General features: G+C 38.6%; 20 protein-coding genes, 1 long non-coding RNA gene and 2 other non-coding genes across 35 annotated transcripts in view; 12 read left to right on the forward strand and 11 right to left on the reverse strand.

The window, feature by feature from the left end:
- Positions 1 to 13,691, reverse strand: part of cdh24b (cadherin 24, type 2b) — a 164,757-nt gene extending 151,066 nt beyond the window's left edge. Inside the window, exon 1 of one of the 2 annotated variants that reach the window (XM_039654595.2) lies at positions 13,560 to 13,689. The gene's annotated coding sequence lies outside the window, so the exon portion shown is untranslated. Of the gene's footprint in view, positions 1 to 13,559 lie in introns of both variants that reach the window. The other variant, XM_089131144.1, reaches the window with a different exon arrangement.
- Positions 13,692 to 44,861: 31,170 nt separating this feature from the next.
- On the reverse strand, positions 44,862 to 53,579 carry psmb5 (proteasome 20S subunit beta 5). The gene is made up of 3 exons (XM_039654762.2): positions 53,340 to 53,579; positions 51,083 to 51,389; positions 44,862 to 45,685 (listed from the first exon to the last, which is right to left on the reverse strand). The coding sequence occupies exons 1-3, from the start codon at positions 53,553 to 53,555 to the stop codon at positions 45,399 to 45,401; spliced, it is 810 nt and encodes a 269-aa protein (XP_039510696.1). The 5' UTR covers positions 53,556 to 53,579; the 3' UTR covers positions 44,862 to 45,398.
- Positions 53,580 to 54,827: 1,248 nt separating this feature from the next.
- On the reverse strand, positions 54,828 to 56,135 carry psmb11a (proteasome 20S subunit beta 11a). Its single transcript, XM_039654560.2, has one exon. The coding sequence runs from the start codon at positions 56,133 to 56,135 to the stop codon at positions 55,026 to 55,028; it is 1,110 nt and encodes a 369-aa protein (XP_039510494.2). The 3' UTR covers positions 54,828 to 55,025.
- Positions 56,136 to 57,159: 1,024 nt separating this feature from the next.
- On the forward strand, positions 57,160 to 67,148 carry prmt5 (protein arginine methyltransferase 5). Its single transcript, XM_039654763.2, has 16 exons — positions 57,160 to 57,381; positions 58,538 to 58,656; positions 60,110 to 60,195; positions 60,551 to 60,685; positions 62,026 to 62,138; positions 62,340 to 62,389; positions 62,488 to 62,651; positions 62,723 to 62,884; positions 62,986 to 63,063; positions 63,904 to 63,962; positions 64,081 to 64,203; positions 64,690 to 64,865; positions 64,954 to 65,157; positions 65,268 to 65,378; positions 65,771 to 65,835; positions 66,459 to 67,148. The coding sequence occupies exons 1-16, from the start codon at positions 57,284 to 57,286 to the stop codon at positions 66,609 to 66,611; spliced, it is 1,896 nt and encodes a 631-aa protein (XP_039510697.1). The 5' UTR covers positions 57,160 to 57,283; the 3' UTR covers positions 66,612 to 67,148.
- Positions 67,149 to 73,970: 6,822 nt separating this feature from the next.
- On the forward strand, positions 73,971 to 76,249 carry LOC120465109 (uncharacterized). Its single transcript, XR_016168530.1, has 3 exons — positions 73,971 to 74,076; positions 74,181 to 74,841; positions 74,963 to 76,249. It is a non-coding gene; the product is annotated as an uncharacterized LOC120465109 (transcript).
- Positions 76,250 to 77,044: 795 nt separating this feature from the next.
- On the forward strand, positions 77,045 to 88,467 carry ap1g2 (adaptor related protein complex 1 subunit gamma 2). The gene is made up of 22 exons (XM_039654729.2): positions 77,045 to 77,251; positions 78,042 to 78,250; positions 78,423 to 78,547; positions 78,647 to 78,788; positions 79,040 to 79,136; positions 79,250 to 79,326; positions 79,416 to 79,511; positions 79,610 to 79,690; positions 79,794 to 79,892; positions 80,029 to 80,084; positions 81,167 to 81,280; positions 81,382 to 81,522; positions 82,394 to 82,448; positions 82,854 to 82,976; positions 83,154 to 83,243; positions 84,108 to 84,235; positions 84,943 to 85,047; positions 85,170 to 85,314; positions 85,398 to 85,530; positions 85,877 to 86,028; positions 87,583 to 87,681; positions 87,784 to 88,467. Exons 2-22 carry the CDS (start codon positions 78,050 to 78,052, stop codon positions 87,886 to 87,888), a joined length of 2,364 nt encoding a protein of 787 aa, XP_039510663.1. The 5' UTR covers positions 77,045 to 77,251; positions 78,042 to 78,049; the 3' UTR covers positions 87,889 to 88,467.
- Positions 88,468 to 88,777: 310 nt separating this feature from the next.
- On the reverse strand, positions 88,778 to 89,769 carry nedd8l (NEDD8 ubiquitin like modifier, like). The gene is made up of 4 exons (XM_039654731.2): positions 89,605 to 89,769; positions 89,290 to 89,337; positions 89,117 to 89,199; positions 88,778 to 89,008 (listed from the first exon to the last, which is right to left on the reverse strand). The coding sequence occupies exons 1-4, from the start codon at positions 89,620 to 89,622 to the stop codon at positions 88,915 to 88,917; spliced, it is 243 nt and encodes an 80-aa protein (XP_039510665.1). The 5' UTR covers positions 89,623 to 89,769; the 3' UTR covers positions 88,778 to 88,914.
- Positions 89,770 to 90,038: 269 nt separating this feature from the next.
- On the forward strand, positions 90,039 to 92,415 carry zp3f.2 (zona pellucida glycoprotein 3f, tandem duplicate 2). Its single transcript, XM_039654785.2, has 11 exons — positions 90,039 to 90,195; positions 90,498 to 90,682; positions 90,767 to 90,870; positions 90,964 to 91,055; positions 91,133 to 91,313; positions 91,439 to 91,544; positions 91,623 to 91,711; positions 91,794 to 91,885; positions 91,982 to 92,083; positions 92,200 to 92,238; positions 92,324 to 92,415. Exons 1-9 carry the CDS (start codon positions 90,120 to 90,122, stop codon positions 92,044 to 92,046), a joined length of 990 nt encoding a protein of 329 aa, XP_039510719.2. The 5' UTR covers positions 90,039 to 90,119; the 3' UTR covers positions 92,047 to 92,083; positions 92,200 to 92,238; positions 92,324 to 92,415.
- A 2,054-nt stretch (positions 92,416 to 94,469) lies between these two features.
- zp3f.1 (zona pellucida glycoprotein 3f, tandem duplicate 1) lies at positions 94,470 to 96,936 on the forward strand. Of its 2 annotated transcripts, none has more exons than XM_089131145.1 (10): positions 94,470 to 94,595; positions 94,710 to 94,888; positions 95,211 to 95,308; positions 95,392 to 95,483; positions 95,556 to 95,751; positions 95,888 to 95,993; positions 96,073 to 96,161; positions 96,412 to 96,503; positions 96,661 to 96,741; positions 96,836 to 96,936. In XM_089131145.1, the coding sequence occupies exons 1-9, from the start codon at positions 94,535 to 94,537 to the stop codon at positions 96,708 to 96,710; spliced, it is 963 nt and encodes a 320-aa protein (XP_088987271.1). In that variant the 5' UTR covers positions 94,470 to 94,534; the 3' UTR covers positions 96,711 to 96,741; positions 96,836 to 96,936. The 2 variants fall into 2 exon arrangements, with proteins under 2 accessions (XP_088987271.1, XP_039510711.1); XM_039654777.2 differs by having other exon boundaries at positions 95,571 to 95,751.
- A 270-nt stretch (positions 96,937 to 97,206) lies between these two features.
- Positions 97,207 to 99,977, forward strand: rnf212b (E3 ubiquitin-protein ligase RNF212B). 2 transcript variants are annotated; one of them, XM_039654591.2, is made up of 12 exons: positions 97,207 to 97,445; positions 97,543 to 97,595; positions 98,234 to 98,308; positions 98,502 to 98,608; positions 98,682 to 98,742; positions 98,828 to 98,856; positions 98,945 to 98,988; positions 99,090 to 99,114; positions 99,204 to 99,252; positions 99,369 to 99,423; positions 99,563 to 99,593; positions 99,693 to 99,977. In XM_039654591.2, exons 1-12 carry the CDS (start codon positions 97,346 to 97,348, stop codon positions 99,766 to 99,768), a joined length of 705 nt encoding a protein of 234 aa, XP_039510525.2. In that variant the 5' UTR covers positions 97,207 to 97,345; the 3' UTR covers positions 99,769 to 99,977. The 2 variants fall into 2 exon arrangements, with proteins under 2 accessions (XP_039510525.2, XP_088987272.1); XM_089131146.1 differs by lacking the exon at positions 98,234 to 98,308.
- Positions 99,978 to 100,889: 912 nt separating this feature from the next.
- homeza (homeobox and leucine zipper encoding a) lies at positions 100,890 to 106,920 on the reverse strand. Its single transcript, XM_039654633.2, has 2 exons — positions 106,705 to 106,920; positions 100,890 to 103,623 (listed from the first exon to the last, which is right to left on the reverse strand). Exon 2 carries the CDS (start codon positions 103,592 to 103,594, stop codon positions 101,621 to 101,623), a length of 1,974 nt encoding a protein of 657 aa, XP_039510567.2. The 5' UTR covers positions 103,595 to 103,623; positions 106,705 to 106,920; the 3' UTR covers positions 100,890 to 101,620.
- Positions 106,921 to 107,533: 613 nt separating this feature from the next.
- Positions 107,534 to 114,030, reverse strand: dhrs1 (dehydrogenase/reductase 1). Its single transcript, XM_039654634.2, has 9 exons — positions 113,759 to 114,030; positions 111,629 to 111,772; positions 111,382 to 111,525; positions 111,173 to 111,252; positions 110,351 to 110,483; positions 108,481 to 108,621; positions 108,287 to 108,356; positions 108,078 to 108,158; positions 107,534 to 107,970 (listed from the first exon to the last, which is right to left on the reverse strand). The coding sequence occupies exons 1-9, from the start codon at positions 113,876 to 113,878 to the stop codon at positions 107,834 to 107,836; spliced, it is 1,050 nt and encodes a 349-aa protein (XP_039510568.2). The 5' UTR covers positions 113,879 to 114,030; the 3' UTR covers positions 107,534 to 107,833.
- Positions 114,031 to 117,202: 3,172 nt separating this feature from the next.
- On the forward strand, positions 117,203 to 131,972 carry LOC120465052 (uncharacterized). The gene is made up of 45 exons (XM_089131693.1): positions 117,203 to 117,304; positions 117,383 to 117,435; positions 118,358 to 118,396; positions 118,664 to 118,772; positions 118,878 to 118,943; positions 119,642 to 119,725; positions 119,816 to 119,905; positions 120,031 to 120,090; positions 120,165 to 120,230; positions 120,334 to 120,420; positions 120,550 to 120,639; positions 120,783 to 120,869; positions 120,963 to 121,040; positions 121,567 to 121,656; positions 121,790 to 121,852; positions 121,959 to 122,021; positions 122,197 to 122,253; positions 122,401 to 122,475; positions 122,559 to 122,645; positions 122,715 to 122,792; positions 122,887 to 122,949; positions 123,636 to 123,725; positions 125,289 to 125,378; positions 125,461 to 125,550; positions 125,737 to 125,826; positions 125,977 to 126,066; positions 126,188 to 126,250; positions 126,348 to 126,407; positions 126,490 to 126,549; positions 126,718 to 126,783; positions 127,272 to 127,358; positions 127,444 to 127,521; positions 127,606 to 127,674; positions 127,830 to 127,919; positions 128,016 to 128,093; positions 128,172 to 128,261; positions 128,490 to 128,579; positions 128,688 to 128,777; positions 129,333 to 129,479; positions 129,641 to 129,730; positions 129,843 to 129,932; positions 130,088 to 130,213; positions 130,351 to 130,422; positions 130,530 to 130,565; positions 130,681 to 131,972. The coding sequence occupies exons 1-45, from the start codon at positions 117,232 to 117,234 to the stop codon at positions 131,235 to 131,237; spliced, it is 4,047 nt and encodes a 1,348-aa protein (XP_088987819.1). The 5' UTR covers positions 117,203 to 117,231; the 3' UTR covers positions 131,238 to 131,972.
- c5h14orf119 (chromosome 5 C14orf119 homolog) lies at positions 131,000 to 133,158 on the reverse strand. Of its 3 annotated transcripts, XM_039654635.2 has the most exons (4): positions 132,968 to 133,158; positions 132,168 to 132,589; positions 131,900 to 132,074; positions 131,000 to 131,674 (listed from the first exon to the last, which is right to left on the reverse strand). In XM_039654635.2, exons 2-3 carry the CDS (start codon positions 132,585 to 132,587, stop codon positions 131,901 to 131,903), a joined length of 594 nt encoding a protein of 197 aa, XP_039510569.1. In that variant the 5' UTR covers positions 132,588 to 132,589; positions 132,968 to 133,158; the 3' UTR covers positions 131,000 to 131,674; position 131,900. The 3 variants fall into 3 exon arrangements, with proteins under 3 accessions (XP_039510569.1, XP_088987273.1, XP_088987274.1); XM_089131147.1 differs by lacking the exon at positions 131,000 to 131,674 and having other exon boundaries at positions 131,695 to 132,074; positions 132,968 to 133,131; XM_089131148.1 differs by lacking the exons at positions 131,000 to 131,674; positions 132,968 to 133,158 and adding an exon at positions 132,681 to 132,894 and having other exon boundaries at positions 131,695 to 132,074.
- Positions 133,159 to 133,502: 344 nt separating this feature from the next.
- On the forward strand, positions 133,503 to 155,149 carry acin1a (apoptotic chromatin condensation inducer 1a). 2 transcript variants are annotated; one of them, XM_039654624.2, is made up of 18 exons: positions 133,503 to 133,710; positions 136,488 to 136,553; positions 136,673 to 136,784; positions 138,728 to 138,786; positions 138,962 to 142,084; positions 144,993 to 145,145; positions 145,316 to 145,407; positions 147,698 to 147,755; positions 149,967 to 150,012; positions 151,290 to 151,438; positions 151,575 to 151,715; positions 151,798 to 151,981; positions 152,756 to 152,901; positions 153,057 to 153,164; positions 153,256 to 153,363; positions 153,486 to 153,795; positions 154,029 to 154,129; positions 154,232 to 155,149. In XM_039654624.2, exons 1-18 carry the CDS (start codon positions 133,573 to 133,575, stop codon positions 154,517 to 154,519), a joined length of 5,382 nt encoding a protein of 1,793 aa, XP_039510558.2. In that variant the 5' UTR covers positions 133,503 to 133,572; the 3' UTR covers positions 154,520 to 155,149. The 2 variants fall into 2 exon arrangements, with proteins under 2 accessions (XP_039510558.2, XP_039510560.2); XM_039654626.2 differs by having other exon boundaries at positions 133,504 to 133,710; positions 147,695 to 147,755.
- A 7,135-nt stretch (positions 155,150 to 162,284) lies between these two features.
- mmp14b (matrix metallopeptidase 14b (membrane-inserted)) lies at positions 162,285 to 174,149 on the reverse strand. Its single transcript, XM_039654727.2, has 10 exons — positions 173,662 to 174,149; positions 167,493 to 167,641; positions 166,952 to 167,074; positions 166,294 to 166,601; positions 165,673 to 165,834; positions 164,711 to 164,883; positions 164,488 to 164,626; positions 164,229 to 164,379; positions 164,031 to 164,146; positions 162,285 to 163,175 (listed from the first exon to the last, which is right to left on the reverse strand). Exons 1-10 carry the CDS (start codon positions 173,746 to 173,748, stop codon positions 162,730 to 162,732), a joined length of 1,854 nt encoding a protein of 617 aa, XP_039510661.1. The 5' UTR covers positions 173,749 to 174,149; the 3' UTR covers positions 162,285 to 162,729.
- Positions 174,150 to 174,844: 695 nt separating this feature from the next.
- LOC148981436 (U11 spliceosomal RNA) lies at positions 174,845 to 175,082 on the reverse strand. Its single transcript, XR_016168742.1, has one exon. It is a non-coding gene; the product is annotated as a U11 spliceosomal RNA (small nuclear RNA).
- Positions 175,083 to 177,229: 2,147 nt separating this feature from the next.
- On the reverse strand, positions 177,230 to 183,571 carry sall2 (spalt-like transcription factor 2). The gene is made up of 3 exons (XM_039654696.2): positions 183,106 to 183,571; positions 177,646 to 181,214; positions 177,230 to 177,512 (listed from the first exon to the last, which is right to left on the reverse strand). Exons 1-3 carry the CDS (start codon positions 183,179 to 183,181, stop codon positions 177,375 to 177,377), a joined length of 3,783 nt encoding a protein of 1,260 aa, XP_039510630.2. The 5' UTR covers positions 183,182 to 183,571; the 3' UTR covers positions 177,230 to 177,374.
- A 5,929-nt stretch (positions 183,572 to 189,500) lies between these two features.
- Positions 189,501 to 196,183, forward strand: trim110 (tripartite motif containing 110). The gene is made up of 8 exons (XM_039654697.2): positions 189,501 to 190,121; positions 191,145 to 191,629; positions 192,360 to 192,455; positions 192,567 to 192,803; positions 193,435 to 193,457; positions 194,097 to 194,242; positions 194,420 to 194,691; positions 195,046 to 196,183. Exons 1-8 carry the CDS (start codon positions 190,079 to 190,081, stop codon positions 195,316 to 195,318), a joined length of 1,575 nt encoding a protein of 524 aa, XP_039510631.2. The 5' UTR covers positions 189,501 to 190,078; the 3' UTR covers positions 195,319 to 196,183.
- Positions 196,184 to 197,410: 1,227 nt separating this feature from the next.
- cbln12 (cerebellin 12) lies at positions 197,411 to 200,423 on the forward strand. 3 transcript variants are annotated; one of them, XM_039654699.2, is made up of 4 exons: positions 197,411 to 197,519; positions 198,554 to 199,173; positions 199,247 to 199,366; positions 199,654 to 200,423. In XM_039654699.2, exons 2-4 carry the CDS (start codon positions 198,898 to 198,900, stop codon positions 199,849 to 199,851), a joined length of 594 nt encoding a protein of 197 aa, XP_039510633.1. In that variant the 5' UTR covers positions 197,411 to 197,519; positions 198,554 to 198,897; the 3' UTR covers positions 199,852 to 200,423. The 3 variants fall into 3 exon arrangements, with proteins under 3 accessions (XP_039510633.1, XP_039510635.1, XP_039510634.1); XM_039654701.2 differs by having other exon boundaries at positions 198,554 to 199,051; positions 199,233 to 199,366; XM_039654700.2 differs by having other exon boundaries at positions 197,416 to 197,519; positions 198,629 to 199,173.
- Positions 200,424 to 201,925: 1,502 nt separating this feature from the next.
- On the forward strand, positions 201,926 to 221,292 carry chd8 (chromodomain helicase DNA binding protein 8). 4 transcript variants are annotated; one of them, XM_039654636.2, is made up of 39 exons: positions 201,926 to 202,040; positions 202,690 to 202,868; positions 203,070 to 204,082; positions 204,195 to 204,500; positions 204,592 to 204,708; positions 205,366 to 205,841; positions 205,943 to 206,057; positions 206,233 to 206,436; positions 206,616 to 206,684; positions 206,775 to 206,830; positions 206,913 to 207,030; positions 207,159 to 207,242; positions 207,507 to 207,644; positions 207,790 to 207,911; positions 208,764 to 209,007; positions 209,984 to 210,160; positions 210,284 to 210,427; positions 210,519 to 210,617; positions 210,705 to 210,864; positions 211,568 to 211,778; positions 211,892 to 212,087; positions 212,194 to 212,364; positions 212,541 to 212,831; positions 212,933 to 213,153; positions 213,280 to 213,482; positions 214,003 to 214,159; positions 214,252 to 214,341; positions 214,663 to 214,766; positions 215,024 to 215,147; positions 215,253 to 215,328; positions 215,464 to 215,738; positions 215,807 to 216,039; positions 216,684 to 217,331; positions 218,279 to 218,625; positions 218,714 to 218,800; positions 218,928 to 219,029; positions 219,101 to 219,211; positions 219,618 to 219,722; positions 219,921 to 221,292. In XM_039654636.2, exons 3-39 carry the CDS (start codon positions 203,165 to 203,167, stop codon positions 220,296 to 220,298), a joined length of 7,677 nt encoding a protein of 2,558 aa, XP_039510570.2. In that variant the 5' UTR covers positions 201,926 to 202,040; positions 202,690 to 202,868; positions 203,070 to 203,164; the 3' UTR covers positions 220,299 to 221,292. The 4 variants fall into 4 exon arrangements, with proteins under 4 accessions (XP_039510570.2, XP_039510571.2, XP_039510572.2 ...); XM_039654637.2 differs by having other exon boundaries at positions 218,282 to 218,625; XM_039654638.2 differs by having other exon boundaries at positions 204,222 to 204,500.
- A 1,047-nt stretch (positions 221,293 to 222,339) lies between these two features.
- tox4a (TOX high mobility group box family member 4 a) lies at positions 222,340 to 228,004 on the forward strand. Of its 2 annotated transcripts, none has more exons than XM_039654747.2 (10): positions 222,340 to 222,938; positions 223,192 to 223,361; positions 223,501 to 223,560; positions 223,644 to 223,946; positions 224,106 to 224,351; positions 224,435 to 224,785; positions 225,601 to 225,681; positions 225,773 to 226,507; positions 227,069 to 227,220; positions 227,320 to 228,004. In XM_039654747.2, the coding sequence occupies exons 2-10, from the start codon at positions 223,257 to 223,259 to the stop codon at positions 227,375 to 227,377; spliced, it is 2,091 nt and encodes a 696-aa protein (XP_039510681.2). In that variant the 5' UTR covers positions 222,340 to 222,938; positions 223,192 to 223,256; the 3' UTR covers positions 227,378 to 228,004. The 2 variants fall into 2 exon arrangements, with proteins under 2 accessions (XP_039510681.2, XP_039510682.2); XM_039654748.2 differs by having other exon boundaries at positions 223,197 to 223,361.
- A 9,554-nt stretch (positions 228,005 to 237,558) lies between these two features.
- Positions 237,559 to 239,027, reverse strand: LOC120458981 (uncharacterized). The gene is made up of 4 exons (XR_016168531.1): positions 238,818 to 239,027; positions 238,169 to 238,243; positions 237,961 to 238,034; positions 237,559 to 237,879 (listed from the first exon to the last, which is right to left on the reverse strand). It is a non-coding gene; the product is annotated as an uncharacterized LOC120458981 (long non-coding RNA).
- Positions 239,028 to 256,024: the final 16,997 nt, after the last annotated feature.

Consider the following 256,024-nt stretch of genomic DNA (forward strand, 5'->3'; position numbering starts at 1 on the left):
TCTGATTTGCCATCACAGAAATAAATTACATTTAAAATAATTTTCAAATAAAAAAAAACAGTTGTTTTTATCGAAACAATATTTCACAATATTATTGTTTGATCAAATAATAGCCTTGGCGAGAGCCTTTTTTTTTTTCTTTTCTTTTTTATATATATTAAAAAAAAATAGTCTTGATTATTCCAGTCTTTTGACCGGTAGTTTATAAACATTATGAATACGTACAGAGATTTGAAGAAGTTGTCAAACATATAGTACTTTAGGCCATTTAGTGTATGTTATACAAGTCAATGGCATTCTCTAGAAAGCCTGTTTATTCAAACAGCTCAAACCTGGGCCCCAGGGAGATGTTTAAATAGTCTTTTCAACATGTAGCTTGTGGCAAAATATGTGTATCGCATTGCATTTAGCAGCTTTTATTGCACTGATGAGATCGATAAGAGTTTTCCGATCTCAAATGGGAAAAGAATTCCAATGAGCGTGCGTTTGTGTGGCATTAGAGTTGATGGAAATGATATTGAAACTCTGTGATGTATTACTTCTGAGCAAATTTCACCCTCGAGTGATTTGGACAGAGCTTTCTGTGTACGCAACTGTGTACATAACCGCTGGTGTTCTCTGATTCTGATATTATGTTCTGGTTGCATATAAATAGCGGAGAATCAGAAGGCTATGTACTAAGGAAAGCAATGCTTTGCGATTACTAGATCTTTGAGTCAACAAGCACAAGATTTTCTCTCTACATGAAGTCATTCACACTCAGCTTCCTGGAAATTGACTGTAGATGATGATGGTGGAAAAAGACAATGAAGCATTTAAGAAATCCCCCAGATTAAGGTCACTGCAGAGCCCCTCGCTTTTGACCCATCGTAAAAATATTTGCCACGCCAAACTACCAGGTAAGATGGATCAATCAAACCTTTGAAGTCTAGGCTATTTGCAAGCAAATGAAAAATAAATTAAAATCATCTGCAATTATACAGTATGTCTGTGATTGTGCATTTAACTTGAAAAAGCAGAACACTACAAACAAAATTCAGTTAGAACCGCATTTAGGTCCCTTTACCAGTGGTTTTCAAAGTGTGGGCCGTGCAAAGTGTTCGAATTGTGGTGCGTTCATGTGCGAAATATGAAAAATGTAAGTTCTCGAATTCAATTAGCAAGGTCATTGGTGGGCATACCTTATATTTACATATTTCACACATGACAGTACCTGCATTGCAGTGCTTTTAAAGGAATGGTAAACCCTAAAAAATCCTGTAATCATTTACTGTACTCATCCTCATTCCAGACCTGTATGACTTCCTCTTTTTCTGTGGAACACAAATTATGTTGAATGTTGCTAAGTAAACTGTGAAGGTTCCTATTGATTTCCATGGTGTAGACAAAAAAAATAAAAAATATTATGAAAGTTAATGGAAACCAAAACTGTTTTCTTACCAACATTATTCAAAATATCTTCTTTTGTATTCTATAGAAGCAAGAATATCATACAGGTTCAAAATGATTGGATGTTCAATGTTAAATGTATTTATAAAGCAAAGGTTAGTGCTGTACATGAGATAACCATCATAAAATTACAATTAAATTCTAAACATTCTCACAGACATCTAAGCGCCATCAATAATAACTTATTACACCAACACTCATAAATGATCAAAACGCCAGACTGAAAAAAGTTTTTAAACGTTTGCAGTCTGACTCACAAGCAAACAGCTTTTTTTATGATTTGGTCTCACAAACTAGTACTTACAGGTTTGAATCAGTCTGATGAAAACTTCAATAAATGAACTAATGAATCATTCAGAATGGCTACTGAATCAACACACAACTCCAAGTTCCCTGTGAATGCATCATTACTTCAATCAATTAGCCTGTTTTTGCTGTGATACCAAGAAAGGTCCTACAGTATGTTTCATTATTATAATCTATTTTACTTTTGGATTTTATATCCTACGAATATTTATTTAGGATCTATAAATGATCCTCTTTTCTATAGCTTAAGCCTTATATAGTAAGCAAGTAGGCATACTCAATTTAAAGTAAATCTAATCATAATGTTTCAGGGGTGTGTAGTTGCTGCATGTATTTCACCTCTGTAAGACAAGATGTTCCACACAATAAAATAACCTCATTATTCTTCTACCCTTACCACAATAAAACAATTGCAATTACTGTTGGTGAGTCCTCCCAGCACCTATCACTGGCCCCATCACCACAGCAGCACCAAAGCCTAATAGAATTGCCCCTTGAGCTTCAGTCTGCCATCTTCATCATTCTATCAGCTTCAGTGTCTGAGGAAATTGAAATGGCATTACTGAGGGAATTACTGAGCATGGAGGATAGATAAATGTGTGCGTCACATGAGTGTGCCATTCGACCGGCTGGCTTAAGCACAGTGGTGCTTTTTCGTTTCTCCGCAAAAGTTCAAACAACTCATTCACTTTATCCTCTCTCCCAATCTGTTTGAATCAGTCCCATCTCAGTGGAACACACAATATAGAGGAATGCAAGCAGATTTCTCCTTTGAACATTTAGAAGGCGGCTGTTTATTGCGTTCCTCTTTTCCAAGCAGGATCATCAATTATGTATAATATAACACTTTTACGATTAAGGCCTCAAAAAAAATGAAGCAAGAAACGAGATTTAAGCCTGCCATTGAAAATCACACCCACCACCCCCTTCTCTAATTGAAGTGAGTGATGAGCCTTTTTAATAAGAATCAATCTGAGGGGGAAAAAAGGAAAATACTGGATTGTGAGACAGGATTAATGCATCAGAAAAAGGAAGAAAAAAAGACTCAATTAAGACTCTGCCAAACTTTGGCAAGCGATAATGCATTAGCATTAAACACAGCAACCTAGAGACATCAACATTGAATCAGATCCAGGAATTATTCAGGTATAAAAACTCGAAATGTGTATTTATTGATGGCTTCAGATAATTCACTGCAAATGTAATCAAGGGCCAGAAACACACACACATATAACTATATAAATTTACCAGCAGTTCGCAACACCCTATTACAATTAAAATCACAGGCTCAGCGTTCCCTGGACCCAGGTATTGATGATACATTTTGCATTGTATCAGAGAAACAGAAATGCGGTTAAAAGGAGATCAGTTAGGCAGCAGACATAGGGGGGCTCTCTCTAATTGGCTATTCATCAAAAGAGTTCCTCAAGTATATCCAGAGCTGAAATATCACGCATGACAACTGAACCGCACTCCATTAATTATGTTTCCAATGAACCAAGTTCACAACACTCCTCTTCTGGTTATTAGAATCTCAGTCTCTCTCTCCACTGGAGACTCACATAATCAGAGTCATACTTTAACAAACGAGGATAATCATTCACACTGGTAAACAGAGCTGTAGGAATAAATCCTCACGGCTTGGGCTCACACACGAACTGACAAGGCACATTTTCTACATCAAATTGAAAAAAGTGGTTAAGGAGGGGGGTTGTTGGTACTTCAACACAGTGTTAAACAATAGCGTGGATGACACATTTGTGGTTTTGTACACATTGCAAACAGAAGACCATGTAATAGCACAGAAACTCTGTTTTACTAATGCTCGCTATGAATGTTGGAAAACAAATGAACAATTACTGACTTGTATCTTTGAGCTTCTAAATGATCTTTGTCAACTTCAAGTCGACGTTGTCCCTAAAACCCTGGTGCTGCCCACTAAACCCTGTAGAGAATCTTCCTTAGTGGGCAGGGTTTATATGGCTGTAAGTAGGGCTGGTGCGAGTCTGCATACAATGGCAGTTCTCTAGGATGACCTTCTAAAGGGTATTGACAAGGGCGAGAGTCCAACTCCCGATGACATCGCGGAGTTAAGGAAGGCTACAGAGGCTATCTGTCTTTCCGAGTCACCAAAGAAACGGCCTATCGGCCATTCCATGGCAGAAATTGTGGTTTTGGAGATACCTTTATGGAGAAAGACAGGGCTTTCCTACTTGATGCCACGATTTTGCTTTCTGGCCTGTTCGGCGACGACTTCAACACAGTCATCGACAAGTTTCAGGAGGCAAAAAAGCAGTCTGCAGCCTTCAGACAATACCTCCCTCACCGCTCAAAACCTTAGAAGTCTGTCCCCGGTGGGCAGCTGCAGCCATCCTCCAGCTCCTCAGCCTACAGACAGTCACAAAAAGAGAGTACCTCTTCTCGAGACCCTCCTCAAGGAGCTTTGGGGCATAGACGGCACGGGCGAAAGCCTCAGTCTAAACAGGGCGACCTGAGGGCCGTCCTGCAAGCAAAGAAGGCTTCCTCAAAGTCCTAGCCAGTGGACGAGAAAGAATCCCGATTAATACCTGAAGCCAGGCTCGAGTGCCTGGTTCCCTTGGTAAAATATTTCGATGCATTATCGTGAGTCAAATTCAATCCAAGAATTGGTTTGTCACAATAGATCTGAAGGACGCATACTTCCTCATATTGATCCTTCCATCTCACAGGAGATTCCTGAGGTTCGTTTTCAGGGCAAAGCGTACCAATATCGGGATCTCCTGTTCGTCCTAGCTCTCTCCCTTGCACATTTACCAAATGTATGGATGCAGCTCTAGCACGTCTGAGGTTTCAGGGCATCAGGGTGCTCAACTACATTGACGACTGGCTGATATTGGCCCAGTCGCAAAAGCTGGCAGTTTGGCATCGAGATGTCGTCCTCGCCAACATCCAGAGCCTAGGGTTGAGCCTCAACACAAAAAAAGAGCTTGTTGACACCAGCCCAGAGAACCATGTTCCTGGGAGTGGTGTGAGACTCGGTCACGATGCGGGAACAATTGTCTCTGACACGGATCGAGTCCATCTTGGCCACAGTGTCCAAGCCTGGGCCAAGCCATCCCTATCAAACACTTTCAGAGAGTGCTGGGACTCATGGCAGCAGAATCCAACATCATTCCTTTCGGCCTGCTGCACATGAGGGCCCTTCAGTGGTGGCTTTACCCTGACCTTCATTTACCAGACAGTCATTTACCCTGGCATATAAACTGCCTGGAAATGTTGGCGGTGTTCCAAGCTCTGAGGAGCTTCATGCCGGGCCTCAAAGGTCACCATGTCCTTGTGAGGTCAGACAATATTCCGTGGTGGCCTATAAAAACCTTCAGGGGGTCCTTTAAACCTTTTGTGGTCCCAAGGGAAACTGTTGTGTCTCAGAGCAACATGCATCCCAGGGGTTCAGAATCAGGGAGCAGACATCCTGTCGAGACAGGGGCTGAGGCCCAGGGAATGGAGACTCCAACTTGAGGTGGTGGAGTCAATATGTTAGAGGTTCGGCCCAGTGCAAGTGGATCTTTTTTGCATCTTGAGAGATGACCCACTGTCCACTGTGGTTCTCCCTCACACATCCAGCCCCGTTGGGGTTAGATGCCATGGTGCAGATGTGCCGAGGCTGCGTCTGTATTAATTTCCCCCGATTGCTCTGCTCCCGGGAGTTCTGGAGAGAGTCCGTCGCGACAGAACCAGTCTACTGCTGGTAGCCTCATTGTGGCCGGCCAGAGTATGGTTCTCCGACATAATATCACTCATGGACGGCCCTCCATGGGAGATACCCATTAGGAGGGACCTGCTGACACAGGCAGATGGCTCAATATTTCACCCTCGCCCGGAATTGTGGAAAATGTGGGTCTGGCCCCTGAGGGGGTACAGTACCGAGAGGCCGGCCAGTCAGTAGGGGTGGTGGAGACCATACTCAGCTCTAGAGCTCCCTCCATGAGGAAACTGTACAGCTTGAAGTGGAATGTCTTCAACATTTGGTGTAGAGAGTTTGAGGTGGACAGAGTAAACTCTCCAGTGGCTTCAGTGCTGGAGTTCCTCCAAGATTGCTTCTCTGCTGGTCTTACCCCGTCCACGCTCAAGCTGTACATGGCTTCCATTACAGCTTTCCACGCTCCTCTGAGTGATGGGCCTCTGGGGAGAAACCAGTTGGTAGTACAGTTCCTCCGTGGGTTTTGACACAGTTCAACTTCCCTCGAAAGGAAACATCCTTGGGTTCCCTTTCTGAGGGAACAAGGGTTACAGTCATAACCGGAGGACGATCATTCATTTTGATCTTTTACCAAACCTTAGGAATTATTTATATAGTCAACACAGACATTTAACCCCCAGGGGACCAAAAACGCACCCCCGCGTTTTGATCTTTTTTTTTCACACAGCTGCAACATAGACTTAAAATACTCCGTCATTAATGGTCATATGAATAAAATCAATACATGATTATAAACTATAGAGGGTCTTCTTTTTTGTATTCACTCTTATTAACATCAAAACCTTGTGTTTTTGTAAAATAAATCAAATAAACAGGGTGCGCTTTGAGCTCACTCTGTCTCCGCAAAAATCTCCGCAGGATTGGACACCTCTAGTGAAGAAGAACCAGGCTGGTTAAACACACAACACTGTACAGTATAAATTGTGTAATTTATTGCTCTTTATCTGCTAAATAAATATCTCACAATTGTCCTAGTTGTCCTTAACTTGTCTGTGGAAATCAAGCAAACAGTACATATTTATTTTCATCCAAATTAATTTTGCATTGACAAGTTTTATTTTAATACTCAACTTCTCTACGTTTGTTTACGGAACTCTTGCATTCATAAATGCTGCTGTCTAATTCCATCCCTGCAAGCAGCTGCAACTGCTGACAAACTCATCTGTCATTTGCCAGTGTAAGTGTGTACACAGGATACATTGTGCCTCTGGGCTCTTGATGTTAACTAATTGAGCTCAGGCCTCATTTTTTTATTTGGATTTCACTGCATTGAAAGAAATATTACAGGTTCAGTACAAGCTGAGCTCAGTCGACAGAATTTTAGGTGTAATGTTGATTACGACAGGAAATTATTTTGACTTTTCATTTTTTTTTTTTTTTAAAAAGATTATGCTGCGGCACTTGCAATGAAAGAAATTGGGGCCAATTTTTTAACGAATGCGAAAGTTGTTTTAGGCTTTTAGGTGTTACGTTATTATGGTAACAAAGTGTAAAATTGTATATAACTTTACACTGAAAAGGTTAGCAATAATATTTTCATACAAAATCATGTTACCACAAATATAATGTTGCTATACTATTGAAAAAGTATGTATGTATAGTAACATTTACATGTCCGTGCCATTTACTTCCATTGTAAGTGACTCACTGTAACCAAGGGGGGGCGTGTTTTGAGTCAAAATTACACCACAAGTACTGTCAATTGAGCTTAAGTTGTAATGAACTGAAATATTCCTTTAAATGGTTAAAGCATGCTTGAGAACACACACACACACTTATCTAGAGGCTCCTTGAGGCACAAGAATGATGAGGAAAAAAAATCTTCAAAGCCATAAACTGAGGCCTGCTCTGTTCGTTTGATGTGGAGATAATGATTAAGGTACATAGAGAGACAACATTTCCATTCGACTGCAAATTGGAAAGATTTTGAGACGGATGTCTGAAACTCAACACGAGGTGAGGAAAGATGATTTTCAGGGTCAGTGGAAGATTGACTCAGAGTCAATTGTGACATAATTGGGACTTCAGGCACTGGAGAAGGCTGGTTGTCGAGGTTATTATATGCTTTGTTTAGAACATTGGATTTGAAATGCTCAAGCCGTAGCTAGCATACGATCCCAACTAGGGGGGAAAATGCAACAGACATTTTTTACCTTTTCTACTTTCTATTAAGACCAGGTAAATTGGTGGGTTGTGTTCATGACTGGTGTGGGTTTCTGTAAGAGGACAGGACAGCAAGCAAACAAGATGAAGTTCAACCATCCTCGTATATGAGCCAAAATGGCAACTGAAAATGACATTCCACATATAAAATTCACCAAAGTCAGCCAGGCAGCCATCTCACTGGTGATTTGTGCTCATCCAGAGAGGAAGGCATTACTGTGTGTGAGGGGGAATACATCTGTCTGTCTGTCTGTCTGTCTGATAAAGTGGATGCCAGTCTATGTGCCATTGCACATTCTTCCTCTGCTTCAGGCCCTCCACAGCTATCAGTCCATCATTGTCATACAATAATTCTGCGTGTAATACCCGTCTGAGTCCCACAGAAACTGACATACTGTGTCTGCAGTGAGAGCGTGTTAAACCCACTCAACATCCTGTAGAACAGACCAATTTAACACAGAAATAAGCCAATTATCTTCGAAGAGTAGGCAAATTTGCAATAGGATTTTCACAATTCCTGTTGGACATTCATGTCAGAGGTTGGGCTCTGACACATTAGTCTCTTTCATGACCACACACATTTTTCTAGACAAAAATCTCACTTTCACACATTCATACAGAGAGGCTTCAGTCTAATGCAAACATCACACGCTCACTTTCATAGTCAAGCACAGATTACACGCCACTAAAGGGATATTGTCAATACAAGACATCTGGACATCTACCGATGGAGATTCTGTAATGTCCACATCTTTCTGCATGAAACCTCAGCAATATTCCAGATTAAAGGAATATTCCGGGTTTCATGCAAGTTAAACTCAATTAATAGAAAGCGTGTCATGATGTTGATTACTACAAAACTTAATTAGATTTAGAACTTTTTTGCCAAGACAAAGCAATGTCATAAACATTAAACAGCTTTACAATCAATACAGTGTTACCGGAATAGTTAATGCAAGTGCTTTTATAAAAGTATATACTTCATATTTCTACTTTTAAGTACTCCAAAAATAGGCCATTTTCACAATTGCAAGTCAATAATCAATAACAATGATTTATGCCTTTGCTTTAAGTAATTAACTTGTTCTCAACTTGTAATATTTCTTTAAGATTTGAGTAGCCTTGGTGTCAAAGAGATTGTGAATGATATCTATTGGATTATAATACAACATCAAAATAGATGATACTTCTCGCTTGGTAGAGCAGCTGATGTTTGAGAGCTGTATTACAGAGTGGCACTAATCATAGTGTCGGATTTATAGTTGTCATTCAAATGTTTGTCTGACTGCTAGAATGGCATTAACCAATCAACCAGATCATCCTCATTCACAGCCCCTGTGAGATTAGGCTACAGCAGACAGTGTAAGGAGAAAGAGATGGACCACTTGTAGATAAATCCATTCATCTTCTATATCTTATGTCGGTCTCACAGGAGTGCTGGAGCCTACTTGTAGATAATTGAATGGGTGAAACCACAACCCTCAATATTTGCGCAAAGACATAAAATGTGTGATACCACTTTCGACAGATTTTATTGCTGATTCGGTGTTATTGAGGCACAAACAATTTTGAGGATTTCCCCATTCAAGCAGACATGAGTTGAATTAATCACAATAATCAATAGCTGCCTGGGGTCATTGCCAAGATGGCAGCACAGTGAAATGACTTGCCTGGAAAGAAGATACCAGGGAACAAGGACCAAGGTTTGGGATAGAGAAATTCTTTCATGACCAGACACCAAAGATGTTCCCCAGTCAAACTCGAGAATGCCCCTCAATATAAAACGTGTTCCAGGGTGGTGTTGTCCTTTATCGTGACGTTCCCTGTGTGCCAATCCGCTACACCACTGGGCCTTTAGTTGGTTGGATGGATGTATGGATGGACAAACACATACTGTATCATTCCCCAGTGTGGTTAGGTCCATGGGAATACATTGTTTCAGTTTAATTTCTAGTGGAGAATATTCACTCTCCGTGCCAATAGCTCTTACTTTATTTATTTTCACTTCAACAGCACGCAACAGTCCCACTTACTGCCTATCAATGGAGACCACTTCCTGCCTTTGGCATGAAAAACTGCTCTGGCACCCACAATATATTCAGAAAAACATTAAAATTACAAAAGAAGTTTGAACAGTTTGAAGTGCATCACAATAATACGCAGATTCTTGCAACCAGCACACGCGCTTTTTACTTATCACAGCAAGCTCTCTAAAAGCCAGAGAGATCGAAAGTATCACCTCATTTGCTCATTCCACCTGTCTCTTTCTCATGGTGAACCAAGGAGGTTATCACCCTGAGTCACGCCAACAAATTTCAAAGGGACAATTTCTTTTAGAGAAAGTTTAAAACATCTATTAAAAGGTTTTTGAGTTTAGTTTGCTGGTTATGTTTCACTAATGAACACACACAAAAACAACAAGCTAATACATTGCTGACACTAAGTGCCACATGTCAGAGAGATGCACAGCAGTCTGTTAGTTAGTATCCAAAGAGACAATCTGCATGATACTAATCTGATTCAGGATGGTAAAGAGAGCCCCATGTTAGCTTTAATACTCGCTTTAACTTAGTCTCTGAGGGCCTCTTATCTGATAAAGCTTGTCGACTTCATTTTACTCAACGGCCTGCTATAGATGGAAGCTCTTTAGAGGAGCAATCCCCTTTTTTTCTGTGGAAATAAAAACACTTGCTTTCCAAATTGCAAAGGGCAGAGGTTGTGTAATTGGCCCTTTTGTTTTTGGATCTTACAACAAACACATTTACAATCACAAGTCCTCATTTCTTTTTATTCTTTTTCTTCTCTTTGCATGTGCTCATAGCTGCATCTATTGTAAATTAAAGTAATGCCTAAGGCTGTGAGTCAGTCAGTCTTCCCTGTGACAATACTATATTTCTCTGCGGTCTCTTGCCAGGAAAGCCTTTGTCCAACATAAGTCATTGAGCCAGTGTCTTGTCTATTTCAACATGGATGCCTCCACATTTCCTCCTCAAACCATCTCTTCTTCTCCATTTCTTCCTTGGTAAATGCAAGAGCTCCTTGTGTGTAAACAATCACAAGCTTATTGCTGACACAGATTGCTGGAGTCGCGTTAAATAAAATCAGAGGAGTGTTTACCCGTACTGCAAGCTGCCTCCTGCCTGGCCCATTTTGTAACAGTGAACCTCCCCTTGCTGAAGCTTAGCCAAGCTGAAAGGGATTTTGTGCATCAAAAAAAAAAATCTGCATATACTCACATAAAAACAACAACAACAAAAATCAATGTATCTGCGTCCCTTTGATAGAGCAATATCGTCAAAGGAGAAAAATGCATTTTGCTTCAAGGCACACACAGACAATTACTGTACAAGAAAGAACCACATAGAGAAAAAAACGAAGAAAGGTGTGTATATGTACATCATAAGCCCGCAAGGTACATGTAGAAACACATTTGGAGTGCAGAGACTCGATTATTTGTCTTCTTTTTGGCCCTTAAGCTTCCTTTTTGCTCAAGTGCATTTCTATACACGTTTTTTTGTGAGAAATAGTGTCTATATTCTAAGACTCCCCAAATCTCTACATCTCACAAATGTATCTAATGCTACAAGTCATTAAATAGTATTTCCTTGGCGAGTAATATAGCTAACCACACAACAGTTTCAACTTGTGCTACCTGCTTCATTCAAATAAAAACAGACCGTTCTGTCAGAGCCATCAACGTGTGGGAGAGCGTCTCGGACATGTAGTGCAGTTGCACTTTAAGGGACTCGAGTTCGTGTTCCGGCAAAATGTCTTTTCTTGGTCAGAACACCCCTCTCACTAGTCCTCCTACTGCCCTATCAAAATAAAAGGCAACAATCCCAAAAAATCTAACTTAAAACCAGAAAATGCAAGAAGATAAAAATTAAAATTTCCTCAGATTTAAAAAATATCTATATTCATCCCCTTGTTTAGAGATGTGTAAAGTATGACGTTTCTGCCTCTAGTGACAACAAACAGAAATGCATTCCCTTCATTTACCAGTGATCGGACTACCAGTCTAGTCCCGCCCACTATTCACTCCATTGTTTGGGTAAATAGTTTTGTGTCCAGCTGGTCAAGATGCTAAAACAGTGTAAAGCCATAATGTTGGGAAATCCACCATGAATTACTTATTGGACTTAATATAAGTAGGATTAGTATAAGAATAGATTATTTATGAATATATATACAAGCATATTACATTTAAAGTCGCTAAGAAATGGAAGTTGAACTTGAGATCATCTTTTTTTCCTACTGTATATCCAAGAGAAATGGCTTCTCAAACAAGAAAATAAAAAAAAGGACATGATTTGTTTTTGTCCATCGAATAGATTGGATAGATCAATTGTGGTTTGAGGCAAAAGTCTTGCGCCAGTAAACATCATCAGAGAAGGGATGTTGTTTCAAGAAGGGAAGTTATTTTTGATTGCAGATTAAGAGGGAAGCTTGAAATTAATAAATAATTATGTGCACAGATAAATCGTTTTTAATAAATATTGCAATTTATACTGATCAATTTTGATTTCATGCTGACTTTAAGTGACAGACACTCAACCAATTCTGATGATACATATAATCACAAGTGTTCAAAATATGAAATGACTTTAGCCAAGAGATTAGACTGTTGTTGTTGTTTTTTGTTTGTTTTTGTTGTTTGTTTTGTTTTTTGTGGTAGCTTATACTTATGTTTTGTCGATGTACCGTACCATATCGAAAAGTGATGGACCAGCCTGTTGTTGCTATGGTAACCTTCTCAAACGAACGAGACTTATTTAGTAGGCTCCTCTGACTAACTCTTTAACTTTTGTGTTTGTGAATCTTAACCCCCAATAGGGTTTTTTTTTTTTTTTTTTTTTTTGACTTTTTTCTTGGGTTTAGATTTAATCAGAAAGGTCAGACCTTTTAAGCGCACTTAACCCAAAAACATCGTATGACGGCTCGGCCACTTCACGCAACCCATGACCATGGGTAATGAAAGCGGCAGCAAATCTACATACAGCCAACTGTAATCATTATTACAAACAAAAACATGGAAGAAAAAACAACGTATGGCATAGCCTACTAAAATGGCATTCGTGCTAATAATATATTTGGGGAAACACATGGAACGAGCAGCAGAGCGTGCGGGCTTGCCGCCGCGCGCTCGTCGCGCAGCCACACTCACTTAATTTGCGACTAAAAACATTATTAGGGACTCAAATGAGTGTCGTCAGTGAAGCCATCGTTAAGAAAGGACTAACTGTTTAATATGCCCCGCGAACACAGGGGTGTCGGTAAACGTGTATGCTGTTGCCCCGCGAATCCCTCAACGGTAACAGACAGAAGAGCGCGCGCCATCTGCTTCAATTCCTTTGCGCGCCCAGTCATGTGGAAAGTCCGCGTTTCCCAAGAGTGAGTCCAGAATTTAATAACTCATATTTCACAAAACCACCACTTATAGCCTATAGGAAGGACAGCATGCATGTATGCATCACCCAGTTAGTCCGTCAGGAGTAGTCTACTGGAGTTTTTGGACATCGTCAATGGGAAACATCGGTACTTTGTATTGACTATGTGTTGAATGATATACATTGTTGAAAAAACGTAGTGGACTATGGACAATAAGAAATGCAAGCGGACACTAACTGAACACAAAACGATAGTGTTTCTTCTTATTCACAACGCTTTAAAGCCAAAATAATAAATTAACGAAATAATTACAAAAATATATAGGCTACATGTAGCCTATAGCCTACTTCATTTGAAATTATTTGCAAATAAATCCCTCGTGCGGCGCACTGGGCTGCTTATTCCTTAACCCAACATAAAAAAAACTCTAAAATATGAAGGAGACAGAAGCTCTGGCTTTGATGGCTCGTGTTAAATTCATCCCGAGCGATCTAGGGAAAAATGAACATTTTACCTTGTAATGTCGATCTTAATGCGAAGACTTTCTTCCTGCGCTGTGTGAGTCTGTCGGTGTTCAATGACAAGCACTGAGTCAAATATGAACAGGGCAAACGCTGTTATTGAATCTCTCTCTCTCTCTCTCTCTCTCTCTCTCTCTCTCTCTTTCTCTCTCTCTCTCTCTCTCTCTCTCTCTCTCTCTCTCTCTCTCTCTCTCCCCTAATAAAACGACTGTTTTAAAATCCCTCATCACGTACTCACTCTCCCTCGCTCTCGGCAGTCTGCAGCCTATCACAACAATCATGACAACTATATCTTACAGAAATCCAATGTATAATAGAAAATAAATCCTATAATTTTGCAATCATCACAATTTACAACATCATTACTCCCTTATTATGGTAATAGACTATCGGGTAAGTGCAGTTCTTTGCATTTCCCCACACATTTTTATAATTTCTCTAGGCAAGACAGCACAACAGAAACATTATGTGAGTCCAATATTAAAAAGACTATCCCTCCTCTATCATAGAAGCAGAACTGAGCCAGTCAAAGCATAAATGGGCATATTTATCCAAGCGGGAATGTTTGGTGTTGCTGCCAATGCTTCCTCTGTGTGTGTCTGTGTGTGTGAGCTTTGAAGGGCACTGTTTAAAAAAAATTAAAAATAAAAAAGTGATGGAGTCTCTGACCCACATCGTCCTTCAGCTCCAGTATCACCTCCTTTATGCCTGACAATTGTTTAAAAACATCCAAACCTGCATATCACAGAAAAGAAAATGTATTTCAATGTTATCCAGCACTTCTGCTTAAATAGATAGTTCACCCAAAAATACCCAATCCATCATAATTTACTCACCCTCATAAGTTCCCAACCTGCATGAACACAAAAGGCAATGTTTTGAAGAACGTTTCAACTGTTTTTATTATTACAATGAAAGTCAAAAGAGCCTAAAACAACATTGGACCACTTGGACTTTCTTTAATGGTGCAGTCACATTAGCGAAAATTGGTTACACTTTATTTTAATGTCCTTGTTACAATGTCATTATACATTTAAGTACTGAGTAATAATAATTAACTACATGTAATAAAGGAAATTCTATTGCCCTCACAAAATTTCACCCGACATTGGTCATATATACCTTGGGACAGTTTGGAACAAAGTGAGGGAGTAAATTACAGAGGTGGGAGTAAGTCACTAAATGCAAGTCTCAAGTCAAGTCATTCTGTTGTAATGGTCAAGTCAAGTGATACTCTTTGTCAAGTCAGGTCAAGTCGCAACTTAGTCATCAAGTCATACCAAGTCGCAAACAGGCTAGTTTTACACATTTTTTGGGGACTTTTTTTGGGAACTGTGGGACTTTTATTACTTTATTTAGACACTTAACTTGTGTGTAATAAATAAAATATAATTAAGAAGCACTTTAAATGCTCTAAAATAAAAATAAATTAAATGAACACAAGTAAACAAGAATTAATACAACTTTTTCCATCTTTAAACAAAAAACCTAAAAAGATATTGCATTCTAAATTACTACTGTATGCCAAAGTTTGTATGTTCTCACTCTAAATACCCAGGTGATTTGATCCCATAACACAAAATATTATATGGACATTTAAAAAAAAAAAAAAATCTAATCATTTGAATGATTTAAACACGGCTATTTTTTAATACGTGGGTCGTCGTTATAACTGACGTTCTCAACTACTTTCTATATCACTTTCTCCCATTGCGTTCAAGAAAACAACACATTTGACAGTACACAGCTCAACTTATTCTCCCTCAACCCGCACACGCAGAGTGCATTACCGCCCACGCTCCCTCTTATGATGTATTAAAACAAAACAAAAATCACAATAATTGAGAATTTTTTGTTTCTTCCACAAGTCATTTCAAGTAAATAGGCACAAGTCCGAGTCATTCTAAAGTCAAGTTGAGTCTTTTCAGAGATCTAGTAAGTAAGTCTCAAGTCCAGAAAATTGTGACTCGAGTCAAGTCATGTGACTCGCGTCTCCCACCTCTGGTAAATGACGACAGAATTTTCATTTTTGGGTGAACGATTCCCTAAAATATGGGAAGCAATGACAGTGGGAAATTCAACCAGCCAGTTATTTTCAAGAGTCTTCTTACAAGACAAAAAACACAGATTTACTTCCAAGAAAACAGGAGACAACATTTCTGATATCTCCTGTCCTCCGTCTCTGACGAGCATGTTGTCTCTCTCCACCTGTCAACCTGTAGCTGTCAATGACAATACTAAGGCTTCGCCCATAAGGCCTCCTTGCCTTGATCTCCTGCTGACATTTACCATTTGAAGTCCTGTCCTAAGAAGCAGACAATAACACAAACACGCTGACTCCTTCCGCATTTGTGCTGCCGTGTGGGTGTGTGGACGTGTTTGATCCGGGGATGGTTTGTTGTTGAGAGGGCGATGCATTCAAAAAGTTTCACGTTAGAGAGGGGTGAGGAGGATTATTTGCGTTCGAGCAGTGGGTTGTAAATAATAAATGTGCTGGTGCAGACCTCTGTGAAATATTTTCCTCATGTTTTTCTTCTTTTCCAGCGGCTATCGTGCCCTCATCGGATCTGTTACTCTACCGACCGCTGTATATTGAACAGTCAGATAGGAATAGGGGAAACCGGCTTAGAGGAGATCTCATTGAATCTGACACATTTAAACACGCTGACCTGTCTCTTGACCCTTCACAGCTCCTGAACAGGGCCAGGGGCTGATGATGTCAGCAGAGCCAGAGGTCACAGGGTCAAATTATCTCTTAAAAAACTTCAACTCTTAAAAATCTAACTGCAACTTAAAAACGTATGTTCAGCTGCAGCCTTACATTGTTTAAACTTTAAAGGAGTAGTTCACTTTTAAAAAAAACTCTTGCTGATAATTTACTCACCCCCGTGTCATCCAAGATATCCACATCATTTTTTCTTCAGTCAAAAAGAAATTAAGGTTTTTGATGAAAAAATTCCTGGATTTTCTCCATATAATGGACTTGAATGGGAACCAAACGGTTCAAGGTCCAAATGAGAGTTTCAGTGCAGCTTCAAAGGGCTTTAAATGACACCAGATGATGAATGAGGGTCTTACTAGGACCCTTTGAGTCATGACTCGAAAAAAAATTTGTTACCTTAATTTGTAACTTATTCATTTTCTGTAACTTAATTTCTTTGCGACTGAAGAAAGAATGACGTGGATATCTATGGGGGTGAGTAAATTATCAGCAAAAGTTTTTTTTTTTTTTTAACTAATCCTTTAAGTATAATCAAAGACTGTACAAGAAATTTCAACTTAATTTATATTTTGAAGTTGAGTTAAAAAAAACTGGTGAAATGTATTTGGGGGGGGGATAAAGGGGTGATGAACTGAGAAATAAAATTTTCCTTGAGCTTTTGACATTTAAGAGGTCATCACATTATATGAATGTCCTGTAAGTTTCAGAACTGAAAATGTCTTTGTTGGTCCAATAAAAGTCTTTATTGACACCAGGTCCAGTAAACGACTCGGTTTTCAAACTGGGAACTATGACGACAAAGAGGATAAAACACCACCCCTGCAGAAGAAGATCAATGCCTACTTCAACATGGCCAGTTCAAGTCGACCTCAGACAACAATATAATAAAATTTAAAAAGCAAGTTCATGACCCCTTTAAAATGATCCAAAATACATATTTGAGAAAATACACAACCAGCCAGTGTTCAATGCTTTCTGCTTGCCTTAGTTCGATTCTATTAGACATTGGTGGATTTCCGTGGGAGATTCGAGCTTGTCTTTGCGCTATTACGTCACATCTGTACATATAAAGAAGGAGTCTCGGCTTGTAGGCTATATTGCATGCGAGGATGCTGGAGGTGGAGATTTATAGCCTTTTCTCACAACACTAGATATAATTAAATTTGATGACAGATTCAGAAAGGTTCAAACGACAATCACCAATACAACAGATTCTCCCATTGTAAAATTCAAAAGACTTCGTTCGGACTTCGGAGTAGCTACAGAAAAAAAGAGACTGCAACCGGACCCATGCGAAAACAAGGATACCTATCGGATGGACATTACATCTTGTCACGCAATGCTGACGTTGTTAAAGGGTTAGTTCACCCAAAAATGAAAATTCTGTCAGTATTTACTCACCCTCATGTTGTTTCAACCCCATAAGACCTTCGTTCATCTTCGAAACACAATTTAAGATATTTAAGATATTAAGATCGCTCCTGCATACAGTCCATAGGCTTCTTGAGGTACTGGCTCTTGCTGTCCCCGAAAAGTCATTAAAGACATCGTTAAAATAGTCCAAGTGACTACAGGGGCTCAATCTTAAGTTTATCAAACGACGAGAACACTTTTGTGCGCAAAAAAACAACAAAAATAACGACTTTATTTCAACTATTCACTTCCTTCTCCATGAGCCTGTAAGTCAGTTAACGTAGTGTGATTGCGTAGAGCTACGTCACACGTAGGCTCACTATTGGCCGACGCTGGTCATGTGTGTGTGATGCGTGTGACGTACAATAACAGAAGCTTTCGCTATTAAACTAGTAACCTGACTCGCGCAGAGGGAGAAATAAACGAATAGTTGAAATAAAGTCGTTATTTTTGTTGTTTTTTTGCGCACAAAAGTGTTCTCGTCGTTTGATAAACTTAAGATTGAGCCCCTGTAGTCACTTGGACTATTTTAACGATGTCTTTAATGACTTTTCGAGGACAGCAAGAGCCAGTCCCTCAAGAAGCCTATGGACTGTATGCAGGAGCGATCTTAATATCTTAAATATCTTAATTTGTGTTCCGAAGATGAACGAAGGTCTTACGGGGTTGGAACAACATGAGGGTGAGTAAATACTGACAGAATTTTCATTTTTGGGTGAACTAACCCTTTAATATTAACAATTTGAGAACAAAGTATAATTTGCACGGTTTTGCGTGATATGATTAGTGATTTTTAGATTAAATCAGCGCGATTTACTGCAATCCTTTTTTTTTATTAGATTGGTCAGAACAAAGGTGGATGTAACTTTTTCCAGTGAAAATTATTATGTTGGTCATACTTCCAAAAAGTAGAATCTGTGATTCTGAATGCCAGTATCCACACTGGCGCCGCGGCTGACAGCCTCACAGGCTCCTCAAACATTGTGTTCATCCGCGCTGTGCCGTACGAGTTGTGCCTCGACACAATACAAGTAAAGTTGATAATTCCGCAAATAAATGCAATTGCATATTTCGAACAGAGATCGAAAGCTTTGATAAAATATTATTAAAGTTAAATTTACTTGTACTGCCAAGATGAGTCAAAATTAAGTTGAAATTGGTTAAATTATTCCAATGAGTTAAAGTAATGGAAAAACATACGCTGCCATGATGTATTGATCGTAGCTCTTGAAATGTCAAGGTGCTCTTGTGTTCATATGAAATTATTTATTTATTTATTTTTATTGAGGGGGAAAAGTAAAAGTAGTGTGCTTAAAGTAATAGAAGCGATTTTCTATAGCTATAAAAATGTGCACATATCTGCCACACAATCAGTTCATGCTGAACAGCACCGGTAATCATCATTACCCGAGTCAAGAGAATAATCTAGACAAGAAGATTTTACAGTTGTTTAGATAGATATTTAGAGATGGAGACAGATGGAAAGTGGAAACTGTAAAACATTAAAACACTGAAAATGTGATATATACTCTAGATATCACATCTTTATAATGAGACCTTGTTCTCCCACGTGAACAATTTATACAAATTAAAAACTGTGTGTGTATCGCCGTCCTCAAAATAGGTCTATTTTTTCCTTGCTGATGTGCTCTATCTTACATGGCTGGCAGGCCAAGAGGGGTGCAATTTAAGGTGTATTCAAGACGTTGGCTGCCTAGAATAAATTGGGATCTATTTTCCTGACATCTGGTCTTTTAGAAAGATCATTACTTTGATCTTTTTAAACTTTACCACAAGAGACGGTTCTGAGACTTGTTACTTTGCACTCTTGTCGTTTCATTCCCTCTAGCATAACATATCCTGTCACTCCTCTACTTTCTCCATCTGTCCCTTCACTTTGCCTCTCCTCTTTCTTAACCTTCCTTCTCACATTTTCTGCAAAAAAATATGTCTGTAAATTAAAGTGAATCTATAGTGAATGAAAAAAAATAGTTTTAGTTTCTTTCTTCTGCGGAACACAAAGGTCATACTGCAGCTCACAGATCATGACTTTATTTTTTTTACTGTTGATTATATAAAAATTTTGTTGTACCTTTCTAGGGAGTTTCACCTTGCCAGTCACCTTTATCTTTGCTAAATCGCAATATTCTCAGTAAAGCTGCTTAGTAACAATATGCTTAGTAAACAAACATATCAATTTAAACTGCATTTGGGATTTCACATGTTTTTACATAACAGATTCAAAATCTTTCGGCTGCCAGGTTCAAAATCATCATATCATATTCATTTTGTGCAATTTTACATACTACATGCAGCACAACTCGCCATGCTTCCCATATTCACATGCACCAAATTCTCAGGAATATCTAACACACACAGGCCAATCTGATGTTTTCATACCTACTCATATATATTTCCCATGGATCTCTCTCTCTGCCTCTCTCCAGCGCTCCCTCCTCCTCTCATCTCCCTTCCTTTTCTCCTTCTACCAGATGGCTGACCCATCTGCTCCCTCTCTCTTGCTATCCCTGCCTTTACCTCCATCTCCATCTCTCCTGATATACCCCTTGGCTTTTGGAGTGTAGGTCCAAACCACATAGTTCATACATTTCATAAATGTCAAAGTCACACCAAATTAACCCCAAGGTTACACATAGACACAACAGCCTCTGGAATGGGAGAAAGAAGGAGAGAATAATCTATGTTTTGAATCTCTTTAGCTTTATCTCAAGCGTCTCTCATGCTGCGTCATGCTGCATATCTCAAGCGGCGTGTTGGGCTATAAGCTGATCTGATCGTAGTGAGGTTTTCCATCTCTGCCAAAATGTCTCTCTTTCCACCCATACGCAATTTTAGCCTCCATAATCTGTTTGTGCAAGCAGGGTTTCAGAGTATTCACCAAGGTAGTTCCAGACATAAAATGCTCAAGTCATACATGTTTTATTTAAAGGAATAGTTCACACAAACTAATGAAAATTCGGTTAAAAATGACTCATGTCATTCAAATCGACCATTACTAGTTTTTTTCTTTTTTCCCCAGGAGGAAAAAAAAACTCTTTTCAATACAGTAAATGGTGACTGAGACTTTCAAGTTTCAAAAAGGGCACAAAAGCATAATTCGGTTCATAAATAGGCAAATAAGCATAGGGGAGGATACTTGAATAACGACTTGCATTTTGAATGTTCCTCACACAAAGCTATCTTATGACTTAGATGACTTAGAATATAGTGCATGAGTCATATGGGCCTCCTTTAAAATGCTTTTGTTTCCTTTTTAAAGCTTGGAAGTCTCAGGGCCCATAAGGACTAATTGCATTGAGAAAAGTAGGCCTACCTAATTCATCAATTTTATGTTTAATGGAAGAAAGAAAGTCATACAGATTTGGAATGACACAAGGTTAATTATTTTTAGGTGAACAAGTTTCATAATTATATCCCTAAGGACCACTTTTCATGTAACTGTTCGTCCTAAAAAGAACCATAATTTAGTTTTTCGCTGCAATTTTCCACCCTGTTCTTTCCACTGGTTTATAAAAAAAATCTCTTCTGAAATGAATGATTAGCATAAGACAATGATCATGGACCTTGTACAACAAAAAATGGCTTAACTGAAACGGCGACATGACATGACGACATGACTTCACTCAAATGACAACATGGCATCATGACTTAACTAAAACGGCGACAAGACATGATGGCATGACTTAACTAAAATGGCGACAAGACATGATGGCATGACTTAACTGAAATGGCGACATGACATGAAATGGCATGACATGATAAAGATACAGATTCAAATCCTATAAGCTCTTCAATTAAATATTTAATTGTGTTAGTCTTATGATTTTACTGACCTGAAGCATAATTTTCTTAATATCCACCTCCCTCTTTGTTCGGGTTCTGGAAGCTGCGGAGACTTAGATAGTGTGAGACAGTTGGAGAAGTGTGATGATGATGTGGCCAACCTGCAGTGAGAAAAGTATACAGTGGATAAAGAACCTCTACAAACATATATCACTATCAGAAGCCACAATCCTGTAAAACTGTGGTTAATCTGCAATAGATAAGTGAACACTGTGGAGGCCAGAAGCTTCCTATGATTAGTCCATAATAATAATAATAATAATAAAGAAACAATTAGTCCTTGTAATCGTTTAGTGCTGATATTGTCATGGTTCTGTCACTTTTGTTACTAGTTCTGTGTGATGACAGAGCTGTGACATTACCTGTCTGTCTCATGTTTATGTTAGTTTCATGTGAGCACATGGCTGCTGATTATTCCTGGTTCAGGGCTGGTTCGTTCTGTCACGGAATGGTCAGGAAACATAAGTGAGGACTCAATTGCAGGAAAACAAAGGTGCAGTTTTAATTAACCAAACAAACAAAATACAAAGTACAAACAAAACTCCCACGTGGGGGAAAACCAGAACAAATACTAACAAGGAAACCCACTAGGAATCAGAAACATGACTTAGACAAACGAACCAGCCCTGGACTGAAACACAAAGGAGGCTATAAAGGAAACACACACAGGAGGGTAATGAGACAACAGGTGAGGAATGTTAATACTAAACAGATAACAAGAAGGGAGGAGCTAACAATTTGACAAAGCACATGGCACAGGAATAATCAGCAGCCATGTGCTCACATGAAACTAGACTAACATAAACATGAGACAGACAGGTAATGTCACAGCTCTGTCATCACACAGAACTAGTAACAAAAGTGACAGAACCATGACATTTATACATGAATTTATTTGACATCAAAAAGCTGCAGACGGTCAGAACAAGTCGTTTTTACGGTTTAGTTTTAATGTAGCAAATTCAATAAAGGACAATAAAGCAGTTTTGAGTCCCAAAAGTTATAACATGTTTCATAGTACACAAAGCTCTTTAATATAAACAATAAAGAACAATTATCCTTAACTGTATACTGGAAAAAGTATATTCATGGAATTTGTGAAAGCCATTCAAATATATACAGTGACTACAAAAAATACTTGAACACTTAAATTACAATTACAATGTAAACAGGTTTTTGCACTATATATAACAAAATATCAAAAAGTGGCATTACTTTAAAGAAATATCGCACAGGCACACTTTTCAATCAAAACACTTGAAGGAGCAAAAATGTCAGTAGTTCAGTATGCTGTTCAAACTGAATACAAAAAGTCTTGGACACTTGTGTAGAATTACACAGGCGGATACTCTGCTAAGACTTGCGTGTACTAAAAGCATTAGTGTCATTTCTTTTACAAATGCCATTGATATTTTGCATACTGCCATGAAAGCCAGACATTTTTGTGACTTAAATGTTCAAAAGCTTTGAATCATTTAAAAAACCACGATCATTTTTTTTTCAGGATTATTTGATGAATAGAAATAGAAATAAAGTCTCATCGCAAAGTCACAGAAATAACTGTTGATTCATTTCATTTGTCCTTGATGAATAAAAGTATTAATCTTTTTTTTTCTTTTTTTAAGTACGGACCCCAAAAAGGTAGTAGCTGGTAAGCTTATTTATATTTTCCAGAACAGTGTAAGGTCATCTATAGGAGAATAAAGCGCAAAAAGCTTGCGTTCACACCACGTCTGTGTCATGGGTCAAATGTCAGGACAATTAGCCACTTCCAGGTCAATTTAGCCCATTTACACCAGTGGTGATAATGAAACTAGATGAACAGTGACAACATCTATACCCTCGAGGCACAATTTCCCAAGTATTCGGCAGTGCTTCCATAGAGTCTGAGACACCTGCGCGCTGCCTCGCAACCGTCTCCAGTATCGGCCTCTGTTTATGAGCGCCACTCCAGCTGTCTCGAGCATATTGAGGGAGGAGGAGGATGAGGAGCATGATGAAGCAGAGGACGTCTGCCCCTTCATCTCATTTCCCACGCTGACGCATCAGTTAGGCATCCGGAGGCATTGAGCTCGAGGCTTGGTACCCAGCCCAGGCCTTATGGTGTTCCTGAGAGCTCTGAGTGCAGGACAGATTTGCCAATTAATGAAATGAAAGCCAAGTCTACATGGGCACGATCACAGCAAAGAATTACCGAAGTCAGGTGATGCAAACAAACAAACCGTTGAGATAAGAACTGAAGCAGACATCGAGCTGTAAGTGGATGCATGGCGGGTCGTATACAGCAGAGAACGATTGTGCACATCTTCAGCAGACACCGGGACTTAGTAAAACTAATTAAAGCAGCAAATGGGAATGAAGACAGAAGCGGCAAGGGTGAGAAGCAGTGGTAAACAGCAGATTAGGAGTCATTCTGTCTTTATTAAACCTCATCTCTCAGAAAGGGACACTCTAGTCATCACATTCACACACCCGCTAAGTACTACACTGTGATTTAACAGCACAATTAATTACAGCACAGATGCACTACCAGACACTTAATATCTACTAATAAGGTAAATAAATCGGAGAGCTGAAGGAATGCACCCTTTATGCTTTTCTCTCAAATACCCATGGGGTGCAACAGTCCAGATCTTCTCAGCTACAGAGACACACACTGCCAAGACGCTACAAGGTTGACTTCCAGTGTTTGAACTGTGTGGAAACGCTGAGCACATCTGACTTTCTGCATCCCTCCACAAACAGGATCTAACTTCTCTGCTTGGCTTGGTGTATTTTTTTTTTTATTTTATGTTGCCGTTTAGAACTCCCTGTTGTCAGCCTGCTGCGAGCCCTCTCACCCTTCTCTCCTCCATCTACTGGACTGACTGTGAGGTGAGTTAACACTCTTCTTTCCAGTTCGATTAGCTTTCTGTCGGGTTAGGTAGCTTTCCTCTCTGTAAACTGTTTTAGATGTTGCGATTGTTGTAGTCCTGGCTAACATGATTTTGCTGACAGCTGACTGTGTTTGGTTTCCCTTTTTTTTACTGGGTTTACCTTCCAACATGGATATTAGTTACCTATCATGCGAACTCAGGGCGCTTAATCTGCACTCACGTTTCGACTTCGTAATGTATGAGCACTGCTGCTCGCTAGGGATCATCTGGTGCCCGCGCAGCGTGCATCGTTCAGCAGTGTTGTAGTCGAGACCAGCTCACTCGAGTCCAAGTCGAGACGGAGACCAAAGAGAGTCGAGTCCGAGTCAAGATCGAGTCCAGCGAGGGTCGAGTCCGAGTCGAGACCGAGACCAAAGAGAGTCGAGTCCGAGTCGAGATCGAGACCAGAGAGAGTCGAGTCCGAGTCGAGACCAAGACCAGAGAGGGTCGAGTCCGAGTCGAGACCGAGACCAAAGAGAGTCGAGTCCGAGATGAGACCAAGACCAGAGAGGGTCGAGTCCGAGTCGAGACCGAGACCAAAGAGAGTCGAGTCCGAGACGAGACCGAGACCAGAGAGGGTCGAGTCTGAGACGAGACCAAGACCAAAGAGGGTCGAGTCCGAGTCGAGACCGAGACCAAAGAGGGTCGAGTCCGAGTCGAGACCGAGACCAAAGAGGGTCGAGTCCGAGTCGAGACCAGAGAGGGTCGAGTCCGAGTCGAGACCGAGACCATAGAGGGTCGAGTCCGAGTCGAGACCGAGACCAAAGAGTGTTGGGTCCGAGTCGAGACCAGAGACCAGAGAGGGTCGAGTCCGAGTCGAGACCAGAGACCAAAGAGAGTTGAGTCCGAGTCGAGACCAAGACCAGAGAGGGTCGAGTCCGAGTCGAGACCGAGACCAAAGAGAGTCGAGTCCGAGTCGAGACCGAGACCAAAGAGAGTCGAGTCCGAGTCGAGACCGAGACCAGAGAGGGTCGAGTCTGAGACGAGACCAAGACCAAAGAGGGTCGAGTCCGAGTCGAGACCGAGACCAAAGAGGGTCGAGTCCGAGTCGAGACCAGAGACCAGAGATGGTCGAGTCCGAGTCGAGACCAGAGACCAAAGAGAGTCAAGACCGAGACCAAAGAGAGTCAAGTCCGAGTCGAGACCAGAGACCAAAGAGAGTCGAGACCGAGACCAAAGAGAGTCGAGTCCGAGTCGAGACCAAAGAGTGTTGAGTCCGAGTCGAGACCAGAGACCAGAGAGGGTCGAGTCCGAGTTGAGACCAGAGACCAAAGAGAGTCGAGTCCGAGTCGAGATCGAGACCAGAGAGGGTCGAGTCCGAGTCAAGGCCGAGACCAAAGAGAGTCGAGTCCGAGTCGAGACCAAGACCAGAGAGGGTCGAGTCCGAGTCGAGACCGAGACCAAAGAGAGTCGAGTCCGAGATGAGACCAAGACCAGAGAGGGTCGAGTCCGAGTCGAGACCGAGACCAAAGAGAGTTGAGTCCGAGTCGAGACCAAGACCAGAGAGGGTCGAGTCCGAGTCGAGACCGAGACCAAAGAGAGTCGAGTCCGAGTCGAGACCGAGACCAAAGAGAGTCGAGTCCGAGTCGAGACCGAGACCAGAGAGGGTCGAGTCTGAGACGAGACCAAGACCAAAGAGGGTCGAGTCCGAGTCGAGACCGAGACCAAAGAGGGTCGAGTCCGAGTCGAGACCAGAGACCAGAGATGGTCGAGTCCGAGTCGAGACCAGAGACCAAAGAGAGTCAAGACCGAGACCAAAGAGAGTCAAGTCCGAGTCGAGACCAGAGACCAAAGAGAGTCGAGACCGAGACCAAAGAGAGTCGAGTCCGAGTCGAGACCAAAGAGTGTTGAGTCCGAGTCGAGACCAGAGACCAGAGAGGGTCGAGTCCGAGTTGAGACCAGAGACCAAAGAGAGTTGAGTCCGAGTCGAGATCGAGACCAGAGAGGGTCGAGTCCGAGTCAAGGCCGAGACCAAAGAGAGTCGAGTCCGAGTCGAGACCAAGACCAGAGAGGGTCGAGTCCGAGTCGAGACCGAGACCAAAGAGAGTCGAGTCCGAGATGAGACCAAGACCAGAGAGGGTCGAGTCCGAGTCGAGACCGAGACCAAAGAGAGTCGAGTCCGAGACGAGACCGAGACCAGAGAGGGTCGAGTCTGAGACGAGACCAAGACCAAAGAGGGTCGAGTCCGAGTCGAGACCGAGACCAAAGAGGGTCGAGTCCGAGTCGAGACCGAGACCAAAGAGGGTCGAGTCCGAGTCGAGACCAGAGAGGGTCGAGTCCGAGTCGAGACCGAGACCATAGAGGGTCGAGTCCGAGTCGAGACCGAGACCAAAGAGTGTTGGGTCCGAGTCGAGACCAGAGACCAGAGAGGGTCGAGTCCGAGTCGAGACCAGAGACCAAAGAGAGTTGAGTCCGAGTCGAGACCAAGACCAGAGAGGGTCGAGTCCGAGTCGAGACCGAGACCAAAGAGAGTCGAGTCCGAGTCGAGACCGAGACCAAAGAGAGTCGAGTCCGAGTCGAGACCGAGACCAGAGAGGGTCGAGTCTGAGACGAGACCAAGACCAAAGAGGGTCGAGTCCGAGTCGAGACCGAGACCAGAGATGGTCGAGTCCGAGTCGAGACCAGAGACCAAAGAGAGTCAAGACCGAGACCAAAGAGAGTCAAGTCCGAGTCGAGACCAGAGACCAAAGAGAGTCGAGACCGAGACCAAAGAGTGTTGAGTCCGAGTCGAGACCAGAGACCAGAGAGGGTCGAGTCCGAGTTGAGACCAGAGACCAAAGAGAGTTGAGTCCGAGTCGAGACCAGAGAGGTTGGATAACCTAAGGTTGGGCCTCAAACCAGACTCAAAGATATCTTCAAGAATATGTGAAATATTTGGTGGTAACAATAAAATTGGCACCATACTCAAACTGTAAACCAAATATACCATGGATGTACTCTGTAATGGTAAAAAGACCACATAGTGGTGTAAAGGTAATTTTATTATAATTATGACTTACAATTATTACAGTCAGTAAGTGCTCTTTCACATAACATTCCTGCATACGAATTCTGTGTGGCTTTTAAATGCAAACTGAATTATAGATGATAAGGTAGACATTTTTAATACATAGTTGAGCTAGAGGCTCCACATCACATCTGACCTGGGTCCTGCTGCATTTGCGTGCCGCGACCATTATAGTCTCAAGACATGTTCAGTTGCGCACAAGAAAGTCAGCAATCATTGGACGTTTCAATCAAACAACAATTTAAAGAAATATTAACATACAATAATAATCATGACATATTTTGAATGGGACTCGAGTAGACTCGGGAATAAGTCCGAGTCCCAAAATGTTCGAGTACGAGTCAATTCCGAGTCAAAATGCACACGAGTCCATGACAAGACCGAGTCCATTAAAATATGGTCTCGAGACCGAGTCCACACAACACTGTTGTTCAGTCCAAAGGATTTTTTATCAGCAAACAACACCATCTGTTATCCCATGCATCTGGTCAAATAACAGCTCTGGTCAAACCAAAACGCATACTAAGAGACTGTCGTCCACCGTGATCACTTGTCTGCGTAAAAAAGTCAGACTTCAATGAAAAGTCAACTAAAAATACAGATGTGTTGCAAAACCATTTCGCTCTGCTGAACTGTCGCTCTATCTCGGACAAGGGCCTTTATCTTAATAAACTTATTACACACACAACCCTGTATATGATATTTTTTACTGAGACCTGGCAAACACCCAATGATTTCATGCATCTCAATCTGCTAACACCATACGTATACCAGCACCTGTCTAAGCCGTGTTTAACTGTATCACAACTCCAGAACACTTGCTCAACGGGACTTCCATAATATTAAGACTCCTGAATATATGGTTTTAAAAGTTTCCTTTCACAGCCCCCAAAAAATCCTAATTTATAGACCACCTTAGTGAACAAACTTAGTGAACTACTAACACTAGCCTGTGCTTCATCATCCATAGTCATCTTACTTGGTGACTTTAACATCCACGCCGACACTCCCTGTTATAATAGCACTCAATAAAAGACTGTTCTGGACTGCTTTGAACTTTATCAAAATGTTAATTTCCCAACTCATACTAATGGCCACACACTTGACTTAGTTTGAACATCTGGTTTGAATGATTTCTCCATCAATGGTCTAGGCACTCCCATCTCCTGTCTTTCCTGTTGCTCAAATAGTAGAGCGTTGGTGCTTGCAATGCCAAGGTCATGGATTCGATTCCCAGGGAAAGCAAAGACTGAAAAGAATATAAATGACTACCTTGAAATGCAATGTAAGTCGCTTTGGATAAAGTCATCTGCCAAATGCTTAAATGTAAATGTAATCTATTAATGTATCACTGATTATGAGCTTATTACACTTGATTTTACACGAATTTGTCCAACTAATGCATTGACAATACTACTTTTATTGTAAGTTCAGTGCTACTGTATTAATGCTGACATGTTTGCTGCATCTAATTGCTTCATCTGCTATTTCTGATGTTTTTGATTACACCTGTCCATCTAAGATATTTGATTTATACCATTGTGCTATTTCTGGCATTTTAGATGAGCATGCTCCAATTAGGACAAGGTACGTTCCCCTTTCCCACTCCTCAACATTTCCCAATGCCTGTCAACAAGAATCTGATGACTTGTGCAGTTCTTTTTTGCACCACTTTCAAGGAAAGTTGGATGCTTTGCGAGGGACTTTTGGTGATGAATCGACCGATTCTACTTGTGAGCATGCTCAGTCTATAAAAACACTTAATAACTTTGTTGACCAACCCCATCTTAATGCGTGAAATAATACAGAAATTCAATTCTTCTTCCTGGCAGTTGGATACCGCACCAACAATCCTTTTGAAACACTGTACCTCTGTCATTTCTGCTCTCTCTCACATCTTGGTAAATATGTCTCTTCTGTCTGTCTCTTTTCCAGTCTTTCTGAAGACGGATGCAGTAACACTTATCCTTAAAAAAACAAATCTGGACCCAACTGACTATGCTAATTATCGCCCAATCTTCCGTATTTCTCTAAAATCATGGAAAAGGTGTTTGCCACTCAACTGCTCTTATATCTATCTTTCAACAATAGCGATTTATTATGATTGGTTTATTTCAGTCTAGTTTTCGCCAAAACCACAGAACTGAAACTGCATTAGCAAGGGTTATGGACAACCTCTTACTCTTTGGTGACTCTGGAAACTGTATTACTCGACCTCAGCTTAGCCTTTGATACTGTCTGTCATAAATTTCTACTCATGCGCCTCTCACAGATTGGTATCTCAGAACCTGTGCTATCCTGTTTTTCCTCCTATCTGACAGACAGAAAATACTATATCACCATGCACAATTATAAATCTCACACTGTCATTCTCAAACAAGGTGTCCTCAGGGATCAGTTCTCAGCTCTTATTTACCTGGCTCAATTTAAATTTTCTCAGTTTGAATCTGACTGAAACAGAAATTTTAGTTACTGGTCCACCATCTCTAACAAAATCTATAACTAATACTCCAAGACTTGACCTTGAAGCAACATCAATTCCATCTGCCACTGTCAAAAACTTGGGTATCACCTTCAATACTGACATTAGTCAACTCTGCAAAGTTTCAGTTTTTCAACTCCACCATATTGCCAAACTCTGGCCCTATATTAGCCCAAAAGACACTGAATCGTTGGTATATGCGTTCATCACATCTCGCCGCCCTCGACTACTGTATATTATTTTTTCTGGACTACCAGCACATTCTATCTCACGTTTGCAATATATTCAAAACTCTGGCACAAGATTACTAACTTACACCAAACAAACCGCTCATATCACTCCATTTCTGTTCAAACTCCACTGGCTACCCGTGCCATCCCGTATTACTTACAAAATTCTTATACTAACCTTAAAATCACTCAATGGTCTTGCTCCTTCCTATCTTTCTGACTTACTCTCTCCTTCTATTCCCCTGTGAGCCGAGCTTTCACCTATCATCTATGGGTGGCAGGTCTTTTTTTTTTCGTTTTAGCCCCTAAGCTATGGGACTCTCTTCCCCTGACTCTCAGGACAACAATCACGCTGCATGAATTCAAGTCTAAACTCAAATCCCATTTGTTTAAACAGTATTATCAGTCATGACATGTTTTTCTTGAACATTCTTCATAACTCTGTACAGTCATAATGTTAAATTGAGTACCGTTAGTCTTTTGCATCTTTACTTCAACTGTCCACCTTCCTGTCTGTATATAGTGTTGTTTTTGTTTGTATTTCAAAATGTAATGCGATATGCAACTGAAATTGGTCGGACTGGGCAAATGTCTATTGTCCATTCATGTGTGAACTGACTGTTTTTTTGTACTGTTATTGTGAAGCGTCCTTGAGCTTGGGAAAGGCGCTATATACTCTTATTATTATTATTATTATAAAGTAATAAACCTGTCCTTGATTTACTGGATGAGATGAGCAAGCATTGGCTAAAATAAATCCTCTCAAGGTAAGGCTGCATCAGCTTGATTGGAGGATTCTGTCTTAAGGAGTTTCATGGGGCAAAACAAAAGTAGATTTTAGAAAAACAAGAGTAGTGACAAAAAAAATCCTGCCTACTTAAAAAAAGCATCATCTCATCGTCTCATCACATCTTATTTCTACCATATCTTATTCCTACCACTTTTATGATTTAGATTTAAGTGATCCCAAAAGGACTTTTCAAACTGTGCTTAACCCTGGGTTATCATCATTCTGAAACCCACTTTTAATCCTGGGTAAAATAACATTTTACACTTGTTATTTGGAATTGGGGTTAGCACCACTTTTTACGCAGGGGTTATAAACCGTACTCCATAGCAACGATGGCACCTCTTTTGCATAATATGAGAACATGCAATGAGCCTGCAACTGGTCGCATGCTGCACTCGTCCAAACAATGACACTGACACACCAAATATTCTAATAAGGATGTTAACAGGGTTTAGGAATGTATGGTGTGACACATCTTGCTGGGATTAATTGTTAACCCTGGGTAAATTATGAGCAATGTAAAACGTGAACCAAGATAACCCAAGATTCCATTTAACCGGGGTTTAGAATGACCCAGGGTTATCTATTTCACATATGAAAAGCCTTAAAAAGTACTAGCCACAATTAAAAATTACTTAATGCCATTGCATTAACGAAATAATAAGTTTCTAATGTGGTATAGTTATTTTATAATTATATTATGTTTAAAAAATGATAAATGAACTTTTGAAGTGTTAAATATCCACAGACTATATTCACAGTTAATATGATATACAGCAGGAAAGGAAGTAGATCACATGTGAATTTTTCTCTTTTGCACATTTTGGGGGAAAATCTAAGGGGTGAATTTAAACAAGTGCCAAATAAGCTCACGGTGGTAGATGAACGCATTATCAAATTAGCTAAAATACTTCATAAAGAATTGTGCGAGGGACAGGGAACATGTAAAACCACTCTATGTAAATGCTATATTTGCAGGGGGCACAGATTATGTGTGGGCACAAAAACTGAAGTTAGAAAACATCACTTAGTTTGATATTTTGTTATTTGCTGTAATGGCAAACATTTTTAGTGTAGCTTTACATGTCCAAATACATTTAGGGGCACTGTATAACAGTCTCTGCCAGAGGCATTTTCTCCAAAGAGGCAAATAAAAAATCTGGATAAGAAAATAATAGACACTGAAGAAATAAAACAAAATGAATATAACAAAATATTAGATGAAATAATGCGTACAGCAACAGTGAAACACGTTTCACATGGAGACAACTTCACTTTAAAGACAAGACACAGGTGAAAAGTCAAGTGAGAGGAGGCAGTGCCACAGTCCCGCTTTGATTGGCCTTTTACCCTGTCATTGTGATAATGTGTGCCTATTATGTTCTCTTCATCACTGATTGGCTTATTACACTGTCAGCGCAACAAAGGCCACATTTCATGTTGACAATCAATCTACAAATTGGCCTGAATAGGTCCACTCTCCAAAAACAAAACAGCTGTCATGGGGCAGGACAGTGCATGTACCTTAAAGCAGTTTCGGCTCCTGACCGTAAATTTATAGGAGTAGGGTTACAAATTTATTCAAATGTTTAATTTAGGTTCCAATATTATAGTATTTTAACTGAGAAAGTTCTGTACACTGTTTTCCATTTTGAGGCAATCAAGGTGTCGGACATTAACCTCTTGTCACTTCTCAAAGTTCAGCTGGGCTTTTTGTTGATCTAATCAGGCTGATTGGATTCGCATCTCAAGGCTTTGAGGTACACTGTTATGCTGATGAAATCAAGTGCTTTGTTTCAGAGTGTCACCACCTCTATATAGCCCCTCCCCCTTGAAAGGTATATGAACACAAGGTATTTTGGCTTAGGTCAGACTTGGCCAAGATTTTTGGACGAAGCAGACTTAGGGATACTACAGCGATGCAACAGCAATAAAGAACCCTGCTTAAAAAGATACACCCGAGTCTTCCGAGTTTCAAACACTTTAGAAGAAAAAAGTTCACAACATAGGGCAAATTCTGGGTCTAACTAGCACTAGTCTCTAGCACTAGAGACCACTCGGTGAGATTAACGTCTTTGTAAACTATAGTTTATGTATGCAACCACAGAAACCGAAAATACTCAGGACAGCAGCATGTGTCCAAATTATAATCTTAACCGTTCTATTTCATCAGAAACTACCTTAAAACAGCACTTTAAGTGTAAAATAACAAACTTGTCCTTTATGTCTGGAGTAATGGTTGAAGAAAATTCAGCTTTGCATCACAGAAATAAATGATAATTTTAAAGTATATTAAACCAGAAGGTAAAATTACGTCTGTAATACAGAATCAAAGGTGAAATGTGCTTCACTCAATGAACAAGATCAATAGATCTTGAAGAACAGAAGAATAGATCAGTCAATCACATTTCATACTGTAAGAATAAATGACACCATGCTGAAATCATATAGCTATACAGTGATAAATACATTACACAAGCGTAGGTCAAAATTCAAAGTGGCTCCATTTAAAATTTTAAATCATTTTCAAGGTGACTGGAATGTGGAGATATGGCCCTAAAACTACATTGCCATGGCAACAACAGTCTTTCACACAACATACTGTCTATTTCACACTAAAGGGGGAAGTAAAGGCCAAAGCTCAGTGTAAAGTGAGTTGTTTGATCCTAAACCTTGCATGAAGGTCAGGTGCCATTGTTTGGTAACGCACTAGACACCCTAGGTCATGGAATCGAAGTGTCTCTTTAGCCAAGAGCGCGTGTAGGTGTGTATAAGCAAATTTGCGGACAGAGGCGTCACAGTGTGCCCTTGAACAGACAAATGGTTCATGAGCAGACTACTGAAAAAGCCCTTAGAGAGGCACTAGGGAAAGAACACCAGTGATCTGAATCATCACCATCACCATAATGAGAGGAGATCTGTCCTAGTCTATAAAAACGATAGAGATCATAAAACGAGAAAGGGTGCATGGGTAGAGAAGCAAGAGCATGATCAAACAGAGATTCTAGGGAGAATAACCAAAAGGAGTCAAATAGAGACAAACACCGGGGTAGATAGAGGACATGGGAGACAGAAGATAATGTAGTTATTCTGGGATTCTGCTTCAGCCCTGACAAGCCAACATTATAGACTATATAGCAACTGGCGGGATTTTAACACTGCTGGATATTTGAGCTTGTACTCAATTAGACACAAGGAAAGGAAGAGAAAAGCGAACGGAAAACAAGAGCAGCCAGGTAAACAGGATGTGCAAAGGACACGACATGGGCTTTCAAGGTAAAGGACGAGCCAAAAATATGCCTGGAATTTGCATAACACATTCCCCTACCTCAGCCCGTTGTATACCACACAAAGTCAGTTCATTTCCATAACATGATCTATTCATTTCTACACCAGCCGACACGGAATAAGAATGATAGGAATCTAATCTCTTCACCCACTGACCTTGTCACTCTTCCCAAATCCTCCATCCATCCCATCCCGTCTATTCCTACAACATTCACACAATCCACTAGATTCGTCAATTATACCCAATCTTGTCCAGTGGCTGTCAATCACCGCCCTGACGTCCTGCCCACTGGATCATCCATCAATGGTGGCAGGCCGAACGCATCCCTTCTCATTACCCTCATGTCGCTGGCCTGGAGAATTACAAGTGCGGCGACAGTGGAGAGGCCAGCAGCGGAGGGGAATGGCTTGAGGAACGAGCTGGAGGGCCTTAATTAAGGCTAGTCCTCCACTGCCGTGAGGGGGGCTGAGGCATTGATTAGCCTGAACAGGAGCGCAGGGGAGATGGCCAGTGAGACAGGGCGCTCACGGGAGATTAAGTAGGAAACTACAGGAAAGGAGAAGACTTCACGCCTCAGAAACTTGTTCCTTAGGTGAGCAGGAGGCTGCTTCTGCACATCTAATATCCTTGTCACAGCAGCCACAAAGATGGTAATCTATCCAAACTAACAGCAGAAATGCACTTTGTGAAAGTACAGACATTAATGATCGGCCTAGCAACTTATTCTGCGGTTATTGTGGCACCAACAAACCTCAGTACTTAAAGTGGCGATGTAACGGAAGTTGCGACAGATCTTTTCTTGCGTATTGCGATGTACTTCCGAGTGAAACGGATTATCACAAATTAAAAATAATAAAGTAGGGCAGGGACTTCGTTCTATCCATCAGGCCAATCTGAATGTAACCTTTTAGTCAATTGTGAGAAATTAGTGGTGTTTAAGCACACTTAGGCCCTGTTTACACGAGAACGCTCACGGCTGAAAACGTAAAAATATTTTGTCGGATGTGCCTTTCGTTTACACGGTGACTGCGTTTTTGGGGCTTAAAAACACAAAAAAGTGAAACCACCCCCAGAGTGGAAATCTTAAAAACGCTCCACCGCCGCGTTCCTCTGTAAATGTTAAAAACGCAAAAGTCTGCTTGACAGTGAAGGTTGTACGCAGGTGCGCGGACTTGGTGTTGTTGTGTGGCAGTGCTTCACGTTGCCACCTAGCCGCCTGGAGTGCATACTACATTGAATTTCACACTCTTTTGCATCACCTTATGCAAGCGGATTTCCCACCAAAAACGCTCGTCTAAACGTAGAATAAAAAGTGATAATGCAATGCCCCTTTATTACGTTTTCTCTTCAGAATCGTTTCCGTGTAAACATAGCCTTAAAGTATTGGTCAGTAGACACTTTAACATATCCTATGAATAGATGAATCATTTAGATTAATAACATGCATTTAGAAAAGGTATTTCCATTTCATACCAAGTTTAAAGGTAGAATTAAACGGAAGTCACAATAGGTGTTGAGTGGATGTGGATTGCTATTGCTGTGATCTCATGTGATTGACACGCCCACCCTCACGCCAGTACACGCACCTAAAGGATTATTAAGAACACCTGTTCAATTTCTCATTAATGCAATTACAAGTGGACAGTTGGAGAGTTGAAGACTGGAAAAATGTTGCCTGGTCTGATGAGTCTCGATTCTGTTGAGACATTCAGAATTTGGCGTTAACAGACTGAGAACATGGATCCATCATGCCTTGTTACCACTGTGCAGGCTGGTGGTGGTGGTGTAATGGTGTGGGGGAAGTTTTTTTGGCACACTTTAGGCCCCTAAGTACCAATTGGGCATCGTTTAAATGCCACGGCCTACTTGAGCATTGTTTCTGACCATGTCCATCCCTTTATGGCCACCATCCTCTGATGGCTACTTCCAGCAGGATAATACACCATGTCACAAAGCTCAAATCATTTCAAATTGGTTTCTTGAACATGACAATGAGTTCACTGTACTAAAATGGCCCCCACAGTCACCAGATCTCAACCCAATAGAGCATCTTTGGGATGTGGTGGAACAGGAGCTTCCTGCCCAGGATGTGTATCCCACAAATCTCCATCAACTGCAAGATGCTATCCTATCAATATGGGCCAACATTTCTAAAGAATGCTTTCAGCACCTTGCTAAATCAACGCCACATAGAATTAAGGCAGTTCTGAAGTTAAAATGGGATCAAACACAGTATTAGTATGGTGTTCTTAATAATCCTTTAGGTGAGTGTATATGGCCGTTGCAGAAAAAAAAACTGCCTTTGACAGCAAAAAATAAAAAAGATTTAGTAGGTAATTGTCAGGAGACTAAATCTGTCCAGTTCAAATGAAATTGCACATATTGTATCTTTCTAGAGTCAAGAAAAAGCTTCTTTGGATCCACAATGCCACACTTAAACATAATGACTAAAGTTTTGACTTGGCTCAACTGTAAGAGACTGCATTCTTCTGTAAATAGGAAGTGGCACTGGTCGCTGAAACAGCAAGACTCTCTTAACTATTGCCGTACCATCACAGTAGCTGACCTGAAAGATAAAAATGCACTTGCACAAAGTATGTTTCGAGCCTAAAAAAAACAGAGATTAACACAAAATACTTACAAATAACGATAAGGTTGGGGAAACGATTGTACAGATTGGGGGGGAAAAAAAATCAATCATTTGCATCTGGTTTCATACATGCTAAACACATGTAAATAAGATCCAGCGCACACTTAATCTATACACTTAGAATTGTGAGTATTTGGTAGTGTTATTTTGCTCAGTTCTCTACTCTCTATAGCTGACAGCAGAACACTAGCCAGCCTATGCGATTTAGCTTGATCCACAATGCCGCATACTCGATGACCCGCTGTGAAAAGCAATAAAGTTTTTTTGTTTTTTTTGTTTTTTTGCCGTGGGGCATGCTCAAAAGGACACAAAGAGCAAAGAAACAAAAATACACAAAAGCAGTGACCACAGCAGCAAACATCAGTCTTAAACTCTTCTCTTCAGACACTGGCTTCGCCTCGCTTCACCTTCTCCCTTGCAGGGCTGCCACATGCTTGAAACAGAGACGCTGATAATAAAACAAACAGACATGCTACATTTATATGGTCAAGTGTCTTGAGCAAAGGTGAACGGCTTGTGTCAGTCTAAGTTACTCAGAAGACAGATGATGACTATATGGACCTTTCCCCACCTTGTTCATAACCATCATCTGAAACCTCCATCATTGAACACAATTTCAGAGATATTAAGCTTAAACAACCACAAAGGTGTCTGATTCTGCCTGCTATAAGGTGCATGGTGTTACATTTTAAGATAAAGCTCATTTCAAAGGAGTGGTTTTGGAATCTATGATTCTAGTCAACATTTAATTTATGCAGTCAATATAAATATGTAGTCTATAGGCTACTTTTGTGGGGGGGGTTTGTTTGTTCAGCAAGGATGCATTAAATTGAACAAATGTGGTAGTAAATGCATTTATAATGTTAAAAAACTAATTCAAATAAATGCCGTTCTATTAATCAAAACATCCTTGGGGAAAATTATTATATACAAGATATGCATTTCTGAACCAAATCAGCAAATTAGTAAATAAAAAATAAATGATTTTTTAATTGTAAATATATTTCACAATATTACTCTTTTACTGTATTTTTGTTTATCTGTATGGTTCTTCTCTTAGTGAGTTGACTTTTAAAAATATTCAAATAAAATCTATAATAAACATTTACATTTTAGATACTGTAAGAAAATTGATACCTTGGGTAAACGTAATCCAATGGGTTGCCTTTTTTTTCCACACTGTTTATACTTGCCCTGGGTTACAGTAAATCTAGGCAGGTTTCAAGATTTTACACTGCACATTTGTAAACCCTGGATTAAAGTTGTTATTTGCATATTTATAAGGTTGATAACACTGATTGAACAAACACAGCATACATTGAGCATGTGAACTGTTTCAATAACTGCTTATCCATCTGTGAAAATCTTGTTGATTTGCTCTGGAAAATTATTACTGTAGTGTAGCCTATCCCTCCGAAGACTTAGGATCAGATCAGACATGATGTTGATTGCCACTAACCCTTTAAGTAAAAGAGCAAAAATCTGCACTTACATTTGAACTGAATAAATTAAATCTGTAAACATTAAAATAATATTTCAGTACTAGTATTAAAGAGCACCTATCATGGATTTTTGAAAATGACTGTTCATGTAGTGTGGAATATAGCTCTAAGGGAATGAAAACATCCTGCAAAAATGTATATCTGAAAGTGCACCGTATATAAAGTTATTGTCTTTCAAAAGTGAGAGTCGACTCCGAGTCTATGAAATGAATTGCTTTTGAAACGAGTCATTAGCTGTTACATCGTGACGTAGATACAAAACATTAGCTCATTGGCCGCTCCCAACAACTGCGTGCGCAGATGGGAGTGTAAACTTGAAGTGACGTCTAGAACACATTCAAAAACTTCAGCTGAATAGCGTCATGTCGAGAAGACGCTGTGTTCTACATTGCAAAGACAGTTCAGCCACTTGTTTCCATTGCCCAGGGACGAGTATGTGAAGAATCAGTGGTTAGAGTTCATATTTGCAACGATACCACAACAGTATAGCCCGAACCTTGTGTTCTCATCATTTTAATGAAGAATCATTCAAAAACATAAATGAATTCAAATGTGGATTTGCAATCCGGTTGTTCCCGAAGGAGGGCTCAGTATCCAGTGTATATGGATCAGGTTCGTCCTCCTTCGAATCACAATCTGTAAGTATTATTAATAATGTTTGCTGTTACCAGACATTCTTTGGAAAATGGCAATTACCTCCTAAACGACTTAGCCAAATATGACTTCGCTCTATATAATAAGCACTGCCCCTCAAAAGCCGCCGCAATGTGAGAGCTCTGTCAAGTCGAAGTTAGTCGCGGAGTGGAGCTCTTGTCATCTCGAAAACGCCACGCTGATATTAATCCTTGTTTTAGTTCTCCTTATTTTCCCAAAGTCAGCTTGCCATGGTTCATAATGTTTTAACGAAACAACTGCAGCTAGATGTAACCAGAGCCGCTCTGGCAACGTTCTTGTCCACGTCTGTCGCCATGGTTACTATGCCAGGAGAGTGGGCCTACATCAAGGGCGGAAACCGGGGATAATGCGGATATTACGTCAGTGACAGGCGACAAGTGAAAATTCCAGTGAAAATTCCCGGACGGCCAATATCTAAAATTGGAATTTATCTGAAATTACAAATCTTTGGGAACTTTTGGGATTTTGAAACTGCAGGAAATTTATCACACTGTGGCAAGTGATTTTTGGATAATTTATTACAAAATTATTATATATTGTAGCCTACCTTTAACATGCTTTTTGTGTGAGAGGAAAAATGCTCACACAAAACTACTGTGTGAAGTTCAAATTAACGTCATCATGACAACATAACACTACAAATGCCTGTAAAAGAATGATATGCTAGGCAGTTTTAAAACTGAAAAAAGTTGTTACATTTATATAAATGGTTTTCTCGACACTCAACACGCTTTACATATAGAAAGGGGGAATCTCCTCAACAACCACTATATATTATACAAGTTATTAAACAGAATAATACATGTTTTTCCAAATTAAAATAATATTCTTAGAATATCCTTTAACTATTTTAAAATATGCAGCAAAAATAGTGTCTCTTCACTTCCAATTTGCACATTCGAGGTTGCTGCACAAGTTTTAACTGTTCCCTTTTAAACACAGCGGGAAAGTATGACTGACTTCAATATGAATGTTTAATTAGACAAGAACTGAGGCGGTTTATGATAGGTTGTGTCTCTAGGGCTGGGTTTCATAACCAAGGGTAGAAAATGCTGCTGCGAACCTCGTTAACTCTTTAAAGCCGAAGTGTACCACCGGCAGTAAAAAGGCTTATTGGGAGGGGGGGGGTGAGTTTTCTATCGAACGATACAGGGTTCCAGACTGCGACCAAATGGTCGTATTTTGCGACCAAAATTGTGTCAAAAACTTGTTTTTTACACAATAAAAACTCGTTTTTTACTCAAAAAATTGTGTGCGACTGAATTTTACATCCAAGTGAACTTATATGGTCAAGATAGACACTCCCAGTATAGTGTAGGCCTACTGAATCAGCTCTGAATTGAATAGTTTTTGTAACTTTAATAAGGATTAATCTTTAATTGATATAGTCAATTATGCAATGTTATTTTACATTTGATTATTTCAGTCTATTTCTGTACATGAAAACTAATGTTATCTACCTGAAAACATTTTTTTTAGATTGTTGCTCTATTGTATTTATTTGTGCTTTGCTTGTGGTTAGATTATTTGTTCATATTTTCTTTATTTTATTTGACATTAGTCTTTTTTCCCTGAATACATACCGAAACTGTGAACCTAAACCTGTGAGACAAACTGAACCGTGATCCATTGTACAGTGTCACAGTCGGAAGATGATTCAGAGTGAGAAGTTTTTGTGGCTAAAAAGGCCAAACCCACCATTTTTGTGAAGACTGGCTGCGAGAATTCATCTGGTTAAGGTAGGACTGTAATGAGTCGCTACCCCATTACTGCGGGGAACACGAAATTTGCCGACAGTGCAGGCACTTCACAGTTTAAACACAATATGCTAGTTAAACACAATCTTATCCTTAGGCATAGAGTATGCGGTGACATGTTAATAAATCAAAAAGCAACGCCACTGCCGGTTGCTTTTAGTAGTCAAGAGGTTGTAACGTTAAATCAGAGTTCAAAGGCATTGTAATTTCTGCATCTATTATCAAAGTATTTATTAGTAATACACTGGGAATTGAATTAGTAGAAATGTTAATATTTGATTAGTATGTTGATTTACTGTGTGTGCTCCTAAATTTTCCAGGTTGTGCCCCTAAAATATTCAGTTGCATTTTCAAGTTAGTCTGGAGCAGTGCGATGTCAACCTTTTGACTTTCCTTGTTATCTAGGGATGAAACGCTGAAAAATAATGTCTATTGTCACAGACAGACAGATAGTTGAGAGGGAGATGAAAGAAAGAATTACTGAAGCCACCAAGATAAGACAAAACAAAATTTCATGCAGAATTATGCCCAAGGTCGTCTGATCATGCTAGGTTTTTTACATAGGCCTAGGCCTATATATTTAAATTACAATTAATTGGAATTAATGAGCACAGCCGCAATTAGAATGAAAAATTATGAAACTGAGGGGGGAGAAGAAACAAGGAGGGGTGGGCTAATGGGGTATGCAACAGGAATGATAAGAGCGTGTCCGTTGCACGCGGGGGGAGAGAGAGAAAAGAATGCGCGAGTGGCACCAAATGCTATTACACGAGGGCGAGCTTGAGGACTGAAACACGCTGATTACATAACGTCTCGAGAGTCTTTAGGCGAACACTGTATCGAACCAGAGTGATTTCCTGACAAATTGACCTCTCATTTGTTTTCGATCCGGGAACAGCTACCAAAGAGGGGGAAAAAACTGTTTTATTCTTGAATATTCAATCAGAACCACAAGATTAAATCAAAATCCACATTTCTTATTTTGATCTATGCTTACATCTTCCAGTCCAGAAGAATTTTTTTTTTCTAGAATTTTGATTTGCTAGTTTTAGCCGGCATCCAATCTGCATTTCCGGCCTGACCAGCTGAAGTGTGTCTAAAACCACTATAACCTGCTAACACTTGCCTGACCAGACTGAGTGACCAACAAACCATTTAAGATCAGTATGGTGAATATCTAAAAGCATCTCAAATCTGCTAGATCACAGGGGTGAATCTATTTATTTTATGGTTGGCAGGTTGTAGCAGGTCTATGCTGGTCATATGGTTTAAGATGACCTTGCCAAATAAAACCAACCAATAGACCAACATCATCAGAAGAAAACCATTCAAAAAAAGGTGGACCTGCTGAAAAACATCACAAATGCCTTTCATTATAAGAGCAGGCTCATCTTAAGCTGGTCTAAAATGTTTATTTTAATCAGAGTATATTGTGAAATTTGAATTCTAATTCAAAGCAAATTAAATAAAGCAAGAGAGATTTGTCATGTATGCTATGGCCACCTGACAGATGGTGGCACGTGGGTGCAATGGGGTTATTTTCTGACACTGTGAAAATCATATCGCTGGCACTTAACAAACTAACCAGCTGGTCTCTCACACAATCCTATTCTTCATTTTGGCTTTGGTTTAAATACAGTTTGACTATCCAAATCACTACAGACTTACGTGGATTGTATCACAATGCTTGTTGTATCATAGGACAAATAGTGTGAAGATGATCCATAAATATCGACAAAGCACACTGCTGGTATACTGAAACTTCAAGTGGCTCTTGCTACATTTTTAAACCTTGAAGTGGAGGCTTAAACTATATCTATTACTCATCATGAGAGATTCAAATGGTAACTTCTCCCATTGCAATGCATCCAACATTATTTTGTTATATTGCATGTGAATTGCATTTTCTAAAAGCTAACCATTTTGGATAATTAAGGTAGTTGATGAGTGCTTTCAAGAGTGACCAGCCCAACATCTCATTTAACCACTCAAAACAAATGTGTTTGATGCTGCAATAACTAAATTACTTCAAAAACATGATTTGTAGTCATTTCGTATGTAACTCCCTCATCTCTTAATTTTCTCCAAGCAAAGTAATGGAGAAGAGCACCCAATTTACATTTATCGAAATCCCATTTGCTTTCCATCTGCTAACTAGCCACCTGTGAAACTAGTTTTTAACAATCATTGGGGCTCAGGGCCACCACATCGTCCCACAGCCTTTATTAGTGTTTGTTTTCAGCTATAAAACTACTGAGGGGGGCTACAGTGAATCCTTGCATTGTAAAGCAATGTGATAATGGACATTTGGTGTTGGGAAACTAGGTGTGCTGAAATTAAAATTGGAAATAAATTCCCCCTCTAATTAAAAAATAAGACAACCAAGGACTGAGTCCATAGACCCGAAAGCCGGAGGACGATTGCAAAACAGCACAAAAAAACAATTACTATATTCCTTGTCAGCTTAAGGTGCTAGAGATTGTTTACTTCTGTTCAGCAAGCACTAATAGCCCACAAGACGAGACCAATGCAGACAAAGACACAATGCACTATTTGCATCTCTAAAATACTATTACGAAGCAGTGATGGCAAGAGGAAGGAAAAGGCAAGACACTTAAAACAGGGCCTCAGGCAAAAGTGAAGAGGAAAATCTAGTTCTTGTGCTGATGGAGACAAATGGGCATTATGGCTGAAACGAATTCCATTGCAAAAAATATATATTTATTTTTTAAGCCATCTGAACCGATATTAAAAGGTTCACCTAGAAATAGATACTGTGCTCCCAAAAATAGTTGGGCACAAATGTAGGAATGGCACTAGATATAGGCTTTCAATTTAAAAAATAAAAATGATTCATTCACAATTACACAATATACCAATTTAATCCTATTTAAGAGAAAATCAATTAATTTGGAGGCTTTTCACAGATAATATTGATAAATTCAAAGACATACAACATTGTGGCAAAAAACATAATGGTGCTATATATGAGTTTACGCACAGGTCAGGGGGCATGACCATTTTGCAAGATGTAAACAACACTGGGTCCAGAAACACTTCCTGATTCAGTTTGTAACCGTTTTCTTTATTTCACATGTAAAGAAAACATCTTAAAGATGTGTGTTTAACTTTTTGATTCAGTTTTATATGTTCTGTTGGTTGTATTTTATCCCAGCTTTTGTGTAGTGTTAAAAAAACTGAAACAGGAAGTGCTTCTGGACCAGTGTTGTTTACATCTTGCAAAATGTGGTTCAGTGGTTCTCAACCTTTTTGACTGAACTATCCCCCATTGGCTAACACAATATTTGAAGGCCTGCTATGGGTGGGCATTATAATGGTACACATGGTAAACGAGAATAAATTTGTCAACCGGTAGAGATTTTGAACTATGGTCTCTATCACAGTTATGCTCATGTGGCGTTGCACGTGGATAGCACAAAAGCTTAACATTTGCATGCATCTTTAATCATTGCTGTTAAAACCAGGTGATTTGAAGCATAATTAGGAATTTCCACAATTGTATTTGCAACTAAACAGTCATTTATGAGGAACCCCATTGGCTAACCTCTGGTGTTTCTGATGTGATGACATTGTGAATAGAAACTGGGAGTGTTGATATTAAATGAACCAGTTCACTTTATGGATATCCATGATTCTTTATGTTGTGCAGAATTGATTTATTGGGGGGCTTTTTTTAGCATTTTGTTTTTACATTATAATCTAATTATTAAAAAGACATCATGCAGCCCAAATGATCTTGGGACAAGTTGCCTTAAAGTAACTGGACAAGAAAAGTATAGTTCTGAGAAAAGATATAGCATTTTGTTGGCAATTTGAAGATGCCGCTGGTTTGATATTTTGTAATGTAATGCAATGACATTCACACATTAGGTGTGACTCAAGTTTCCAAAAAAATTTTAGAGCCACTCCACAACTTGTGAACACCTGTCAAAGCACTTACCAACCAATACATCAGGATGAAGAAAAAGAACACTTAAATAGCAAAATTTCAAGGTTTTATTGAGAGTAGGTTTAGTAACTGTGGTAACTGCGGATACATGTGAGAAGAGAAGAACAGAAGCCCACTCCCACTCAGCGAGAGCTGGCCAACAGGAGTTTTGGCTTGTCATAGTGTCCACTGGGACGCAGCGCCCCCTTATTTTATAAATCACAAACAACAAGTGGAACTGCAATGGATGGGTTTGTAATACTACTGAAACTGTGGCTGACAACTCAACGAATAACATACGTGAGAAAAAAAACGGTAAATTATTTAACTTGAAGAGAAAGAGATGAGGAAGAGAGAGACAGCTTTGCTTGAGTATCTCATGCGCAGAAGAGCAAGCTCTTACAAAAGAGCTGGCATTAACTTTCCTGGAAGCGGATCTGATTTCATTAAGTAAACTGAAGTGCCTTTCGGGTTATATCAGCAATCTGCTATTCATTCTTCATCTGACCAGTCTCACCCTTCCTTTTGAAACTCAATTGATGCTGTGGCCTCTTCCCTCATCCCTTTTCTCCATCCAATCCTTCTCTCTATGCTTTCTCACTCTGGTATTTAAGGTGCAGCTGAAGCACGTCTTCCTGAGAGATCCTTTCCCAACCCTTGCTGTGGACGTGGTAGAGATTGACTTGGCCTCCACTGTAGGCATCACGGTAAGTAGCTTGGTAGATGGCGCGGCGGCCTAGGTCGCAGGCTTCCTCTATGGACAGGTCGTTGCGAAGGCCACTGTCAACGACACCGTAGGCGTACATGGAACCCGAACCAACTGCGAACAGGTCTCCGCACACGCGGTTGCCCTCTGAATCCACATAGTAGAGCCCTGTGATCAGAGGAAAGCAGAAAGTAGAGGAAGAGAGAGAGAACATCAGTACTGCTTTACATCATGCTGTGCTAAAAAGGCAGGCGCCTCCACGAAAGTTAAAAGCGTAAAAAAATTATATAAAAAAAAAAAAACTTGAGAGAATTCAGTAGATCGATGAAATGAACATAAATAATGTTCTGAACTATACAAGGTCAAATCCATCTCGGTGAATACATGTGAGAAATGGGAAACAGTTGGTTTATTATTTTTTTCCTGACAGCCGGATGCTCGATAGCTCAAGCTCAAGATTACCTAAAGGCTTCAGCATAAAAGCAGGAGGGAGGGGGAGTGTGATTTTGTTTTTGTTTTTTTACAGAAGAGAAGATCTTGCTAATATTAAGGAAGCTAAAGAACAAGTTATGACCAGGTACAAGCAAATATAGCATCCAACCCGGGGCGGTGCCTGAGGTGCTATTGAGCGCTCCAAAAACACCAGAATTAATTATTGATTTACACCTGAAGACCTGAACTCTCCCCTAACATGATGGACAACTCACATCACACTTGGTGAACTGATGGGTCACTATCTAGTCCAGCAGCAGATCACCTCAAGGCAAGTTTCAAGTGTCCAAAAGGCTGCGCTATGACAAAACGCACTGCTAGAGTAATGGTGACTATGTCCCATCTGTGCTCCAGCAGAACCAGGCAGCAGATGGACCGTTAACCGGGTAGTTCACCCACAAATTAATAACGTCATCGTTTACTCACCTTTTGGAACATAAAAGATATTTTGAAGAATGTTTTAACTGATTTTGTCCACACAACATGAGAATAAAATATGTTTTGGAAATAGGGCTGCACTTTGTCGAAATTGAAATATACCAAAAAATATTGAAATTGCAATATGCATCTCACAAGGTGTGCAACAATCATTTTAAAGGAGAACTCCAGCGCAAAACGAACCTTTGGTCTAATAAAACATTGGTACCTAGTCAACTGTTCTCTGAGATTTGTTTTCATGACAATCGAATGTAAAGAGTTTTATCTCTAAAAACTGTTCAGCGTATAACGCTAGTAATGGGGGCATTTACTAAGTAAAAAGAAATCACTAGTTTATACCACTAACAAGGCTCAAAATAGCCCCACACTAACACAGTAACATAATGAGGGCCCATACATGCAAAACAAAGCATTGAGAGCTTTGTAAGTGTACAGACCGTTTAATAAGAAGATACTTTATAAAAGACAGTTCACTTCAGTTCACGCCATCTTGGGATAACAGTCACGACAAGTCGAACCACGAACGACGTGCCAAGTGAGCTGAACTGTATGAAGTTCAGCGAACTTCTGAACTGTATGAACAGTGTTCATGGTCTTTACATTTGATTGTCATGAAAACAAATCTCAGAGAACAGTTGACTAGGTACCAATGTTTTATTAGACCAAAGGTTCATTTTGCGCCGGAGTTCTCCTTTAATACTTCAGAAAGTTACGTAATGTCAAAGATAGCATAAATGCAACTTATTTTGAATTAGAGTGTGCTCTCCGATGACACGTGCGAGACAAGCTGTTATGACGCTCTTACTCCTAACTAGTCAGAGAAGATGAGTTAGCACAAGGCACCAAGAGAGCAGAAAACATGTTGGTCCTATTATATCAAATTGATTTTACACACTTAAAGCATTATTGCATCAACACATACTGCATTATTTAACAACAAAATAACATCACATTGTCACGTTTGACTCTTTCGCCGTCGTCTTGTCAGTCAAGAGTGAGGCAATATGGGCGAAGTGAGGTGAAATTTGACTCCTGCAGCTGATCTGTGCTACGACTCTATTGAGCAGTTATAGTAATTTCTACTATAGTCTAAACAATAATGGGGGGCGGAGCCACAGTGGGCCAGGGATGAAACCAGTGTTGCTGCTGAACACGGTCTAACACCTACTATCGCAGCAAGCCTACTGAAAACGTAATGGTAAGTTTGAGACTTTGAGTAAAGTTCAAGAACCCCAAAATCAGCTAACAGAGACATTTCGTAGGGAGTAAGGCTGAGGCGTCTTCAAGGAAATTACACTCTCTGTACGCACTGTTAGCTCGACCTAATAATCATTACTGCTCCCTGAATATGTGCAAAGTGTGACGACTAAAAACAGGTTAAAAATGCAAGACGGCAACTCTCTTTCAGCCGCAAGGCACCAGTTCTCATTAGGAGCAGAGTACGAGGGTACTTCAGCAGAGTGGATTTTTTTTTTTTTTATGTACGACACCTGGGATCGTTTTATCACACAACGGCCGTTGCATGCTACCTGCGTCGCTGGAAAGGGGTGGGGAGGTAAAGGTGAACAAAACAGGCACTTGAATTTGCGAGCCCTCGTAAAGCAGAGGCGCCAAAGCGGGAGCGATCTCGGGATGCTACGACAGCCAGACTCATTGCACTCCATCACAAAGGTGACAGGCAGTTAGATGTGCATGACTGAAAGAGCGGCTGTCTGCATGTATGAATGGCAACTTGAAGACAAAAGGAAGGAAGGAAGGAATATACACAGGTGATGGGCTGACTGCTTTGCTGATTGTCACACAGCCATGGTTGGTTAGGAGAGCCACTGATGAGCGCAGCTGCTCAGAAAGCAAAGCATCTCTGTGTACAGACGTCTAAGCATGCATGCATATCACCAGTCCGTGTATACAGAACATGAAAAGATGGCAGTTGAAAGAGCTTCATATGTCTTTGAGACAGCAGTCCTGCTGATATTTGCATCTTCTGGCAGGACAGCAGTTGTCCATATTTTCACAGTTGGTGCACAATCCAACAGAGAGCAAATGTAATGTAATCTAGAAAAGTTGCAGAATACAGATCATGATTGACTGTTGCTAGAAATAAGACCATGGTGAAACGCTTCTTGAATTGCTTGACCAAAGGTCAGGTTGGCCTTATAAACACCTGCATCTCAACATGAATCTCATGTAAGCACTTGCATGATGGCAAGAGAGTTATTTAATAATCTTTAAACGTCATACAGTCCCGAATAATGTTAAAAGTGGTTTTAGCTCACTGCTTAATTGATAGAGTAAGCGACTGAATCACACAACATTTGGACCTCACTGTGATTGAATCACAAATTAATTTTAATACCAGTTGTAAACAGAGTCCATAACTCAACCAGCAAGGAAAGAATGCATCTGTAGTAGAACTGCTCTACAGTAATGACTCAAGGGCTAAACAAGGGCGTCAACAGTGGTCTCATTCTCCATCTTGAACCATGTCACAGATTTTTATTTAAAAACAAAAAATCCTCAAAGAATGACACTTAAGCCCCTTTTACACAGAGATTCCAGAAAATACACGGATAATGTGACCCGGCATTTGTCCCGGGATTGTTTGATTTCGGTTCATTCACACTGCCAGTGATTTGCCGGGATCTGTGAGTGCGTTCACACACAACCCGTAAAAATCCCGGCAAGACACATGACGTCAGGATGAGACGTATAACGGACGCGTCAAAAACATGTACACGCTCATACCGTTCCACAAAGCTTCAGCACGGATAGTGAGGCTCCTGGTCTCTGCTTCGCTCCAGTTTGCAGACATTTGTTCGTCCTTTCTTTGTTGATGACCAACACAAACTTTCTTCTAAGAGCAACAGAGTCGCGCGATGGCATGAGCGTCATCACTATGACACACCCTTTACGCCATTGGTCCTGGCTTGTTCACACAGCGCGTGCTCCGGGACTGATCCCGGCAATGTTACTAGGTCCCCAACCCGGGATCAGTCCCGGTATCAATCCCGGGTAGTGTTTGTGTTCACACAGAAGGCTTTCTGGCAATTTCAACACGCTGTGTGAAAGGGTGCTTTAATCACAGGAATAAGAGTGCCCGACATTGTCAAGGCAGTAAATGTGCTCTGTTTAATCGAGATTGATTTAATTTGCACAACATTTACCTCTCTATTGAATCACAACACAGCTAGTGCAGCTATCGAACTTCTAACAGCAATCACTACTTGCAAAATTGATTGTAAGATTTACCACATAGTTTTATTTATCCGCCAGACAAAGGTTGTTTTTTGGGAGCGGGGGACACGCTTGCCTGTGTCACCGCATAAACTCCAATTGATCGAGCTGACAGGATTTTGCATGCGACCCGATTGCCCTGGCTGAGAGCCGCGTCCATCATGGTGTGGCTCCCTCCTGGCCCAAAGTCACCGGCATATTGATTTCCCATTACTGTGTCACTGTGCAGGGCCTCTTTAAGCACACTGGCTGTGATGTAGAGCAGTTACAACACCCCAGTGTCTGCAATTGAGGGACGCATCAGTATCACAGAGCGCTATGTCGCCATCTGGTGGTACTGGCTAATCTAAATCCCTGGTTTGCACACTCATAAACTGCATTTTGCAGCAGCAATTTATATTAGTCTTTCTCAATCAGGTTTGCTTAATTTAGGCTTGCACTCTTCATGTTAGGAAGAAACAAAATAAACTGAAAATGGGCAGAGCTCACCATTAAGACCATTAAATTAAAAGCCTCTTATAGATCTAAATGCAATATCCAATTAAGAAAAATGGACATCAATCATTTTCTAGAAAAGCAAAACTCTACTAGAGAGTCCATTATTGTGCAAGTTTGTGATTCATCTCAAAAACAATGCCATGGTGCTGCATATTAAAACCAGATCCCGGCTACCGATGGAGTCTGGCGGGAAATTATGGTGATAGAGCTATTTTTACAAAGCTGTTTCCGCAAAAAGGCAGGGTCAAATAAGCAGAGAAAATAATCACATAATTTGTCCCCATGCCAACTACAGCAATCATTCAAAATGGTGAAGAACAATTCTGACAAACTTTCACATCACAAAGCTATTCCAGATGCAAACAGATTACAGCTGGAATGTTTCCGCTCAATGCCTTTAATGGAATCAGAAAGCAATCAGAATCAGAAAACCACCTTTAATTAAAAGCAAATATTCTTGTAAATACCATTACAAAATATGTAATTACCATAATCCTCAATCCCATGGCTCACAAGACAATTTTATAAGAGAATATTAACAAGGTAGAGTGTATTAATAGCGGAGAAAGTTTTTACATGAAATTTTCGTATTAACAACAACGGCGATTCTTGAAATTTGATTTAACTAGAATTTTTTTTATTTTCGACAAAAGCAATACCAATATCACAGCACAATTACTGGCAGCTCCAAAAAACAATTACATAGGCAATGCGTTTATAAATATGTATTTATTATTACCAAGTGTGTGTGTGTGTGTGTGTGTGTGTGTGTGTCAGAATTATTTTTTTATTGTAATATAATATTATAATAAATTATTTAAGTGTGGCCAAATGCAACACAAAAATACAACTTTGTCTAACCAAGTTGTTGTAGTCCAATTTACACATGAGTATAATATTTACCTGGCCCTCTTTTGTCCCAGCCGCAGACCATCGTCCCCATGCTGAGGCCCATACCTTTGTACTGATACACCATGTTAGCCAATAGCTTGGAGGCAGCCGCCACTGAAATGCGCTCTTTGTTGCGCAGTTCGTAGATGCGGCACTGCCTGGCCAGCAGACGCTCCCAGAAGCTGCAGTCCGCGGCTCCTCCTGCCATAGTGCCAAGCAGGTACGGGTTGATTTCAATCACCTTCTTCACTGTCTGTGAAGCGATATAGGAGCCGGCTGTAGCTCTGGAATCCACAGCCACAATGACACCATGCTGAAACTGAGACATGAGAGAAATATGTTAATGAAGCTTGCACATTTATTCATTTAAATTTCACTTTAATTTTATTGATTTTACATAAGACAACAAAATGCTGATATATAATAACTTTAAAGTGCCCCTATGCTGCTATGGTTCCCAATTTGTTTTGGAGGTCTTCTACAATGCATCCAAGGACAAAAACACTTATTTTCCCACAATATACATTACGCATCAACTCATTATACTGAACTCATTACTCAAAGTCTGAAAACGGTTTGTTTAAAGATTCAGTTGCTCTAAACCCCTCTTTTCCGAGAGCCTCCACTGCTCTGATTGGTCAGACGGCCCAGTCTGCTGTGATTGGTCTACAGCTTTTTTTATAGTATTTTTTTTGCAATACTATAATCCCTGATATTTTATTATATTAAAATTTTTAGTAGATTATCAGTGCTTGTTATCCAGGCTTATGTTATCCTGTCTGAAGTTTCTCATGTCACTAGTATCATGACTAGTTTCATCAGTCAGTCATTGCTGTCATCATTTTAGAGAATATTGTTGACTTCACAAACAGAATGACACTTTATGACATCATAAGCTATAATTTGTTTCTTCTAACAAATAGACTAATGCAGGTTTGTGAATAATCTATTAAGACAATTCAATTTAGAGCCACCCACTCAAATACATGCCAGTGAAGACATTAAAATACATGTAGTGCCAAAATACAGGTGTATTGGCAGGGAGTTAAAAGGAAAATTAGTAAAGATTTAGGAAGAGATATACCAATGCAATTTGTCTGCTTGATGGATTCCCCCCCAGATCAGTTTAATAAATCCCAATTATTTATATTATTTATATAATAATACATCTATTATTAATGGCACCAAGGAAGATAATCACTGTGAACTGGATGAAATTACACAAACCTAGTGTGACAGATTGGACACAAAGAAAAACATATGTATTTATTTGGAAAAAAATGACTGTGGAATTGAAATGAGACATTTTTCATTTTTATCTTCATCATTTCATTTTTAATCATTTTTAACAGAAGTGGGTGCTAATTGTAAAATATTTGCTTTAAATGAAATAGCTTTAATCTAAGTTAATGTATGAACAAATGGACAAAGGATATATATATATATATATATATATATATATATAATGTTTAAAAAAAGTTTTTTAAAAAATCACAGGTAGTGACATTTTAATAGGAGTTTTAATATATAAAGACTCAAGATTGTTGCTACTAAGCTGTGAATATACAACTGACTACTAAACAAAAAGTCTAAAAAAAAAAGACTAAAGAATAATCTTGTGTCTGAATAACATTCTGACAGTATCACCTGCTCAGGATCACACATGTATGTCAACAATGAAAAAAAAATCATTAATTGTGTCATTATGGGTCTTATTTTGACAATCTTCACTTTGGCATACAGACCCAACTTTACTACAGTATCTATTCATACTGTAATCAGATCCAATTTAAACGTCCATGCATGTAAACTTTTAGAAACTTCGTTCGTAACACTGTAAATACGTTTTAACTCTATTTGAAACATGTTTACAGTTCTTGTTACTGAAACGAATTAGGTTGTCTTAAAAAAAACACTAAAAACAAAATACGTTTATCAGTGCATGTCTTTTTTTATGCGATAGAAATTAACCTAAAAGTAGTAATGTTGGTACACATGGTACAAATGCTCCAGTTGGTACAAATGGTTTATTTAGCAAGTCAAATAAACCAGTTAAAGGAGTAAACATTAGTATACTTAGCCAAACTGCCTAGTCACTCATTCTTTAGCCTTTATCTTTTGATAACAAACACGGTATAAGCATCAGGGTAACGCTAGTTTTTTTTATAAAAGACACACTTCTGAATGTGTCATGATTATTAGGTTTGGTAAGGTGGACTAAAATAGTAAACTGGCCAGATGCTATTAGCTGCTGGCTAAATGAACTCACTTTGAATGCTAAGGTGGTCGTGCCATGCAGAAACTCGATTTTTCTCTCCGGTTCATCCCCTTCACCCAGTGTTTTCACGGCAAAGTTCAGATTTTCACCCAGTGCATCTCGAAAGCCGAGATCCGTCTGGTTCATGCCACAAGCATGCCCAAACGGCCGGTCAAAGCGATCTGAAAAATCCGCAGACTCACTCCGCAATACACTAGACAGCGCCATGTTCCAGATAATAACCAGAAACGGAGTTCTGCTTCTTCTATATTACATGGTGACGATACAAAGGATTTAGCGCCGCATCGCCATCTAATGCCCGGGATGACCATTAGTACCAACATTACTACTTTTTGTTTAAAGCCGTTATAGTAGCGGCAGCCTACTTACATTTTACTACATATGCCTAAAACTACACATTAGAAAGTGTCTGACACGCTGTAATGTAGTTTTAGGCCTGGAAAAGCACAAATTTAATGTCACAACTTGATAAATTCACACAACAACTATTGACCTACCGACATCCGTTATAACACTGTTGCTGAATTCAGACCCACTCTGACTATTTTTGCCTGTTTCACAGACAGAGATTTAATTGGTTTTGATTGGTTTTAGTAGTAGGCCTAGAAGTCAGAGCTAGCTAACTGTATCAAACTGCATAAACTAAAATACATCCCTGTAGATTTAATAGTTTTTTCAATCCACAAATGAATGTTTCTCCTTCCAGTTATAAACCTAGCCTACTGGGAAAAAATTACCTTATCCAGCTTAACGCAGAGTCACGGAACTCTGTTCAATCTGTCCAGGTAAAAACAGAATTAACTGTATGTATGTCTGATTTTGAAGGCAAAGGTCCAGCTGATCTCATTGATTTCCTTCAAAAATGGAGAGCATGGGGCAGCTGCATTTATTTTGCTGTCTGCATTGTTTGGCGGTGACTGTCCTGTGCCAGAAATACGACGGGACAGACTCGACTTTTAGCATGAGCCTTGGTAAAATACAATTAAAATAAAAAGACTCATGTTGGAATTCTTGAGGAAAGAAATGATAGATTTTGTGTAAAAATAATCAACATAAAGGCCTAGGTGTGAAATGCACTGCCCGCCACTGTTAAAAAAAAAAAAAAAAAAAAACACACATTCAAGGAGAAAAGAAAAAGCGTCATCAGTGTCAATGCTTGGGTCTCCAGATAAAAAATTCTGAACTATCATTTTGGACTATAAAATTGTTTATTCTTTTTATCTAATTGCCCAAATGGTTGGACATTTTAAATATGATTGTTTAATTGATTTATAATTTTCTCAAATTAATACTGAATTACATTAACTTCCATACAAGGCAACATTTATTGCAAGTACATTGTTTTTCACTTTAATTAAATTGGTGAATAATATTGATTTAAAATACAAAATCAATCCATTCTCATTTTTTTTATGATTACAATTGTTTGTCTAACAAAAAATGCAGTGTATTGATAAAATATTTTATTAATTTGGTTCAAATACGTTTACGAGAACTAGCTTTCGCTGAGCATTTTGTATTCTTTTTATCTGTTCTGTCAAATGAACTTGTTTTATTCACTCCTATTTCAGTCCATCACATTCACATTCCATCCATGTCTTTTTGTTTTTCCACCTTTTAATTCCCTACGTATTTATATACATATATATATACCACCTTTCTTCCCCTTCAAACGGCTCATCCCACAGTTTTCTGTCTCTCTTTCTCCCTCTGCCTGATCCTCTCCTTCTCTCTCTCCCTCTCTCTGTAGTACTCTTCCTTCAGATCTTCTCTATCTCTGCGTCTGCAGCCATGGGCAGAGATGTGGAAAATGTCTACATTATTCCCAGAGTAGGCATCCCAGTGAGTGGCTCTGAAAACAGCCTCCCGGGCCAGTCCCACCGCCTCATCCACAGTCATTCCCCATTTCCAACCATCATCAAGCACGGCGTATGCATAGGGTGACCCTGAGCCCACTGATATTAGTTCTCCTCTCAGTTGCAGGCCATCACTGCAAACATAGCATACCCTGGGACCAGACCGTCCTCCAAAAGTAGACAGAACATTTTTTGTATTTTGATCTAAGGCAGTTGCGCGAGTGTCCTTCAAGATATCCTCCTGCTCATTTATTGAGGCCATTTTCTCACTACCTAGAGCAGATTTATCTGAAATTGCAGTGGTATCCTGTTCCAATGCTTCCTTAACATCTGCCATTTCCACACTCGACCGTAGGGTTTCCTGCATCTGAGTTTCTTCTCCATCCCATCCACACAGAGTAGCTGCCACACACACATTAGTGCCTTTGAATGGATGTAGCATCATGGAGAGCAGCTTTGCAGCTCCATTAACACTTAGTCTCCTGCGATGGCGAAGCTGGTAAAGCCTCATCTCACGGGTGAGGATCCGTTCCCATAGCATACAATCGGCACCGCTGCCCGATGTGTTGACCACCAGGTGAGAGTGGATGGGCATAATCTTCTGACTTATCGGACAGCAAATTAGACCCTTACAGCTGGCGCGAGTGTCCGCAGCGGCTATCACGCCATCCTGAAATATAAAACCCAAAGTCGTTGTACCATGTGATAGCTGAAAGGGTTGCTGATGAGGTGACAGACATGAGAACGTTGAAGAGAGAAGAGATTGTGCCTTGCTTTTTCTGCTGTTCTGCTGAGGGGGGGAAAGAAAATGAAAAGGACTGTCACTGTCAAACGGTGTCATCCACATGTATCCCATCTCATTTGGTAGATAAGTGCACGGGCTGCTGTCATCCAGGGTCTCCAGGAAATCACAAACATCCTCGAGAGCCATTTTTTTTTTTTAGTGAGAAAGCTAGTGAGTTAATGCAATGTTGAGCCTTGGAAGAAGCACAGACAAAAAAGACCCTTCTGAGACCTGTGATTTATATAGGAGGTGGAGAGTATTCATATTCCCGTGTACACAAGCATGCACTTGTGATGTCTCAGCAAAAATATTTGCTGCCCTTTTTATCTGATATGCTTCCGTGGTAATCATTGAGGCACAACACTGAAGCGACTCTTCAAACATAATCATAAAAGTGCTGAGATGAGCTCAGTCTGTTATTCACACACATAAAAAGACTCAATTGCAAATCTTACAAAATATTCTCAAAAAGGTTTACGAGGAGTAGACTTAAACCAAGTTTATTACAACACTAAATTTAAATTAAATGCTTAATTGCCTACTTGTGTATATAACAGATTTAATAATAATTTTTTAAAATAGCAAAGTGGATTCTCGTTTTAGTTTATTAACTGTTTTTTTTTCTTCAGATTTTGTTTTGGCTAATTCTGAAGGGCAGGTACCTTAAAAATGTAGTAGGCTTATAGCCTGGTGGTGCGTAAAAAAAAGTTAATTTCACATCTCATGTGGTTTACTGGTAAATGATGTGAATAACTAATTTAATATTATGTTTTGGAGAGTTACTCAGCTTGAGGCAATAGTAAATACCTCAAACAGCACTATTCTTTTATCTGTAAAATTCCAGTGCAAAATCCATTTGTGACACGACAGGTTTAATCTGGAAGTGTTTAATTAAAATAAGGCGTCGTTGCCGTGGTTATATCCTCAGTTTATGATAATCATGTAGTATTAGAAACAAGCTGGGTATTACATAAACGACACAATCCCTTAAAACCACTAAAAGTTAAACATTGTCTCAAAATTACTGGAGCAAATTCAAGTTCGCCTCTTTCTAGTCTGCAGCATAGCATCACGTCTCGGTAGTGTCTGCTGACCTCAAAGCCTGAACTCGTTCTGATTCTGTAGTCTCGCGAGAGTCGTATGAGAAAGAGAAACTGCGATTCTGACCGTCACCATTTTGGATCCACCACCGCATGTTTGCTAGGGTGCAGGCACGCTTGTATTGAGCCAACATGACTTCAGTTTCTCCGTAGTCCTCTATCACTTTAATTTCCCTCCCACCCAGTCTCCTAACGATGGCGTCCGGCAGTGCAGGTAGCAGGGTCTCCTGCGGGAGAGATTTGAGTTGTGTTCCCGAAGTGGCGGATACACTCGCCGCGGTCGCCAAATTAGGGTAAGCAAGGGGAGCTTTCGGAGCAGTAACTGTGAAAACATATTTCTGAATTGAAACTATATGAAGAGCAGTGTCTTCAGTTGTAGTTCACTCGGCTAGGTCTCTGCACGTGATGCTCACCATAGTGCACACGAGCATTTGCTAGCTTAGCGGCTTCCTCAGATCTGGTATTGCACACACGAGTCTGCTCACCATTTTTGCCAGTGTGGCTTTCTTTTGAAACATATATGGATACCTCTAGAATGAGTCTTAAAAATTAAATGGGTTTTTATTATTTAATAGATGTTTTTGAATGGACTTATTCAATCGTGTTGATGTAATAATTGTGGCAGAAGTATTACTGAATGCAGATTCAGTCCATTTGTTATTTAAAGTGGAGGTAATTGCAAAGACTACAATTAACACCATTCCAGAAAAGTGATGAAACTTTACAAGATTTGTTTTAATGTCTTCACTTTTATTTTTGACAAAAAGTGCATTTATCAGTTACATTGCAGTATTTTAATAAATAAGAGAGCATTGTAGACTAGGCTTGATTTTATGCAGGATTTAAAAATGCACAATTTTATTGGGAATGCAATATTTTTATGGTAATAACCAAGTTTTCCTCTACTGAATGTCATCTATTTTTTAAACTGGAAAGAATATTGTAAGATATTCATAAAACTTTCATATGACAGAATGTCACCATTAGGGTCTAATAGATCAGCAACAAAAGTTATGTTTTATTATAACATCCTTCAGATGAGACGTTCTGGGGTCTCTGTGGTCATTAAAATTCCCAGGACGTCCTTCGTTAAAAGAATAGGAGTTTAACCCCGGCATCCTGGACGAATTTGCTTGTTGGCCTCTGTCCATCATGGCCTCCTAATCATCCCCATATACACTGATTGGCTTCATCACTGTCTCCTCTCCACCAGTATGCTGGTGGTTGTGTGGTCATGGTGGGCATTTTGGTGCAATATGGCTGCCTTCAGATCATCCAGGTGGATGCTGCACATTGGTGGTTGTTTAGGGGATTTTCCGCCCTTATGTAAAGCGCTTTGAGTGCTGAGAAGTGAGCTATATAAATGTAACAGATTATTATTACTTAGCAGCCAATATCTGTTTTCTTTGTGTGCCTGTTTATCTAAATACATGTCATTCTGTCCTATAGCTTTGATTTCCTGTGCATGCCGTTGTTCCACCCACGGTTTCGTCGGGAGTTTGAACTGGACCCTGCTAAGTCACGACCCGGAGCCCAAACACGTTCTGACCTCCTGTTATGTGGCAGAGGTGAGATATAAAGAAACTATTGCATGAGTGAATATTTACATGCAGGACACTGTCAATTGCTATGAAAAGATGGATATCCATGTGCACATATATCAATTATGTATCATAGATATCAATCAATGAAAACATATTGTAACTTTCAGAACTCAAAAACATCGGCATCTTTTTGATGTCAGATAGAAAAAATCCCTCGCATGTGGCCGCTGACGTTTACACATCAAGATGACTAGTCTATTCCGTAACTTTCCCTGTGACAGGAAGATAATTTGGAGGATGTTGTATAGATATTAATCCTGACACCAGATGAATCAATGATAAAAGTAAAATGAGGTCAAGCGTCACTTGCCCAATCGGACCAGTGTTGCATCACAAAAGTTTATAATTTGTGTGTCTTTTTTAGCCTTGGCAATTTAAATATTCAAGTGCAAGAAGACAGGAAAGAGAAATCAATTCCACAGTGTGAGCAGTTTTGTGTGCGCGCACATCCGAAGCACGTACCCGAAAAGCCGCTTCTCAGAAGTTATATCTTAAATGAATCTAAGCAGTTGAGAAATAAAACACATGTGTAACAGTATATTGGATCCATGCAGCTCTTAAAGTGAAAACAGCCCAATAAACCTGCTGCTGTCTTTGTTTTGCAAACAAAAAAGGACAAAGAAAAAAAATCACTCGCTGCTGAATCACTTTTGTAACTTGTAACTGAATCACTTTTGTAACTTTTAATAAGGTTTAATATATATATATATATACATTTTATTATTTTTCTCTACCTGAAAAGTACTGTTACACTTTTAAAAGCAGTTTTTAATTTCTTTGTATGTTTGTTTTGTTGTATTTGTGCTATTGCTTGTAATTTGATTATTTGTCCTTATTTTCTTACTGACAGTTTACTTGTCTTTAACAATATTTAAAATATTTGAGTTAGGTTTGTAGTTTTTGGTGTCACACAACCTTATAAGTTTATTGGTCAAAAACAATGAAGACAGTAACTAGGCCTATTTCATTTATTTTGACTTTTTTGTGGTGGAGCCATTGAACATTTTGTCAGGACAAGTAAAAATTTTGGGTCTGTGAAAAAATCCTTAGTGTTGTGCCCTGGCTGTGAAGTCACATTTCACATTCAAAGAGAAACTTAAAAGTGATCTATTAAATTTTAAAGGTCAAAGGTTGGAAAATAGTCATGAAACCTAAATCATGACTATTTTTGCCACAAAGTAAATTAAGCGGACCTCAGCGGACAAAATAATAGGAATAAAGATTGTGTGAAAAGACCCCATTAATGTTCCTTTTTAAGAAATTAAAGCTTGAATAACTAACATGTTCTACATTCATCCATGATGCTCTGTGTAATTACATTTACAGAGTTACATACGCTTAGACATTATGATTAAATCTTTGTAATAATAAGATATAGAATAAGAATATAATAAGAATAACATTCTTTCTTCATTAGATTGGAACACACTTATCGTGGGAAAGCTGTCCTCCTGGATTGAGACAGACTCAGAGTTGACAACAGAGCGCAGGAATTCAGAAGCAGTATGTTCACACTGTCATCTGTTTATTATTATTTTGCAATTATCTATATGTTTGAGGTCCTTATGTATTATTTTTTTTTCTTTTCAAAGTTTTTAAACATTCCTCATCTAATCTGAATTCATTAGGCAGATATTCATTTGCTGTAACCTACTATTGTCACAAATGACGTGTATAAATATCTTGACCCGATTGGGCTCCTTCAGACACACTGCAGTATTATTGTAGATGTAATCAAGAGTCAGATGGAAAGAGGACCATATATTGGAGATCGGCCCAACAGAGAGGAAGCTAAGCAGATTTGTTGATTATTTTGATGTGATCTCTCCTTCTAATTTCTTTTGTGCCCTTGCTGCAGGCGGTGGTACAGGAGCTCAATTTCTGTGCTTATCTCGGGCTGCCAGCTTTCATGATCCCCCTAAGGGGTCCGCACTATGCCAACCTGGCTCGGATCCTGCTCAACCACATCCACACAGGACATCACTCTTGCATGGTAATGGCAGTCTGTAGCATAGAATGAAAACAAATATGCTCCGAAACACACCATTATTCTTTTATGTATACACCCTGGGCCTATGATTTACACACAATCTTTGTTCCAGCTGCTTCCCACTAATGGAAATTTAATTAGTGGTGTGAATAGACCAATTATCATGTTTGCTTGCGGTCCATCTGTTTTTTTTTAAATAATACTATATGTATTATCCAAAAAGGTCAAGGGATCAGATCCTTTTGCTATACTTAAAGGGGCTGTCAGATTAACACATTCATGTGCTTAATTGTATATGAAAAAAAAATGTTAAAGGTTGTATCAGCAATTTCAGGCCCAAACATAAACGATCACATTCATCAAATTCGGTGAATGTGATCATTTATGTTTGGGCCTGAAATCGCAACCTTTTAAGAACTTAAAGTGCCGTCTAAATCCAAATAAATGCTTTTATAAGTCCAAAATCGTCTGTTTGTAATTTGAAATGCTGTCTTTTAAGCACAGTGGTCATGGACACTGAATAAACATTAAGATCTGATGTAATTGTCAGAAAATGAATGGTTACATCTCATCTAATCTGAATTCATTGGGCAGATATTCATTTGCTGTAACCTACTGTTGTCACAAATTACATGTACAATATCTTGACTTGATTGGCCTCCTTCAAACACACGGCAGTATTATTGTAGATGTAATCAAGAGTCGGATTGAAACGAGGCCCAACAGAGAGAAAGCTAAGCAGATTTGTTCATTATTTTGATGTAGATCAACAAAATTAATGCATTCAGTTTCAAATAAATGTTGTTTATTTGAACTTCCTATTTAAAGAAGAGTCCTGAAAAATGGATTGCTGTTTCCACAAAACTAAAGTAGCACAACGGTTTTCAAAATTGATGATAATAAGAAATGTCTCTTGAGCACCAAATCAGCATATTAGAATGTTTTTTTAAAAGATCATATCGATTATAAATATTAATGTGGGATTTAATTCTGCATATCATACAAATTAATGAATTGACTGCATTAGTTGTTTATGATTTGTAATGATGGCATTAATAATGGCATTAATTCCACACCTCATGTACATTCAGGACAGACATTTTCCTGTCATGCTTGCTTATTAGAAAGTAAGTTATTAGAATTTGTTCAAAATACAAAGACAACCTCTGTTCCAATAAGGACACAGCATCAACTCAATTAAAATGCTAAGCCTCTTGTGTTGCATCAGTGTGCAAGCAGAAATAAATCCATTGGGTTTTTCTCAGTTGGTTGCTCGTAATGCTGCTTTCTTTGTTGATTGGGAATAAATTGGTTCGATGGTGATTTTGTTTTTAATTTAATAGTTTTGGATACGAGTTCCACTGTTGGCTGCTGAGGACACGCGTGAAGATCTCATTGAGAACGAGCCGTCTAAACCAATAGATGATGGCAGCAATGATGAGAAGACTTGGGGATGGTGAGACGGCTAAAACAAAGCCACTTGTTCAATTAAAAGCAGATATTAAATAAGTTATCTAATGAAACATCCCATCGAGGATGAATGTGACAGTCTCTCCTAGTCTATATTTGGGTCTGCTGTGAGATTAAATCACTCGGTTGCATGAAGTACAAAGCAATCTTCGGCCTCCGTTCATTTAATTTCCCGTTTCCTCTTCAGGTGGCACTCATTCAGAACACTCTGTGACTATAACAAGAGGATTTGCCTTGGTAAGGGCATAAAAGCTCACATTTCCAGTGCTTATAATTGTCTATTAAAAATTAAGCTGTGAATGCAAACACTCGTTTTTTTTTTCTTCTGTGTGCAGCAATTGAGATTGGAGAAGACCTGCCATCTGACACGGTGGTCGACAAGTGGCTTGGAGAGCCGATCAAAGCAGCCATTCTCCCCACCAGCATATTTTTAACCAATAAAAAAGGATTTCCGGTCCTTTCAAAAGCCCACCAGCGAGTTCTCTTCCGCCTCTTCAAGGTAAATGCTACCGATATTGTGTCACATTCATTAGATTCAATGCGTTATCTAACTATCTAAGGTCTCCTCAGCTTGAGGCTCAGTTTATTTTCACAGGGGCGAACCGCCATAGTGAGAAAGACTTGCGCTCGTATCTGCAGTATCTAGAGTACCTCAACCAAAACCGTCCCGCACCTAATGCCTACGAGCTCTTCGCCAAAGGCTATGAAGATTACCTACAGTCACCACTGCAGGTACGTCTGCCAAAGCGTAAACTTTTTGCCTTGTGCGTTTGTATTAGCACAATATTGATTGGTTTCGATTATGCTAATGTGATGCCTAATTGTTTTGTCAGCCTTTAATGGACAATTTGGAATCACAGACGTATGAAGTTTTTGAAAAGGATCCGATTAAATATTCTCAGTACCAACAGGTGAGTTAAAAGGACTTGCTAATAGAAAGCAGAATCTTATCATCAGTTAATCATCAGTTAGTTATTTTCATTAGAGCTGTTTGTTGCATCATTAGAGTTTATATTAAATTGTCAATAAAATGGGCAAAAAAAATCCCATTGACTTGCATCTAAAGAGGAAACTCAGCCATTCATGTTCATCACAGTGTAATAGTGTTGAGGAGGAATAATTTTATTTGGGGTAATAAGGAAACACCTGTGCAACTACACAGAAATGGGTTAAACAGATCTGAGCACTTTAGGAATTACATACACTACTGTTCAAAAAGTTTTTTAAGAAACAAACTTTTATTCAGCAACGACACATTAAAATCTTCAAAAGTGGCCAATAAGACTTTTGCATTGTTACAAAAACAATTCTATTTAAATAAAATTATCTCTGTTTCCACAAAAATTAAACTGTTTTAACATTGATAATAAGAAATGTTTCTTGAGCTCCAAATCAAATAAGCATATTAGAATGATTTCTGAAGGATAATGTGACACCGAAAACTGGAGTAATGAAGCTGAAAATTCAGTTTTGCAATCACTGGATTAAAATATATTCAAATAGAAAAAAAATTATTTTAAATTGTAATCATTTTTCACAATATTATTAGTTTTGATCAAATAAATGCAGTCTTGTTGAGCAAGACCTTTTCTTTCAGAAACAAAATCTTACTGACCTTAAACAGTTGTGAACCAGCACCCTTCGTGGTAGCGAAGGAAAGGCACCACATGAGAAAAAAAAATGTAGCGTGAACTGTTGTTGCTACCATTGTTGTATCTATATTAATTTTGGTGAATTATTTTTTCGGACAGGCTGTATATAGATGTCTGCTAGACAGAGTTCCTGAAGAGCAGATGGAAACCAATGTGCAGTAAGTTACTTCACACATTAACAGGTGTCCCCTTTGTCAGTTCTTAATGAACTAGGCAGAAAATTGCAGAGATATGATGTTTGCTTGGCAGACTGTCAACGCTGAGTTTTCTTTTCAGGATTTTGATGGTACTAGGTGCAGGCCGTGGTCCACTGGTAAACGCCTCACTTCGTGCGGCAAACCAGGCTAAGAGGAAGTTGCGCGTATATGCTGTTGAGAAGAACCCTAATGCTGTAGTCACGTAAGTAACTTAACACTGAAGTGTGACTTTTTCCATTCTCCCTTTCCCTTAACAATAAAATACTAGAATTTCAGGGGGTTTTTATGTTTTTGAAAGAAATCTCACCAAAGCTGTAATTATTTGATCTAAAATACAATGAAAACAGCAATATTGTGAAGTATTATGACTATTTAAAAGAGCAGCTTTTTATTTTAACTAATTTTAAAATAATCTTTTCCTGTGATGAAGCTAAAATTTCAGCCACTACTCCAGTCTTCAGGGTCACTTGATCTCAAATGATATGTATTTTTAACTATTTGCTTTCAAGTTACTTCTATTTCTTGAATACATAAACCTTTTCTGAATATGCAAATGTGATGTTTCAAGTTGCACTGAAATTAGGCACTTCCAACCCAGTACGCAGTCAAAGATAAAAAAAAATAATTTTCAAGTTCAATAATTTCTATGGAAATCAGCAGGGCTTTGTTTTCCCCTTCTCTTTCTCAGGCTGGAGAACTGGAAATTTGAGGAGTGGGGTGATCAAGTGACTGTTGTGTCATGTGACATGAGGGAATGGACGGCTCCAGAGAAAGCAGATATCATTGTGAGCGAGCTTTTAGGGTCATTCGGGGATAATGAGCTTTCACCCGAATGCCTTGATGGAGCACAGCACTTCCTCAAAGGTTTGGGATGATATAAATTTTGGCTTTGTTGTAATTCACCGTAATTTGCATCTCTTGATCAGCCCATAAAGTCTTTTTTTCCTCCTAGATGGTGGTGTAAGCATTCCCTGCTCCTACACGTCTTTCCTGGCTCCTTTGTCCTCATCTAAACTATACAATGAAGTACGAGGCTGTCGGGAACGGGACAAAGACCCAGAGTGTCATTTTGAGACGCCGTATGTTGTCAGACTACACAACTTCCACCAACTTGCAGACCCCAAGCCATGCTTCACCTTCGTACACCCCACCACAGGTATGAGATCATGCAGAGACAGACACATAGATGCCAAGAAGACCAACCTCTAGTTTCTTTTTTTAACACTTTCTACAGAGCCTTAAACTCTTGGTTTATACCTTGCACAGATATGAATAATAACCGGTATCAATGTCTACGATTCCCCGTGGGATGTAATTCAGTGCTTCACGGCTTTGCTGGATACTTCGAGGCCACACTCTACAAAGATGTCACACTCAGTAAGTCTCATGTTGTAGCAGTGTTTTGGCACACGCCGGCTCAGTTTAAAGGCACATTTCACAATGTAAACCTTTTGTTGTTCATTCACACTTGACTATTCATATTTAAACAAAGTAATTTCTGGGTTACCACATTGAGTATTTTAATGGCCACAAATTGGCATGGTTATTGGGAGAGGGCAATTAAGAATCATTGCCTTATCTTATAATCATTGCCATTAAAATCAAATTTACATGAGGGTGGATCACATTTACATTCAAATGTTTATTAATCTACACAGAATCCATCAAACTGTAAAAGTGTTTAAATTGTATCAAGTCAATTTACTGAACAAAAGTGCTGTCAGTGTGGTATTTTCAACAACTTAATATCTCTTTGTTCATCTTTGCAGGTATAAAACCTGAAACACACTCTCCTGGGATGTTCTCTTGGTTCCCCATCTTTTTCCCTTTGAAAGTAAGTGCAAGACGGTAGACCTTTTTTACTTAATGAAATATAAGCATACATTTCTGTTCAGTAAGATTTTTGTAGAAAGAAATGAATACTTTAAATCAGCGAGGAAGCATTAAAATGATCTAAACTGACAGTAAAGACATTTACAATGTTATGCAATGTTAATGCTTTTGAACTTTCTATTCATCAAAGCATGAACTTTTCCTATTTCATCATTTCCATTAGTCGCTAGGCGTTTTAGGAAGCTTTCTCTTGAAAGTATGCATGCCATGCTACCTTAACATTGAGTGAATTCTTCACATAGCTTCATCTTAGCAGTCAGTTTATCTTTATAATTGACTTATCTAACTGTACAGTTACACAGATACTGTATTATTAATGCTGCTCTGTTTCACCTTAGTCCTCCAATGCTATTTAAATCATCACACAATGTATGAATATTCTTGTAATACCATTTGGTAAGAGTGCGTCATGGACATAAATACAGTTAAAACTTTTGGTTTGAAGCCAGTAAAGCACTTTCAAAGCGTGGCAGTTTATCAACTCCAGTTAATGCGCTAAAGCGTACAGTCACGTTGGGAATGTAATCCTAACACCTATTTCTTTCCCTCTCTCCCCCCGTGCAGCAGCCGATCCCGCTGTCCTGCGGTGATAACGTGAGCGTGAGGTTCTGGAGGTGTAACAATGGAAAGAAGGTCTGGTATGAATGGGCTGTGACTGAGCCTACATGCTCCGCCATTCACAACCCCGCCGGGCGCTCTTACACCATCGGCCTGTAGCAAGACTCCCACACTAACATGGGGTTACACTGACTTATTTTGGTTCTTTTTAGTCTAGTGGCAGGTTTAAAGGGCCCACCTACACTCACAGAGATCGTTCTACGTGACAGCGTAGGTCATTTATGTAATGTTCGTAAGGATGGAAATTAAAACTGCACTTACGAGGTATCCTTTAAAGCAAAGTGCGATTGTCATGGTGCTCTTTCTTAGTTCAAACACCTGATATTTGGAAAAAAAAAAATTAAAGAGTATTTGGCACTTATTAACAAAAACATCTGTTAGTTTTTGAAGACCATTATTTTCTAGAGCTGATTATGTAAGTCAGGTGGTATATTTTGACATCGTACATAATACATCAGCCATATTTCCCTATTGTCCACCAATGCCCTGCGATGCCCTCGTGTTTAGAACAATCATAGTATGATGTCCCCAATCAGGACATGTTAGGAAACCTATTCCATACTTTTATACTGTTTTTTTTTTTCCTGATAACATCTTACAACATGAATAATAATAAATAAAAATTCTACAAAATTATGTGGTGATCTTTCTCTTTATTATGATTGCACCGCTCTAAACCCAAGCTCTTGGTTGAGCCCAAGTTCTTTTTGTTTGCTTTTGTAGAGTTATGGTTACAAACTCTTTCTCCATCCCCCTACACTTCTATTTTTTATTATATCTTAGTATTAATTCTTTTCTACACCAAAAAGAAAGTGAGAAAAGCTAAAGATGAATGTGCTTATTATTTTTAATTGTAAATCATAATTGATAAACTTATGATAAAAATATTGACTTGTCATAATTATTTCATGCTCCATATGCATCATCTTAAAAAAACTTTTAAAATTATTTTTTTATTTATTATTATTTAATATCAATCTTAAACGGTATAAGAAAAGTCTTTTTTTCAAGGGGTCTTAAATGAGGGCAGAAAAAAAGAATTTTCAGGAAGGGCATCCAGCGTAAAACCTATGCCAAATCCACCGTATGAACAGTAATGCGTCTTGAAAGAAGGTCTTTAAAAAGGTTATAAAAAGCTTTAAATTTGATTTTAAAAAAATTATTCTACAGATACAATCCAGTGTTGTTGTGTTGTGCTGGTCGGGATGCTCAAACAAACCCAACATTTTTACATGAATATTTGAATGCAAAATTAAAAACAATGTTTATGTAAACATCAAATTGTTGTATGCAATCAAAGTCACTGTAGCTGTTTAAATGCATTTCAGAGAGGGAATTATTTTAGCTAAACAATGATAGACAAGGGAAACCATCAGCTCTGGTTTTGTTTAGATTCACTCATTACTCATTAAGAGAGCACAGCTTATGAACAACATAGATTTTTGCCAAGACATCTGAACCTACTGTATTTGCTAGCATCACAGGGAATATTCACAAATAGCTGTTCAAGCATTGTAGTTGATTGTGACCATCTTCTTTGAGACCAACTTTGGAAGACACTTCAGGAGACATTCTCTTTCTAGTTGAATTATGAATCCATTTAGATCCTTTCATGTTTTTTTTAACTATTCAGAAACAATATTTTCTTTGGAATTAAATTTAACCAGCCATTGCATCATTATTCTGGTCATCGTAAATTACTCTTGGCTGCTTCTTCGGCTACTTCAACATCTTTGAGTTTCTTTTCCGCCACCGATGCCTTTGGCTAACTAACTGGGTGGTTTGTGAGACATTTTCACTTGTAAATCAGGTTTGGAAGGGTATGCGTTGTGAGAAAAACTATACAAATATATTCAAATGTAACTATTGGAAAAGATATTGGTTTGCATGGCTGACTGAGAAGCTTTGTTCTCTGGCCAGAGAGTTCATTTTGTCACACGGCCCCTAGCAAACACAATTCTGGCACCATGAAGTGCTGAAAAAATTGTGCCCTCAATATCTGTTCAGTGCATCGAATTCTAATTATCCAAATGCCAAACAACCCAACACACTTTTTTTGTGTGTGAATTTACTTATTTTCTTTTATAATTCTTTTATAATTTTATAATTGTGACTGCCATAATTGCAATTCTTTTGCAATTGCAACTTTTGTTGTCATGAATATGATTTACCAAAGCATGAGTTTTTTTCTTAGATGACAGAAATGGAGTTCCATATTTTTGTAACTTTGATTCTCACCTTAACAGGTTTTAATCTTTTATTGTCTTGATAATTGTTGGTCAAGAGGTCATAATATTTCCTCTGTTACACTCATCTACTAAACTAGACCAAACCAGAGCAGTGTAGGCAGGTTTATCAGATTAATACATTAAGTTTGGGGTGGGAGGATACAGTTACGGAGACTCAACACCAACAGCACAAAGTCGCTGCTGTCTGTGTGGAAATGTGCAGTAGTGGTGCCCGACGCAGGGCTTCATCAGTGCCGGAAACAGCAGTAGCCTTCAAGAAAGAGATCTGTGGGTAAGTCTAAGAAAGTGTCTTTTATGCTGTAAATTTAGCTCTATTTATTGTCCTTCCACTTTATCTAGTAGAACAATACATGAAGATGTATGCATATATTGTGTACTCTACATATAAGATATTTTGAGAATGGTTTAAGTGTTTTTGTCCATACAATGAAAGTGAAGGTGGTCCAATGTTGTTCTCTTATGAGAGGTTCTCTCGTATTGCGTAAGTTAGCTTAAAGGAATTTAATTGCCTAATCTCGTATTGAGTGAGTTAGCTTACGCTACGGGAAAGATTAATCTTTTTGAGATATTGAGAATTATCCTTAATGTTTGTATTCATTGTCAAAGTAGTTATTATTTGCGTGATCATTTTAAGATTGATATTTTTTTCTCTTGTTTGCACACAATTAACATCAACCCCCAGTTTCACAGTCTAGGCTTTTAACTGAAAGCAACTTGCACGGACATATCTTAAAATATGCCAGTGCTACTGTTTTGTCTCAAGAGCCACACTCATGTTTTTTTTTTAAGGCATGTTTCAAAAAAAGCTACTTAAATGTCCTAATTGAGCTAAGGCCCAACCCTGGCTTAATCTAAGCCCTGTCTGTAAAACCGGGCCTTTGAGCCTATCTGATTTGGAAAAAAAAACTTAAAAAGGATTTTTACTCATACTCAATACAGTAAGTAACATGCTATTGAAAAACAAGGAACGTTTGGTTTGTGAGGAGAGGAATCACGTTTATTTTCTATCACCTCAATATTGCAATCGACACAGCAGCCTCTTAAATATCTGCAAAGTCTCAGTTAATCTCAAATTGCCCATTTTATATGCCCAAAAATGGCATTCTCAAACCAATATCCTACAAAAAGGACACTTCGATGTAACAGATAAATAAAATAATGTTAAGTAAAATTAAATAATCAAAGCCTAATTGTACTGGGCTTTCTGGTTTCACCCTGCAGCCATGTTCAGTATCTGCGTCTCTGTATGAAACGTGATTCACAACTACCTGCTAATGCACTCGTGTAAAGTCGCCTTGTTGACATGTTTGGGCGTGCAAGGGTGAAATGCACAAGATATAGTATCTTCAATGCAATTGTCTTCTGAATAGGTTTCTAAGGCTGTGGACTGCAGTGTTGGTGATCTATCCAACTAACCAGGCTGTGATTGCCCTCACATTTGCCAATTACGCATTGCAGCCCCTCTTCCCTTCATGCTTCCCTCCAGAGAGAGCTCTGGGTCTGCTCGCTGCCGCCTGCCTGTGTAAGTCACATTTAGAACATATACATTACAACATGACTGTCCCTGACAACAGCTTTTATCCAAGATGCTTCCCCTGCAGATCCAACCCTGCTTAACCTGTTTAACCATCTAAAGACATTGGGTGCGGCTCCCTAGTAGTTCAGTAGTCAGGACACTTTAAGGGAGTGAGCGGTTCAGTGCACTGGAAGAATTTTTGCGATTGAGACACTATTTTTTGTGATTGAACTGATTCTGAGACATTTCAATTCACTTAACTGAACTGTCTCAATCGCATGTGTTCACTCCCTAATGTCCCACAATGCACTGTGAAAACAAGGGAGAGTTGATGTTTACTATGAAAAAAATTGCTGCAATAAGTTGTAACAACTCAAAATGTGTTAAATATCAATTTAAAAGAAATATTAAGCTTAGTTAGTTAAGTCAAGCACGAACACTTACTTTTAGGTTGAAACGGCACATTATTTGTTACTGTTGAATTTTCAGTCACGATAATCATATTTTTTTGCATAGTAGGTTCTCATAACGGAAGTTCTGAAGCATGAAAAATAAATCATGTCAGCCAACTCACTACTCATAATGACACGTGATAGATGATTTTCAAATACAAACCATTATTTAATTATATTTCAGCATAAACATCACTAGGCAGGTATTGAATAAAATCTAGCTAGCATTTATAATTTATTTATGGCTGAAATGTTGTACATGTATCAAGCAAAGTGTTTATCGTAATGTACTTTAAATATTATTAAAACATAATGTCAGAGAGATATCAGTTATGCTTTTGTTCATAAATACCAGTTGTACAATGAGGACGTTGTGATTTCCCCGCAAATAGTCATAAGTGTCCCAATGTGTAGTGAGCCAGGGTCTTTGCTGTCCTTACCAGTGCCCGAATTTGTGAACACAATATTCTGATTCACGGCCTATGGAAGCTAAGGAGCTGATTGAGACACACTCCTTGATGTGTGTTCAATAAATGTGTTCAGAGTTGAAACTATGGACTCTGATGGAAGGAAAACAGAAGCCCATAAATCTCATCTATCAAGTTACGGAAATGATTGCAATTTTTTATCACATACCTAAAAAAACTATAAAAATCACTTAATACAAAAATATTTTCACTTAGTAAGCCTTGGCTTGACCGCAAGTAACACATTCAATCAAAAAAACATAACCAATCTTGCTTCTTGCTGTTTCTATATATATTAATAAATAATTGCGGTTAAGGAACTGAAATGTCAGCTTTGTGACTCATGCTGGATTTTCCCCAAAAAACATACTCACACAGGTAGGGTTTTCTTTCACAAGAGCTTAAATTGTACATAATGTGCAGACTAAACCACGTGTTTCTGGCTGATTCCAAAGCCATGAAAAACAATATTGTCTGGCAACTTTAATCCTTGTGGTAGCTTAAACCTGTTGGCTGTTCTTGCATTATTTTAGTTCTTTAAACTAAAGCTGTTCTTTTCATGGCCGTGAATCTTGCAGCAACATATCAGTATTGATATGAGAGTGACATATCAAGCAGAAGCTTGTTTTGTGTTTTCTGAATTTTAGGTTAGTCAATATATAAAAATATGACTGAATTCCTCTTTTCAGTGTAAATTTGCATGGTTATTGTCATCAAATTGAATTTGAATGTTTATAATTTGTTGTTTTCCTTGTAGTGCTGTTAACTTGGATTAACTGCTTCATGTCCGCTGGGCGACGCGTGTACAGGATGTGTTCACCACGAGCAAACTCATCGCCCTCTGCCTCATCATCCTCATGGGCATCGTACAGATCTGCAAGGGTACAGTCCATGGTGCAATAAAATTCATTCATTAATGCTGCGTTCATGTGCTATGGTAATTATGGTAAATACCAAAAGCCGACGTGGAAAATGCACATGAACACCCCCTCATGTGGTATTTTCCACTGGGCAACTCGTAGAATATTTTGATGGACGAGTTGCTGAGATGAGATAACCTTTGATCTTTTCAAAATGGCGGAGAGCACCGAGAGAGTCATGAATGGTAAAAATATGTACTATTCATGATCTAGAAAATATAGGCTACAGCATATTATTTACCTTTTGAGTTTTGATAAATCATTTTCTTGCTGTTGCAGATGACTTAAGCAATCTAAAATAGTTTTAGCTAAATAACAGGTCTGGATCTCCATCACCACATTACGAAAACAAAAGCACTTGAACGCAACACACTGGTAAATACCAGTTCAAAAGTGGAAAATATCCTATTTTCCATAGCACGTGAACGCAGCATAACATCACTCAGATAAACATATTTTACTCATGCTTTACTAATATTGTTTTCCATATTTACAAATAAAATGTTTGTGTGCGTGCAGGTATTCCTAAACTGTCCCCAGGCAGTCTTTGATCTTTGACATTTTTGAATGCAGAGCATTTACTGTGAGGATTGTGTTAGGGGATAGAATATGCAGTTTTTACAGTATAGAAATATTATGCAGTATAGTACTGTAATATTAAATGTCCCCATAAAACATAGAAACCCAACATTTTGGTTTTTGAAAGAGTCTCTTTTCCTGCAAGGCTGTATTAATTTGTTCTATAAATGCAGTAAAAAATACCAATATTGTAAAATATTACGATTTGTAATAAATGTTTTTTCTGTCATCAGTGTCACATGATCCTTCAGAAATCATTCTAATATTCTGATTTGGTGCCCAAGACTCATTTATTATTATCAGTGATGAAAACGGTTGTGCTGTTTAATATTTTTGTAGGAGTTTTTTACCTAATTATTTGATTAATATGAAGGTCAACAGAAACAGCATTTATTTGAAATAGAAATCTCTTTTGTAACATTATACATGTTACAAAATACAAACATCATACAATGTCACCTTTATGTGGTCTCGCACATAAAGGGCCCAAAGGCCTCGCAATTATGTTAAGTGCCCAAAGGCCTCGCAATAGAATTTTTTATTGTTGTTACTACTGCCATAAACATATTAGCACAAAAAAGACAGTCTAAATTATGTATCAGAGCAAGGAAACAATAAAAGCTTGTTTAACACATGTGCAGTATTAGATGTGAACATAAAGTGCTTGAATATAAGAGGGCAGGCATTAAGCTTACAGTATAACATGGGCATACTTTTCATATTTGACCTATTTTAGCACTATAAACAAAAGAGCACAAATCCATTAAGCACAGACAAGCTCACATATAAAGTCGACTGTCATGCTGGGCCGTTTGTAGTCTGCTGCTTTCATGTGCTTGATGTCCCAGGGACAAAAAAGGAGCTCTGAATGTCTTTAAAAAAATCCTCAAAGAAAGAACTATTGATTTTGAAAATGGAAAGTGTACTGTACAGTGTATAATACGCTTTTCAGCTGTTACAAAACTCATTATGCAGTAGTTAATTCAACTTTCTCCATTCATTTGGATACTCTCTTCATGTTAATTCAGGCAAAACACATAAATGCTTCTCTGTTGTGTCTCCAGGTCATTATTATTGGTTGGAACATGCGTTTCACCCTTTACAGCCCTATGACATGGGCCGCATTGCTCTCGCTTTCCTCCAGGGCTCCTTCGCTCATGCAGGATGGAACTTTCATAACTATGTAACAGAAGAGCTCACCTGTATAAACTTGATCGGTTTTCACCATTCTCTTTAACCCCAGTGCCTTCCTTTTCTCTTTTAATCTCAGTCAGACATTTGGTGAGAAGCTGATTGGGATGATGATGTCATGGATCATGCCCATCTCTGTGGCTCGGTCTACATTCGGAGGGGTCAATGGATCCCTTTTCACATCATCTAGGTCAGTTTTAATGTGTTATTTCTTATTTGCTCCTTCAGTTTGCATTATATTTTGAATTCTCAGCTTTATCATTATCAAGTTGATTGACATTTGGTCTTTCACAGGTTGTTCTTCACAGGTGCGAGGGAGGGTCATCTTCCCCGTCTGTTGGCAATGATATATGTTCACCCATCCCAGCTTTGCTTTTCACTGTGAGCTCTTTATTTCTTTCCTTAAGTTATGTAAAAAGCTTTTTACGTGTGTGAATTTAAATCAAGAAAGGATTTATTTTATAGTGTATATCAACTCTGCAGATGTTGTGCACCAACATCAGCAGAGGTTTTGTCAACTACCTGTTTTATGGGGTCACTGTTGCCGGGCAGATTGTGCTTCGCATCAAATAGCCAGATATGCATCGGCCAATCAAGGAAAGACTGATTCTTATTGACTTTTTTTTTTTTTTTTGTAGTTTTGACAGTGTTAGTGAGCTGTCAGAGCCAAACATTATCCAGTGAACATTAATTATGTATAATTATAGATTTATTTATTTATTTTTGAACTGTGCATTTGTAGTCCTTTACTGAAATCAAACAGGTTTCACTCCACAGGTGAGCTTGGTGTGGCCAGTAATTTTCCTGATTTTCTGGGCATTCCTGCTGATCTTCTCTCTGTCCTCGGAGCCTGTGGCGTGCGGCATTGGCCTGGCCATCATGTTTTCAGGTGTTCCTGTGTATCTATTTGGCGTATATTGGGAAAACAAGCTCCAGAGCTTCAGTTCTTTTGTTGGTATGTCTTAAGATGATTTACAAATGTCAGTTACATACATTTGCATTAGACTAAACAGATGATTTGAAATGAGGCCTACAGAAACTACTAAAGACACTGATCTGTGGTTGTCTGTCTTTAGCTAAACTGACACACTTGAGGCAGAAACTGCATGGTGGTTTATCCCGGTGAGGACAGAGATGGAAATGAAGACAAAGAGGACGCTGAATAGAATTACAGAAGTAAATTTACAGGTTTATTAATGGATATTCATTCAACTGCTAAACTTAAGCAATATGAGTGTGGTAGATTTTGAAAATGCAAAACAAACATCCACACAAATGTGGAGACTAATTTAATAATTAAAAAAATAAAAGAATTTATTTTAATTTGTAAGACTGGCCTTAAGAAACATCCTTAGTGCAACACTGCCTCCCATTGGCAATATTATTAGACCCAATATCAATTGCTGTTGCCACTGTTACAGAGAATTTTTTATTTTTATATTGAGCATATTAGTTGATGTTGTTGTCTTGATCATTCTCTGGTGTTTGTATCCCCTGAATTGTATTATCTATATAATACTATCTGTACTATCTGTATAATAAATGTCTTTACCAGCATGGAATCTTGCCAGCATGGAAAATGTCTGTAATTTAGGAGTAAATGGGAAGAATTAGCGAGCTGTGTCATGTAACCCACATCCTACACCCTGATTTCATGGCAAGGACAACAAAACACATCCAGATTTCTGTTACACTGTTGGCCCTTTGCAGGATAGTGAAGGTACGGTAAACCAGCACCATTTGTTTACTTGTTAACTTAAACTTTACTTTAAACTTGCCTATTTCCACTGTAAAATATTATATAATCAATAGGTTATTACAACATTTTTACATTGCTTTAACTTATCAAAATGAGTTTAGTAATTTTCAACTTTTTTAAGTTATACAAGATTCAGCTGTTTTTTAAAGTCTGTTTATTGTAAATTCAAGTTCAAATAAATACATTTAATAACAACTAAAGGCAAGTTCAAAATTAACATCAAAATGTGATGGTTAGAATTGACTAGAATGTGTGACTACAGTTAAAATACTTTATACAATGTGCTGCTATTATACAGACTCCATTGTTTTTAGTGTGACTTTATTTCACTACAGTCCATTGTCCATTCTTTATAAAACAAGTGGTTGCTATCCTTCAATGCACAGTGCTTTCTAGAACAGAGTTGGCAGAGTTCAGCTCCTGAACATACACTGGATAAATTAATGTCAGCTATGTTTCTAGCAATTTCACAAGTGTTTCATTTAGACACTACTTTTTCTTGATTATCCCAACATTGTGACAATTAGCCTATTGCTCCATCAACAAATTGTCTTTCTATATGGATCTGAAATTCAGATATCAACTTTTCACTTCCTTGTATATATTCCAGTTTACCTAGATCCTTTTTATGAGAGACTATCTAATTTTTCTCAGTAGTTTTTACCTAATACACTGTTCAAAAAAAATTTACGTTTTTTTTTTTAAAGAAATAAAAAAAATTGTATTGAGCAAGGGTGCATTAAATTGATCAAAAGTGAAAATAAAGACATTTATACCAGTATACAAAATATTTATTTGTCAAATAAATGCTGTTCATTTTTCTGAAGAAAAAAAAATCCAACTAAAATATTAAGCAGCACAACTGTTAAACAGCATCAATAATAAGAAATGTTATTTGCGACAAATAACTATTGGTAAATCACATCATGATTTATGATAAATTGAAATTTGACTTTAACTTTAGAAATCATTATTTTAAAATATAATGAAACATATTTATATAAGGCCAACGTTAGCAGTACTACAATACTACTATTTTACAGTATTTTTTATCTAATAAATTGTTGGTGAGCATAAAAAGTAAAATATTTACATTCTATATAAAACATTTTCAATGAACGGATTCAAAGGAATATAAAGGTAACAGAATTATTTACTAGTTTAGGACTACTTATAAAAGTAATAACATAAAAATGTATAGTTATTTTTATTGAATAAATCTGTAAGACTACTTTGTAATATTCATTGAATCACTTACGGTACTTTACTCATAGACAGTAAAAGAAAGACTTTACTTTACTTTGAAAAAGGACGAAACGTCAGGAAATAGTTCGCGGGTCCTTTAAATACACACAAATCATTTTCTAGTTCCCGAGCAGCTGGACGGGAATGAATGGCACACCCGGATGGCGGAAGTCGCGCTGTACTATGAGGCTTATGCACATTTGTATGCATGCTGTTACTGCGTAAAGTTGCTCGTAAAGTAAAATATCTTCTCTGGTTACCAACGGATACATCGTAAGGTTAAACAGAAAAGGAGGAGCGGATGAATTAGTCACTGAGCAGCCAGCTGGCTTTGGCGATTGGAATTACTGCGCTGCCTAAGGTAAGACGATGAGCCCGGGATCACTTGCAGGAAACGTCAGCGGATATAAACACAGGTTTACAACACTCGGGAGGTGTACAAACTTAACTTTTGCCACCGAAAAGTATCCTAAGTAATACTCAGTTTAATCACAAACAGATGCAGTGCATCACAAAGCAAGACATGTTTACATCTCCTGCAAACGATGAGAGCGACGAGCAGCACAAATTGATCGCCGTTTTCGGATCATTCAAGTGTCGTTATCTATTGACTGTTGACGTTTTATCAGGATTTTATTGCATCTAATTTTAATGCACATACAGCGTTTGTGTTTAAAGGTGGTGGTTCGAGGAAACAGGCTATTTATGAATTCAATGACTGCGCTGTATATATGAAAATGGCTCTGTTAGATGTCAAAACTATAATGAGATCATGTGGAAATGTGGAATGCATTAATTTGTAGATTAGTAACGTCACAGCGACTGAAGGCCGCGCAGCGCGCGCGGTGCGCATGCGTGAATGGATGTAGTCATCATGGGAAGATCTGAAATGAAAGCAGGTGTAAAGTTCCTCAACTGGAGGTCGAGAAACCAGAGGCAACAGGCCCAAATAACCTTTAAACTATTTAGGTCCTTAGAACAATTTTAGAGGAAGAGTACACTCAAAAATGAGACATTTCGTAATGTTTACATTGTTCTTGTTCATATAATACAAGTATGTAATGACTATCAATGTTAAACCATTGCTTTGTTCTGGGTATATGCTGGTTCCTCTTTCAATTTCTATGAAATCTTAATTTCTCTGATTACAGATACAGTCATGACTCCATCAGTGCGTTTACAAGAAATGATCCGGGTCATCCGAAGTGCCCGCACACAAGGCGAGGAGAGGGGTATCATCCAAAGAGAGTGTGCAGATATCCGAGCACAGTTTCGCCATGGTGACAATGGGGAACGTTCGCACAGCCTTGCAAAACTACTCTACGTGCATATGCTGGGCTACCCTGCACACTTCGGCCAGGTGTGCTGTTGCATTGATTGATAACACGTTTTTACATCTCCAATTATGGATACATCACATCTTAGCACCTTAATTCTCATCTGTGCATCCCTTTGTATATTCTCATATTCGTCTTTTCACCGTTTATATCTTACTATGGTGATGATAACTTTAGTATTGACGACTCCTGCAGATGGAGTGTGTTCGTCTGATTGCCAGCCCCAGGTACAACGAGAAGCGGATGGGTTACCTGGGAGCCATGATGCTCCTGGATGAGAAGCAGGATGCTAGCTTACTGATTACCAACTCAATCAAGAAGTAAATGCTGTATATTATTATAATATATGTTATTTATATTATTACTCGATTCCAGTTTCAAATCGTTATTCTGTCTGGCCATTTTTCTCTCTGTTGTAGTGACCTTTCCCACAGCAGTCAGTATGTTCAGTCTCTGGCTCTGTGCACTCTGGCCTGCATGGGTTCAGCTGAGATGTGTCGAGACCTGGCACCAGAGATCGAACGGCTCCTCAGGGCCTCTAATTCTTATATCAAGAAAAAGGTCAGTTCATGACATTTCATGCCAGTAAACTTATTTAAGTATAGTTAAAGCATGGGCGCAGAATATGCGACCCACCAATATCCAGCGACTACTGAATTGTCCCTAGATATGATTTTTATGTCTTCACCAATGTCAAAATCAAACCTACGCCCTTGTGTTTAAGTCACGTCCTCATCCAGATTAACATAATCCTGCTAAACTGTTATGTTTTGTTTTTTTCTGTGTACTACTGATAATGATGCCTGCTTTAGGCCACGCTGTGTGCCGTCCACATAATAAGAAAGGTCCCAGAGCTTGCAGAGCTGTTTATTCCTGCTGCAAGGTCTCTTCTGTCTGAGAAGAACCATGGTCAGCTACATTGTTTCTATTTATAACTTGTGTTTCTTACACAAAACAACTTTGTATTATGTGCAGTATTTTTAATATGATGGGGTCTTGTAACTGCCTGATTGTTTTCACAGGGGTTTTGCATGGGGCTGTAGTTCTTATCACTGAATTGTGTGTGCAAAATCCTGACACTCTTGATCAGTTCCGCAAGGTAATTTAATTGAATTTTCTCCAAAAGATGTACATTAACTACTCAGTTATACAGACTACTAATTATTTTTTTGCTTCCCATCCCATAAGGCTGTTCCTGAACTGGTACAGATCATGAAAGGTCTTGTGACATCCAGTTATTCTCCAGAGCACAATGTAGCTGGTATCAGCGACCCCTTTCTGCAGGTACAGTCAAGCTTAATATCAGGCTACAACATACTTTTTACATGGTACACTGAACTGTATGAATATCAGGACTTGATTGGTCTATTTTTGTCCCTCAGGTGCGCATCCTTAGATTGCTAAGAATTCTGGGTCACAATAATGACACCGCTAGTGATGCCATGAATGACTTGTTGGCACAGGTATAATAGAACAAACACACCCTGTGAAATGCAGTTAATCATATTAGTTATGCATTTTTAAAGCAGAGTTTTAATGCTTGATCTTGGTGATTCTTTTGCATAGGTGGCTACAAATACAGACAGCAGTAAGACTGCAGGCAGTGCTGTGCTGTATGAAACAGTCCTAACTATCATGGACATCAACTCAGAGAGTGGGCTTAGGGTTGGTGTCAATTTCATATACGATTTAATATACAGTTTTATGATTAGTAGGGTTGTTTGGGTTAAACAGGAGTGGAATATGATGCTTCTGTAGTTTATTTCAGGTCATTTAATGCATATAATTTATGTCTTTTAAGGTGCTAGCAGTAAATATTCTGGGGAGGTTTCTACTTAATAATGACAGGAATATTCGGTAAGTTTCTTCTTTTTTAAATACTTTTATATTTAAAAGCATTGGAACTCAGTGTTGTAGTACTCGAGACTCGGACTCGGTCTCGAGACCATATTTTAATGGTCTTGGTCTTGTCATGGACTCGTGTCCATTTGGACTCGGAATTGACTCGTACTCGAACATTTTTTTTTTAGGACTCGAATGAATTATTCCCGAGTCCACTCGAGTTCAATTCCAAATATTTTTCATGATTATTAATGTATGTTAATAAAATATTTCTTTAAATTGATTGACACGCCCAGTGATTGGTGATTTTCTAGTGCGCAACTGCGCATGACAAATTGTAATAAAATTACTTTTAACACCACCTACTATGTGGCCTTTTTACCCTAAACTGATCATATTTTTTAAACTCTAAGTAAATTCAGTAAAAAAAAAAAAAAAAAAGGATTTCTCTAAGTAAATAAAAGTAAATTAGGTAATCAACCCTCACTGGTCTCGGTCTCGACTCGGACTCGACCGTCTCTGGTCTCGGACTCGACTCTCTATGGACTCGGTCTTGACTCGGACTCGAGTGAGGTGGTCTCGACTACAACACTGTTGGAACTGTTAAATCAGTCTAATCAATCATAGGATTTTATTTTTTATAACACCACCACATACTACTTTTGTTTCTCTCCTGCTGTGACCTGATTGTACACTTAATTCATATTTGAGCTGACTAATCAGAATGTATTATACAGAGACTGTCTGGGTCAGCCTGTTTTTCTTGTTCTAGTAGCTTCAAAAGTTTGGGATCATTTAGCACAACATTCATAATAATGATATCTGAAGGATCATCATGTGACACTAATGGCTGCTAAAATATCACAATAATAAGTTGCATTTTAAAATATATTAAAATAGAAATAATTGTTATAATATTTCAGTTTTCACTACAACCTATGTGAGGTTCTTTCAAAAACATTAAAAACTCTTACAGACTTCAATCTTTCAAATGGTAGTTTCTTTCATTTTGCAATAAGAGCAGATCCATTTCAGCATTTTTATTTAATTTCTAAAATCATTACATGCTCATTTTCTGTCTCTCTCATCTATTACAGCTACATATCAATGACATCACTCCAGAAAATAGTGCAGACTGACCACAATGCAGTGCAGCGGCACAGAGGCACCATTGTGGACTGCCTGAAAGATCAAGACACCTCGGTGAAACGGTACTATAAATTATATAAAAAAAGAGAATGCACAAACGACACAGATGTATATAAATTGAGGTTTAATTACAGTTATTCATCCTGCTCTTTTTCTTATGCAGTCGTGCATTGGATCTGTCACTTGCCCTTGTGTCGGCTGTGAACATTCGCTCAATGATGAAGGAGCTTCTCATTTTTCTTTCAACCTGTCCCCTAGAGCTTCGATCTCAAACCGCTTCTGGCATCTTCAACGCTGCTGAAAGGTATCATCAATCCTTTGTACTTTGCATCTACCTGTTAGTTTCATCCATTATATGTCTGTGGTTCAGCTCCACTCATTTGTGTATCTCTCCTATTAAACACAGTCATTCATATCTAAGTATTGTCCTGTAACACATACCTACATTCAATGCCATTTTCCATCATTTGGTGTTACCTCTCTATGTAACCTCGAGAGGTAGCTAAGGATATCAGATAATGTGTGGTGCTAAATCTATATTTAACTTAAAGAATCTGTACATTTGAATTGATGTACTCTGGAAGGCAAAAGATTATCAAATAAGGTATGTTACATTTTTTTGGGCATGTGTATTGAGCAAAAAGAACAAACTTCACTCTTCATAATTTTTAGGAGACACAAATGTGTATTTTAGAAATGTAGTTTTTACCCATATCTTCATGGTAAATTATTAAGTCCTACTACAGATTTGCTCCCCCCGATGAATAATTAATTAATATACAAAATCAACATGTAAACATATCCCGGCAAACTAGCTCAAACAGCATGTGGAACGTCTCAGTGCCAAACGTATACAAGACCGTGACTCAAACATATCTGTACACATCAGTCTATAAGAAATACCAGGGTTAAGGTTTGGCTCTTGAATATTAATTAGACAATTGGACCATGAAGATTAACTGGCAGTGGCCTTCTGAGCTAATTAATATTCATGAGCTCAGTCTTTGCAATCAATGGCTAACCCATTCTAAAATGTGTCATGTGGAGGAATCCTGATTTATTGCTATGTTGTCGTTTTTTGTGTTAACCTGTCTATCTTTGTATATGTGGCAGCAAAATACAGGCATTGAACAGCACTTTGTCTTTGTGTGTCTCTCACTCTGTGTCTTGGTCAGGTATTCCCCTTCTAAGCGCTGGCACATTGATACCATCCTGCATGTGCTCACTACGGTAAATAGCCACTGCTACACAACCGAAATGGTTACATGCCTCCCAAAATACAACAAAAAGTCTTCCCATTTGCAAATAAGCAATAATGTGAAATTATATTTGTTGTGAAACACAACAGGAAATCTCACCCACAATGTTTGGCATCGTTTTATCGCTTTTCCATGCAATAAATGTAAATGGTGTTGTTGTTTTTGTTAAATGCCAAGCTCGAAAAATAACAACAGAGGATCATAAAAGTAGCCAATATGACTGATTAGCTTTATTTTAAGCCTTCTGGCACCACAAGATAGATTTGTATAGAAAACATATCTCCTAAAATTCATCAAAAAAAGAAAATGATACTGGGTTAGAATGTATTAGGTGAACTACTGTATCAAGTTTTAAATGTAGTACTTTCTCTTTCAGGCAGGGGGCGATGTAAGAGATGAGACTGTGCCCAACCTTATCCAACTCATCACTACTGCTTCTGAGCTCCACTGTTACACTGTTCACAAGCTCTATAGAGCGCTTGTAAAAGATATTTCACAGGTAAGGATATGTTTTTGCTTATAAGGGGCCATTTACACAGGTCTTGCGTCTCTACTAATAAGTTGAATCACGTGTGTTTGATTAGGAAGGCCTTTGAGCATCTTTGGGCAATGACATGTCATGTGTGAACATTTCATACGTTCCTGTTTGTGTGTAATAGATGGTTTATTTTCATAGCAATCCTTGGTCCAAGTTGCGTGCTGGTGTATAGGGGAGTATGGAGACCTGCTGTTGAAGGGAGAGTGTGAGGAGATTGAGCCTATGCAGGTAAACAGAAATAAAATGATGATACATGTAAAATTATATGGGGAGCACATTTGGTGCACTAATTGGTGTTAATACTGGATCAATGTGAATCTGACATGTAAATTAATACATATAGAATATTTTATGTTGCAAGGCACTAACAAGGAACCAGGGTAGCTCAAATGTTTATTTTTTGATGTACCTTGTACAGTATCTCACGAACGTGAGTACACCCCTCACATTTCAGAAAACATTTTAGTATATCTTCTCGACAATACTATAGAAATAAAGTAGTCAATGTGCTGCTTGTATAGCAGTATATATTTACTGTCCTCTGAAAATAACTCTACAGCCATTATTGTCAAAATAACTCGCGTTCCAATCCTCATGTTGTTCCAAACCTGTATTCATTTCTTTCTTTTGCTGAACACAAAAGAAGATATTTTGAAGAATGTCAGTAACCAAAATAGTTGATAGGACCCCTATTGACTTCCATAGTATTTTTTTTATTTTTTTATCATACTATGGAAGTCAATGGGGTCCATCAACTATTTGATTACCGACATTCTTCAAAATATCTTCTTTTGTGTTTAGCAGAAGGAGATTCATACAGGTTTGGAACAACTTGAGGGTGAGTAAATGACAAAATTTTCATTTTTGGGTGAACATCAACCCATCTGAGAAGTTGTCTCACAAACTAGATTAATTATACTTTACAATAATTTCTATCCTTAACCAATTAGTCAGTTTTGAAAACGTAGTTTTGGACATCAATTACACCATGATAAATAAAACAAATTGCCATGGTACTGATATCTGATGCCTCCCCTGTACCACCACAGTACTTGTTGTTTAAGTTGTGTTTTGGGGCTCTTCTGCCGTTAGGTTACAGAAGATGACGTCCTGGAGGCCTTGGAGACAGTTCTTCAGTCTCACATGTCATCACCAGCAACCAGAGGCTTCGCACTCACTGCTACCATGAAGCTGAGCACTCGGATCACTGACAATGTCGAGTGAGAAACGTTATTATGAAATACTGGCAAAAAAATGCACTGTGAATTGAATATGAAAAATAATGTAAGAAGTATTTGTATAATTCTACAGTATTTTGTCTAAATGAATTTAAAACACTGAAAACTAAACTCAATCATTGTAAATGCCACAAGTGAGTTTAGACATCACAATAATATAACGTACAGTATAAAAAAGGACATCCATATTGAGATTTTCTGAAGATTACATTCAACAGTTATTTACATATTAGTGTTTTGTTTTTATGCAAGTTAAAGGACAGCATTTGTACTCTAAAAGAAAAATAGGGGAATTGAGCATAAATAATTATCTATCCAATATATATTGGGGGTCAGTAGTTTTGTTTTTTTTTGTTTTTAATAAGTTAATACTTTTATTGGGCTTGGACACATTCAATTGATCAAAAGTGACAGTTAAGACATTTATATCATTACAAACAAAGAAGAATATTAAGCAGCACATCTGTTTTCAACATTGTAATTGTAATAAAACTACATGTTTTTTGGGACACCAGAAAAATGTTACCATACTAAAAATAGAAAATTAAAATTTGAAACTAAATTAGTGCTTTATAACAATTATGGTGCTGATATTGTACAGTACATCTGCTCTCTCAATGTATTTGCTTGTTTCTTTGAGCCTGTTTTGTCTTGGATCTTTTTAATCTTTCTGTTTTTCTCATAATCAGCCGAATCAGAAGTATTGTCAGTATTTATGGCAGCTGCATTGACCTGGAACTTCAGCAGAGAGCGGTCGAATATAATGCACTCTTCAAGAAATATGACCACATGAGGTACCGCTGTGTGCTTTATTAGCCTATTATTTGTCAGTAAAAAAAAAAACCCTGAGATCATGAATGGTGCAGCTCTTAAGCAATTCAGGATTAAGCAATCACGTTTGCTGTCTTCCTCTCAGAGCTGCAGTGTTGGAAAGAATGCCTGTAATGGATAAGAACTCACCTGGACACACAAATGGAGACACATCAGACGAGATTAAGGAGCCTGACCCATCCAAACCCAAACTAATTGAGGCAGGTTTGCTCTCAGAACCAGCAAGCCAGGTAATTATTATATGATATTGTATTTAGACACTGAACTGTTGAAGAATAGATAGACATTTTTTGTATTTATTCTTTTGTTAAAGGTGTGCGACCTTCTGGATCTCTTGGGTGGGACCGACATGCCTCTCCAGCCCAAGCCTGCCCCAACCATCACTCCAACAACTACCTCTAGTGCCGATCTTCTTGACCTACTGGGAGGACTGGAACTGACACCAGGTGAGAACATGGACACCTGAAGCACTGATGATTTCTTCAGTTGTGTTTGACCTTTAAAAAAAAACCCCTGAAAGATACATTACCACTAACATTTTGGGATCAGTTTTTATTTTTAAAATAAAATATTTTTATTACGCAAGGAGGATGCATTAAATTGACCAAAAATTGCATTTCTAATGTTACAAATTCTATTTCTATTGCAAATACATCCTGTTTATCCAGCTGAAAATTAAGCATTGCCATCACAGGAATAAATTAAATTTTAAAATATATTTAATAAAATAGAAAATGATTATTTTAAATTGTGATAATATTTTCACCTTGGTGTTGGTGTGTTTGCATGTAGTTCCCACTGTGACGGTGTACGAGAAGAATGGATTAACCCTGAAAACCCAATGTGACAAACAGACAGAAACAGATGTCACGGTCACCCTTATTGCCTCTAACTCCACTCAGAGTGACGTCACCAATTTCACTCTTCAAGCAGCTGTACCTAAGGTCTGATATTAATTTCAGCTCGTTTTCATGAAAATTCACTATAAACCTATTTGTCAACAGTGTTTTATAACATCATGTTTTTTGAGTGTGTACTAGAGTGAACAACTCAACCGTTGTTCAAAAAGTGACAGGCACACAAAACAATTTACTGAATCTGAAAGATTAACAGTTTTTTATTTTATTTATGTTCTTATTTCTCAATACTTTAGTCACTTTTAAAAACTTTTTGCACATTTTTCCTAACTAACTTTCAACTTGGCACAGGAGTTTATTGCGCATTCAAAATGCACTTAAACTACCAAAACACTTTATACAATACTTCCAAAACACTACCAAAGTTTTTCACCCAACACACTTTGTCACTATTCAAAGAATTCCCTATAAAACTCTAATCACAAGTAGGCAGTAGCATCACAAAATGTTTTTCTTATGTAAAATTTCTTTATAAAACAAAAATGACAGGTCTCCACTGTTGAGAATTCACCGTTAAATGATCCATGTTCACATTACAATATAAAATTGTCCTCTGTTATATTGATGCTAATCCAATTAATAGACTAGGTGTAGGTGTTCAGCTACATATAATTGGTTTTATAGTATTTGATTTATATATATATATTTCAGTATGGTATAGCTGTAGTAATTGCTGTCTTAGTTCACACAGAACGCGGTTTTTTTTTTTCATTCCAATGCATGACTTTTCCATTGCTTTTTTATGTAAATGTGCTAGACGGACACGTATAACAGTTGCTCTTGCATCTTTCGCAGCGTCTCATGCAAGACACTGCGTTCTAATTACGCGGCACTCAAGTTAAAATTAGTAAGAGTTTTAAAAAACATTTCTCGAGACTGCGTTTTTTCCCCATTCCACAAAGTGTTACTCACTGCAGAGTAAAATGACGACCTCTGGGGTGGGATTAGTCCAGCTAATAGCATTTGGACCCCTTAGTGCCAATTGGATATCGTTGTTTCTGACCATGTCTCCATCCCTTTATGGCCACCATGTACCCAAAGCTCTAATCATTCACAATCAAATTCACAAAGCTCTAATCATTTCAGATTGGTTTCTTGAACATGACAATGAGTTCACTGCACTAAAATGGCCCCCACAGTCACCAGATCTCAACCCAATAGAGCATCTTTGGGATGTGGTGGAACGGGAGCTTCGTGCCCTAGATGTGCATGCCACAAATCTCCATCAACTGCAAGATGCTATCCTATCAATATGGGCCAACATTTCTAAAGAATGCTTTCAGCACCTTGTTGAATCAATGCCACATAGAATTAAGGCAGTTCTGAAGGCGAAAGGGGGTCAAACATAGTATTAAAATGGTGTTCCTAATAATCCTTTGTGTGCGTGCATGCAATTAAGTTGGTCAGTGAAAACAAGTTTGATAATTAAAGCACACATTTTTGATTTTGAATTTAATTTTTTAAAATGTCCCAATTTTTCTGGAAATGAGGTTGTAAATTTGAAAGAAAGAAATGATATGTTTGTCAGAATCTATCATGCGCTGCTATCACATGAAAAAAAATATTATTCTCATTTTTTAGAGTGTTCAGCTGCAGATGAAGGCTCCAAGCGGTAATGTGATTCCTGCACATGGCCTTGGTCAAGTCACACAGACGGTTTTACTCAACAACCCTAACAAGGCAAGTCCATCCTGCTTTAGTTTTGTGCGACTGTGTTTCTCACTAAACTTAGCGGTGCTATATATTAACAAGCTTGACTGTACTTTTATTTCCCCCCTACAGGTCAGCCTTAAGATGCGAATTCGAGTGTCTTACTCGCATCAGGATGCAGTGCATCAGGACACAGTACAAATTGACTCCTTTCCTAGTCTGGGCTGGAACTGTTAGCCATCAATCATCCCCTTGCGACCAAACTACGAGTTCAGAATCTGTCATGACATGACTGTCTCTCAAATTAAGATCTACGGGAATAGGCAGCTGTTCTATTATGTCAACCTTTCTATTATGGACTGAACACTCTCACGGCAGATTTGATACAACAGGTGTTTATGAAGTGGTATCTTGGTTTGAATTGTCTTGAACAAAGTGTGGTTTGATGTGCTGTCATTACTGCACAAAAGTGAACAGTCAAACTAATGCACACAGTCATTAGATAAGCTCCTTAGTGCACGGTCACTAAATAGCTCTGTCAACAAGTTTAAGAATTTGAATTACAGATATACTTCTGATGCCCTATTTAATTCATTTGAGCTCCAATTGCCTTTATCATTAAGCCTCTCATTTTTTTTCTGTTTACTGATTTTCTTGACTGAATGTGAACTTACCATCTAACATATTGAGAATGTTATATTCATATTTCTCAAATAACCTTATTGTGTGTGTGAGAAGCCACAAATATCCCTTTGTCCAATTTGTTTATTCCTCTTTTATCCAAACAATACAATAAAACAAATATATGGTATAATGCACCACATTCAAGAAATTAGTTTAGGAAGATGATGGTACACGTGAGCCTCTCTTTTACGAAATAACATTCGTTAATGCATGTTTAACAGTTGAATGAGAATTTTTAAATAACAAGAAATAATGTCAACTAATTAATGAATCTATATAAGGGACCGGTGTCTGTCTTAAAACATCAGTAAACAGTTTTTAACCTGCTTAAGTGTATATATACCATCATATACCACAGAGCAAAAAGGGCAGAAATGAATGTCAACTGATATTTAGGTTGTAAACTGTTCAGAATCACAATAACATGACTCAGAGTGTGATGTATGCAAAGCCAAATGTCCACTTGTGGCTTTAAGCAGCAGAGCCACCTGACCGGTCTGCTTATGAACATAATAAAACCGATTTCTACTATTTACAAGTTTACCATAATAGACTAGAGGAAAGACGGAGATTACAGGGCTAGTGCAGGTTTTCCCCTCCTCGGAGAGCCAGAACTAAATGCAGGACAGATCCTCCCTGAATCTTGTAGTCAGCAGCAGTCTTCTCATCATTCCTGAAATAGAGAAAAATAGATAAGAACACTATCAATTTTTTTAACGCATTCTTTTCCTCGATATTTTAAGGTCAAATTGATTCATTTAATATTAATGGGGAACTTTACATTTGTTTTCCACTGTAAATTAGTCTTTGCTGTTGTGGTGGGATCCCCTCCTTTTCTTCCACCCTCTCTTTGATTCTTTCCACCTTGTTGGGAAAAAAACGCATAATAAATATCCAAATATTGCCAAAGATACACAAATATTATTCGCATTTCATGTACATTAACACTCATACCTTGTCCGTGGGTTCGATGTCAATTTCTATTTCTTTACCTGTGAGTGTCTGAGAGACACGATTAAAAAATAAATATACACACAATTTTTTACACATCTGAATCACTTCACTTGTAGTTGAAAAAGTCTGCATTTTGAGAGGATTTTAAATAGATAATCGGTTAATCTTATATTTAATAAAATAGTTAGAAATTCAACCCAAATCTAATACAGTTTAATTAGTCTAAGCATGTTATTAACACTGAAACTAATAAACCAGGTTATAACAATATGGAAACACAGCGACAGCTAAAATGCGTGGAAAAAAATCGCTCACCTTAACTTTAATCAACATATTGAGGGCTGTATTTTAACTCATACAAGGTTAACAGAAACTAGATAACCTGATATCATCTGATATTTTAAACAATAGTAATTGCAAATGAACCGGTTAAAACGCTTCTACGAAAGAAAACTAAAATTCTAAAAACCAGTCTGACTTCCCGTGTATCCGAAATAAACTCCGGGTACTAGTTTGTTAACTAAAGCAATGGTACAATGGTTCCGCTTTTAGGCGTCTTGTTGGAGCCTACGAAATAAATACCCCCAAAAAACAAAAAAAAACAAAAAAACCTGCTCAAAATATAAACAAAATTGTAGATTGCTATTGAACTAATTACAATGCAAATATACAGTAGCATACATTCCAATTAGTGAATAAATGCTACTTTTTTTTTTCATTTCCTCCCCTGTCAGGTGTTGTAAATTAGCAACTGATAACTGACGAAGTAGCAGGATTCAGCTGCTTATAGACAGCGTTTGGTATACACCTCATTTGGTCTGCATCTGATCATGAATTACCTATGGCAATGTTTGCTTGTTTTTTCAGTAGCTGCAGCATTTGTGATGTCTGAAAATAGTAATGATGGTAATGTTTATTATGGCGCAAGAAAATATTATGCATTTTAAGTTCTTAACATGTAATCTAACATCTAAAAGAATCCAGCTTTAGTGGGAAATTGTGCTTTAAAGCAGAGTAGTTTATCATTGGCTGGTAGATGAAGCATCATGTTTTAAACTATTTTTTTGTTGTTGCTGGTTCAAGATGGTCTACTTACTAACAGCCTACTTTGAGACCAGGTTCTAAACATGGATAGGCTATTAGAATTGTTCAGTTTTCTTCAATCTTGAGGCGTACAATAAAGTACTTCCTCTCTCCTTTTACTATAGATATCCAAGTTACATGTGGCGAACATTCTGTTCACGTTCGGTGGAAAATTAATGAATCGATGTCTGGAAATCCTGCTCGTCTTTTCTTGGGGAGTTGCTTTCCTTCACAGTTCTTAAATGTGTCAAGTGAAGGAGCAGTGGCAGACTTTTACTATCCACTTAGTGAGTGTGAGTTTAGACGGACGGTAAGTTCACTTCCTGACTTTGGTAATCACAGAATCCTGAAAACATGGTGATGATAAATACTTTCCCCTCTTCCTTACAATTAGGCTACATGGAAATACTTGCTGTATGAGAACAAGTTAACCTACAGGCCATTGCCAAAGCCAAACCCTCCTTCTTTCACTTATACAATCAGATGTGTGAATGACAGGTAACATCACAACTGGGTAGCCTGCAGGTCTTCAACTCTCAATCCCAAATCATTCACATTAATGATGTACAATTATTTTGATTTTGTCTTCAGGCCAAAGGGTTGGACTCCTGCCTTCCATAGCTCTTCTTCTGGTGCCATACAAGGTCATGGAGTTCTGGACTTTCACATGGCAATTCTCAATCGTATGTAGGCCGATCTTGATTCATTGTATGTGATTCTTGTTCTAACAGTAACTCTCCTATCATAATCTTCTTTCCAGATGATTTCAGTGGTCCTGCAGAATCCAGTGTGTTTCCACTGGGATCTTTTGTCCCTATTTGGGCTGGTGTTAATCAGCAAGCCCATCAGCCCCTGGTATTGCTTCTTGAGGAATGTGTAGCCTCTACAACTCCCAAAATCTCCCCGGATAGTCTTACGTACCCACTTATCGCCAATAAAGGGTGTGTATATTTTTGATTATTTGAAATATCCATTAGTCAGTACATCAAATGAAGTTAGACCTTCCTTATTTGCTCCAATTTAGTGGCCATATTTTTATAATTGACTAAAAGTGAACCCATTATAGGTGTCTTGTGGATGGTAAGAACAGTTTATCTACGTTTTTACCAAGATCTCACTCCTCCTCAATCCTGCTTCACCTTCAAGCATTCAAATTCGCTGTGGAACAAGAGGTGAGGCAGTGTCTTCATTGTAATGCGGAAAGTTAATCATCTGAATGTGTTGCTGCCTTTTCTCTCCCAACTCTGCAGATCTATATCCATTGCAAATTAATTGCATGGGACCCTGACAACCTCAGTGATGTGAAGAAGGCCTGCAATTATAATAAAGCCAAAGGAGAGTAAGTGTATTCTTGATTTGCTCATAAAATCCTTCAAAATGCTGACATGATGGGAAAATATCCTATAAACCTTCATTAACAGATGGGAGCTTTTAGATGACCCGTTCCAGAGTTCTATTTGTCAATGCTGTGATTCAACATGTGGAGTTCGTGGAAAGAGGGAAACGGATTCCGGTAAATCAAAAGCATAATGGCAAATAAATGATCATGTTAAAATTGCAAACCCTTTAACATGGTTTTAAGTTAACATGCAATGTGTTGGGATTACAGCACCTCAAGGACTGGTACTCAAGTCTGTTTTAGGACCTTTGACAATTACTGATGATTCAGCATGATTTTACTCTGATGTGCCATCCTTTATCCTTTAGAAAGGTTTGTAATTATGCTAATAATGTTTTAAACTGTCCTATGTTTTTTTTTTTATTATTATATTATATTATTATGGGATTGTTGGTCATGTTGCAGTGGTTTGTTTTTCTCATTGGTAGGGTGAGTGGCTGTCTGGTGATGCAGTGGTTAATTGACAGGTCAGTGGTGATTACTCTCTACATTCTTGTCCTGAATAAATAACCATAATGTGGAATGAACTGATGTTTTCCATCTTTTCTGTAGGAGCTTGATTTTATGGTCTGGAGTCATTAGGAGTGGCCAACGAAGTAAATTTGTATGACTTTTTTTTGTTCATTAAAAGACTGTGAAACATCCTTTTAAGTCTATTATTTGAAACTTTGTCTCTGTTATGATCTCTTTGACCAAAGTGATAAGGAAACTGGCGTCATCAATGTTCTCTTCATAAATTGCCTCTATATTTTCTTTTGATCATATAATTAAATTGATTATTCCCAGCTGAGGGAGCAGGTTATTGAGGTTGTCATGCATGTTAAAGTCCCCTATAGTCAATAACTGTATCCCTTCACCAAAATTACATGTTTTTTTTTTTTTCCTTAAAATTCTTCATGCCTTAAAATAGCTTTAATATAACTCTACACCCTTTTCTCATCTTGTTCACGTTTCTATGAAAATGCAAATTTGCCCTGCCTCCACTAACTCACACCAGAGATCCACTTGTTGGATTCATTCGGTCACATGTTGATAATTGGTTACATTGTGGTTTGTGACGTCAAAAACACCAGCTATTTCAAAATGCTATTTTGAGCCCGTCTTTGGTTCACTGCAGTGCATTGAGGTTGTCCTGCACCGTGTTCCTTTCTTGAAAGAAATTATAGCTGCAAGGATTTTCAATCAGGATTTAGACCACATCATAGTACCGAGACAGCTCTCATTAGTCACAAATGATCTGCTCTTATCGTCCGATCGTGGTTGCTCTCTATTTGTGTTACTTGATTTAAGTGCTTCATTTGACAATTGACCACAACATTCTTTTAAATAGACTAGAAAACTATGTTGGCATTTGTGGAACTGCATTGTTTAAATCATACTTATCTGACCATTATCACTTTGTAGCAGTAAATGAAGAGATGTCTCATCGATCACAAGTTCAGTATGGCGTACCACAAGGCTCACTACTAGGACCGCTGCTATTTACTCTGTACATGCTACCATTAGGAGATATTATTAGGAAACATGAAATTAGCTTTCACTGTTATGCTGATGATACCCAGCTGTATATTTCTTACGAAACTTACCAACTCACAAAAGTAACGGAATGCATAGCTGATATAAAAAATTGGATGACTACACTCTAAAAAATGCTGGGTTGTTTTAACCCAACTTTGGGTCAAATATGGACTAACCCAGCCGTTGGGTTAAATTTTTACATTACATTTTTAACCCAACATTTCGGGTTTGTCCATATTTGACCCAAAATTGGGTTAAAACAACCCAGCATTTTTTAGAGTGTAGTATTTCCTGCTACTAAATTCTGAAAAAAAGAGATTCTAATTATTGGACCAAAAACTTCCACATGTATCAGCCTAGAATACTGTCTAACACTTTGGTTCCTTGCCACTGTTGCCTTGCTTTTGGCTTGCTTAGTTGGGGGCATTTAATATTCAATATTGATCTGTGTTGTATTATTTTCATGTTATCACTGTGAAGCTGCTTTGATACAATCTGTATTGTAAAAAGTGCTATATAAATAAATGTGACTTGACTTGCAGTTTTAAGAAGAAAATACTTGGCAATAGTGCTGACTTATGAATTAGTAAATGGTTTGCCTTAAAGCATATTAAAAACACCCCATAGACATATAGACATTGAAAGTGTGTGTTCCACCACATGGGGACTTTAAAACTCCTTTAGAAACTTGGAGTATGTGATTTGTGAAAACATACAACTAGTAATTGTATGGTCAGATGTGTGCAAAAAAAAAAAAAAAAAAACACAGAGCCTAAGCTTGTAAAAAAAAAAAAAAATGTGTTTTTTCAACCTGTTGCAATACCGCCGGGAAGCTATTACAAAGACTGGGGTTAAAGAGTTGCCACATTTATGGGTTTAAAGCAATGCCAGAAATGTGAAAATGCTAGTGAGTTGGTTGTAATTAAATTTATGTGTTACAAAAGCCCTTTAGCTGGCATTTGTAAAATTCACAACCAAAATAAATGCCATCTCTATACAGCTAACACACTTGATATGTAGTCAATACAAAGTTATTTAAGGTTAAATACATTTGAAAATATTTTATTTTGCACTCATCTCTAGAATACTAATATTTGCCACGTTTAACATGATCAGAGCCAGAGCATCAGCAGCTGATGTACATTAAGCTCATCCAAACAATGTGTTTCAGGTGGGAATCCTTTAATTAGGTTAGCTATCAAAGCGCATAAATTAGCTTGAAGCAGGCCACAGCATATTGTCAAAATGTCTTCCTTTTTGATACTAGTTTTTTTCAGTTTGGTTGTTTTCTTAGTGGCGCAAGCAGGTAATGTGACACTTATAGCAGATAGGGCTTTTTAACACCATGTTTTGCACACTATTGCTGAATTTTGCACACACCAATTCTAAAGTCATCTTCTCCAAATTCACCTCCCTTCAGAAATTACTGTGGAATGTGGCAAAAACTCAATGTCTGTGCGATGGATTGAGACAAACTCTCAAGTAGATCCATCCCTTCTCCGTCTGGGCAGCTGCCCTCCAACCCGGGTTAATGTAAATCCTCAAGTGTCTGAGGCAGTGTTCTATGCTGAATTTGGGTCATGTGATATTAGGAGGATGGTAAGTTCAGTAAGGAATTTTATTTTAAAGTATGACTGATTTGCCATTTAATTCACTGTGTTTGGATAAATCACTGGGTTGTTCGCTAATAACTTGGGGAAACAAAGTTGTACTTCCTAGTTAATTCACTGAGTCATACAGAAGTACCTCTGACACAAAGATGACTTGGGGTAAATTGGCGGTGCTGAGAAAAGTAACATTTCTTCACATGTGGTGCAATGGCAAAGTTGTTTAATGTACTGAAATGGCACTGCATTGTGTATAGAAAATACTTAATCTATTCATTAGTTTTTTTTTTTTCTCAATCTCTTTCCCTTCATAGGTGACAATCAATGAGCTTGTATTTGAGAGTGAAATCACTTATACAACATTCTCAAAAACCGCACCACTTTTTTACCCTGTGGCCTGTAAATATGAAAGGTGACATTGTGCTCTATTTTAATCCATCTTCTGCTTGAAGACCTATGTCAAACTCTAAATAAAACCTGCTGTCTTTTTCTCAGGCCAGAAGATTGGACGCCGCCCCTGTATGGTCCTCTTCTATTTCATATACATGGCCAGGGAGATCTGTCCTTTCGTTTGACTCTCATGAAGGGTATGCATATGTACTTATTGTAAATAATGAAACATTGACTATCTTCTTGAATATAAAATTTTCTTATAACAGATTTTCTAATTATAGATGACTTTAGTGCTCTGGCCACTACCACAACATTCCCACTAGGCTCAACAATCCCAATAGCTGCTTCATTTGACCAGATGACCCATCAGCCATTAATACTGCTCCTGGATGAATGTGTGGCCTCCACAACACCAGAATTGGGTCCAGATTCTCACATTTACCCACTCATTACCAACAAGGGGTATGTGCTAAGACGAGGTGTGCTCTTTCTGGAGCGATAATGTTTTCTTCCACAGCAGTGGAATGATTAGCACAGTTCTTGGTCTTAACCTTTTTAAATTGATTACGGTGTAATTACCTCTCGTTTTTATTTGAAGGTGTCTGGTAGACAGCAAAAAGACAAACTCCAGGTTTATGCCAAGAAACCAGTTGTCAGAGATCAGGCTGAGTCTTCAAGCTTTTAAGTTTGCCATCGGAGAAGATGCAAGTCTCTGTCTCTGTCTCTGTCTCTGTCTTTGTCTCTGTCTCTGTCTCTCTCATTTTTCTTTTGCCCCATCCTCAGGTCTACCTGCATTGCAGACTTGTGGCATGGGACCCAAGCGACCTGAGTGGTAGCAATAAAGCTTGTCAATATGACCGGAAAAGCTCACGGTATAATAATTTTAAAAAATGAATTCTGAATACACTCTTCAAATAAAGGTTCCTAAAGAGCCATACAACAATTTCGGGTTCCCCAAAGAACATCCAATGATCCGTTCTTAAAAGAACTTTTTTTTTTTTTTTTTTTTTTTTTTGTTAACTTTAGAGAACACTTTTTCAAGGTTGCATTGATTTAGTTTCTTCATGACACAACCGATGCCAGTTGGCTAGAAAAGAAACGTGCATGCTCTTGTTTTTGCAGGTGGGTGTTGACTGATGATCCATCCCAGAGTTCTCTCTGCAGCTGCTGTGACACTGACTGTAAAGGAAGAAAGAAAAGAGAAAAAACAGCAGGTGAATGTTCCCTGTTTTTGCTTAAAATACAAACCATGATTACAGTAACTGAGACCTCCATTAAAAATAAAATATTTTGGCACCATTTTAGGAGTTTCTAGGATCATTTTGAGTATTTATCTGACTTATACTAATTGGCAAACTGATTAATTGACAGATTACTATACTTCGACTTCTGTGCTTGGGCCTCTTGTCGTTGAAAACTAAGCACTGGGTCATGCCTCATGGATTTGGCAAGGTTTGCAATCTTTGCTGGTATTATTATTATTATTATTATTATTATTATTATTTTCCATAATGTGACATGTTTCCTGTTTAATTTGTTTTCAAAGATGGGCTCCTCCAAGCCACTGGAGTTGTTTCGGATGTCTTAAGGATGGAGCTCTCTGTGCCTGTTCAACTGTTTAAGCAAAATAAACTATTATAAAATTGATGTTCTCTATTCTGTGTTGTGAAAATTAGCTTTTCTAGCTGCTCAAACTTTTTTTTTTTTTTTTTGCGTGAATGATTGGGAAAGAAAAACTTAACAATACGAAAACTGAAGTGACACTGCTTCTCCTGCAGTTGTAAAGAACATGGGATAATGAATTTGAGAGACTTTTTAAAAACCAGGGTTTCTAACTTCTCGGACCACGAGATGGCGTGAGATGGAGAAAGTTCTTGAATTTATTTTACTTACTCTGGCGCCATCCAGTGACGTGACGCCTACGTGCGTGGCTCACTCGACGCCAGTGGGAGAAGTGTGATCCGTTACTCAACCAACTACTGGTGAATGTGAATTATTCAGATAAACATCACTCATAAAACTTGTTTAAACTTTGAAAAATTATTTAAGTGGTGTTATGAACTGGTTTCACTGTAACAACTGTTTTGTGAGCGAAGGAAAACAATTCGTTGTGTCTAGCTGTGGCCATATATTTTGTGAGACCTGCGAAAATGCAAGTGAGTCCGGAAACGTTTTTTTCGGGATGTTGTGATAATTGTACCTTTGTTATTTGCGCGAAGATAATGTGAATTCAAGTTTAATGTCTTTCTGAAGGCCAGTGCAGCGTTTGTCATGCCAACTGTAACTACCAACGCATATCTGATCAGGTGAGTCGAGTCCACTGAAACCGGATGATGAGCAGGCACATTTTACACTGCTAGCTCTACTCAGGGGGGCCCTGGGTGGGTCTGGCCCACCCCCCAACTTTCTAGCCCACCCTGAGGGTCCCATGGCTCCCTTTGGAGCTGGACCTGGTGGTCAGACTTGTTTTGAGTGCTAAATACAGTTCTGTCCATACACTGTTTTAAGAGTGTCATTAAGTTTTCAAGCCACAGCTTAATTATTGAGTTCAGTTGATGTAGACAGGTTTCTTTCATACAGCACACAACTAGTCAAATGTGACATATAATGAGGGTTTTTATTTATTTTATTTTTTTAAACTGTCGACCTCTTAAGTAATAGAAAACTGGATAAAATAATCGTATAGTGCAGATTTTTTTTTTTTTTCAAATTGAATAAAAAGAGGATGAAAGCAGAGTTTTCGTCCAGAGTTTCAGAGTTGTCTGAAATGACTTAGAATAAAAATGAAAACCTTTAATGCATTACAAACCTTTAATGCATTTTTCACTATGGTTAAAAGCATTATAATTAGTTAGGGAAAATAACTTAACCTACCTATACAAACAATTATTATCTATTTCTTCCAACCTCTGTGTTTCTTACTTATTCTTTTTGTTTTGTGAAGATGAAGCCTCAGGAAAAGATGTTTTTCAATGATCCAGTGAAACTCGTTCAGACTCGTCTGGAACATATTGAAAAGGTCTCAGTCATTTTCAGCTTTTCAAAATACATTTCATTTGTCCCAATTAATTTATAACCGAAAGCTTTTGTAAGACTGGAAAACCCAAGCATTTGCTGTGAACTCTGGTACACAAAATCATGTCACAGTGACATCAAATCCTAAGCAAACACAATTCTGCCAGTTATAAATTAAGGAGATGTGTTTGTTTCAGATAGCTAAATTTCAGAAAAGGCAGAAGGAGCGAGTCATCGCTTTCTTAAGAAGCAAATCTGCGGAACTGGAACGAAAGCTGAAAGAAGTTCGTGATCAGTGCCACAGGTGGTGATTAGATCTGAGATATATTCAGTGGTACTTAAAATGGGACTGTTTAGTAACTTGTGCTTTGTTTAAGGCAAGTCTCTGAGCTGAAACTAGAGAACGAAGAACTAAAGAAGCCGCTTTCTCAGAGGAGGGTGAGAGTTTCTTATTGCATGTCCCTCACTTGCCTTCTAACTTGCATTCTCTTCAGATGTGATCATTTTTTTCCCCTCCACACAGACATCTCCTGGGCGGTTTCCGATTAATGGGTAAATACAGATAATTGCCTATGTGCATAGATATGTGCCATTATATTATATAATATCAACATTTAAAATATTTTCTCTCTATATATAGAGGAACTCCAAGAATGATTCTTCCTGTGGCTGTCACATCACCAGGTAGCAAGTTTCATTTGAGACAGAAACCTCACTGTTTATAAACACTATAAAACTCTTTTTATTTTGTTCTTATCACATTTCATTTTCCATTACATTTCTAGTCACACCTCGCTCTAGACCTGTCAGGTAGGTTGTATTTTATCATCTCAATTTCTATTAAAACAGCAGAGTTGCCTTCCCTCAAATAATACTGTCCAATTCTGATTGTCATGCAGTTCAAGTGACACTTTGGAGAGGTTTAGACATTCCAGACTAGGCATGACAGTGAGTTAGCTGCTCTACTATATTCTAGTATATAGTTTATTTAATTAAAATAGTTATCTGTATAAGCAAAATATGCAATCCTTGTCTGACTTTTTTTTACATCTTATTTATTCTAGACACCCCCAGGGTCATCTATCTCAATGTCAGGCATGAGTTCAGTACATAGTTTCAGTAAGTGAGGAATAGTGACATTATTAATCATATCTGTCAGATATCATTATTTGAGTTCATAAAGTATCCATGGTGCCATTCAAGGTGGACATTCTACTCTCTACTGTTTGTATGCTTATGTTCTCTTTTTATCTTAAAGGGACACTCAGCTCAGTTAACACTCCTACAAGGTAATGCAATCACCAAGACTAAACATTTTTAATGCCCCAAATTGAACATTTTCACAATAGGAAATTGCACTGTCCATCTTCCCTTCTCATATTTTTTAGGTCCCAACAAACAACCCCAAACAACTTTCAGTTCCAGCTTCTGGCTAGACCTACACTCCAGTCTCCACGGCCATAATCAATAACCATTTGTAGATTATACAGGTCATCATTAGAAAGTGACTTTATAACTAATGCAGCAACTACATCACCCAATAGATGGGTGCCCAATATTCTTTGCATCATATAAGTAGGAAAACAATTATATTGGCCTTCTTTTATTTGAAAAATAATTTTAAGTTGAATTAAATGTGACAAATAAAAGTCATAAATGTGTTTATTTTTGCACCTCAGTTTTTCTCATTTTTTGAATAAGGTTTTTTCCAGAATTGAAATGATACATATAGACAAAACGTAACTTTCCCAATAGAAATGGAATTGCAATTCCATTCAACATATTTGTTGAACGAATCAACATTTTTGTAAGCTTGGCTCAGTTACAAGAAGGATGTCAGAAATAAACGAATGAAATGCATTTTTCCCCAGTGTACTATAACAGAAAGCAAGTCAAACAAAAGCTACAATATGAAAGGAACGAGAAAGAGAAATGTCTTTAATAACTCCAGCATTATTGATTTTTTTGTATAATTATAAATACTAGCGGCATTATGGTCCCTTTTTATAGATGGAGTTTGATTACAAAACTAAGACCTGGTTCTACAAATATACACTTTAGCCTAACAAAAGATCTGAGCTTCTAACTCACATAACCAACACTTATGTGTCTGTATTGATAAGTGAAATACTGATCTAATTTAAACCTTAGTTTAATACTAAATATTGTTAATACTAATATTAACTCCAAGTATTGTGAATAATTTTATACCCCATTTGCCTAATTCAAATGTAATGGTAACACTTTACAATAAGGTTCATTAGTTAACATTAATTAACTACATTTATTAATCTTTGTAAATGTTAATTTCAATATTTACTAATACTTTATTCAAATCTTGTTAACATTAGTTAATGTGCTGTGAACTAACGTGAACAAACAATGAACAGCTTTATTTTTATTAACTAACATAAACAAAGATTAACAAATACAGCAACAGATGTATTGCTCATGGTTAGTTCATGTTAGTTAATAGATGAACTAATGAACCTTATTGTAAAGTGTTACCAATGTAATTAATACCACATTTGATGAGACCTATTTGATAATGTTAGGAGTGTAATTGGACAGAATGCAACAATGAGTTAAACATAATTGGTCATGTTTTATTTTGCCACCCTGAAACACAAATTTACAGTCAATAAGGCACAAGATTTTACAAAAGCCATGGCTTTTGTTGTCTTTTCATTGGACACTGAACAAATCTGCAGTGAAGTAGGGATGTATTCAAAAGAAAAGTTTATTCACAATGAAGTAGAGAGATTAGAGAAATGGATCCATAAAACCTAAGTGCGGAATGTTAGCTGATTTGAAATGGAAAAATATATTGTAAACCTAAGGTTTAAGAGGGAATCAATATACAGTGCCATATGGATCTCTGAATTAAACAAAAAGTACTCAACATTGCTAACAATTCTGGCCCAAACATCTAAACTACAGTACTTAATAGATAACCAAACCAAAGTTTCTGGAAATAAACAGTTTGAGCATGATGTCAGTTCTAAGAAGCAGCAATTCAGGCTCTAAAAGATTACTAAAAAATAATAGCATAATAAGGGTAATACTTCGCAGTGAAAGTAGTCAAATAGTCAATAAAGACCAAAAATACATTACAGTTTAGCATGTTCAATACTGCATGTCAAAAAAGGTAACAAACGATGTTGAGACTGTTGAAGAAAATACTTTTGCTATTTTTTAACAGTGGAAAAGAGGGCATTGCATGAAGTGATTATATACTGTGCCTTCAAACAGGTCTTGCCTAATTACAGGACTCACAGCAGATTAACAGACATGATCACAAATGGTTTTCTGTACATTAATCAATAACTGTGAGCTCTGGGTCCAGTTTTGTACTGTCTTTAGACGCAAACCAGTCTCGCACCTGTTGGTAACTCATTTTTGACTTTCGGCAGAGATGGTCAAGGTCCTTCTCTTGTAGTGGTCCCGTCTGTTGATAATACATCTCTAACGGACTGATGTCTACAGAATCCGTTGCAGACTTCTGTGTTTTTGTTGTGCTGTTCCCTTGTGACTTACGTTTCCTGTTGCCTTCACTTCCTGGGGTTCCACTGGCATCGGCAGCAGCCCCTCCACTTTGTAACAATGCTATCTCGGCAAGCACTTGTCCACGTACGTCAGCATGCACCCAGCGTACATTGCCATTTTTTACAGCATAACGCGTGTCCCCAAACCACTGGATAATGTCAGCACGAGGCAAAGATGTTATTTCCACTAGCTCTGTGTATAAGTCACTCTTTGGCCATGGGCATTTATGGAAGTATTCCTTTAGGATGGCCAGTTGCTCCTTTGTTTTTCTTGGTCGTCCAGCCGCTGTTAATACTGAAGAAAGTGAAGAGTTGTCCAAGGGGTTTAGGGAGTTGTTTATGGAAGTGTTTGCTTTGACAGTGCGTGCTGACTTCGATGACCTGGCTGAGTGTTTTTTAGATGGGGTGATGGATGGAGAAGAAGAGGCAGTGGGTGCAGCCGGCTCCGGAGGTGTCACACAATGTCCCTCACTTTCCTGTTCACTTTTAACTTCATCATTGTTCTGAATCTCACTTTCCTCTGAACATTTCTCCTCATCTTCTCCTAATGCTCCATCTTCAAATGCCTCAAGAGTGTTAGACAGGAAAAGCTGGAAAAACTGAGAGCGCCTCTGCCGATTCTTTCGCGATCCTGTTCTTTGCCTGGTCTGTTCTTTGCCTTCGTTGTCAGCATGCTTTGTAGTTTGCTTTTTAGTGGTGAGGGGAAGAGGCTGAACCTCCTGAGACTGAAGTAATAGACTACAGTTGGGTTCATTTTTTTCTCCTTGAGAAGCAGAGAAGGACGTTGTCAATCCCCTACCATTTCGCAGCTGGTAGCGACTGTCACTGAACCATTTTCGAATCTCATTACGAGTTAGGCCCGTCTCCTCTTGTAAACGCTGTAACTCTGTCTCATCAGGCCAGTTCTCCTGTAGGAAACTCTTCCGCAATGCAGCTAACTGGGCTTTGGACTTTTTGTAGCGGCCATGCCGTGGTTGCTCAGATCCAGCAGGAGATTCTGTAGAAGTAGGTGGGGTAGCTGCTTGAGGGGTTTCGGGCATTTCTACTGGTTGTCGGTAGTAGTATGAATCCTGAGGAGGAGGGAGAGATGAACGGAAACGTGAGGGAGCAGGAGAGAGCTTTGCTGGTTCTGTGCTTTCAATTTTATGTTTTTTGCGAGGCACTTGTGGACTTTGCGCTAGATCTTCTACATGGTCTTCGGTTTCTTTAAAATCCTCAATTCCCTTTTTCCTCTTCATAGGGCTCTCTTTGAGTTTCTCACTTGTTTCCCCAGGCCTAGCCAGCTTAAGCCGTGTCTCTTCAATGTCCTCCGATGCCCAGCTGATTCCATACTTGATGCGTTGCACCATGAACCACACTTTAACTTTATCTAGGGGAAGAGCACAGACACGGGCAAGAGTGCTGACCTCTTGTGATGTTGGATAGGGGAAGGTGTTGAAGGCCTGAACAAGTTCAGGGACACTATCCAACTCACGTGTTTGATCGGACTGGGTCCACACTAGCTTCAGTCCTTCAGATACCAAAGGAAGACATACTACAGAGTTATTATTAGTGCTGAAGCTTACTGCAGCGCTGCCATTGCTTTCTCTTGGTCTGCGATTAGAGGGGCTTGCATGTTCCTTTCCGTCAGAATTGTGGTGTGGTGATTTTTGCAGCCGTGGACTGGTGAGGTTTCCGTCTTGTCTTTTTGCTGCCACCCCTCTCGGAGAGATAACTTTCAAGTCATGGTCAGTGTGCGTCGCCATCAGAGATGTCACACCTCTATTGCCACAGACTGAAAGAATGACAAAGAAATTCAGAGTCAATGGACAATGAATACAATTTAGAAAGTATTTTAAAATATATTGGCAAGTATAACAAACAAGAAGTTTATTGGCAGAGTAAGATACAATGGATAATAATTGATTGAATATTACTGTATGATCTGGATTTATAATCATTTGAGTGTTTTTTGTGGTTTGGGGTGTGTGTAAAACTGGTAAAAGTGCAGTACTTTATTGATGAATGAAAGTCAATCAAGGCCCAAATTGTGACTTTTACATTGTGAAATGGCCAGATTAGGAACTACAGTTGCCCTCATAATCACAATCACACAGCATAGTAGGGCATTTGCTCTACCCACCATGCCTTTTCTTAAACAGTTAATTTTTATTAACTTAAAATCCTGCTTGTTTGTAAGCCAGATTTGTGAGGGGTGAAGAGGTTGGAATGCTGGGGGGTGGCGGGCTGTTGCTGGCTGATGGGTGCAAGGATGATGCTTTGGGGAGGGGGTTAATGGGTGGGATTCTGGTCAGACTTTGGTCAAATCTACAACAGAATCGTTCAAAGCATTTTCAAGATCCAGCCAACTTAACGCCAGGAAATCTTACATTATTAATGCCTGTCCAGAGACTGAGTTTCAAGGAACACCATTCATCAAACTTCCTTAAAGTCATTAAACTGGAACTTTATGGTCAAGTCTACAGTCCATCCACTGACTTTACTCTCTAGAGTTGAAAGAAGGACAGATGTCACCCCCTTCCCCCTGCCGTTCTCTTCCACACATTAGCCTTTTATTAAAGCCTGTCGTATACTCTACACCAATGCACACCCAACCCCCACTTTGGCAGACTTGGGCAAAAGAGATGGGGGCCCTGCCCTTCACAGCTCTCTTGCCCCTTTCCAGTGCACGTAATGGTCCACTTCCCCCGTTTGCCTAACCCCATAGAACCATATAGAAGTTCGTTTAACCTTCCAACAGATGGCCAAAAGGATAGTAGGAGTCAGTCTCGGTTAAATAACGGTAACAAAAGTTAGTGCAATTTGTCAAGCTGGTTTGTTTGCCAGTTTTGCTGTTTGCCTAGATGCCTACCCAACACAGCTCAGTCTACATAGAACATGTTGGTTAACTTAAATTGGGTCTATGCTAAAAACATTGTCTAATCATGACATGAGATGATTTCTCAGTATTTGTCCTGACTAAGACAGCTTAACTGCTTATGGTCCTCATTTTATAAATGAACAACACAGGACCTTAAGGGGTTAGTTCAACCAAAAATGCCGTAATTTACTCACCTTCAAGCCATCCTAGGTGTACATGACTGTCTTCTTTCAGCCAAACACAATCAAAGTTATATTAACAAAATATATACTCTGGCTCTTCCAATCTTTATAATGGGAGTGAATCCATTCATCAAACAAAAAAAATCTATAAATCTCCAGGGGGTTAATAAAGGCATTCGGATGTGAAACAATGCCTTTTTGTAAGAAAAATATCCATATTTTTAACTAAAAAACTATAAATCACTGGCTTTCGGTAATGGCCGTACACAAGTCGAGTTCCGGCGGAAGAGTGACCGCTGACCTGACGAATGACATAGGATGTAGAAGTAGCGTAAGCTTAGGTGCGAGTAGACCCCTTTCGCAGTTTAAACAAATAGGGCTGAGCAACAAACTCAAGCTCATCTTCTCTTTTATTAAAATCCTTAAAAATTCTCGTTTTAGACTAATTTGTGATCTTCTGCGCTTCCGTATGCATCAATACGTTGGGTCAGAGTTCATTCAGACTTGTGTACGGATGTTACCGGAAGCCAGTGATTATGGTTTATAAAGTTATGGATATTGTTCTTATAAAAACACATCGCTTTACTTCAAAATGTCTTTATTAAGCCTTGGAGCCATATGAATTACTTTCATGATAGATGGATGAACTCTTTTGGACTTCAAAATCTAGGGTATCATATCATTCACAGGATATTTTTTAATATGACCGATTGTGGTTGGATGAAATAAGAATTCATATACACCAAGGGTGGCTTGAGGGTGAGTAAATGTTGGGATAATTTTCTTTTTTGAAAATCTGTAATTTTCAAATTTCAATTGCAAATCAGTTTTTGTGGTTTTGCCAGTAGTCTACATGAGCACAGTTAGGCAATACTGATTCGAAAGGCTTTTTCGATTGGCTTTTGACTTGGAAAGGCAACAAGCAGGCCAGTCATCAACGAAACAAGTTGGAGGTGAACTTGACAGGATAAATTCCAGACCGCCTGTGGTGACCTCATTTATCAGATGATGACTTGGAATGACTCGACTAAGCGTAAAGTCCCTTGAAGTCAGAGTAGCTTTTGTCATCACATTGTTTAGCAGCATTACCATTTGTACTTTAGTGTCCAGTTTACAAATATATGAACTTATGAGATATACATTTTACAAATTCATTCACAAGTTCACATATTTTCCAAAGTTTAGTCTGAAATATGAGACACTCAATATTAATATGGTCCAAATTAATTAATAAATTATGTGAGACAATTAATTTTAATATAATTTGTAAACATGAACAATTGTGTATCATACATGCACTGTATAAAACAGAAATACATTGCAGTTTACACTAAAACTCGGTTAGACTTGTTGGAAATTGCGTCATTGGCCGATGTTTGTCCATGGCCTCTATTGTAATCAGCTTATGTGGGGAACTTTTGACGTAGGTCGTAGGGTGTGAGATGAGATCACTACAGTGTGTATTTATCCAACAAACAGTAAGCAGGTGTAAGGACCATCGTGGGCCAAATGCTTCTATAATAAACCAGGTTTTATGCCAAACGAGTTCTTGAACACAATCCATTTCGTGGCGAAGGATCAGCTCACGCTTCAGTTACGTACATAAACAAACTCCCGTTTTTCAATTTAACCACACATTCCCCGTTGAACCTCGTTCAAAACAAATGCTTCAAATAATGTGAAAGCGACGCTAAACAAGAATCGCCTGACCCATCGCGTGGCTTTCAGGGTCTAATAACAAGCCTCGTCTCGGCTACGCTTTAAAAACTTCACGAATGTAAATTGTAGCAGTTCGCGTGAAAAAGGAACTCACCGCTTGAATTTCTCTCAAGGTTGTATGTGGATACGCCACTTCAGCTGGTCTGTATTATACGTTGTTGCTTTTGTTCTTGAAATCTCGAAGTGGTTTTCGCCTGTCCGGTCAGACCGAGGCTAGACAGAGAGGATCAGGAAACTCTCGGACCAGCCCCCTCTTTCTCATGAAACGACGGTGCAGTGCTCGAGCAGGTCCAATCCGGGAAGGAGAGGGATGGTAGGAGGAGCACAGCTGAAACTTGGCCCCTTGAATGCACTTCCCATCTGGGATGTGATTACCATGTGAATTGTGCCATATGAAAAGTTCTAGGAGTCTCCAGGTAAGGCTGCAAATTATTATTCTTTGATCAGACATGTTATTAGAGATAACTCTATGAATGTTAGAGTTCAGGAAACAGCAATTAATTGAATCTACAAATTAATAAAACAACCCACTTTAGAGTAATACAACAACAGCTCATAACTTTGCATAGGGGTCCTTATCGTCCTTATTTTGCTTACTTTGACTGTAATACATGGCTGTACCCACCAAATATATAAATAGACATGAATTGTTGATTAGAGGTGAAGTAATTTTGAATATGATAGAGCCAAATGTCCAGGAAAACTAAATGAACTTATTACATGGGTGTCTACTATTGATTTGATTTACAGCATTTAGCATACTTGTAGAGAACGGAGAGGCATAGCATGATTTCCCAGATGAGTGGACAGTTATGAAGTGTTATCCTAGTGTGGCTGAGTACTGTTGACCAATCAGAATCAGGTATTCAAGAGCAATATTTCAATCTCTCAAAAATACAACACAAAAAAGACTAGTAAAATGGTTTGGTTAGAATACATTCATTTATTACAAGTATTATCCTCTTTGAAGTTAAAACCACCAGTGTATTTAAAAGGTTTTTATTATTATTATTATTGTTTTAGAAAACAATATGTTGTGACAAAAATTGTGATGAATTGTGCAAAAGGTGTCTTAAATGACTACTGCAATTTTAATCATTCATTCATTTGTTATTTATTAACAAATGCTTCAGTCCTTACTCCTATGTTAAGATGGACAATACAATAATTTTAGAAACAATTAAAAAAAGACAATTATTAAAAACAAGCCCTGTTTCTGCATGTTAAAATTTCCCACTGCCAAGACTCAGCATGGAACGAGGCACTCTGATGAATGAAGGAGTGAATACGGAGAGCCAGGACACATAAGGTACCTGGGAAAAGATGAACTTCAGAGAGGTGTAGTCCACAACACTGCGGCCTGGAAAATAAATATCATAAACACTGTGTAGGATTTTGGAACATCTACAGTACATCCATGTATCTTTGGAAGTACCAACACTCCATCATAAACATCTATCACCATACCATCAACATCTGTGAGTCCATAGCGCCGAGCCAGGTCACAGGTCATCAACACTTGACCAGTCATGGACATCAGACTTGTATCTGTTTGTCGCCAAGAAGCAGAAAATACCATGAACAAGAGCCTCCAAGTAATACATTTTGCCTTTCATGGTCATTTATAACCATGTTAACTTTAACCGCTCATTAAATCTTTTTTTTTTTAATCCAACCTTTGGCCAGCTCAACTAAGCATCGTCCACTGAACTCCGTCGTCTCACCCTTACTGAAAACTTCCTTGAACTGAGAAACAAAAAGTAAACAAACATTTAGCAAGATATGTTTGTTATATCATAATCATACCCATTTTATATGAACTTCACAACCAATCCACATTAATATCTGGGATACAATTAATATGGCTTACTTTGGGATCCAAACCTGGAGGTGCCTCAAGAGATACATACTGATTAACTAACTCAGTCTGAACTGCCCCTGGCCAGAGGCTTACAGAAACCACACCTTTCTTCTTCAGCTCTACTGCCATATCTGCTGCCATTCTGTCACACTGAAGAAAATAAGCAAAAGTAAGATGGAACATAAATGCTCTGAGAATAATAAAAATTGAATGTAACTGAGAATGCATACTGTGCAAATGAAATAATCTGGCTTTCAAATATGATACGCTAAAAAGGACTGCAAATATACACTCACCTAAAGGATTATTAGGAACACCATACTAATACTGTGTTTGACCCCCTTTCACCTTCAGAACAGCCTTAATTTCACCAGCCAGAACAGCTGAGTCTTGGCAGTGGGAAATTTGGAATCTTCTCCAGACTGAGATGAAGTTAAAAGAAATAGTATCTTGTGGTCAATTTAAATATTTATTAGATAATCATCAGAGTAAATTAATTGTGTGTAAATGTTTGTAACTAGGTGCATTTTTTTTTATATTTTTATTTTTGTAATGAGATTTGTTTATGTCTGTGTGTTGTAACTTTGATGTTAAATGTCCATGTAAACTAAGCCGCTTATCTTGGCCAGGACACTCCCGAAAAAGAGATTTTAATCTCAGTGAGTTTTTTTTCCTGGTAAAATAAAGGTAAATAAATTAATTCAAAGTGGCACTGATTCAACAAGGTGCTGAAAGTATTCTTTAGAAATGCTGGCCCATATTGATAGGATAGCATCTTGCAGTTGATGGAGATTTGTGGGATGCACATCCAGGGCACGAAGCTCCCGTTCCACCACATCCCAAAGATGCTCTAGTCTATTGGGTTGAGATCTGGTGACTGTGGGGGCCATTTTAGTACAGTGAACTCATTGTCATGTTCATGAAAACAATTTGAAATGATACAAGCTTTGTGGCATGGTGCATTATTCTGCTAGAAGTAGCCATCGGAGGATGGGCACATGGTGGCCACAAAGGGATGGACAAGGTCAGAAACAGTGCTCAGGTAGGCAGTGGCATTTAAACGATAAGCAATTGGCACTAAGGGGCCTAAAGTTTGCCAAGAAAACATCCCCCACACCATTACACCACCACCACCAGCCTGCACAGTGGTAACAAGGCATGATGGATCCATGTTCTCGTTCTGTTTACGCCAAATTCTGACTCTACCATCTGAATGTCTCAACAAAAATCGAGACTCATCAGACCAGGCAATATTTTTCCAGTCTTTGACTGTCCAATTTTGGTGAGCTCTTGCAAATCATAGCCTCTTTTTCTTATTTATAGTGGAGATGAGTGGTACCCGGTGGGGTCATCTGCTGTTGTAGCCCATCCTCCTCAAGGTTGTGCGTGTTGTGGCTTCACAAATGCTTTGTTGCATACCTCGGTTGTAACGAGTTCTTATTTCAGTCAAAGTTGCTCTTCTATCAGCTTGAATCGGTCGGCCCATTCTCCTTTGACCTCTAGCATCAACAAGGCATTTTCGCCCACAGGACTGCCACATACTGGATGTTTTTCCCTTTTCACCCTATTCTTTGTAAACCCTAGAAATGGTTGTGCGTGAAAATCCCAGTAACTGAGCAGATTGTGAAATACTCAGACCAGCCCGTCTGACACCAACAACCATGCCACACTCAAAATTGCTTAAATCACCTTTCTTTCCCATTCTGACATTCAGTTTGGAGTTCAGGAGATTGTCTTGACCAGGACCACACCCCTAAATGCATTGAAGCAACTGCCATGTGATTGGTTGATTAGATAACTGCATTAATGAGAAATTGAAGAGTTGAAAATAATCCTTTAGGTGAGTGTAGAATCTGTAATGTTGTGTGCACTGACTTACTGCAGCCTTGCCGACCCCATAGGGTACATTAAAGAGATAGCGCATGCCACCCATAGATGATATGAACACAATCAAGCCCTTGCCTTGAGCCACCATCATCCTTGCAGCATACACTGAGCAGAAATAGTGACCCCTGTAAAAACACAGTGACCATGATCTCTTGTTATGGATCTGAAAGGACTAGGTAAATTAATTGTTATGAAAAAGTCATTTTGGGATTTTTCAACATGATTCATTTCAATTCATTGTGCAGTATTGTTTTAAGGGTACAATTTTGATGTGGTTCAGTCCTAAATGCCCCAATATACTCACAACAAAGTTCTTTTTCCTCTTTCCCTTTGAGGTAAAAAAATACGCAAGCTGTGGTATACTGTTAGTTAATATTCCGTTAGTTAGTTAATATTATATTGATTTGTTCAAAATGGCTCCAGGGTCAGACCAGTTCATTCTTTGATTTTGCTTTAAGCATGTCATTCTACCATTCAAAATTTGGGGTCAGAAGGATTTTATTTTAAAGAAATAAATACTTTTATTCATATAAATATATATGATAAATATATTATAAATAATTATAATATATTAAAACAGAAACGTTATTTTAAATTGTAATAATATTTCACAATATTGCTGTTTTATTGTTTTTTGATCAAATAAATGGAGCCTTGGTGAGCATAAGGGACTAATTTTCCAAAAAAAATATATATATATATCTCCCAAGGTCCTCAAATGTATTCAAAAATGTTTTTTTTTTTTTTTTTTACATCGGTTCATATATTTTATTTCATTATGTTATTTGGAGTCACCTCCAGATCTGTACTGTACCTGAGTCCAGTGTTGTTGATGGTGTCCCAAATATCTGGTTCCACCTCCCAGAACTTTTTATTCATGTTGTCGAAAATAGCCTAACACAAAGACATAAACAAAACAATAACAACAACAAAAAAAAAGTTATTTAATGAAACAATCAAAAGTAAAAAATAAATCAAGTTTACAAAATCAAAATATTTGTTCCATTGTTAGCTGTAACTGACCTGTACACCAGCATAAGCATTATTCACCAAAATGTCAAGCCTGCCATTTTGCTCACGCTGGACACGTTCAAACAGGTCCTTGATGTCACCCTCCTTAGATGAGTCACAGACCACAGGGAGACACCGGCCACCTCTCTCTGTTACCTGTCATCAAGAAAATAAAAGAAGCATGAAACCTGTATCACCTTTCCCAAGTTGCACAAATAACAGGGTTATTGATGTTACAATCAATAGCCAGTTTCCAAACCTCAGCTGCTGTCTGCTTTAAAGTTTTCTCCTGTCGACCAGTGATGTACACAGTAGCGCCAGCCTCAGATAACTGAAGGGCAATACCTCTTCCAATTCCTCTGGAAGCACCAGTCACCACACAAATCCATCCTGATAGTGCCATCTGATAAACACAGATTGATGTCTGATTCATAAAGCGGTTCTTTTGAATTGGTTCACACAATCTATATAAACTATTTGTTTAAAGGCCTGTTCACACCCAGGACGATAACTACTGGGAATCACTTTCAGAACGATTTTTTTCCCAGCTGATGAAGATAAAAACATTGACAGCCAATCAGAATCCATCCTGTTATAAAGAAAGTGGTGCTCACTGCAGAGCAAAATAACGCCCAGCTCCCCCTTTCTGGACGATATGGGTGAGGACTCCGTGGACTTCATGGAATTAGCTTGACCGATTTAGGGATAGGGTTATGGGTAGTTTTAGGGGGGCCCTTTAAGCTCCACCCATTTATACATATAGCGAGGGGGAGCTGGATATCAAGCTCCACCCATTGGCTCTGCAGTGATCACAGAGCTTGAGCATTTAAAGTGGTAGATGACAACTGCAGCACCTGCTTATAATAAACAGAATGTTATCAAGCGATGATGTGGGCACTATCATAGTTATCTTCATGAATCATGATATCACCTTTATACGGTTTACACTGTCTAGTTCCAGCAGATGACCTATGACCCAACGCATGCATATTGACAAACATGAAAGTTCAGAGGTTAGAGCAAAACAAAACACCAGTAACAAATTAAAAGTCTAAAACAAGATTTTTTAAAAGAAAAATGTCAGAGGATTTCGATAAAAGAAAAGAGGAGCTTGAGTTTGTTTCTCAGCCCTGTTTGTTTGAACCACGAGAGGCGTCTATTCTCACCTAAGCTTACGCTACTCCTGCATCCTAAATTGGCCTTAATACGTCAGGTCAGAGGTGTGTCACAAATTGGTTGTGACATCTAAGGTTGTATGCATCATGGTGTGATCAGTCAGATGATGATGATCTTCTACAATGCAATCTATATGGAATTAGTGCATGGTTTGGCAACTTAACAGTTGCAACATGCACAAAACAGCCATGAAAATTATAGGGAGAAAAGACTATGAACATTCCCTCTTTCCATCTTAGCATGTTCACTTTACACAAACATCAGTGCAATGGAGAAATGTTCAATATCCAGCACTTGCACTTTATTTCATGGAACTATTATGTCAACAATGTCCTTTTTCTTCTGTCTATTTTTTCTTCTCTTCTCAGGTTCTTGCTGATGTGTTTTGTGATGTTTTTATTATTATTATTTTATGAAGCAACTCGCAGTGTCCACGCAAAATATCCCCTTTGGGACAGTAACGTTAACCGACCTACCCAATAAAGTTAACCTATTTGACTGAAATAAGAAAGAAACACCTAGGATGGCTTGCGGGTGAGTAAATTATGGGATAATTTTGGGGTGAACAAACCATTTAAATGTAATATCAATTATTTAGGTTGCACGTTAATTCCAATGAGTTGTATCATGGCTGATGATCACAAACTCAACTACGTGAAATTACAATAAATATGTTTATGATTACCTAATTAAAAAACGCATTTTTGGCCAATGTGTTATGTTTTAGCATTGACAGTGCGTGTGTCATGCCGTTCCGGTTCCGTCCGAGACACGCGATGACGTAAATGCGTAAATGGCGTAGTGAACAGTCGAATCGTTATCTGTAACGAACTGTTCCCAAAGAAACGATTCGCGAAAATGAGTCACTAGTCAGTAACAACGTCAAGGGAACGGGGAAGCGGAGAGAAATACAAGCCCGTCACCCTGTGGTTATATATATTCATTGCAACCTTCTTCACAACGACGAATAATTGGCCCGGAATGAAAGTTATGCAACATCATCACAAACTAACAATTATTTAGCAAAGCGTCGTGCAGATGGAAAGGTAGGCTACATTTTAATTTCACGTTTCACTATTGTGACACCTCGACTTGTCTCGAAGGCTGTTCGCTAATGTTACGCCAGAGTGACGATGTGTTTAATGCTATGGATAGAATTGTCTTTTTTGTGACATTTACATAGGCTACGTATTTATGTAAACGAGACACGTACCTGTTCAACGCCGCGTTTAAACTCCTTATGAACGGTAGCTATGTGTAGCTCGGAAACTCTTGCCTGGACTTGAAATCTCCAACAGGAAAAGTGTGTTGAAATGAACGAACTGCTACACATATAACGTGCAGATAAGACAGTCCTGTTTATGGATATCCTCCCATTCCCGTAATACGTCTAATAAAAATCCACCAAGTTTTGCAAATGTATACTGCTTTTACAAGCCTATTTAAACTATATGAAATCACCCACCCCACAAACATAAACGTACAATAATGCAGTTCTTTTCTATTTGTTCAGCTTTTGTTCAACTTTAGCCTAATCACAGCAGGAAATCAAACCCAATGTTACTTTGTTCAAACCATTTTGTTTACAGCATGGGAAGGTTATGTTCCTGTTATCTGCCAATTAACGTTACACTCTTAAAGAGTTGCAAGGTTATTTATTGGCATGAGTGGTTCCTTTCCACAAAAGTTTTATATATAAATATATATATATATATATAGTGTAAAATGTTCTTTAGACTATGTACTTGCACACTGAGAAAAACATTGCTTTTAACTGTTCACTTGGGTACCAAAAATGGTCCATGCAATGGAATCTATTGTGGTATTCCCTGAATTGTTTAATGCAATCACCTCATTTCCCCAACAGAGCTTGGATTTATGATTGTGGGGCACCCAAGGAACTTGGCCCCAATTACAGATTGTGCAATTAGCCATTTGTTATTTCAATATAACCTTTGATCTAAATCTACTTTGATGCCAGTCTGCAGTCACCATTGCTTGCATGTTACAATTGTTCGAGAAGTAAACATCAAAAATCCTAGTCGCTGCTCACAGTACCAAAGGCCACTGGAATTTCACTTTTTAATAGTCGCAATGTTGCATCACAGTCTCCCATTAACCCCTTTTCATTGTTTGGTTTTGTTTGAGGTACACAGGACACATGGTTGATTCTTGATGCCCTGTGTGTTTCCCTCACACAGATAAAGGTTTAATAAAAAAGATATAAATAGTGATTTAATCTTTTTAATAACAACTAAGCAGTAAACCATGTTCAGAGATGTTAATTGGTCTGCTCAGTGACAAGCGACATCATTTGAGCAGAGTGTATACATACTGGCATCACTGTCATGGAAAATAATTATTTGATCCCCTGCTGATTATGTACGTTTGCCCACTTACAAAGAAATTAAGGATCTATAATTTTTATGGTATTTGAATGGATAGAGACAGAATATCAATCAGAATATTAATTTGCATTTCAGTAAGTGAAATAAGTATTTGATCCCCAAGCAAAACATGCCTTAGTACTAGAACCCTTTGTTGGCAAGCACAGAGGTAAGATGTTTCTTATTTTATTAGTTATTAGCAAACCTGGTTTGCACACATCTCAGGAGGGATTTTGGTCCACTCCTCTTTACATATACTCTCAAAATCCTTATAATTTCTTGGCTGTCACTTGGCAACTCAAAGTTTGAGCTCCCTCCTCAGATTTTATAAAGGATTAAGGTCTGGAGACTGACTGATGGGCCACTCCAAGACCTTAATATGTTGCCTGGGCAGTGTGTTTTGGGTCTCTGTCATGCTGGAAGACCTATCCACGACCCATCTTCAGTGTTCTGGCTGAAGGGAGGAGATTCTCGGCCAAGATTTGACGGGACATGGCTCCGTCCTTCGGCCCCTCATTAAAGTGAACTCGTTCTGCACTCTTACCAGAGAAACAGCCCAAAAGCATGCTTCCGCCTCCGTGCTTGACTGCTGGGATGGTGTTCTTGGGGTCATAGTCAGCATTTCTCTCCCTCCAAACACGGCGAGTTGAGTTGAGGCCAAAGAGCTCAATTTTGGTCTCATCTCATCTCACCACAGCACTTTTTCCCAACCCTTCTCTGCGTTATTGGATATTTATTGGCAAGCTTCAGATGGGCTTGAACATGTGCCTTCTTGAGAAGGGCTACCTTGCGGGTGCTGCTGGATTTCATTCCATTGTGGTGTAGTGTGTTACTAATGGTTTGCTTGTATTTTTGCTAATTGTAATTGGTAATTGCTTTATAATGATCTAAGCTAATCATATGACTGTTGGTTCCACTGTGTTAAGCACTTTTTGGGTAAGTATATGGTCTCTGACCTGAACATTCGTCTGCATTTCTCTGTACATTTAAAGTTGAAAATACCCATTACAAATATAATGGGTATTGCTATTTTGCTATCAAAATATTGCTATCACAATACACAAACCATAGGTGACTGACTCGCATTATTTTATTTATTTTTTTGCAGCCCTGATAATTCCAAACTGTGAGTCCATGTATGATGCCAAATAAATTCAAATGTAAGTAACATTTGACATTTTAAGTAGTATTTTATCTTAAAATTATAAAAATTTCAAAATGCTTGATCACTGAAGCAAGATGCTGTTTTTTTTCTTCATTTTTGGAAACACTTTTAGTTAACTGCGGATGAACTTGCATTACAAATAAAAATACCATGTCATTGACATTTGCCACACTCAAAACCACTCTGTTATCACCAAGCTCAGTGTTGGGTGTGCCTTATACACATATCTTCCTCTTGTGCAATATGATTTTTTTGCAATAAAGTCACTGTCAGTGTTACCACAATAATGACATTTATTCTGATACAGTACACTGAAAATGTGTTTTTGGCAGCATATTTTTGATGCTCAAACTTTGTGGTTTATACAAATAATCTTTAAATAACTCTGATGGTGAAAATAAACACAAATTCAATCATGACATCACAATTTTGACAAAACCATATCTATGTAGTTCAAATTATGTCATCATTTACTCACCCGTAAGTTGTTTCAAACCTGTATGAATTTCTTTCTTGAACACAAAAGAAGATATTTTGAAGAATATTATAAAAGAAATTCATGTTTTGAACAACTTGAGGTTGAGTAAATGATGACAGAATTTACATTTTTGGATGAACAATCCCTTTAAAGGTGGTCATGGTGCAGTGGATAAGACACATGCGTTTGGTGTGAGAGACCCGGGTTCGAATCTACAGCGAGACACCAATGTGTCCCTGAGAAAGACACCTAGTTGCTCCAGAGGCGTGCGACCTCTGACATGTATAGCAATTGTAAGTCGCTTTGGATAAAAGCGTCAGCTAAAATGTAAAAAAAAAAAAAAATGTAAAGCCAGCTAAACAACATATTTAATATAGCAGAATAAAACTGAATGTACGTGATCAAGACATGTAACATGTTGTGACAGTGCAGATGATAAATGGCAAAATAGATTTGTGTCATTTGGCCCAAAAAAAGTCTTTGGTTATATAAGGAGTTAGTCAGAACTACTTTTAGCTAAGTCAATCTACCGAAGCTTTCTTCCGGCATGAGAGGTAAAATAACCAAGTAAAAATGAGAATTGGGCAATAAGGTCCAGTGCGCTTTCCATATATAAAGCACACAAGCTCACTGTAAGAGTACTTGCACACACAGTAATGGGGTGGATAGATAATCTCCTGATTTGTTCTTTCTTTGTGTCAATTTACCTGCTGACACAGGCTAAATGTGGTAAGCATGTTTCCTTTCTTCCAGAGTAAGGAATAATTGTAAGACACAGAGTGCATTGATATTTTGATTGTTATTTAGGTCCTGTGAATGCAGCCTCATCTATGAGTGATGAAAAAGACACTTCGTTTGTGGTAAGTTTCAAGCAACTGGTTAAACAGACATGCTTTTTTCAGATATGACTTCTTATATTGTCATATGACTTCAGTTTACAAGTATACTGAAGTATATGAATCAGTATACAATCACACCTTTTAAATGTTTGGTGTCGTTAAAATTGTAAAATGTCTTTGAAAGAAATCTCGTCCTCATAAAGGCTGCATTTTTTTATTGAAAATCATTTCATTCCAAATGTATTTATTTGTGTTATTTTAAAAATGTCATTTATTCCTGTGATGGCAAAGCTGAATTTTCAGCATCATTACTCCAGTCTTCAGTGTCACACGATCCTTAAGAAATCATTCTAATATGCTGATTTGGTAACATTTCTTATTATTATCAATGTTTTGCACATTGTGCTGCTTAATATTTGTGTAGGTACTGTGATACATCTTTGATGAATAATAAAACATTTTTTTACATGAAATCTTTTGCAACATTATAAATGTATTTACTGTCACTTTTGATCAATTTAATGCATCCTGCCTAAATAAAAGTATTAATTTATTTCTACAAAAAACACTGAACCCAAACTTTTATGCCAAGTCAAGTCACCTTAATTTATATAACGTTTTAGATTGTTTCAACATGGTTTCAGTATAAACATGAAAAGGACAGAATCAATTATGCAAACTTTATAAAAATATGAGATATTATTCAAATTCTGCTGTAAAGCAGCTCTGCAAAGACAACAGTGCCGTTATAGTGGTGTGTATAAGAAGTTTAACTGGTAGTGTAAATGGCTAGTATATAAATTTTTTATGATATTTTTATTTTACATTACAATATATACAGTATATATATATATATATATATATATTGTAATGTCTTTCACAGTGTAAAAACTAAACAAGGTCACTCATTTTAGTCTAAAGTAACATTTTCCACACATTTTAGGCACGCAGGGATTTCACCAGACAAAGAAGAGCCGTAGAGGTGAGGCAGTTTTAAATCTTTGTTTTTTGTATAATTCATTTTAAGGGGCTTGTACTTTTAAATGTATGTTGTTAAAAAAAAACTTTAAATACCTTTTTTCATTATCTTTCTGTAAACTACTAAGGATTTTTCAGGTATGTGAATTATATTTTATTCAAAACTATTTTATTCAGATATTAAACCAATTTGGAGATTAGATAAGTTTTAACTCCAGGCCAGTTCTACCAGCTTGGAGTTTCCATCCCAAAATATTGAACACCATGACTAAAAAGTGTCAGTCTTTCCATCTGTACTTATTTAGGCCTTCAGAAAGATCTTGACGAGATGAAGATTAAATGTGAGGATTCTTACATAGTAGCGAAGGATAATATTGATGGTGAGTCAGCCATCTTCATCTACTCAAACTTAAAAGTATCAACCATGCAGTTCCATCTTGCACTCATATTCATCTCAATGTTTATATCGGTGGACATGTTTTCAGGTTTTAAAAGGCAACTGGATGATCTTTTTAAACAAGTCAGTGCCACCAAGAGTCCAGCCAAGGATGGTATGTGGAAAATGATATGTATACACTGAAAAAAATTATTTTGTGGTGAAGTAAATACTACAGAAAAACAATTTTTCACTGTTTTCCAGCTGTATTATTTGCTCTATTTTATCATTGCTTTTGTTGTTAGGATTAGTAACTTGCCATTTTGTGACATCTGGAGTTGATTTTCTACTTAAAATGACACATTCAAACACAAAAACGATCCATCAAATGTTACCGTCATTGTGTATTGTCTACCAAGTATTGAGTTCTGCGTTCACACATGTAACTTCAGAAATGAATTTACGGTGACACACACTATATATATTGGTAACGTATACATGCCTGAGTAAATCATATACTTAAAAAGTGTGGTCTAATTCAATGTTATATTGTTTGAGTGAAATGATGTACAAAGAAATATTCAATATTTTAGCAGATATTACTTAACCTTTAATAAGCTAAATAAAAATGACTTCATTTCTTATGTTATTTTCACTTAACTTATAGTTAAGTATAGTTTACTTAATTCTATGTGTGAAATTTACTCAAAAAATATCAGTGCCGAAACTTGCCTTAAAAAATTAAGTAAATTTTACTAATTTTTTTTTACAGTGTATCTGCTTTACAATAATGAAATAAATCTCCTTTTTTTGTAAAATATTGTGAAAAGACAATAGATTGACACTTATTACCCTTGTTTTCCAACCATTCAGTCTTAAACATTCTACAGAAATTCATCGACATACAGGAGATGGATGCGATAACAAACACTGAGAGAGATGGCGCAAGGATTGAAAGTGCGTTCCAACAATACTATATTTTATTATTAACTTGAAAACCTGTAAATGTCCTGTGTATAGTCATGCAGGTATTTTCAAATTCAACAGGACTGGAGAAGCGTCGAAAGGAAGCAGAGAGAGACTTGTCAGAGATGAAGAAAGAATTTTCAGGAAGTGTTGAAATTTTCAAGCGTGCAGGTATAGATACACATGGAGCAATACCGCTGACAATGCACTTGTGAGCCCTTGCTCAATTCTTAACCAGCAGGACTAGTTTTTTTTTTTTTTTGTTTTTTTTTAACTTTTTTTGTTTTTTCCTCTAGTTTCACAGATAAGCTCAGAGACATTGAAAAGTGATAAGGCAACATCAACCCTTCTTAATGGTGTGTATGATGAAATTATGTATGAATAATACTTTACAGTCAGTTTTTCTCATTCTTATGTATCTAATCCACAGAATTAAAGAAATACCTGGAAGACAAGCTCAAACAACCTAAGGAACAAGGTGGCATTGCAAAGCAAGGTGAGTGTAACATGGATGAGAACAGTGGAGCCTGAAAACGTGGCATTGCAGTTTGAGTCTTTTCCTCAATAGATGACTCAGTAGAGTTTGTTTTGTTGTTTAGTACTGCGGATTGTTACATTGCAAATAGAGGCAATAGAACTAAAGACACGTCTCTCTGGTAAATATAAGATGCAAGTGCAGATTGATGGTGAGTGTTCAGTCTTTGATATTTACAAAATCCATATCAGGCTAGGAATTGTGAAGATGCAGCTGTGAGATGATCTGAATGGATCATTTAAATGTGCACAATCATTTCATCTCATTTAACGTTTGCCAGAAATTATAAGCAAACTGGCGCGCAAAAGTGGCCTTCTGTCAGATTTGAAAGAGGAGCGACAAGAGAGGAGAGAAAACATACAAAAAATTGGTATGTCATTATTCCGTTTTTTTTTTTTTTTTTGTAACTCCACAATAAATGTATAGCTTCTATAATCTATGTTATGTGACAAATAAGAGGTAACTTGTGACATCTGCAGCATTTCCTTCCAATTTTCTGTTATGGATTCACAGATAAACTCATTGCGACACTGGAGAAAGAAATATTGAACCTGAATGCTGAATTATCAGCACTTAAACAAACACTTGATCAACTTCTTGGTACTGGAATCAAACTAGTATTGATTTATGTATTATTTTGAATTTAGATATGGGAATCAATAATACATCCTGCCAATGACTTGTATCTTGTAGGACAGACAAAAATATTTCATGGGAAAAGAACTGAAGTAATTGATCAAATTGCCAAATTGAAGCGAAAAGATGAGTTAAGTAAGTTTCTTTCATTTTAACACACCTGATTCTCATTTTTCATGAATTATTCTATTTTGTGAATTCTAGTTTTACTAGGGGTGTAACTATATATCGTGTCTCAATATATCTCAATACAAAAATGCCACAATGTGTATCGTGACAATATATGTATAGTTAACCCAAAATAAAAATTACTGTGTTGGTCCTGATAATGGCAAATGTCTTATGTTACCAATAAAAAGTGGCCTACATTATTTCAAATATATAGTCAGTGACAGAGTGCAAGCATGTTTGTCTAAAATAATTCTCATGAATATTTGAACATTTTTATTATGGTGTCACCATTGTCCTGTACATTGGGTAACCAGCACCGCGTTCAAGTGTATTCATTTCCACCCCAATGTAATACCAAATTTAGCATTTTAATTACCAGTACATTTATTAACAAAATATATGTATCAAATTGTGACATGAGGGTATGGTTACACCCCTACGTTTTACTGTAGCATCATCAATAATATTATATTTTCTGTGCTATTTTTAGTTTCTAGAATTCTTACACTCCAGTTTGAATTTATGGAGGCGCTAATCACTGCCCAGGGACAAAAGAAAGCGGATAAATTTAAAATAGCTGGTGAGATCTGAATGTTTTTTAATTATATATACAGTAGATATCATTTTGATTGATTGATTGATTGACAGGCTTTAAAAAGAACCTTTAATAGAATTGTGATGTTTGTGTGTGATTTTGGGTTATCCCTTCTCAGATCTCCAGAAAGAGCTTGAAAAGGAACAGGACAGGGCACTTTATCTGGATTCTGACAACAAACGTAAGATTGATATCATAGGAGCCAACAATATTCATTGTATATTGGGGTCCTTATTCCAAAATCAGACATAGATTGTTGAGTGATCTGTAGTCTTTTCTACACCCAGGTTTACACAGAAAGCTGATCGAACAGACAGAACAATGTGAAGACCTGATGAATATGTGTATGGGTAAGACATTTTACTCTCCTTCCCTCCCAGTAAGTGACAGGAAGTATGAAAGCTTTGTTGACATGAAAGCAAACAAATACATTTGAAATGCAGATTCAGTTAAAAACATAAAGGTCCATCTCACGATTATTGTGTTGTGATTCTTATTTATTTATGTATGAATCATCCTTTCCAGATGCAGAAACTGTGGGTGATCAAGTAAATAAAATAACAGATTCAACCTCAAAGACAGGCAAGTTGAGTGAAATTTTAGAGACACATGGAATATAATATATATATATATATATATATATATATATATATATATTACACCCATTATTTTCAGTTGAAATTAATATACAGTTAATTTAATATACATGGCAACATTTCATTTCCACAGCCATCCAGATTATTTTGCTGAGCTTTGAAATAGACCAATTAACGAAAGAAATGAAAGCATCTTCATCTAATGATGGTATGTCTCTCTGAATCTTTTTTGTACAAGTCATTTTAGTGTGTAATAAAACAATATCTATTCTATTTTTGTACACACAATAGATTTGAAGCGAACACGGGACGGAAAACTCAAAGAACTGAAGGCGAAAAAGGAGGAACTTCAGAAAAGTGACGCTAGCTTTGTGAAAAGTGAGACTGGTTCTCTTAACATGAATATTTGCCATAAAGTTTTGTCTACTGATTGACTCTGCTTGTCAGTTCTTAAGGTGATATCGCAGATGGAGGAAATCTGGAAGCTACAGACCAAAGATCCAGATAACTTGAATCAAATCAGCAGTGAGTGTATACAGTACAGTACACATGCAGTAATTAGCTGCTAATGGGAAAAATGAACAGTCAAATATCAACTCATGTTCTATTCTGGTTTCAGATCTGCAGAAGGATCTCTTGAAACTGATTTCAGAATTAGATGATAAAATGACTGCAAAACCAAGTGAGTGGAGAGTTATGGTTCTTGTTAGGACCTAAGGCTCATGTTATTTGCAGTTATGTTTACTCATATTTGGCCAGTTTCACAAACAAAGCTTCAGACTAAAATGCATGTTTGAGCTGTTTTAACTGAAAGCAACTGTTTTTCCTAAGGCACTTTTATAAAAGGTACTTAAATGTCCTAATTGAACTACTAAGGCTTAATCTAGGCCTCGTCTGTGAAACCAGGCCATAGATATTTAAATAATAATACTTTCTGAAACTTTAAGGCCAGTTCACACCACAGATGATTACTATAAAGATGTAAAACAATAGCTGAGTCCACACCACAACTAAAATGATAACGGCACAAAAAAATTATATTGTTCGAATCACAACATTTTTTTTCCAACCGATGAACAATAAAATCATTGACCAATTAGAATCCATCCTGCTTTAAAGAGCTCAAGCATTTAAAGCAGCAGACAAAATAACTGCAGTGCGTACTTGTATTAAACAAAACATTATCATGAGTTTGTTGTGGTTGCTATCTTTTATAGGTGTGATCATTCGTGGTGTGAATGTGCCTTTGTGAGTATTGCAGTAGCTTAAATCAGTTCATCTAAATTGTTTTATAGCAAATTCATAATTTGTTCATATATTTTTGGCAGAACAATCAATAATACTTTTTTTATTTTATGTTTGTCTCAGTGCTGAAAATCATGGCTCTCCAGTATGATGTAACCTGGATAAGGGAAATGCTGAAAACAGTGACTACACAGGCTGAGATGAAGAAAACTGGTTGGCACTGATACTTTAAAGAACTTTTAAAAATGTTGATATTTCTTAAAGGGATCATGACATGAGAAATCAAATTTGCCTTTACCTTTTGACATGAGAGGTTTTTGTATCATTAACTCTTTCCCCGGCCGTGTTTTTATTTTTTTAAAGTTGTCATTTTGACAAAATTTTCATTCCCCCCATAATATTTGGCTGTATGAATATCTGAACATACAATATATTCAAAAGAAAGAACAGGGCCTTTTAAACAAACGTACACACACACACAAAACATTTTATTCTAGCTTCATGCATAATTTATTTCTTATCAACACTTAAATGTGGATAAGTTTCATTTAAAAAGCAACATTTTGAGCAAAAATCTGAAAAAAACTAATTTTTGAAGATGGAGATGGAGTAGGCTACATAGAGTCCATCAACACCTCCAAAGCTTCACAGTCCTATATAGCTCGTCCTGGGTCGACATTTCAGTCGACGAAATACTGTTTAATGTTGATGATCGCCTTAGTTTACATAAGCATTTGCTTACATATGATATCACTTGTTTCGTCTTCTTTTTTCCTGTTTTGATGCGGAGGTTCTGTACTCTTTCAGAAGATGTCATAGCGTCCCCACCCCACCGTATAACAGAGAAAACACGGAAATACTGAAAATTCTGTCAATGGCGGGGAAGCGTTGTCTCATAAATGAGGATTAAAACATCCTCTTCATTATAAAGCATTTGTTTAATCAAGCTCCAAAAGCTCTGTCTTGTTTTGATATTGCAGGATCTGTGTCGTCACACAGGCAAATACATTTGCATACGACTGCATCCAGAGCAAGACATCGACGAATAGTCATACATCGTCACACCATAGGCCCCGCCCAGTGACATTTGCCTACAATGGATATGAGTGTTGTGTCGGTACTCATTATTATAATCACTAATGCTTTATATACTGGAAACAGTATACAGATTTGCGATTCGTTTCTGACATAGTTTACGCACTAGTCTGTCGACAACAGGACAAACGGAAGAGTGAAAAATTTATTTTAAATCCCCTGGATCGCATCAGGGGATTATATGTTTGTTCGGAGCATATTGTTTGGTAAACAAGGCACAGTGTAATGGAGAGTTCACAAAGAAACTTGTTGAAAAAGGTGTCAAATCTGACAGCAGCAGCATCACAAGCCACAAGTAAATTATTACATGATGCTTTGTCTGTAAATCACGGTTTTATATGGATGATATGTTTTCAAAACACTTACTCGCGTGCAATAGGGAGTGGGTATTGATACTTATTCCTATGCAGTGACTTTAGCCAATCATAACAGTGGCTGTTTACTGACATGTCTTAAAGGAGCCGCCCCTTAAAAACTGATCATTTCAGACAGAGGGTCAGAATGAGGATTAAAAAGAATTGTTTTCCGCATACAGTATATATGGTTTGTTTGTTTTTGTGAAAAAAAAAAACTTTATTAACATTATAAGTGAACCTCAAAGAACTTAAAAAATCCATTTCATGACCCCTTTAATATTCTTTTTACATGAGCAGATTGTAACTGTACACTGACTTCTGACAGAGCTCCAAAAAGAACTTGATGACGTGGAACGTACGCTGAAGGAAAAAAACAAGGAGCTGGCTGCTGCGACCGGTGACATCAGTCGGCTACGTGAGTGAAACCTTTCATTTTGACATTTGAAACAGTAACTAAATGGAACTTTATAGCGACCATTAAAATGCTTGGTTTGCAGAGAGAGACATTGTTCTTCTGAAGAAACAAGTTTCGATGCTGAAAATGGAAAAGGACACAGTTGAACAGACTGCAAAGCAGAGGATTAAAGGTTTCCGTTTCACCCTGTACAGCAGTTGAAGTGGATCAAAACCTTTCATCAAAGTTATATATGAATTTTTAACAATACCCAGGACAACTTTGATTTGCTTTTTTGATCCACTTCAAATGTTGACCATGAATTGATTTTCATTATTATTCTTTCTTTGATTAAAACTTATTACTCAATCTGTCACAGATCTTGAAAAAAAACTAAAAGAGCGCAACAAGGCATTGGATGATGCAAATAAAACTCTGAAAGAGAAGGATGCTACACTATCACAACAAAGTAAGAGATTCAGCCAATCAGAAAATGAAATGGGTTTGCAATAATGATCAGGATTGGAAGATAAAACATGCATTTGTTGATTTGTCTGCCAATGTCCTGTCAGAAAATCAGATCATTGCTTTATAACATTTTAACCTCATGTCCCCCTAGTTACAAAGATCAATGATCTCATAGACGAAGCGAGAACCTTGAAACAGCAAGAAAAAGAAAAAGAATCGCAAGTTAATTCTAGAATAGCTGGTGAGTTTAATTCAATCCACGTAACCATCAGATACAACCTCCCTCACTTTTAACATTAAAGCATATACAAATTGGGCCTTTCCATTAATTCAAGAAACACAACTTGATGTTGTTCTTTTAGAACTTGAAAGGAAACTGACGAAGACAGAGGAAGAAAATGCCAAAATCCGTGACGATAATGAAAGTAAAACCCTCAGCAATAAAATCTTCAACAATATAGGGTATTTAAAGTCTTTGTCTAAAGAACAATTTCCCTTCTTCCCGATTCCGTCTCTCACTAGAGCTGAAAGAAAAATGTGTGGACACCGATTATTGCCCTGAACTCCAGGAGAAATATAAAGGTATGTCTGCTGTAAAGAGATAGTCCTTTCAGAACTTTTGGATAGTTGTATGAACAGGATACTTGGTGTCTGTGTGTTACAGAAATGCAGGCTGAATATAACGAGACCGTTTCGAAATTGAACGATGTACTTCTTCAGAAGGGTGAGTGAAGCCCTAATTTGTAATTAAATTAATGACAAAATTCATCACAAAACATTGTGATTAAAAAAAAAACACATCATATTGTGTAAACCTTATGTAAGTCTTCTTCACTATTATTTTGACACATAATTACTGTATCTCTCTCTCCAATGTTGTTGTCGTTTTCAGTTTTTATGATTAAAAACCTAATCGATGAAGTGGAGTATCTGGATAAGAAAGCTGCACAAGGATTAGGTAATGAAGGATGTATTTCTAATGATTCTGATATCGCAAACTGCAATACTTTTAGACATACATATAAAAGAAGTCTTTTCTGCTTACCAAGGCTGCATTTATTTAATCAAAATATACAGTAAAAGCATTACAATTTAAAATAAATGTTTTCTATTTTAATATATTTTAATAAAATGTTAAAATTTGAAATGTTAAAATTCCTGGCAAAGCTGAATTTATGTCTTGTTTTTGAGAATACTGTGATCGTTTTTGAGGATTCTTTGATGTAAGGAACATTCAAATAACAGCATTTATTGAATCAAAATATTGTAACAATGTAAAATTCTTTACTGTCACCTTTAATCAGTTGAATGTGCCCTTGATAAATAAATCTTTAAATGTGTTAAGTTCATTTAAAAAAAAACTTTACTGACCCCAAACTTTTGACATTGAGAGAGAGCTTTACTGACCCCAAACTTTTGACATTCACTCCATCTGGTTATTTTCAGGAAGGATGGAAGAACTGGAAGAAAAGAAAAAAGAATTGAAGGAGGCAATGCAGCAATTGAAGGCTGAGGGATCTATATCAGCCAAAAGTGAGTCAAACCCCATTTTTCTGAATTTTGCATCTTCTTTATTTAAAGAGAGACCATTTCATACTTACACAGTGGTTTGTTACAGCTCTGGATGTACTTCAGTTACTAACTAAGATATGGAAGCTGCAAGAAAATCCTGTAGAGAATTCAAAAAAGATTCACCGTGAGTTGAAACAAATCCATTTCTTCCCTTTAAAAGCATGTCATTCATTAGCTCACAATTAGTGATTTTCTTCTCTTAATTTAGAACGGGAAGCTAAATTAAATGGTTTGCTGACTGAGTTGCAAAACTCTGGAGAAAAGGGGCTTGAACTAAGTGAGTTTAATTTCATTTCCTTTTAAATTGCAATAGAGTAAAAACCTGGGGGTAAAATAAAATGTATAGCTTGAATGCAATGTAAGTCGCTCTGGATAAAAACATCTGCCAAATGCATAAATGTAAATGTTTTTCTTATAATTAAATTCATACAGCCTTGAAGATAATTTCTATAAAGGAATCAATGTCCAAACTAAAACAAGCACAAGGACAAATGCAAGAGGAATACAAAAGAGAAATCAATGGTAAGCCCATCTTAAATGCATCTATTGCTGATTTTTCATTTAAAATTAAAGGGGAAACAACGACTATTAAACTTTCTTTTTTATGTTGTTGGTCAGGTCTAAATAAGCAAATAGAGGACAACAAAAAAGAGATTTTGCTTTTGAAGACTAACTGTGATCAGTCCACTCAGCTGAGTAAGTTGTGTTAATTCCTATATATGTAATTAGCATTTTAACCCAGTATATTGTTAATAAAAACATGCTGCTTTCCAGAGGACAGGATACAACAACTAGAAAATGAGGCTAAAGAAAGCCAACAAAAATTGAAAAAACTACAAAAAGAATCAAAAGATAAGATTGCAGGTACGTTTTACACTTGATGTGCTATTAAGTTGTATTATGTATAAGTGTAATAATGTTGAGACTCCTAAATCGTCATTAGAGGGAATACATCCTTTGGAATACAATTACAAATAACTTGTGAAAATTAACTGTGGGAAATCAGAGTTTTATTAAAGATGAAAATAATTATGATGCTTAATAAACATAGATTTGTGTTATTAAATATTATTGTTTAATTTTTTTTCTCAGCGCTAGAGAAACAAATTAAAACAAAAGACCAGCAGCTGACAAACACTGAAGATAAACTCCGGGAGATAAATGCTGAAAATGCTGATTTGGGTAAGAAAAAAGATTATTTATCAAAAATATTGTTTGTTTCCATATTATATTGTCACCTACACATGACTAGTCATTCCAAGAATTTCAGTTTTGTGTCTTTTGTTTTAGTCAAAAAGCTGAACAGTCTGAATGATGACATAAAGAAAATCACAGAGGAGAAAAACAATGCACTACAAAAAGCAAAAGAAGAAATCTCCGGTATGACGACACTATAAAAACTATAAAAACAAGATGTGCTTAAATTCATTACCAAGTTCACTTTTCCAAATAGCATACAATATATGTTTGTATTTTAAAATGATTAGAGGTGCTGTTCTTGATAAATATATTTGGGTGTAAGCAATGGTAGTTTTCTGTACAGTGAATGAAAAATATACATGGACCCAAGCTTTCTTGGGCCAGTGGTTCCAATCAGAAAACTGCTTTTTTAATGCTGACATGCTGAAAGACGTTCCAAAACAAAGAATAAAAATGACATAAAACGATTCCAAGCAGCATGTGAGAAATAAACAATAGTGCTATGATGACGTACAGTACTTCTAGTCCGTGTGTAAATTGAAGAATGCATGTCTATTGGGGTTCTCTCTAATCCTCATTTCCACTGGAGACATTAAGTCTTCATGTGCTTTTAAATATTTAACCTCAAATTCTACTCATTATGTGTGCAATTTGCTGCATCATTTTATATCAAGGTTGAATCGATTTGACCATTTTGTTTTAAATTTCTCTAACTGCATTTCTATGCTCTGTCAGGTTTAAATGAGAAATTGCAAAGACTGGAAAATGAGCTTGCTAAACAGGGCCTGAACCTGAAGGAGAAGGATGATACCATTGCTAAATTGAAAGAGCTACGTGAAAATAAGGAGAGCGAGCTTGAAAAGGCAAAGAAGAAAAATGAAGGTCAGTGAGAAGAGATTCAAAGGGTTTTTGAATATGTGGTTCATAAACTGGGGAAAATTCAGAAAACTGCAGTCAAATTATCTACAAATAATGATGCTGCTGCAAATTGCACTCTTGATGCATCATTTTTTTTAAATCTTTTTCTTTTTGTTGTTGTCCAGAACTAGTGACAGAACTTAAAACAAAGTATCAGCAACTTGCTAAAACTGAAGCCAAACTTAAGGAGATAAATGCTGCAAATCAAGACTTAAGTATGAATCAAATATAGTAATGAATGACAGAGGTGTTCCAATATAAAATGTACAAAATGAATGCCTTATAGTAATTGATTCTTTCTTTCTTTCCTTATTTATTTTGTTTTAGTTCGGGAGCAGAAGGAACATGAAAAGAAACTAAAAAAAATCAAAGAGGAGAAAAACATTTTGCAAAAAGAATCACAGAAAGAAATCTCTGGTATGACAAAACTGTCAAAACACTCCAAGTCATGATAAAGTTCACATGTCCATATTTTTTTTTTTACACTTAAATTGCATTACAATGATTTGGATTTTATAATTTGGTCTTTTATATTGTATTCAAACCTTAAGACTGTTTTCTTGTTTTATCAGATTTAAAAAAGACCCTGGAAGCACAAAAACAAGACCTTGCTAAAAAGGACCAGAAACTCCAGGATAAGGACAAAGAAGTCGCTGAATCTCAAAAGGAGTTAAAACAAGAGAAAGATAAATTAAACGGTGAGTGGGGTGCCACTATCTTTTAGTACAGTCAGTAAACAATGCAAATAACATTTGGTCAGGGACCAAAAAACATATTTTGCATGTATCTGCAGAAGGAAATCTGACAGGTTTTAATATTTTCTCAATATTTATAGGTGTGGTCCGTGAGAATGAGAAACTTAGAGAACAACTGGTTGAGACTAAACAGAGAGTGGATGAACTTGAGAGTGAGATATTTCTTTTTTTCCTGAGCAAAACAAAAGGAGTATTAGCATTATTTATTATCAGAATTAACAGTGTGCTTTTGTTTCTTTTATAAATCTCTTTTTTCCAGAAACTATAGAAGAAAAAAAAGAACTTCCTAAGGAAGGTAAGTTTGTGATTTCAGTCTGGTTGTAATTTACACATGGAAATAAAAATCAATTAGTTACAGTCTGTAAAAATGCAATTAAATGGAAAAATGTCTGCCTGTGTGCCCATGCCAGAATGGCCAAAGTTTGACGCAAACACTGCCCACCGCAGACTCATCTTGTCAAAGGATGAGAAAGAGGCACGCACCTCTTTATTGGCTCAGCCTGTACCTGACACCCCTGAGCGCTACGACACAGCTATTGCAGTTCTGGCAAAAGATGGATATAATTCTGGAAAACATTACTGGGAAATTGAGGTGTTAGGAAGAAATTGTTATGTTGTGGGAGCAGCCAAATCGTCCGCTCAGAGAAAAGGTATTCTGACATATGGCCCTTCGGCTGGCCATTGGGTTATTCTGAAGAAAAGAGGCGGAACCCTTTTTGCCATTGCAGACAAGCCGATTGAAATAAACGTTCGTAAAACACCTTCTGTAATTGGGGTCCAGGTGGATTTTAAAAATAAAGAAGTTACTTTTTATGATGCGGAAAATAAATATGAAATCTATAAGTTCACTGGCAATGAGCTGCAGGGTAAAATTTACCCATATATTGAGACCTGCAGTGATTCTAATATTCATGACCCTCCCTTGATCTTAAAGCAAGTAAAATCCATAGATTGGCTCAAGCAATGATCTCCGTATATTAGGAGTCTGTTTATGTATGCAAAGAAAATACCCGCTGTTTTGAGATTTCGGATTGTAACGACTCTCAAGTGCATTCTTGAATGTCTTGCATCTTTCATTTTAATAAAACATTTACATTTGAAAAACAATATTTATCCTATATGTTGGTGTCTTTTAACATTTAAAAGGAAAAGTCACTTTCATATTGATCCAAACCTGTCTCTTTCTTTATAAAAGAAGATATTTTGCAAAATGTCTTTTTTTTTTTTTTTTTTTTTGTCCATACAATGGAAGTCAATGGTAACCAAAACTGTTTGGTTACTTACATTCTTCAGAATATCTTATGTGTTCCATAAAAGAAATAAATGCATACAGGATTTGAACAACATAACAGTGAGTAAATGACAAAATGTTAATTTTGAACTTGAATGTCTGGAGCAGCAAATCTACACAGAGGAAACATAAATGAAAAACATTAGTTTTTATTTTAGGGGAAAAACAACAACAGGTTTTTGCTTCCAAACATAAGATTTTTAAGAGTAAACAAGCACTTGAACTAATGGTCACATGCATACCAAGTTCAGCTTTTCAAAAAACAATTTAAGAGTATAATAGTCCATAGGAGACTTGATTTCAGTTACATTTTGAAGAGTGAAAAATTGTATGAAGACCTCAATCTCTGCCTGCTGTTCCAGCAACCCGGCTATAGAAGTATGCAACAAAGGTTGGGTCCTTTTCCTCCAAGCTGTTCAAAAAAGCATTTCTCTCCTCTTCACTCCATGAATCAAACCACTGAGTCCACAGTCTTAACTGGCATTCAAAAATGTTGGGTGGGCGATCATTCACCTGAAATTAAGAGACAAAGAGGATACCTGTGTTAACATACAGATCTGCCTACAAAGCATCTTTTGATATGGATGGATGGAAAAAATAAAACACCTGTAGTGTGTTGAGCTGGTCCAATAAACTAGACACCTTTCCAGGCACTGCCTTTGAGATCAGATCTTCCAAAAAGCGTTGCTTCTGAGCAGCGTTCCATCCAAAATACCAACCAAGTACACATCGTTGCTCCTGAAGCGTCACAAAAGACAGCGGCAGGGAGTTTTCTCTGGAGCCCATGTTGAGGGACGTGCAGGACAGAGCTTCCAGACGTTGGGGGACGATTCCTCCTGAGGCAGGGGGAAAGTCTGTGATGGATACTGGAGGATGGGTGGACCAACCTTGTCCATCGGACATTCCTAACTGTGTGATGGTGTGCTTAGAGACCTGTGTATGGGGCAGATCTTCCACGGCGGTAGGGGGCATCATGGATGCATCTGGTTGGCCCGAGCCTTGTAAAGCCTGGTGGAACCAAGCCATTTCTAAAAAGGTCAGAAAAAGGAGGATTTCAGCGTGCTTGATTTTGATGGTAGCCTACTAAACAAAACTACAGCGTTAAAAGAAACAGGTTACCTTCATGTTGAGCATTTCCATAACTTCATAAATAAACTGAAACACTAAATAAGGCACCTTCATGCATTTAACATAACGTTATATCATTAACTTACATCGGTTCAAAGGCTTCGTAAAACTGTTAGCTTTGCATCGTATCATCACGACTGCAGTAAGCTACACTTCTATTCACTTCCTTGTTAAGACACACAGTGCTAACGTCAGATTGCTAGCTGACCAAAACAAACGGGTAAACTCCGTTTTAAAACATTACTTGAGTCAGAGTGTCATTTTAAATAAGACATCACCTTTTCTTAGATGGATTTGTCACCTTCGGTCAAAAAAGCATGTTGTTACTCTCAAAATCGGAAATAGTTAAAGGGTAAATAATCTCGATTGAGTCGTGAAGCTCAAACGGAGCCGCTCGATGTGTTCTGTTCAATAAACCGCTCGGACACCAGGGGGCTGTGCATGTTATGGTTGTTGTGATGTCCTATTCGTGAAACGCACTTCGCCTCACTAGGCCATGATATGTGATACACACAATCTCAAGATCCGAAATTGCATCTATTATATTATAAGGCCTATATAGAACAAGGTCAATGTGTATTTAAGACGGAGGAGATTCAGCATACATGTTATTGATGATGCACACAAGAATATAAACAGTATAAATCAATGCAAAGGCTTAATGCATTTATGTTAAAAAGGAAAATGAAACCACAAGAAAAAATAAAATGATGTGACAAGAATACATGTATATTGCCTGTTACTTTGTAAAACATCAGACAACTTTGATGTTCTCTGTCTGAGCTTCCACCCCGCCTCTTCCGGAAGCGCTCGTGGCGCGCTGACGTCGGTGAGGAAGGCGTTGCGGTCCGTGCGAGCTACAGAACGAGCGAGGGGAATCAAGATGGCGGACCTCGAAGACGTTACGCTGGACGGGAGGCCGCTCCATTCGCTCCGGGTAGCGGATTTGAAAGCGGCATTGGAAGAGAGAGGGCTTCCGAAAAGCGGACAGAAAAATGCTCTCATCAAGAGGCTCAAAGGGGTGAGTGGGAGTTGCTGTTTTCTTTGCTCCGCAGAGTCCGAAGACCGTGATTCGGAGGCCGAGCGTCGGTGGTCTCGCTAGCTGCTAGCGCGCACTAGCTGGGGTGTTCATGCAGTTTGTAGTGTGTCATCATGCCCCCCCACTGTTGCTTGTTTGTGAGTGTGTATGTGTGTGACATGCAAAAGCGGCGTTTATTTTCTGTACTTGTGAGTTTTGGGATGGAGCAGATGTCGCAAAGGGTTCAGGGCGATGCGGTTGTGTTTACAAGTCTCTGGATGGCTGTGAACTGTGGATTTTTTTAAGTTGTCGGCGGGTTCGCGCTTTGTTAGTGCATAAGGTGTTGGGGGGTGGGGGTTATTTAACGGGTGCGCGCTTACTAAAAAAAGTCCTTCAAATATTAAGTTTTCGTAAGATTAATAAACACGTTTTACCCCTTGAATATCATGTGCTTTTGCTGAAATAAATACTGAGGTCGGACTCGCATCGCAGTTCCTGCGTCGGTGGGAGGATTTGATTGATTGATTGATGTGCCGCGCGCAGCAGCTGTTTTGAAAGTTACTGTTAGGTACTGACCAGATGTAAACATGTCTTTCTGTCAATTTCCTAATTGGATTCTGTATTATCTTATTTCGTGCACTTGCTTATTTGATGCATGATGAAAAAGGTAAATAAATCTATGTGCGTGATTTATTAATAATCAGTAAACAATCAATGAATCAATACATGATTTATTTTTGTATTTTTACTGGCTTTATTATTAGGTCGTACGCTCTGATCCATACAAACCTTAATATTCATGAATAATCACTTTTGACCACTAACTGTACATCATGAGCAGTTATGGCCTAGATAAAATTGACATCTAATACAAATTATTAAAAAGTGTGCAAAATATTTTGTACTTATAAGCATATTGCATAGTTGTGATTAGAGTCAGTTGTTTTATTTGTAATAATGCAATGTAACAAATTCCAATCCAAATTGTGTGGACATAATTTTTGGCCAGGCTGACAGAAATAAATTATGAACACATGGAAAATCTAGAACCAATTAACTATTAACATAACAATTAACATAACATACTATTAACATAACTAATAACTAATTATGATAGTGTATGCTTTTTCATGTGAGCTTTGTTTTCTATGCATTTTTTTTTTTTTTGCATTGTGAAATAAAACTGTAGTGGCTGTAGTATCCTTCATATATGGATTTTTTTTTTTTTACAGATACCAATTATTTTTATGTTTATGTTCCTAATTTACAGAACTAATATTGATTTATTGCTGTTTTTGACAAGTATATAACACCACTGAACTGAACAACTATTTTAACACTTTTTAAATATGTAATTGCTGAAATTTCACTCCCTTCTTGTAAACAAAAGCACACTTCTGCATCAATAAACAAATAAAAAGAGTCTGAAAAGTGCACAAAAATAAACTATTTTTAAAAATAACATTTTTGATCTTGTAAACAAACATAGATGGAATATAGCATGTAAAAATAATAACAAATTTAATTCCCCATAAATATAAGCATTCATTTTAAACTACAGTTTTAAAAGGTTAATGTTTGATATAAATGGGCTGAAGAGTGAAGAGGATGGAAAACACTCTAATAATCGATGGAATACGCAAACATTGTCAGAAAAGTAAACAAAACAGTGAATGCATAATCACAATTACTGAGTCCATTTCAATCTGGCATGTTATCAGAATTATTAATACTGTCGGTATAAATGATAAAATACCTGCTGAGTCTGACAAAGTGCTGTCTAATAAACAACTTCACTCGCTGAGAATTAATTTCCTCAGAGCTGTATCTATTTAGATGTGTATTAGCTAAATAAATGTTATATATTAGACATTATTATAATTTAAGGAGTATTAAACAAGTGGATTGTGATAAATATTTCTAAACCTCAAGCCAGTCAGGGTTGGAGCTAAACTCTGCAGGGTCACTGGCCCTCCAGGACCGAGTTTCGGGAACCCTGCACTAAAGTTTACCATTTGTACGTCTTTTTCAGTTTTACTAGTTTAAACATTCAGTCGATTTTAAACTATTCAGTTCTTGTGCGCTCTCTGAGAGTTTTTTTTCCTGCGTACATACATACAGTAAAGCCACCTCACAAACATCTTACAAGTAACAAAAGTCAAAAACGCAGAAAATTTAAGTCAAATTTCTAGTCTTGGTGTGTATCCTCGTAAACAGTGGGTTATGTCTTAAATAAGCATAAAACTCATGTGACAGTATAATGAAAACAATAATAGATCCATGCACTAGCTCTTAATGTGTTAGTCGGGACTAAAAGACTATCCAGTATTATTTCACATTTGATTACTTTATTCAATTTCTGTGGTATTTCTGAATACTAGTTAGACCTATCCAGAAACATTTTTTTCTTTATTTCTATGTCTTTATTCTATTGTGTTTATTTGTACTACTTTTCTCAATTTAGTTCAAATATTGAAATCAAGCTTCCTCCTTGTGTAAACTCTTAACAACAAAATAAGCCCATTTTAAAAACGCAATGAGTGAGCAAATATTTTGGTGAGATAAATGTAATAAAAAATGGTCTAACCCCCTAATTGTTGTCTAATAAAAAAAACAAGTCCATTCTTATGGTTTATGCTAACTTCATACATCACCTTTGGCCTCTTCTGTATGTGTCCACGAAGTTAAGATATATAATCCGCTCTATTGTTTATACTTGTGCAAAGTGTATGTAGTATACTATAGATGATAAAATGTTTGTCATTCTGCATGTGCAACAGGCTCTTATGTTGGAGAACCTTCAGAAAACCTCCACTCATCACATTGGCCTGCAGCCTAACTCCCGGGTGAGCCAAACTGAGATGTTTTACAGTAGAAATAAGCATATTAATGTTTATTCTTGTGTGGATGACGTAACTGCACTATAACAACCGTGCCATTTTGGATTGCATGTGTGTTTATTTAGATTGGGGAGGAAATGAGTCAGAACAGCTTCATTAAACAGTACCTGGCCAAACAGCAAGAGCTTCTCAGGCAGCGATTGGAGAGAGAGGCACGAGAGGCAGCTGAAACTGATGGTAAGTATCTGAAACCAAATAACGCTAACAAACTTAAATTGTATTAGTGTATGCAGGTTTAAGTTTAATGTGTATAATAATGATGTTAGCCAACACAAATGCTGCAGCATTGTATAAATAGGGGTGAAGGTGAACTATAGAAGCACTGTTGAGTCTAAAATGTACATTCAATTTATGCTAACATGTAGCTTTTGTTAATATGAAGAACGTTTTGGTATTGTATAGTGATGTGGACACACCTAGGCCTTCAGTGGTGTCCTATGTGAATTAATTCCACCTCTTAGTCCTAATAAGCTTTTAACAGTGTAGTTCATGACTCTTTATAATTGTTGTGAAATTGCTGTTTTATTTTGCACCTTTCAATTATAGGATTGATGTGGTGAGTTCGGAAAAGGCCGGGTAGAGAGAGAGAGAGACGAGGATGGTGCATTTGTGTACAGTTGTTCTTGCGCTCTGATTAAAAAGTTCAGAAACGGAGTCTCTCTTGACTATTGACATTACAATTGTATGAATGTTTGGGAAAAAGTTTTGATTATAAATTTACAAGAAAAATTAAGAAAATCATATTCAGCAAACAAATTCAGCATATTCAGCATTATTAAAAAAAAACGGGACAAAAATAAGCATCATGTTCACCAAAACTACACAATCCATCCTCATTTCCTTTCTCAAGAAGACTTTAATTACTCTGTTGAACAGATTATCTGTGCGTTTCAGTTCCAACAAGAAGTCTTTTCTATCAAGGCTAATACTGAAAGTTGAGTCTGTCCCGTTGTATTTCTGGCATAAGTTTTAATTCACTTCAGGGCTGAGAGAATGTCCACTCAAGAGAAACAGTGGACACGGGGACAGTCACCGCTAAACATAACGATGGCAAACATGACAAACATTAACGCACGGATCTACTGGGCACTTTCCTAGGGCACTGGGCCAGCAGGGGGCCCTGTCAATTTTATATTCTTTTCAAGTAATTATTATTATGAGCAGGGCTTTAAGTATTCAGGGTCTTGGGTAAAAAAATTGGGAACTTGTATGTGGTTTATTATATGTGTAAGGATAATTAGGAGCAGCTGATTAATTTCTCGTTAATGCAATTATCTAATCAACCAATCACAGGGCAGTTGCTTCAATGCATTCAGGGGTGTGGTCCTGGTCAAGACAATCTCCTGAACTCCAAACTGAATGTCAGAATGGGAAAGAAAGGTGATTTAAGCAGTTTTGAGCGTGGCATGGTTGTTGGTTGTTGTTGCAGTATTTTGCAAAAAATTGTCAAAAATTATTGTCAAAAGTGGGCTGAAGACCCTGTCAGATACCACTCATTTCCACTACAAATAGGAAAAAGAGGCTACAATTTGCTAGAGCTCACCAAAATTGGACAGTTGAAGACTGGAAAAATGTTGCCTGGTCTGATGAGTCTCGATTTCCGTTGAGACATTCAGATGGTAGAGTCAGAATTTGGCGTAAATGGAATGAGAACATGGATCCATCACGCCTTGTTACCACTGTGCTGGTGGTGTAATGGTGTGGGGGATGTTTTCTTGGCACACTTTAGGCCCCTTAGTGCCAATTGGGCATCGTTTATATGCCACGGCCTACCTGAGTATTGTTTCTGACCATGTCCATCTCTTAATGGCCACCATGTACCCATCCTCTGATGGCTACTTCCAGCAGGATAATGCACCATGTCACAAAGCTCGAATCGTTTCAAATTGTTTTCTTGGACATGACAATGAGTTCACTGTACTAAAATGCCCCCCACAGTCAAAAGATCTCAACCCAATAGAGCATCTTTGGGATGTGGTGGAACAGGAGCTTCATGCCCTGGTTGTGCATCCCAAATTCAATAAATGTACTGTTTAGACCAGAAATGGCTGTGGACATGTCTATTGTCATTTGACTTAAGTCAATCATTATTTATTTATTTTTTTTTACTTATTTTTTAGGAATAGACCATGAAGACCACACAGAAGCCAATGACAGTATCTGTACTGCCCCTAACCAGGTTAGAAATATGATCAATCCTCTGCTTCTACAATGTTTGCTTAAGTTTGGACCATGAATTCTTTTAAAATTAATATTTTGTTTGTAGTCAAGCAAGGTAAGGAAAATTTTTATTTCTTTGGATATTTGTTGCATGGCCTGAACTTACCTTCCATGTACACATGTATTTCCAATAGGAGGTTGCTCCCTCCTTAGTCGACCAACACAAAGGAGGTACAGCAGTTGGGGTGACTGCAAGTGAGAGTGATGAGCTCAAAGAAAAAGAAACACTCGGGCAGCCATCCCCCTCCGCACCGGCCCAGCCTGGCGCAATAGCCTCTTTGTCGGTGCGGGTTGTTGGTGAAAGAGGACCGACTTCAAGCCATGTAATGGCTGACAGTGATGATGACAGTGAAGGTGGGGATGACAATGATGGCGAAGAGGAAGAGTGGAACGTCAAAGCTCAACGAAGTCGTCGAGCACAGCCTCCAAAAAGCCAACCGGTGAGGGAAAGATCTGGTGGCTCGCAGCAACAGCAGCAGCCACCCCCCCAACATATACCTTTACTTTCACAGCAGCTCAGACAGCCCACTCCTCCCCCATCTCCTCCTCCTGAACTTTCTTTCCCACTCCCAGACACTCCTAAACAGAGTCCCCCTAGTCCTGGAGAGCCCCCGTCTAGGCAGCGCATATCTAGCTCTTCGAGCTCTGCTAGTTCCAGTAGTGACAGTCGTAGCAGTAGCCCTGAACCAGCAGGGGACACAGAACGCAGACCAGGCCCATTGACCTTACTGGCACGCAAAATGGAGTCTGAGGGAGCTTTCTCTGGGGCAGGAAAGCGTGACAGGGAGGGAGGCCACCAAGAGGGAGTTGTGTCCGCAATTACCCACACAGCTAATGCAGCGTCAGTTCTGTCATACCCTAGTTCAGTGATCTCCAACCAAGGTGTTAGTGTTGTTAGGACAGCAGTGACGGATGAGAGTGATGGCACAAAGCGGGATGAGGGTAGTCATCTTTTATGGGAGCAAGAAAACAAAAAGAGGGAAAGGCAAGGGAAACAAGGAAGACTGAAAGCCCTGGAGAAGGAGAGAGAGGAAAGGGAAAAGGTATTGGAACAAGAGCGAGCACAAGTTTTGGAAAGGGAAAGACTGGAACGAGAAGAAGCTCTGAAACAGGAGAGGGAGAGGGCTTTACAGCGAGAAAAGGAAGAGAAAGAAAAGGCCTTACAGCGGGAGAGAGAAGAGCGGGAGAGATTGGAGAGAGAACAAGCTTTGGAACGAGAGAAGCAAGAAAAGGAGAGACTAGAGAGAGAGAGGCGGGAAGCAATGGAGCAAGAGAGATTGGAGAAAGAGAGGCTTGAGAAAGAAAGACAAGAACGAGAACAAGCTTTAGAGAGGGAGAAACTTGAGAAAGAGAGACAGCAAGCTATAGAGAAGGAGAGATTGGAGAGAGCGCGGCTTGAGAAGGAAAGACAAGAACGAGAACAAGCTCTTGAGAGGGAGAGATTGGAGAAAGAGCAGCTTGAGAAAGAAAGACAAGAACGAGAACAAGCTCTAGAGAGGGAAAGATTGGAGAGAGAGCGGCTTGAGAAGGAAAAACAAGAGCGAGAACAAGCCATAGAGAGGGAGAGATTGGAGAGAGAGCGGCTTGAAAAGGAAAGGCAAGAACGAGAACAAGCTCTAGAGAGGGAAAGATTGGAGAAAGAGCGACTTGAGAAGGAAAAACAAGAGCGAGAACAAGCCTTAGAGAGGGAGAGATTGGAGAGAGAGCGGCTTGAAAAGGAAAGACAAGAGCGAGAACAAGCCTTAGAGAGGGAGAGACTCGAAAAAGAGAGACAAGAACGAGAACAAGCTCTAGAGAGGGAGAGATTGGAGAGGGAGCGTCTTGAGAAGGAAAGACAAGACCGAGAACAAGCTCTAGAGAGAGAAAGATTGGAGAGAGAGCGGCTTGAGAAAGAAAGACAAGAACGAGAACAAGCCTTAGAGAGGGAGAGACTCGAGAAAGAGAGACTAGAACGAGAACAAGCTCTAGAGAGGGAGAGATTGGAAAGGGAGCGTCTTGAGAAGGAAAGACAAGACCGCGAACAAGCTCTAGAGAGGGAGAAATTGGAGAGAGAGCGGCTTGAGAAGAAAAGGGAAGAACGAGAGCAAGCTTTGGAACGAGAAAGACAGGAAAGAGAAAAGGCTCTTGAGAGGGAGAGGCAGGAAAAAGAAAGGCAAGAAAGAGAGCAAGCTTTAGAAAGAGAGAGACTGGAAAGAGAAGCTGCTTTAGAGAAAGAAAGACGAGAAATTGAGAGGGTCAAAGAACAAGAAAGGCTGGAGAGAGAGAGGGCTTTGGAAATAGAAAAAAACGAAAGAGAAGCTGCTCTGGAACGCAAGAGGCAGGAGCGAGAAAGACTTGAAAAGGAGAAAGCTTTGGAGGAAGAGCATGAAAGAGAAGTGCAGAGAAAAGCAGAGCAAGAGCGAGCATTGAAAAAACAGAGAGAGGAGCAGGAGTCTGCTTTAAAAGAAGAGAAGCAGAGAGCCTTGGAGGAGAGTGAAAGACTTTTGGAGCAAAAAAGAGTGCAGGAGGAGAAAGAAAAGGCTTTGAAACACGAACAAAAGGAGGAACAAGAGAAAGAAAGTCGTCTTCCTCCATGGAAGCGTGGTCGTGATATCGGTGGTTTCTCGAGTCCATCGGATAAGCCAGATGAAAGTAAGGCTGGGGAACCACAAAGGGCCAGCAAAGATACTCAATCTTCAGAGTCTTTTCCACAACAGTCATCCACACTCGCAACACCACCATCCCCTCAATCTTCTTCCAAGAAGTCCCGCTTCCTTAGAGATGCCCCTGTTACAGTTCCTCTCCCATGCTCGCCAACGTCTGTGCTAAAGAGACCTCGTACTTTCTCGGACAGTCCGATGTCACAAGCCCCCTCAATTCCATTAGCATCTAAACCTGACGAACTGGTGCAAGAAGATGCTCAGCCCCCTCAAACATCAGTCCTTGTTGCAGCACCCCATGAGGTTGATAGCAAGACCCCGAAGGTGGCCACCCAACAACATGCACCACAAGAGGAAGAGAAGATGGAGACATCCAAGAACAGCTTGGCAAGCAAAGACACTAAACATGAGATGTTCAGAAGAACCGAGGATGAGAAGAAAAGAGGAAGGGAAAGGGTAAAGGAGGTGGAGAAAAAAGAAAGAAAATCATCATCATCGTCGTCTAGCGATTCCTCTTCATCCGACTCAGATTCTGGGTCTTCATCCTCCTCGCGCTCCTCCAGTTCATCATCATCATCATCAGAGGGGAAAAGTCGTTCCACTTCAGGTGGTAGGAGGGTGAGTTGTTCAAATGTTCCTCACCTACTTTTCAGTCTTGCTTTCTCTCTCTTTAAACACTTTAAAGACATATCATGACTCTATTTGATCATATCATGACATTTTTCAACCATTGTCATAGTGTTGTCAAAAAACTCGGTACTTCGGTACCAAGTCGGTACAAAAAAAAAAAATGTTACGGTACCAGCTTTTCTAGGTACCGAGTACCAGGTTAATCCAGTTCTGTTCTAGACGCGATGTCTGAAACGTGCACAGTTGCGTCCTCTTTAACGCTGATATGGCTCTCTCTCTGAATCCACTTGTTGAAACGAAAGGAGGAAAGAGCCACATATGGAAATATTTTGGATTAGGCTAATGTCACGTTGCCATAAGAGGCCGATTACATGCAAATTCGCAATTTCAAATATAGGCGCGATTCAAGCGCGCTCATAATAAAAACTCGTTGGCGTTGCATAGCAACGACAGACGCCGCGTGAGAGCAAGCGCTTTGGAAAGAATAAGCACGCGCAAAAATATAATAAAAAACACGCGCGACATGTGAACGGCCTCCAAAGTGCTTTCGGGGTAGTTTTACAAGTACATGAGCACAGTAGTATCCACCCGACACCAGAGTACTACTGGTATTAGTATTGTCATTTAATGTCAGTGCCAGTACTAGGCATATTCTTGCCTTTATAACTCAGCAGGTTTAAAAAGCCTTTTTAAAATTAAATATGAATGCAGTTTTAGATTAAAGAAAAGGACAGTCAAGTCAAATAAAACATGTTTTATGGTAATGCTACAAAGATACCATTCATCAACATTACTTAGCCTAGTTATCAACACATTGAGTGAACAATATATTTTTACAACATTAATTAATGTTTGAAAATGTTATTTATTACAAACACCTGATTGTTCATGTTTGTTCACTTAATTCATTGTGCATTAAATAAATAATGGATTAAAACTTTACAAACAACTTTAAAAATGTGTTAGTGTATAGGCTACTATTGTTTATTTTAGGTCATTTTATCTTTTCTAATCTTTTTCTAAAGTGTTTATAATACAAATGTACAGTTTCCATACTTGTAACCGTGATAAACACTTAAATATATGTAAATTTAAACTAAGCTTTGGTACCGAAATTGGTACCGAGAACCGTGAATTTTAACTGGTATTGGTACCGAATACTGAAATTTTGGTACCGTGACAACACTACATTGTCAGTTGTTTTGTCTTTTGCTTTCCTCTACATGCGTAAATTAAACTTTGCTAGTTGCTCACAAATAGGGACGGGACGCTTACCGGCTTCACGATAAAATATACTGACGGCCAGTATTATCGTTTAAAATTCAATTATCATTATTTGATTATCATGATTTAATTTAGCTCACTTAATTTAAATCCCGTCCAGCCAGCAAAAGTCTGACGCAGGCGCAGCAATATATTTTTTTAAATTATTCGAGAAGGAATGGCGGAAGGCAGTGACTGTGCTCGGGAGATTTTTCAGCCTTGTAAGAGTCAAAAGTCTTGAGGGAAATTTAATCGAGGATGGTCCCCCTGTCTGCTGAACAAAAAGTCGCTGCAATAGAAACACTTCAAATATGCAGAGTCGTCTTGTGTGACCATCACCCAGTGTTGTAATGTTATAGCGAACATAAGGCAAATTAACTTTGAATACCAAAACTACGTCTGGAAAATAATTGGGCACAAAATGTTGTTTTGAGTTGAAATATTTTGTCACTCACTTGAAATAGACATGAAGCTTCCGCGAAGAAAAGTTTGCAGCAAGTTTTTTTTTTCCTTTATTTATTTATCAGGGACAATGCACAAAATACATTAGTCTTACGAAGAGATGTTTTGTGCCAGAGTTAGCCGAAGCTAATTTTCATCCGCAGTCCCCGGGCAGGTGCACAAGTGGCTTTGAGTCAAAGACAAACAACTTGAAACAAGACTATTATTAAGAGTTACATTTTAGGGGATAGTAATGTACAGATTCATTGTAACTTACACTTATTACATTGATATTTTTTTCTACTAATAATAGGGTTATATTGAATTGAGATTAATGTTTTAAATATTACTTGTTTTTAAATCTATTTTGTACAACTTACAAAACAATCGTCCAGACAAAATGATCACAACAATGTCAGACTCTGTAAACAATAAATCAACTCGGATTTTGTTTTCTAGACAATCAAAAATGGAAGACGCAAGAAGACGCGTTGCATTTCAATGAAACAAGACCACACGCGCATCTGTTGTGATCACAGACAGTAATGCATGTGCGCTCTGTAATCATGCGTTACTAATTGACGAGCGTCATTATAAGGGAGAAAATGCCACAGAATAGAATCTTGCTTAATAAACTGCATAGAGCTGCTTGTTTTTTATGTTGTTTGTGGATTTTCAAATATAAAACTTGAAATGTTGAAATGTTTTCAGTGTGAGCATCAGTTCTTTTTGAACTCTTTCATCTCATTTTAACAAAACTGTGATATTAATAATCACAGTAATTTTGGACACTATAATCGTGATATGAATTTGAACACTGTCCCATCCCTACTCACAAAGCAAACAAATGTCTTCCTACAATGGAACTCTGAGGCCAATATGGGATATTTGCCCCATAGACTTGCATTGTAAGATTGTAACTGTCCGTATGTGTTGTGTTGTGGTTTTTTATACTAATTGCAAAGAAAATAGTCAATGTTCTGTGATAATTGAGCTAATGTTATATGATGTAAGTAACCCAGAACATACTTTTAATTCAAGTGTGATAAATAAGCTTTCATTTTGATATAATTTCACTAATTGTTTATAATGCACTTATATTGGATTGAATTGCATTGTATTTTGCTTACATGCAACTCTTTTGTATCCCCACAAAAGCATATCTTAAACATTTACTTTCCATCTTCCTCAGTCTAAACAGGCCCAGAAAGATTCTTCATCTCAGCCCACAGAAAAATTTGGTCAAACTGTGACTGAAAAGCTTCCTACATCCCAGCGCAAAAAACGGGTCCTCTCAGACCAGGAGGAGAAAGATGTTTGCAATGAGGATGTCATCCAAACCAAGGTCAGTAAGCAACCAACTTTTGGTAATATAACTTGGTTCTTAAACCCTGACTAAGCCTAGTAGCAGTAATTATTAAACACTTTCTTTGATTGTCATCTGTTTGTCTCACTCTACTCTAAGAAACTGGTCATAAACATTTTTAAATACAGTGCTTTTACTTTACACTTTAGAAACCCTGCCTTGAACAACAATATGAGAAGATGGAAACAAGAAGGAGAAAGGATGATATTGAGGAAGATGACACTAACAAAGACACTACCAGGTCTGTCTGTTCTCTACTTTGATTATGCCTACTTGTTACGCACCAGAAATGAGGGATTGAATGAACACATTACTAAGCAGGTAAAAAGGGATGGACATCTAGAGCTGCTGTACAGCAAATCTTTGTTGCATTAATTTCCTATTATCACTTTAAAGCTGTTTTGAAACAATCTGTATATTGTAAAATGCGCTATATAAATGATGGTGACTTGACTAGATCCAAACTTTAGTTTGGTTGGAGGGTGAGATAAAATATGGTCATTATGGGGTGGTTTAAGATGAAATCATGTGATTTTACAGTTGTAAGGTTTTTAATGTTTGGGCTGCTCAAGTACTTGTATAGCCTATTTTTTCATTACTGTGTTTCATTACTGGATTAATCAGTGTTTTTGAATTATTTTTTTAGCAGTCACTTGTTGTCACCTACTGGTGTAACAATGTAATTGATACAATCTTTGTTTGAAGTTATTTTCAAAAGGTGATTTGTTCTAATTTGATCACTACCTTAGACATCAGTGTTTATAGCCGAACTTTAGATGTTTATCCCAGTACTTCTGTGATAATTTGAATTATGGTAACACTGAAATGATAATACTGTGTGGTTGAAAACTGAAGCAGTTTCATACCTTTCATAGACAAAGGCGAATTGGAATAAGTTAGCTTAAGTTTTTGAATCTACATCACAATCTGTTGATGATTAATCTTCCAGCTCTAGCTACTAATTTTAGACCACAGAATAATTCTATTTCATGTTTTTATGGACTAATAAAGGAACCAAATACAACATATAAAGCTAGTAAACACAAATTATCTAACTAAGTTAAATATTTTATGTTTTGCTACGAAACTGAAGGTTTAATAAAATAAAATAAATCAGCGTGTCATTTTTGTACTGTTCGTCTTGCATGTTCGAACAAACTGATTCACCTCACGATTTGGACTTTCCAAGGCGATCCAAAACAACACAAAGGTTTTGCACTGTTTTGAACAATTGCTATTGCGCTACTAATGTAGTTAAGTTAGTTGCGTCGCTAGCTTGTTTGATCCTCCCCAAAACGGCACTATCTTCACTAGTTTATTTTAAGAGCGCGTAGTTAAAGTATTTGTGGATTACTGACAGGCAATCAGTGCGGCTGCCTCTCAGCCGGTGATAATGGGGTCCTGCTGCAGTGAGTCTCGCGCACCTCCCTTTTTCTCATCCAAACATGGCTTTACTGCGCGTTTGACCAATAACACGGGGCTCAGTGTGGCCCGTTAGCTTTGGACGAGCGTTTTTCATTGAATTCGCGAAGTCTCATCCGTTTGTATTCATTAGGGAGGCGCTGATAGGTGCGTGATCTCACTGCATTGTGCTGCTCATCGGGGAGGAGAGAGAAGATGCTCGCGCTACGCTCATGTACTCGCGTCTCCCACAATGCGGCGGAGCGTTGTTTTTCTTATGCATATTTATGTGCTATCGATATGATAGTATCAGGGGGCACTTTATTTGAGTCGATTAGTATATATGATAGTTTTGTAGGCTGTTCGAACGATCTAAAAGGAAATGAGAGTAAAACAGTGACGCCTCGCCACGCGTGTCACTCCGCTTTGTGGGATGAGCTCTGATATGTAGCCTCGAGCTGTAATTTAAACGGTCAATGTCAATGATAAACTGTATTAGCAAAGTAGACAACTCAAAATCCCTGATCCTTCTTTCTGGAGCTCTTGTTTGTTGTTAAACCAGCCCTGTAATTGTTGCGAGTGTTTGTTGATGTGATTGATCAGTCTCTGTTATGGCGGTAGTGGATATTTAGGGGTTACAATACTTAGGTGTGTTTCTGGATACACTGTTTCTTTTTAGGTATCTAAAATTATCATCTTTTTCCCCCACATCTGCAATTGACTGTGAATATGACTGAGCAGATTAGAAACACGTTCTTTTAAAAGTGCAATTTAAAGAGGCGGCTCACCCAAAAATTCGAAATTATGTCATCATTTATTCACTCTCATGTTTCAACCTGCATGACTTTTTCTTACATGGAACAAAAGATGAGATGTTAGGCAGAATATCAATTGTAGTCACCATGCACTTTTCATTGCATATTTTACATACAATGATAGTGAATGGTGACTGAGATTGTCTAACATCTCCTTTTGTGTTGAGGGTGAGTAAATGACTTTTCATTCCTTTAAATTCCTAAAACACCTTTACTGTGGGGGCTTTTTGCTGTTGCTTTTGCGAATTTTAATGACTTCTAAAATGTACATACCACATTTCCCCCTGTTCTCTTTGCCCTTGTCTTTCTTAGAAGTGAGGTGAAGGAGGCTGTCATGGCGGAGCCTGAGAAGGTTACAGAGAGCAGTGAGGAGGTAAGAGTGCAGAGTGCTAGGCTGACCCATCTCTACCATTCGCCAGATAACCTCCACATAAAGAGGCAAACAGCATTTTATAAAGGGCTGTCACCCTTCCCCCTTATTAAATCCTAATGAATTATTACAGGTATATGCAGGCATTACTAAGCACTTGCATGTAGTTAAAATCTGGCCACATCCTAATTTAGCAGCTCAATGTTTTGTTTGTCCTCTTTGTGGTCACAGATGATGTTTTGTGAACCTTTGCTGAAGCTGTCATAGACAGAAACAGCAGGGGCCACTCTGTCACTTTGGCTAATGTTTAAAACCCCCTTGATTGCTTTGTTGTAAAGGTGCTCATGACTCTTCCATTGCCCTTTTTGGTACCTGCATACAACTACTACTACTTCTACTACAGCACCTGTTCCACTGTCTCCAAGTCCCATGGCTTTACCTGATAAGTCTTGAGTCTGCTCTGAAGTGCAACACACCTGGCAAATATGGCCACACTTCCAGAAAGGCGTTGGCTGGAAGCATCTGTTGATTGGACTCATAATGAAAGGCTGTGCAATGTGGGTTTGACAAATCGCTGAGTGTCTCATGAGCCTGTGTCAGTTTGGCTCAAGATGGCGGCAAGTGTGGAAAAGACGTTGTTAGAAACCATAAGCTGATGCATGGACTTCTTTCGGGACTGTTTGATGTGACTGCCTTAAATGGAGACGTTTTCCAGTGATTGTTCCAGTTGATCGCTTTGTCATGGGACTAGTTTTTCTGTTTATCCTGCCAAGAAAACATGTTTTCTTTATTCCCAAGGAGACGTTGGATTCTTATCATTGCACTGCTGCCTTGATGGCTGGATGTGCTGGATTTTACAGTTTTCTCATTTTCCTGTGGAATATCACAATCAAACTTGTCTGTTAGTTTAAAAATGGACTATGTTTTGCTGTTTTGTGGCTGCTTGACTGAAACCCCATTCAGCCTTAACAGACAAAAACCATGTGCAATTGTGGAGCTTCACGAATATATCGGCGGGGAGATTAAAGTGCCTCAGTCTTGGGAATCTAAAAACATTTCGCAGCAGTTTGTTTGAAAGACTCCACTCCCGTTCCAGTTTCATACCAATACGATGGACTTAAAAAAAAAAAAGACACTCAGAGCCTCGCAAACTCTACCCATGTTGTTCTACGAGAGCTCTTCTGCCATCCAGCTCTCAGATCTCTGCTCAAACTTCCCAGCCGCCTTTCATTGGACTGTTGTTTCCTAGATACAGTACATACAGACGTGCGATTGGGCCATTCCCTACCCAGTGAAGAACATGTCAATGGTACCGGGAAATAAGTAGTCATTCTCCATTTTCTACTTTAAACATTTTGCCTAGACAATGCAAAAATTTGCCCAGACTCCCTGGTAAAATGGAGCTATTGACTACAGGATAAAGAGTAGATGTTTATATGTGACCCTGGACCACAAAACCAGTCAATGTTTTTATGAATAAATAAGCTTTCCTTATGATGTATGTTTGGTTAGGATAGGACATAATTTGACCAAGATAAAACTATTTGAAAATCTGGAATCTGAGGGTGCAAAAAAAAATCAAAACATTGTGAAAATTTGCCTTTCAAGTTGTCAATTTATGTCCCCAATTTTGCTGCATTCTCTCACAAAAATAAATGTGTTATATATTTACAGTAGGAAACTTACAATATATCTTAATGGAACATGATCTTTACTTAATATCCTAATGATTTTTGGCATATAAGAAAAATCTATAATTTTAACCCATACAAAGACATAGTTGGCTGTTGCAACAAAAATACCCTTGTGACATGTGACCGTTTTTGTGATCCGGGGTCACATATGTAAGGCCACTTCAGAGCTAATGTAAAGCAGTGCTTTATTTTAATTCCACACTACAGTAAAGTAAGAGAGGACAAGACCGCAACTTCAGAGCAGAAATAGACCTTTGAAATAGTCAGAAGACCTCTAACCACATATAGAACATGTATACTGTGACTGAAGAGGCGGTCTTTCCAAATAGATTTCCTTTTATTTCTTTAATCAATTATTTGTTGATGGCTCATTCTATTTTGGTCTCTTTGTCATTCAGTCTTATTATCTCCCTCATGCATACGCACATTTCCCCCCCGTCAGTAAACTTTGTGGTTTTTCCCTATTTATTCTCTCCATCTCACCTTCTCCCCTGGCTTGGATGTGTTTATTCTCTTTCAGAGCACCACGCTAAAGACCTTCTCGGCCCGAAAGATCTCTCTTGGCAGTAAGTATTTCCACAGGTTTCCCCTTAAGTGATAAATTTGGAGAGATCTTTCACTGTATTCACTGTTAAATAGTTTTTGGTTGGTAAGACTTTTATGAAAAAAATCTCAGCAGCGCTGCATTTATTTAATAAAAAATATAGTACAAACTTTAAATATATAATTTAAAAAATTAAAAATATTTTCTATTTTTATATAATATATTCATGTAATGGCAAAGCTTTATTCTTAGTCAATTTGTGCCAAAGTGCCAAATCTCAAGTTTTAGTCTTAAACACTGTTCAATGTGATTGCCAAATCTCAAACAAAACCTGTCATTTATGCCGTCATCACCCTGGAGTTGAACCCACAAGCGCAGGCGAGACCTGAACTGCAGACGATACCATCGGTTTATTTAAACTAAACTAATTTAAGTTTTGCCAATGTAAACATTCAAAAGCAAGACGTGAAAGAACACGCGTCTAGAAGATTTGTGTGTGTATGTGTGGGCTACTCATCTCAGACAGCGTGTAAATATTGAGTTCTCTTTCAAGTCTTGCACTTGAATAGACAAATTCACACAAAAAGTATGTCACCATAAGCGTCTTGATGAGTATCCTAGCAGTCATAGTCTGTTATGCTTTTAGTGAACTTATATGGTCAAGATACACTTATAGGCCTACTGAAAAAGCTGAATTTGCTTTTGTAACTTTAGGGATTCATTTTTAATTTATATAGTCAAATATGCAATGTTACTTTACATTTGATTATTTTATTCAATTTTGTACCTTATAGCTAATGTTAGACCTACCTGGAAAGCATAGTTTATTTTATTAGTATCTTCGCTCTATTGTATTTATTTGTGCTTTTGCTTGTGGTTAGATTTGTTCATATTTTCTTTATTTTATTTGACTGTAGTCTTTTTTTTTTTCCCTGAACCATAGCACATACCGAATCATACCGAAACGAATCATACAAAGTGAACTGTGAGCTTATTTGAAACGTTGTAGCCATAGTACAGTGTCACAGTCGGAAGATGTTTCAGAGTGAGCGGTTTCTGTGGCTAAAAAGGCCAAACCCACCGTTTTCGTGCAGACTGGCTGCGAGAATTCAGCTGGTTCAGCTTGTTGCAATTTAATGCATCCCTGCTTAATTCAAGTACTAATGTCTATTTAAAAAAACAAACAATCTCACTAACCAAAAACTCTTGACACGTAGTGTTTAATTGGATGAGTTTTAAAAGCACAATGCTTGTTGAGTTTGAAATAAAAAAAGATGGCTGTATGCTGGCTATCTTCAGGCAGCAAACCGTCTCCTGGGGTGGTGAGTTCGGAAGGGGAAGCGGAGACCGCAAGCAGTGCTAGTGCTGGCAGGAAGAGAAGATGGGGCTCCAGTACAGCTGTCACTGCCAAGAAACCCTCCATCAGTATCACCACAGACTCTTTGAAGGTCAGAGAAATATAAAATAAAAATGAGTTTGAAAGATGATTTAATGCAGAAAATGTCTCTCCCAATAGTCTATTCCTGTCTTGCTTCATCGGGTGAACAGTGAACGGTGCCATAATGCAATCCTTACTCTTTACAGTCTTTAATACCAGACATCAAGGCTAGCTTGGGTCAAGAGGCTGTGTTAGACCTGCATCCGGAGGAGATTCATCTCTCTGGGGAAGAGGAAGGAGGAGAGAGGGGTGACCAAGAGCTGAAAATTAGACGAACTGTTACACAGGTGTGTGGTGTTCTTCTGCTGTAAGTAAAAGTGTGTTTGATTGCTTGCATGTGTTGGAATAACATTTTGGTAAACACAACAGGTTGTGCCCTCTGACACACAAGAGAATGGACAGAAAGAATCCAAAAGAAGTGAGCATGAGGATGAGGAAGAAAGAAGTGAAGAGCGGGATAGACTTAGCCAGGAGGAAAAAATGGAAGGCTCCAATCAGGTTTCCATGGAGACAGAGCCGCCGTCCCCTTGGCGAGATGTAGATATGAAGACAGGTGAGAATTACAGAATGAACAAATTCAAATTTATTAGGGTTATTGGTCGATAATTGTTTTCTATAATTTGATAAGTGGCTTTTATAAAAAGGCTTTTCAGATGACGCAAAACCCGCAAGATGATTTTTTTTTTTTTAATTAACCTAGCTTTTAAAGGAGGGGGATCTTGAGTAATTGTCTCTCTATGTTGGAATGATGCATGCTTATTGTTATTGGTATTTTTTGTTATTTATTTACTTGTACACTCTTCTAAAACAATTAAGTTAGTTAATTAAATAAGTTGAAATTAAAGTAAAATTGCTTCACAACATTCACCGGTCTCATTTGGCAGTTTTACCAGATGAGGTACTTTTGGTGGGGGGTGCATTTCTTCTTTATTTTTCATAGCGGTGCACTTTTGTTCCACGTTCTGAAAGCGCACCAAGTGCACTTTCGTTAAGTAAAGTAACTAAATAAAGAGTTAATTAAACTGAGTTAATTAAATTGTTATATAATTGATTAGCCTACTTTCTGTTGATTAAAGACTGTTGTATTATTTATTTATTTTATTACTACTAATTTCACTGGAAAGCTGTGTTTGTTAATCTCTTAAACTGTTCCTAACCACCTCTAAGAGTGTTGCGTGCCAATAATTAAAAAGTTGATACTTTCTAATCTTATCGATCTTAAATTTTAGTTAACATACATTAAGAATAGCTAAGTAACTGCCTTGAGTCTATTTGAGGCCTTCTATTTATGTGCTTTTCTCCTGTTCTCCCCCACCCCCCTGCTTAGTCGCTCCCAGTGACACGCTGATTCGTCGTTCGATTAGTCAGCAAAAGTCTGGCGTGAGTATCACCATTGATGACCCGGTCCGCACAACCAAACAACCCTCTCCTCCTCGTGGCAAGCTGTCTAACATTGTTCATGTCTGCAACCTGGTACGTATATATACACACACACACACACACACACACCTTGATGATTCTGAAAATGTTTTAATAAGCTAAAGATGCTACATGCATACAGTTTTAGCTGTGCCTGTGTCATTGTCCCAGGTTTAGTGACCTAAGATTTGCTTTGTGATGTTTCTAAGGTGAGGCCGTTTACCTTGGGGCAGCTGAAGGAGCTGTTGAACCGCACAGGGACTTTAGTGGAGGAAGGTTTCTGGATTGACAAGATAAAATCTCATTGTTACGTCACAGTAAGTCTCTTCCCTGCATCCTGCTGATTTGTTTCTTTTTTTTTTTTCATAACTGCTTACCCTTTCACCATCTCTGCTTGCTTTCACTCAGTACTCAAATGCAGAAGAGGCGATGGCCACTCGTACAGCATTACACGGGGTTAAATGGCCCCAGAGTAATCCAAAGTTCCTCAGTGTTGACTTCTGCATGCAAGAGGAGGTAAGGTCTTTTTAATATATATATATATGTGTGTGTGTGTGTGTGTGTGTGTGTGTGTGTGTGTGTGTATATATAAAAAAAAAAAAACCTAATTCCCTTTCATTCCTGGTACATCTTATCAGGTGGACTTCCACAGGGGTTTGGGTCCAGCAGGAGAAAAGCCAACAGAGGAGCCCCGTGGGGCGGCAGCAGCTGGACCTGGCCGTCCAGTACCCCTGCCTCTCCTGCCGGAGCGTGACCAGTGGGCAGAACGAGAGAGAGAAATGGAAAGGAGGGAGAAATCGCGTGCAGAAAGGGAATGGGACCGAGATAAGGTGAGGGACTTCAGCAAACCTGGAGATGAAACTGGCGCCAGAAGATCACGTTCACGAGATCGTGAGAGGAGGCGCAAGGAAAGAGGGAAGAGCAAAGAGAGGAAAACCGATAAGAAGGGTGAGGAAAATGTAATCTTTTTTTGCAGTATAGTAACTTTTATTAACTTTATTTGATATTTAAACGTATTTTAATTTAAGTATGTTTTATTTAATTTCTATTTAAATTTGTAAATATGTATTTTATAAATTATGAGTACTATTATTATTTGTGAACTTATATATCTTAAATGTATATATTATATAAATGTTTTATATTTATAATTTTACTTTTTTCTTTTTTTTTTTTTTTAGAAAAAGGACCCGAAGAGCCACCCGCTAAACTGCTGGATGACCTCTTCCGCAAAACCAAAGCCGCTCCATGCATATACTGGCTCCCCCTCACTGAGGAGCAGGTACATTTCTTTGTACATTTTAGTTACTTATAAAATGATAAGGTTAAAAAACTGATTTAATAATATACTTGTACTCATTACCTGACGCACTTTTAATTGCAGGCAGCACAGAGGGTAGCGGCTCGTGCCGAGCGCATGAGGGAAAGAGAGAAGAGGTGGAAGGAGATGGAAGAGGAGGATAAGAAACGTGAGGAGGAGCACCGGGAGAGGATGAAGACCAGCGGAGCAGCCGGAGGAGACACTGAGAGAGACCGAGACAGAGGTCGAGAGAGGGAGCGAGAGGGGGACAAACGGAAGGAAGGATATCGCAGGCCTGCCGGAAACAGTGCAAGCGGGAGCAGGAGGTCCCGAAGCCGCAGCGGTCCTCTGCCCAGAGATCGGCGACGCTAAGAGAAGTCTGGAAGCGTTCAGTTTGTAACCCCTGTTCTTGTATGTGCTGTAACAGCTCTATGCCTACCTTCCTGAGGACCAACTCAGACTTCATAGAAACACACACACTGCGTAAAGACACGGGTGCACACACACACACACATTGGGACCACGGTGGTGCTGTGTCTCCATATAGACTCGTCTCAATGTCTTTTGACTGGGCTTAAAGACTCCTGGTGTTCATTTCTCCTCCTCAGTGTTAAATGGACTTCTGGTATAAGTGGGTCGGACTGCAAGACATTCTCCAGGTTTGGTGACGTCCTCTATCTTCTTCAGTGTAACGTCAACACAGATCTAAAAGAGTGAAGCTGCGTTCAGAAAGAGACGCTCTGAAAGCCTTTAGTGTCACTTACATTTTCCTCTTCTGTTTTCCTCACATTCCTTGTATCCTTTTTCCCTTCTATTGTCTGCTTTTTGACACCTTTGTTTTTACCAGGTTGCCATGGATAATGGGATGCATATTTAACCTTTTCACATTTGGTTTTTAATTTTTTTATCGTTTTAGCATAAAAGCTTAATTTTGTTTTCTTTTAATTTTTTGTTTACTCCTGTAAGTGCTGAATGTACAAATAATAAAAAGGTTACATCTAAGGACTGGAAAAGAAGTTATTTGTCGGTTCTTGTAGGTGGTCATCTTCGACCATTTATCTGGAGCGTTCAGCCACTTGATTTTCCCGTTTGTCAGAAAAAGAAAAATTAAGATCCCCGTTTACCATTTCACTGTTGCTGAAGTCCGGGAGCTCACAGCTGATTGGTTTGTTGGTGAAGGGGACACTTCCATTGTGAACGCTGATTTCGTACTCGAGAAACATTTCTTCTCAGTGTTGAAAATATTTGTGCTGCTTAATATCTGTGAATCATAAATCGGGATTATTTGATGAATAAAATCTCCACAGAACAGCATTTATTTAAAATATAAATCTTTTCATCACTTTAATTAATGGGTCCTTGCTGAACTAAAACATTGTACTGACCCCAAACCTTTGAATTGTAGTGTAAATACTAATACTGTTACCAAATCAAACATTAAGTATTGAGACCATCATTGTTATCACACCACAAGGAGGCAGGCTTTCCACAAATCTAAATCTACAAGTCGCATGCCTCTGCCTCACTGCCCTTTTAGTTCTGAAGGTTAAAGCAGCTCCTTTACCTCAATTATAAGCAACAAAACCTTGCTGATGTATGTATAGGCTAATGTAATTGTGTTCTTTATGCAGCTCGTGATTGGTTGTGTGACGAGGAAGGTATTTTGTAATGGTTCCAAACTCATTATCTCTGAAACCTATTGTTGTCTGGTTACGTATTGCACACGAGCCTGGTAAATATAATGCCTCAAATGTTTACACCCTGTCTGTCTCAACTCCCACCTTTTTATTTTTATTGCATTGTTAGCTGCTTCCTCGCTCCGTTACTTTGTAATCTCTCTCTCTCTCTCTCTCTCTCTCTCTCTCTCTCTCTCTCTCTCTCTCTCTCTCTCTCTCTCTCACACACACACAACACACACACACATCATACAGTATTGCCAAAGCTTGTAATGCATAGAATAATTATAAAGACATCAAAATAGTAAAATAATATAGCATTGTAACATCTAAATGTACAAATTAAATTGATTGTACAAAAGTGTTTTCCCTCTCTCTCGCTTCCCTCCATCTCCGTCTTTGACGTCCTTCCTGTCGAGCTCAGCAATGGTCCTCTGTAATTAGCGCCCTGGTGGCTGAGTGGAGCATTTTTCCGGCCTGATGCAATGAACTGCACAGGGCAGCTGAACTGGGTCGACCCTCCCGTGCCCACACACAGCCCTGCCCCGCTCCACTTCTGTGACCTACAGTTCCTTCTCGTAAGTTTGTACTCTAGATACTGTAAGATGAATTACTTTTGCAGTTGTTACATTTCTTGATTAAGTCGTCCATGATGTTGGTGACTTTTTTTTTTCTTTTTCTTTTTTTCAGTAGAACAGTAAAGAAGATTTTTTGCTGAAACCGTGGTCCTCAGTGATTCATATAATGGAAGTCAATGAGTTTCATCCAAAAACATGTCAGACAAAACTAAATTAAAACCTGCAGCTACTGATGATACATTGACGTCACTGAGGAACAGTAAGTATCATACTTGAAATCCATTTCCCAGAGTTCATTTTTGTAGGGAGGTTGTGTGTGTCAAGACGATAGCACTTGTTGCATCATTCTTTTCAGAAGTTCTGAAGAATCTGTTTTTTTGTTGTTGTTGTTTTTGGCCAAAATAAGTTCAGAAGTGGGTTTGGTTATCAGTCCAGCGGTGTACAGTAATTCACAAACCACAAGGCAGTTAAATCATATATAGGACATATTCCATGTTCAGTTCAAGCTGTCGACAGCATGTGGCATACAGTCGAATACCAGAGATTTACTTTGGCTTGTCTCTCATTGTATAAAAACTAGTAAAAGTTGTGTTTACAGTAATGCATTTACAATGGAGGTTTGTAGGGCATGGCATTCACCCAAATGCCATGCCCTACCCATTTTTTTTACTTCTGCAATAAGAGCAAAGGATATGAGAGTGAATAAATAGTGGCATAATTGTAATTTTTGGGTGAACTATATCCCTGTAACTTCTTTTGAACCTGAAAAAAAAAAAAAATTGTCCTAAATCTTGTCCAGGTCGGGTAATGTAAGGATAGCACACTCCCCCACTGCCCTGGCCCTCAGATCAGGCTACAGTACCACATCCTGTCAGTCCTGTGATAACTGCTGATGAATGAGCAGTGTAAACAGATTTTAAGCAATCTTCAGCAGACTCCGCGCTGCCTTTTGTGTCCAGCATTTGGAGAAACTAACCACAAGGCTCATTTTTCAAGTCCCCCCTCTGATGTGGCATCTTAGAACTCTTTCTAACCTCCTTTCTTTCTCTCACTACCCCCAAAGCCGCTTGGTTCAAGCTGTAAAAACCTTGAATTCTTCATGCAAAAATTCTGCTTATAGCACGTAAAGCTGGAAACCGCTGCTCTTCAGACGTTTCACGAACACGCGAAAGAATCAATGTAAACCTTCTTGTATTGGTGCATGTTTCTCATCCGTTTCCTTTGCTTTAAGTTCGACTTTGATGACATAGATTTATATATGAGAACCATATGTGGTTTAGTGTTGGGGGAGGGGCGACTGGATGTAATGCAAGTCAACCTGACGAGAATAGAGGGAGCACGGGGGAGGAAATATTAAATGCAGACAAGGAGGGAAACATATACCTCATGCTTCTGATGTGGCAGTCCAGTCATTAAAGTCATAAGGTGAAGAAAGAGTCCAGTTAACTGTTGCAGGCCTGAACTGGAGCTGGGGGGTTTCCTGGAGGATGTGACTGGGTCAGAGTGAGGCTAGCAGGGTTTGGTGCTGTAGTGTAGTGTAGGTAGGGTGGGGGGAGGGTAAAAGACTGATTCAGCAGCTCCTGGTGGGGAGTCTTTTCCTGCCCAGTTTGGAAGTGTTTGCCTTTTAAAGAAGGAGGAAAAGAACCAACACTATGAGTTTAGAGATGTTGATTGTTTTACTTCCTATAACCTGTTTTTTTTTTTTTTTCCCCACATTCTCCTGTCTGGAACAGCGGGAAATAATTACTCACACCACACCCTGTCTTAAGTGTAGACGGTAGGTTTCCCATAGCTCAACACGTTAATGCAGGTGCCTCTTCTTTTATGCACATTTCTAGCACACTCAGCATTCCCTAACTAGATTTATTCTGTACTGGCATGTAAGAAAATGCAAACTCTCAAGAAGAGATGTAATTGTGTTTGATTAGTAACAGAACATATATGGTGTGTTTGCATTGATGGTAGCTGGAATATGTTCTAGGTAGACATTTTTTTATTTATTTATTTATTTATAGAAGTCTATTATGCTCACATCCATGGCTGCATTTGCTTGTTTAAAATAGAGTAAAAACATTAAAAGACAGAATTTTATAATTACTATTTTTTTCTTCTATTTTAATAATTTAAAAATGAAATGTATGGTGACGGTTGTATTTTCAGCAGACTTCAGTGTCACATGATCCTTCAGAAATCATTCTAATTTGATGATTTGGTGCTCAAGAAACATTTCTTCTCAATGTTGAAAACAGTTGTTCGCTTATTTTTTGTGAAAACCATGATACATTTGAATAGAAATATCAGAAGAACAGCATTATATATGTCTCTCTTTTGATCAATTTAATCTTTCCTTTCTGAATAAAAGTCTTAATTTATTATTTTTTTTAAAAAAATCTTACTGACCGCAAACTTTTGAACTGTAGTGTTCATTAAGACTAGTATTTTTTATGTTAATTTACATCCTGTACAGGATTTAAAGTTACTGGCTGTGGAAAAACATGTGTTTGCATTTAGGATCATCACATTCACATGGCCAATATTTATTCCACATTTTTACCCGTAACATCAGAATCTTTTACTTCCATCATTAACAGATCGTTGTAAGCGTGATAACCTTAAAATCACTATTGTGGTCCAGGTTTTGTACTTGTTTTCCCTGCAAAGATTAGAATTTTGTTTCCCTTTTTTCTCTCTCTCCATTAAAGAGGTAAAATAGCCAAGATGCCCCTTTGGCTATTTAACCATTAACCTCTTTAATAAAAAATAAAAATAAAAGATTATTTCAGGGTTATTGTATGAAAAGAAAGTTTTCCCCCCACTTTAAATTCTGTCTTTTCACATTAGGCTTGGAAAGAGAAATTCTCTCTGAAAGAAGTGGACACGACCTGTCAAGTCAGGGTGTTAAATAGCATGTGACCGACTTCATTCGAACTAGCAGAGCACCGTGAAGACGTAAAATGGATCACAAAGAGTAGGCAAGTCTCCTAGAGACCTTCAAAAAAAGAGAGAATGTATTTCAAGAGAGAGACTTGAAATGTTTGTGGTGATACTAATGTTTTCAGTTAAGACTTGTTTAAGAAAAAAAGTGAGTCACTTAGCAGAAACTGCAGGAAACTCAACTCTACTCGCCTGGAGAAAAAGAGAGAGAGAGAGAAATGGAGGGAACTGTGGGCAGAGCAGAAAGTGCTGAGGTTGTTTTTCGTACTGCAGAATCAGCTGGGAAAAGATTGAACTTGCTTAAAATGTGTGCACAGAGGGAAATAGATTGAGCGCTCGTGTAGCAAGATATGCTCTGGCTGAAATACATACACAAGTCAGTGCCTTTAGGAACAATTCATCACTAATATACTTTATTATACATCTTTGTGGGCCTGTCATTTGGTATCTTATTAGATTGCAATGCACATTTATGTTTAGACATGCCTGATTGAAAAAAAGATCAAGATCATTGGTCATTAGTATTACATCAACAGTGTATGCAGCACAGATAAGCCATGTTTTTCTCTCTCTCCTGCAGTGTGCTGGTAATAAAGCAGTTTGGATTCCAGATGTTGTTGATGGAATTCTCCTTGATCGTTGGCCTCCGAACGTCCGCCTCCTGAAAGCCTTGTGACTGGACCCAGAGTGCCAAAACATCATCCATCTCCTGACGCTTATTCCAAACGGCAAATACATACGGCTGTCTTCACTAAAATGTACATTAACACATTGGATTGAGTGTCATCTCTGATTTACATGGATGATTTTTCCTCAATCAGTATCTGGAAGTGTAATTATTCCCAAAGACGCACACGCTCGCATTACAACAGAGATATGTTTCCTTGTGAACAGTGCCAAAGGGGTTTGCAGAATTATAATCATTCCTGGTTTCGCTTAATCCTTGGACCTAGCCTACTTTTTCCGTCCCATTTATATGGCCAAGTGTTTCCGAGTGCCAGCAAAAGGGAGGAGAAAGAAGTATGGACTGAAATGACGAGAAGAAAGGTAGTTCTATGCAAAAGAAATAAGCTAATGTGGGGGTATCAAATTGTATGTGTGAAAAAGCAGGATGTTTGTCTTATTCTGTGTGGTCATAACTTGAGCAAAATGAGATGCGCTAATGCGAAATATGTTTCTTACAGGGAGTTAAAGTAAAAGAGCAGTTCGGAAAATATGGCTGAGGAAGGCAAGAAGTCTTGGAATCGGATGCAGGTTAAGAGGAGCAGCTGGAGATTAGGACACAGAGATGCGTTTCCCTTCCCCTCGCTGTTGTGCAGGAGAGTGAGTAGGCTAAACAAACATGTTACCAAGGCGCAGTTCACCCAAAAATAAAAAATTCTGTCATCATTTACTCACCCTCATGTTGATTCAAACATGTTTGACTTTCTTTCCTCTGCGGAACACTAAAGATGTTATTCTGAAGAATGTTTTGGTAACCATTGACTTCCGTTATAAAGAATAAAAACATTTCTCAAAATCTCAAAATTCTCGGTGTTCCTCAGAGGAAAAAAAGTCATACAGGAGAATTTTTATTTTTGGGTAAGGAATTCAGCTTTGACTATGCCATATGTTTTAAAACAACATAGAAAGTATAAAAAAAAGAAAAATCTGACAGCAAAGAAAACTTACAAAATATTTTATTTTTGACTTAAACATAAAAAAAGGTTTGAAACAAGCACAATTTATTTTTAGATAATGATCATCATCATTTAAATATTATTATCATTATTGTTTTGTTTTTTTATCCAGCTTTAAAATTCCAATTAAAAAAAAGCACCACAATTTATCAATAATTGTAAACACAATGTTATTTTCATATTTAAAAATTTATTTCATTTCAAAAATACAAACCCACCCATTCACTTTCCCCCAAATTAAGGCCACTTCATAAGACATACATTATTGCCTGTCCAGCAGGACATTTTTAATGACAATTGTTAAAATAAAAATAAAAAAAACACATTCTTGACACGGAGAACAATAACAATAGTAATAATCATAATGATACTGACATCATCATTATCAATAATAGTAATTATTTGAAATACAGTACAATATAAAGCCATACTACTGAAGGACACAGACAGACAGCACAGCTTTGCAGGCATTGTTAGTGGGATAAGTATCAATTATCTTTGGAAAGGCACATGACTTTGGATTCTTAACCTGAGTTGGGAGTTACATGGGGTGGGAACAGACCCTGTGTTGGTTTAGTTATAAGAATGACCTTTCATGAGCCAATGCAGATAATGTTTCAAGATATCTGGTGCACATGGAATCACTTACACAAGTACTATGGTGGTCCCATGGTTCAGAGATGGTAATACCATGGTACAGAATGATTAGTTTATTCGGTAACGCTTCCTTTTAAAGTCCTGTTACCCATGTACATACTATGTACTTATTGTAGTAATTACAATTACTGGGTAATAACTAGGTACTAACCCTGAACCTACCCCTAACCCATGTACTTACCTTATATTAGCCAGTACTTTCTAGGTAAGTACTGTACTGTAAAAGGAAGCAGTACTGTTTATTCATGCACTGTGGTATTTATATGGTACTATAGAGAATATCATATCATGGCACTAAAGCACTTTTTGACTTTTCTAGTCTTATCCTGGAAGGTTTTTTTTTTAATTACATTTTACATTTTATTATATTTAGAGTATAACTTTAAAACTAAATTGACATTTTTCCTAATGATATTTCAAAAGTATTTTAAGTTTAATATACTTTCCATCACTGTGAGGACCCTTTACCATGGTACCACATCCAAAAACCATGGCTGTACCTGGCAGCGGCACTTTTTTGTTATTATGGTTGCATGGAATGCAAAATGTGATAAGCATCGGCTGCAACCTGAGATAAGTACAAAGTCTTCTGATTTCTGTTTTCGACAGTGGGTAGGAATTCACAATGAGTCAGACACACAACAACAATCATAACTTTAAAAGGACTTTTACAAAAGGCTTAACAAACAGCGATGAGCTGGCGTCATGTTCTACACCAGAAGGGAAAGAACAGAAAGAAATTGAGAGAAGAGGGGAGAGATGAAGTGAATGTGACACGGGGTGGGGGGACAAGTACCAAATGCCTTTGAACAGCTCGGCACAGGTGTGAAAGCAAAATGTTCAAGACCACTAATTACAAAATATAAAAATGCAGAGATTTGTCTGAGTGGCATCATTTCTAAAGTAAACAACAAAGGGTCCCTTTTTGACCAAAACCTTTTCTTTTTTTACTTTTTTTCTCATTTTGGTTTTGCTTTGCAAGTAAGTCTCCTTCTTCCATATTCTCAATTCTCTCCTTTCCTCCCCTTCCCTTTCTTCCATTATCCCTTCTTAAACGTTTAAACCTTGTCCAGTAGGGAGCGTTGGCAGTAGAGCAGGCGTCTCGGTGTGCCGTACCTGCGGAAGAAGAGAAGTGCTCCGAGCGTAAGGATCACGCCTACCAGCAACATAAGTGGCACCACCACGGCAGCTGCTCCTCCCCCACTGTTGGTTGCATCGTCAACCTCGATTATGATCACCTCCGTCTCCTCCTTTTTGCCCTCTTCCTCAGTCTTGTCTTCTTCATGTGTGCGGTCACGTTCACGTTCCCTTTCACGTTCACGTTCCCTTTCACGCTCCCGTTCCCTTTCACGCTCACGATCACGGTCACTTCCTCCGCCACTGGAGTCTTCATTAGGACAGCCCATCCAATCTTTGAGTGCCGACTTGGGGTATCCAGGCTCTACTTTTAATAACTGGTTGTTAAACTTCCAGTACTTATTGGCTTTGTAGAAGTAGGTGTAACCTGTGAATTTAAGAGAGAAAAGGTCAGGACTACACAATAGTAGTGATATTTGGCCCAAAGCCTACATCCTGACTTTTTCAATAAAACTACAGTAATTAAAGTTTTTTGGGGTTTTTTAGTACTAAACAGGATAGTAGAGAGGGGTGTGGAAATATTTGGAAAGAGGAAGTGATGGGAGTCAGGAAATGACAAAGGACACAACTTGTGTCCTGATAAATGTGATAAATACTATTTTATATAAAGGTATATATATATATATATATATATAAAGGTGTATATATATATATATATATATATATATACCTTTTTTGGATATATACACACTATATATATATATATATATATATATGCTGATTTGGAGCTCAAGAAGCATTTATTATTATTGTCAAAGTTTCCACAAAAATATTTAGCTGTACAACTGTTTTTAAACCATGCTTTTTCAGGATTCCTAATATGAATAGAAATAAAAAACTAAAAAAACAGCATTTACTTCAAATAGAAATCTTATGTAACATTATCAGAGTAAACAGAAAACTTCTGATTGCCTGTGATTTTACTACATTACGCAGTGTTTTTGCTTTCTGTATGGACAGACAAATTGCTTAGAACCGTGCTGTGTGTGTTTTGAACATAGTAAGAGGTTACGAGGATTTTATTTTCTTGGGTTTATGCAGAATTCTGTGTGTCTGGTTGACAGTATCCTATACAGAATTGACAAAGAACAACCATGTCAGAATAAAAAAGCAGATTATAAATCAAATTTTAGAAATGTTTGTGAAGTGAAAGCTAAAACAGCTCAAGCGCTTAGACTGGAGGTTGATTTTTTTTAAAAGCAGAAGATGACAAAAGACTTACTTTGATCTTGACTCATGAAGGCAGCCTTTATGTTATCTGGAACGCCTTGCCATGTGCTCACAGGTTTGGGGTAATCTGGATCCACTGACTGCGTGTCTTCATTGTAACGATAATATCTGATTGAAGATAAGAAATGGTTTCAGATCTAAGCTCCCTTTGTGCTCATGCCCTATATAATTAGATATCAAAGCCACTAACTTGTTTCCTCTGAAGAAGTAGGTGTAGCCATTAGGTGTGTAGAGGAGGGCTGCGTCTAGTTTGTCCTTCGGAAGACCCTTACCCATTTCTCTCAGAGTCTTCGGGTAACCTGACTCCAAGTTCGACTCAGTGAACACCCAATGCCTGTCCCCTGCAAGCCAGAGATGACAAAATACATTACTTCTGGAGAAAGAAGCTGGCCTGTTAAAGCCAAATCCCCTTTTTTTCCATTGAAATCATGATAGAAGACTATTAATACCTTTAAAGAAGACAAATTTTCCATCCTCTCTTTCATAGGCAGCATTGAGACCTATAGGCAGACCTCTCCAGAAATGTCCAATTGGCATAGGGTAATTTTCCATAACCCGATTATTACGGACGCGCCAGAACCACTTATCCTAGAACACAGGTACAGAAATTGTGATGAACACACATACCGCATGATCTCCAACCCGATATGTACACAAATATTCTGTTAGTACCTTAAACACAAACATTTCTCCTCTGAAAATGCCAATGGTGTCAAAATGGCCCTCGCAGATGTCAGGTCCAAAGCCAGGTCCCCCGGGCCTGTATGGTGTGGGATATGGAGTGTGGTGGGGGGTCCGAGGGGTGACAGGTGGTCGTGGTCGTGGCCATTCTCCCGTGTTTGGTCCTGCAGAGAGTACAATTTCAGCTTAGTGAATTAGGTCATAAATTAATCCTAAATATTTAGTAAAATGCTGCTATTCATCACTGTATTTTCCACTGTTATTTACATTTCATTAGTTTCATTAGTAGTCAGTGCTTAATTAGCTTGTTTGCATTTACATTTATTCATGTAGTTTTTATAAAATTAAAAAAAATAGTTTTCATTTTTCATTTGTATAATATTTTGTAATTTTATTATGTGCTATTGTATTTTTTGTTAGTGTATTATAATTTATTTATGATTGCTTTAAAAATTACAATTTAGGTTGGATGTATTTTTATTTCAGTTTTAGTTAATTGCATTTTGGCTGTTAATACACAACAATGGCAATTTAGGGGACTGAACTAATTTTTCAAACTGATTTCTAAGCATACGTTTTTGAAACTGATACCATTTCTCAATGTAAAGTACAAAAATGCAAATTTGTGAAAACAGACATGCTTGACACGCAGACATGTTACGTGTTCAGTCTGCAAGCTTGTAGCATTTCTTTACAAAGTTACATCGTCTGTACGCGAAAAACACAAAGGAAAAACTTTTGTAATTTTAGTACACTGTTGTCATGTAAACACCCTGAAACTCATTTCAGTTAATTGCCGAGGTAACACTTCTAATTTTAGTTTAGCCTGTTTTTCAATGAAAATTCACTTTATTTAACAGTTTAATTAGTTTCAGTTAATGATAATAACCCTGACTTGACAGAACTATGGTGTGGTTTAACAATTAAAGTTGTGAAGATATTGACTGTTTTACCATAAAGCTGCTGAATCCCTTTACGGTCGTCTTCAGGAAGCTCAAAGTTCTCTGTGTCCATCCACTGGTAGAAGGGAGCCATGATGGCCGATGGGTCATTTGAGTGTTCCAATCCCAGGGCGTGACCCAGTTCATGAACAGCCACCAGGAACACATCATTACCTGAATGAAAGTAAGAGAACTATGTCAGCTGAGGATAAATTTGGCTAACCTTAAGTAGCATTCAGTATAATTGTGTAGTGCACATTAAAAACAACAATTTTAAGACGCAAAGAATAGATAGCACAGAATGACTGCTGGGAGATCTTATTCTGTTTCTTTCAAAGCTTGTTTTTAGGCATTCAATCCACAGCAGGGAAACGTCAAAGAATGAATAAAGCTTTTCCGATAGAGGCGTTCCAAACATTCTCATGAAAAGGTAAGGCTGATTCAAATCAATTCAATAAAAGTGCGCACAAACAACACTTGCTTGGACTTGCCTTACACTTTCTAACACAAATATTCAAACCAGTAGGCTGACCAACTAATTTATGCATGTCTAAACAGGAACCACCATCCATACTGACACAAACGAGTGAAGAGAGTATTCCCAAACTTCTGGTGGTGCTGCTGCTTGCTTACCCAACAGGTCACGATTGCCAATTGTCCAAGGTTCTGCTGCATCAAAGTGTGTGTCCCCTCCTATGCCATTGCCTGGGAAGTAAGCATGAGCCAAGAAGCCTCCTTCACCATCAAACGGACTGGGGTCTCCGTGAAAGCCATCAGCGAAGATGAGCATGATGTCGGCAAAGTCTTCAACCTTGTTTCTAATGTCACTGTAAGGGATCTCTCGGAATCGCAAAGGGGTAATGCTTTCCCACACTTTAAAGGCTTTTCTGATGGCCTCAAATGTCTCGTATTCACCAACTTTTGGTGTGTAGTTCTGTATGCTTGAGAAAGAGATAAGAAAGAAGAATTGGAGAGGTAATCAGAGAAAGTAGGCCATAGGAAAAACAGGAATATAGAAAGGAGAGGGGGAGAGAAAGTGATTTACATTACAGACAAGTCACACAGGAATCTTGGCCCTGGCTGCAGTGGAGCAGAATCGTATAGTAAGGCCAAAGATGACTTTTCCATAAGTGTGGTGTGTATTTACTAAAGCATAGCCACAGCCATATCTAAACGTTTATGACAGCAAACCCCAATTAATTGGTAATGGCTTGGACGAGAGTTTTGCGCCTAAAACGACTGCAGTTCTTCTTTATTGATCCAGCAGAATAGAGTTAAGGTTGTCTCTTACCAGAATGTGAGCTCATTTTTGTCCCATTTCAGTCCCTGGATTGCGTAGCGCTTCTTTCTCAGGTTGCTTTTCAGTTCGGCTCCGAACTTGTCTGGGACGCCACAGCGGGGCCTCTTCATTGCCCTGGCGATCACAGTCCAATACATTAGATCATTCACCGCACAACAGATTTAATTTCAGTGATTTTGGACAGGACGGCCGTTAATTTGCGTCCTCGTATATTCTACATCTTCCGTGCCTCATTGCACACCAGTGGAGGATTGCTGACACAATTCTCTAGTTTTCCATACTCTCCTTCCATGACTAACAAGCGCATAACTGATGGGCCAAAATAATTCCACAGAGATATCCATAAGCTCTTGAATCTCCTGAACTAGCCACAGGTGTTCAGAAAATGTGACACTGATCCAATGTAGGAAATAATGCATCATCTAGACCCATTTTTTTGTCAGGAAAATATATATATATTATTTTTTTATTTATTTTTAAGAAATACAATATACTCATGCTGTCTCCACAACCATGTGGGCATCTGACTTACTCTAGAGTAGTAGGATCCATGCTGCCAGTGATTTTCAGGCCATAGAATCTCTGCATGGCAGCAATGGCAGAGGAGACGGAGTGAGGAGAGCGGGCCGTGTGTGTGCGGAGATCACCAGGTGGCAAATAACCATATTGCTGTAGCCATGCCTAGAATGGGACAGAAAGAGAGACAAAAATATTCATTACTGAACAATATTTCACAACTATATGAATAGATATTAGAGCGATGTCGTATGAGGACATACTGTCATGCAGATCTGTTGTATGACTGCATCATTAAGCTTGCTAAAGTTTCACCTGGTTAGTTTTTTATAGGTATCTGTATAAATGATTTTCTTGATCCTTATTTTCTCTCGTTTTACAGTAAATTAAATAGTTAAATTTTAGGACATTATTATTTTTTTAATGAACACTACCATTCAAAGTTAGTTTTGGGGTCAGTATGTTGATCAAAAGTGATGATAAAAAAAATCTGTTTCCAATAAATTCTGTTCTTTTGAAGGCCCTGTTTCCACCTGGTATTAAGATGCATTTTGGTGGATGAGGCAGACACACCCGTTTACACCTGGTATATTTATCCATATTTTGTCCGCTTTCAACCACTTCTGTCCCGATTTCTTCGAGGTGAGGGTCTATGGGTGCGTAAAAGTATGTTTTTGTTTTTTTAGATCTTTTGATCAAATGGACAAAATAATCTTGTGCAATTTACATATGAACGCGCCCGGAGACAAAGAAAAACGGAAAGCATCAGCTTTAGTTTCTGCTCTGATAGCCACAAGACCACAGCGAACGCGGTGAGTGCGTTTTAAAATCAGGAATGGTTAGAGAACATTGTCCTTAGTACGTTTTTCGACTACCTCTGGAAGTGGTTGAAAGTGGACAAGCTCAAAACGTTTTACACCTGTATTTAGCATCGTCCACTTTGGATCCTATCAACCAAAATGAATCTTAATACCAAGGGCCTAAGAATCCTGAAAAAGGTGTATAAAAAATATAAAGCAGCAGAACTGTTTTTAATATTGAAAATTATTAATGTTTCTTGAGCACCAAATCAGCTTATCAGACGCATCATGTCTAAAGACTGAAGTAATGATTTCAAAATTCAGCTTTGCCATTATATAAAATATATTAAAATAGAAAACCATATATTAAATTATATAAAAACCAAGTTAAAAAATAAATTGATCAAATAAATTCAGTCTTGGTGTGCAAGACTGAACCATTTTAAAAAGCCGTACTGACCTGTGTATCTTAATTTTATTTCTCTTGCTCAATTCCAACAAAACTTTGCTAGATAAAACAAAAAAAAAAACGTATTTGTAATAGCTTAAGCTAAATTCAAGATATGTTTTGTTTATTATTATTTTATGCAATTTTGATTCTCAATTAAATGCTAACTTGTTTTACTGGACAACCAGACAAAATACTGATTAAGAAAAAGATTTTTTGATATAGTATAACGCATATAGCTTAACAATTGATATTACTGTGCATTGAATAAATAGCTTTGGTGAGTGTGAATTAGAAATTGAGTTGACAGAACAAGAACTTTCACTTAAAATAGAAGAAGAAAAAAAAGAAATTCACTTAAAAAATACTTCTAAACAAATCTATATATCAAGTGTGTGTCTAGACTGATGTATGACCTTGCTTTCCTTTGAGACAGCAGAAATGCATTTCTGTTTGTAGCAATATTGGATGATAGATGAGATGATGAAAGGTGAAATGTTATCTTTCTCCCTTGGGGAGACAAGATACTGTCTCCAGTTAAACCAAACTGTCAGTCAGTAATTTCCCTGGGAATTTCTGGTTAATACCATTGAAACCTCAGAGACAGAGAACTTATCCCGTAATCCCCCTTTCCCTACCTCCTCCACCTCTCTCTCTCTTTCTCTCTCTCACAAACACACACACACACTACAGCAGGAATGAAGGGCAACAATGTAGACACACCCTATGGGGCCTCACTACACCCTCATTCAGCTGTAGGTCATATAGAGAAAAACATGTGGATCACATGATTTGGTCTGTCGTTGCTTGTGTGGTCTTTGTGAGTAAAGTGTCAACAGAAAGAGGTTCCTCAGCGTGATCAGCATGTTTTATGTCTATTGTGGTGCTCTCTGGCTGAATGTGTTTTTGAGTGTTTGTTTTGGCAGCAGATGCGATTACGTCCACAGTCAGATGCTTCAGAGAATGTATTCCAAGTTGATGTAATCCTGGAAATTTAGTTTTTTGTAAGAACATCCTGTTTTCTTGTACTCTTTATTCCTTTATTTTCCTCTATTTTTAATCATCTATTTACTCCGTTCCTGCATCCTTCTGTTGTCTCAGTATCTTTTCTCGTCTGGTTTTTCCTAACTTCCTCTTAATGCTTCTCCATTCCTTTCTATCATCAGACAGTGAATAGTGCAGTTTATCTGGATGCCTGTGACTCGCTCTTAGTCCTCCAAAGCGCAAACAAAGCTTCAGTGTGTTATATCCATATGAGGGAAGGAAGGCTGTTCATGGGATATGGATTGGTGGGGGATGTCTGAGATTGTGATAGATGTAAGTAGTGTGTAGTGAACTGAAATGGGATAAACATCATGTGTGATTTACTTGCTGTTCCGCAACATTTCTTTCAACTCCCTAAAAAACAAGTTCGAAATTGGAGCTCAAACCCATCTCGGCAGAGTCTACCTCTGTTTTCAAATACTAGCTGTCTTCCTCAAAGAATAAATCATTTCCACGAAAAAAAAAAAAAAGGCATTACATTTTTACAGGAAAGTTAACTCATTCTTCCCTAAAGTTATAAATACAATTTGGACATAATATTCATATGAATTACTGCTATGCCATTCTCGACTTCTGAGGTATGCTAAAGTGGTGGTAACAGATTTACAAGATGACCGGTCTATGATTATGTCATTATACTGAGAATCAAGACTAGGGAAAGCTATTTGTAAAGATCTCTGTTGGGTTGTGTACTTGTAAGTATCCAAAGTAGCAAATGTTTTATCATTTGAAATAGCTGACATCCCATGGTTCTATGAGGTGATCTTGTCATAGCCATCCATATTTTTTTCAATTACTAATTTTATATTAATTATAAAGAAAACAAATACCACCCCAGGAGGGTCTAATAAATCACTTCCAATGCAATGGAGAATACAGAAACAGTCCTGCTTGTAGTCATAGCTTGCAAATTGTATTAAATAATTTCAGTCAACATTAATTTTTGCCCGACATGCCAGAAAATACCTTTTCAAAACGTTTTACAGGGTATGACAGCATGCAATACCTTTTATAAAAGGAGCAATAGGCACCATTTTGTGTTTGCACCCATATGCATAATACAATCAGAGAGACTTGAGAAAGACATGCAATTTCAAGGGAAAATGAGTCACAACTTCCATTTACTCTGGGCCAATGGAATAACACAGAATCTGGGTGAACATGTGGTGAATCCAAATCCAACGAAGCCAAATAATAAAAATGTAGTTCAGCTGCTCAGGTTACGCCATAGAAACTCAACAGCTGGGTAAATGTATCAATGTCTTAACATCAACAGAAATATCCCAGAAAATAAATGGCTAATGTCATTGGAGTTTACACTACCACGAGTTTACAAGTGAAGTTTACTTATTGCGAAAAAATATCCAAACTATGCAAATTCGTGCACTGTGATACACCTAAATCCCTTGGAATAAATTATATTCTTTAGTGGTAATTTATTTATTTATTTATTTATTTTTAATTTTTCATTTTTTTATGAATACTGGTGAATGGATGGTCTGTTGAAAAAAAAAAGAAGATTTACCAGTTATAATTGTATAATAACAACAAATTTTTTACACCTGGGGCACTTGGCTGTTATAAAAAATATATTTATTTTTAAATGGAAAGTGCATAATAGGAACATTAGGGGACCTTTCTGACTCTTTCTGACTGCAATATTCTGTGGATTTTTTGGCCTGAAGCGACAGGAACTGGACAATTTGTAGTCCAATTCAGTCTTTCATTTCTCTGTTATTCTATCATTTCTGAAATGACATCACTTCTCAGCCCACAATAACTTCTATTCTTTATGCAGACTTGCATCATACGCACCCCACCACATTTCCTGCCTGAAAAGATCAATCCCATTTTATTCCCATCTCTTTGTGTCTCTTTTCTGTAACATGCCACCCCCTTCCTCATCCCACTTCCTTCCTTATACTTTGACACCACGTCTCTAACTGTTGGCATCATCGTACATCTGTTCTAAAGCCGTGTGGTCAAGGCCGTACGGAAAATCCCCTGGCAATTTCCTCTGGTTTTGTCCTATAAAGGATGTGACTAGCCATTATTTGCCAAATACGCATCCAAATAAAGTACAATGATGCAAAACTCCCTGAAAGTTCTTCATAAATGTAGTAGCACTCATCAGGTGACTTATCCAAGACCTGTCCATTGCTGTCAATGACGAGAAGTGCATCACAAAAATAACATGCCGTGGTTAGTGTGGGAGTATATATAACCATAGTCTGAATTTCAACAACAAAGGGAGGTGGATATATACAGATGCTAATGTTGTTTAAAACCACAGATGTGCATGAGTCTATAGCATAAGGATATCCTTAAGGAATTAGAAAAACTTCCTGCAGGATTGTGATGACTTCCTGTAAGCCAAAGTGGAGAACGGGAGGAAAAAAAGAGTCCATATGAAGTTTACTACCCTGTATAAACCCCTCCTCTCATTTTTGACCATAACCAAGGACAGATGTCATCCATAACAGAAAAAAACCTTTCCCCCCAATCTCATCCTCAGCATATCCTTCCACCCTCTGACCACAACATTACAGTCAGGACTTTTCTTCCTGTTTTCTTGTGGTAATTGGTCGTTCTTTTTTTGCATCCTCAGCATCTTTCAATCTCTGTGGTCTCTCACTTGACCTTAATTCAGAATCATCCACTCCAAAGTGTTTACTTTGATCACTGAGCAGCCAGAGAGATCAGACATACTTAAATCTAAACATCTGTGACTGAATAATGCTATTGACTGTAAGCTAATAAAATCTTTCCCATATAAAGATTTCATTTCAGAACCTTACAATGTTAATAACAACATGATAACTTTAAAAGGAAATTAGTGTGTATAAAAGGATCTATAAATTAAACCGTTTTCATTTCATTTCAAATAAATCTAATGAAAACCTGTCACATTATATTTTTTGAAGCCTATTTTAGGACTATTGAGTTGTTTTGCATCATGGCATTATTTGCATGACACTTGAGCATGTTCCCTCTCAAATGTCTTAATGTGTATTTTGAAAGGACGATTTTCAAAATGACTAATTAAATCTTTTTATTATTAATAATTTAATAAGCAGCATACATCAGATAAGAGGGGTGAAATAAGACCTCGGCATACATAAGCACACGAATATATACACATCTTTAATGAGAATGAGATTTTTTTTTTGCTTCTGAAAAGAAAACTTGAGATTTTGTTTAATGCCACAAATCCCACAATGCAAAAATGTTTCATTTTCTTCATGCCTTTCTTTCTTTATTTCCTGATTTTGTAGTGAAATATGACCCCTATATGTTCTTGACAGGTATTGTCTGATTCACATGATTAAGGGCCCTTAAAGAAATAGTTCACTTTTTTTAAGAAGATTTTTTGAAGAATGTCGGTAATCAGACTAGTATTTTATTCCTACTATGATAGTCAATGGGGTCCATCAACTGTCTGATTACGGACATTCTTCAAAATAACTTATTTTCAGAAGAAAGAAAATCAAACAGGTTTGCAACAACTTGAGGGTGTAAATGATGACAGAAATTTAATTTTTAAGTGAAGTCTCCCAAATTATGTGCACGAGTCTCATATCATACAATCTGTTTGTTAAGCATTGACCAACTTCAATGAAGGTCACACATGTGCATGCATGTATTATAGTAGTGTTGTACATTAATTGCCAATTAAAGTGTTATCCACTTTAGAGGTATGTTTGATTAAAAAGTGTTTCCTTTTGAGTTTTATTAGACTATTTTATGGATTTAAGCAATGCTGCTGCACAGCTTCTAGTATGCATTGGTGATCTTCAAGCACAAGGTAAAACACTTGCCACCGCAGAATATCTGGGTGCCTTATCAGTGGTAAATATCTGTAATAAGTCTGGACAATAATTCAGGATACTCACCTCCGGTTTCATGTCTTGTTTTGAGGACGATCTGTGGGCGCACACAAATATTAGGAGCAACAGCTCCGTTAGCCCGCTCCAAATCATTCTTCAGTCGATGAGTCCTTTGTTGAAAAAAGTTTATTTCTGTTAATAAAGACTGGCTGCTCTTTGTAACTGTCAAAACATAACCACGCTTTAGAAAGAAAAAAAATAATAACCGGCTAACGTTAACGTTAGGAAATCGACGAGAACGTTAATTTCTCCAGGAGAGGGGAGAATACTGAAGGTTGTCAAAATGTAAACAATTACTGCTATAGATTGCTATTGCATCGCATTGACTGGAACTCTAAGCCCTAAAATCATATTGTTTTATGCACTGCATAGAAATATTTCATAGAGAGAACGCAGTGTAAATATAAACAATGATCCTTGGTAAATATCTCTTGTCTTATTTCTCTTTCATTGCGTTGTTGGATCAAATCTTCGGTTTCATGTGCACAGCAGCCCCTTTCTCTGGGCTGTAGACGTGGTCACTCGATAGGTGTTGCCAAAAACTGATCCTGAAAAGTCAAAGCCCTGCCTCCTCAACATTAGTCCATCCCGCTCCCCTCCAACTCGAACTTAATGGCCTTTGCTGACTTCAACCGCTTTGGTTGGCTCGACCTTGTGGACAAAGAAAATACTTCAACCTTTTTCCTTTTTTTAATTTTTTTTTATCCCAAACCATTGTAATTTTCATGGTTTTGCTTGACATTCGTTTGGTGACCGTGTTATGTGATAATATTGCTTGAATGCGGCGGGTCAAAACATTTTGAAAGCAAACAGCATGGGCATGATTGAATGGAAAAATATGTGCATAATGCCAGGGCATTGCTTTAATCTAATTTATGGTATTGTTTGTGTTGACAGTCATAAATAAAGTATGAGTGTATGGAAGTCATTGGAAAGTCCCTATCATTATAGAAAAAACAAATAGGTCAATGTTTATTTCATTTGACTCAGCTTTACAGGAAAGGGAACATTATGATTAATTTATCGCCTATTTAATTTTTTTTTTTCATTAGGTTAGCAATGGTGTATATTTTCCACGCTCTTTAATTTGTGACAAATTCCCACAGTCCATTATTGTATGATGCCTTAGATGCACGTAGCCTACCCCTTTTATTTGTTTGTACCGATTTTTTTTTTTTTTTTTTTTTTTAGGAGCGCCATGAACAAACGGTCAATAGCAGCTCCAGATTTTAAAAATTGTGCATCCGAAATCTCTTGATAGCGATTCCGTAACTGTGTACCGATTTTATATCTTTCTTCGGTCTTTCTTGAGCTAAGCCAAGGTTTAACACTGCCGCCCACTGGTGGGATTCTGACATTACGTGTTGCTTATTGATAAAGAAAAAAATATAAATACTGTATCAAGTGTGCAATCAGGTGCCTATTTTTTTACTTTTAGGAGCTTCAATATTGAGTGATTTGTGGAAAGAGCAGGTGAAAATTTACTTTCATAAAATGGTTAAATTGTCAAGGTATGTTGACTAAGACATGATGTGCGTTTTGAACTCATCATGGTGTTTCTGAAACTTTAAGTTCTTTTTACGAATATCTATGTGCCATTATCAGTCTATCATTATCATCTATCTTGTGTTCCACACATCCATACATGTTGAAACCACCCTTGACCTTCTCTTATAGTAAATCCATTCAGTAGGTAACAAAGTAAAAGATTATTTATTAAGCCATATAAGTTTTTCCATTCCTCAAGTCCAAGTTTTTGCGCTTAGTATGCCATATTTTGCTTCTCAGTGCGTTGGCCTTGGAGACTGTATTTGAAATGCCACTACGGCAATAAAGTCCAGCTTTGTGTTTACGAATAGTGAGTGAATACACGACGTTACCCACTTTGCATTTGTAACTGTAATTCTGAAGCCTTTTTATAGTTCTCACTTTTAAAACCCATACATCACAGCAGAATACACATACCCCTGCAAACAAACATGTAGACTATACACTTTCCCCCCTGTCCGCCTTATGTGCCTCTGCATGGTTGTCATGGTGCAAGAGATTAGAGGCCAGTGCTCAGACAGATTGTCAACGCTTCCTCCAGTTTCTCCCTCACTGCGCTTGATGTGGCACACACAGAAGCAGTGCAGAGGAGTTTGATTGTGTTAGGGAGTGAGCGGATTAGGGATGCCTATATGTGAAGAAAACTGTTTCCCACAGACCACCAAGGAAGAGTAACATCACTGTAAACGAGATTTATTTATACTCTTAAAAAACGTGTGCACATTAAAAATAATGCCATATTCTGGTTATTGTCGTGTATACACTGATTTTTATTTCCATTTTGATCTTTTAGCTGTACCATGAAATTACAACTCACAGTCAGACTCATACACTCAATTCATTTCTATGGAAGATACATGAAGAAGTATCCAGACAAAGAACAAACATCACCATAGAAACAAACATTTCCACCAAGAAATATAGAAAGGATTATCTTTTAAGCTAGATAGTGGTCCATCTCAGAATTTAGTCAAATTCTACCTTTTTCAATAACTACACTGACAATATTAAAGTAACAAGAGTTTACACTGACTAACATACAGGCATGTTAAACAATCTTTCCCGACTCTTTAATCTAGTTGGTGTTAAGAGCAGTATATTGTATAGTACTGTACAGCTGGACAGGACAAACATGTATACAATGGACATGGGTTGTCAGCAGGTCATATTTACAGTTTGGTGTTTTGGTGCTTTTCAACTTTTAAAACAAAAATCCTGATGATTTAGTACAAGTAAAGAATGTTTAAGTACAAGTCAACAAGATTTTATGTGAATTTGCTTAATGTAGATTTTATGACGTGTATTAAATATCAGCTTGTCAAAAGCACTGATTGGATCTAGGAAAACAATTGTACATGCATTTCCTCTGGACTCCAGCTGTTCTGTCTATGATAAGCATTTTGAGAAGGATATCTTTTTAAACATTTGATCTTATTAAGAAAATTGACGAGCTTGAATTTTTGGTCAAATGTTGATTAAATAGTCCATTTTGCGCACGACTGACCCTCCAAAACATAATGGAACAAGGTATCGACATAGTCTAACAAGATCTTTGTCCAAATAAAGACTTTCTCAGAATCTGTATTTAGTGAATTTTATACTTCTTAATTTGAAATGCACTCCAAAGTTTGCCATCCTTACAGAGTTAATAAAGAAATAGTACATCAATACAATAACTTTTAGAGAGGAACTAGGCTAGTCTATTTTCATCATTGGCTTTATAAATGTTACTCTGTTTCTCACCCAAAGCTTTTGTTTAAATCCTTAGCTACCTTCAGATCTTAACTTTGGAAGAGTAAACAAAACCATCATGAAAACCTTGCACAGACAAAATAATTAACATTCATCAAAAAGAACATCACATAATATTCAAGGAAGTACTATAAGATATATTTAGACATTATTACATATATTAAAATACACAATGCAGGTATTTTAATATGAAAGATCGGGAACATTTTTTTTTTAAACCAAGTTAGGACCCTCAATGTGATTACTGTGTGTACATGTGTAGCATTAAGAGCTGTTTTATTATTTCTTTTTTTTTTTGGTTAACAGTCAACAATCATAAGTATCCTTTATAATTTCCTTTTTCTTGTCAGCTATTAGACTGATTGGTGGAGAGGTCTCTGATGCTTGCTGATGTTTTTGAAGGGCTTGGTTTAAGAAACTCATTGATGCCCTGGTGGCAGGAACGATGCAAGGTGGTGAGTTTGTGACCGCTCATGATGCAACACTCTCTCTGGGCCCTTGGTCCTTGCAGGAGTTCGAGGTGCCTTGACAGCTCCTCCATGGTGCTTCATATGTCCCTAGAAATTATAGTAAGAGATGGTATTTTATTTTCATGTATCGCTCAAATTGCAAGACATTGTACCATGTTAAACTGAATATTCACATTGAATGGCACATTGTTTAGCTTACTGAATTCAAAAGACCACTCACCTTGAGTCCACTGCGACTTGCATACTCTTTTCCACATTCGGAACAATGGTAGATTTTTTTCTCTGGCATGGGAGGTGGAAGACTGGGAGTCAGTGATATGCATGCAGTTGATTCTGTTTTGTCCATTTCAGTTCCTGTTGTATCTTTAAGGTCCACTTTATCCTTTGAGGTTGAACTAGAGTGAGTTTCCTTCTTCTGCATATGTATGTCAGGCCTCTCAGTCTCAGCTGCGTCCTCACTTGTCTTGTCCACAGTGTCTGACCCTATATCAGCATTAATACTCAAATCTGGAGTTGTCCTTTGACCATTCTTTGGTGTTTTATGTATATCTTCAGTCTTTTCTTCCTTAGGGAACTCTTGGTGGATTGATTTGGATGTTTGGACAAGGCTTTGGTCAGGCTCATCTAGGCGTACAGTATAAGTAGACACACTATCAGATCTCAGCGCGAGAACAGAAGGTGGTGTTGATGTTGGATGTGGACGAGGATCCCTGGATGCATTATGAGCTTGTATACCAAGAAAATCCTCTAGATTTGATCTGGATCCAGAGCAAGACATGGGTGAGAGAGATGTATTTTCACTGAGTTCACAGTCATCTCTTTGTGGACTGCCTTTCATTAGAGCAGAGGAGCATGAAACAATTTTGTCTTCCAAGGTGGCAGTGTTGCTGGAAAGTTCAAAAGATAGTTCATTAGTGGCAGAAGGACCAGTTGTTGCTGATGCTGACTGAGTGGCAGGAGGGACAAGGGTTGCAGATTCAACTGGAGAAGGTATACTGAGAGAGAGGTCAGGGGGATCAGGTCTGAATGTTGGAGGTGAATGAGGGGTTGGATTCAGGGAGGGGTCAGGGCTTAGGTCGAAAGGTGGTATACGACCTGAGCTAAGTGAAGCAGGTAAGCTGGAGGTTGCGGGACATACTGTGGGACCAATAGTGTTACCAAGGGATTCAGTGTGTCTAGAATCTGATACAGTTTGTAGATCAGAATGTAATAACTGAACATCCATAGTGCTAGGGCTTATCTCTGAAGCAGACAGCTCAATAGACTGGGGATGGGACAAAATATCACATTCTGTTGAAGTATCAGGCATGTTCTCTGGTGGTAGCTGTCCTCCTAAATGCATGCGGATATGATGTTGCAGCACAAGGGCATTGGTAAACTTCCGTTGGCATAAGGGACAAGAATTCTGGGCACGACTGTTTGGTGGGCGGGCTCGATGGGTGGCAAGGTGTGCTCGCAGGCTTCCTTTAGTTGAGAAGGAACGACCACATAGCTTGCAGGGGAAGGGTCGCTCACCTAAATGGGTAGCTTGGTGCAAACGCAACGCTCTTGGGCAGCTTAAAACCCGCAGGCACACACTACACTGATTTGGGGCAAATGTCCCAGCAGAGTTCATAAGTCCCAGGTAAGGTGACTCCTTGCTGAAGAGGGATGATGGTATTTGGATTGTAGATGACGGAAGTGAGGTGACCACATTTGTACTGAATGTGCTTGTGCTCATTAAACCACTGCTGCTATAGCTTAATGCACCTGCTACACTATGGCTGCTGGTAGAAGTCTCCCCAATGGATGAAACCCAGTGTGACTGACTGTGTGGTTCTTTCTCTAACTTTTCCACCAGTCTCTGCAGCTTTGATGTGTCCGAGGTTGAAGTTGAGATGGAAGGGGCCGTGGATGAAGCTGTGAATGGGGATGTGATTTGTTGTTGCGGGGACGGCAGAAATGATCCGGCTGGAGTTGTCTGCCTGAGAAACCCATGGCCTGGAAGATGGTGAGTGGAAGATGCTGGGAAGAAGATTTTGGGTAAGTTGGCAAGCTGTGAGTAAGCAGAATGGGGCAGCAGAGTAGGTATAGGTGGGGTGTTCTCATCAAAGTGCTGTTGTTTCACTCCTTTATATACCCCAGCAATGGAGGCGGTGGATGAGGCAGGAGCTGAAAGAAGGGTGGAGGCCAGAGAGGATGTAGATGAGGATGTTATTGAGGAGGTAGTGGATGTAGAGGCAGCAGCAGCAGCAGCAGCAGCAGCAGCACGGTTGAGCTGAAGGAGAGAGTGTGCTGTGGTCAGCAGAGCCAAATCAATACTAGGAGGCAGAGATGAGGTTGTGGCGCGTGTTGAGGCAGTAGTGCCCTCAAGACTGTCACCACACAGATCATCCTCTTGCTGGATCTGAAGCTTCTGAATAGCATTCGTATTGTTGGAGGTGACAGTTTGAGTTTGTGCTGATCCTCCCATTGATCCACCAGTTACAGATGCAAAAAGTGAACAGGGAAACAATGAAAAAGAAAGTTCAGGGTTTTGCTCACGGTGGCGTAAGAAGTGGACCTTGAGGTTCCCTCGTGTGGTGAATCGACTGAAACATACAGGGCACTGGTAAGGACGCTCCCCTGTGTGTGAACGCAAGTGTATTTGCAGGGATGAGTCGCTGCTGAAGAGCTTCCGACAAAATCGGCATGCGTGATGCATACGCCCCGATGACAAGACAGGCGTACCTCCTTGAGCAGAGAGTTTTGGACCCTGTGAGGGGGCAGTAGGGACAGCAGCTGTTGATATAGATTGGTTCGGGAAGGTAAGACTACTGTTTCCACTGGCTGCTGTGGTGTTGGATAGTTTTTGAGAAGATATGCCCAGGGAAAGTGTGAGTGGATAGCTTGAGGCAGCAGGTGTGGGCATTGATGAGGATGTGGCAGCACTTGTATAATTGGTGAAGTTTGCTGGAGTAACTACCCCACTATCATACTGTGCCTTATGGGGGCGTAAGACATTCAAGAGAGGGTGGGAATGTTTGGAGGACTTGGAGGTGGTCTGAGGTGGAAGCAGGGATGAGAAACAGGCCAAAAGAGGAGCCACAGAGGTAGGGGGAGGTGATGACTTTGGTCGGGAGGGTCTGGGGTTGTTATCAGAACCTTTTAAACAAAGCTGTGGCAGAGATGGAAGTATGAATGGCTTTGAATCCACTTCACAGGATCCTCCTCCCAGCCTCAGTACTTGCCTACAGATTTCCTCAGTCATCTGCATTTGATGGATTTGCCTCTGCTGCAGCACACGTAGCTCCTCCAAGATGAAAGCAATACTGACGGGTGCACATGCTGGGGCTGAAGGAACTGAGCTTGGGCTGGAAGAGGGTGTAACTGGACTTGGGGGACCCTGAGGCACAGAATTGGGGCTTCCAGGATGTGGAGGGACACAGAGAGAAGCAGCAATGGAGGAGGATGAAGAGGTCGTGGTTGCTGACACGCCTAACTTTGGAGAAGCCATGGGTGAGTGAGTGATGTTGTGGGTAGAGAGCACGGTTGGTGCAGTAGTGGTGATAGGCTGATTAGTAGAATGGGATGCTATGTCGGGAATTTGGGAAAGGTAAGACTCTGTTAGGTTTAAAGGAAATTGAATTGGCTGGCAGGGGATGTGAAAGATACAATGGCTTGGTCTAGTCAGAGAAGGTGTTGTTAGCCTTTCAACAGGTGGACTTGGGTTTAAGGTAGATTGGCAGCTTTGAATTGTAGAGTATGAGGAAGAGCAGGAAGAGTTCTTTGCAAGAGTAGAGGTGAGGGACTTCACTGCCAACTGCTCCTCTAAGAAATCAGAGAGAAACTATTTATGCAACAATTTACGCCATACAGATAGTAGTCTAGTCCAACGTTTAAAATCCAAGTCCAATAAAAAGTTAGAATAAAACGGTAACAGGTCAGGAAACTGATATATTATAACTGATGTATTATAGTTGAAAAGGCACTCATACACTATTCATTTCAAATCATGAAACTGTTTAAGGTAGCCACTACAATACCTAATAAGACCTACAATACCTATAATAGAATGTACAATTTGATTGATTAATCATTCTAAATGTATTATTGTAATTAATTTAATACATTCATTATTTTAAATCAGTCATTAGGTTATTCAGTGAGCAGAAAATAGATTGTATAAATTCAATTACACAATTAGTTTAGTAATTTAATTCATTTTATTCTCGCTAGGTTTTTAAATGTTTATTGTTTGTTGTCTGCCACATTATTGTTGTTATTGCACTTGTGAACTGACAAACCCAAGTGTTTTTAGCCTTATGAACCTCATAACCCAATTTCGAATCTTTAGTTCTTTTCCTTTTATTTAGTTTGTTGTCACCTTGATTGCTTCCAAATTGTTTTTACACACTGTTTACACAAGCATCACCAAGGAAACATAGCATATGGGGAGGGAAGAGGAGAAGAGGATACCTCTGGCTGACCTGGAACACTGTATTTCTATTAAATGCCAACCAAAGTGTAGAATTGCTGTTCTAAACAAGGCTCCCATCAATGGGACCTACGGTGCCACTTGAACTCCCGTTATCATAAATCTTTTTTTAACATTTAACTTGTAATATTAAAAAATGTATCTGTTATCATATCTCATAATGCATGATGAACACAATTTGTACTTTGTACTCATTTTTAAGTCAGTCTTGCACATGGCTGTCTTCTCCTCTCTCTCTATCCCCTCACTCCCTCTCATCTGAAATCCCATCCCTTGACCAGCTTACATTGCTTTTAGCACCGCTAACAGCCAACTTTGTTTCCACAGCAACAATGAACATGGACAATGAACCTCGCCACAAAATTCCCAAACCTCTTCACTGAACCACCTACCCACCCTCTAAATTGTGTAAGTGAATATATTCCATTACATCCCATATATATTTACAAAAATATATCTGCTCTCTTAACCCAGCAAATCCTGAAAGGTCAGCGAGCCATAGTTAACCACTAAAAACAACTAGATTGCTTAAAATTAATGACCTTTAGCGTTGGAGCCATATCCAGACACCAATGTGAATTTACAGAGGACATAATAGCATGAATCCAAACTTAAATAGTGATACATACACACTCATACTAGGGAGAGATGCAGTGAGAGTTTCCTGTACTTAAAGAACTCTAGAATTTAAGTCACAGATCAACACACTCTTATGCACGTACTTCCTGGCAGTTAATGCCTGACTGCACGACCACAAAGGCTCACAGAGACAATTAAGTCTCATGCCATTCCCGCTCAAGTGGCTCCTTCTTTTTCAATGTTGCCCACCTTTTTCCACAACCTTTTTCTAATTCCCTTTTCAAAACGCAGTTCAGCATATTGCACATCTCTGTTCCCTTTAGGTTTGCTTTGCTATTTGGTCTTCTCATTCTCACTAGCTACATACAATATCGTGGGTGGTCTAAATTCTTAGCTTGGGTCAGAAAAAGATGAAGTACTAATTGGATATTCAACGGAAGCTGTTGGGGTCTATTTTTATGTAAATATTACTGACATTTCATTTTATTTTTACTCTGCTTCATTGACTTTTCTTAAAACTAGATCAGATATTTTAAACGTATGAATCCATTAATGTCACAGCAAATATCTCGAATGGCATTTGCAAGATGGCTCGCTGGCAGAAACAATTGAGCTTCTCTTACTAAACGGTAAAACATTTCTCACCATGTTGAAGTAGCCACGAAGTGTTGTGGATAGGTCTGAAAAAGTGCTGAGGTCTTTTCTGTTTCCGGCGTGACATGATGCAGGGGAAAGTCAATGGCTAAATGGCCCATGGGTTGAATCAGACTGAAAATCTTTCTCTTTAAACTAAATTACAGTAAGTCTCATTGCATTAGTTCTGAGAAACAATTAAAAATCCATGTTTCATTTATATAGAGAGCTACAAGGCGGAAGGCCAAGTGCATACATGAGCAAGCAACGTCTCAAAAGTGAACTAAGCACTTGGCAAACTAAATCTGTGTCTATTCAGTGTCTAACTAAAATCCAAAGACATCTCTCCACCTCCTTTTCCCTGTTTCTCTCTCAAACACAGTCTCGGCTTGTTCTCTCTGCATTTGCATTCAAATAACGCAGAACACCACCTACTCATGCATATACCCCTCCTTTCTCTTACACCCCCAAGTTTTAAGGCGTTCCCCTAAACATTTTTTTAAGTTTCAGTATTGAGAATTTAATAATTAGATAATTATTATAATAGTATAATGTATGATATCTTGTAACTTGTTGCCAAAAAAAATGGCAGGGGACCAAATGTATTCATAGTTAATGAATAGTGTTATATTGTTTTATAATGTCATATTCTCATTGCCTTTTTTAATTAATCTCAAACATGACTGTAAACTTTTGCTCGTTAATGTAATGCATTCAACAGGCCTGAATTAATTTCATTAGAACTTAAAAGGACCTGCAGAGATTCTCATCTCAAAGGCATTATAATTAAAATTGAAGCCAAATAATAGAATTTGAAACTATATCTAAATTTTGATTGTCTATAGGCTAATATAGATGTGTCATGTTTTCTGGTGAGTCCATTTCAGGAGCATAATCCAATGTCATGGAATTTATTTTAGACAATACATCCTTGTCCTCCTTAACATTATGATGTATTTCATGTGCATGTTTTTTTTTTAACCGCATATTCCTTACATATTACATTTATATAATAATGTAATTTGTATAAAAACTCAAGACGTTATTATTAAAATAATATTATTGCCAAAACACAATAAAGTGTTTAGCTAGCATTTCAATTTATGCTATCATCCACCTCGTAAAATTCTTGTACAAATGTCATAATTACGTCAGCAAAATGCACGCGGGAAGTACAGCTCTACTGTACGCGCGACCTGTTGCGTCCTCCGGCGCGCTCTATGATCATAACCAATTATGATTCATATTTCTTATGACTACATGAAATACTTTGACGTAACTGACATTTGGAGTCTACGGATTGTAAATGGTATAAACACTTACCAGCAGTCGATAATCTTTTTCGGCTGTTTGTGAAATTGGGTTAGATTACGTCGTACAGTGTCTGGGTCGTAATATCATCATTGCTGTTCCGGCATTTTGCCACCGTGATGCGCAGTCGGCTTTGACAGCAGGCAGTTCGACATCTAAATTATTTATTTGCTGTACTGTCGTTACACTGTATTTTGTTGTAGTCGTGACTGGTCACTTCTCACCCATTGTTCAGTGTTTGGTTTGATGGCACATTGCGATTTTGTAAAGTGATATTTCGCTATTCCTGTCATTCCCACAGTCCTCCCCTCCCTCGCTGCTCTGCTTCCTTTGTATTTGGTAAAAATGGCCCTCTCCCCGGCCTGAGCCTTTGTTGAGCACACTAGCGCTGCAGCATCGACGGGTGTCTGTCTGTGAGTCTGTCGGTCCAATCCGGACACTGATCTCCGCAGAGTAATTAACCAGCCATTACGAATCATGTTTGACTTTTAACTGCCTAAAGTGTGCGAGGCCTTTACGTTTGCATGAGGTCTGTGACCATTTTCTTTTTTAGATGATGTAATCTAGTAATAATTCTTAGGCTATTATGGGGGGGAAATGCATTTTATATGAGAATGGTGTCCCGTTGTTGTTCGCGTTGAATTGTAACGTAACATGTGTTAGCCATAATATTGGAGTTGTTAGAGTTACTGTGTGAGAATACAACTGTTCAGTTTACTGTCACACTGTGTAGCTACGTTGCTAACAATTTGCTAAAAAAGGACTACAACTACCACAATTATGTGAATTTATGTGTTTGATGAGTTGGACAATGGTTGTAGTCCATGAGTAACATGAAATCCAGAGGAGAGCAGGGCACAACACTTTTTGTCTTTCTCAGTTTGTGTAAATCCATTTGTTGTTGAGAGTACCCCATGTGAGGAGCACTTTGTTACACGACCCTATTACTGTTTAAAATGTTACCTATCTGATCTAATAAAATCCTACACCGGTCAAAAGTTTTAGATCGGTAAGATTTTTTATGTTTTTAAAAGAAGTTTCTTCTGCTCACCAAGTAATGATGTTGAAAATTCAGCTTTCAAATTACATTTTATAATATATTAAAATAGAAAACAGTCATTTTAAATTGTCATAATATTTCACAATATTACTGTTTGTCTTTTTTTTTTCAGCAAATAAAGCAGCCTTGGTGAGCAGAAGAGACTTCATTTAAAAACATAAAAAATCTTACTGATCTAAAATTTTTGTCTGGTAGTGTATAAGGCAAACTAAAACATTTAGGCAATAAAAAACAATTATTGGCTTTTTTTATATAAAACAATGGACATTTTCAAATAATTAAAAATACGTATACTTTTTGAGTTTGGCAATGAACATACCAAAAACACAGCTATAAAGTTTTATCCAAAACATAATAATTATTTCTGAACATTGACACTCAGTCTATACTGTTCAGAAGTTTGGGGTCAGTAAGATTTTGTTCCTGCGTTTTAAAGAAAATAAGAAATTAATAATATTATTCAGTAAGGATGCATTAAATTGATAAAGTGATAGTAAAGGCACGTATAATGTTGCAAAAATTCCTGTTTCAGTTAAATGTTTTTCTTTTGGGACTTTCTATTTAACAAAGAATCCTGGAAACATTTTTACAAAATTGTACACTGTTTTCAACAAATCAGCATATTAAAATTCAAAAAGCAAGCCTTTAAAAAGTAGACAATTAAAATTTGAATATCCAATGTGGATTGACAGAAGCAAATGAACGAAAACCTCATACACACTTGAAAGTCTTTGGATCCACTGAGTGTCAATTCCCTGAAAAAACAACAACAGAGCTATAGATTATGTTTTTAAATATCAGGAGATTTTTTTTGGCCTATTTGGTTATTTATTTATTTCATCCTTTTATTATCTCATATGTTCTACAAAACGCTTACAATGTTGACCTTGCATTCTTGATTCTTGTATATCAATGCAAATCAATTTGTCCAAATGTGAGTGACTGACTGACAAATGTGAGAAATGCCTGAATATTCCCTTTCATGCACTGTACAATATGTCTGTGAATGTTAACAGTCTGCAAGGTTGTAAAGTCACAATTGCACAATAAATAAAGTTATTGTCTCCCAAGACAGTAGTCACACTGAATTGACTACATGAGTCGTCAGGAATTCAAATCCCAAACAGTTTGATATTGTGCATATCACCGGCTTACCGGTTTCACTGTCATTCAGAAATAGTTAATTAAATTTTAAATAAAATTGTGTCTATTATTATAAATTGTGTCCGAGTGAGTGGACGGGCCGTGGCTTAGCCATAGGTCCATTGCTGAGGACTGAGGAAGCCTAAATTCAGTTATGTTAATGGGCGTTTAGCTCCAACAAGCACTGTAAACAGTAGACTAATCACAACAACCGACTTTGACATCTGGAAGAAAATAAATTGTTTAATTTACAATATTGTTTTGTTTTTATTTCTTTTTTTATTTAAAAAATATTTTTAAAATCCAGTTAATCCAGATTGTGATAATTTGTCATTTAGTCATGTAATAACAAGTTTTTTTTAGATGTGTCAAAGTATTTTTAGTTTCAACTGACCATAGAAATTTGATTTGTTCAAAAAGTAAATAAGTTGAAGTCTTTTTTTTTCTTCTTTTTTGTGTGCTTAGAATACTGTTCTCCGGACCAGATCGCAGATCTGATTAACTTCTTCTAACAGACCTCTGAACCATCCTCTTTTTCATCTCACTCTCGACTATTTCTTTGCCCACTTTCCAGTCTTTCACTTTCAGCATTTGCATTTGTATTCCAATTTACTACCTATGATGACTTTTATCTCTGGAAGTGTTGTACAGCCTGCATAAGAAAACATGAAGATGTTATTTTTACTTTCAGTTCAAAATGATAGACTTTAAAAGTCTGTCAGCTGGTAACTTTTTTTAAAAGGCTATTTATTCTAAAATGTCCATAATTACACCCTCGTTATCGTGATCTTTACATAGCACATAAATATTGTGCACTTTGACCATTAAATAATATTTATCCTTACAAGTTTCAACCAAATGAAACCTACCGGTATTTTGAAATTGGAAATAAGGAATTCTTATCCACGAATATAAATGCCCATAACATATTATATTTGATTATCTTTTACTATTATTTACCTAAACATAACTCAATTTATGTCTAATATTATCAAGCTGTAGTGACTGAACTGGGTTATATATTTTTTATGATTTTGTGACAGACCATCCACAGTAAAAAAAATAAATAAATAATGTATTTAAAGAAAATAAACTTACCATCAGAGCCCCCTTTTATCCTCAGCATGTGTTGCAGGCTGTTAGTGTGTGAATGCTCAAAATAGATCTGGATGTCTTCTGCCTTTATATTTCTTGTCTTTTCTCGCATTTTTTTCTTAGCCATCTCTCGCTGTGATGTACAATCTTTTCTAAATGGTGCTATATAAAGTTGTTTTTTTGTCACTGAAACATAAATGACCCTTTAAAGTAATAAAAAGACACCAAATAATAATTTCTTTAGCCTTTTCTCTCAAGTGATTTGATTTTTTATAAACAATTTTAAGCAATTATTTCTTAATCAAGGAATGCAGCCTGGCTAAACATTTAGAAGGAATCAGAAAGCAAAAATACATTTGTAATAATTATAAAAGCTTTAGACTGTCAAAATGCTCAAGAATTTTTTTATAATTTTTTAATTTTTTTAATTTTTTTTAGAAATAAAACTTGCCTGGCATCATATTAAATTGTGACTGTTAATTAATGAAATTTCTTTAATAAACTCTTTTAAATTTAAAAATGCTTTGTTTTATTCAGTTACATTTAATGCAGTTGACAGAATCACCTTAACACGTGATATATGTGTAAAATATCATATGCTATAAAATACTTATAAAAAGTAAAGGGCTTGAGAATTATTTTCTGTTTGTTCTTGTGTAAGAAACATCTCTATTAGTGGTTTACTGTTCTGGTTAATCAACCATCTTTAACTCCATTGTACCCAACATATGTGCACGGGTAAACACATTCACTCACTCAAGGTTATTCAAAGCAGTTTGTTATATAAATTAAAGCAGATACAGATACATCAGGACAACAAAATTGAATGCATAAAACACACATGATCTATGTTTACAAGAAGTTTTTAGTTTACATATGGCACTTTACAATGTGTACCATGATGGTTGTAGAAACACAATCATTATAGACATTATGCAAATAAATAAGTTTGTATTTTGCAGAATACAATCTCACGCAAGTTTCCTGGCTTTGTTTTGAATATGAATAATGAAAGATCAAATCATATAAATTTCCAGCACTCTACAAAATCACATACACACTAGGTTTTCAATCACAATAATTATGTTGTTATATTATTTTGAAGACTTTTGTGTCAGATCATCCACTCACTAAAATTAATATAGGGTTCATGTCAAACTTTTTTTTTACCCTTTTTTAACTGTCATGACTCATGACGATCCTCTCCTGCCTCCATTGTGCGTCAAAGACAGTTTGAAGTTTGCTTCAATATGCTCTTTCTGTCTCTCAGTTCACAGTATACATTAAAAATAATGAATCTTCAAGCATTTTCTGTCTGTTCTTGTGAATGTACTAAATGCATTTCTGCCATAGACAGTAAAAGGTTTCTGTACTTGATAAACTTGATAAACTAAACGCTTTGAAAAAGCCTTTTAAAAACAAAACAAAAAGACTAGGCCCTATGTAAGTCAGTTTTATGTCTTTTGTCAAGCTTTGGTGTGTATATTTGTGTAGTCACGACAAAAAGAAACTTTTTAGGCCTGTTACAAAAATATACTGTATGTTCACTTCATGAATAATATTATGTGCCAAATGTAATAGAACAATTTAGCTGCAAGCAGCAATTAAAATAACACAGTCTCATCCCAAGACGTCATATAACTGATGTCTTGGGGTGTATTTTGACCATACGTCAACCATATCGCCTTTTTAGGGTACCCTTAAACGTCGGTTAAATGACGATCCCGGGCCGTCATACGATTGACGCTTTACCTTTAACGTCAGATAGGTGACGGGGTAGGTTTAGGTCTGGGGTAGGGTTAGGATCCGATATTCCGATAAGGTCAAGGTTGAGCACACAAATGCACACTGTAAGACTGGATTGGTTTGGTCAGAGCACTGCTGAATTTAAAAGGCTTTGTGTCCATTTATCATTGTTTATATAATGACTTTTAAGGAGTACTGTAGGTCACCAAATCTATGCACCAAATGTAATTCTGATATAATTAGATACAGAGACTTTGATCAAAAAATAACCTCTGTCACAAGTAGCGCTTCCAATCTACACATTAATTCACTGTTAGCACTTTAATGTATTGCTTGTTTGTGTCTTCAGTAACTTGTGTTGTGTATTAAAACAGCTAATTAATAAGAGAATACTTTATTGTACTAAATCTTAAATTTATTCTACATAGATATCAGTGTTGATTAAACAGTCACCAGGTGACATTTATTTGCTTGAATTTATTTTCCTCACAAATCCCCCATATTGCTTCTGTAAAGAACAGGTCATGTGATGGCTTAGCTGTTCTCTGTGTTGAGAGGTCAGTCAGTCTGGTTAAGAAGACACTGCAGGATAAGCCGGCTCTTACATGTACATTTCGGCTGTGCTTCTGTATGAAAACTTCCTGCTTTCACAAAAGGCTGAAGGACACAAAGGGTAAGTTTTTTTTTTTCCCCCTCAGTTTTTATAGGTTATAATGCTAACCATGTAATTGTAACTAACTAATTCAGGTCAGAGTGCCACTGAGTAGTTGATCTCTTGATTCCCCAGTTGGATCGGGTGTTGTCTGCAGAGAAACCTTTAGGGTGAAATAGGGCAGCTTTGTTATAAATCAAAGGTGAAGTGTCATTTCTGCATTTCTGTGCCCTCAGCGAAACCAAACAGAATTGCAAAATGAATCACCGATTTCAAACAGTTTTCGAACACTCTTCCATTGCTCTTCAAACAAATCTCATCCTGAACGTTGGGATAGAGCCAGTGTTTACACTTTTTGAGGAATAAACCTAAAAAATGACTTAACGTTGTCTCAGCATATTAACAAAATAGTAGGGATGTGAAAAATTTAATTGCGATTAATTGCATCCAAAATAAAAGTCTGTGTTTCCATAATATATTTGTGTGTGCTGTATATAATTATTTTGTACCTATGCATGCATGTATATAGTTAAGAATTATTTGCGCTTAAATTCTGAATATATATATATATAAATACATAATCCATATTATATAAATATAAATATTTTATATATGAATAACACATTTTCTTAAATATATACATGCATGTGTGTGTATTTATATATACAAAATAATTATACAGCACACACAAATATATTATGTAAACACAGACTTTTATTTTGGATGCGATTAATCGCAATTAATTTTTTGCACAGCCCTACAAAATAGACAAAAAAACACCTTTTATATCTTAATGACTTTAATAGAAATTCATATGAGATTAACTAATTTGTCTGCTAGTCAAATAGAAAAGCTTTCTAAAAATAGTTGATCAGGAGGCAGATTAACTAAATAGTAAGCTACAGTAATTAGTTTGTGCCAAATGGCTCTGTATAAATCCGTGCGCCATGATTTGACTTTGCTTCTACTTAAGTGGACACTATTAAAATCAGTAAATTATCATAATTAATTTATTATTAAAATGAATTTTTCACAAATTTACAGCTGCAATGGGCTCCATGGAGGAGGAGCACACGTGCCCCATGTGTCGTGACCTGTTTAGTCGAGCTCAACCCTTTCCCTGCGGCCACAGCTTTTGCCTGGCTTGTGCGCAAGAGGCCTGGAGCCAGAGGGGTACGCGAAGATTTGTATGCCCACAATGCCAGGAGGAGCAGGGGCTGGTTATGTGTGACTGTTGTCCGGAAGGCGAGGGTGACGAGGTTCAAGCAGCTGTGAAGACCTGCCTGCAATGTGAGGTCTCTCTGTGTGAGCAGCATCTGCAGCCACATCTGCAACGGCCTGCTTACAGCACTCACCTGTTGGTGGAGCCATTGATGGACGTAACCCGCCGCAGGTGCCCCACCCATCAGGAGGTGTTCCGGTATTACTGCATGGATGATCGGGAGTATATCTGCCAAGACTGTATTCTGGAAGGACGGCATGCTCGACACCAGGTCAAAGGGGTGAGAAAAGTGGAGGAGGAATACAAAGTAAGTTATTAGATCTATTGCTGTTTAATAGAAAGTCCTGTTGTAGGATTTTTAATAATGTCCTCCTGGGACTGTTTCTCTGTTTTACAGTGGTTCATTGTCTTTGTAAAATTAGACATCTCACCCTTCAAAAAGTCATTTCCAAGACTTCATATGCCCTACTCAAATGAAAAGAATAATACTACATTATTATATTACATTAATTATAGGTGATGTAGGCTAGAGTGTCATGAAATAAGAGAAAGTGGTCACTGGAGACTCATTTGAAACGCATTTCTTGCTCAGCAATTGTGATCGGATCACCGAAAACTCATCTTAATAGGAGGTTTCTCACTCACTCGAATTCTGAGATATTGTGAATAATTTGTAGGCCTCAGTGAGCCACTATCACTAGCTGTGTCCCAATTCAAAGACTGCATCCTTCAAAGGCCATGAAGAGCGTTGTTAAATGGGGCAGTCTAGCCTACGGAGGAGTGTAACTGTGACCGCTGTCATTAATGAGTGGCAGTAATGTTTGCATTGGACTTTTTGGAATATTAAACTATCTGCAAACAAAACAGGGTTCACAAACTGTCCATAAAGAGTAACTTTATATATAATCGCATCTTAGTAACATGTCAACATTTGAATGGCTTAAAGATTTTTATTTTTACATTTTGTATCATTAGATGTTTGAGTAAGCTGAAAACCTGTCGTCACTAGTGCATGTTGATTTCTTGGGTATTTATAGGTCAAATTACAGAGCCTGTTCGAGAGAGCAGAAGAGAAAGTAAAGAAAGGTGAAATTATGCTTCAAGAACATCAAAATGCTTGTGCGTCAATCATTGTAAGTTCAAGCGTCTCATATCAAATAAACAAATTATCCCTATCCTGAAGTATAATGATTAGGTCAGAATTTCATATAGCCGAGTGCATGTATTATGTGTGTTTATTTTAGGAGGACTCCTCTGTAAGTGATGTTTCTAAGGTGTTACAGATGGGCTCAGCCCTGCAGACTCGCGTGGGACGACTAGTGTCGGCTGTAATAAACATCACTGAGCAGGAGAGACAGCAGGCCATGGGCAGGGTGCAGGAAGACTGCAGCAGGGTGAGAGAAGATCTAAACCAAACTGAGAGCATCCACCGCTTCCTCGGCTCCCTGCTGGAGGAGAGAGACCCCTTCCTGTTAATCTGGGTATGAGGACATGCTTATCATAATAAAGGTGATGATATGTGGAGGACAACTAAAATTAGGAGCCAAAGTGTCCTCTCCATTTACATTTTTTCCACCTATTTGATTTTTACATGATTCCAGGTTAAATGTGCATAAACCCTCGTTTACCATACGCTGAGAACAATATAATATTTTTGTATGTTTGTATTATCATCATTCTTTTCAAATAAAGATACATCAAAGTCTAATGAAATGCATTTTTAAACTATTTTATTCCTTTACATTAAAATAATAAATAGAATAATACAGTAAAAGTATTTTGCATTATGTATTACATATTTTGTGTCGATTTTTTTCATTATAGGGCTATTGTTAATCATCTTTTATGGTCAACAAATGGCCCTGAGAATGGCATACATAGCCATCAAAAATTAGATGACAAAAGACATTGAAGAGCGCATTGTAAGGCCCTTTATAAAACTTTGTTACCGTTAAGTTAATTCGTCTATTGCCTTATTAAATTTTGAATTTATCCACAGGCTTAGTTATGGCATCATAATATCACTTACTCAAAGGGTCTTTACAGATGTCATTCAGAAGAGACTAAAATGAGAGATACTTTTCCAATTGTTCATACAGTACTTTTTCACAGGCATACCAGACAGAGGATTCACAGTGAGTCTTTAGATAAACTGTGATTGTTTTAGTGTGTCGTAGAAATAACTTGTGATTTGTGAATGCAGTTGTATGTTAGTTTTGAATTAGTTTTAAAAAATAGAGCAAGTGTGTGTAGCCGAGTTTAGATTAAGCCAGTATTAGGCCTTAGTTCATTTAGGACATTTAGCTTTTATATACATGCCTTAGGAAAAAAAAAACACCACTGTACCTGCATCTTGAGACAAAACAATGGCACTGACATATTTTAAAGGGACACTCCACTTTTTTTGGAAGTAGGCTCATTTTACAACTCCCCCAAAGTTACACAGTTGAGTTACAGTACTCAAATTCATTCAGTCGATTTTCTGATATTTAAAAGAATGTCAGTAACCAGACCGTTTCTGGTCTCATTGACTTCCATAGTATTTTTTATTTTTTCCTACTATGGAGACCAGAAACTGTCTGGTTACTGACATTCTTCTAAATATCAGAAAATCGTCTAAATGGATTCAAAAACGGTAAAACTCAACTGTCTAACTCTGGGGGAGTTGTAAAAGGAGTATCCCTTTAAGATATGTTAGAGTTGCTTTCAGTTAAAACAGCTCAAACATGCATTTTAATCTGGGTCTGTATTAGTCACTTTCTTCTTTCTTGCAGGATGATGGCAGATCTAAACTCCCCTCTGTTCACACCGCTTCAGCCCAGCATGGATAAGAAACATGTTTTAGAGAATGTGGAAAATAAATACAGAGAATTCATATCTGATACCCTGCACTGCCTAATTGAGCTCAAGAGAGATCTCTGTGCGTATTATCATTCATACAAGTCCATGAAGCCCCCATGATTTAATTCCAGCTAACCTAAGCAGTCTGTTTCAGTGTGTTGTAACAGTTTACAGTAGCATTATTGCTTCATTCGCCTTGCTCACTAGTGCCATCTAGTGGCTACATGTCTAATGCCTGTTTCTCTTTGTTATTTAGTAAGCAGCCCATTAACCTTGGACAAAAACTCAGCCCATCCACTCCTAAAAATATCTGAAGACCTACGCTCAGTGATGAGGGTGAAAAAACGTTTGCCTGTCCCTGAGCATCAAGACCGCTTCGACCACTGGTCTCAGGTGATCTCCTGTCAATTTTTTTCTTCAGGAACCCATTATTGGGAGCTGGAGGTGGAGGGTTTCTGGGATATAGCAGTGACTTACCACAGCATTGGGAGAAAAGCAAAAGAGGGCACGGCCTTTGGCTGCAATAAGGTATATTATGTGTATTAGGACCCTAAAACGGGGGTTTTCAAACTTTTTGATGCCACAGACCCCCGAATATGTAGATCTCCAAGATGATCTCCTTCTTAAAATATAAATGAATTTATGTTCATTCATGATAATTGTATGCAATTTTTAAATCTCATTATATATGATCAGTGGATTGAAACCAGATGAATAATGTCTATTTTTTTAACACATTTTAATAATTATTTTTTTATGTAACATTTAGGTTTTATATTTGTATTTCTCTGAAAATGTACTTTCATTCAAATTATATACACATTAAACTTGTTTATAAGCATCTAATGTCAATTTTAGTTCATTTTCTGTTATCTTGCTCAGATATCCTGGAGCCTGACACAGCAGCATGACAGGAAACTTGCTGCCTGGCATAACCGAAAGAAAACCCAACTCTCCGTAAAAATGTCGGGCAACCATTTGGCAGTGGCTCTGGACTATAATTCTGGCTCCATCACCTTTTCAGAAGTAGGACCTGCTTCCACCCTGCTCCCCTTGCACAATTTCAGCACCAGCTTCACCCAGCCCGTTTGCCTGGGCTTTGGCCTCTACAAACCAGAGCTGAACAGCAGGGTCACCGTCCTCAGGAAAACATGACTGCATTTACCTCTCGAATTTGGGTGAAGATGGGGACTGTTTATTTTATAAAGACTTTATTTCTTGATGGATATATCATGGTAGTTGAAAAGGTAGACTTTATTTTTACAATTAAAGTCTTGATGTTGAAAAAACCTAGTCTAATCTTTTATAACTGCGGTTTTTCATCATCATGTTTTCACTCATAGGGGAATGGAGATCCAGTGCATCTTTCTCCATTTGGCAGCAATTCAAAATTAGCAACATATATTAATCTCTAATATTTACTTCTAGTATAGTATATATTTCTCCATGAGTGCAGAAAGATTTCTTCGTCGCGGTTCGTCTAGTGGATGTTGTTTTTTAAGTGCTTGCACATGCGCTGTTCAGTGCTGGGTAGATTACTTGTTACTGATAACAAATTACATGATGAAAATTGTAGTTAGTAACATAATCTAGATTGCTCATTTTAGGTAATGTATTCTGACAACTTTTAGGGGCCACATTTACATGACACCGCTTTAAACTAAATACCGTTCATTTTCACCACAATAGTGTTTTGGGAGCCTGAAAATGCAAACTTTTGAAAACGGGGTTCACAGTGCAAGTTTTTGAAAACAATATAATTATTGTCTCTGTGTACACTACTGCACAAAAACGTGAATTTGTGAAAACGGTGATGTCAAGCACCTAGTTTTTCTTTACAAAGTGACATCGCCATCTACTGTCCTGGCATGCATAATAGCGCTTTTAACAGTTTTCGCAAATCCATGTTAACATTTTCATAACATTGTCCTCTCTACACGAAAAACGCAAAGGAAACACCTTTCTGTTTTAGTACATCATTGTCGTGTAAACGTACCCTTTTACTTTTTTACCCTAGATTACTTTTGACCTTACTCGTTTATCACTTATATGAATGGTATTATTGTGTACCATATTGATACTACATAAATAAAAAAACAAAGAGAGAGAAAATATTTCCCATTCTTTGTTATCAACTACATGAAATGCATTAATCATTACTTTATGCCAGGGTTTCTCAAACGGGTTAGTGAAAGAACTGCAGGGGGTTTAAAAGAAGATAAAAAGAAGAATTGGGGAGAATCAACAAATTATGAATATACCATTGTTTGAATAACAGCCTATGTAGTCATCATGTAATCCATAAAAAGTAACTGTAATCTGATCTAATCTAAAATTTTAAAATGTAATATAATCTAAATTACAATTACTAAATATTTGAAATGTGATTACATAATCCAGATTACATGTAATCAGTTACCCAGCACTGGCGCAGTTGTATGCGCACCGTCCGCGCGGACACAAAAATTGGGCTGTGCATGGACCCTCCTGCTGCCAGAAAATTACGTCACACGCACAGTTGCAGAATGTGTTTGGGGTTTAAATGCCTAAAATGATTGTGTCCATTTTCCTTCCCTATGATCAACCGCATTCTCATCCCAAGGCGTCATATGCTGACGCTTTTGCCAATGCGTTTACAACCAACGCACATGGCACTCTTTAGCGTCAATATAGCACGCTTCAGTTATGATAGGTTTAGGTCTGGGCTGGGGTAGGTTTGGGTTAGACCACTAGGAGGCGCCTTCTGGCCCATGGGTGCTATGTGCGTTGGCAAAAGCGTCAGTATATGACGCCTTGGGATGAGGCAGTGCACCCATGATGAAATACTTTGTTTTTGAAAATGCACGCTCAATTTAACAAAATCTACGCACGTTCTTATTTTATTCATTGGTTTCATTTGTTGTGATAGATTTTCAAAAAATAAAAAAATGACAATGTTTACTTGTATAAAATGAAAGTTATTCTGTTATTTTAATGCCATATTTTCTTTTATTATATTAACCTTTGTGCCCTTTGATGTTCAAGATCCAAGTGGATCAATCATGTTTTGTGGGACACTGGGTCATGTTATGGTTCCTGTTTTGGTCATGCTTTCTGCTGACTGTTGGCTATCGTTTACAGCTACAAATGCCAGTTTGGCCATTCTGTTTACATCAAAGAATAATTGCATGGATGGGATTATTAGAAAGTGAGAAAGGGAGAGAGAGCGAGGTGAAGCTGGTGGAGTGGGTGGGAAGGGGAGGGTCTTGAGAGACAGGATGAGTAAGGAGATCTGTCAGATTCAGTGTTTCTCTACAGAAGCTTTGACACCTCGCATCATTACACCTGGGAAACCGAGGAACAGCCCACTAAATCAGGTGATTTTGCTATTTTTTCCTATTACAAAAGCTTATGAAAAACTTAATTTCATTGTGTGTTACTCCATAGGAAAGAGGCTTTAGTAAAAGATAGTTTAGGTCTCACACACACACACACACACAAATATTTTCTTATGTATTCTGACTGGTTATGTTGACTTGAAACCTCAAACCTCAGTATATTTTATTAGATTTATACTTTAACAAATACAAACTATTTGCTAAGAAAGTAAGACATCTTTTTAAAAAAATGTAAAAAAAAATCATCTTTATCATCTTTTGCTTCTCAAATATATTAGGATATAAGGATATTTGGATATTTTTACATGAAAACAAGGCAAAAATGTTAAAGTAATTATTTTTGATTAGCACTCTAAAGGGAATTGAGTGAAGTTCCCTGAGGAAAATAAAGCTGCTGGCTTGTAAAAGAGGACATCACTGCACTGAGGAGAATTAGTTCTTATTGAAAGTGCACAAACACTGCGGTTTCACTCAAGACCAAAGAAAGTTGACCTTTGTAAATGTCACTGCTTCATAAAGATTATAAACATGTCTTGAATAAGTTAATGAGGTGAGTGGAGCCAATTAAGACCTGATATAGATACCTATAGTACTATACCTTAATATTCCAAAATGAGCATTCTTTGGTTTCAGGACTTGCATATTGTTGCCGTTGCATGCCAAAACACAGAGGAGAGAGATAGGGTTCAGCTAAAATGCATAAGCAAAAGAGGGAGGGATAGAAGATCTGTGTGGGGTGGGGGGGGGGTGGGGGGGGAGGTCTTGCATGTTGTGGAACGTCAGGAGGGAAGTGAGAGCGTGTTAAAGACAGATGGTCTCTCAGTGGAGTTGTTCTTTTTTCTCTCTCTTGTTCTCACTCTCTCCTGGACGCTATACTCCCCTCAGCTGAAAGAGATCCAAAGTGTTACCTCATGATCTTCATCATTCACTGCTCCTCTTCCTCCTCCCCCATACACACAAGCTTACCTGTTGGCTTGCAGAGCTCCTCTGACTCCCCCTCTCTCTTCTCACAGGTTGGCTATGATGATGGATTCTTTTTGGGGGATGATAAGAAACCTCTAAGTGTCCTTGTCTTTGGTCCCCTGCAGGCAATTTAACAAGATAGCGCAGAAGCAGATCTTCATCACGAAACTGTGACAGACAGTGGGTGACTGCAAAATAGAGAGAAAGGGTGAGGGTGAAAAACACAGCCAAGGATTTAAAGATAACTTTTAAAATAGCTCATAACATCTCAGGGTTTCCAGGATCCTTCACTTATCTCTCCCCAGTTCCCTGCGGAGGACATACCTGACCAAATCGCAGGAAGCATTTGCACGTAATTTCATCTGAAATATTGCGAGGAAATTATAACAAGACAATGCTGCCTTGCTCTGGGCTGCCAATGCCAATACTAGCTCTACTTTTGCTAGTCGGCCCTCTACTGGTCAGAGGGCAAAATGACACGGAGCCCATAGTCCTGGAGGGTAAATGCCTGGTGGTCTGTGACTCAACACCCTCCTCAGAACCATCAGGTAATGCGCTGGGGATGTCTGTGCGTTCAGGTACCGGCCGTGTGGCCTTTTCTGCCACACGCCAAACCAACCATGAGCCCACAGATATGAGCAACCGCACCATGATCATCTATTTTGACCAGGTTAGAAATCTTTTCACATAAAAAAAATACACTCATGTATTTTTGCTCTGTTTAATCAGTCAGTTTTTGTCAGATCTTGGTGAACGTTGGCAGTCATTTTGACCAAGAAAGCAGTGTCTTCCTTGCTCCGAGACGAGGGGTGTACAGCTTCAATTTCCATGTGGTGAAGGCATACAACAGACAAACCATACAGGTACAAATGTTCACTCTTTAAAATATAGGTTCTTTATAGGCACATATGGTTCCATGAGACCTTTCCATTCCTTTATAGAGAAAAGGGGTTCACTTTATATTCTAACGTTCTCCACACTGAGAAATTTTGTTGTTGTTGTTGTTGTTTAAAGAGGCTCACTGAAAGGTTCTTTGATGAACCAAAATGGTTCTTCGATGGGAAAACCCCCTTCTGGAACCTATAGACACATAGCAACTGTATTTGATGAGCAATTAATCCAAAGAATTGACAGTGTTTTCCATTCACAGGTGAGTTTGATGTTGAATGGATGGGCGATGATCTCAGCCTTTGCTGGAGACCAGGATGTGACACGGGAGGCAGCCACAAATGCAGGGCTTGTGATCATGGAGAGAGGGGACAAGGCTTACCTCAAGCTAGAAAGGGGCAACTTAATGGGAGGCTGGAAGTACTCTACTTTTTCAGGCTTCCTGGTCTTCCCCTTATGAAGGACTTACGTGTGGGGAAGAGAAGAGGTGGGAGACGAGAAAGAGAGAGGGTGACATGCTCTCTGAGGATTTATGAATGCCATAGAAAAGATCATGTTTGTTCTTCTCTTTCATTTAACTGGTGTCAGAGCAGAGAAAAATGCATAAAATGGAAAGTTAACTAAATGAAATATTATTTATCTTGGATCATTTATATTGTTTAGAAATATTATTATAATAAAAATAATATTCAAATTAAATATCATTGAGATGAGGATTTGAAAAAAAAAGTGAGTTTGAAATGAGTTTTAATGTTTTTTTTTTATATATATAATGTATTTCAGATGATATGCTCATATGGTTAAACTGAAAACAGTCATTAGGGGAAGATACAATGTGACTGTCCTAATAATATTTTTGAAATTATGTATTTACATTTTTTTGAGAAAAATTCCATTTCTAAAATCACTTTTAATGAAACGAATAATTAAAATATAGTTGTTGCTCATGTTAATGTTTGCCTGCTTATGGAGCTGTGTGTGTATATTATAAAGATAAATCTCATTAAATTGACTCCCTTAATTAAAAATCCACATTCTGTGTGAAATATGTCCTCAACCTGTGTTCCTTCTCTGAATGAGGCATGTTACCTGTAACAACAGCTGTTTGTAAATATAGCTCTCAGCATCAGAGCTGGCATGGTTTACAAGGAATCGTCGCAGATAACAGCATAGGCATAATGGATAACGGATACGAACTACAGTGGCACTGGTCGAGCAAGGCAGATGGAGTTTTTGGCAAGCAGAAGTGCAAGTGTACGCTGGACTCCTATGGACTATGCAGGGTGGGCTGTCACAATCAATAATTTACACTGCATTGGTTTAAAGACACACTTATTCACATACAAAACAAGGAAAGAAAGAGAGAAGAAATTATGATAAAAACGTGTTAAAAATGTATGTTTGTGGATGTAAGTTATTTATGATGTCCTAGCACATGTTATAAATATTTATTTTTCATATAAATTTTAGTTCTATTCACTAATTAATAATTTGAATTTCATTGAAAGTATTTTATGTCATCCATAAAGCCTGCTGTTTCAGGTGAAATAGATGAAAGTTATTGATTAATTTGTCCTAGCATATGTTATAAATATTTATTTTCATATAAATTTTAGTTCTATTCACTAGAATTAATTATTTAAATATCATTGAAAGTGTTTGTACATCATCCATAAAGCCTGCTGTTTGAGATTTAACCAGGTGAAATAATGTAGATGAAAGTTATTGATTAATTTGTCCTAGCACATGTTATAAATATTTATTTTTCATATAAATTTTAGTTCTATTCACTAGAATTAATTATTTAAATATCATTGAAAGTGTTTTTACATCACCCATAAAGCCTGCTGTTTGAGATTTAATCAGTTGAAATAATTTATATAGATGAAAGTTATTTATTAATTTGTCCAAACACGTGTAATTTAGTGCAGTGTATATTAATAAATGCATTATTTTTGTTTTAATCAAAATAATGAATAATACAAATAATATTGAAAATGTTTTAACATCATCTGAGTGTCTTGTGGTGGCATTTTAATAGGCTATCTTTATTTGTAATGTGTTTTCATGTTAAAATCGATTGATATCTCTGATAAAACAGCCCTAAACCCATCAACTAAATTTTTTACATATTTTTGTATCCATCTGAGACAAATTATTGATATGCTAAACAATAACATGCGAGTATTCATGATTCATTCAGCATCACAAGCTTGGGACATTTGGATACATGTGGAAAAATACGATTTCTTAAAATTATACGACATTGTTTTCCCCCTAAATAATAGTCATTAAGAATTTTAAAATTTTAAATTTTAAATTCTAACAAGCGAGCATCTCAAACCCGGTAATAACAAGTAGGCCGCATTTAGTGTAGCCTCAACCAAACTACCCAATACGACCGATACCCATTAATGTCTCCCGCCCTGTAATTCCGCACACTGGCATGACAGACATTTTGTTCCACCAATTGAATGTTTACCTTCTGACAGCTCTTCTGATGATGGGCCAATCAGCAAATAGCAGATGAGATGGGGGCTGCACGTTCAACCTAGCGCTGGCAAGAAGTTAGTTCCTGCTCTACGCTGGCCGTTTCCTGTAATCGTACAGTGTTGTGAGACGGAGAAAGCCATGTGTGTCGATGCAAAGGTAAATTTAGCACCCCGAAATTATTGCGGGGAAAGTTGGGGCAGTGGGTGGCAGCGTTATTAGGGCATATTTTAGTTAAAAATACGCCCTAGCCAAGTCGAAACAGCTTTGCGGCCTTGTCCATGTCTGTTCGTAGTCGGGCTATGGTTTTTGTAGCACGTTGCCTTTGGTTTGGTCCGGTTTGTTGATGAGAGAGATTGAGAGTCCGAACGAGAGACTGTGAGGTGTATTATGAATGATGGAGGGTCACTGATACAGCTTAAATCGGCCGTCAGACAAAAACAAAATGATCGAGCACATATTTAGCATTTATAGCAATAGGAATCGCCATTGTGAACATTGATGAGGTTTGTCGAGTGTCTGGTTTAGGACTGTTGTTCCACATTGATGGCAAGTCAAGGAAGACCGTATTGATATATTTTATCTAAACATCAATTATGCGATCTGCGTTTGACTTTAAAGAACATGACATTAGAGACAATACTCATTTGCACTCTTTGACTTTTAAAAACAACAGTATGGTAATTAGAGATCAGTCAGACCGACATGATAGCATGTGAAGTGATGGCACTGATATTCCATAAGATGCTGCAACTATTTAGTGTAAATGGTTTAATTAATTTGTTTTCCTCTCCTGTGTTTTCTCCAGAGCATCAATACACACATTTATTGATGGCATGTTGATGATGATGTTTACTCCTACCAAAGAAGCTAAAAGTAATCTCAGAGAGTAGGAGAGGATAGAGGGGAGGAAGAGAGAGAGTGAAGGAGGGTAAACCGGTGGACTCTCTCTTTTCCTGTTCCTCGCTCCCTTATCATTCATTTCAGGTAAGTTTACCTGTCATACTGCAGAATTCAGTATATTGCATTACTGACAAGCTAGAAGTGTTATGATGTATAAATGTGGGAAAATAATAATATATGATATTTTTTATATTCAAAATGTATTATATTCTTTTGATTATTAAGGCCAATTATCACATTCAATGTTTGCTGCATAAATTTAATCTCTCTTCCTTTCTTCAACAGCATACCTACAGAATCTCTTCGGACTTGTTGGATGTTTTTGTACCAACACTGGATATCACACATTCTTTGCTTTTTTTCACAAACTATTTAACAATATGGCAGACCCTATAATGGATCTCTTTGATGACACACCACTGTTCAATTTGGATTCCCTGCCTGAGGATGCGTTCTCCCAGGGCTCCTCAGACCCAGTTGAGGAGGCGCTAAAGTTGGCACTGGGCCAAGTGGACCCACCTATGGACCCCACACCGGATCTTGGTGTCCCTGTGCTCAGTGATGTTGTCACAGTTCCTACACCTGTCGCAACTCCTGTTTCCGTCCCACTGCAGACCCTTCCAACACAGCAGCCCACCCAGATGTCGCATGAAGTCTCTCTTAACCCAGCTCAGATTTCAGTTCAGCCCTCTCTCTCGGTGGCCAGTAACAGCAGTGGGGCGGCAACGGTCCTGCTGAGCTCCCCCCTTGGAGTACCTGTGTCAGGGGCTCAAGTCGCCACCCAGCAGCTGCACACTCAGCAAATTGCTGCGGTTACGCAACAGGCGGCAGGGCAGTCTGCTCCAAAAATTGTAATTCTGAAAGGCCCTCAGGGTCAGACTCAAGTGCTGCAGGGTGTCACAGGAGCCACAGGCTCTCCAGGTAAATTCACTCTCTCTAGAGTTCTGACAGGGACCCCTCTTAGGCCAGGGATGACGGTTGTTTCTGGGGGGACAGTATTAAATGCCACATCTCCTGGGCAGGGGCAGGTCAAAGTGGGCACTGGAGTGCAAAGACTTGTTCAGACTTCAAATGGCCCGATGAAGCAGGTGTTACTGACCTCAATGCCTCAGACCCAATCGCAGGTGCAGTCACCATCACAGTCAGCACAGATTCAGGCACAGGTGCAACCTCAGACGCAGATGGCATTACAAACCCCAGTACAAACACAGGCCCAAGCGTCAACCGCTACATCCCCTGGAACGACAGCAGCGGCCGTCCGACCTCAAGGTGTCACCCTTTCAGCGGTGCCACAGCAGGTCAGTCCCTGCCAGAGTTATTAGTAAATAAATAGTATATAAATGATACTGTAGTAACACTGGTCTTTGCACTCTTTATAGCGTTTCCTCTTGTTTTTTTTTTTGCTTTCAGAATCCTAATAGCTATTTAACTTTTCAGGGTGAAGCAAAGAGGATCACTCTGGTGCTACAGCAGCCTTCGCAAGGTGGAGCTGGCCAGACTGGTATGGTGTCCCTAGGGGGAACCTCAGCTGCAGGTGTGGGCCAGCAGGGCCAGCAGCACAGGCTGGTGTTGGGCTCTCTGCCAGGGAAGTTGGTCCTGCAGGGAGGCCAGCTGGCAGCTCTCGCCCAAGCTAAGGCGGGTCAAACGGGTGCACAGCCGAAAGTGCTCACCATTCAGCTGCAAGTTCAACAGCAGCCCAACCAACAGGGAGCCAAGGTGAGTTAAAGGACAAGTTGTGTGTGTTGGAAGATGTGCTTTTCCTTGTAACTTGGTGGTGATGGGAAGTTCTTTTCTGTGTTTGCAACAGTTTCAATTGGTTTCTGGGGCAGCTAATATTGGTGGCAGCCCTCAAGTGGTGCAGATTTCTCAAGGCCAAGGAGGACAAAGACTAGCAGTACCTCTTAAACTACTGCTGCAGCCACAGGTAGGACATTTTCTCACGTCTGTTTTATGCCACTGTGATGTACTTTCATGCTATTATTTTTTCTAAAAATATGAAGTCTCATTTTAAAGTTATTCAAAAATGTTTTATATGTATGCAGTTTTTTTTCTCATGATTTTGATTCCTTAATGGGTCAACATTGTTTTTAGTACCCTGAAGTAAAAAGGTTTGGTTAAAGAAAATGCAATTGCCAAATGAGGAAGTTGAATTAATTTCTTGCGAAAGGGACATTTACACAGACTTTTAAAAGAAAAGTTTTAAGAATGATTTTTTAATAATTAAAGCATAAATAGCTTGTTTGATTGCATTGTTGCTGCATAAATGTAATAACTGGCATTATGTAAATAATTAAAATATACGTTAAAAAAATACTAAAATACTTTCTTTGCAGTACTACTGACAAAATGTATTATGTATGTATTTTGTTGTCATATGAACAATCAGCCAGTAACTAGACAGATTTAAGTCCTGTACTTAGTTGTAGCTTTATGTAACTCAGTCATAGTCCTATTAGAGGAATTTATTTTCTTTTTTTATGGAACCCATTCTGAATAAGAACTGATACTCTTTTTCCAACCATTTTGTTGAGATGCTAGCAAAATACAGTGCTTGAAATAAAAGATCACATTTTCTCTGCAGTCGAACACTGTTTCCAGTGCTGGTGGAGCTGTTTCTGTGGTTAAAGTTATCAATACCTCAGCTGGTGGCTCTGCGTCCTGCACCACCACTACAGCTGCGTCTTCCGGTGTGCGTTTGGTGAAGGCACAGGAGCCCGTGCGGAAAGTAGAAACCCTGTGCAAGCAGGAGAAAGCAAATCGCATTGTTGCTGAGGCCATCGCACGAGCCAAAGCCAGGGGTGAAAGGAACATCCCCCGTGTGCTCAACCAGGACGAACTGCCTGCTGGACAGACCTCAGCAGACATAGAGTGTGTTGCAGGGGCTGCTGGAGCAAAAAAGAAAGGAGGTGGTGGTGGCAGTGGAGGGAGCAAGAAGAAAAGCCCAAGTGTGGGAGGAGGGAAAGTGGTGGTCGGAGGAGACAAGAAATCCAAGGCGAAGACTCCGGGAGTGGTTTCTGGAGGTGGAGGCAGTAAAAGTAAATCCAAGACTAAGCTCAAGTAAGTTGAGATTTTTTTTTTTATCCTCCCTAGAAGAGTTTGAATCATTGATGTATTTGCATCTTTCTGTTTTGTTCTTACACTTTATTCCCTCTATATAGCACCATTACGCTAGTGGGTGGTAAGAAAAGGAAAAGAAATCCATCCTCTGACCACTCAGATGTAGATCTAAGCCCACCTGTTTCGCCCCGCACACTTGAGGAAGAAATGTCACAGGTATTACTTGCATATTTACCTATCACTGTCATATAGGAGCTATTTTAAACCACTGAAGTGCTGCACGTGTGGGCAGGTGTTAGAAGTGCATTATGTGACATCGAATTTTGAATATAGAGCATCCGATCAATGCCATAAACCGGATTCGTTGACTCTACTGTGATTCTCCCAACAGAAGCGGCGTTCTAACCGCCAGGTGAAGCGGAAGAAGTACACAGAGGATTTGGACATTAAAATCACAGACGATGAAGATGACATGGACGCAGACGTTGATGTGACCACAACTCCTGTGTCCGCTCCAGGGCATGTCCAGTCTTTGGGAGTGGAACTACAGCAGGAGCTGGATGGGGACGGTCTTCCAAGCATGCAGTTTTTTGTGGTGCGTCAGCACACTATTCATTTCCTTTTCGTAACTGGTTTTGTCAGAATTTTTCAGATGTTTACAGTTTGGCACATTTCCACCAGTCATAATAAAAGAATGCTTTTATGTTTGTTACTTTGGTAGGAGTATTCTCTTTATCTTCATGTGTGTGGGCATGTTTCTGATTTGTGTTTCAGGAGAATCCAAGTGAGGAGGATGCTGCTATTGTGGATAAAATATTGTCTATGCGACTGGTCAAAAAGGAGGTAAGTGTCTGTTTCTCACTGTCATTCACAGAAATCTTGTTCTAGTATATTCTGACTAAACCTTCATGGTATTTTCTTGTCCTGATCCAGGTGTCTCCAGGGCAGTATACTAATGTGGAGGAATTTTTTGTCAAATATAAAAACTAGTAAGTCACCAACTGTTTTCTCAACCTTTATTTGTGGCAATGTCATTTGTTATCCCTTGAAAATATTGTAATGTTTTTCTAGCTCATACATGCACTGTGAATGGGCCAGTCTTGAGCAGCTGGAGAGAGACAAGAGGATCCATCAAAAGATGAAACGATTCAAGACAAAACATGCACAAATGCGGAACTTATTCCAAGAGGTGAGGCCCGATAAAGTTGAAATTGAGCAAATATTCCTATGTTTGGTTAGTAGTACAAGTCATATGGTTTTAGAAAATCTCCCTAATTTTGAGGATAAGTATATCTGGAACTCTTTCCTGTGTTTTAGGAGGAGGAACCTTTCAATCCAGACTATGTGGAGGTCGATCGAATTTTGGATGAGTCACATAGTGTTGATAAAGACAATGGAGAGGTAAGGATTTATCGACCACAGACCCAATTTTCAAATGTCAGATGAGAGACTTGCTTATTCAAACTGATAATGCATGAGTGTGTGGGTCTGTTTGATTCATTCATTAAAGTAATTTATTCTTGAGTCAGACTACACCGGCCTACTGTGCATAGCCAGCAAAGACAGTGTGATTTAAAAAATATGTTTTGTTTGTTGTTTCTTTAACTCTTATCTTATCACATTTAATTCAAACTGACTGCTAAAAACACTGTTTTCTTCTCCCAGCCGGTTGTGTACTACCTGGTGAAGTGGTGCTCTCTGCCCTATGAAGATGCTACATGGGAGCTAAAGGAGGATGTTGATGAAGGCAAAGTGGAAGAATTCAGGAAGATTGAAAGTCGTCAGCCCAGACTCAAGAGAACTGTGAGATACTGTCTTATCTACCTCTTCCTCTCTCTCTCTGTGCCTGGTTACCAGAGCGTTTTCAACCCTGTCTGTATTCTTTAGTTTTCATTAAGAAACAGATGAGACAGTGGTGAATTATTAACAAGACTTCCTCTTCCATCAGCCTCGACCTGCTGCAAGTGCCTGGAAGAAGCTTGAAGAGGGCAGAGAGTATAAGAATGGAAACCAGCTCAGAGAGTACCAGCTGGAGGGAGTTAACTGGCTGCTCTTTAACTGGTACAACAGGTAAATACCCTGCTGATTGACTAAGAAGTGATAAAATATAGCTTATCAACTAAAAAGGGTGTTTTAAAGACATCCACACCTTTAAAAAAAAGTTTTAACCTGCATTTTGAAGACCCTTTCACACTGGTGAATGTTTAAAGGTCCCTTCAATTTTTAGTTTTGTTCCCTTTAGCGCTGATAAATCTTTAGGCTAAGGTAATCCTAGTTGACTAAATAAACACACGTATGCGAATTCTTAAATTTGCAAGCTTTCTCTTCCAGAAAAATGAACAAAAAATATTGATGATTCATTCCCGAGTCAGGGGAACATAAAAACGATGAAAAAACGAAAAAAGATTTTTCCTTCCCACTCAATTATAAATACCACCTGCCATTGATCAAATGAAACAGCTGTGAGCAGACAGTAGCTCTGAGATACAAAACCAAAGTAAATAATTTGACAGCATACTATTTGGACACATCAACAGCCTCCTGATGAGGATTGTGGGCGTCCTTAACAGAACAATCACCCTGGCATCCTTGTTTGAATTATGGCCTTACTCGAATGATAAATGCAGGCTCATTTCTTCTTTATTACCATCTGATTCTGGCAGGACTGCAGGCATAGGTGTAGATTTGTTTAAGTATAGACATTTGTTTAAGTATCTTCATTGATGTTGTCCATAGTACAATCTATTGTTGTCACCCAAATTGTATGAATCAAACAATTTGGTCAAAAATAGTTATTTCAGTGCTGAGATTGAATGGTTTGTCAAAACAGTAGACTATAACTTTTTTTTATTAATTTTATAACTTTTTGGGAAGAAAATGTTGTTCTCACCCTCTTTTCTGTGTTCATTATTTCACACACAGGCAAAACTGCATTCTGGCAGATGAGATGGGTCTGGGGAAGACTATTCAGTCCATAGCCCTGCTATCAGAGGAGTATGCTACAGGGGTCCAGGGGCCGTTCCTTATCATTGCCCCTCTTTCCACTATCACAAACTGGGAAAGAGAGTTTTCTACCTGGACTGACATGAATGCTATAGTTTACCACGGCAGTCTGGCCAGTAGACAGATGATCCAGCAGTATGAAATGTACTGCAAAGATGACAAGGTTGTTATAGATGCATTCTCTGTTTCTTTTTTCATCAGTTTCATCATTACAAGCAGGAGTGTTGCTAATTTTTACTAGTAGTACTAAAATTGCTAAAACCGAAAAAAAAAAATACAACTGTACAATAGAAATGTTAACAAAAACATTAAAAATGAAAAAGCACAACCAGGATAATATAAAACTATTTGAAATCAAAATAGGAATAAATACTATAGTAATATAGCCTGACTTTGTCATACTCGTATGTGAAGAATGTGAGTCTGATGCTGCTCCATAGGGCTGTCATTGTGAGGCGCGTCTAACTGAACCAGGAAAAAAACCTCTGCACTCAATTCGATAGAACTACAACCAATCAGAGCAGTGCAGTAAGTGGCGTATGTTGAGATATGCATAGTTGTCAACAGAACTCAACTGTACGCACACAGGAACTAGTAGTAAAATGAGTGTTGTTTTTTTACTTGGTCCTCCATGAGTGCAACCAAAGGAGAAAACACAACGACCACAGGTTTTTGTGTTTCATCTTCTTAGCGACCATCAGAGCCAGCTGATAAATTAATCTTTAGCCAAATCCTGCAGGAAGGACGGCAAACACGTTTCTGATCGACAAATGCCTTGATTGCAGTTCTCTGTTCGTCTTGTTCGACAGTTCGACTTAAAATAAATGTGCTGTTGATTTCTAATTTATAAATATATTAATATATAAAATAATACATAAATGTGCTGTCGAACAGACGTGATAGTGGAATCTATACATCTCAATTCTCCAGCTGCAGTCATCTTTGAGGGAAACCAGTTCAATCCAAGCGCTCAGGCTGGCATCCAGGCTAATAGTAATAAATAAATGACACTACAGTAAAACTGCTGAGCAGAAAGTTGAAATTTGTTGGATGTTGAAATGTTGTTTATACCAGTAAAATATTTTGAAAGGGCCTTTCTAACTTCCTCTCTCCTTCATGCTCTCTTCTGTCTTCTCTAGGGACACTTTATACCAGGAGCCTATAGGTTTGATGCTCTGATCACAACCTTTGAGATGATTTTATCAGACTGCCCAGAGCTGAGAGAAATTTCTTGGCGCTGTGTAATTATTGATGAAGCTCACCGTTTGAAGAACAGAAACTGCAAACTTCTCGACAGCCTCAAGATGCTTGACCTTGTAAGAGTTTATCACCTTTAATATTTTGCCCTCCTTAAAAGAAACGGAAATATTTGTCAGTTAGAAAAAAGGGGTTAAGCGACGTGTGAATAATTAGCAGCTCTCTCTTTATTCCCTTTTCAGGAGCATAAAGTGTTGCTGACAGGCACTCCACTTCAAAACACAGTAGAAGAGCTGTTCAGTCTGTTACACTTTCTGGAACCAGCCCAGTTCCCCTCTGAGATAGAGTTTTTGCGCGAGTTTGGAGATCTTAAAACTGAGGAGCAGGTAGAGAAACGCTGTGATTTTGGGAGGTAACATTTCCTCTTTTGAAAGTGTCAGCAGTTCTCAACATTCTGTCTCCGTCTGTGGTAATCAGGTCCAGAAACTGCAGTCAATTCTGAAGCCCATGATGCTGCGTAGACTGAAAGAAGATGTAGAAAAGAACCTTGCCCCAAAACAAGAAACCATTATTGAGGTGTGATTGAGCAACTGGACTGTTTCAAGTTGTTTAATTCTCTCTGCTTTTGTAAGTTCTGAATGGATACATTTCTCTGGTCCCCAGGTTGAGTTGACTGATGTACAGAAGAAGTATTACCGAGCTATTTTAGAGCGTAACTTCAACTTCCTTAGCATGGGAGCCACGCACAACAGCAATGTACCGAATCTCCTCAATACAATGATGGAACTTCGAAAGTGCTGCAACCACCCGTACCTCATTACAGGTATGGAATTTATGGCTGTCCTCTTGGAGTAGGGTTTGGTGCAGTAGTCTGTGTCATCGGCATTACACGGTGTTTCATCGATTACGTTGCATTACTTGCCCACCGTGGAACAGCCACTCACTTTGTTTTTTTTATAGAAATAAAAACATTTAGTTCAGTTGAACAATGGATGCCACAATTATAAATTGAAAGGGTCTGCTCTGCTCCATACAGAATGAGCTGCAGAGTCGCAGCATGAGAGATTTCACTCATTGCATGTCGAGGTGAGATGACTGACAGACGATGGTAGCAGAGGATTTGGTGTGCAACAGATCCTCACTCGTCATTGACAAATATAATGTAAAATGTGCGGTCCGTTCCGATACTCCCTGTAGAGTACATGTTATTGCGAATGCGAAAGTAAAAAGCGATCGTGCATTCAAAATCCATTTCAGTACCCTGATAGCGGCTCCCTGATGCCCGCAAATTATAAGCCTAAATACAAAGAGTATGTGATTTCACATTGAATAAAAAACTACCTCACAGTAAAATCCCTACATTTTTGTTCCTCTTGTTTATCTTGGTTTACATGTTGTTGAGCACAACAGGTTTCAGTTCACCTGTGTGTCAACTTTGGTCTTGAAGTACATGAAAAAAAAAACCTAATGCTTATTGGTTGAACATACAGACTTTTTTTATGGCTCATCTTTTTGCTCATCTGCAGGTGCTGAGGAGAAGATAGTGGCTGAGCTGAGGGCGGTATATGATCCTATGGCTTCAGACTTTCATCTCCAGGCTCTAGTGCGCTCTGCAGGGAAACTGGTCTTGCTGGATAAGCTACTTCCTCGCCTCAAAGCTGGCGGGCACAAAGTACTCATCTTCTCCCAGATGGTGCGGTGCCTCGACATCCTTGAGGACTACCTCATACACAAAAGGTACAGCTTTAGAAATGTAAAATGTGTGATTTGAGGAGCAACTGTTGCCAGTTTTCATTCTACCATCTGGTTTGTAAGATTGGTCTAAAATTAGATGTGTTCTTTCTGATCAGATACCTGTATGAGCGCATTGACGGGCGGGTCAGAGGAAACCTGCGACAGGCAGCCATCGATCGGTTCAGTAAACCTGATTCAGACCGGTTTGTCTTCCTACTTTGTACCCGGGCTGGAGGTTTGGGCATTAATTTGACTGCTGCTGACACCTGTGTCATTTTCGACTCTGACTGGAACCCACAGAATGATCTGCAAGTGAGGATCTCACACCATGTTTTTCTTCAATGCATTAAAGAAGATTTCTGTTCTTGTTTTCTCTCCCAGGTGTTCAGTTTCATAATTTTTCTTCACTTTCATACAGGCTCAGGCACGTTGTCACCGCATTGGTCAGTCTAAAGCGGTAAAGGTGTATCGTCTCATTACCAGAAACTCCTATGAGAGGGAGATGTTGGACAAAGCCAGTCTTAAATTGGGGCTTGATCGAGCCGTTCTGCAAAGCATGAGTGGAAACAAGGACAACAGTGTTAACGGGGTAAGAATGAAAGAAATCTGTGTTTTATGTTGCTGCATTAGAGGATGGTTTACCCAAAAAAGAAAATTGTTGTTCAAAATGTATGTTTGGGCGAGTTATTGCTTTAAATTGTTGAGGCAGAAAAAGTACATTTGTGGTGGATTATTTCTCAATGGTGTGCTATAAACATTCTTTAGATCCAGCAGTTCTCCAAGAAGGAGATAGAAGATTTGCTTCGTAAAGGTGCTTATGCAGCCATAATGGATGAGAATGACGAGGGCAGTCGTTTCTGTGAGGAGGACATCGATCAGATACTTCAGAGAAGAGCAACTACCATCACTATAGAAAGTGAAGGCAAAGGGTCCACCTTCTCCAAGGCCAGCTTTGTGGCGTCCGAGAACCGCACAGATATTGCTCTGGATGATCCCGAGTTCTGGCAGAAGTGGGCCAAGAAAGCAGACATTGACATGGACACTTTCAACAGGAAGGTATAGTGCAGTTTTTTTTCAAAATGTGGCGACTGTATCCTTTATTCTCTGCCAGTATTCCCATTCATAATTTCTCTTGATTTTCTTTTTTGCTAACTCAGAACACTCTTGTGATTGACACACCAAGAGTAAGAAAGCAAACGCGTCAGTATTCCACCCTGCGTGGTGAGGGTGGTGATCTGTCTGACATGGACAGCGATGACGACTACCCACCCCATAATTCTCGTCAATCTCGTGCCTCTCGACGCTCTGACCGGCATTCTGGTGGAGGTTACGGGCGCACAGACTGCTTCCGAGTGGAGAAACACCTACTTGTTTATGGGTTTGTGAACTTGTTCTTCGTTATCATATGTAGCTGTTCTTAGGAAATGGATTTTAGTACACCTGTTCATGTTTGAAACTTCATGTGATTATGATTTCATACTTTTTATCAACTTTCTCTCTTCAGATGGGGTCGCTGGCGGGATATCCTGTCTCATGCTCGCTGTAAACGGCGTCTCAGTGAACGTGATGTGGAAACCATTTGTCGTGTCATCCTGGTGTTCTGTCTGATACATTATCGTGGAGATGAGAACATCAAAAGCTTCATCTGGGAGCTAATCACCCCTCCAGAGAATGGACGAGAGCCACAGGCTCTGCTTAATCACTCTGGTATTACTTTCTCTCATTATATTCTTAAATTGACTCTTTGATACTACCAGCAAAGACCCTCAGGTAGTGGTAGAGCTATTTTGATTTTTGTGAGTCAACATTTCCTCTTAAGCTGCCTTTCCACTGCCTCTGACATTTGCCTTTGATTGTTGCATTTCTCACTTTTAAATTGGTCGTGAAGCATCCATTACCCTCCATTTAACAGGGTAAAATGAATGAACAATGAATGTGTGACAATATCCACACAAAATAACTGACCATTATTATGTCTGTGGAAAAAAAAACAGTTGGTAATAGTTAGTTTAACAGTTAGTTCAATAATTGTAAAATAATTAGTTTGGATTATTCCTACATTGTACTACTCTCCTTTGTAATTGAATGACTTCTGCTCTTTCGTTTCTCGGAGATAATGAAAAGGAGCTTTAGAATGCAACCGCTTATGTAGGTTTTAAAACAGAGCATTACTTTCATACTAGGTGCTTTTATAGAGGTGCATAATGACTTCTTCCCTTTCCTTTAGGTCTGTCCATCCCTGTCCCTCGTGGCAGAAAGGGGAAGCGAGTGAAGGCTCAGAGCTCTTTTGATGTGCAGAAAGTTGAGTGGATCCGCAAGTACAATCCTGACAGTCTACTGCTTGACGACAGTTACCGAAAACACCTCAAACATCAGTGCAACAAGTATGTTACACCCATCAGTGACGCTGTTTGATGACGCTGAACTAAATATTAGTTTCTTCAAGTTTCTTAATTTCATTCTCCCTCTTTTTCAGAGTGTTGCTGAGAGTACGTATGCTGTATTACCTGAAACAGGAGGTCATTGGAGAGCATGCTGATTCTGTATTAAGGGGAGCTGATGCAAGGTATAGTCATCATCTGTCTTCACTGCTTTTAATAAAAAATCACTTTGTTTAAAAGGCTCTGCTACATGCTTTAATATTCATCTGAACTAAAAAAAAATATCATTGCTTTGGATAGAAGCATCTACTAAGTGAAAAAAAATAAAATTCATGAAATGGTCATGTACTGAAGAACATAAACTAACAATTTAGTTGTCACCAAATCTTACATTCTTCCTGGATGTTTTTTAATGCCCAGTGAGCTTAAAAATTAAGTTTTCTTTGATGCATTGATCATATTTTTTTTTTTTTTCGCTTTAAATTAGTAAGTGTGTTTCCTTGCAGGGATATTGATATCTGGTTGCCTGAAATGGAGCAGCAAGATGTTCCATCTGGCTGGTGGGATGCAGAAGCTGACCGTTGTTTGCTTATCGGAGTCTATAAGCATGGTATGGGAAGGTTAATATTAACTAATATATAGTTAATATAACTTCCTTATAATATAAGATCTTCCTGATAGTTTTGCCCCCATGTTACTATTTTAAAACTGATGTTTGTAGTCCTCTAACAAGTAATAAATTAGCCTGGTCTTGGTGAGGTATGTTGGAGATTTCATCTAGTTTTAAGTCATCCTGATACCTGCCAAAGACAAAAATATGTAGGTTAGCATATCCCTGATGTTTTTCTCTTTACTCTGCCATTTCAGGATATGAAATGTACACCACCATGCGTGCTGACCCCTGCTTGTGTTTTGTTGAGCGATGTGGCCGTCCAAATGAGCAGGACATTAATGCGGAGCAGCAAGCAGTAGACCCAGAGCTTGGGGAGGGGTCAGTTTCAAATAGAGCTAATCTCTACACATACATTATAGTATTACAGCTTATATGGTTGACTGGTATATTTAAGCTTATTGTTTTATTTATTTATTGTCTTAGAGGAGACTACGACAAGTACTCTGAAGATCCAGAGTTTAAGCCTGCGACAAGGCACACTAAGGAAGTGTATGAGGAGGTATGTGCATTTTGAATCACTAAAAGTTTTTTGTTCTTGTGTATGTGTAATTCTGGCACGTTTATTTTGTGGTGGTGTTATTAGGAATTTATATATTATTATAATAATAATAAATGTGGGTACTGTGCTCCTCAGGCTGATTCGGCGAATGCAGATGGTGATATTTGTGTGGAGGATCGCTCTGTTCCTGTGCAGGTTGAGGGGCCGTCTTCAGGGTCATCAGATTTGTGTTATTGGCCAACGAGCTCATCGCTTACAGCCAGACTACGGCGTCTTATCACTGCCTACCAACGCAGTTACAGACGAGAGCAGCTTAAGATGGAAGCAGCAGAGAAGGGCGACCGTAGACGTAGACGGTGTGAACAAGCCTCTAAACTCAAAGAGATAGCCCGACAAGAACGACAACAAAGGTATGTTCCTCAAGAAACCCATTACTGAAGCTTCCTCTTCAGTCTTCTCATAAGCTTCTCTGTTTCAGGTGGACTCGTAGGGAGGAGTGTGATTTTTACAGGGTGGTTTCGACCTTTGGCGTTGAAAGGATAAAGAAAGAGGTAGACGCTCTAGAAGGGGATGAGCATCATATGGACTGGAATAATTTTCGTTCGTTTGCTCGGCTTGATAAAAAAACAGATGAAAGCTTGACGCGTTACTTCAAGTGCTTCATGTCCATGTGTCGGAAAGTGTGTCACCTTCGGCCTGCACGTGGAGAAGGTATTGAATGAGAACCTGTTTGGCATTTAAGTTGATTGGCCAGTATTATGCATTTTAATATTAGCAATAGTGATTTGATATTGTCAGTTTAATTGTGAATACTCGGGTCTCTTAATTTTACGTTTAGATTATTTTTGCCATTTATCTATTGATCTTTATCAAACACCAACAACATGCATCTTTAGCTAATCCCATTTTTTAATGCTATACATTAGTGTTGTTATTGTGAACTAAAACTCTTTTGGTAACTGAAACAAAGCTAAAAGAAAAACTAAATATCAGATTAAAAACTTGAAGATTAAATGGAAATTTAGGAATGTTGCATGTTAACTGAAAGAAGTTAAAGAACTAAAACTGAAATAAACACGAAGCTATAAGCTCTCATAAGTTCTAAAACAAAAGTGCTAAAACTTAAACTTTAAAATGAGCTTAAAAAATGTAAAGCCTAATACATAAATCGTTTTGAAAATTATTAATTGTTTTCATTTATTTAGACAAAATAGTATAGCGTTTTAATTTTGGCTATTGATTGTGTATCGACTACAACATTAATGTGGCCATTAAAGTTTTTTTTTTTTGTAGTTTAAAATGACAGCTTTTTTTAATAACACATTTTCTACTGTTATCTCTTCTTCCTCTATTAGAATCTCAAGATCTGTCCCAATCCCTGGCCCCCATCACAGAAGAACGAGCCTCTCGCACACTCTACAGGGTCAGCTTGCTGTGTCGGCTACGTGAACGTGTTCTTCCTCACCCCTCGTTAGAGGAACGCCTCAGTCTGGCACCACCCAGCTCTGATCTGCCCAACTGGTGGAGCTTCCCACAGCACGACCACGAGCTGCTCTTAGCTGCTGCCAGACATGGCGTCAGCCGCACTGAACTCTCCATCTTCTCTGACCCACAGTACTCATTCAGTCAGGCCCGTCTCGACTACCTCCAGAACCAGCAAGCCCAAGCTGCTTCACAGATTCAATCGTTAAGTCAGTCACAGGATTCGACCAGTATCAAAGAGAGCCTAGATGACGAGTCTCGGCTGCTAGGGTTGGAGACCCTCTGTCCATCAGACTCCCCAGCTATGCTCCTCTCCCATTCTGAGGGGAAAGTTGGAGTTCAGGCTGGATGGGCCTGGAAGAAGAGCAAAAACAATGGGCCGGGTGAGAGAAAAGGAGGAGGAGAGAGAGGTGAAGGGCCATCAGACTCTGATTCCGATTCAGACTCTGGCTCGTCGTCTTCCTCCCGTCATTCGGGCAGTTCGGATGATAGCGGCGACAGTGATGCAGAGAGAGAACGAGGTGAGGAGAGGACGCTGTATTTAAATCAGGTTTATGGTATCCTGCTGCAGGAAAATATTATTACTTAGTGTTTAGCCCATTGATGATGTTCAGGATGCACCTTTTTTGGGCAATCCAGCGAAATCATTACCTATCGAAAATTATAGTCAAGATTTTATGAAAGTAAAAATACAGTAAAAATCAGTTTGGTCAAGGCAGTATTTCCACAATATATCATTTCTTTCAGAATTTACAAAAAATAATACTTCAGCAAGGATGCATTAAATTTTGATTGCTACAAAAGGTTTTTATTTCAAATAAATAATGTTCTTCGGATCTTTTTATTCCTCAAAGAAACCATAAGTTTTCACAAAAATATTTAGCATTCAAATTTGCCATTACAGGAATAAATCATATTTTCAGAAAAAAAACTGTTATTCAAATTATTGTATTATTTCTCAATATATTGTTTTTACTGTATTTTTGATTAAATACATTTTTGATTAAATGCAGCTTTAGTGAGCATGAGATTCCCTTCAAAAACATTTTAAAAAATCATAATGAAATCTTTAGAACGATACAGATAAAACATTTGAATACGTAAAAAATTACTTGAATTAATAAATCATTTTTTTAATCAATTCCGTTCCAAGATTCATTGAGTTTAAACAGATTCATAGAAATAAATCAAACATGCCAGCTCATGCATTGTTTGTTACTAAGCTGAAAGGAATAGTTCACCCAAAAATATTTTTAAAAAATCTACATTTTCAAAAATAAAACATTCAAACATGTATTACTTTGTCTTCCATGGATTTCTTTTCTCAATCATTCTAATCTTCACTGAGTGTTGTTTTTTTTTTCTTTGCCCAGCTGTAATGGTTAATGAGTTAATTTGGGTAGATTTTAAATGAGATTTATATTTATATGAGATTTAAATGACAAAACTAAAATTACTGATCTCTCAGCAGGAGCTCTTAAGATGTGTGACGGTGATGAAGAAAACAGCCTCCTCTCACTCACACCATCTCAAGAAGGCGCCCCAGCCGAGTCACTCACTGACCCTCTAAGAGTCGATTGGCCCAAAGACCGTGTGCTGATAAACCGAATAGACAACCTTTGTTCGCTGGTTCTAATGGGACACTGGCCGTCAGGTCGCCGCTACGTCTCTGACATCCAGCTCAGTGCTGCATCTGACGAGCGTGACCTTAGCGATGACCTGGGTTACCCCCGAGTGGGACGCAAAAGCAACAGTGCCCTATCTGCAGAAGTTCTTGACGGCCAGGAATCAGAGTTCACAGTAAAACTCCTGAAGGTGAGGTAGTGTTCAGACATTTAGGAACAGTTATTAACCTCAATGGTGTCTTTTTCTTCTGCTTTAATGTTTGTTTCGTTTTCTTTAGGAGGAGGGGCTGAAGCTGACATTCTCTAAGCAAGCTCTGATGCCAAACGGTGAAGGGAGTGCACGTAAAAAGCGAAAGGACCACGAGGTACAGAAATGCAGCCTCATTAAACTTACCCAACTAGTTTTGGGGAAGAAGTAACATTTAAACTGACATGAAATACCTTTATGTCCAGCTCTATAATGTGCTCTTTTTTTTTTTTTTTTACCTTTAGCTGGTAGATGCCGAAGGGGTTCTCCATGCTCCCCGCAGGAGGGACCTTCCCAACTGGCTCAAAGAAAACCCAGATTATGAAGTGGAGGGAGACATGCTAGAGGTAAGTGAATAACTCGGGTTGAGCTCTTCTTTTTGGACTGACGCCTGATTATGTTCATCTCGTTGTTGCAGTTACTAGTGAACCGGACCAAAAGGAAGAGGAGGAGGAAGAGGATAGAGAAAGGAGCAGCACTTACTGGCAGTGAGAGAGTGAAGGTCATAGACATAAGGACGGGCAAGAAGGTGAGGGAAGACCTTTGGCAGTTCTACCATAATTTACACTAACACAATTAGATTTATTTTTTCAGCAAATCAGCATGTTATAATGATTTCTGTAGAATCATGTGACACTTAGACTGAAAATTCAGCTTTGTCTTCACAGGAATAAATTGCATTTTAACAGCCTAAAATAGAAATTAAGTAATTATATTAAAGTTTTTTTTTTCCCCTGTATTTTTGATCAAATAAATGCAGCCTTTGTAAATATAAGCGAGTTTATGCGTTCATGGAAAATGCAAAAAAAACAAAAACCTACAAATCTACAAATACCCCCATCTACAATGTGGTTTGTCTTGGACAGTTATTGTTTTTTTTATGTATTTGGTGCTTTTCTGTTGGTCTTAATGATTTTTACTCCCCTGATTTTCAGTTTGGTGGAATTTATGGACCTGCACTACAGGACCTGAGAGAGCACCTGGAGGAGAATCCTGACCACGCTGTAGCGCCTGAATGGTCTGAGACTGTTCGCAATTCGGTTAGTGTCTCCTTTTATTAGCTCGGTGGTTATCAGGGTGGCCGCGGGTCATTAAAAAGTATTAAAAAGTCTTACATTTAAATTGTTTATACCTGTAGCCACCCTGGTTCTACTCATCTACCCAGGTTGTATAGCGTTAGACCAATCATAGTCAGTTGTCAATTTGATTGAAATTAATGTGATCCTTCTCAATCTCAGGGGTTCTTGCCTGAGAGTTTATTCCACAGACTGTTGAGTCCCCACGCTTCAATCCCCAAAAAGAATCACCATTACCTCTCCACCCCTTCGATCCAGACTGATGACCCTCTCCTCGGAGGCGGCGAAGGCGAGACGTTAGTTTCCGATGGCGCTTACATGATGGACGATGAGGACCTGGAAGACGGTGGTCACCTCACGTCATCTCACCACTTCCTTACTCCAGCCTACGATGTGAAGATGGAGCCGAGCGCTCTTGATATGGACGGAGGTGACAGTTTGTCACAAGGTGGATATGATAGTTCAGACAGAGAGGCCATTTTGGATGATGTCATCATGGCACCGAAAAATTCAGACTCTTCCTCAAGCTCAGAGGATTGACCAAATCTCATGTTAGATGTAGTAGACCGAGATCATGACAGTCTTTTATTTTATTATATTCTGCCTTCATTATTTTTATAATTATTGTTGATGTTATTGCTTAAAATATGGAGTAACAGATTTTTTTTCTTGGTTTGGATTTGTACTCGACTGTTTTGTGTAGATTGAGGAGATACAGGTTTTTTTTTGTTTTTTTTTTTCGTTACACCTCATTCAGCACGCTGTGCTTAATTCCAGATGAAATATCAATTTGTCTCACATACCCACAGTAAGCCCCTTTCATCCTGTATTGGCTGGGAAAGGAGCTGTTTGTTTCTCACCCTCAGGCTGAACTGTTTAACAGTGTGCTGGAGGATCCATAGTCATGCACTGAGCTGAGCCATCGTGATGCCTCGGTCTGGTTAAGAACGTGGAGGGTTTTTTTTGTTGGATGTATATCTTTTTTTGTGTGTGCGCGCGTGTGTGTGTGTGTGTGTGATGGGGGGTGGGACAGGGTAGGATATGGGGTTTAGGGTTAGTTACTGAAACAATGTTAGACAGATGATGGCTGTATTGTACAAAGTAGAGTTGGTCCTATGCCTGCAATGATGCAAAAATTATGCGTTTATTCCCGTTTCAATAACTGACTCCAACTGTCTCTGTGATATAAATATGAATAGCAGTCTACAGTGGAACTGATGTCTGTTGAATTCATTTCATCAAATGTTGGTATTTATTTCAGAAATGACCACTCAAGGCTCTTTTTATTGACTGCCTGGAATACATGCTGAGTAGTAAAGCAAGTTTATTCTCTCTAAAATTTTATATTTGGATGTGGAGAAATATAATCATTAACAATTGTTTGAATGAACAAGTAGTTTCAATTTGCTGTCTTGTAGCTTATGTTGACATCAGTAACTTGACATTAAATCACAACTTTGGAGTAGTTTCAGCAATTCAAGTAAATTTGAAACTAACACATTGAAAGAGACAATAAATATGACACAAAAAATCAGCATATGGCAGGGTTAACTTTTTTTGATACCTGCTGAAGGTAAGTCAGGTTATTTGCCAGCAATAACAAATAAAATTAACGTGTGTCTTGATAATGTTTACAAATGTTTTCCACAAACCTGAATGTAGGATGTGGGTTTTTATATTTTAGAACAACTGAATTTGCTTGTGGTGCAAACTGCCTTCTTTGTCCAGTGTGTGGTTTAACCATTGGGTGATCAGTATTACTGTAGTAGGAGACAAATATATTGATATTATGTGGTGCCTTTTGAGCTCTGTAACAAAAAAAAGTTAATGCATTTTGAAATGTTAGGAAGTTTTTTTTTTTTTTAAAGAGATGAGGATTAAAGTTATCAAATCCATTGCGAATATTTGGAAATGTTTGTGCCATGTTTACCCACTAATTTTGTTACTTCCAGTTAGTGTTAGAACACAGGAGAAAGCTAAATTGCCCAATTAAAAGATTCACAAGAAGAAAAAAAAATATTTTGTTAGACATTTTACTAGAGAAAATTAATGCATTGCACCCTGGGACATGGCACAATAGAAACATCAGCAACTCAAACTAGAATAGTTGTTATATGATTACGAGTTTAATTTTTATTTGTGCTTTCCAACAGGTTTTATCGGAGTTTTGTCCAAGTCAAGTCAATGGATTTGGACAAAAACTACGATAAAACCTGTTGGAAAGCGGAAGTGCAACCACAGAACAGAAGCCGAAAATGCTCGGGCCAGCAGCATGTGTCCAAATTTCAATCTCGTTATATTTAATCAGGAACGATCTTTCAGGGCTTTGAGTTTAAAATACCGAACTTGTCCTTTATTTAACTAATATGAAAGAGACTTGAAATGTAATTCATGGTAGGGTTAAGCTAAAAAAAAATATATATATATATATTCCTCTAGGAGCACATGCATTACACTAACACAATTAGATTGTTTTTTTTTTCCAGCAAATCACCATATTGTAATGATTTCTGTAGAATAGACGCATTCAAATTACAAAGCCATTTTTTGTTTAATTGAAAACATTAATGTAACTCCATTGCTTCAGTCTGTGTTTAGTCTCTATGAAAAAACGACTGTGATTGGTCCAGCTTGATCTTCGCCCTAAAAAGTAACGACTGTCATGTGACAATCAGCGCAGCGGCGCTCTGGAATGTTTTTTTTTTTTTTTTTGGTGTTTATCGAATTGGTAGTCGAGAGTAAAGGCTCAAAACAGATGAACTGTTATTTAAACGTGCGGTGTATTACCAACTAGAGACAACGTGAGTCGCATTAAATATTTTCAGGAAAAGGTTTCATTTTCAACTACGAAAAAAAAATCCATAGAAAATCTATGATCGGAGTGCGATTAATGTGACTTCTGAATGCAAACAGACAAACGTAACAGAGCACCGATCTAGTCGGTCCATTTTTTACACTGGCAGCAACTGTCTTTGCTAGTGCAACTCGAATACAAACTTAACTTTCTTAAATCAATTTGAATATATTTTCACAATATACAGTTTATTGTGTTATGTAATGAGACACCAAGTCTCTCCGCGAGACCTAGGAATGAAACCTCACGTTGGGTTAACAGCAACACCTTTGTGAACTAGCACCACTTAGCCATTTAACGTTAGCTGCTGCTAGCTGGCTGAATTGGTAAGCCTATTAATAAACGTTTTTAACTAATCTGGTACTACTTGCGCTGCGTGTGGGATCGTGTAATGAAGTTTACTGGCATAATTCGGCCGAGCAACACATACTATAACGTTACCTATAAAATTGGACAATACCGAGAACAAGATGTTTTGTTTCTTGCTTCTTTTCTATTAGTGAATGGTATTTTTTTCTTTGATGACTTTGCTTTTTAATGTGGATTTTTTTTTTTTTTTTGCTTTTGGCTCGTTACAAGGTCAGCCTCTTCTCTGATATCAAAAGACCCAATTGATCTATTTATATAGTCTTAATATTTTCCTCATGGATCTGAATTTTTACTCGGATCTCTCTGACGGGACTGGTCAACATGTTGATTCTGAGTTTATGGAAAACTCGTCTTACAATGGATATGATTCAGTGAACAAGGTAAATCAGACTTTGTTTAGTTAACGTCTTAAGTTGAATATAAAACGTACTGTATTTAAAATTGCAGCATGTCACGTAGTGTACGTTTGATCAATATGTCTGCAGGTAAATAATACACTTCTTAACCTCTGTTTATTAGTTTGCAGGTGCCAACGAGTCATACCTGACCATCAGTGGACCTGGTCATCATTTTCTTGAGGTAATGTTACTTTTGGTTTACTTGTATGTGTATATGTGTGTTTCTGTTTATCATTTTATTTATGCATTCACTTTGGCTTGCAGAAAACATTCCATACACCCTGTCTGGGTGATGAAGAGTTTGAAATCCCAATCTCCTTGGATCCAGATTCTGCGCTCACCATAGAGGATGTGGAGGCCCATTTTGGAGAGTTGGCCGAACAGGCTGAGAGCTCAAGGGGTCCTGGAGTTGGAAATAGTCTTGCCAGTAATACTGTAGTTGGGGGGAATGATCCCTCTTTTTCCTCTGCTTTCATGAATCCGTCTTCTCAGGGCATAGAGCATCTGAGTTTGGGTGTGATTAACCAGCCTGGAGGAAGTGCACTACTGAGCTCAACTCTGGGTGTGGTAAGCTTTGTTTTTGTTTTGTCAGTGATCAATTATTTTCTTGCTTTCAGCTTGTTATGGGCACTTGAATTGCTGTTAATGCAATTAGATCTTGAGTGAAGTATAGATTGGTACATCAGATAATGATTTTTTTTTTGTCTTGTTTTTTTTTTCCTGTAGGATCTCAGCCATTCTGTTGGCTCCCATTTTAATAGTTCCTCCTCCATGACTATTGATGTTCCAATAAACGACATGAGCCACAGTCTCTTAGGACACAATCAGCTCACCACCATAGACCATTCAGATCTAAGTGCTCAGTTAGGGCTCAGCCTTGGTGGTGGAGCCAAGTCACCTGACCAAACGCTGTCAACCACACCATCTCCTTCTGGGTCATTGCAGGATGAAGACATGGATGACTTCAGACAAGTGAGTCTTTCAGTGCTGGGCTTGATTTGTGGCACATTGTCTTTCTTTTTCAATTTTGCAAGCTATCCCTATTTCCATTACAGAAAACCATGCTGGTAGACTACTCTTCAGCCTCTGCGACGATCATACCGCACCTCCCCAACTTGACGGGTTCCACCCAGCTCTCTTCTGCTCCTCCAGTTGTGGTGAGAAGGGTTGGCGGTAAGCCGGCCATGGTGCCTGTGACCACAGTGGACACGGGAGCAACACTGGGAGGCAAAAAAGGAAAGAAGAAAAAGGATCCCAATGAACCACAGAAACCAGTGTCAGCCTATGCTCTGTTCTTCAGAGACACCCAGGCAGCCATTAAGGGCCAGAACCCCAATGCTACATTCGGAGAAGTGTCCAAGATAGTGGCATCCATGTGGGACAGCCTGGGCGAAGAGCAAAAACAGGTGGAGTATAGTTCTTAGAAGACTGACAGTGTTTGCAAAAAGTCCAAATTCAATTATGCACAACTGCTCAAAGATTTGGGGGCATTATTTATTATATTAAAAAAAATTAATACTTTTATTTAACAAAGATACTTTGCATTCATCAAACTTGACAGTAAATACATTATATATATATATATATATATATATATATATATATATACATATATATAATTCACCCAAATATGGAAATTCTGTCATTAAGTTGTTCCAAACTTGTATGAGTTTTTCTTCTGTTGAACACAATTAAGATATTTTGAAGAATGGTGGCTGGTATATATATATATATATATATATATATATTTCTAAGGGTTATATATAATGTGTGTGTATATATATATATATATATATATATATATATATAATGTCAATTTAAATTAGGTGAACCATCCCTTATAAGAATGAAAAGGTTATTGTGGTTTCTACAAAAAATATTAAGTAGTACAACTGTTTTCAACATTGGATAAACAGATTGTCCCACCCCAAATTCACACCACTGGTGTCTACTGTATATACTTAAGGTTAATTATTGTAATTACATTTGTGTAAAAAGACTGAAAAGTCGTTAATAAGTCTGTAGAGACACACTGTGCTGGAATTGCTTTAGATTTATAATATTATTTCATAATTTTGACAATGGAGTTGCATTTTATTTTTCCAAATAATCTTTCAAAATATTACATTAGTTAATATAACTGATAAACAATTGAATCTGGAAATGTTACATTTACTTTCACATGCATTTTGTCACATTGTATTTTTATAAACATTTGCAGGTTTACAAGAGGAAAACCGAGGCAGCTAAGAAAGAGTATCTGAAAGCTTTAGCAGCATACAGAGCAAATCAACTCTCAAGAGTGAGTGAATTGTCTCTAGTTCTTCTTTTGTTTTTTTTGTTTTAATTTGCTGCCCTATCTTATACTTTCTTTCCTTTTATTTCTCATCCAGCCATATTCTGAGGTGGAGGATAGCGCTCCTTCCACTCCTCCCTCTGTCCCCTGTCCTGCACCCGTCATCCCTGCTCCTGCTGCCCCTGCCCGTCCACGCCTCACCCCCATCCCTGAGCAGAACACCATCACCAACATCTGTGCATCCAATATTATCCTCGACCTGCCTCAAGTCACCACCCGTTCCCGCACGGGTTCTCTACCCTTGGCCATCGGCCAGCCCCTGACCCCTAACCCCAGCCCAACACCCACCGTCACAAAAATCATTATCTCCAAGCAGATGCTACAGGGAGGTTCTCAGCTCCACCAGATCCCCACCTCCATGGTGACGGTGATTCCGGCCGGAGTACGGGCCGTGCATCCGGCTTCTGCTGCACGACAGCCTCCACCACTGCAGCAGATGCAGGGCACCCCACCTCCACCACGTCTGCAGCAGATGGTACAAACCCAAGCCCCGCCGCCTCTTCAGGCCAAGCCCCGTGGAGGGGCAGGAAGTTCTGTGGCCGTCACGGCTACGCCTCCACCGCCTCTTCAGATAAAGATTGTGCCCGCTTCTATACACTCTGACCTGTCCACGCCAATTATTGTTACTACAGCAACAAGTGCCAATACAGTTATTTCCTCATCCACCATCTCAGCCTTAGCACATCCTGCCCCTGTTGAGGTGAAAGTGGAAGAGCCCAAAGAGGAGTTGGCTACTGGGACGGATGAGGCTCTGACGGAGGAAGCCGAAGTGGTTTGTTTTTTCAATAATTAACATCAGCAGAGCCACTGTGGTTACACTTTATTTCAAGATGTATTTCCCTGTTACAGTGTAATTATAACAATAAGTACTGAGTAAAATTAATGGGATAGTTAAGCCAACAATTCTTTCATTAATTACTCACCCTCATGTCATTCCAAACCTGTAAGATTTTTGTTCATCCTCGGAACATGATCTATAAACCTATATAATTCATAATTTAACCTATATAAAACCTATATAATTTAAAGTGGCATCATGACTTGAATAGAGTGTGGAATTGCAGAGCTTTTCCAAACATATCCACATCGCTATGATCAGATGCTTTCTTAACTGCTTTTTTCTCGCCGATGTCAATTTTATTGATTATTTTGTTATTGTATTTACATATTAATCTGTGTTCACTACCAGTATACAGCTGTGCAATTATTTAAACTTTTTATCTCTAAGCAAAGAACAAACAAGAATACGATGTAATTATATCTGGGCCTTAAGAGATCAAACACAAGTACACAGCAAAGTAATTCTTGAACTTGCTTTATTCTGCATTTTCAGATGGAGATGGAGGTAAGTGTTGCTCCTGCGGTCTCCTCTTCCACCCCTCCTGTGAATCTCTGTGTCCGTGCTGGATGCACAAACCTGGCTGTGGACAGTCGAGACTGGGATAAGGAGTATTGCAGCAATGAATGTGTGGCCACACACTGCAGGTGTGTGTGTGTTGTTGTTGTTGTTGTTTTTTGTATTTTTGTTTTTTTGTACAGTCAGAGTCCATTTACTAACCGTCCCTATTTTTACTTTCTTAACAGGGATATTTTCATGGCCTGGTGTTCAATCAAGAGCCAGAACTCAGCCACTGTCAAATAAATGAAACAAAATCCTCCTGATTCTGGGTCTTAGCATGCCTGGATGTGTCTTTTTAATAATAACACAACAGAATTTTACTGGAATTACTAGTGAAAGTTTAGTGTTTTTGTTGTAAATATCTAAGGCATGAAAATGGTAGTGGAAAAATCACTCTATGAAAGGACAAATTATGTCTTTGTTACAACTGCTGATAATATACTGCAAACATCATGTTTTGACATTTGTTTTCCTAGTTGAAACTGTCAGAAAAGGACGTATGGACATGTTTGGACCTTGTATTGTTTCCACTCAGGTTTGGGCCAGTGGTTTGTTTTATTTTTTATATATATGTTACTAGTTAATGTGTTAAAGTGAGACAAATCCGAACCATTGTATTATTTTCGAATGCAGTCATTTTTGATTAAGATGACAAATTTAAGAGTATTAGTGGACCTCAAACAGTAATGCAATCAGTCTGCAATTCTATTATATTTTCAGTTTTCTTGTGTTTGTACTGACAGTGTCTTAGATCAGTGTTCACAAGTGCTCTTGTGTAAAATCTTTTTGCCTTAGTTATGGGGTTTTGCTGACTTTTTTTTTAGATTGTGTTACAGAAATGACTTGAGTATTAATAAAAGGCAGCCAAAATGGACAAAGTTTCCGAATTCATTTCATTTCAATTTAGTTCGTAAGAATTTGTAATCTGGAAAACATGACTGAATAGAGATCACTTTTACAAGTCGCAAGCTTAAAAAAAAAAATCTGTAACAAACTATGTCATTTCTTGGCCATTACGGTTGAGACTCAGTGATCTCGTTAGAGAGAGAGTCCCCTCATCCACACCCCGATCTACACCCTCCACAAGAGATGTCACGAAACCCGCCTCCTTGTGGATGTTCTGAAACGCTAACATTAATACATTAGACTGATATTAAAAGAAATAAATGATATTATCACACTTAGTAAACCACTATACTAATAATGCATACTAAAGAAAAGCAGATGAACACAGAATATGACGAAAGAAAGCAAATTTGTGTTCAGTGCAAATAAACCAGCTGCCTGTGTTCTATTAATAATGTATAATGAATTGTGTGAATTGTTTTGTTTGTTTTTTTTTTTTAAATAACTGTTGGTCCATTAAGGCTCATTGAGCTTTTTCTTGGTTTTCTATGAGAGGAAAATGCTTAACGTACGATTAAATGAGTTGCGTCCATATTCTTCTCAGCTGCTTTTCTGTATGCTTTATTTATGGTGTTTCCTGAGTTTTGTCTTTTAATACCACTGTCTTAATCTAACGTGTTGCATTCATATTCTGTGTTCATCTGCTTTTCTTTCTTATGCATTATTAGTATGGTGGTTTACTAAGTGTGATAATATCATTTATTTCTTTTAATATCAGTCTAACCCCCTCACACCTGAATTATGTTTCAAGTTTCTGAAAAATATAAAAGTACATTTTCCCAGCTCATGAGGTTTCTATAAATGAAAACAAATGAATATATATATAATTGCTTTCATTGTGATTTTTTTTTTTTTGCTCATTCCAATGGACATCAGGTCAAAACAGGTGTACTGCCCAAAAATGTACCAACATGAAATAAATTAATAAACATAAAATTGGTTTGTCTATACTTTAAGCTTTTTCTCAAGGTCAAAAAAATTCCAGCAGCATACCATTTCAACTATAATTTTGGGGTTTTTGTTTTACAGATTGCACATTGTTTTTAACAAACTAAATATCTTCGAATCAATCAATCTGGTCATATTAGAGTCATTTTCTGTGTGCACCTTTCTTTTTTTAGAACAAAAACTTGAACATTGTAACATTACAACTTTAATTGTAAGGTTTTTCCTTTATATTGCATATTTGTTTATTCATAACAAAATAAACCAAGGAATCAATCAATGCATTCATGTTAGAGTCATTTCCTGTGTGCATCGGACGAGTCCCCGGACACGCCCCTGTCCCACGAACCCACTATTTGTCCAATAACCCACTATTTTTGAAAAGTACTAACCCTGGCCTTCATGCAATGAGCTGCAATTGGACAGAATCCCGCCTGCAATCTATTGAATGGGGATTTGGGTAGTGTAATTTTTGGACATTTTGATTAAAGTTTCTTTCATGGTAAAACTATTTTAATGCACTCAGCTGGGGCCCCTGAGTCTGTAGCACCAAGCGCCATCCCGTAATTCCACCATCCACGAACCCACTATTTTTGTAATGGCATAAATGCTACATGGTATCTCAATATCTTGGCTCTGGAAGGGTCTAGAACCTCCATTTTTGCACTCAGGTCTAAGTCTCATGGCCCTCTATCAGAATCCAGAGTTTTGAGAAGATTGGAGAAACGTATTTTTTCGCACCGGAAAAAACGACAGGGGTACCACTGTTGTTGTTTTTTTGGGTCGAAATTTTGAGTTTCTCTGATCTTCTTGAAACTCTGGATTCTGACAGAGGGCCAAGAGACTTAGACCTGAGAGCAAAAATGGAGTCTCTAGACCCTTCCAGAGCTGAGATAGTGAGATCCCACATAGCATTTATGCCATTATAAAAAATAGTGGGTTCGTGGGATCACAATATCTCCGCTCTGGAAGGGTCTAGAGCCTCCATTTTTGCACTCAAGTCCAAGTCTCAGCTCTGGAAGAGACTTGGACTTCTGGAAGCTCTGGAAGAGACTTGGACCACAGACTTGAAAACACTGTGGGTTTTTTTTTTGGGTCGAAATTTTGAGTTACTCTGACATTCTTGAAATTCAGGATTCTGATAGAGGTTCATGAGACTTAGACCTGAGTGCCTAGAGACTTAGACCTGAGAGCAAAAATGGAGTCTCTAGACCCTTCCAGAGCTGAGATATTGAGATCCCACATAGCATTTATGCCATTATAAAAAATAGTGGGTTCGTGGGATCACAATATCTCAGCTCTGGAAGGGTCTAGAGCCTCCATTTTTGCACTCAAGTCCAAGTCTCTTGGCCCTCTATCAGAATCCAGAATATCAGAATTAGGGTTGGGAACCGAGAACCGGTTCTTTTCCAGAACCGGTTGTGTTTTTGAAAAAATACCGGAACCGTGCAAAATTCCTAAGTTTCGGTTCCGAAAACGGTTCTGATGCCGATGCGATATCATCATGTGGGCGAAGTGCTGGGAGTAGAAGACGCCGTCTTATTCCTAAATGACAAAAACTTCACCACTGAAGTTGCGATTTGCTCTCACACGCGCTGCATTTGTCACACACAGACACACGCACGCTGCGCGCGCCGACCGCCGAGTCACTCTAGCCTACATTCAAATCTGTTTGCGCTGAGAGAGAGAGAGCAGTTGTCTATGAGGTGCCCCTAGGGACATTATTCAGAAATGCCATGCATATACATGTACTTTTCCTCTCACATACACATATGAAACCAAATTCATTCACATAATGAAATGCTCACACACATACAAGTGAAATGCTTTTACACACACAACTGAAACGCTCTCATACATACAAGTAAAAAATATACGCTCACACACACAACTGAAACGCTCACACACACACAACTGAAAAGCTCTCTCACACACAAGTGAAACCCTCACACACACACAACTGAAAATATTACGCTCACACACACACAACTGAAACGCTCACACACACACAACTGAAAAGCTCTCACACACACAACTGAAACGCTCTCACACACACAACTGAAACGCTCACACACACACAACTGAAATCCTCTCACACGCACAACTGAAATCCTCTCTCACACACAGCTGAAATGCTCTCTCACACACAACTGAAACGCTCTCACACATACAAGTGAAATGCTTTTACAAACACAACTGAAACGCTCTCGCTCACACAACTGAAAAGCATTTCGGTTGTGTGTGTGTGAGAGCATTTCAGTGTGTTGTATGCAAGCATTTCAGTAGTGTGTGTGAGAGCATTTCCGGTATGTTGTATGCAAGCATTTCAGTAGTGTGTGTGAGAGAGAATTTCAGTTGAAACGGAAGCACATTTCAGTTGAAACGGAAGGTGGTTGAAGTCCCCAGTCCAGTTGGTGGCAGTAGTGCACCTCAAGACGAAGAACTAGTTGTGTTACCCCTGTCGTTTTTTTTTTTCGGTGCGAAAAAATAAGTGTCTCCAATCTTCTCAAAACTCTGGATTCTGATAGAGGGCCAAGAGACTTGGACTTGAGTGCAAAAATGGAGGCTCTAGAGCCCCCATTTTGGCACTCAGGTCTAAGTCCCGTGGCCCTCTATCAGAATCCAGAGTTTCGAGAAGATGAGAGAAACTCAAAATTTTGACCCGAAAAAAAACGACAGTGGTACCCCTTTCGTTTTTTTTTTCGGGGCGAGAAATTAAGTTTCTCTAATCTTCTCAAAACTCTGGATTGGAAAACTCTGGGGGCTCTAGACCCTTCCTGAGCTGAGATATTGAGATATTTATGATGGCATTAATGCTATGTGGGATCTCAATATTTCAGCTCAGGAAGGGTCTAGAGCCTCCATTTTTGCACTCAAGGCTAAGTCTCATTGCCCTCTATCAGAATCCAGAGTTTTGAGAAGACTGGGGAAACTTAATTTTTCGCCCCCCCAAAAAAAACGTAAGGGGTACCACTGTCGTTTTTTTTTTCGGGTCGAAATTTGGAGTTTCGATATCTCAGCTCTGGAAGGGTCTAGAGCCTCCATTTTTGCACTCAAGACTAAGTCTAATGGCCCTCTATCAGAATCCAGAGTTTTAAAGAAGATTGAAGAAACTTCATTTTTCGACCCCCGAAAAAAAACTTAAGGGGTACCACTGTCGTTTTTTTTTTCGGGTTGAAATTTTGATTTTCGATATCTCAGCTCTGGAAGGGTCTAGAGCCTCCATTTTTGCACTCAGGACTAAGTCTCATTGCCCTCTATCAGAATCCAGAGTTTTGAGAAGATTGGGGATACTTAATTTTTCGCCCCCCCCAAAAAAAAAACGTAAGGGGTACCACTGTCGTTTTTTTTTTCAGGGTCGAAATTTTGAGTTTCGATATCTCAGCTCTGGAAGGGTCTAGAGCCTCCATTTTTGCACTTAGGACTAAGTCTCATGGCCCTCTATCAGAATCCAGAGTTTTGAGAAAATCGGGGAAACTTAATTTTTCGCCCCCCCCCCCCCCCCCCCCCAAAAAAAAGTAAGGGGTATCACTTTCGTTTTTTTTTTCGGGTCGAAATTTTGAGTTTCGATATCTCAGCTCTGGAAGGGTCTAGAGCCTCCATTTTTGCACTCAGGACTAAGTCGCATTGCCCTCTATCAGAATCCAGAGTTTTGAGAAGATTGGGGATACTTAATTTTTCACCCCCCAAAAAATAACGTAAGGGGTACCACTGTGGGGGGGTTTTTCGGGTCGAAATTTTGAGTTTCGATATCTCAGCTCTGGAAGGGTCTAGAGCCTCCATTTTTGCACTCAGTACTAAGTCTCATTGCCCTCTATAAGAATCCAGAGTTTTGAGAAGATTGGGGAAACTTAATTTTTCGCCCCCCCCCAAAACAAACGTAAGGGGTACCACTGTCGTTTTTTTTTTTCGGGTCGAAATTTTGAGTTTCGATATCTCAGCTCTGGAAGGGTCTAGAGCCTCCATTTTTGCACTCAGGTCTAAGTCTCATTGCCCTCTATAAGAATCCAGAGTTTTGAGAAGATTGGGGAAACTTAATTTTTCACCCCCCCAAAACAAACGTAAGGGGTACCACTGTCGTTTTTTTTTTCGGGTCGAAATTTTGAGTTTCGATATCTCAGCTCTGGAAGGGTCTAGAGCCTCCATTTTTGCACTCAGGTCTAAGTCTCATTGCCCTCTATAAGAATCCAGAGTTTTGAGAAGATTGGGGAAACTTAATTTTTCACCCCCCCAAAAAAACGTAAGGGGTACCACTGTCAGTTTTTTTTCGGGTCAAAATTTTGAGTTTCGATATCTCAGCTCTGGAAGGGTCTAGAGCCTCCATTTTTGCACTCAGGACTAAGTCTCATTGTCCTCTATCAGAATCCAGAGTTTTGAGAAGATTGGGGAAACTTAATTTTTCGCCCCCCCCAAAAAAAACGTAAGGGGTACCACTGTCGTTTTTTTTTCTGGTCGAAATTTGGAGTTTCGATATCTCAGCTCTGGAAGGGTCTAGAGCCTCCATTTTTGCACTCAGGACTAAGTCTCATTGCCCTCTATCAGAATCCAGAGTTTTGAGAAGATTGAAGAAACTTCATTTTTCGCCCCCCGAAAAAAAACGTAAGGGGTACCACTGTCGTTTTTTTTTTTCGGGTCGAAATTTTGATTTTCGATATCTCAGCTCTGGAAGGGTCTAGAGCCTCCATTTTTGCACTCAGGACTAAGTCTCATTGCCCTCTATCAGAATCCAGAGTTTTGAGAAGATTGGGGATACTTAATTTTTCGCCCCCCCCCCCCAAAAAAAACGTAAGGGGTACCACTGTCGTTTTTTTTTCTGGTCGAAATTTGGAGTTTCGATATCTCAGCTCTGGAAGGGTCTAGAGCCTCCATTTTTGCACTCAGGACTAAGTCTCATTGTCCTCTATTAGAATCCAGAGTTTTGGGAAGATTGGGGAAACTTAATTTTTCGCCCCCCCCAAAACAAACGTAAGGGGTACCACTGTCGTTTTTTTTTTTTCGGGTCGAAATTTTGAGTTTCGATATCTCAGCTCTGGAAAGGTCTAGAGCCTCCATTTTTGCACTCAGGTCTAAGTCTCATTGCCCTCTATAAGAATCCAGAGTTTTGAGAAGATTGGGGAAACTTAATTTTTCGCCTCCCCCAAAAAAACGTAAGGGGTACCACTGTCGTTTTTTTTTTCTGGTCGAAATTTTGAGTTTCGATATCTCAGCTCTGGAAGGGTCTAGAGCCTCAATTTTTGCACTCAGGACTAAGTCTCATTGCCCTCTATCAGAATCCAGAGTTTTGAGAAGATTGGGGATACTTAATTTTTCGCCCCCCCCCCAAAAAAACGTAAGGGGTACCACTGTCGTTTTTTTTTTTCAGGGTCGAAATTTGGAGTTTCGATATCTCAGCTCTGGAAGGGTCTAGAGCCTCCACTTTTGCACTTAGGACTAAGTCTCATGGCCCTCTATCAGAATCCAGAGTTTTGAGAAAATCGGGGAAACTTAATTTTTCGCCCCCCCCCAAAAAATACGTAAGGGGTACCACTGTCGTTTTTTTTTTCGGGTCGAAATTTTGAGTTTCGATATCTCAGCTCTGGAAGGGTCTAGAGCCTCCATTTTTGCACTCAGGACTAAGTCTCATTGCCCTCTATCAGAATCCAGAGTTTTGAGAAGATTGGGGATACTTAATTTTTCACCCCCCAAAAAATAACGTAAGGGGTACCACTGTGTGGGGTTTTTTCGGGTCGAAATTTTGAGTTTCGATATCTCAGCTCTGGAAGGGTCTAGAGCCTCCATTTTTGCACTCAGGACTAAGTCTCATTGCCCTCTATCAGAATCCAGAGTTTTGAGAAGATTGGGGAAACTTCATTTTTCGCCCCCCCAAAACAAACGTAAGGGGTACCACTGTCGTTTTTTTTTTTCGGGTCGAAATTTTGAGTTTCGATATCTCAGCTCTGGAAGGGTCTAGAGCCTCCATTTTTGCACTCAGGTCTAAGTCTCATTGCCCTCTATAAGAATCCAGAGTTTTGAGAAGATTGTGGAAACTTAATTTTTCGCCTTCCCCAAAAAAACGTAAGGGGTACCACTGTCGTTTTTTTTTTCTGGTCGAAATTTTGAGTTTCGATATCTCAGCTCTGGAAGGGTCTAGAGCCTCCATTTTTGCACTCAGGACTAAGTCTCATTGCCCTCTATCAGAATCCAGAGTTTTGAGAAGATTGAAGAAACTTCATTTTTCGCCCCCCCAAAAAAAACGTAAGGGGTACCACTGTCGTTTTTTTTTCGGGTCCAAATTTGGAGTTTCGATATCTCAGCTCTGGAAGGGTCTAGAGCCTCCATTTTTGCACTCAGGACTAAGTCTCATGGCCCTCTATCAGAATCCAGAGTTTTGAGAAGATTGAAGAAACTTCATTTTTCGCCCCCCGAGAAAAAACGTAAGGGGTACCACTGTCGTTTTTTTTTCGGGTAGAAATTTTGATTTTCGATATCTCAGCTCTGGAAGGGTCTAGAGCCTCCATTTTTGCACTCAGGACTAAGTCTCATTGCCATCTATCAGAATCCAGAGTTTTGAGAAGATTGGGGAAACTTAATTTTTCGCCCCCCCCCAAAAAAACGTAAGGGGTACCACTGTCGTTTTTTTTTTTTGTGGGTCGAAATTTTGAGTTTCGATATCTCAGCTCTGGAAGGGTCTAGAGCCTCCATTTTTGCACTTAGGACTAAGTCTCATGGCCCTCTATCAGAATCCAGAGTTTTGAGAAAATCGGGGAAACTTAATTTTTCGCCCCCCCCCAAAAAAAACGTAAGGGGTACCACTGTCGTTTTTTTTTTTCGGGTCGAAATTTTGAGTTTCGATATCTCAGCTCTGGAAGGGTCTAGAGCCTCCATTTTTGCACTTAGGACTAAGTCTCATGGCCCTCTATCAGAATCCAGAGTTTTGAGAAAATCGGGGAAACTTAATTTTTCGCCCCCCCCCAAAAAAAACGTAAGGGGTACCACTGTCGTTTTTTTTTTTCGGGTCGAAATTTTGAGTTTCGATATCTCAGCTCAGGAAGGGTCTAGAGCATCCATTTTTGCACTCAGGTCTAAGTGTCATTGCCCTCTATAAGAATCCAGAGTTTTGAGAAGATTGGGGAAACTTAATTTTTCGCCCCCCCAAAAAAACGTAAGGGGTACCACTGTCAGTTTTTTTTCGGGTCAAAATTTTGAGTTTCAATATCTCAGCTCTGGAAGGGTCTAGAGCCTCCATTTTTGCACTCAGGACTAAGTCTCATGGCCCTCTATCAGAATCCAGAGTTTTGAGAAGATTGAAGAAACTTCATTTTTCGCCCCCCGAAAAAAAACGTAAGGGGTACCACTGTCGTTTTTTTTTTTCCGGGTCGAAATTTTGATTTTCGATATCTCAGCTCTGGAAGGGTCTAGAGCCTCCATTTTTGCACTCAGGACTAAGGCTGCGTCCAAAACCGCATACTCAATGAGTAGGTACTTAATTTCAATAAGTACTTACTCAACGAGCGCTAAAAGAGTAGGTACTTTATAGCCAAATCTCGTTGAGTATGAATGAGAACCGGACATCTGCCATGTTGACGTTATCATGTGACCTACTACGACGCGTTATCATCATATCACAAGCGCAAAGAAATGAACAGCGACACGTTTAATTCTTCTATCTATAAATATCTTGACATTGATGAAACTTTCTCATTTTGTTGTGGTATTGTTGAAGAAACAGCTGATATTTTTTTTATTAAGAAACCCCCAAATCGTCACCTCTTGAATATATGTTGTTAATTTCTTTATTTTATACCCAAAACGTTTCTCCTTTAAGTTTTCCTCCTTTTCTTGATGAATTTACCTCGTTTCATCCCTCAGACCTATAACAACAAAACAACAACATTTTTCATGTATTATGAAGAACTATTTAAAGATATTTAGCCTTGTTATTGTTCCTTTTTCCTGTATTATGATGTAAACAAACCAATGATCTTTATGTTTTCTGTTTTGTCATTATGACTATTATGGTATCTTTCCATGATCTTGTATGTAATACGTTTATAAGTTTAAATTATGAGTGACAGGTGTACTAACACTTCATAACATCAGTGACTCGACAGCACAACCTAGAACAGTTTTCCTCTGCGTTTGTAATGTCTGCACAAAGGAGACGGGCAGCTGCTCGAAGATCTCTTTTGGAGAAAACTGTTGATTTTATACTCGAAAAATGTAAGTATCACTCCTTAAAAATTAATATTACCTCAGAATGAATTGCATTGTTAGCCCACCCCAAAACTTAAACAAAATAATAATATTAAATGCTGACCAATACTTAATTATATAACTTTTTTATATACTAAAAATATAATTTAATATAACAAGCAAAATGTAATTTGTTTTGTCATATGACAGTTATGCATGAATACATTTATATTCATAAATGCAGTGAAACATCTCAATTATCAGTCAATCGATGAATTAATGGATACATTAATTAAATAATTCAATTTTATATACTGACAACAATAATAAAAATGAATAAATGAGTAAAAGAACAAATAAAAGTAACCATCACAATAAACAAATGCATTATACAAGTCAACAACACATGAAACAAAGCTTTATTCAAACTACAAGCATGTATTTACAGGGCTGAACACCACATCCTAATGCCGTCTCAACACAGCGGTTCCCATTCTGCGGCTTTATTCTGATGAATTCACCAGAGGGGACTGTGCCTTCGTCCCGGAGCTTGTTGCTGCGCTGCGCTTCACAATCTGAGGCAATAAGGGCAGGTGGAGAGATAGAGGGTCTTGTAAGGGCAGGTGGAGAGATGGAGGGACTCATCCATGGCACCACTTCCAGGATGCAGCTCTAGGCTCCTCATCCTCAGTGCTCACACCAGTCTGCAGACATTTCAGATCCTACAAAAATGCACAAACATTATACAAAAGCAGTAATTTTAACACAATGTCATTTGATTTATGTATTAAAAATAACCTTACTTTATATTTGAGTAAAATCCCTAAAACAAATGCTGCCATCATCTTTCCTTGCAGGTCTTGCTCCACCACAAAAGCTATGCAGCAAATGCACAGAAATCAAGAATTAAAAAGTGTTGTAATTTCTCTACTTGAAATTTGTACAATAATTCAAATAAACTACAATTTAAGATTGAATAGATTTTGTTATCCATTTCTGTAGTATACTCACTCAGAGCCTTTCATGACAGCATTCAGCATCATGAGCCTCTCTCCAGCAGATAAACACACGCGTGTTCTTCTGTCCCTGTAACATACAGACAAGATTCACATTACGAGTTCAACACTGAATTTACATGCTGAGGTTGATGTGTTAACTCACTTTTAATCCAACTTAAATGTTCCTCAATATATCAACACTAATAAGGGACAAATTAAATATAACATATTTAGTTACTTTATAGATTTGTTTATTTACCTTATTTACAGTACATTTGTGTAATGTAAGTAGTGTTGACAACAGTGAATTATCCTTCATATTAATAGCACACATAACGTTACATCACTCAGATGTATTTTTCATGTTGGGATGTGCTCATCTGCAATACTTAAACAATATTTTCATTTCAGATGTAAATAGACATTTTAAATAAGCGTATTTAAGATGTAACGTTATATGGTTATGTAAATCCATTTTAGAAACTTACGTGTAGCGTACTTACTGGAGCTCCCCAGTTTAACTAACTAATAAAACATGTGTTTACAGCAAAATCACAACTATACTATACTGTCTAAGTCCTTTAGACCTTCAACAGTTAAAACGTTTACTCTATAGTAGTTTAACACATACGATTTAAACACAAGAAACCGTGTTTACTCACATTTGAAAACCCCTGCTGATCTCCGATGTTGATAATGACGTATGCTCTCCCGTGGCCTTCTGGGATAGAAGAGTATCCATCGGATGAACACTCAAAAATCGGGGCGAAAGCAGGAGATCATCCGGGAACTTCTCGCCTACTCTTTTATGAGTACTGAGGTTTCGGACATACTACTCCTTTCAAATACTGTTTCCCCCTACGATATAGTACGAAAGTAGGAATATTCGGACGTACTATAAGTATACGTATGCCCGAATCTCGTGATAATTAGTACGTCACTCTGGTAATTCTCGCCTACTCTTTTATGGATACTAAGGATTTGGACATACTTATTCGCTCGCCTACTGCTTTTTCCATACTATATAGTAGGGAAGTATGCGGTTTCGGACGCAGCCATAGTCTCATGGCCCTCTATCAGAATCCAGAGTTTTGAGAAGATTGGGGAAACTTAATTTTTCGCCCCCCCAAAAAAACGTAAGGGGTACCACTGTCGTTTTTTTTTTCGGGTCGAAATTCGGAGTTTCGATATCTCAGCTCTGGAAGGGTCTAGAGCCTCCATTTTTGCACTCAGGACTAAGTCTCATGGCCCTCTATCAGAATCCAGAGTTTTGAGAAGATTGAAGAAACTTCATTTTTCGCCCCCCGAAAAAAAACGTAAGGGGTACCACTGTCGTTTTTTTTTTTCGGGTCGAAATTTTGATTTTCGATATCTCAGCTCTGGAAGGGTCTAGAGCCTCCATTTTTGCACTCAGGACTAAGTCTCATTGCCCTCTATCAGAATCCAGAGTTTTGAGAAGATTGGGGATACTTAATTTTTCGCCCCCCCCCCAAAAAAAACTTAAGGGGTACCACTGTCGTTTTTTTTTTCGGGTCGAAATTTGGAGTTTCGATATCTCAGCTCTGGAAGGGTCTAGAGCCTCCATTTTTGCACTCAGGACTAAGTCTCATGGCCCTCTATCAGAATCCAGAGTTTTGAGAAGATTGAAGAAACTTCATTTTTCGCCCCCCGAAAAAAAACGTAAGGGGTACCACTGTCGTTTTTTTTTTCGGGTCGAAATTTTGATTTTCGATATCTCAGCTCTGGAAGGGTCTAGAGCCTCCATTTTTGCACTCAGGACTAAGTCTCATTGCCCTCTATCAGAATCCAGAGTTTTGAGAAGATTGAAGAAACTTCATTTTTTGCCCCCCGAAAAAAAACGTAAGGGGTACCACTGTCGTTTTTTTTTTCGGGTCGAAATTTGGAGTTTCGATATCTCAGCTCTGGAAGGGTCTAGAGCCTCCATTTTTGCACTCAGGACTAAGTCTCATGGCCCTCTATCAGAATCCAGAGTTTTGAGAAGATTGAAGAAACTTCATTTTTCGCCCCCCCCCCCAAAAAAAACGTAAGGGGTACCACTGTCGTTTTTTTTTTCAGGGTCGAAATTTTGAGTTTCGATATCTCAGCTCTGGAAGGGTCTAGAGCCTCCATTTTTGCACTTAGGACTAAGTCTCATCTCCCTCTATCAGAATCCAGAGTTTTGAGAAAATCTGGGAAACTTAATTTTTCGCTCCCCCAAAAAAAAACGTAAGGGGTACCACTGTCGTTTTTTTTTTCGGGTCGAAATTTTGAGTTTCGATATCTCAGCTCTGGAAGGGTCTAGAGCCTCCATTTTTGCACTTAGGACTAAGTCTCATGGCCCTCTATCAGAATCCAGAGTTTTGAGAAAATCGGGGAAACGTAATTTTTCGCCCCCCCCCCCCCCCAAAAAAAACGTAAGGGGTACCACTGTCGTTTTTTTTTTCGGGTTGAAATTTTGAGTTTCGATATCTCAGCTCTGGAAGGGTCTAGAGCCTCCATTTTTGCACTCAGGACTAAGTCTCATTGCCCTCTATCAGAATCCAGAGTTTTGAGAAGATTGGGGATACTAAATTTTCACCCCCCAAAAAATAACGTAAGGGGTACCACTGTGTGGGGTTTTTTCGGGTCGAAATTTTGAGTTTCGATATCTCAGCTCTGGAAGGGTCTAGAGCCTCCATTTTTGCACTCAGGACTAAGTCTCATTGCCCTCTATCAGAATCCAGAGTTTTGAGAAGATTGAAGAAACTTCATTTTTCGCCCCCCCGAAAAAAAACGTCAGGGGTACCACTGTCGTTTTTTTTTTTCGGGTCGAAATTTTGATTTTCGATATCTCAGCTCTGGAAGGGTCTAGAGCCTCCATTTTTGCACTCAGGACTAAGTCTCATGGTCCTCTATCAGAATCCAGAGTTTTGAGAAGATTGGGGAAACTTAATTTTTCGCCGTCCCAAAAAAAACGTAAGGGGTACCACTGTCGTTTTTTTTTTCGGGTCGAAATTTGGAGTTTCGATATCTCAGCTCTGGAAGGGTCTAGAGCCTCCATTTTTGCACTCAGGACTAAGTCTCATGGCCCTCTATCAGAATCCAGAGTTTTGAGAAGATTGAAGAAACTTCATTTTTCGCCCCCCGAAAAAAAACGTAAGGGGTACCACTGTCGTTTTTTTTTCGGGTCGAAATTTTGATTTTCGATATCTCAGCTCTGGAAGGGTCTAGAGCCTCCATTTTTGCACTCAGGACTAAGTCTCATTGCCCTCTATCAGAATCCAGAGTTTTGAGAAGATTGAAGAAACTTAATTTTTCGCCCCCCGAAAAAAAACGTAAGGGGTACCACTGTCGTTTTTTTTTCGGGTCGAAATTTTGATTTTCGATATCTCAGCTCTGGAAGGGTCTAGAGCCTCCATTTTTGCACTCAGGACTAAGTCTCATTGCCCTCTATCAGAATCCAGAGTTTTGAGAAGATTGGGGATACTTAATTTTTCGCCCCCCCCAAAAAAAACGTAAGGGGTACCACTGTCGTTTTTTTTTTCAGGGTCGAAATTTTGAGTTTCGATATCTCAGCTCTGGAAGGGTCTAGAGCCTCCATTTTTGCACTTAGGACTAAGTCTCATGGCCCTCTATCAGAATCCAGAGTTTTGAGAAAATCGGGGAAACTTAATTTTTCGCCCCCCCAAAAAAAACGTAAGGGGTACCACTGTCGTTGTTTTTTTTCGGGTCGAAATTTGGAGTTTCGATATCTCAGCTCTGGAAGGGTCTAGAGCCTCCATTTTTGCACTCAGGACTAAGTCTCATGGCCCTCTATCAGAATCCAGAGTTTTGAGAAGATTGAAGAAACTTCATTTTTCGCCCCCCGAAAAAAAACGTAAGGGGTACCACTGTCGTTTTTTTTTCGGGTCGAAATTTGGAGTTTCGATATCTCAGCTCTGGAAGGGTCTAGAGCCTCCATTTTTGCACTCAGAACTAAGTCTCATGGCCCTCTATCAGAATCCAGAGTTTTGAGAAGATTGAAGAAACTTCATTTTTCGCCCCCCGAAAAAAAACGTAAGGGGTACCACTGTCGTTTTTTTTTTCGGGTCGAAATTTTGATTTTCGATATCTCAGCTCTGGAAGGGTCTAGAGCCTCCATTTTTGCACTCAGGACTAAGTCTCATTGCCCTCTATCAGAATCCAGAGTTTTGAGAAGATTGAAGAAACTTAATTTTTCGCCCCCCGAAAAAAAACGTAAGGGGTACCACTGTCGTTTTTTTTTTTCGGGTCGAAATTTTGATTTTCGATATCTCAGCTCTGGAAGGGTCTAGAGCCTCCATTTTTGCACTCAGGACTAAGTCTCATGGCCCTCTATCAGAATCCAGAGTTTTGAGAAGATTGGGGAAACTTAATTTTTCGCCCCCCCAAAAAAACGTAAGGGGTACCACTGTCGTTTTTTTTTTTCGGGTCGAAATTTTGAGTTTCGATATCTCAGCTCTGGAAGGGTCTAGAGCCTCCATTTTTGCACTCAGGACTAAGTCTCATGGCCCTCTATCAGAATCCAGAGTTTTGAGAAGATTGAAGAAACTTCATTTTTCGCCCCCCGAAAAAAAACGTAAGGGGTACCACTGTCGTTTTTTTTTTTTCGGGTCGAAATTTTGATTTTCGATATCTCAGCTCTGGAAAGGTCTAGAGCCTCCATTTTTGCACTCAGGACTAAGTCTCATTGCCCTCTATCAGAATCCAGAGTTTTGAGAAGATTGAAGAAACTTCATTTTTTGCCCCCCGAAAAAAAACGTAAGGGGTACCACTGTCGTTTTTTTTTTCGGGTCGAAATTTGGAGTTTCGATATCTCAGCTCTGGAAGGGTCTAGAGCCTCCATTTTTGCACTCAGGACTAAGTCTCATGGCCCTCTATCAGAATCCAGAGTTTTGAGAAGATTGAAGAAACTTCATTTTTCGCCCCCCGAAAAAAAACGTAAGGGGTACCACTGTCGTTTTTTTTTTCGGGTCGAAATTTGGAGTTTCGATATCTCAGCTCTGGAAGGGTCTAGAGCCTCCATTTTTGCACTCAGGACTAAGTCTCATGGCCCTCTATCAGAATCCAGAGTTTTGAGAAGATTGAAGAAACTTCATTTTTCGCCCCCCGAAAAAAAACGTAAGGGGTACCACTGTCGTTTTTTTTTTTTCGGGTCGAAATTTTGATTTTCGATATCTCAGCTCTGGAAAGGTCTAGAGCCTCCATTTTTGCACTCAGGACTAAGTCTCATTGCCCTCTATCAGAATCCAGAGTTTTGAGAAGATTGAAGAAACTTCATTTTTTGCCCCCCGAAAAAAAACGTAAGGGGTACCACTGTCGTTTTTTTTTTCGGGTCGAAATTTGGAGTTTCGATATCTCAGCTCTGGAAGGGTCTAGAGCCTCCATTTTTGCACTCAGGACTAAGTCTCATGGCCCTCTATCAGAATCCAGAGTTTTGAGAAGATTGAAGAAACTTCATTTTTCGCCCCCCGAAAAAAAACGTAAGGGGTACCACTGTCGTTTTTTTTTTCGGGTCGAAATTTTGATTTTCGATATCTCAGCTCTGGAAGGGTCTAGAGCCTCCATTTTTGCACTCAGGACTAAGTCTCATTGCCCTCTATCAGAATCCAGAGTTTTGAGAAGATTGGGGATACTTAATTTTTCGCCCCCCGAAAAAAAACGTAAGGGGTACCACTGTCGTTTTTTTTTCGGGTCGAAATTTTGATTTTCGATATCTCAGCTCTGGAAGGGTCTAGAGCCTCCATTTTTGCACTCAGGACTAAGTCTCATTGCCCTCTATCAGAATCCAGAGTTTTGAGAAGATTGGGGATACTTAATTTTTCGCCCCCCCCCCAAAAAAAACGTAAGGGGTACCACTGTCGTTTTTTTTTTCAGGGTCGAAATTTTGAGTTTCGATATCTCAGCTCTGGAAGGGTCTAGAGCCTCCATTTTTGCACTTAGGACTAAGTCTCATGGCCCTCTATCAGAATCCAGAGTTTTGAGAAAATCGGGGAAACTTAATTTTTCGCCCCCCCAAAAAAAACGTAAGGGGTACCACTGTCGTTTTTTTTTTTCGGGTCGAAATTTGGAGTTTCGATATCTCAGCTCTGGAAGGGTCTAGAGCCTCCATTTTTGCACTCAGGACTAAGTCTCATGGCCCTCTATCAGAATCCAGAGTTTTGAGAAGATTGAAGAAACTTCATTTTTCGCCCCCCGAAAAAAAACGTAAGGGGTACCACTGTCGTTTTTTTTTTCGGGTCGAAATTTGGAGTTTCGATATCTCAGCTCTGGAAGTGTCTAGAGCCTCCATTTTTGCACTCAGAACTAAGTCTCATGGCCCTCTATCAGAATCCAGAGTTTTGAGAAGATTGAAGAAACTTCATTTTTCGCCCCCCGAAAAAAAACGTAAGGGGTACCACTGTCGTTTTTTTTTTCGGGTCGAAATTTTGATTTTCGATATCTCAGCTCTGGAAGGGTCTAGAGCCTCCATTTTTGCACTCAGGACTAAGTCTCATTGCCCTCTATCAGAATCCAGAGTTTTGAGAAGATTGAAGAAACTTAATTTTTCGCCCCCTGAAAAAAAACGTAAGGGGTACCACTGTCGTTTTTTTTTTTCGGGTCGAAATTTTGATTTTCGATATCTCAGCTCTGGAAGGGTCTAGAGCCTCCATTTTTGCACTCAGGACTAAGTCTCATGGCCCTCTATCAGAATCCAGAGTTTTGAGAAGATTGGGGAAACTTAATTTTTCGCCCCCCCAAAAAAACGTAAGGGGTACCACTGTCGTTTTTTTTTTTCGGGTCGAAATTTTGAGTTTCGATATCTCAGCTCTGGAAGGGTCTAGAGCCTCCATTTTTGCACTCAGGACTAAGTCTCATGGCCCTCTATCAGAATCCAGAGTTTTGAGAAGATTGGGGAAACTTAATTTTTCGCCCCCCCAAAAAAACGTAAGGGGTACCACTGTCGTTTTTTTTTTCGGGTCGAAATTTTGATTTTCGATATCTCAGCTCTGGAAGGGTCTAGAGCCTCCATTTTTGCACTCAGGACTAAGTCTCATTGCCCTCTATCAGAATCCAGAGTTTTGAGAAGATTGAAGAAACTTAATTTTTCGCCCCCTGAAAAAAAACGTAAGGGGTACCACTGTCGTTTTTTTTTTTTCGGGTCGAAATTTTGATTTTCGATATCTCAGCTCTGGAAGGGTCTAGAGCCTCCATTTTTGCACTCAGGACTAAGTCTCATGGCCCTCTATCAGAATCCAGAGTTTTGAGAAGATTGGGGAAACTTAATTTTTCGCCCCCCCAAAAAAACGTAAGGGGTACCACTGTCGTTTTTTTTTTTCGGGTCGAAATTTTGAGTTTCGATATCTCAGCTCTGGAAGGGTCTAGAGCCTCCATTTTTGCACTCAGGACTAAGTCTCATGGCCCTCTATCAGAATCCAGAGTTTTGAGAAGATTGAAGAAACTTCATTTTTCGCCCCCCGAAAAAAAACGTAAGGGGTACCACTGTCGTTTTTTTTTTTCGGGTCGAAATTTTGATTTTCGATATCTCAGCTCTGGAAAGGTCTAGAGCCTCCATTTTTGCACTCAGGACTAAGTCTCATTGCCCTCTATCAGAATCCAGAGTTTTGAGAAGATTGAAGAAACTTCATTTTTTGCCCCCCGAAAAAAAACGTAAGGGGTACCACTGTCGTTTTTTTTTTCGGGTCGAAATTTGGAGTTTCGATATCTCAGCTCTGGAAGGGTCTAGAGCCTCCATTTTTGCACTCAGGACTAAGTCTCATGGCCCTCTATCAGAATCCAGAGTTTTGAGAAGATTGGGGAAACTTAATTTTTCGCCCCCCCAAAAAAAACGTAAGGGGTACCACTGTCGTTTTTTTTTTCGGGTCGAAATTTGGAGTTTCGATATCTCAGCTCTGGAAGGGCCTAGAGCCTCCATTTTTGCACTCAGGACTAAGTCTCATGGCCCTCTATCAGAATCCAGAGTTTTGAGAAGATTGAAGAAACTTCATTTTTCGCCCCCCGAAAAAAAACGTAAGGAGTACCACTGTCGTTTTTTTTTTCGGGTCGAAATTTTGATTTTCGATATCTCAGCTCTGGAAGGGTCTAGAGCCTCCATTTTTGCACTCAGGACTAAGTCTCATTGCCCTCTATCAGAATCCAGAGTTTTGAGAAGATTGGGGATACTTAATTTTTCGCCCCCCCCCAAAAAAAACGTAAGGGGTACCACTGTCGTTTTTTTTTTCAGGGTCGAAATTTTGAGTTTCGATATCTCAGCTCTGGAAGGGTCTAGAGCCTCCATTTTTGCACTTAGGACTAAGTCTCATGGCCCTCTATCAGAATCCAGAGTTTTGAGAAAATCGGGGAAACTTAATTTTTCGCCCCCCCCAAAAAAAACGTAAGGGGTACCACTGTCGTTTTTTTTTTCAGGTCGAAATTTTGAGTTTCGATATCTCAGCTCTGGAAGGGTCTAGAGCCTCCATTTTTGCACTTAGGACTAAGTCTCATGGCCCTCTATCAGAATCCAGAGTTTTGAGAAAATCGGGGAAACTTAATTTTTCGCCCCCCTCCCCCCCCCCAAAAAAAAACGTAAGGGGTACCACTGTCGTTTTTTTTTTCGGGTCGAAATTTTGAGTTTCGATATCTCAGCTCTGGAAGGGTCTAGAGCCTCCATTTTTGCACTCAGGACTAAGTCTCATTGCCCTCTATCAGAATCCAGAGTTTTGAGAAGATTGGGGATACTACATTTTCACCCCCCAAAAAATAACGTAAGGGGTACCACTGTGTGGGGTTTTTTCGGGTCGAAATTTTGAGTTTCGATATCTCAGCTCTGGAAGGGTCTAGAGCCTCCATTTTTGCACTCAGGACTAAGTCTCATTGCCCTCTATTAGAATCCAGAGTTTTGAGAAGATTGGGGAAACTTAATTTTTCGCCCCCCCCAAAACAAACGTAAGGGGTACCACTGTCGTTTTTTTTTTTTCGGGTCGAAATTTTGAGTTTCGATATCTCAGCTCTGGAAGGGTCTAGAGCCTCCATTTTTGCACTCAGGACTAAGTCTCATTGCCCTCTATCAGAATCCAGAGTTTTGAGAAGATTGGGGAAACTTAATTTTTCGCCCCCCCCAAAAAACGTAAAGGGGTACCACTGTCGTTTTTTTTTCGGGTCGAAAATCGGAGTTTCGATATCTCAGCTCTGGAAGGGTCTAGAGCCTCCATTTTTGCACTCAGGACTAAGTCTCATGGCCCTCTATCAGAATCCAGAGTTTTGAGAAGATTGAAGAAACTTCATTTTTCGCCCCCCGAAAAAAAACTTAAGGGGTACCACTGTCGTTTTTTTTTCGGGTCGAAATTTTGATTTTCGAGATCTCAGCTCTGGAAGGGTCTAGAGCCTCCATTTTTGCACTCAGGACTAAGTCTCATTGCCCTCTATCAGAATCCAGAGTTTTGAGAAGATTGGGGATACTTAATTTTTCGCCCCCCCCAAAAAAAAATGTAAGGGGTACCACTGTCGCTTTTTTTTTCAGGGTCGAAATTTTGAGTTTCGATATCTCAGCTCTGGAAGGGTCTAGAGCCTCCATTTTTGCACTTAGGACTAAGTCTCATGGCCCTCTATCAGAATCCAGAGTTTTGAGAAAATCGGGGAAACTTAATTTTTCGCCCCCCCAAAAAAAAACGTAAGGGGTACCACTGTCGGTTTTTTTTTCGGGTCGAAATTTTGAGTTTCGATATCTCAGCTCTGGAAGGGTCTAGAGCCTCCATTTTTGCACTTAGGACTAAGTCTCATGGCCCTCTATCAGAATCCAGAGTTTTGAGAAAATCGGGGAAACTTAATTTTTCGCCCCCCCCCCCAAAAAAAAAACGTAAGGGGTACCACTGTCGTTTTTTTTTTCGGGTCGAAATTTTGAGTTTCGATATCTCAGCTCTGGAAGGGTCTAGAGCCTCCATTTTTGCACTCAGGACTAAGTCTCATTGCCCTCTATCAGAATCCAGAGTTTTGAGAAGATTGGGGATACTAAATTTTCACCCCCCAAAAAATAACGTAAGGGGTACCACTGTGTGGGGTTTTTTCGGGTCGAAATTTTGAGTTTCGATATCTCAGCTCTGGAAGGGTCTAGAGCCTCCATTTTTGCACTCAGGACTAAGTCTCATTGCCCTCTATCAGAATCCAGAGTTTTGAGAAGATTGGGGAAACTTAATTTTTCGCCCCCCCCAAAACAAACGTAAGGGGTACCACTGTCGTTTTTTTTTTTTCGGGTCGAAATTTTGAGTTTCGATATCTCAGCTCTGGAAGGGTCTAGAGCCTCCATTTTTGCACTCAGGACTAAGTCTCATTGCCCTCTATCAGAATCCAGAGTTTTGAGAAGATTGAAGAAACTTCATTTTTCGCCCCCCGAAAAAAAACGTCAGGGGTACCACTGTCGTTTTTTTTTTTCGGGTCGAAATTTTGATTTTCGATATCTCAGCTCTGGAAGGGTCTAGAGCCTCCATTTTTGCACTCAGGACTAAGTCTCATGGCCCTCTATCAGAATCCAGAGTTTTGAGAAGATTGGGGAAACTTAATTTTTCGCCCCCCCAAAAAAAACGTAAGGGGTACCACTGTCGTTTTTTTTTTTTCGGTTCGAAATTTGGAGTTTCGATATCTCAGCTCTGGAAGGGTCTAGAGCCTCCATTTTTGCACTCAGGACTAAGTCTCATGGCCCTCTATCAGAATCCAGAGTTTTGAGAAGATTGAAGAAACTTCATTTTTCGCCCCCCGAAAAAAAAACGTAAGGGGTACCACTGTCGTTTTTTTTTCGGGTCGAAATTTTGATTTTCGATATCTCAGCTCTGGAAGGGTCTAGAGCCTCCATTTTTGCACTCAGGACTAAGTCTCATTGCTCTCTATCAGAATCCAGAGTTTTGAGAAGATTGAAGAAACTTAATTTTTCGCCCCCCGAAAAAAAACGTAAGGGGTACCACTGTCGTTTTTTTTTCGGGTCGGAATTTTGATTTTCGATATCTCAGCTCTGGAAGGGTCTAGAGCAGGGGTCCTTAACTAAATTGGCAAGAGGTCCACTAACCCAATGAGCCCAGTAAACGAGGGTCCGGACATGCAAAAACACCCGGCAAAATAAGTTCTTTCATTTTATTAAATTGTAACCATGTCAACAAATTGACAAAATCTTTGACAATAAAATCTTTATCTTTAAATGTATTCAACTGATTTTGTTGAAATTCATTCAAGTATTATTTCATTTTAGTGCAAATATTCAAACGTCAAACTTTTCATCATAAATAACAGCAACAGGAAGCATAATTTTTATTGGCAGATAATTTTCATTGAAAGTTGTGTGTCTTGTCTCGAAATGCCGCTTGATGTTTCCACTTATAACAACAGCAACAGACTCCGAACAAATAAGACACATGGGCCTCGTAGAGCTGTAAAAATGAACGCGTACACTTCAGTCCACTCATCTCGAAAGATGCGGTTTTCAGAGTCCACTTTTCTCATTTGACAAAGCCATAATAATCAATTCACAAATATCATAGTAATGTGTGTACAAGCCAAAGTTTGTGATCTCTCCAGAACCCGGCTCTTGCAAAGGACCTGACACACATAGCTGCCCGCGCGCACGCCTGTTCAAAAATTACTTTCGGTAAAAAATAATTTTATTTTTTTTCATAAACTTTTTAATAAAAATGTTTAGAGGTCCGGATAAAAAGGTATTGGGGTCCGGACCTGGACCCCGGTCCGCCAGTTGGGGACCCCTGGTCTAGAGCCTCCATTTTTGCACTCAGGACTAAGTCTCATTGCCCTCTATCAGAATCCAGAGTTTTGAGAAGATTGGGGATACTTAATTTTTCGCCCCCCCCCCCCCCAAAAAAAAACGTAAGGGGTACCACTGTCGTTTTTTTTTTCAGGGTCGAAATTTTGAGTTTCGATATCTCAGCTCTGGAAGGGTCTAGAGCCTCCATTTTTGCACTTAGAACTAAGTCTCATGGCCCTCTATCAGAATCCAGAGTTTTGAGAAGATTGGGGAAACTTGATTTTTCGCCCCCCCCCAAAAAACGTAAGGGGTACCACTGTCGTTTTTTTTTCGGGTCGAAATTTTGAGTTTCGATATCTCAGCTCTGGAAGGGTCTAGAGCCTCCATTTTTGCACTCAGGACTAAGTCTCATTGCCCTCTATCAGAATCCAGAGTTTTGAGAAGATTGAAGAAACTTCATTTTTTGCCCCCCGAAAAAAAACGTAAGGGGTACCACTGTCGTTTTTTTTTTCGGGTCGAAATTTTGATTTTCGATATCTCAGCTCTGGAAGGGTCTAGAGCCTCCATTTTTGCACTCAGGACTAAGTCTCATTGCCCTCTATCAGAATCCAGAGTTTTGAGAAGATTGGGGATACTTAATTTTTCGCCCCCCCCCCCAAAAAAAACGTAAGGGGTACCACTGTCGTTTTTTTTTTTTCAGGGTCGAAATTTTGAGTTTCGATATCTCAGCTCTGGAAGGGTCTAGAGCCTCCATTTTTGCACTTAGGACTAAGTCTCATGGCCCTCTATCAGAATCCAGAGTTTTGAGAAAATCGGGGAAACTTAATTTTTCGCCCCCCCAAAAAAAACGTAAGGGGTACCACTGTCGTTTTTTTTTCAGGTCGAAATTTTGAGTTTCGATATCTCAGCTCTGGAAGGGTCTAGAGCCTCCATTTTTGCACTTAGGACTAAGTCTCATGGCCCTCTATCAGAATCCAGAGTTTTGAGAAAATCGGGGAAACTTAATTTTTCGCCCCCCCCCCCCAAATAAAAACGTAAGGGGTACCACTGTTGTTTTTTTTTCGGGTCGAAATTTTGAGTTTCGATATCTCAGCTCTGGAAGGGTCTAGAGCCTCCATTTTTGCACTCAGGACTAAGTCTCATTGCCCTCTATCAGAATCCAGAGTTTTGAGAAGATTGGGGAAACTTAATTTTTCGCCCCCCCCAAAAAAACGTAAGGGGTACCACTGTCGTTTTTTTTTTCGGGTCGAAATTTGGAGTTTCGATATCTCAGCTCTGGAAGGGTCTAGAGCCTCCATTTTTGCACTCAGGACTAAGTCTCATGGCCCTCTATCAGAATCCAGAGTTTTGAGAAGATTGAAGAAACTTCATTTTTCGCCCCCCGAAAAAAAACGTAAGGGGTACCACTGTTGTTTTTTTTTTCGGGTCGAAATTTGGAGTTTCGATATCTCAGCTCTGGAAGGGTCTAGAGCCTCCATTTTTGCACTCAGGACTAAGTCTCATTGCCCTCTATCAGAATCCAGAGTTTTGAGAAGATTGAAGAAACTTCATTTTTCGCCCCCCGAAAAAAAACGTCAGGGGTACCACTGTCGTTTTTTTTTTTCGGGTCGAAATTTTGATTTTTGATATCTCAGCTCTGGAAGGGTCTAGAGCCTCCATTTTTGCACTCAGGACTAAGTCTCATGGCCCTCTATCAGAATCCAGAGTTTTGAGAAGATTGGGGAAACTTAATTTTTCGCCCCCCCCCAAAAAACGTAAGGGGTACCACTGTCGTTTTTTTTTTCGGGTCGAAAATCGGAGTTTCGATATCTCAGCTCTGGAAGGGTCTAGAGCCTCCATTTTTGCACTCAGGACTAAGTCTCATGGCCCTCTATCAGAATCCAGAGTTTTGAGAAGATTGAAGAAACTTCATTTTTCGCCCCCCGAAGAAAAACGTAAGGGGTACCACTGTCGTTTTTTTTTCGGGTCGAAATTTTGATTTTCGATATCTCAGCTCTGGAAGGGTCTAGAGCCTCCATTTTTGCACTCAGGACTAAGTCTCATTGCCCTCTATCAGAATCCAGAGTTTTGAGAAGATTGGGGATACTTAATTTTTCGCCCCCCCCAAAAAAAACGTAAGGGGTACCACTGTCGCTTTTTTTTTTCAGGGTCGAAATTTTGAGTTTCGATATCTCAGCTCTGGAAGGGTCTAGAGCCTCCATTTTTGCACTTAGGACTAAGTCTCATGGCCCTCTATCAGAATCCAGAGTTTTGAGAAAATCGGGGAAACTTAATTTTTCGCCCCCCCCCAAAAAAAACGTAAGGGGTACCACTGTCGGTTTTTTTTTCGGGTCGAAATTTTGAGTTTCGATATCTCAGCTCTGGAAGGGTCTAGAGCCTCCATTTTTGCACTTAGGACTAAGTCTCATGGCCCTCTATCAGAATCCAGAGTTTTGAGAAAATCGGGGAAACCTAATTTTTCGCCCCCCCCCCCCCCCAAAAAAAAAACGTAAGGGGTACCACTGTCGTTTTTTTTTTCGGGTCGAAATTTTGAGTTTCGATATCTCAGCTCTGGAAGGGTCTAGAGCCTCCATTTTTGCACTCAGGACTAAGTCTCATTGCCCTCTATCAGAATCCAGAGTTTTGAGAAGATTGGGGATACTAAATTTTCACCCCCCAAAAAATAACGTAAGGGGTACCACTGTGTGGGGTTTTTTCGGGTCGAAATTTTGAGTTTCGATATCTCAGCTCTGGAAGGGTCTAGAGCCTCCATTTTTGCACTCAGGACTAAGTCTCATTGCCCTCTATCAGAATCCAGAGTTTTGAGAAGATTGAAGAAACTTCATTTTTCGCCCCCCGAAAAAAAACGTCAGGGGTACCACTGTCGTTTTTTTTTTTTCGGGTCGAAATTTTGATTTTCGATATCTCAGCTCTGGAAGGGTCTAGAGCCTCCATTTTTGCACTCAGGACTAAGTCTCATGGCCCTCTATCAGAATCCAGAGTTTTGAGAAGATTGGGGAAACTTAATTTTTCGCCCCCCCCAAAAAAACGTAAGGGGTACCACTGTCGTTTTTTTTTTTCGGGTCGAAATTTGGAGTTTCGATATCTCAGCTCTGGAAGGGTCTAGAGCCTCCATTTTTGCACTCAGGACTAAGTCTCATGGCCCTCTATCAGAATCCAGAGTTTTGAGAAGATTGAAGAAACTTAATTTTTCGCCCCCCGAAAAAAAAACGTAAGGGGTACCACTGTCGTTTTTTTTTCGGGTCGAAATTTTGATTTTCGATATCTCAGCTCTGGAAGGGTCTAGAGCCTCCATTTTTGCACTCAGGACTAAGTCTCATGGCCCTCTATCAGAATCCAGAGTTTTGAGAAGATTGAAGAAACTTCATTTTTCGCCCCCCGAAAAAAAAACGTAAGGGGTACCACTGTCGTTTTTTTTTCGGGTCGAAATTTTGATTTTCGATATCTCAGCTCTGGAAGGGTCTAGAGCCTCCATTTTTGCACTCAGGACTAAGTCTCATTGCTCTCTATCAGAATCCAGAGTTTTGAGAAGATTGAAGAAACTTAATTTTTCGCCCCCCGAAAAAAAACGTAAGGGGTACCACTGTCGTTTTTTTTTCGGGTCGGAATTTTGATTTTCGATATCTCAGCTCTGGAAGGGTCTAGAGCCTCCATTTTTGCACTCAGGACTAAGTCTCATTGCCCTCTATCAGAATCCAGAGTTTTGAGAAGATTGGGGATACTTAATTTTTCGCCCCCCCCCCCCCCCCCAAAAAAAAACGTAAGGGGTACCACTGTCGTTTTTTTTTTCAGGGTCGAAATTTTGAGTTTCGATATCTCAGCTCTGGAAGGGTCTAGAGCCTCCATTTTTGCACTTAGAACTAAGTCTCATGGCCCTCTATCAGAATCCAGAGTTTTGAGAAGATTGGGGAAACTTGATTTTTCGCCCCCCCCAAAAAACGTAAGGGGTACCACTGTCGTTTTTTTTTCGGGTCGAAATTTTGAGTTTCGATATCTCAGCTCTGGAAGGGTCTAGAGCCTCCATTTTTGCACTCAGGACTAAGTCTCATTGCCCTCTATCAGAATCCAGAGTTTTGAGAAGATTGAAGAAACTTCATTTTTTGCCCCCCGAAAAAAAACGTAAGGGGTACCACTGTCGTTTTTTTTTTCGGGTCGAAATTTTGATTTTCGATATCTCAGCTCTGGAAGGGTCTAGAGCCTCCATTTTTGCACTCAGGACTAAGTCTCATTGCCCTCTATCAGAATCCAGAGTTTTGAGAAGATTGGGGATACTTAATTTTTCGCCCCCCCCCCCAAAAAAAACGTAAGGGGTACCACTGTCGTTTTTTTTTTTTCAGGGTCGAAATTTTGAGTTTCGATATCTCAGCTCTGGAAGGGTCTAGAGCCTCCATTTTTGCACTTAGGACTAAGTCTCATGGCCCTCTATCAGAATCCAGAGTTTTGAGAAAATCGGGGAAACTTAATTTTTCGCCCCCCCCAAAAAAAACGTAAGGGGTACCACTGTCGTTTTTTTTTCAGGTCGAAATTTTGAGTTTCGATATCTCAGCTCTGGAAGGGTCTAGAGCCTCCATTTTTGCACTTAGGACTAAGTCTCATGGCCCTCTATCAGAATCCAGAGTTTTGAGAAAATCGGGGAAACTTAATTTTTCGCCCCCCCCCCCCCAAAAAAACGTAAGGGGTACCACTGTCGTTTTTTTTTCGGGTCGAAATTTTGAGTTTCGATATCTCAGCTCTGGAAGGGTCTAGAGCCTCCATTTTTGCACTCAGGACTAAGTCTCATTGCCCTCTATCAGAATCCAGAGTTTTGAGAAGATTGGGGATACTTAATTTTTCGCCCCCCCCCCCCCCCCCCAAAAAAAAACGTAAGGGGTACCACTGTCGTTTTTTTTTTCGGGTCGAAATTTGGAGTTTCGATATCTCAGCTCTGGAAGGGTCTAGAGCCTCCATTTTTGCACTCAGGACTAAGTCTCATGGCCCTCTATCAGAATCCAGAGTTTTGAGAAGATTGAAGAAACTTCATTTTTCGCCCCCCGAAAAAAAACGTAAGGGGTACCACTGTCGTTTTTTTTTTCGGGTCGAAATTTGGGGTTTCGATATCTCAGCTCTGGAAGGGTCTAGAGCCTCCATTTTTGCACTCAGGACTAAGTCTCATTGCCCTCTATCAGAATCCAGAGTTTTGAGAAGATTGAAGAAACTTCATTTTTCGCCCCCCGAAAAAAAACGTCAGGGGTACCACTGTCGTTTTTTTTTTTCGGGTCGAAATTTTGATTTTTGATATCTCATCTCTGGAAGGGTCTAGAGCCTCCATTTTTGCACTCAGGACTAAGTCTCATGGCCCTCTATCAGAATCCAGAGTTTTGAGAAGATTGGGGAAACTTAATTTTTCGCCCCCCCCAAAAAACGTAAGGGGTACCACTGTCGTTTTTTTTTTCGGGTCGAAAATCGGAGTTTCGATATCTCAGCTCTGGAAGGGTCTAGAGCCTCCATTTTTGCACTCAGGACTAAGTCTCATGGCCCTCTATCAGAATCCAGAGTTTTGAGAAGATTGAAGAAACTTCATTTTTCGCCCCCCGAAAAAAAACGTAAGGGGTACCACTGTCGTTTTTTTTTCGGGTCGAAATTTTGATTTTCGATATCTCAGCTCTGGAAGGGTCTAGAGCCTCCATTTTTGCACTCAGGACTAAGTCTCATTGCCCTCTATCAGAATCCAGAGTTTTGAGAAGATTGGGGATACTTAATTTTTCGCCCCCCCCCAAAAAAAACGTAAGGGGTACCACTGTCGCTTTTTTTTTTCAGGGTCGAAATTTTGAGTTTCGATATCTCAGCTCTGGAAGGGTCTAGAGCCTCCATTTTTGCACTTAGGACTAAGTCTCATGGCCCTCTATCAGAATCCAGAGTTTTGAGAAAATCGGGGAAACTTAATTTTTCGCCCCCCCCCCAAAAAAAACGTAAGGGGTACCACTGTCGGTTTTTTTTTCGGGTCGAAATTTTGAGTTTCGATATCTCAGCTCTGGAAGGGTCTAGAGCCTCCATTTTTGCACTTAGGACTAAGTCTCATGGCCCTCTATCAGAATCCAGAGTTTTGAGAAAATCGGGGAAACCTAATTTTTCGCCCCCCCCCCCCAAAAAAAAACGTAAGGGGTACCACTG

This window comes from Pimephales promelas, chromosome 5, assembly GCF_988280905.1.
Source record: "Pimephales promelas chromosome 5, fPimPro1.hap1.1, whole genome shotgun sequence".
In the NCBI taxonomy this organism is placed as follows: domain Eukaryota; kingdom Metazoa; phylum Chordata; class Actinopteri; order Cypriniformes; family Leuciscidae; genus Pimephales; species Pimephales promelas.

What these genes read in the sequence shown, in the direction of transcription:
- psmb5 (XM_039654762.2), bottom strand. Translation starts at nt 53,555, where the DNA reads ATGGCGCTGTCTAGTGTATTGCGGAGTGAGTCTGCGGATTTTTCAGAT. An exon ending in CGACCACCTTAGCATTCAAA is followed by an intron (nt 51,390 to 53,339) that starts GTGAGTTCATTT and finishes CTCATGTCTCAG; the next exon opens with TTTCAGCATGGTGTCATTGT. An exon ending in CTGGGACAAAAGAGGGCCAG is followed by an intron (nt 45,686 to 51,082) that starts GTAAATATTATA and finishes CTCTGATCACAG; the next exon opens with GGCTCTACTATGTGGATTCA.
- psmb11a (XM_039654560.2), bottom strand. Translation starts at nt 56,135, where the DNA reads ATGGCTCTCGAGGATGTTTGTGATTTCCTGGAGACCCTGGATGACAGC.
- prmt5 (XM_039654763.2), top strand. Translation starts at nt 57,284, where the DNA reads ATGGCGTCCGGCAGTGCAGGTAGCAGGGTCTCCTGCGGGAGAGATTTG. An exon ending in CCTCCTGTTATGTGGCAGAG is followed by an intron (nt 58,657 to 60,109) that starts GTGAGATATAAA and finishes TTTCTTCATTAG; the next exon opens with ATTGGAACACACTTATCGTG. An exon ending in AGCACAGCACTTCCTCAAAG is followed by an intron (nt 64,866 to 64,953) that starts GTTTGGGATGAT and finishes TTTTCCTCCTAG; the next exon opens with ATGGTGGTGTAAGCATTCCC.
- ap1g2 (XM_039654729.2), top strand. Translation starts at nt 78,050, where the DNA reads ATGACTCCATCAGTGCGTTTACAAGAAATGATCCGGGTCATCCGAAGT. An exon ending in ATTACCAACTCAATCAAGAA is followed by an intron (nt 78,548 to 78,646) that starts GTAAATGCTGTA and finishes TCTCTGTTGTAG; the next exon opens with TGACCTTTCCCACAGCAGTC. An exon ending in TGAATGACTTGTTGGCACAG is followed by an intron (nt 79,691 to 79,793) that starts GTATAATAGAAC and finishes TCTTTTGCATAG; the next exon opens with GTGGCTACAAATACAGACAG.
- nedd8l (XM_039654731.2), bottom strand. An exon ending in ACATCGAACCCACGGACAAG is followed by an intron (nt 89,200 to 89,289) that starts GTATGAGTGTTA and finishes TTTCCCAACAAG; the next exon opens with GTGGAAAGAATCAAAGAGAG. An exon ending in ATTTACAGTGGAAAACAAAT is followed by an intron (nt 89,009 to 89,116) that starts GTAAAGTTCCCC and finishes TCTCTATTTCAG; the next exon opens with GAATGATGAGAAGACTGCTG.
- zp3f.2 (XM_039654785.2), top strand. Translation starts at nt 90,120, where the DNA reads ATGAATTACCTATGGCAATGTTTGCTTGTTTTTTCAGTAGCTGCAGCA. An exon ending in CCACTTATCGCCAATAAAGG is followed by an intron (nt 91,314 to 91,438) that starts GTGTGTATATTT and finishes AACCCATTATAG; the next exon opens with GTGTCTTGTGGATGGTAAGA. An exon ending in TATAATAAAGCCAAAGGAGA is followed by an intron (nt 91,712 to 91,793) that starts GTAAGTGTATTC and finishes CTTCATTAACAG; the next exon opens with ATGGGAGCTTTTAGATGACC.
- zp3f.1 (XM_089131145.1), top strand. Translation starts at nt 94,535, where the DNA reads ATGTCTTCCTTTTTGATACTAGTTTTTTTCAGTTTGGTTGTTTTCTTA. An exon ending in CCACTCATTACCAACAAGGG is followed by an intron (nt 95,752 to 95,887) that starts GTATGTGCTAAG and finishes TTTTATTTGAAG; the next exon opens with GTGTCTGGTAGACAGCAAAA. An exon ending in TATGACCGGAAAAGCTCACG is followed by an intron (nt 96,162 to 96,411) that starts GTATAATAATTT and finishes TTGTTTTTGCAG; the next exon opens with GTGGGTGTTGACTGATGATC.
- rnf212b (XM_039654591.2), top strand. Translation starts at nt 97,346, where the DNA reads ATGAACTGGTTTCACTGTAACAACTGTTTTGTGAGCGAAGGAAAACAA. An exon ending in AGCCGCTTTCTCAGAGGAGG is followed by an intron (nt 98,743 to 98,827) that starts GTGAGAGTTTCT and finishes CCCTCCACACAG; the next exon opens with ACATCTCCTGGGCGGTTTCC. An exon ending in TGTGGCTGTCACATCACCAG is followed by an intron (nt 98,989 to 99,089) that starts GTAGCAAGTTTC and finishes TTACATTTCTAG; the next exon opens with TCACACCTCGCTCTAGACCT.
- homeza (XM_039654633.2), bottom strand. Translation starts at nt 103,594, where the DNA reads ATGGCGACGCACACTGACCATGACTTGAAAGTTATCTCTCCGAGAGGG.
- dhrs1 (XM_039654634.2), bottom strand. Translation starts at nt 113,878, where the DNA reads ATGTGTAGCAGTTCGTTCATTTCAACACACTTTTCCTGTTGGAGATTT. An exon ending in TTAAACGCGGCGTTGAACAG is followed by an intron (nt 111,773 to 113,758) that starts GTACGTGTCTCG and finishes TGTGTTTATCAG; the next exon opens with ATGGCACTATCAGGATGGAT. An exon ending in ATCAACAACACTGGACTCAG is followed by an intron (nt 110,484 to 111,172) that starts GTACAGTACAGA and finishes GTGTTTTTACAG; the next exon opens with GGGTCACTATTTCTGCTCAG.
- LOC120465052 (XM_089131693.1), top strand. Translation starts at nt 117,232, where the DNA reads ATGGGGTGGATAGATAATCTCCTGATTTGTTCTTTCTTTGTGTCAATT. An exon ending in CCTGATGAATATGTGTATGG is followed by an intron (nt 122,022 to 122,196) that starts GTAAGACATTTT and finishes CATCCTTTCCAG; the next exon opens with ATGCAGAAACTGTGGGTGAT. An exon ending in AGTTAATTCTAGAATAGCTG is followed by an intron (nt 126,067 to 126,187) that starts GTGAGTTTAATT and finishes TTGTTCTTTTAG; the next exon opens with AACTTGAAAGGAAACTGACG.
- c5h14orf119 (XM_039654635.2), bottom strand. Translation starts at nt 132,587, where the DNA reads ATGGCTTGGTTCCACCAGGCTTTACAAGGCTCGGGCCAACCAGATGCA. An exon ending in ACCAGCTCAACACACTACAG is followed by an intron (nt 132,075 to 132,167) that starts GTGTTTTATTTT and finishes TCTTAATTTCAG; the next exon opens with GTGAATGATCGCCCACCCAA.
- acin1a (XM_039654626.2), top strand. Translation starts at nt 133,573, where the DNA reads ATGGCGGACCTCGAAGACGTTACGCTGGACGGGAGGCCGCTCCATTCG. An exon ending in TCACCACAGACTCTTTGAAG is followed by an intron (nt 151,439 to 151,574) that starts GTCAGAGAAATA and finishes TACTCTTTACAG; the next exon opens with TCTTTAATACCAGACATCAA. An exon ending in ACTTCTGCATGCAAGAGGAG is followed by an intron (nt 153,364 to 153,485) that starts GTAAGGTCTTTT and finishes ACATCTTATCAG; the next exon opens with GTGGACTTCCACAGGGGTTT.
- mmp14b (XM_039654727.2), bottom strand. Translation starts at nt 173,748, where the DNA reads ATGATTTGGAGCGGGCTAACGGAGCTGTTGCTCCTAATATTTGTGTGC. An exon ending in AGGGATTCAGCAGCTTTATG is followed by an intron (nt 164,884 to 165,672) that starts GTAAAACAGTCA and finishes TACTCTCTGCAG; the next exon opens with GACCAAACACGGGAGAATGG. An exon ending in TACTTCTTCAGAGGAAACAA is followed by an intron (nt 164,147 to 164,228) that starts GTTAGTGGCTTT and finishes ATCTTCAATCAG; the next exon opens with ATATTATCGTTACAATGAAG.
- sall2 (XM_039654696.2), bottom strand. Translation starts at nt 183,181, where the DNA reads ATGTCACGCCGGAAACAGAAAAGACCTCAGCACTTTTTCAGACCTATC. An exon ending in TTCGTGGCTACTTCAACATG is followed by an intron (nt 181,215 to 183,105) that starts GTGAGAAATGTT and finishes CTGATTTCTTAG; the next exon opens with AGGAGCAGTTGGCAGTGAAG. An exon ending in CAAGTCGCAGTGGACTCAAG is followed by an intron (nt 177,513 to 177,645) that starts GTGAGTGGTCTT and finishes TATAATTTCTAG; the next exon opens with GGACATATGAAGCACCATGG.
- trim110 (XM_039654697.2), top strand. Translation starts at nt 190,079, where the DNA reads ATGAAAACTTCCTGCTTTCACAAAAGGCTGAAGGACACAAAGG. An exon ending in AAGGCTGAAGGACACAAAGG is followed by an intron (nt 190,122 to 191,144) that starts GTAAGTTTTTTT and finishes ACAAATTTACAG; the next exon opens with CTGCAATGGGCTCCATGGAG. An exon ending in ATGCTTGTGCGTCAATCATT is followed by an intron (nt 192,456 to 192,566) that starts GTAAGTTCAAGC and finishes TGTTTATTTTAG; the next exon opens with GAGGACTCCTCTGTAAGTGA.
- cbln12 (XM_039654699.2), top strand. Translation starts at nt 198,898, where the DNA reads ATGCTGCCTTGCTCTGGGCTGCCAATGCCAATACTAGCTCTACTTTTG. An exon ending in TGATCATCTATTTTGACCAG is followed by an intron (nt 199,174 to 199,246) that starts GTTAGAAATCTT and finishes AGTTTTTGTCAG; the next exon opens with ATCTTGGTGAACGTTGGCAG. An exon ending in ACAACAGACAAACCATACAG is followed by an intron (nt 199,367 to 199,653) that starts GTACAAATGTTC and finishes TTCCATTCACAG; the next exon opens with GTGAGTTTGATGTTGAATGG.
- chd8 (XM_039654636.2), top strand. Translation starts at nt 203,165, where the DNA reads ATGGCAGACCCTATAATGGATCTCTTTGATGACACACCACTGTTCAAT. An exon ending in CTCAAACATCAGTGCAACAA is followed by an intron (nt 214,160 to 214,251) that starts GTATGTTACACC and finishes CCTCTTTTTCAG; the next exon opens with AGTGTTGCTGAGAGTACGTA. An exon ending in AAAAGCGAAAGGACCACGAG is followed by an intron (nt 218,801 to 218,927) that starts GTACAGAAATGC and finishes TTTTACCTTTAG; the next exon opens with CTGGTAGATGCCGAAGGGGT.
- tox4a (XM_039654747.2), top strand. Translation starts at nt 223,257, where the DNA reads ATGGATCTGAATTTTTACTCGGATCTCTCTGACGGGACTGGTCAACAT. An exon ending in ACATGGATGACTTCAGACAA is followed by an intron (nt 224,352 to 224,434) that starts GTGAGTCTTTCA and finishes TTTCCATTACAG; the next exon opens with AAAACCATGCTGGTAGACTA. An exon ending in TGTGTGGCCACACACTGCAG is followed by an intron (nt 227,221 to 227,319) that starts GTGTGTGTGTGT and finishes CTTTCTTAACAG; the next exon opens with GGATATTTTCATGGCCTGGT.